Below are 241,057 nucleotides of genomic sequence, written 5' to 3'. Positions count from 1 at the left end.
TTTTAAATTTGCAAGAATAATCGAACACATTTGAACCATTAAATTTAAATAAGTGAAGGACATCGAATGGATAAAAAACAGTAATACATATTAAAGAAAAATGATAAATTCTTCTAAGTAGAGAATAAAATAAATGCTACATTGTTAATGAAAAATAAGTTTTTATACTTGAGATGATTTAAAAAAGTTATAAAATAAAAAAAATATCAAAATATTAATTATTAATTAATTTTTTATAATTAATTTTTGTTAAAACAAAACAACTATTTTAGTTACTATTATTTTACCATAAATTTTTATAGTATTTGAATATTGTAACGCGAGAAAATGATTTTATTTAATTTTTAATATTATTATATCAAATTAATTAAATAAGTTAGATATATTTGTAAAATATAATAAATATTTTATCGAATGAATTTGAATTCATTCTATAATTAATAAAGATATAAATCGTTAAAGTTAAACATACGTTAGTGTCCAAATATTATTGTGTGTATTATAAGTAATAAAATTTACTACAAGACTTATTTTATTTATCCCTACTTAAATAGAGATTAAAATTCCAATTCTACAATTAATCAAACATAATTATTTATTCTTTATATTTTAATCGATGTTAAAAAATCGAATATATTTAACATGTTATTAATAAATATATTATAATTATAAATATTATAAATATATATTAATAATTATAATACTTTTCTGTAATTAATATTGTTTAATGCTTGTGAATTCCATGAATTTATACATATAATCATTAAAATTATATAATGTATATTCATTTTAGATTATAGTTTTGATAAATTATGTTGCGTATTATAAATATTTAAAAATGCTTATAATAAATTAAAATTTTTTAGCTACATACATTATATTATATAAAAAAGAAACTAAATACAAATATAACCATATTAAAAAAGTTTAAAATATAACAAAAATTAAGTGTAACTCGCTTTCCAATATGTAATCTATTTACAATTAATTTATTTAGTTCGTACATAATTCATACATAACTTTGAAGAAATCAAATTATTGAAAAAATAAATAAAATTATTTTATCTAATTTATGATCGAAGGAAATGGTGATTACTTTATTAGATATACATATATTTGTTCTATACTAAATTTCATTTTGATATATTAATATTTTTGGAATTATATATTATTTAATATTTTCATTTTTTTTCTTAATTTTAAATTTATATTTAATGGAATTTAGTGTTCTTTCTGGTAGCATTATAAAGAGCAAATCCTTAATTTTAAGATAAAAAAAATTAGTTAACTGTTATTGAGGTAGCTGCAATAATTTTTATTATTATTGATGCGCTAATGATGCATTATCAATCACCTTGAAATCAAGATTTTTATGTAAAATTTTTTTTGTACTGATAAACTTTCAAAATTCAATTTTTTATCTAGTCATTTTAAACATCAAATTTCAATTCAGTTACAAAATATGTAATGAACAGAATATATATATAAGCGTCTTCAATCATTCTGAGAACTTTAATATATAATTTAAAAAATCTAACTTTCTTCTAATGTTTTATAGAATAGTGCAGTTAGAAAATAGCAAACTACCAGAAAAAAAATAATAAATAAAAATGTAATAAAATAAATATTTAATAAAGTAGTACGTTAATAAATATAGAAGCAAACAAAAAGTATCTACATTTTAATAACTTTTTCAACATTGAATTAAATAACTTGAATTTTTTTAACAACTTAAAAGTAGTTTATTACATAATGTTATTACATAATAAAAAAAATTTTGAAGGAATTACAATTAATCAAAATTATGAAGTAAAGTTTTTTTTATATGAATTTGTAAAAACGATTTTTTTTATTTTTTTTATTTTGATTCTGACCAATTGCAACTTTTTCAGAATTTTTTTTATATATCATATAATAAACTAAATTTTTAATTTCTAAAAAAAAATTCAAGTTTTGCTAATTTTAAAAAAATTATTCTATTTTACTTTGTAGACTTATATTTTTATCGATGAATAAAATATAATAAATTGTAAATTATAAATTGTAATAAATTGTAATAAATTAAGTAAGTTGTAATAAATAATAAATTTCAATAAAAAATTATAAATTAAAATAGATTTCTTAAATTGTAAATTGTTATTAAATAAAGTAAAAAAAATATATTAATGTTTGTTAAAATTAATTTAAAAAAAATTTATAAAATAATATTTTTACATTATTATTATTTTATATAATATATAATCATTCTATACAATATATTAATTAAGTTTAATTAATTAATTTACAATATATTAATTAATAATAATATTAAATTTTATATTATTTTAAAAATGTTTCATTGCGTTTCATATATTTAATAATTCATTTATAAATGATATTAAAAAATAAATTTTATTAATTGTTTTGTATTCATAAGACTACAAATATATGTTATAATAGCAAAAAGAAAAAAATTAAAAATAAATATATGATTTCAGTTAGAAAATAATTTTCACCGCGTTTGGAAGATAAATACTCTACTATGCATCGAACTAACTCTACTAACGAAAGAAGAGATAGACGTTTTGAGAATTGGAGTCACTTTAGTATAAATAAGAGACAATATACTTGAATGAGATAGAAAGAAAATCAATATTTTATTATTCAAAATTGACGTTCGAAAATCACATCGGAATACTACTGTTTTATATTTTTATTATTGATTTTTAATTTGAGAAACATAAAAATATTAAGTTAAATATTAGTTAAAATATTTTATTATTTGACGATATTTTATTATTTAAGGATAATTCCATTTTAAAAAAGAAATAATTATAATAATTATGATTAATGAAACGGTAAATTAATAAAGCATCTAAAAATAGAAAAAATATATATATTATTACAATATATATAATAATGATATTATAAATTTTCTTATTTTTAAAACAAATATTTTATTTTACAAAAATTATTCTAAATTGTAAAATTTTCTATTTTTTTCAAATTTTTATTTTTATTATGCAATTTATATTGCATCAATTTTTTATCAATAAATATTACATACAATGAAATGATTATAAAATATCATTATAAGATTGAAATATTTCGTCATATATTTATTTATTATTTCATATTTACATCTGTTGCGGAAAATAAATTGAAAACTCAAAAAACATAGGAAATATATTACTATTAAACAAAAAATTGAAGATAAATGAATTAAATAATTATTTAATAATGTTAATTAATTAAATAATTATATTATTAAAGAATTATTTAATAATTAAATTTAAATTATATGAAACTTTTATTAATTACAAAATAATAAATAAAATAATAATTAAATATATTTTTGTGCAGAAAATATGAGAAAGTAAATTATGGAAAAAAAAAATTTTAAATTATAGTCACGAACTTAATACAAAACTTAATATCTGTAATTATTTATAATTTTTTGAAGTCTTTTTGGCATATTTTTATTTATATTTTATAAATATTATTTATATCCTATTCATATTTTATATTTTATAATTTAATAATTATATTTTGATCAATTTCAAACTACGTTTAATAATAGCTTTTAAAACAATACTTTAGTAATTTTCAATGTTTTGTAAATAAATATTAATAAAAAATAAAAATACATTCCTATAAATATTTGGGTTTGGAGATGAAATTAGAACATGATGCATTGCAATAAATGATTTTTTTTGAATTTATTGATTATTTTGTATAAACATTGTGTGTTTAATAATACATCAATGCTTTGTTGCAAAATAATATGTATGCATTTAAATCATTTTTTTCAATTATTTCTATTAAATTTTATGATAAAATATTCTCAAATTCTCTTCTGTCAATATATCTTTTATATAGAATAATCCAATAATTTTATTCATTTTGAATATCTATTATTTGTGACAATATGAAAAAATCTTGTATACAATTTTATTTACCATGAGAAAAGGCATAATATAATGTAAATACTTTTTTGTTTGAGTGGACACGTTGAGGGTATTTTAAGATCATCTATATTTTTTTGACCGAAATTTTTTATGTCAATTTTATATATTTTTTTATAAATTATAATTTTTATAAATTAATTCAATGAATTATTTTTAAAGCTAATTAACTTCAAATTTTCTTGTAAAATGATTTTAGAAGATTTCGAAATATTGATCGTTTGTGATAATATAAAATTGTAATTTTATGATTATTCAATCACATGCACATTTTATTATCTTTTATTCTATATATATTGCAGTAATTTTTTTATATTTTCGCACAACACTTTTTGATAAACAATATTTTTTTCAAAGTTCCTCCCCAAAAAAAATCCAAATAATCAGACGTTAAATCAGGAGATCAAACCAACCACAAAAGTTATATTCCTTGTTTTATCCATTTGAGCAAAGTTCTCATTTAAAGCATTTTTTATTCTTCATAATGTTTTAGGCATATTACATCGTATTATGTCATACAATTATTTAACGAAAAATTACAGTATTTCGATCAAAAAAATACAAATGATTTTAAAATATCTTCAATATATAATATTAACTCATATAAAAAATACTTACATCATATTATGCCTCCTCTCAACAAACACCGAACAAAATCGACTATATAAAATTTTTTCGTATTGTAATAAATATATATTCAAAGTGGACAAAGTTATTGGAGCTTGTTCAATAAATTGATTATTCTATATTTATTCCGCGCTAGTATCAATCTTATATGTTTAACGGAATAATTATAAAAATCTTAAAATTTTGTCTCATTTTTATTTATTTACAAATTCTTTTACTAAATAAAATTATTTAATAAAATAATATTTTATGTAATAAAGTTCAAAATTGATTCGTTATAAAGAAAATAGATTTTTTAAAAATCTTTTTTTTACATCATCTGTTTTTTATAAATATTTATTTATTTCTATTTGTAGATATTTTGATTTTTTGCAAACCTATTGTTTTTTAAATACTTTTCTAATCTTCTGCAATGATATTAAAATATAAATTCTAAATACTTTCTTTAATAATTTCTTTAATCACAAAATATTCGTAGTCTTTCTTTATTAATATTTAATTTTTAATTTTTAAGTAATTTTAATTTCAAAAGTAATATCACTTTTTAAAAACCCACGTTATATAAAGATAGGTCTAATAAAATCTATTATAAAATATAAGAAATATAATTTATAAATTACTCTTTAAAATAATGATAATATTATATATGATAATATATGAAAAATTTGTCAATTTACTTTCTGCATGACAGTAAATAAATTTTTATTTATGCATGTTTTAAGTTTATATTTATATTAAAGAATAAACTTCAAATAAATATACCATTATCATTCGAATCATACTGAACAAATAAAAAAGATATATTTTCGTTTTTAATAAAAAACAATCAGAAATACAGAAAGTGAAAGTGCATAATATACATTATGCAAAAGAACTATAAAATATTTATTATTTTAGTGAATTTATAATTTATTTTATTTTATTGTACAATTAATAAATCAATCAATGTGTAAATATAGTTTTTTAACAAAATATGTATAACTTATTCATAATAATTATGAAAATTTCAAATTAATGAGATTATTTAAATTATTATTTATCTATTCTTCAAGAAAAATCAATAAAAGTATAAGACAGATAATAATATTTTTGTAAAATAAATAATAATATTTCATAGAAAATAAACTTTATTTTCTTATTAATAATATATAATATTATATTTTTGCAATATTTTCTTGAAATATCATTTTTTTATTTTTTTATATTATCAAATTTTTTATCATTTGAATAAATATCTCGGGCATGTATTCCAATACATTTCAATACAATATTGAAATCTAAAGATCAAACAAATCATGATAAACTTTTAATTATTATTATTAATTATTATAAATTAATTAATATAATTTATTTAGTTCTAGAAAATTTTTAATATGTTTCACAGTATATATGTTTGAATTATCGCGTTGGAATAGAAATTTTTTTTTTTATTTAATATATTTGCAACAATAAAATGCAAAAATATAATTGGAAGAATAAAAAAATAAATTTTAATAAATTGATAAAATAAACTTACAATCGGAGAGCAGAGAAAAAAATAAACAGTAAGAAAATAATATTTTTTGATAAAATATGCTTTAATTTAAATAATAGATAGATCAAATTATTATTTTTATCATTACAAAAAAAAAGGACTTATGAAACAAAAAAGATAAATCGAACGGAAATAGAAAGCAATATTTGTAATAAATATAATATCAAATTTATTCATCAAAAAGTGAATAGCAAGTTACGTGCAAACGATCAATTGATTAAACATTTTCGTCGGATTTTCAAAAAATTTTAACACAATAATTTAAGTATACATACTGTGAAATACATTACAGATTTTTTAGGAGGAAATGAAAGTAAAATTTTATTATAAATTGCATGATCTCTATATCTCAATATTATTGAAAATTGTTAGAAAATGTTTGTCCAATATATTTATTTAAATAACAAACAATTTGGTAATATAAAAGAAAAAATTATATTTTAAAAAGATGAAAAGCGTTAAATTAAAAAGTTAATAAAAATTTATAAAAATCATTATAATACAAAAGAGAAACAATTGAAGTCATTAAGAAAAAAAAACTACACATTATTTAATTAAAAAATGAAGTTTATTTTTTATGAATTATTGTTATTTATTTTACTAAAACTGTTACTTGTCTTCAATTTTGTCACACTGGTTCTTTTTAAAGAATATGTAATTCTAAATAATTTTCAATTAACTTGAAATTTTCACAATTATTACAAATATATGTATTTACTAAAGAACTATACTTACATATTGATAAATGTATAAAAAATTAAAAATAAATCATAATATTCATAAAAATGGTAATAAGTATTATACAGCTTTGTTGCGAAATATATTTTTTACAAATTGGATTTCAATTCCAACTATTATCGTGCATTAATGTTAAGAATGATACGAAAATAATAAAGCGGTGCTCAGTGAAATGTGGGGCAAAAAATGCATTAAATGTTACGTGCATTCTGTATCCTAACTCTATCGATATTCTGTTATTTGAAATCAATAATAGATAAGTACATATTTAAATATACATATTTAAGTAAATATGTACATGACACAGCATATATATACATGATATACATGATATATTTAAAAATATTGAATTGAAATCTTTAAAAATAAGAATTCTATAAAATTTGAAATATTCTATTTAGTTTTTTTTTTTTTTTTTACCAAATAAAATAATTTTTATACGAAAATTTTTAAAAAAATTTGTAGTAATTATAGAATTAGTGTACAGTGAAAATTGGATATAGAAATAAATCGTAATAAAAACTTGTAAATCATAGCAAACTAAAACTATGATAGTATAATCACTATCTATCTCCATAACTAAAATAATTATCAAATACACAATTTGTTATCTTTTACTTAACAATCTATATATCATCTTTTCACAGCTATTGCTCACATAAATATATAAGTAAATACTTACTATATATATATATATAAACTGTAGTTAATTCCTACGTTGACCATAACAGAAGATGTGAGAGATTTTTTTTGAAAGTCGATATTTCAGAATATATGGAATCAAATTTCATAAAATGTCACATCCACATTTTATAACTCATAGCATTCAAGCTTTCCAAAGACGTGGAATATAAATGCGTTGATTGATAAGCCTATTCTGCATCTCATTCATTATCCCTATTCGTTAATTCATAAAACTGAATAATCCTGCGACATCTATGTATTGAAAAGACATATCTATTCTTTCATTTATCATATTCATTCGTTTATAATTTTCAGTTCATTATTGTTACAAACAAATATCATTAAATTTTAAATGTAAATTTAAATTTGAATAATCGTGAATTTAAAATAAAATTTAAAATTAAATGATAAATGGGATATATAAACGCAATATTTAAAATATTCGAAATTCTCTGTAGATGGCGGTGATGTGTATCAGTGAATTAATTAAGAAGGTATCTCTTATCATCAGTTTGTAAGTGGCGCGCAACTAAGTAAAATGTCATTTTACACGTTTTCCATTTCGATTTAATATATTTTGTTCATTCTCTAATAGTTTTTATCTTTTTCTTTTAATGATATGATCATAGTAACAAATCGTAAGTTCTCGAACCATACTTTTTCTACATCATTGAAATTAATTATCGTTATCTTTGATTGCACTCAATCGTCGCTTCATCGATTTCAAAATCGATCAATGGCGTCTCCTATTGCACTCGTGTTTGCGTTATTCGATATTAACAGATGATTTATTCCACTTTACTACTCATTCGATCATCTTACGACTACAAAGCGGTAAGATTTCGAGACAAGTGCATCTTTTGTTTTGATACGTTTTTGACACCAAGCAAAGCATAAATCGAATAATGTCGAATGTTTTATACGTTGTATCATATGTATTGTAATCAATATATTATCTAAACATGTATTTGACATCGTTTTAACGCTAAATCATGAAGCTAATGGATGAAACTTCCGTTCAATTTGAATTTGACATTTTTTTCCCTATTTTTTCCCCATCAATTATTCAATTATTCTTTAAAAATTATTTTTTACATTATTTCGAACAATTTCATTCGTTCGTTATATTCATCGCGTACATTTGACGTGAATCTTCAAATTGTTAAAACACATAGGGGACAAAATGGCGGGAAAACATGTGCAGTACGAATTTAGTTTCGCAGGGTAAAAGAGGACACAAACGGTGCATTACCTATGATCGATAATTTAGCTTTCTAACGATAAAATCGTAAAAAAGTTATTTTTCCCGGTAATAACAGTTGCTAAAATTTAAACCCGCCTTGATCTATCATTTGAATTAATAATACTTCGTGAGGTTTAATTATATCTCCATGTTTATGTGTTCGAGAACTAAACTAAAATATATCAATTATTGATGAAATACAAGCAGGAAACGCAAACAATGTGAGGAGAGAAATATGAAAATTTGACGTAACAGAAGAATCGAAATATGATTTACTTTTATATATCTAAATACGCGTCTCGCATATAATTGTACAATAATTATCAAAGCAGGAATCGTTTGCAAGAGATCGTTCGTTATGTTTGAAAATGCGAGATCAGATTATCAACAGTATACTTTACTTATTCATATGTTCAATTCTACAGTCAAAAATATATTTTACACCAGAAATTTAACATTATGATACTTATATGTATGTATATACATATATATACATATATATATATATAAATCTCTACATATATATATATACATATATATATATATATACATACATACATACATACGTACATACATATATACATACATGCATACATACATGCATACTCACATACATACGTTCATCCACAAATACGTAGACGCGCATACTTGAAACGAATACGAAGAAATAATTTATTTTTCATGTCCAAACATTCGAAAAGGCTAGGTAAAGGATAATAAATTCATCGATCAATTGTTTTCGAATGAATTAGAAAAAAAAGATTATTGAGTATTGCAAATTCTATTGCAAGTTGATCGTTTTCGTTCGAGAATAAAAAAAAGAAATTTCATTCGAACAAAATCTATGCGAAAAGAGAAAAAAAAAAATAATGGTTCAGAAATAAGATATCAATTTGTGACATTCATTTCTTTATACGATCGTTTCTCAGTAGCTTATAGAAGAAAGAGAGAGCAGCTGACGGACTCCATTGCGAACACCTTTGCAAAGAGTACGCATGTTAAACCAGTTCTCTCCTTCAAGGATAGGCTCCTCCCAGATCTTTTATGAACAATCTTGTTCCTCCATTGGCTAGAAAACGTACGATCGATGGTTGTCGTCGCGCAAACGTTTAATCCCTTTTTTCTTTTTTTTTTTTTTTGCGATTTCGCAAAAGCGAACAAGTAATGTCTGTATATATATATATATAGAAAAAAAATTAGAAAGGAACGTTGCGTGAAAAACACAATGAATCGATAATGATAAGATAAATTGTTTAGATCGGAGACGCAACACCGGTCGAATACTGCAAGTCAAGCAAACGCATGAACACGCGAAAATACATCTTCCGTTTGAACTGGATGAACCGCATCATTTCTATCGGTCTCGTAATCGGTTGGTCACGTCGAGTGTTGAGGTGGCGGAAGCGCAATTTCATATCCGGTTGGCATACTCTGTTGATGATGTTGATAATGATGAGCAGTGGACATCATCTGATGATGCGTTTGCTGGTAATACTGATGATGCATGCTCGAATGGGTAGAATAATAGACGGAAGTCTGGTCCGTGTCTTTACCTGAAAACACGAGCGATTCGATTAAAACGAACGTCTCGATCCGAGACAAATGAAACAAGGATGAGTAAAACTAAGACTTACCGGTCTCGCAAACCCCGCGGCCGTAGCACAAGGCTTTAACATCGTTCATAGGGCTAAGGCTGCCGCTGTGGGGATGCGTGGTGTGCACGGAGGATGGGGCTACGGGTGTCGCGTATCTCGGATGACGAGAAGCCATGGGGCTCATACCCATCGGGCTACACGGATTCACGGCAACCGGTGACATGCTCATCGTCGAGAGCGGCGACATTGCGAGATTCGTGCCGTTCGAATCGATGCTCTGCAAAGATTGAATGCTCTCCCCATTGGTAACCGAGCCGGTGATCACGTTGCTCGCGTTATTCTGGCAGTTCAACGGTAACATGTCTCTGAAACGAGGAAGATGAAGTAAAGGAGCGATCGAGAGCGTATTCGCGACACGATGTTATAACGTGTTACAGAACGAAATTATTAGTTTTTTTTTTTTTCTTTTCTATCTACGGGAGATGTGCGCGGAGACACACGCGTGGCATTGGTCATAGTCGATACATGCGAGAGAAATACGCCGCCGCTGAGAGAGAGAGGGAGAAATTGGCCGTGTACCGCCATAAATCTCTGTCAATCTCGTAAAGAGAGTCGACAGGGATGAAAAATCGAAGGAAAGGTTCAAAGAGAGAGGTTGGAGGGAAGCACATGCGAGGTCGTTCATTGTCTTACCCAAATTCGAAAAAACCTGTGACCCTTGGCCCGGGAAGGATCGAGGGCGATCGAGGGTTCACAGGCATAGACGCGCGTGCACGCGGCTCATTCGTTCCAAGAATTTTTTCAACACGCTCGAAAAAGGTGGAGGACAGAGAGAGAGAGAGAGAGAGAGAATAAGAGAAAAGGAGAAAAGGTAGCTCGTTCGCGACGCATTGTTCCATAGCCATTTGCACGCGCGAACTGTTTCCTCCGACTTCTCTACCCTGATCTTTCCCTATACATATACGTGTTCGCGTTAGCATTAGTATTAACGTTAATGTTCACAACACGCACGTGCACGCACGGTGGTCCGTATGCAAGCAGCTCCGCCCCCGACTACGCTTCGTTTCTGCCACTTCGTTTCTATACCTCTCCGTTGACGACCGCGCGGATTTTTATGGTCGCGCTCCAAGGTCTAAACTCTCCAAGCCAGAACTCGACTCGGCCCGATTCCTTTTTCGAACGCGACTACCTCGTGGTGAAATTCACGTGGTGGTTTCGATTCGATTTTGATTCGAACGCAGGAGGACAGGAAAAAAAAAAAAAAAAAAAAAAAGAAGCAGTGTCTGCGAGGCAGAACGCGCTCGAAGTTGGATGGAAGCAGCGGTGGAGGGTTGGTCGTGGCCTTTATGTAGTAAACTATTGGTAGTGCGAACAGCTCAATGGTGAAACGAGAGACGTAACCGAAGCTGCGTCATAAAACGGTAATAGGGCGTCGCATTTCCTTTTCGTAGAGGTTTTCGCCGAGGGAGTGGGACACGTTAGGGGCGGAACTAGGAGAAAGCTCGAGCGAGGAGCACCTTCGCGATAATTTTTTCCGAAATGGCCCGAATAACTTTGGCGAAAAGCGAGCGCACGGTTGCGAAGAAGTGAAAAAAAGAAAAGGGAGCGCGTATACGTACATACATAGTGCGGCGAGCAAAATCGTCGCAAACCTCCGAGCCAAGGCAGACCGTGACCGAGACCACATCGAAGCCATAACAACACGCGTCTCTCTTTCTCCCATTTCGCTTATCCATTTTACACGCGCGCGACTTGCCTACGCAGCGACGAAATTCCAGCGATCGGAACGAACTGCCGCGCGATAATCCGTATAAATTTTCCGAGAACGAATTTTCATTGTAATGAAAAAGTGGAAAATCCGAATACTCTTTATTCTTATTTACTCTATATTTTTCGCTTATGTAATTCGCCAGAAGTGTACGAGAATAAACGTATACAAAACGTATAAATAAACGTTTACACACACATATATATATATATATATATATATGTTTTTTAAAAAGAAGATGGAAACACCGCGAGAAGGATGGAGAAACAGTTTGGGGTAATAGTGGGTTTTCCTCGAAAAGAAGAAACTCGCGCGATGATCTCGGTCGGAGGCTCGTTCGGGGAATGATTTACCGTGTTCGAAATGGTCGGTCAACGTGTGCCCCTCGAAGAAAAACGCACGACCCTGTACACATGTCGAAACACTTGTTGCTCGGTGGAAAAGTCGAGGACCCCCCGTTGACACACGTGCCCTCCATGCGAGGAAAGTTGGTCGCGGAATGGTTTCGCGTCTCGGTCGGGAGCCATCCTCTTGGGAGGGGAGGGAGGGAGGGGGGGGGAGGAGAATTTTTAAGACGCGCGAAAGAAAGACGCGCGAAAAAACTTACGTTCTCGTTTGCGGCGTGCGATCCCTCTGCCGTCGATTTTTGAACCAATTAGCCACCTGAGTCAAGGTCAGGCCGGTCTCCTTCGCCAAATTCTTCTTCTCTTCGGAGAGTGGATACTTTGTCCTCATGTAGCATTGTTTCAGCGCGTTTCTCGAACGTTCCTTGAAGCAGTACACCACCTCCTCGCCGTCCCAAATCGTCTTTGGCAATGGATACTTTTTCCGTAGCCGATATTTGTCAACCGGGCCAAGCGGCCGCCCCCGGATCTTTTCCGCCTCGCGATAATGCGACTTGTACCACATCTGCTGTAGTTCCGGGTGCCGATCCGAGGAGAACGGATGGCTCTCCAGGATCGAGTAGAGCTCGTGGTAAGCGCCCCGATGAAAAGCCACCGTGGCTCTTGCTATCAGCACGTTCTCGTCGCGGCGGAACAACTCGCCAGGCGGCAACGACCATAGGAGCCTATCATCGAAACGTGCGTTCCTTTTAGATTTAACCGTTCAACCGTTATTTATATTATATTCCACGATTCGAATCGACGAATTGAGATCGAGAATTATTGCGGAAGGTGGAAGGAAGGAAGGAAGGAAGGAGACGGACGAGGGGGATAGGAGGTTAAATTTCAAGGATCAATATTTTATTAGAGAGAGAGAGAGAGAGAGAGAGAGAGGATAAAGAAGCGCGAAACGCGGATTCGTCTCGTCCTCTCGGCGATAAGAAGAGATTTCGACGGGCGCCGTTCGCGAACCGAGTCGGTTCGAAAAGGAAAGAGAAAATAAAACAAAGAAGAAGGAAGGAACGATCTTTACCTCGTGAGCTTCTCAATATCCTGCCTCTGCGATAACGCCTTGCACATACAAGATATCTGGTCCGGTGTATAGTTACTGGCCGTAATTCCCAGAGAAAGTCCACCGATGTTTCCTATATTGGTGGACGTATTCGCGGAACTACAAGTGGTCAACTCTTGAGGATACTGAAGACTGCCACCACCGTTCGAGGCGGACGTTAGATTTTGCGAATGCGTCTGATGCGTCAACGCGAGCCCGGGCATCGACGAATCGTCAAATTGTCCCGTGGACGTGTTCCGGTGCATAACACCTATCTGGCTGTTGCATTCGCTATTCGGCGACGACAGTTGATCCGAGCTATCGGGCATTCTCGTTGTCGATTTCTTTTTTTTTTTTTTTTTTTTTTTTTTTCCCTCTTTTCAACCGGTCACACGAGGCTCATTTCTCCGTTGCGACGTCCGAGCGCTTCGCCTGCAACCACGATCGCGGACTCGCGTTATCGATCGGAGGAATAAACGCGATTCGAACGTCGTACGACGCGTACCTTCGGTTTGATGTAACTTGGCGGAAAAATAAGCATCCGTTGCTCGAACGATCGACGCTTATTCGATCGACCGTGTTTCATTCACGTCCCCGCCATTCGGTATCTTCATTCATAAATCCTTACCGCCGGTGCACATCAATCTCCGGTGCAACGTAGTTCCATCGAGTCCAGAAACGAGGCTTCGTTCGAGCCTCGCGACATTTATCACATACAATTCTGTTCAACACCGTAATCACCTCTCGGAGCACACTTCTCACAGAGTCGAACGGATACGCGATCCCGTCGGGCGAAATGATTTTACGATGATAAAAAAAAAAAAGAAGTAACGCGTCGATCGCGTGTCGAGCGCGGTAACACGGTTCTCCTGCTACTGTGGTAACGCGAACGACGATTGTAGTGGTGCCAATGGCACTGCCGATCACTCCGCGCCGATGTCGGTGCCGATGCAGTTGGTGGAGGAGGTTGTCGGCGGGTGCCCTCTCTCTTTCTCTCTCCCTCGTCATCTTCCGCTCGAGCTTCTTTTTCGTTTTTCGTAACGCGCTCGTACGCCGAGGAGTGGAGCGCAACACGGCACGATACGACGCGCTCGCTCCTCGCCATTGGTCGGCGGGGAGCGCGCCAGCTCGTCCCATTGGAGCGGCACGGGGGCGGTGCAAACTTCTACCCCCCGTCGAAAGCCACCCCATTCGGTGTCCACGGAGAGACCCACCGGCTTCCTCTTGCCGGTCTTTTCTCACCTAAGAACGATCCTTCCAACCTGTCCGATTTTCAAAATTCCCAATAACTTCGTGTCGCGCGATCTCCGTCGCGTCGGCCATTTGTCTCCGATTTCTAAGATAAAAAAAAAGAAAGAAAAAAATATGCCAAAATCGTGGAAAGTGGCGGACAAGTTACGCGTACAACATACGGTTGAATGAGTTCGCGGCCCACGTCTGAGAGTATAGGAGCGAAGCAACAAACACCGGAAACGGAACGCGACAACGTTACCGTACACCATGTTGTGATTCTACGTGGTGCTATCACGCCTCGCGTTCGATTAATTTCACAACACCTGCAACGATTCTCCCCCTCTCGCCCATCTTTTTATTTATCGCGAGTTTTACTTACCGACAACCTTATGCTTCCTTCTCTTTCCGTTTGGAACACGCGTAATTTTACCAATGAAAATCTATCTGCTGAACTAAATGCGCGCGATTCATCGTTTTCTTTTCCCGAAGCAACGATTACGCGTATCCGATTAAAGATTTCGTGGACGAAACGAAAAGAAATCCATAGGATGGGATGCGAGTAACGGAGAGAGAGAGAGAGAGAGAGAGAGAGAGAGAAGACTGGCAGGGGAGGACAGGATCTTGTCTTGTCCGTCGGCAGGAAGCGGATGGAAATAGCATCGAGTTTGACAGACCACCGGCGTTACGTAGATCAATGAGAGCCGATCTTCTCTGTCGGAGACAAACGAACGTGTCTTTTAACAGCCACGAAAATCTCGATCCCGGCCACGCCTTGCCAATCCTTTGAATTCGCTCCGCCTTTCCCGACTAATTGCCGATCACAGACAGACCAAAATGGATCGCGCGACTTTGACGAGCCCCCATCCGAAGTCAAGCCAAACCAAAATACTAACGACCTCTCAGAACAGACTTGGATCGCGGATAATCTCGGCATAGAAGAATCCCCAAACGCGTCGAGTCGCGCCGACTTTTCTTTCCTTCGCCTGTGGGAAAACTCGTTTCAATTCGGATAGCGCGCGTTAGACGGACCGATGACACTCGGTGAGGCAAGAACCGATGATAGAGGGGCGGTGCCGCGCTTTGCGATGGCGTCTCCTTCGATTTGGTGTCGGATGTCCTCCGAGCCGCCATTTTCCCACCCCTCTCTATCTCTTTCTCTCTCTCTCTCTCGCTCGCTCGCTGCTCGCTCGCTCGCTCTCTCTCCCCCTCCCTCTCCCTCACTCTCTCTCTCTCTCTCTTTTTCTCTTCTTCTCTCTTCCTCTTCCTCTCTCACCTTTATCCTCCGAGTATCTTCTTTGTATCCTTTGGCGCAGTTTTCGTAGGAATGCTTTCTTTTCGAAATGATTCCTGAAGGCAAATAGTTGTGTCGAACGTTCTTCCACGTTTCTTCCTTCTCTCTCTTGATATTATTAATCGGCTCGTTTGCTCGTTTTCGCGTTTATCCTCGAATAATATTTCGAAAGCTCGTCCAACGAATAAATCTCGCGGTAATCTCGTTCGGAATCGAGAGAGAGAGAGAGAGAGAGAGAGTGAAAAAGAATGATAATTCGGAAAGAAGAAATTCGTACCTGGATAAACAGAGGTGTTCCTGGCTCGATGAGTAGGAGACGGCATCGGGGGCAAACGATGAGAAGTGGAGGAGAAGGGAGAAAACGAAGGGAGCGAAGCAAAGCGGAACGTAACGGAACGAAGCGGAGCACCGTGAACGGTAGCAGCACCAGCATCGTATTTCGTTGTACCGCGTTTAATTGCATTCCAAAATGGCTCTGTGCAAAATCGACTCGCGACGATCCTCCATTTGTCCTCGTTCAGCCCCTTGTAACGCGACGGAAAGCGAGCTGTTGGCATCTTCACCGGTGTAAATCCAGATAAATTAAACCGGACTATCTCTCTCTCCCTCTCTCGAGTAGATTTGAACTCCGCGTTTCACACTACTCGGCACGGCTCGACATCGTTTTGTCCATGACGACAACGACGTCGACGACGACGTCAAGTATCTACGGTTTCACCTAAACCGGGCTACGGAACAAAGCGCGCACAGAGGGCTTTGCTACGACACTTTCATAAGTGGCGCGTGCTTAACTCTGGATGGAAGGAGAGATCCACGCGAGAGAAATTTTTATCGAAACGTATATTTAAAAATCATTAATTGCCGATAACCGAAATCGAACCGATAGTTTAAATTTCGCAATAAAATAGAGGCCGTCCAACGATAGACGAAAGAACGCCTTTGTCGCATCTCGTATTTCTATGCAAACACGTAGCTCGCTAGTCGTACGGATAGCTACGTTTATATATATATATATATATTCTCTAAAATTAATATCGGCGAACAATAAGCGGTGCGTTCGGCACGCGGGGATCGAAAGTTCCGACACGACGCGGCGGTCGCGTTGGTGGCCGACATCGGACACCGGCTCGTCGAGATAGCGACTATCTTTGCGCGCTCGTGCATTACATATACGCGAGACGACTAGAATCGTCGACGATCGGTCGACCGAATTTATTTTTAGAAACTGTTCGTACGTTCTCGGTACAAGCAGGTGAGCCAGCTCGATTTATTCTAAAAATTTCGCCGTTTCTCTTTCTCCCAAGTGATTCCGTTTCGTTGAATTTTCTCCCAATTTCGAAGTGGGTACGTTTCCGCAATCAGTCTCGGGATCGTAGCGATGGAAAGAGAGAAAAAGAAAAGCGCGAGATTATTCTCGTTTCGCGGGACAATGAAATATCGCGTTAGCGAGAGGATTAAGCGACGTAATCCGTCGGTTATTTTCCCATTAACGGCTCGGGGCGAGGGAGATCGGTGCAGGAGATTCTTTGGATGGAAAACGCGAACAGGCGTGAACACAGGTAGCCGGAGAGACCTTTCTAATGCTAGAAAATATGCCCTTTATGTGTCACTGGCCACTTTATGCGCCGTGTCAGTAGGTTCGCGTAGATTTCCAATCTTGGCGTCCTCTTCTTCTTGTTGTGTCTATCTTTTCACAACTTCGATATCGAACTTCTCGAAAATGATGTTCGATTGAACGATCGAATTTCTACTCGATACCGCGAACAGTTTAATCTTCGCATTGTTTATCCGATAAAAGATTCGATTTTGAGAGTAGACACGCGAGGAGATCTGTTAATTGCTATTTGTTAGCGGATAGAGAGATATGAAAATCGCGCCCAATGTAATTTACGGAGGGAATACGTAGCGAACGTAGGATGTCCTAATAGGCTAAAATTGCCGATTACACGGTTAGTTAGGCGCGCTCAGTGATTTGAGGGTAGTCGAAACGGTGGACTGTCATCGTCCCTATTGTAACGGGCATCGGCTAAACGCATTGCGCGAGGAACGGGCCTAACACGGAATGATTGCTCGGATTAAAAGGGCTACTAAGAGACGCATCGTTCTGAGAGAACGCTCCAAAAATCGTGTTATCTCTTTTACGTCGTTCAGCTTTTTCCCTACTTTCGTAAAAAAACTTTGTTGAAAAAAGAAAGAGATCGTTCCTTCTTTGTTTCGATCACGTGACGTATCTAGACGAAATTAAAAATGCGGCTTCAAAAAACGTTTGTTCTGCTCGATTTATCTTTGCATAATACTTGAGCGCATATTTGGTATTTTGACGTTGGCACGGTATTGTTACTTGATCGAAGAAACCGTTCCTAATATGCGCTACCTCGCACATTCGACCTCCTCTTATCTGCGAGGTTTGTGTCAGGTGAGTTTTGTGGGAAAAAATGGTGGACGCAGGTCTCTCGCTAGAATCGTCTTTCGCTGACTCGCACGATTTATCTGCAGGTAAAGTACGACTTTTGCACACTGGCACAAATCTGCCAAGACCTACAAACTCGTTCTCACACTTGTTTCTTTTTATTTTTCTATTTATATATATATATATATGTTGGATAGAAGCAAAATTAATTAAATTCGTTCTATTTAACGAATAAATGACAGATGTTTGTCACTGTGATGTGTGAAAAATCTTGACGATTTACACGCCAATATCGATTCGGACGATTCGAAATTTTTTCGAAAAAATTCCCATCTCATTCCGCTTCCTGTCGTGGACAACGCGCCCGTGCCCGCACTCGCATCAACAATAAAGGCTTGACGCCATAGAGGTATTTGCCACTGTTATGTCGACAATATGTTCCGGATCCTTAATAACGACAGCGAGCGGTATTAAGAGGTATTACAAAGCGGCGACACTTGAATGCGCGTCGAGGAGGGTTCTCACTCTTGAAAAGAGCATCTGAATACAGAAAACCCTGTTGGCCCTTCGATGTTATTATGAACTCCCTCCATTCACGCCACGTTCCCGTCTTCTTCTCTAACCTTTCCCCCCTCTCATTTTCTCTCTTTCTTTTACCCTCTACCCATCTCTGTGTTCATTTTTCAATCCGATAAACTTTCTCTTATATTCTAGCAAACGGTGTAACAAATACATTAATCGTCAGTTTGACAATTTTCCAATGTATCAAAAGATACGTTGCACGTTACAATTTACTACTTACTAATTAATTAATTAAAAAAAAAAAAAAAAAATCATCGATCTCAATCAATAAAATTGACGAAATAAAAAATTTGAAACGAATTATCATCCAATAATATCGTTGGCTTCGTATTACATTACCGAATCCATCACGTATGAGTGTAAAATTTTGTTTTTGTAAAAAACAAAATATCGGTTAAGATAATTATTTATTAAATTATACAAGCAATTCAAATTGTATCTCCATCTCATTTCATCTAACGCGAATTCATAACTTAACTTAATGTGGCTTAATAAATAAACTTTAATCAATATTATTTTTAATGCTAACTTTCACGTTTCATTCTAATATAAATTCTACAAATATTTCGTATATTAACATTCTATGGATAGACACGTTACGTGTAGTAGCTAACCCTCCAGGACATTTTTCCTTTCTGCGTACGCGTATCGTTGTCTCCCTTTTTCTCGTCAGGGATTAGTTTACAATCGATGAAATCGTCCATAACGCAATCAAGATTTATTTAATTAGAGGTTACGCCTAGGGAGGTTTCGTGTTTATAATTCTGTCCATCCGTACTCATAAATCTTCGATTTTCTTTTTTTTTTTTTTTTTTTTTTCGTGATTCTATTTCGATCAAGCAATATACGATTTGGCGTCATTATACGACAGAAGAAAATATAATTTGTTCGTAGAGGACGGTGTGTAAAACGCAATGAAGTTTTTATCTCGTGAAAGTAATACGTTATACTATTTGGAGAAGATGAAGTGTTAGAGAAGAAAACATAACGCTGTTACGATAATTCTTAACGCTGACCGCGCAGACATCTCAAGGCCGCGCCGTTTCTTTATCGGTTTATCATCTTCTATATAGTTGACCAAGCTACTCGCTACGCTGTGGGAATTGAGTAATTATCGCGTCATACCTCCGAGAGTTGTATTTATAGCGCCTCCAGGAAGCGCCTCCCCTCCGTCCACGTATATATGTATACTACCGATTAAAATGCGAGCCAATCTCGGACAAGCTGCTCGCTCAAAAGTTATCATTTGATTATATCGTGATCGTTCCTCTTACGACGCAACGCAATCCTGATTCTGCCCAGTTTTCTTATTCCATATATTCCTCCGTCACATCCGAGAAACGGACATCGCGTATTTCGCGTAACGAATTAAATCAGAGTTTTGATCAGACACTTGATCCGTCGCTCGCTCAATTTCTCGAATTTACGTAAATTTCCATGGCTACCGCTGAAAATCCACCAGCTTTGTCATGGCTGCAATTGGTTTTCTACCACGAAACCACGAAATAGGGAGGCGCAGGTAAGCAGCTTTTATGCGAACTAAATGGATTCTTCTAGCTGGGAGAGGCAACACAGTCGACTGATGCGCGTCAATAAGCGCGGTTTAAAATACAACTTACTTTCCGATCGATTACACAAATTTTCTAAATAATCACTTTTTTTTGATCGTCTTCTATCCTTCGTCTCTTCTTACGTTGTTATACATTCTCTTTGATTTCGATCGCGACGAAAATGAGCGTAATCTCATTAAATAGTAGAAGTAGAGAAGCCACGATTTATTAAGAGAACCCTCGTGGAGCGGTGTCACGCATGACGTAACTTATGGTTGGACAGCGATGCGAACGATATAGAGTAGAAGAGAATAGCCGTATATGTATAACGAAGGTTATGGTGTTACCGGTGGATGCTGGAGTGGCAGGGTGTCCAGTGACTCCCATGTCGGCTTGTTATCCGGACCGCCCCATCGTTATCTGCAATTACCCCAAAACAGCCCCTAGTTTATAAATTATAGACCATCCCCGTCCCCTTCCCTATCCCCTCTCCACTTCTCTATATCTATTCCTATCCCTATCTTTTTTCCTCTTTCTTCGTTCCGCTCGTATCTCGAACCCCCGCCACGAATCCCATCTGTCATCAAACGTAGCCAATTACGCGCAATTATTCCCGCAACCGTCCATTTTATATTCTTAATCGGTAATGTCTCGCGTCATTGATATTACACGCTGTTCCATTATCTCTCTCAGGGAATACAATTTTACACGGGGAGCACGCGTTCGAAGATTCGAGATTAAGAGGCGTAGGTAATCCTCGGTTACCGACGATCTTTTCGAAAGATTGGGCTGTCTAGCCAGCCAACCAGTAGAGGGACACGGATGCACGCGAACGACAATGCGATCGGCCTGCTCCACCCATTGTCGTGGAGATTTCAATAGACATTGCGACAATGAATAACGCCGGGTTGCGTAAACCCTGGGGGATTCCGCGCTCCACGCGGCCATAAGCCTGCTTGACTGTACTTTTCACGCCCTTTTCCACCACCTGAAATTATTATGTCGCACTATCCCCTCTCTCTTTTCCAAACACGCATCTGCTATTACACCTACCTACAGTATGTACATATATATATATATATCTTGTGTATGTAAATACTTATGTACGTACAAATTATGTCCTATGTCTAACATATGTATTTATGATTCGCCCGATGATCGTGTCGAAGAGAGATATCTTACGCAATTTCCAATTACGATTCATTACAGATGATACAGATTTTCGTTTTATTATATATATAATTCGTATACGACTCTTTATGATACGTTTATGTTATATTGAATGATATTCTATGGCCACAAAATATTAGTACGAACTTATAAATCAATAAACGAAATAATGGATTTAATAGAAATGTAAAAAAAATATTTTTCGTAGCGTTTCAACATAAACGTAAACTAACTTAAGATATGAAAACTATTTACTAGTAAACTATATGGTAATTTTAAATTATTTCATATAAGTTCAAATAATATAAAGTTGGATATATGGATATAATATATTAACTTATATTAGCGTTCGTACAATCATCGTGGCTTTCTCCACCAATCCATATTATATATATTTTATCGTTATATTAACTTTTTATTTTTTCATTGTATTACATCATTTTATATTGTCCTTTTTCCTTAACTCGATATATACACTGATTACGTAAATAAGAATTTTCTTAATGCGGTAATATATCGGTTATTTCCATTCTATAATTATTGCGATTACGATATATTCAAAAATACAAAATAACTTAGCTTAAGGGATTAATCGATCCATAAAACAAACTTGTATAACAGCCTTTATTTTTATCGATATGATACAATTTTATTCAACACGCTTTACCGATATAAGTACATATGTATTTCGTCTTTGTGAATTATATCTCGCGTCACGTTGATTCTTATCAGATTCAAAATTGCAGAAATAGGTCGAACTATATGATTCTCCTTGTGACGTTATCCTCTATTAATCTATTTATTGATTTATTCTGTTCTCAAAGCTCTGCACTTTTACATCATATTTCATTCGTCTCCCACCCCACAATCTCTTTTCTTTGTATAAATCTTTTTTTTTTTTTTTTACTCTCTCGCTCGCATTTCACTTTTAGCCGGCATCACTTCGCCTTGTAACGGGAAACATTGAAAATCGTCATCACATCGTGTCACATCTTCGATCAATCGAATAGCTATAACTATGAATAATAATATTTATAATAAGATTTACTTTTTTAGCACAAAAATACATTTTTATTAATTACATCTAAACCATAGTTTTGCATACCGACGGATCCTAAATTAGTTTATTGTATCTTGAAAAATTTAAACAGAGTGAGCACACATCACATCACTCTGTAAAGAGTATACTAGATTTGCTGGATTCACGTCTTCCGAATTGTTCGAACCGCGCGAAAAAAGAAACACACATTCCTTTATTCTGCCGACGTAACATCGTGAATCAAGTGCGATCATGTCGATTTTGTTACGGAAGTGAGACATACGATATCCATAATATCATTCTTTCTTTCTCTCTCTTTCTCTCTTTTCCCCACTCTCTCTCTCTCTCTCTCTCGTTCTCCAAATATATTAAATATTGTGTATATATATGTGTGTGTGTATGTATGTATGTATGTATGCGTACGCGTGTCTGCGCGTGTGTGTGTACATGTGTTCGTGTACATAGCATATGAGTGTATACATATTCATAAATATACGCATATGTGCAATACATGTGTATTGTATAAATGTACACGTAATTAAATATGTATACATATACGTATACATAATACACACGAAAGTTCAACTTTAATACACGTTTGGAAGACAGAGGTTCGTGTTACGCACATATCTCTAATTGTAAGTTTATTCCTGCCGAACACGCGTAAACATATACGCTCGCGTGCAGATTACGTTTAATACGTCATCATTCGTCAACCGACCGTTCGATTCGATATATTTTCTTCCTGTTGCCCCTTTAGATGTTACGCTTTTCCTTTCGTATCTTCGACAATACTTTTTTACGATAGTAGAATTGAAGAATTACGAACAAGATTATTATTTTGCATTCTGCATTCCAAAGAGGCAATAACCCTTCGATTTTTTTTTTTTTTTTTGCTCGATCATCTCAGGGATAATAAGTTTACGCGTCAAGATATGTTCACGACAATGGGTTGATCCATTGGCTGGAGAGTTAACGAATTCGCAATATTTTAAAGGTATATATTTAAAAACGCGACACGGTCGTGAAAGCTCGCCCTTAATCGAGGCATGATTTCGTTTCGAGAGCAAAAAAAAAAAAAAAAAGGAAAGAAAGAAAGAAAGAAAAACAGAAAACGAGTAGGATAAAAAAGGAAATAAACAATGGATATTTGAAAAAAAAAAAGAAACATTCTTTTTCTTCTAAGAAATGAAGTAGTTTTATCGACAAGCTTTATCGACCGTGTCCTAAAATATTTACATAATATGTTACATCGAGAATTAGAAGATAATAAATGAAATGACCTATTCTAGCGATAATTCTATGCATGTAAAATGTAGGTACGAGAATCATGATCTATCTATAAATTATATCAAGTTTTTGTTTCACTTGTTACCTCGTTCGCTTGAAGTAGAACAGTGAAACGTTTTTTTTTTTTTTTTTTTTTTTCTAATCGATTAGCATTTATAATTAATTCATACGTAAATGTAAAAGTAAATATAATATTTGAGTCTTCTTATTTGCAATTTGACGACGTTTACGGTAACGTCGTGCGTATAGATATACTATATATACATTTAAAATCAGAATAAATTATGAAATCTTAAACTAGAATCACGTGACCGATGTCAAAAGATGGGGTGTTTCTCGTGATGAAAACCACGCACATCTATTCGTTTCTTTAACGAATCTCGTTATCAGCTGCCAATTAGGGCTTCCTCTTTCTTAAGGTTCAGAAAGATATCGTCGAAGGTTCGAATTAATTTTACAATTATATGTATATCAAGATTTAGCAAATTATCCAAAAATTCCGCCAATTCGAATATATATATGATAACATATAGATAGGATTAATTTCTTTCGATCTATATAACTATGCTAAAACAATGTATTTTTCACGTCGCGATTGCAAAATACGAGGCGTGAAACGCAACAAACGCAAACCTTACCAGGAAGCAAGCTATCTTAAAAAGCTTTATCCTCTGAGTTGTCCTCTTAAATAATGTTAAATTATATAGTTATATCTATAGTGGATTAGTGGATTCGATATTTATCGATACAATCATCAGAGCCTGCAAACGCGAATTTAACACGAACACGATGTATTTTGCAATATTTATTCGCGATATAGTTGTTACACAATTGTTTCAATGCATCTTAATCGATTCTTTTGCAATCAGAAAATTTTTCAAAGAAGAATTTAATACCAATCTAAAAATACAAACCGAGGAAATTCTATTTGACACGATACGCCTACGCTTTGCTTTGCGATCAATATTAGCTTCAAACCAAACAATTCGATAAAATTTTACGATTGTTAGAGAATCGGGTAATTAGAAGGAAACGATATTTTATCTTCGATAAAAGTTTCTTTTTCTTTTTTCCTATTGTTGCCTAATCTTCTTGTTTCAGTCGGATAACTCGACGCGAGTAAACTAAACGCGAACATTCTATGGAATTCAAGAATGAACGCTTATACCGATGACGTTGTCGATCAGTCGAGCAAAACACCGTTGTATCACGACGACGACGACGACGACTATGCAATTAGAGAAAAGGATCTCGTAGAAAAGATTGGTCGTCTTTTAAATTACATCGTCTTAGGCAGCGTTTCCAAACAGCCCTTATTCCATAGTATCATACTTGACTTTCTTCACTTTGAAATAACGATAGGCCGCGTAACCGGCAATAGTAAGTAGAACGGAAGCAGCCAAAGTCGAACCAACTGCAACAGGCGCGGTTTCGTCCCTAAACCCTCGTGCGCTTAACGATGTACACGAGAATTCCGCTGCAAATTCGTTATTCTTGAATTTAAACGGTTGCAGTTTCATATCTCTGAAATTTCAAACAGATCCATCCATGAATATCGAAAGCTTAATTTTTAATTATAATTTTACATTAATGCATTAATACATTTCTTTAATTAATATTAATCGATGAGAAATTAATCGAATTTGTTACCTGAGAAGCAATGTGGCGTGATTTTTCCCATCGGTCAATGGAATTTCTGTCTCACCACTGCAAGCGTACGATTTTCCAACGGGTGTCGGGAACAGCATGGAGCTATGCTTTTGTCCAGTGCTCAACCTTATTGTCTTATCTTATGTACAGAAAACAGATTTAACAACAGGTTAAAATTACAATATTAGCAAAAAGAGTATCATGATGCGAGGAGACCATTATTCAGTTCGACTTACTTGGTTGATCGATTTGTTCGAAATGCCGATCACTGGAGTTATATGTGAGCTCGATTTTCTCAACGTACCATCGCTCGCCACCAGGTGTCTAAAAAATAGTTTTCTTTTATTAATTCATAATTATTTTTAAATTGATCAAAAGATTACGAAACAATTAATAATAATCAATGATATATCAATCGATTTAGAAGAGGATAGGAAATTGTCGCGCATAAAGGAAGTGAAATATTTATATATTTTTAAATAAACGGAACGGGAAAAAGGGCTTGTCACAAGTATCGATTTATATGAAAGAAACAGAGAGAGAAAGAAAGAGAAAGAGAGAGAGAGAGAGAGAGCTTTTACGATAACGCAATATTCGTGACCTGAGTCATTTCTATGAATGAACTGTTTGGCTAATAGCAAGGAAAGAAAATTACAGTTGCATGTCCACGCAAATTATTCCTATCAATTCATCATCGCAAGAATTCTTCTTAAATAATATATCTCTAGTTTAAGTAATAGTTTAAAAAATTTAACAAAGAACAATGAACATACGAAATTATTCGAAATAATTCGAAATAATTGAGTAAACTTGAAAATAATACAAATTCAATCTTAAAAATGATAATCACGGAACTTTATGAAATTTCGATAAAAAAAATTCCTAATTTTTTCGCGATGATTACCTTTGCGAAACTCCATGATAATAAGAATGCTTTCCATTTAAGCGACATCGTCACTGTATTTTCATTATCACAATTGCCGGTCACAGTGGCATCATTCGGAACATAAATGCTCACCTCCTAAAAGAAATACAAACATTACACAGTTTTTTTTCTCTCATTTTTATTATATTTATTCGTACATACTGTTATGTATTTTCATTACTGAAATAAAATCTTACTTCATTATCTCCAAATTTTGTTCGATATTTCACCGTAATCAGAGCATCTACTTGTAAAAGGATGCAAGCTTGTCCATTACTACGATCCAAACGATACAAAGGTTGTTCCGTGGAAAATGATCTATGTGTCATTGATGATTCCAAAGACATCGTCGTACTCCTCAGTTCGAAATTTACCGCCGACTTTAAAATAAATCAACTTTAAAGTCATTGTTTGAAATGTGACAAATATTTATTTTAAATAAATTCACGTTCTTTTGATGTGATACATGAACGATTAAGTGATTCCTTTCATTTTAATAAAGCATTATCATATCATATATATATATATATATAAACATTATCATATACTCTTTATTAGAAAAAAACATATATATTATTATACATGGTTAGAATATATAGAATACATAGCATATACAGTTCTCTATGTTGAAACAAAATGAAATCTAAAAGATATAACAAGATACAGTTATCAGATTGAACTTGCATCTAGTTCTAATCGATACTTTTCGATCAAAAAAAATAAGTGCGAATAAATTTTAAAAAATGCAATATTCATATATATAATATATTAGTATAATCTCAAATAGTGCTAAAAGGAGTTTAAATCAATTTTTCCATTAATAAATATAATTTTGTTCAACGATAAATCCGATATTACGTTGCCACGACAAAAAACAATTAGTATTAAAAATTCATTTAAATAATTATTCAAACATACCAATTTAAAGGAATCAAAATTATATGCGCGCATTATATCGAAATATGCATTTATCAAAATACATTTACAAAAGGAACAAGTTTTATTATATCATTAATAAAATTAACAATCGTTCACGTTTCAAGATGATATTCTTACCAGAGATTGTTTGGTTTTGGATACAGGCAAATCGACGAAAATTTTTGGCATTCGACGTGTCGTATACAGTTGATCATCTAAATTTTCTGTTGTCGACGAATTAGGCTCGCTGAACGCCGTATTCAAGACACACCCTGAAGAAAAAATCATTTAGAAAATGAGGTAAGTTTCTTAATCATTTTTTGTCATCACTATTCGCCAAAAGAGTGCGCGCGTCGATAATTTTTCTATTAAGAGTTTTTCACTTCTTTGATAAAAGATCGAGATGATTAATTTTAGAAAAAAAATACTTCGAAATACCTAGAAATGATGCGACATATTCTGTTGGTTAAACGATTTAATAATAATGTTATAAAATATTCTTTCATTATGTCTCTTATATTCATTCAAAATGATGATGCAATTTAATTGTCTTAATATAAAAATCAGTATTAGTTGATATGATGATACTATGACAATAGGATACGATTGTGATCGAAGAAATTCTAAATCATGAAAAAATTTTAATCGAATTTAATTAATAGGTTTAAAATGTAGTTCGAACTTCATTGTTCAACTAAAAGTCCAAAGTGTATCGTTTTATAACATAAGACGAAATTCAAAACAATGTAAAAATAATCGAGTTGCTTTGATTTTCAAAATTCTTCATTGTAAAGATATTAAATACACTACCATCTCGTTGCGAATTAACAATATTAACAGCAAGCTAATTGAGAAAACTCACAGAATATAAATATTGTTTTAGTATTATCCATACGGCGTGACATCCTTTATAGCCAAACAAATTCGGTAATAAATATTAAATAAATACTTGATTTGGTCTGATTATATAGCACGCAAGACGATTTCACTTGAACAACGTACGCAAAGCTTGTGAACTGAATGCGAAAGCTCAGGCGCGAATGGATCGATAATTGTAGCTTTCAGCATGCGCTACGAAGTCTTTCTCTATACACGTAAACGTAGAAAAGCATAAGAATAAAATTCGTTCAATGGTTCTCTTCACGGTGGCGTTGTTGGAGATATTAAGCGTCGGCGTCGATGTTGACGTCGACGTTGGCGTTGGCGTTAAAGTTCACATCGGCGTCGATATCGACATTCATTATTATATTCAACTATGCGTTTTAACTAAACTTCTCGATTATGATCTATGCTATATTTATCTATATATTGAATGTAATTGTAAAATGAATCGCATTTATGTTTATCAAATCAAATCAAAAATAATATTTATGTAAAAAGTAAAGTAAGAAAAAAATATTCCGTTTTATTTGCAATATGTAAGAGAAAAAGAAGTTATAATAGTTATAATTATTTTTATAATATAATAATAAAATTGAAAGAATATTAGTAATTATTTTTCGTTCTAATAAAAATTTTTGTTTTAAATGTGACTTAAATAAAATAAAATCATATAACAAAACAATTTTATTCAGATTAATTTGATACATGTAAACTACATATTATTGTTCAAAAAGAAATCGTATTAATATATAAATAATATTTCATTATTTTTGTAATAATCACTAAGTCCAGATGTGACATTTCACGTAACATAAATATTCCTTATATCTATTGTAAAATCATTTTCTTCAATTATTTTGTATTTTCTTATTATTAATTACTTTTTCTTAATGATATTCATAATAATTATTTGAAATAATGTAATGTTAGAAGTTGAGAGATTACTAAGAAAAAATTTATTGTATAAAGCTAAAATGTCAAAAGTTGAATTTTGCATATTTACATTTAAATTTAAATACAGTATTCGATTCTTGAAACAGATGGCGTACTTACATCGCGAAAATACTTATTTGTTTGCATTATCCTCCACCAGATGTCTATTTGCATGTTTCAATGCAACACAACGATTCGTTTCTATGTGTCCATCGGTCACGATCTCAACTCAGAGATAGGAGCAAAACAAGATAGTTTTCACTGTGAGTAAGCTCGAGTTCCTTATAAAGGTGAAAAAATTCAAATTTTAACTGAATTCTTCATTCGTGGATGTACAAATTCATGGTTGAAAAAGATTATTAATGCGTTTTTCGAGTGGAGGACTATGTTGACTCTCAGAGTAAGGGTCGAAGAAATATCAAGGGCTAAGTGAATTGCGTAGTGAGAAGAAAATTATTTCTGATTTACAGGCGAACATCGCCGATCGTTTTGCAGTTATCGCCGTAGTTCGATCGACCATTCAGAATTTCTTGATTGGAAAGAATTTTGTTACATTTGCTAAACCTCAATCAAGAATGTCGTTCGAAATTGAAAAACGTAAGACATACGATCATTTTGTTTATTTTGGTAGTTATGTAAATGTTGATCGTTTTGATTGTTTGTTGCAATTGAATATAAGTTACGTCATCTCAAAATATCAAATATGAAACAATATATACAAAAAGGGAAATGTCACAAAAACATCGTTGATTATTATTATCTGTGTTAAACAGAGAAATTCTTGAACATGCCGCCAGAAGAAAAAAGGAAATACTATAAGGGAATTATAAACACGATAGACGAAATACCAACATGGTTCCAATATTGGAATAAAAATAAAGCAAATATAAGTATACCCGAGCTTGAAAAAGTTGAAAAAATCAACGAAGAAATGGCTAATAAAATTTCGATATGGCAAGGAGATATCACATCTCTTGAAATAGATGCGATCGTCAATGCAGCAAACTCGAGTCTTCTTGGCGGCGGTGGAGGTATATTAAAACGTTTTTTACAATTAAGAATTGAAATAAAGATATGAACAATATGTTAAAAAAATATTTAATTATTTTATAGTTGATGGAGCTATACACAAAGCTGCTGGACCTAATTTGAAAAAAGAATGCGCTACTCTAGGTGGATGTCATGTCGGTGAAGCTAAAATAACCGGTGGTTATATGTTGCCAGCAAAATGTTAGTATATTCTAATATAAATATAAAGAGAATACTAGTTATATAAATGTAATATTTTAGATGTGATTCATACTGTTGGTCCGCAAGGGGAAAAACCAGAAAAATTAAAGGAATGTTATGAAAATAGTTTAATCGTTGCTAGAGAAAATCAATTGCGCACAATTGCTTTCCCTTGTATATCAACAGGAATTTATGGATATCCACAAAGACCAGCAGCTAAAGTGGCTCTATTGACAGTCAAGAAGTTCCTAACAGAGAACAAAAATACTGTAAGATTCTATGTTAATAAAGTATAATATGTATTGATACATTAAAATATTGATATCTTTTTCAAATTACAGGTGGATAGAATAATTTTTTGCCTATTTTTGAAAACCGACAAAGATATATACGAGGAATTGTTACAAAAATATTTTGCTATTGATTAGATTACTCTCTAACAGAAGTATCCCATGTTTTGAGATTAAACTCGAAACAAACAGAGTGAAACTGTATCAGTATACACATCGAATAATATTCATAGAAAAATATCAAAGTAATATATTTTTCCTAGACATCTCCTCTATTCGAAACGTGTTGGAAAATCGGTTATCCGGTATTTCAAAAATTATGAATATAAGTGATTCAAAAGTTCGCGGGTAAACGTATCGTTCGTTGTCGCGAAGCGTCGGTGATTAACGCGATCGCAGCGCTGCAACTTTAGAGCCCATCCGCATCGTGTTTCGACCCGACGACGGTACGTCGCCATCTTGAAAAATCAAAGTGTGGTAATGTCTGTATGTGGTAATAGGTGGGGGACGGTCGTTAATGTGGTGCGTCTCGTACGGAAAATCTGTCACAAATGGGTAAATATCTCTTGTATTGAAGCCGTTCAATTAAAGGATCATTCGGTTTTGGTTTTTATCGCGTCGATCGAAACGTGAGAACACTAGCAAAAGAAGCACACCCATAGCTTCGTAGTGCTCTTGCCGATCTGTCGTGGCGAAGGTGCGTTCTCTCAACGAAGATCGCGGCTAGTGAGTAGTGCTTGCATTCAAGGAGTACAGTGTCATTTCTGTGGACAGTTTTTAGAATTTTAAGATCGATTAATACCATTCGGATTGCGTTTTCATCATCTTGTCGTTAGTAAAGCAATATCGTCGCGTCGTCGAATCTCGAAATATGTGCGTATGCGCGTTCGCGGCGTGAAAATTATCAAATTCGTCGGCTTGCTCCAAACAGTTAAAACGGGACTAAAATATTAGGATTTCGTGATAGAAACGGAACATAGGTTATATGTCGGTAACGTATCCTCTTACTCGATCGCTCGGACAAGGCGGACGTACGGACGGAGTCCCGTAATCCTGAATGGCCGCCGCTACCGCTTTCTAGGTTACTGACGGACATCCAAAGAGAGCGACAGAGAAGGAGCGATTGAAATAGAGAGAAAGAGCAGGCACTAGAGTGAAAGAGTATACGTGCACACGAGTGGGATAGAGAGTGAAAGAGTGAGAGATAGATAGGAAAGACAGTGTAATAGAAAGAGTAAACGAGAGGGAACGTCGTGTAGAGAGGAAAGAATAGAATAGTCGCAAAGAGAAGAGAAGAAAAGGGTTGAGAAGAAAGGGAAGGGACGGGAAGGGAAGGCAGGGGAAAAAAGCAAAAAGAAAAGAAAAGAAGAAATGGGAAGCGAAGAGAAAGAAAAATAGCGAGCTATCGCGCGCATTCACAACTTTAAACGCAATCACCGATGTGTGACCTCCGAGATATCCGATCATCACCGTTTTTCGAGTGTACTTTCCGTATTCGCCACCGATTTCGGATCGGAGACTCGTTGCATGTGGCAGACGAAGCTTGAATCGCTGGTGCTGCTACTGTCGCTGGTGCTGCTACCACCGCCGCCGTCACCGCCACCGCCGCTTCCACCGCTGTCCTCGTCAAGCACCTCAACTTCAACGCCGAGACTTTTACCTTAGATAAACGCGTGCTGCTTTCGTACTCGTACGCGTGTATATGCATCTCGACGTGTACGTATCTTAACGGACTAGTGATCCCAGAACGTGTTGCGTCCTAGCTAGCAATACAAGTGGGTGTGGGTTTCGTTCGTATGACTGGCGTGTATGCATGCGCGTGTGTCGCGTCTATGTGCCGTGCCGTATGTAATTGCGCTCGCGCGCACTATGGCCATATACGATCGCTCGTTTGTGTGTACATTCGTGTAAGGATGGTAAGTATCGAAAAAGTCAGACTCGAATGGAAGAAGTTATCTACGAAGCATGTCACGAGAATTTATTTCACTCGTTTTCATTTTTTCTTTTTGCTATTATTTTTATTTGAATCAAAACTCGGAAAAGATTTTTCTTCAATTATTCATCGGATTTCCATAGTCGTTGATTTCGCTTACTAGTCAACCTAACCCCACATTTTACTCATTCTCTGTCACGAGCACACCTCGAGGCTAGTTGGGGAGCGCGTTTCTCGTTGACGTATCGCCCCGCTACCCAAGCTATATACATACATAAATGAACAAAGTAGCGTATATACTTCATGGCGTGTTCAACACCGACCAACGTACGCGAAACCGATATGGCTGTAAAAAATGAGGCATCGACGTTCACTCATCGAAACAATGCGTATGACAATCATATCGTTTGCTAATATTTACGTGTCATTAAGATTATTTTCGGATTACACGGACTGGATATCAGTAAATTTTTTTTCTAATTAAAATATTTATATTTTTTTTTATCTATAAACCTTTATTTTTTTCATTGCAAATTAATTGCATTTTTCGATTATTAAATTTTTCTTAATTTAAATCTATAAAGAATTACTATTATAACATCCGCTTATTGATCGATTGATAGTCATAAATTATGTTTCTCTATCCTCTATGAAACTGTCATTCTTTCCTTTCTTCAAACATATTATTTTTTCATTGCAATTTTTTCCCCTCTACTCTATACTTTGATTTTATTTATTTATTTTGAAAGAACTAATTTTTTGACACTTTGATTCAAGGGATGAAAAGTTAATATTGCAACAATAACAATCGATTCGATTAAACATTACTCGTAGAATTTTACGCAATTCGTTCGAATGATATTGCAAATATTGATCATTTCTAACAATCCCTTTGTACTTTCACGATCATGTTCACGATTCAATCAAGATATTCATCGTTTACGTTAACTTCGAGCATTGTTCTTTGAACGATTGCTCTGTTTCGTAAGAAACAAACACGCTTGATATGTGAAAACTTGGCATTTTGTTGTTATTCGTGTTCCAATTTTCTTTCCGTGTTCATGATATATATATGTATTAATTAAGTAATACCGATTGCCAAATACATATGTTCATCATTATTATCATCATAGATTATACGACTTAGTGTCACATTTTACCGATATTTGCTGTTCTTTTCTAGATTTCACAAGTTATACTCGATTTGAAAGAACTATACAAACTTATCTTTAATAAACGAGTCCGCAAATAGGGATGGATAGCAATAGATAAAAGAGAAGGGGGGTATGAGTATTAGTTGTTACATGTTAGCCAACGATTTATTCTTGGATTACATTATGGAACCCTGGTTCATGCGTTTATGTAAGAGTCTTGATCCGTGATACAATCAATGGAAAAGCAAAACAAAGCAAAACAAAAGAAGAGAGAAACTTTTCTCGTAATTTTTCAAATTACAAAGTCGAAATAGAATAATTAAATTTTCGAAGTAAAAGCGATTATGTGTAACGATTATAGAGAGAGCGGCAATAATTGGTTGGTTTAAGAAGTTTCAAAGTAGTTCGACGATTCGGGTTTTATGTGCGTGATTCGATTTATAGTTATATGGTTTAAAATCTAAAATCCAATTTTGCTTAATGCTTCATACAATCTATATATTTTCGATTATCAATCTTTTTCTTGGCTTACTCTTGGTTCGTCGAATAAGTTTAGCGCATCGTATGATTTCCGTCATAGTCATGGATATAGACATCGCGCGCATTTTATAACCAATTATATTATTATTTTATAACCGATTCAAGTAGTTTGACACAACACACGCGTTTTTTTCCACCGCAAAATTTTCAATTGAAGTTTTTTTCAGTCTCTTCAAATAATTCGCGCACACTCACTTTCAATGATTCTATTATTAGTTTGCAATGTTTTACAGGTGTCGACTAAATATTAAAAGCATATTCGAAACACTTGTTTCATCTTCATTCGAAATCGCACTGTTAATGAAAATTATTTTTTAACTTATATATAATTGAAACGATCTTGATTACATAATCATAAAGAATTTAACACATATTCCGATTTTTTTATAAAAAAAAGTTAAATTTCTCTTTCTTATGGTAATATTCTCTATTTTTCTCTATTTATAGTAATATATTGGCCTATGTTTTTATCTCATAAAGTGATTGATTAAAAACAAAAATGTAACGATATTCTCGCTTAATATTTTGTGCCTTGATAGACATTGTGTAGCGATGTTAAAATTATATAGGGTCGCGCATTGATCAATTCCATGGCAGATAACATCTTTTCTTATAATCTTGATTTTTTTAAATTTGTTTCTTGATTATTTGATCGAACCATTGACCAATTGGTTTTACGAATTGATTCGTATCATCATGTAGCAGAGATAATATTTTAAATAAATTAATAATTTTGGTGCTGAGGGATAACTTTGGCCAATTTTATTCCACTCGAAAAATTTGCATTGGAGCATTTGAACGAATAAATGAACGCATTGAAATTGAAACATTTATTATTTCTTTCATCTTTTTTAGAAATTATTTTCTAGAAATCGAAGCCATAATGTCACTATATGTTTTTTTTTTTTTTTTTTTTTTTTGGAAAACATGGATGAATTATATGATTAAGTGATTCGTGCTTAAGTATCGTTTATTCGAAATGGGTGCAAAAGCGCAGCGAATGTGTAATGTTTTCTCTTTACTGTTTAAAACGCCGCTTTCCCTGACTCGATGCATTTACACGCGACACGCGATTTTCGTATTTTCCGACATCTCGTTCGCTCTGATTACACGAGACTGTATGCGATAATAAACTTTTGCTACGAATTAGAAAAACGAAAGACGAAATTGGCCAGATGTTACTAGAAGCAAGGTATAATTCACTTTCGCCTACCTGTACACATGTCCATTTCTATAGATGATTTTAATGATGCAACAGCGTCCGCGTATCCTCCCGTTCGTATCAGATCACAAAATATCGAATTCGTATCCCAGTTCAAAGATTTGAGAACGTTTGTTTACGCAAAAAATTGATGCGTAACTGATAGATTGAAACGTAATTACAGTGAAACAAGTCGTAAGAACATTTTCTAACTATACAATCACTATTATTGTCGACGATAAACGTCACATTTTCAATGGAACGAAAAAATTTTCGCGTTTGTTTGCCGGATTGCATACCATTCACGCGTCGTGGATTCACGGTGAAGATGCACGCATCGCAACGGAGAAGGTGCGTTAGAATCGCGACCGCGCTCGGTCGACCGAGTTACTATTATAGAGCAGTCTAATGATCGTCTATGGGCCAGATGCGCAATGTTATCGCTCATGTCAGTCCGTACTGTCGATCGTTGCGAAAATAGCCGTACTTTTACTCGTCTTTCAAAGAAAGGAGATTACATTTTCGCAAGTCGTTGAACCATTTCAAATTTATCCCCGAGAAAAAAGATTTTAATCGAAGTGCGTGAATATTCTGTTTCAGGCGTAAGGGGAGAGGGTGCATCGTCGAAGCGTTGGAGGGTTTGAGGCAGTAAAACTGGCTGGCCTACAATGTCCGCTAGTATGCGGAGCACTTTGCAAACTGTTCCAGAATCAGTGCCGGCCGACCACGTCACAAACTCCAAAGTAAGTACGAAAATTTATGGGAGAACAAAGCCCATTAAGCTCGTGCAATCGTAACTGTTCTCTCGAAGATGAAATGGCTCATCGTGTTTTTAAAAATGTCACGCATGAACGCGCAATTTTTGCAATCTCGTGCACGTTCCATTTCGAATCATAATAGAAGAAAGAACACGATCGCTATTTCGTCGATCGATAATGTGCCTTGTCACGCAAAAGTGTTAAGGGTATGGTTGAAGGTTGAACGATTACGTTCAGAAAAAGGTTTGTATTCGCGGTGCCCGAAAAACAGAATTATTTTGTTTGAAGCTTCGCATCGAAGTTGCAGTTAGAAAATAGTAGAAGAAAAAAAAAAGAAAAATTATTATCGTTTAAAAATTGAATCAAAATAGTTTGCCGTCAGTATGACGATCTGAACGTAATCGTGCGTATTTGATTATGTTGCTCTGTTGTAACGGATGCGTAATTCAAGGGTGCTTCGTGACATGTTTGATTAACGGTTCGGGGTACCGCAGAGTACTAACGTAATATTTTTCGATGATAAAAAAGATCTGATTGTAAGAAAAGAAGGAAAACATATTTCGCGCCTACAATTGAATTCGTGAAATCGATGTTGTACTCAATCGGAAATTGCAAACGTTACCCGAATACTTGATTTTTACTCGGTCGAATAGGTCGGATTCTGTTTCGCGCATCGAGATACGTGCAATACCCGATGACTCGGCTGAACAGGTTTCCACGATTGGTTGCTTTCGAATTTTCTCTCGGTAATGTGGTCGGTCGGTGGCCGAGTTTATTTTTTGAATCAATTGCATCTTGCCAGTTTTCATATCATATGCGTCGTATAGTCTAATAAAACTTGAATAAGTTGAATTGATATCTCGTTATATCCACTTCGTCAATAATTGTACATATTCGATAATATAGTCTATTTATCATTTGATTAAATAGCTGAACGTATATCCGATGTTTTGACGATTGGAAAATTTCTATATTTTTCCCATCCCAACTATATAAGGATGTATATTCGGCTAATATCAATATTATTATTATTATTATTATTATGCAGATTTTTTTCGTTTTATTTTTCCAAATCCAATTCATTAGATGATTATTAAAAAGAAAGTTTGTTTAATCGGAAATGCATTGCATCATATTAAAAAAATATTAAACTAGCAATTTTCGAGAATATCATCTCGAGCCATCATTTTATATATATATATATTTTTGATTAGAAAATTTTTTTACATGAAATGCCTTTTCCTGAAAGAGGACAAGAGAAAAAGAGAGATGGAAGAAAAATCGTCAAATTGATGAAACTTATCTAGTTTCGACGAGAATGTTTCGCATTATATATTCGTTGATCGAATTGTAGCGAGAATCGGATAGTGCGTTGGGCAGAATTGTATGGGCGCTGATTCGTTTACAACGATCGCGTGTGTAGTATACCAGTCGACTCGCGCGACGTTCCTCCTTCTTACTTTCTTTTCGTCTTTCCTTTTTCATCTAATCGTCAGAATTGCTCTCTTTTCGTCGACACGCTTATTCATTGGCGTTGATAATTGTTGAGCTGAATATCAGCTGGGAATGCCATGCAACAAGAAGTGAAACATTAATTGAAGAAAAGATTCAATTGTTTTTATTCGCGAAATATCATAATACAATCAATCTAATACATAATTCGTATAATCAAATGAATTGATTATAAGGAGTAATCGATTAAATGTATATAATATTGCGAATAGAAAATGATTACCTGTGGATCTGTTGGTTTAGAAAATATATTACTAACGCGCCCTCGTTCTCGATGTCGGGGTTATCGGTTCACCTTGAATTGCTTGAATTCGATTGACCGCGAACTTTGTGCTCGCTAGCTGATGCCTAAGTTTAGCCACTATCTTAAACGAATTCGTTTATAATTATTCGTTAAGCATGAATCTAGTTCACGGCATTTCGCCAATTCGTCATAGACTATGATGCGTAGCCAACCACACATGCAGATCCTTTCTTCCTTTTGCAAAGAAAAATTGTCATTCAATTTTTTTTATAATTACTTAATTTTGTCATTGAGATCTGGTATTGTCTCCATTTTAATCCTTCATCGTTTATAGTCTAATTCTTTTTTTTTTTTTTTTTTAAATACCTGTTCTTCCTATATGCAAGCAAGCGTTGTCGAAGAGTCCGATTATAATGAAACAAAAAAAGATCGAAGATAGCGGCGCAGTGAGAAGTGAATAGAGAAGAGAATTATGAACTACGGTGCAATGTATTTTTATGGTTAAATGGAAACTTTTATTCTCAATTCAAGTATTGTCCTTACTTGCTCCATCCTCGAATTCGCAGATCAATCTATCCTCCATCTTCAACTGTATTTATTATTGCTACTAGACACAAACATTTTTGTTTTTAATTGCACCGTTATTGCCGCCTTTCTCCTCACTATTTCATTATTTTTTTAATAATATTTATATTGAATCACATTAATTGTATAAACACTTACATACATACAACACTTACTTGAATTACATAGTTTGAATTTGTCGCGAAGCTCATTTATTTTTCATCGCTTCACCAATTCAGTCACAGATTATATTTTTGTTTCTAATTTTCTGCGTCATTTTCCCAGCTTTCTTTGTATAATCTTCTCTAAACTAACTCTTCAAATATAGCACAATTAAAAGACACGAATGAAACGAGAACGGTTACTAGCTAGACAGTGCACCGATAGAGTTTCAAATTCACTTGGCAAAACTAACGCCAGATGGCGATCGTTACCTTTCTACACGAATTCATGTAACGGGAGAGGAAAGAAAGAAAACGATACAAAGGATACTCGACGAGACATTTCTTAACTTCATTGTATCGAATGAACTTTTATAATATCCATAATGTAAAGTATTTCATTTCGAATATCCATTATAGAATTTTGAGAACAAAGGGATAAATGATATTGTTTATTAAATATATGTAAATGATATTACTGTTTTTATTAATTTTTATTCGTATATCGAATAATTTATAATTTCACGATTCTATTTGTGAACACGAATCTTCTTCGACACAGCTATAAAACAGTATGAAACAGCTGCTAGCTTGGTCAAGAACGACAGCGATCGCCATAAATGGCAGTGCAACCGTTCATTGAGAATCTATTGTCCCCGCTCAAACACAATTCCTTTACATTTCCCCATCTCGAGTCGAGTCAATTGTTTTCATGTCGATTTCCACCTACGGATGGTGAATAACTGTGGAACGATCACCAAACAGTGTATAGCAACGCAATATATGTATATCACTGAACATTTCATAACGAAATCTTCGTTGCTAATTGATTTACGACGCGTAATTTCGTTATATTTTTCTTTTTATAATAAATGAAAAATAATGATTGACATAGCGTTACATTTCAGAAACTCGTATATTTCAATAAAATTTTATATTAATATTAATACATACTTATAAAATTACAAAGGACGAAAATTTAAATTCTGAAAATTAGTTCTAAAAGAAAAGAAAATTATATACAAAGTGTATTCATGGCACATTATGAGAACTAATTTTAAAGACTGAAACAAATACAAAACTTAATATGGAAAAATATCGATTAAGATTTATTTATTAAGTTATAAATAATTAAAAATTGTATTAAATTTTGAAGCAAAACAGAAATTCACTCTGTTTTCGTTTCATTATCACCGTACTCTATTCTGACTCTAACTGACATTTTGTTAATGTATGTATTTGTTTCAACCTTTATAATATTTCAAAGATAAGACACAATTATATCAATACTTTGTGTATATATATATATATATATAGTTATTGAAAAAAATTTAACCGAATTCGAAATATAATTTTGAGTTTGATATTTATTGAATATTAAAGGTGAAACATCGTTTTTTTTTTTTTTTTTTTTTTTTTAAAGAAAATTTCATTTCTATCTTTACATTTAATGATCATGACGATGATGGTGATGATTGTAGTAATAGTAATAATAATATAATATGTTCGAAGATTTTTGTCATAAATTATTTATTTCAAGACATAAAGGAATATGATGAATCACAAAACAGATACTTTCTCCAATTACTATATAGCATTGGAAGCGTTGTTTCTTACAAACACATTTTTAAATCGATTTTAAGAATTGTTTTAGTAAAATTTAAAAATTTTTTCAAATTAAAAAAATTTTTAACAAATTTACGTTTATAATATAATAGACGTTATATTTGGTAACTTTTAATTGGTAACTTTTAATTGATTTTTTCCTTAAAATATAAATATAATAATAAAATATTAAAAGAAATGTTTCAATTTACGAAAGAAAATAATTAAAAAAAATGTTAAAAATGATTTCGAAATTAGTTTATTAAAATATTTATATTTATAAAAAAAATTATAAAAATATATTCACAAATTTAAAAAAATCTTCGAGCATTATATATAATTGTAAAAAAAAATTTTAAGCTTTGAAATAAACAATTTGTGACAAAAAATTTAATAATTTTTTGAATATATTTTGTATTATTTTTTGACAAATAACATTTTTACACGAGAAAAAGAAAATATATATATATAGAAAAATAAAAAAAATTAAAAGAAAATTAAATAAATATAAAAATTGATGGAAAAATGAAAAAGAAAAAAATTTAATACTTTATTAATGAACTAAAATTTAAAAGAAGCCTGAATTGAAACATGTTTCCTTTTGAAAATAAAAATTTTACCTCCACCGCATTATCACGCTAGAAGAGCGTTTTTTCTCGATCAACGAAGCTTATCGTTGATTTCTCAAAAGCTACGAACAATACCTTCGAAAATAGTTTGTATGCGATTTCGTGTCACTTGAAGTATCACGATTAACAGTGGCAAGGCTTCATATTTTTTTTTGCAGATTAATCGAATATCGAAGAGGAAAGCAACGTCAAGCAATTAACTTAGCACGACTATGCATGTTTTTTGCATCTATTCTCTTGAGCTTGATCTTTACACTAATTTTTGATAGCAAACAAATATATGTTCGTCATTGTTTTCTATTTTATTTTTTTTTTCTTTTTCCTTCCCCGCAAATCGCATTTTAATGAAATTACAGAAATGCTAATTCTTCTTTGATTTTGATAATTACTAAATATAGAAATTAGTATATTATAGAAACTAACTTTTTTCTATATACATAACTGATAGTGAATTTTAGTTTTAGAAATATTTGAAAAAAAAAAATATTATTATTACATAGAATTTTGTCTATATGTATGTGTCAATGACAGCAACCATAAACATGCAACCGTCACTTTTTTTTTTTTGTTAATATAAATACATCGCACTGCTAGATAACTAATACAAAGATGAATTGATTTCCTTATGAATTATGATACATTTGAATTATATTAACCTCAATTTGTAATATATGGATATTCTCACATTGTTAATATTTATTTTTCGACCTGCGAAAAAAATAAAATAAAATAATGAAAATAAAATATAAAATAATCTTTGAACGATCAAAATTTTAATAACCAACTGATATAGATATTTAATATCTATTATTATAACATTGGTTATTGTAATTCGGTTATAAGTTCGTTAAAATTAGTTATAATTAAAAGTTGTTTTATATTTATTTCTCAATATTGTATCGGTTATTAAATGTAGTGATATTAATTCGTTACTTTCCAGATATGCCGCAAGTATTTATATAAACAATTGATAAATAATAATCGCATAATTATTTATATAAGTGAAATTTTATATATAACAATCTTTTTTTATAAATATTTCAAAAACTAAGGCCGGTTATAGGCATAGCAAAAAGTTTTTTTTTAGAATTTTGTTTTCTATAATATTTGAAAATCATTGAAATAGAATATAGTTTTACAACTTTACCTCTATTTTCGCTATGTAAAACGTAGTTTATAGTTTAAATTAAAAATGGAATAGATTCGAATTCAATCGCATTGTCCTTATGCGTCTGTAATGAATTTCATCTATCTATTATTCACTATTATTCACAAACGTTTTTGGAATAGAAAAAAAATCAATTCAATGTTATATATTACAATATAGAAACAATTTTACAAAGAAAGCCAGACGAAAAAATTTTGAAACGTTGAAAATCACCTTGAAAATATTAGAGATACAATTTGTTTCTTAATATTAAGGTTAATGTATGTAAATATATACATATACATATTTATGCATGCAGCTCAATTTTTTGAAGAAATGAAAGAATAAAATATCGTTTCATTTAAACAACTGGAAATATAACAAACGTAATCCATTGCTTGCTTTCTGAGAAAAAAGAATTTATAAGTTTTCTCCTACAGTTAATCTCGATTATAGTACTTATATGTGGTAGTTATCCATTAATCTTAATCCATTCTTTCCTTTATCTGACATTCTAATGCGTTTCTTATCGTGTAGTCCTTTCGAGACCCCTTCTATGCTTAATACAATGCCAAGGGTGTGCTTCACCCACTTCGCATTGATTATACAGGTTTGGAGAATCGATAAATCGAAGGTTAAATACATATGACACGTGTGTTCAGAATAATAACATCAGTGTCGCATGAAGTTCCTAAAATTGTTAATCTTTAACAAAATGTAAGCAAGGATCTCTATCTAAAAAAGACCCTTCTATTCTTTCAGCTAAAAAGTTATTTTTGCTTTCGATTGACAACATTCAATCAACATTCTGTCTCTTTGAAAATAATGATAAAGGATATCTATATTTTTAGAAAAAAATTACATTAACGAAGTTAGTTACGCGGTTCTTTTTTACCGTTATAACGATTATTGCGTCACTTGTTAGAATGACTGTAAAACTTTGAAGAAAAAAGTTGATTTAATCGGTATGTTGTCGGTGTAATCAGTTGTATGTGAGTCAGAAAAGAACGCACATAGTAAAAGTGTCCGACTTAAGAATGCCATAACGAGCGAAACATGACATAGGAATGCAATTGATCACAGTTGATTCTTTCAAAAAACTTTTTTATCGAATTTACATAAAATATATTATATAAATATATTTTATATATATATAAATTAAAAGACGAAAATAAGATTATCTCTCTCATATTCTAAGTTTATGTAAAAAAATCGGTAAACTGGCGATTAAGTAGGTCGATATCTAACGTACATACATGTACGCATACAAGTGGATCGTGTCAAGGATGCGAAGTTGATTCGAGAATCGATAATCATTTTCTCACTCGCTTTCACGATCCATCAGGATCTTATAGCTACATAGGATTCGCTTTCTAGTACATATGTACATCAAGAATAAGATGTTCGCAGTCTTTGGATCGAGAAACTTTTCGAGCATTGAACGCAAACTTTCCACTTGTAGTAGTTTCATACTGAACTCTTCGCAATCTGTGATTACGCGGTTGTTTTATTTATATAAATATAAGAAAACAAATTAATTTATATATTATATGTGTATATAATGAAGTGAAAAAAATGATTAAATATCTTATCGGAAAGAAAAATTCAAAGAAAATCTCGAGTAAGAAATGAGGTAAAGAATTAAGAAAACGAATAAAAGTCAAATCAACATAAAGGTCAAATCAGTTTACCTTGACATTCAATTTTTTCCGTGAGCATAGCCTCGGGAGACTCGTTTCGTGCATTTTATATATCGAGTCTCAAAGTCAATTAATATAATGGATCTACAACTTTCTATATCCCGTATATTATGTCTTTCCTTCCGTCACTATCTCTTCCTCCTTCCTTCCCTCTCTTCCGCTCGTTCGTTCGCTTAAAATGTACTTGTTGCACAACGAATGTATCTAGGCGTGGTATTGTCTGTTTAATTTTTATTCAAATGATAGCATCCAGTGCACGCAGAAATGCATGCACGTACAATGATGCTATACGTGACTAGGGTAAATGGATATATAAAAGAAGTTGATTGTTGTTGAAGTCGTAAACACACTTATCGATAATTACTTAATAGTGACTAGCTTGCACGATTGATGTTTTTTTCACCTATTAATAAGTATTAAAATCGATCGCTTGCTATTCTATGCTACTTCGTGAAAAACTTATCGAAATATTGTATTTGATGTATAAGTCAAATTGAAAAGTTATTGGAAAAAAAATAAGCTATTCTTATGAATATTCTTCGGTAAAATAGCGGTGACTCGTGCGTTGCGTTAGTATTCGTGCACACACAGCATTACATATAAAAGAAAGGAAAAGAGGTGGAGGGAGCATATGCGTATTAGAAGGATAGTGAGGAAGAAAGAGAAGGAGAGAACATGTCGACGGTGTAAGATCCAGTAACGAAAGAGCTCGACTCGAGCAGAGCTCGCGTGTCTCCGTCACGGCCGTTCTACGCTCAGTTAGCAAGAGACTCGCAGTCAAGCAACACATTCGTATACGATTCGTTCGCTAATTTCGTCAATCCTGATTTGCTTGATGCGAGCCATTTTTTCATTTTTCCGCGTAATATCGCTCAACAGAGATACGATAAATACAGTGGAAAACCATGTGACGCAACGCTTTGAATTTTTATTTCGTTTTAATTTTTACCGTTTATTTTGTTTTCTATCATCGAATGTGCGATTTGAGTCATAATTTGTGATGTGAGTGTTAATGTGAAAATTATCCATTCCTGTGCTAAAGAAAAATCTTATTTTACGATATTTATATACTTACACAATATATACCTTGTTTCCTTTTTTTATTTCATTCCATTCCGTTTCATTTCGTTCCGTTCCGTTCCGTTCCGTCCAGTTATGTTCAGTTTCGTTTCATTCCATTCCATTCCACTCTATTCCAATCCATTCTATATCATTCCCAATCATAATATAGAAAGATCATAGTATAGAAAGTGAAGATGTAAACAAAGTATTTGAAATCGTTATTTATTGCGCAAACTCTTAATATTCGAAATGAAAGCTTACTTAACAGTCACAATTGATCATAAGCAGATAATATCAATTTTTACGAATGAAAATTTTAACTTTTAAATGAATTATATATGTATATATTATATATTAATTATATACTATTATAATACAAATATAAACATATATATATACATACATACATACACAAATTATAGAATGATAAATTAAAATTAAATTAGCATGTATATATACTTTACATTACATCTTTAGACGATAGAAGAAATTATTTATTATTTAATATAATAAAATAAAAAAAATTTCCCATTCTCTAGAAAATTTAAATTAAAATTAAAAATTGTCGAATTGCTATTTTCTTGCTTAGACTTCGATGATGTTTGTAAATATTACAAACGCAATCAGGTGTTCGTTTCGTCGTTCGTAAAACAAATCTTTTGTGATTCACTTACCAACCGATAGGCTCATCAATCAAAACATTAGTACGAATCGTGAACGAAGAACAGCGAAGAGATGCGTGACACGAGTATATAACGATTGATGATATTACATGGTTGTTGGATATGTCAATGCATGTTACTATCGTCTTATATCCACCGATATTATAACAAATTCGATTATAATCATTCGTCAGCTTTTTCCTTGGTCGTTTTTTAATTTTGATTTTGTTTTCAAAATTAAATCTTCAAATTTTTAGACACGAAATTTAGTCGAATCGATCTTTTGTTCAATCAAATGCAAGTGTTTACACAGTTTGATAGTGATTATGGTAATTATGAAGAGAAAAAAAAATGATTTAAATAATATCATGAAAAGGAAACATCGATTTCAATAACTTTGAGTAATATAGAGTAATATTTCTTAAGCTGTGATCCACGAATCTCTACGAGTTTATATTTCTCACACATATAAATGAATAAATATTTATCCTTCAAATTTGAAAATTATTAATGATCAATGTTTTAAATATATAATGCATATTACAGATTTAAATTTCGAGTTAAATTTTAGAAACTTGTAACAACAAAAAATTATTTAAAAAAATTCTGAATAAATAAAGAACTATTATTAAAAAATAAGATTTTGAACAAATTTTTCATATATACAACCGCTATTCAATTTTAATTCCCGAAATATTTCCAAAAAAAATTATTATTATTGCACTAAATTACTACTATTACATTTTCGATAAATATACTTCATGACACGTGCATCAATAGGCAACTGTTATCAACTGTTAATATAGCAATTCGTGACGGCAAGAAACAATATGCAAATAACCATATGAATTAGTAAAAAAATTCTATTCTAAACTGGTTTCTTCCTCATGGATTTTGAAATATTTCAACATCAGTATCGATATTGAATTTAGACATTATGTGGAAATTATTATATTTATAAATAGTATTCATAATATGTAGCTATGGATTCACGAATATAAAATAAAATATAATATAAAACAATCTTTAAGTCGAAATGATTACAATAATAATGATATTATATAATATCTATTGTTAATATCTATTATAAAATTCATCAATTTTATTGAAAAATTGTTTCATAATATTTTTTCATTTCACGAATCTAGGTAGATATTAATTGTAAGTGTGATGATATTAATTCACCTGTTATGTACTCTAAGTTTTGTCAACTGCTTATATATATATATACACAATTGATAAGTAGTAATCGCATGCTGATGTACACTTTGTCACAGATGTATATTTATAGAAATTCTGCATAGTAATCTTTTTTTTGTAAATATTTTGAAAAATAAGTCCGACTATTGATTATACGTATAGTTATAAAATTGTTTAAAATCTTGTTTTTTATATGATAAATTTAAAAGTTATGAAACTCAATGAAAAATCTTTTTTAGATAATTATCGCTTTCTAGATAATTTTCGATCGATATATAAATGAACGTATGACCAATCTCATTACTGTTAATATTTATCCGCATTATAATTGCGGAAGTCATAAATTGTTTTTTCTGCTAAATATTAAGAAACTAAAAGAATTAAATCGTGTGTCATAATTGAACGCGATCTCGGTTTTGTCGACTATATAGTCTAAGGTTACGTACTTGTGCGAGTATCGAAGAACTGGCCTAATTCGTTTAACTTAACGACATTAGGAAGTCGGGTATACGCTCTCTCGTTCTCTTTCCCTCTGATTCTCCTTCCATTTCTATCTTTCTCTTCTTCTCTCCTCTCCACTGCCTATTTGTTTCTTCTCTTTCTCAAATCTGTTGTGTAGTTTAAGACGGAGTGTGTTCGTGATACGGTGTATGCTCCACCATGTTCGTGCATTGGTATTTGTGAACAAACGCAAAAGTTACCGATCATTTCAAGTACCACGTTTTTGCGGAATCTAAAAAAATAATGAAAATGAAAAAAATTAGCAAGTGATTCAAAATTTGTTTATTGTGATTAACTCGAAAATGAGTAATAAATATAACAAGAAAATATATGAGTGTTCGTCAACCGATCTGTGGTTACCTACGATTTTTCACTGAAACATACCGACCTAAAGAAGTTAAATTTTTGTAAGCTATAAACTGATATTCTATTGAATAGAAATTGAATATGAAGTTATATCTATCCAAAAAAATGTGAAACTAACGAAACATATTAAGTAATGAACAATTAACGAAGGTTATTAAGCTTCGTTATCCCATTTCACAAATTTCTTTTCTTATATATATACATATAAAATATAATATAATATAATATATATACATAATATATATTATATATATAATGTATATAATAATAATATATTGATTAAATATTATTAGGTTATTTATGATATGATAATTTAATACATATGCTTTATATTCGATTCGAATCGACGATAAAATACTTATTTATTTATCGTTAGATTCAATAAATTCTGAATTGAGAAAATTTATTTTTCTCGATATAATGATCACTTTTATTTCAAAGAAGAATTCGTGATCAAATAAATTACGTAATTTATGATAGAATAACTTAAGTAATAGGTTGAAGGCAAAGCCAATTTGTCAGATTATCGAACATTTTTCAAGTTTAACGTCATCAATTGTTTTTCTTGTTTTCTTCTAAAGCGAGAAATGATGCGTTTGTCTCTCTCTTTTTCGTCGATTCAACTATTATCGCTTTTACAAAAATTTCCTGTCGTTATCTCTGATGCGGTACAATCGAAGAAAAATACGGGGTCTTGACCATGCTACGTACTTTTCCCTCTTTATCTTGCGAGAATTATATTAACAGCATTTACGTATCATTTGAAATATGATAATTATTCAGTTTTGTCCATTTTCTAAAATCTAGAAGAATGGTTCTTAATTTTTTATTTATTTCTAAACTAACTTAACTCGAGATCTAAATCTGTAATATCCAATATATATAATGCCAAATATTCAATATATGTGTATTTAAAATAGTGCTTATCAACAGTCTTCAAATTTGGAAAATTTGTAAAATTTCAAATCACACGTATCCACGTATTCACTCATTTGCACATGTATTTCGCGGATACTCAAGGATATATCCAACAATGAGAGAACTTGAAACGTGTAAATGGCTTCTTACAATCGTCAAAGAATAGAATCTAAAAAAGATTCCATTCAAGTATCGCGATCGCAATACATTGTTGGTCGCTTTCTCCTAATTTTGATCAGTTACGCATTTAAAAGATTAACTTCAAAACGAATCTTTAATCTTGTGACATTCCTTGCATTTTTATAAATTCATATTCGTTTCATCGAATTGATATTCATTTTCGACAATTATGGGTTATCGATAAACCATACCGTATCATATATTACTTATCGCGTTGCTATCGACAAATTTACTATCAATCCTCCTCTTTTCTCATAAAAATATTGCCGCCTCTCAAAATTATCGCTCGCTGTGAAAAAGGTTTAACGAACGCGATTTTTTTATCGATTTTTTTGTTAAGACAAAAATTGAAACGATGATATATGAAAAACGGTGATACATGCAATAATTTGGCCGATCTATCACATTTCTGCGATGATTCGATGGAAAAGAAATTAAAAAAAATTAAAAAATCTTTCCATTTAATTGGTGTATCATTTAGATATGCACACAATCAAAAACAAGTGGGAAAACATCTTGTGTTTATCAGTTGACTGGTGTTTCTGCCGACAAACCGAACAACGCAAGCGTGTGAGAAGCACGTGAATTTTTATGCCGAGTGCGTCAAGGAAAAGGAGGCAAGCCAGACGACGAAATCCAGTGGAATTAACTACAAAAAGTGAAGCGAGCAATTCGTTGTAGAGAAAGATTGAGGGGGAAAAAAAAAAGTGAGTAATATTGCAGCGCAAGTGGACATTGTTGGGATGTTTGTAACGGAGACGGGTAGCCACAAAGTGGTACCTGCATCTATAACCAGAGCAAAAATGGTCGAATACAAAGTGATGAACGAGACCGGTGAACGTGGTGGTGGCGGCGGTGGTGGCGGTGGTGGTACACATTTGGCCGCGACTGTAAAAAATACTGTGCGCCGTTTGCTTCGTCGAACGAAAAGTCATCGAGACACGCCATCTTCGAACACCTCTATGATCATGCAAACGACAAACGGAAATCACGTAAATAACCTGGCCACCGTGAGGAACAAGACGAATAATGTGAACGATCCAACCGCGAGAAGATCTCAGCCTCCCCTCCCAACATCTTTCGAGCAACATTCGAGCAGAAACAGCTACGGTAGGCGACATTCCAGGCTGCGCGTCAGACTTCAGGTAAGAGAACGTCGTCTCACGGAAAAATCCTTCCCCCCTAGACCTTGAGTCTCACGCGAGCATCAGCTGCGCGAACAATATTTCAAATCTTTCTTATAAAATTTCGTCTCATCAGGATATATATATATATATATATATATATATATATACGTATATAAATATATAAATATGTATGTTTCTCGCGAATCGAATGAATCATATTTTTCATAACGATTCTCTTTGACTCAATCATATATATATATATATATATATATAAAATATTACAATGTGGTTTTATATATATATATTATAATATCTTTATAAATTGCCGATGTAATTATTTGTCTTGTCAAATAAGAAGATTCCGAGAACATAAGCGATTACACAACCAACGATTCCACACGGCATACATTGAGCTATTACAAATAAGTCTTTCGAAGTCGACTTTGGCGATCGAAGACACAGAGATAGAAACGAGTGCTGCAGCGATCTTCTTTTGAGAAGAACGCAAAGGAAGTTCCAACGAAAGAACTCTCTTTATAAGTTTGGAGGATTTCCGCAAATTATTGATTCCTGTCAATATTATAATTGATCCTAGCATAATATTACGTAATTGTTCGTTAAATATTCGATTACTCGCAAAATATCGGTTTACAATAAGTAAAAAACATGGCAAAAATGGCTCAACTGGGGTCACTGAATCAAGTTCTATCATCCATTCGAGCATGTACTTATTTCATGTTTAAAATTATCCTCTCAATATATTCAACATTAATGGTTTGAAAAAAAAATAAAATGTTAGAAACGTAAGAAAATAGTCGTAAGTAACCTCCAACTGCGACAATTGCTTCCTTTGTGGCAAAATAATAAATTCTCGTAGGTATCTAGTAGCGGTGAAACATTCTTTTGTTTTCATCAGTGCTCTTTTGAAACACATCACTTTTGTTCATCGGAAAAAACATTCGATTTAAAGAGGTGTCAGATGTTTATTCGGTTTGCATTAAATATATAACGGTGACACGTGTATCAATATTCTTTTTTATATAAGAAAACACATTTACATCACAAATTCGATAATGATAAAATATTCTCGATATTTATTCTATTATAGAAATCTGCATATTTTTTCTCTGTACCAGAGCTTTTTATACGAGATACACTTATGTTTTTATTCATTTAGACATTATAACTGTAGACACGTACTAATTCGTTTTGAGGTTTTCTAACGTAGAATCGCTATCTATCGATACCTATATCGGCGCATGGCGCGTCACATCATGGCGTAGCAACTTCTCTTTCCTTTCCTTTCACCGTTCAAGAATGCGCGGCACGCATTGTAGCTCGCGTTTACGTATCATCGGTTTCCGCTTAAATATATCTATATCTAAATGCATACGTACATTTATCGATAGAAGTTAAAAAGCAATTGTTGACGAATTTTTTTATACTTTTTATCCTTTGAAATCAATAGCTTGGAATTAAAAATAATATAAGAAATTATATAAGCATTAAAAATTTTTTCAAATATAATTTTCATAAAGACTAAAGATAATATCGACTCAGAGAAACAAAACAAAATGTATAGGACAAAAATTTTCATAGACAGATTATATAACTACTTTTACAAAAAAAATCAATATATAAATATCGGTAATTTTTATGTAACTAAGATGTTAAAAGCTTAAATTTCATGATTGCATGACATTTTATTTAATTAATCGAATGCAAGCTTTGTGGTTTTTTTGTGTTAAAAATGTGTTGATAAAAAAAATGATTTCCTAATATTCCACAAATATTCACTTAGATTCAAATCTAAGAATTAATTTGATTATTTGATTACAAATATTTATACATTTATACAAAATTTGAATATATAAAAATGTACAGAATGCTCATAACATACAAAAAGATATAAAATCTAAAGTATAGTGAGTAAGTATGACAAGAAATATAATATTTTGAGAAATAAGTCTTACATTTTTTCATATTCATAAAACTATGATTTTATATAATTATTTGTTCTATTAATTAAATACATTCACAATTCTCGAGAAGAATGTTATAATGATTAATTTTTAAAATTTAAAAATGTTTTGTAGCGTTATTATTGAAATAACATTTGTTGATATTTTTTCAAGAGACAATATAATTTTAAAACACAATATATTCTAATGTATTTTATATTCTCTCTCTCTCTCTCTCTCTCTCTCTCTCTCTCTCTCTCTCTCTCTCTCTCTCTCTCTCTCTCTCTCTGTCTGTGTGTGTGTGTGTGTGTGTGTGTGTGTGTGTGTGTGTGTGTGTGTGTGTGTGTGTGTGTTGTTTCAATGTATAAATTTTATAAAATTATAAAACAATGTATAAATTTTAAAAAATTTATAAAATTATATAAAATATCGTGATATACGAATTTATTCATAGTGTCTTTCAAGAGAATGATTATAAGAAAAACAACCAAATTATCATATTATTACTACTAAATTTTATATGTTTCAGATATTTAAAATTAAATTGTTATTTAATAGAATATTGTGTATGTTACGTTTGAAGTCATTTTAGAATAAATAATTTTATTCTTATTTGTAGAATTCTCGACCATTTAATAATAAAATTTTCGACCGTTTAGTAATTTCAATTGAATGTATTGTTTAGCAAATTCCAATCTTTTTAATTCTAAGACTTTCTAATTCTTTCTTGAAACAAATAGATAAATTAGTGTATTATTATATTGTACACGTATAAGTTCATATACTACTATAATTAAAAATGAAAAAATTTCAATAAAATGATCTTTTCAACATAACAATGTTTCAAATTAAAGAAATTCTTCCAAATTAATTAAAATATTAATCTTTATAATTAATTAATTTAATAATAATTTAATATTAACAAAATGTGAATGTAATTAAATAATCAATTTCTAAATTTGTATCCAAATTCGTATTTATTGGATTATATTAGATTAATTGGAAATTCATTTATTTTATCAATAAAATCGAATTAATAAATATAACGTCAAGAACAGAGGTAAAATTAGATTAATTAAATGAATAACTTACAAATTTATGTAATAATATATCGATTATCTCTTTATATTTTTAATTTTTACTTTCATTTTAATTTCAATCAATTGATTTTAAAAGATAAGAAACAAAATAATCCTTGGCGAATTTTTTTATATTTCTTAACTTTTGTCAATAAGTATGATAACAACATCCGATAATTTCGCATTTATTCAATTATTATTGAAGAAAAATATCCATCGATTCAATTGTCAAGAATTGAAATTTTCGAATTTATATATTTTCATCACTAAAATTTACTGGTTATGAAACATGTTTAACCTTGATATATGATAAACTAGACGCGCGATTTCATTACGTTATTAGACTAGCCAAACGAAATGAATTTATTTGTTAGGTACACGACTAACATTGCCTTTGAATATACGATTAGCATTCATATATCATCACCAAACACACGTGTGAATTATCGTATGATTCCTTTTGTTCCTACTTGGTTTCTCGAAAATTAAGTGAGTGAGGATATCTACTTAACGATAACAATGATGTCATTCTATATTTTGTTCAGGATTTGTATATGATTCTGAAAAAAATAAAAAAAATAAATATAACAAAAAATAATAATTACAGACTAGATTATAACATCGCTGATTATGTTATTACCATATCTATGAAAAAAATACTATTTGTTACAATATTTAATAAGTTCTTAAGATCTTGCAATTAATTATTCTCATAATTATTAACGATACTAATTTTGATTCATATACAAGATGACAAAAAATTATTAAAATTATTATAGTTTGGTTATATTATCATCAAAGATTTATGTATTAGGAATAATTCTAGTTTGTTTTTTTTTTTGAAAATAAAACATTTTAATGCAAAACAACTAGATATATACAACTATACTGGAATTATATTATGTATTTTAATATTCTTATATGCAAGCATTAACTAAAATTTTGTTTGAAAGGATAACAAAAAATAAATAATTACATTAATTAAATTAATATTTCAACAAAATCAAAAGAAATTTAGATCAAAATTAAATGTATTGAATTTTCAAGTTTTAATTTTTTGAAAATTAAAAATTTCCAAAATCCAGATGAAAAATAATTTGTATGTAATTTCTTAGCTTGTTTGTAACTTGTAATTTGCAAAAAATATTATGAAAAAACATATTTATTTTTATTTATAGTTAATAATATTTAATCCAATTAAATTTATACATAGATTATTGACTTATTTTGATTAATTCAAATAAAACAATAAAATTTAATTTTTTCTTAATCAAAAAGGCAACTATTGACTACAATTATTGATCACGAATCTAATCTTAAGCTTTCTTTTAATCCGAATTTTCAGAAATAAAAATTTATTAGAATTTTATTTTTCAACAAAATAATATTTCTTAGGAAAAAAAGAAAAATAAATGTTCTAGATTTCAAAAATTTCGAAACTTCACAAGTCTTATACGAATCTTGTGAAATTTCGATCCATCTCTAATTGTAAATAAATATTTATTTATTATATTTAAGTAAATAAATAGAAATCGATAAATGCGAATACAGTCGACACATATGGAAGGATAAGAATGATTTTATCAACTGTCGATCATGAAATTTATTAATGATGAATTCGTTAGAAAAAATTCATTGTTCCATAGCGATAAACTATCTTTCGGAGACACCGGTTAACAACGGCTCGAATATACTTTAAACGATTCACTTCCGTGATAGCCATCAGGGGACTGTCCATCTGTATATACATAGGCAATGTTCATACGGACATTGGATGAGAGTTTCATCAAGGCCATTTTCATTTAACGAATCGACATTCCCCTACTGTATATAACATATCGTTTAATACTCTTACTAAAAATGAATTTTTCTAACTGTTCAAATATCTATCAAAATATACGCTGATTCAAACAATCACGAAGTTATTCCATATTACATTGGATTACAAACAACATTAGAAATCGAATAATCTCGAATTTTTTGGGCAATAATTGAGAATTCTGAGAATCTTCCATTTCGTTACAATGATGGCAACTCTTCTTTTGTTTACTGTTTTGTTTACTCGAATAATTAAATATTTGATCAAATAACAAAAAAACTAGTTTAATCGTGTTATTGATAGTTTAATAAAATTTAATAATTGTTGAAATTGGAATGTTTCGGGGATTAAAAATTGGCGAATGTTGTTTATATTTAGTGAAACTGAGAATATGAACATATAGATATGTATATCGAGTATTAAAATTTGTCAACGCACGTTTTGTGACGATCGTGAAGGAAAACTGTTCCTATTCCAAACTCGCAACTGCGTACATGATATCAATTAACAAGGAATTATGTAAACTAGCTTCAATATTTTCATTCGTGAGTCTCGTGTAACTGGAAGCTAGCATTAGGTCATATGGAACGAGCATGCTTGATAAACAATTAATAGCACTTGTTTCCTGATTCACTTACTTTAAAGATGTTTCAAATTCATCTTCGCAACTTATACATCAATCTCTATCCGTTATCGAGTATACTTTTAAAACATTTTCCTTATTTTTTATTATTCTATGATGCGGTGATACAATAATAAATAAATTCTGTTAATGATTTATGAATTATCTAACATAAAATAGTTATTTCTAAGAATATGTATAAACTTTACACGCTTTTATATTCGTTAAATACTTCTTTTGATATATAAATGATTCGTTATCTTGACAAATGTCGAAAAAAGGCTTATAAATAAGCATTAAATTGCTGAAAACGCGTCTGATTTACAATCTTCTCTAAATTTCAAGTCAATACTCAAACAAAAAAAGAAATTATCGTTTTTAAACACATGATTCCGGAACGATAGATTAATAACGGATTCGTTAATTTGACTTTTTACGTGAATTATCAAAAATGATTCAACGAATCCATATTTCGTATCCTTTTTCTTCTCTCTTTCCAATTCAATCACAAATTGAAATGTAATAATTATTAAGAAAATGTATATTTGAAGATTTGTCGCATAGAACTCGATCTATCACTTTTTATTGAATTTTCGATGTTTTTATTCGATGTAAAGCATGCAGATAATGCAGCCATTATAATTAAATTTGTAGAAAATTATGAGAAATCATCACAGATACGCGTTTATTACTTTATCGATATATCGATGACGTATATCGAAAGAGCAACACAACTTTATCATATTCTATCTTTGTATTATTTGTGAATTTCCGATGTGATTCACTTAACATCCAAAAAAAAAAAAAAAAAAAATTGAAACTAAAAATAAACGATTTCGATTAGATTCGAAACGAAGGAAGAGGAAGAAAAAAAAAAGAATGTTTTCGCGTTCAAGACAATATCGATACGCAAACATTCATTCGATGAATGCCTAATTTCAAGTGTAATCAAACCTCTCGAAAGGAAAAAAGATGGCAGTACGGGTACCGAAGCGGTCGAATACAGACCTGCTATCGGTACTTGCACTTTGAGCTCTCGACATGATAGATGACCGCATTGGGAAAGAGGTGAGAGACGAAAGGCGAGAAACAGAGTTTACCATCGACTTGGTGGTCGAACGAGTGAGTCACGAGCACTGCTTTCGTCGATTGTGAACACAGTTGACCGCAATTGGTGTACAAGCTTGTGTCTCGCATTCGTGAGAAATTTTCATATCGTGGCTTGGCCACGCCAAAGACGGCACGGCGCGGCGTGGTATTGCGTATGCCGTATAAACATTCCGTCATTTTAGTGCCAATTCACAATTGTGTACAATCGAGTAATGCACAAGTAATGAATATTTTCATCATTTAAAATCGAGATCATTCAGTGAATAAGTTCGAGAGTTAAGTTGGTAATAAACGACGAATTGACGGATTATTTCCCTCGATATGATTTTCTCATTTTTCAAACTCTTCGATTTCGATTTCAATTAAAATCTCTGCGAATGTAATGATACGTTTTTGATAATTTGCAAAGTTTAATTAATACACGTTTGTAAATGTAATTTATACGTTATACATTATTTTTCTGTAAATGTATCTCTTCTCCTGCTTAGATAATTCGAGTCACGGATTAATATGCATTTTTGCGTCAAACGAACAAACCTGGAATCTATGAACGATGATAATCAATATGAAAAAAATCTACTTACCGTATATTTTATGAAAATACTTACAAATATTTGCTTGTACATCGTTTATTACTAGTAATTGCTAACTGCTTTCGTTGATTTCTTTTATTTATTTCAATCCTATATTACATAACGGTGAATCTCAATCACGCGTTGTACTGAATTCACATGGGTGAACCTCGTATCCGATCAAGCGAGAATATATTTCGTTTTCGGCTCAACCTTACCAGCCACCTGTTCGATTCTTAACTGCGATTTATAACGCACTGTCTCTATATTTCAAACGAAAGAATGCATATGGCTGCCGCTTAATCAGTTCACGATCAATTTATCTGCTAGATCGCATATATACAGATACGCTTCGATAGTCTTTCGTAATTCCATTCATTTTTCTTCAATTCAACGTTTTTCTCAGCGATTTTTAATTTTTCTTATTTTTCTCTTACCTCTTTTCGATCTTTTTGTTGTCTTGTTATCGATCATAATGTTGAAAATTGTTAAAGAATTTCCGATGAAAGAATGCAAATTTTGAAAAAAATATTCGGATACGGATATTACGATACTTGAAAATTTTACTTTTGGCCAGGCTCCAGAAACTCGAGACGCAACTGTTCAAATCTTTTCGATGCAGCCTATTTCTAATTTTGCTTCATTCGTGCATTCATTGGCGAATTGTTTGTACGGAAGGATCGATCGAATCTCACATTGACTCTATAAAGAACATTTATGATCGCCTATTTTCTTCCCTCTTTTTTCTTTCTTTTGACGTCTGTCATGACATAGAGCGGATGACAAATCGATATCGATTCAGTTGAAAATCGATTACGAGAAAACATTATAAAAGAAACATAATATTCTGAGAAGCATAAAAGGATAAAATGATACTTTTAGATTAATTGTTTTTTATAAAAATTATAGAAAGACTATAAGAAGAATCATAATCTTAAATTATATATATGTATATATATAACTAAACACTGCAATTTATAAAAACTATATGCATCCGTTATTTAGCTAATTTTCAAGACTTGATCGCGATTCACATTATTGCTATAATTTTTAACTTGTTGTTAAAAAGAAAAAATTAAAAATTTCAATCAAACGAGAAAATTTCAACGATGGTATAAATATATTTTTCTTCTTGTAAGTTATGCTGGAATCCGAAATAAGTTAGGTAGACGGTTATCGCTTATCTTCATCTATCATTGATAACGGTCTAACAAAGTCGAGGTGGTGGTTGGTCGAGTTATTATCGTTCGGGAAATGGACCCAGTTGTTCGTAGTCGTCTATTGACGCACAACCTCAAGCTGTTCGTTCCCCATCTTTTCGGCGATCGAGCCACGTTTTCTTACCATCCTTACCAGTGCTGTGTGTTCTTTGAAATTTTCGGTCGCTTCTTTGGACAAGAGAGATACGTTTTTTTAAATAATTACGAGCAATCGATATAGATCATAACCAATCGAAAATCTCCTCCCCCCCAATTTTCTTTTGAAAATTTTCTTTTCTTCATCTGAAACTTTATCGCTTTCTTTTCTTTCCTTGACAACGAAGAAACAATAAATCATATAAATTTCCGTAGATTGCGCGATAGATTGGAGATATTTTATTCTCACCAATCGCACCGCCGTCGAGGCCAACCGTGATATTATTACGACAGAGAGAAACATACTTCTTATCATACCTTTATTAACCCATACTCGAAACAATTTCAACGAGTTAAACTTTTCCATCGAAACGTTATAATCTGTCTCGCGACAACGACAATTGGCTTTTTCTTATCAAATTTTTCCGCTTTTTTTTCTATTTTTTATTTTATTTTTTTTTTTTTTTTTTTTTTTTTTCCCTCTTCTAATTTTCTTTTCCATCGATTCGAGTTTATTTTGAGAAAATGTGCGTATATTCTCGAATATTCGAACGCGGATTCGCGGCCACCGAGCGATAAGCCAATGAAAAAAAATAAGCTCGAAGATCGGCAAATCAACACCTTAGGAATACGCGTGCGTGTTTTTATCAGTCGATCCAATATATATATATATATATATGGCTAAGTATCATGTACATGTGATATCATTAGTTTCACTACCATTCGTTTTCTTTTCTCGTTATCTTTCGTTTTTTCTTTTCCTTCTCTTTCTTTCCTCTTTCCTCTTTCTCTTTTCATTTATCAATTCACTCCCTTTATCGATTTTTATCAATGAAACTGATATAATTAAAATGGTTAAAGATTCGTTCTAAATCTAGTCGCCTTTATCGCGCTTTAGCTATTTAAATCGGCAAGTTTCTCGCGAATCGAAAATTTGATCAAACCGGGAACATATCGATTCCAGAGAAAATATTAGAATTCCAAGATTTCTCATCGGTCGAAAAAGCTTTTCTGTCTTTCATCAAGTGTGCCTGTTATCCGTCGTTGCTTTCTGCTTGTCGGTACTTAATATATATATATATATATATATTACACATACATACGTATATATATATATATACATATATGTCACTGTTGCCAATTAGAGAAAGGTATAAGACCGGCGAAGGATAATCGGCTGAATCGTGTCTCGTTCCTTCTGCTCTCGGGTTTTGGGTTATAATAAATGTGAAACGTGTCAAGAGTGGTAATCGTCCCTTCGTCGACGAAGATCGTCGTCCAGCGAAGCAATCAACGGCACCTTAACAAGGATAACGCATGTTTTTCTAACAGAGAAATCGAGCTGTGCCACCCATCCGCCTGTAGAAGCCTCTATCCACTTGGTCGATGAAGGGTCCATATTGAAGAGTTGCCAATACTAATCGAGGTTTGAACGATTATGCGGAAAACGATCGAAATCTGAGCATTTTCTTCCTTTTCCCGCGATAAAATTCGATCGTAGCACACCCGATAATATTTTCAATTGAAAATCAAGGAGAATTGAAAGTAATGGAGAATCAAGAGAGATCGCTGTTCGCTCGAATGCAGCCGAGCAGAGATTCGATCCGATTACAAATCGGGCGAAAAGGGTTCGAGGCAGGAGGGAACGTAAAATCAACGACGGAGAGCGGGAAACAAATCGATGAACGCTATTCCAAAGAGCGTATCAGCCCTACCTCTTCCGGAAAGTATGTGGCGACACCTCGCCCGACGATGGACAATCTAAAGCAGTGGGAATTGGTAGAGTGCGGTCGCAGTTTGCGAGTAGTGGAGAAGAGAATCGGCGTGAAACCTCGGGAAGAGGTAACGGATGTTGAACGTATCTCAAGCTTGGCTGGAAGGAAAACACTTGCGGAGAACATAGCCATCGATGCGAATCTCGAAGAGAAGTTGAAAGCTTTCAAAGACTCGAAGATCGTTCAACCTATTATGGCGCCTCGTACCGATGACGCGAAAGTCCCGATTAATCTCGAACTAATCCTGAAACAGCGGAAAGGCTCGGCTGTCGAGAGTACGGATATGCTTCAACGATTAGAACAGCAGGTCAAGGCCATCGAAATGGACACTCTTGCAGCTAGAATGCGCCAGTTGGAGTTTAGCTCGGATTTCGAGCCGGAAATTCGATACACGGACCTTCACCGATACAGGGAACAGGAGGATCTACTTCGAAACGTGACGGATAACGAGGCCGAGGGGTAACATTTTCTCTCTCTCTCTCTCTCTCTCTCTCTCTCTCTCTCTCTCTCTCTCTTCTCATCACACGAAATACAATTATTTCACATCTATAATATATTCGCAACTACGTATTATTCTGGTGTTTCGCTCTCATATTATCTCTTTTCTTTTTTTTTTTATTTTTATTATTTTTTTTTTTATCATTTATATATATATATATATTTTTCTTAATCATTTTATTTTATTTTTTATTTTAATCTATTCACTCTCAGTTCTTTTAATTCCTGTTCATTTGTCCGTTTCTCACGATTATTCGTAATTCGTGAAGGGAAATTGATCTCTCGTTGTATATCTATTATGAATCCTCATAGAATCGGGAGGGAAAAAACGTGTCGAAGACACGATTTAACGTAAAATCGTAGGAAAATCATAAACAAGGGAATTAGAATGATTTACGGTGAATTAAACCGAAAAGGTCTCCATTACACCGAGGAGATGCGACAAGGAATTCGACGGGAAATGCAGGTATCGTTACGAAGAAAGCCTCAACAAAATTATCAAGGACAGCCTCGGACTCGAGGCGGGGGCAGGAAGCGGAAGTACTCCTTCGAGCGCAAGCTAGGGTGTCACAAGCGCGTGTATTGATACAGGCCAACAACGCGAAGAAACATCAACGTCAACAGCAACAGCGACAGAGCAGTGCGGTCAGACCATTGTCAACCGTCACGCAGAAGAGCGCGCAAAATGAGAAGGAGGTAGATATTGTTTATAGTGGACGGCAATTAAATAGAAATAGTAAATTCTTTCAAGAATTTGGGGAAAAAGAGGAGAGGAGGCGATTAAAAGAATGATAGAAAAAAAAAAAAAGAAAAAAGAAAAAGAGGAGATACAATAAGTGTTTTCTGTTCGAATTATTTTTTTCTTCTTTGTTTTTTTTTTTTTTTATTTTTATTTTTATCCTTTTTTTTTCTTTCTCTGTTTTATTTTTTATTCGAATAAAAAATTAACCCATCAAACGATCGAAACGAAAAAAAATCGAAAACTATCGATGTTAAGACTAACGTAATCGCAATCCTCGGTTAATCAACCGAGTATAACGCGTATAAGCTCGGTTCACGCACATGATTAGTCACAGTCTCATCCGTTTCAGCTAGAATGACATGGATGGTTCATCTGTCCGTTCGATTATACGAAAATGCATCGTCTACCAATAATCGTGAGATCCATCATGGTCGACTGTACTTTGTATTACATTATTTCATACTGCATTCTATTTTTTATTTTTATATTTTCTTTCTTTCTTTTCGACTCGAATCATATTACAATCGTTTCGTCCTAAAATATTCTTTTAATTTATGCCATGATTTAACTATTTATGTAATATATCAACTCACAAACTTTCCTTATCAAATTCCATATGATATTCAAAGTGCAAATCGTGTCTTCTTCGAGCGAATCGAAGAAAACTATACTTATAAAATTCGTATCGTAATATATAACTCGTGCTAGAACACAATAGTTACGTTTGTATTTCTTGTTCTCTTTCGATCTAAAAATAACGTTATAAATTCGGATACGACTGTTTATTGTTTTTGGATGATCAGCTGACTACGCGAAGACTTAGATTTCGATCGCATCTATGATATCTTTTGGTAAGAAAGATTATTGGGAAGCGGGATGGCGGTGGCACTTGTTTCCGAGATTAGCGCATGCGCAAACGTTTTCGTCGTTAGAATCATCGTTGTGTTCATCGTCGTGTCGTCGTGTCGTTGCTGTCGTCCTCATCGTTGCCGTCGTCGCCACCACCACCACCGCCACCGCCATGATCGCGCGATGGTGGTGAAAGTGGTCTTGGTCGTGATGAACGCGTCGGAGAATTAATTATTATAAGAGAAGTCGAAAATAAAGGAGAGTTGTGCAAACGCTCGGCTCTCAAGGGTAGTTCGCTCGCACGGTGGTAGCAACAGGGGTGGCGGCATTACGCGTATTGATTCTCCTTTCGTATTCCTCGGCTGTGAACTTCTCTGTGACCGACAACCGATTCTGTGACGTACGGTGAACGAAAACGAGAAAGAAGAAGGGAATAATAATCGAGAGGACCAGGCATTGGATGTTGGCTACGACGACGATTAACCACCTCTCGATTTTTCTCATCTTTAGTTCTGTCGAATCAAGGGGTCGACGCTTCGACTTTGATCTGTGACCGACTGAAGACGAAGATGCGGTTCGCTCGGTCCTCGCATGACCTAACCCGAAGACGAAGGCCGCCAATTGTAATTAGTGACGTCAGACGCATATGCGCTCGCGGCACACCTCAGAAACCTTGGTTCCAATCCTTAATCGCTGCTAACTTTTTTCTTTTCGTTTGAGTGTCATTTCGACTCATTTAACGTCATCAATGCGCACTCGCCATCCTTTTCGCATCTCGTTATTGCTAGTGGAAAAATTTTTTGGTGTAATCGGATTGAAATTAATCGAAGTGACTGTGCGAACAATAAATAAAACTGTGCACCTTCGCTTTTCTCGAGCGAAACCAACTTTCTTAATCAAATACAATAAACGATGTAAATATTACGGCTCTGCTTCTTTTTTGTAATTAATATTCTACGAGGTTTCAACATTTATCTGTTTTTCAACGTAGAAATGAAAAAAAAATAAGTTTTAATCTCATTTTGAATGCACATAATTGTATGATTGCGGACTAATTCGAATTTTTTCCCCTCCTTCTTTTCTTATTTTCATCTAAAGATCAATGTTATCTATATTGTTTCGGGAAGAAATTTTTGATTATCCTCTTTGATACGACTCGACAAAAAAGCCGAGAAATATATATACGTCGACCAAAAAGAAAAATGTCCTTGTACCTGATTATACCAATTATAAAAGAGAATATATACTTGACGAAAAATCGTATATTTTATGTTACTACCACTTACCGCGATATTTATCTTTCTTCCGCGATATTTCGTATGTGCGTGTATGTATGTGTCATCTGAAGTGATCAAAATTCAGTGTATGCCGCGTGAAAAAAAAAAAAAAATAATTAGAAAAGAAAACTAATAATAGGAAGACGAGAATTTCTCGTTTGGGTGTTCCAATCGTTCAAATATTTTTTTGCTAATCTTTAAAATAGAATCGAACAGTCGCTTATTTTCATTAAGTGAAACAGTGAATAATCAATTAATAAGTTTATCAGTACGTAATTGTTGCGGATCCGCAGAAAGTGATTGACACTCTTCAATTTTCTCGTCTCGATTCCAAGTCGGTTTTTTTTTATCTTTCAAGACAACGAGGAAAAACCGATCAAACTGGCGGCCTCAAAAGTTGCTGCAGCCTCCTCTTGCAAAATGGTCACTCGTGGCCATACGCGGGTAACTGACCTTAGAGAGATAATTGTAATCGAAATTAATAATTTTTCAAATATTTTTTTTTTAATCTTTCACTGATATTTAAAATTCAATTCCATTAATAATTTTATTAATCAAATTTTGAAAATATGAAAGGTCAATTAAGCGCGTGACGCTCAATCAGTTTCATAATCATGTAATAAAACGTATAAAATTTCAAAGAATCAGTTCAGATTAATATTTGATTTGCAAAAAATCGATCGAAACACATTAAATTGGCCACTGATAAGATTTAGTTGTCGCTGCAGCTGTAACGCCGCGCGAAGATCATTATTTCGTGTTGATATTCTAGATTTTACTAATTAGAAATTATTTATATTTATTACAGACAGGGGATGGCGTGGGAGTGTCGAGTAGCGGTGGTCGACTCTCTTCTCGAAGTCGAACCTCGGAGGAACCCCACATCGGCAAGTACAAATTACTTAAAACAATTGGCAAAGGTAACTTTGCCAAGGTAAAACTTGCCAAACATGTACCTACCGGAAAAGAAGTGGCTATCAAAATTATTGACAAGACTCAACTAAATCCCGGTAGCCTTCAAAAAGTAAGAAATAAATTGGATTATTCATCGAATAAAATGAATATTTTTGATCGTGATACGAATAATGTTACGTTTTATTTCAGTTGTTCCGAGAAGTAAGAATAATGAAGATGCTCGATCATCCGAACATAGTGAAGCTTTTCCAAGTGATCGAGACTGAGAAAACATTGTACCTGGTAATGGAATACGCCAGTGGTGGCGAAGTTTTTGACTACTTGGTCCTACATGGTCGAATGAAAGAAAAGGAGGCTAGAGCAAAGTTCCGGCAAATTGTCTCTGCTGTGCAATACTGCCATCAAAAAAAGATCATCCATAGGGATTTAAAGGCTGAAAATTTACTACTCGATAGCGAGATGAACATCAAAATCGCTGATTTTGGTTTCAGCAATGAATTCACACCAGGCAACAAGTTGGATACTTTCTGCGGATCACCTCCTTATGCAGCACCTGAGCTTTTTCAAGGTAAATATGCATAAATTAATTGTCTCTTCTTCCTTTTATTGATTCCTAGAATCAATATTATATTTCGAGATTTGAAAAAGAAATACAATAACATCAATGATGCTTTTAGGTAAAAAGTATGACGGACCCGAAGTAGATGTCTGGTCGTTGGGAGTAATATTATACACTTTAGTGTCTGGATCACTGCCCTTCGACGGTTCGACACTGAGAGAATTGAGGGAACGAGTATTACGGGGAAAATATCGAATTCCATTTTACATGTCCACGGATTGTGAAAATCTTTTGAAAAAGTTTTTGGTGCTTAACCCGACAAAACGGGCATCTTTAGAGGTATATGTTCAAACGTATAACATCTTTGAAAATGTACTATATTACATTCGTTCTATTCTGTTTTTTTTTTATGCTTCTAGACTATTATGAAGGATAAATGGATGAACATGGGATATGATGACGACGAATTGAAACCGTACTTAGAACCTGAACCTGATTATAAAGACCACAAGAGGATAGGTGAGTCTGCCAGTATGTACATAACACTTACTACTTTTATTGTTTCTATATAAAATATAAAAATGCACGGCTTATGATCCTATTATCATTTTATATTGCAAGTTATATTGCTTCGCATTATACGTAAAAATTATATATGTTCAAACGTGTGGTGTATATTTTCATGAATGACATATAATTTTTACTTAAGGCATATCGATTTGGTTGTAATTAAATGATTTTTCCTATATACTTATCCCATCTTACTGTCTACGATTTAACAATCGTTTCAATCTTTGAATTGAATAATGCACAATTGTAGTAGCAACAACAATAATAATGAAAATAATAATAGTAGTAATTATAGAGCATTAGTAGTGAAAAAAGTATGTAATTGCACTTTTTGTATAGCAAAAGCATTGGGCTTCTTTTAGAAATGTTTCTTTTGCATTAATAAATATGAATATAAATAGGTCTTCTGGATTCTTCTTTTCTGTCATTTTAGTATTTTTAGTGGTTGTGACTATGCCGTTACACCTGTTTGTTTTAGAGGCCCTGGCTAGTATGGGGTATACAAGAAGTGAAATAGAAGATTCCTTAGGACAAGCAAAGTACGATGACGTGTTCGCCACGTACTTACTCTTAGGAAGAAAGACAACTGATGTGAGTAGCAGAAAGATTTTGATGATTTACATGAAGAATTGTTGTGTATAATAAAATTCATATATGATTAACCTGATCGATGAATGGATATAAATTAACAGTTCATTCATTTCGTAGCCTGAATCAGATGGCTCGCGGTCAGGCAGTTCGTTGTCACTACGCAACATTCCACCGCAAGCTGGTTCAGGTGGTGGTGGAAGTGGAGGTGGAGGAGGAAGTGGAGGAGGCACTGGTGGTGCTGTGCAGAGTCCATCGCATAGAGGTGTTCACAGAAGTATCTCTGCTAGCAATCCAAAACCGAGTAGACGAGTTTCATCCGGTCTCGAAACGCTTCGTAAGTTAAAATTGTATTATCCATCTATCAAAGATTTTGAACCATAATTGAATTCAAGTTGTATACTTGTAAATTTATTATTACAGTTATTAGCAATCTATCTGGATTAAATGTATAATATTAAATGTATATGTTAATGTGAACCCTAATCAAATTAACGCGAAACTTACTAAATAAAATTATAATAATAATAAGATTATATATCTAGATAAAAAGAATAAATTTATCAACGTTTTATTTTATTATTATTATTGCAATGAATTTGCATGACATCCGAATTAAATCGGTCTATGTTTCAGCGAGAAATTCCCCCGATTTTCAATGTTTTTTATGCTAAAGGATTAGCAATTACAAGGATTTTCATAAGAAAATGATTAACATCGATCAAGCTCATATCATTATGCACAAATTTTATTCTATTCGTAAACAATATTTATTTTGTTAGGAGCAGCGCCGAGCCCAGGAAATGCAACGAACCATAATCACGCAACTCCTACGACTGGTGGAACTGTAACTGGAAACACTGGTAGTAATTTTAAGAGACAAAATACTGTGGATGCGGCCACGATCAAAGAGAATACTGCTCGCGTTTCTGCGAGCCGACCTTCGGCTCCTAAAAACAGTCCTGGCCAATTAGATACTAGTGAGTTTTTTTCGTCATCTTGTGATTTTTTTTTTTTTTTTTTTTCGTAATTCAACTTATATTTGTCTAATTGTTTTTTTGCGACGTTGTACTTGTGCAAAGCTTTAGCTAAAGTATATCTGCTTTAAATAAGATTGTCATAATTTGTAATTCTAATCTATCAAAGTTTTAGTTGAGATTCATACTTTATATGATTTTTATTTCTTTTTCCCATTCTTTTTACTTTTTTTTTTTTTTTTTTTTTTTTTTTAATGTCAATTTGTTCAAATGTCAATATTACATTACATAAATATGATCTTAATTTGTAAAAACATAATAAGAACGCATGAATATTAATAAATTTAACTCTAGATTAATGTAATCTAATGAAATCATATATCAATAATGATTATATTTTTTCTAACGAACAAACCGACGAAAAATGGAAAGATGCACAATATATCGCAAGTATCTACATAGACAACGATAATAGTTTATTCATTTACACTCATGATACCATTATGCACTAATAATAATCTAGAGTTAAAAAAAATTATGATTGTAGATGTATATAATTTCAACGTCGCATTTGTGTCTCTTTAATCCTTGCAAAGAAAATCCCAATTTCTTTTATGGATGGAAGCAGATGAGACGTTATGTAATCTTTACGCGTTTTATTATTTTATATACGACACAGACACATACACATTATTTCTTTTATTTGTACTCGTTGCTATGCTTGTTATAGTATAAGTAAAGTACGCTGCTTTGTTTTGTGTTGAACTATATCTAATGAGGCTTGCAGTGACAATGTTCATTCTAGGCGTGGGTACAAGTCCCGGTGGTAGAGCATGGGCAGGAAAGAGCAACACAATGAATGCAGGGGTAGGTAGTGGTCGGCCTCTTACTTCACCTGCCCCTGGTTCTGTTGGTCGACGTAGTACCATCTCTTATGATCAAGCGAAAACGTCCTCTTCATCTACCGAAAGAACCAACGATACACCCAGGTATAGTGCTATCTAGTTATTTCATTATTTGTATATCAATTTAAATACTTCTTTTCTTTTTTTCCTATGATAAATTAAGGAATAAAAGAAAATTTCTTTTAACGTAGCATAGAGACTGGATCTGTGTGATCATGTGATAACAGTTTTTCTATTTTCATGATGTATAAGAATAATATGACATTTGTTTGTGAATGTTTTCGAAAAAAAATTCGAAATAATCTCGATGAATTATACAATCCAGTATCTGCACTAATCGAATGAATGAATTTCTTTAATGTGCGCATGAATATGCGCGACTCGGAATCACTTATACTGTTCTGGCGTTTCGTTATTAACTAAATAATACTTTTCGTTGTACCGTTTACTAACCATCACCAGGTGATTGATTTTTATTTTAATGAATCGTATGGAAAAAAATCATGTGATAATCAATGATAATCATTTGATATAACAAAAAAATCTGTCATGATAAGCCCCAGGGAGTTTCTTTGTTTGTTGCGTTGCTCTAGCATGTTGGCTGCTGCCTGCCAATCGTTCATTGCAGATCACTTTCTTTATGGCTTGACAGATCTACTGAAACAGATATGATCTAAATAAACGTGTATACATATACAAATGCTTGCTAAATTGATACTGAATCACAGTTACATTCACATGTTTCTTTACTCTGTTATATATTACCAACGTATGACTGAATTTACAAGCGTGTGTGTGTATAAAACAGTCATTAACATCATCATACATATGTCCACTATTTATTTATGTTTAGCATCACAATTCTATGTCCCTCATCGTAGAACTTGTCGCGTGCTAAAAATATTAGCCATGCGTGAGTTAGAATTTTCATTTATCATCCGTTTACCTTAATCTATCCTATCGTACTCATAATACAACCATTACATTACATAGTACAACATTCCATTAGTTTTCAATAAATTTCATTGCGTCTTGCTAATTATATCTACTATATAATACGATTAGATGGCTAAATTCGCGAATCAACGACAATATTCGGTATCAGTTGATTCGTTGGTTTTCGTCTATGTCTTCAGCTCTCCTATCCTTTCTGCCACGTTCGATCCTTCAAAAACATCGGAATAGTAAACAAGCGTCACGAAGAAATTACATACGAAGACGTTTAAAATTTCAATTTTGACTAAAAAATTAAATTTTTTAAATAGTAAAAAAAAAAAAAAAAGAAAAAAATGAATTGAAAAATAAAAAGTACTAGAAGAAAAAAAATAAAGATCTAGGATCTATGAGAATAAGTATAGGAACTATTTAAGAGTAGGGCCGGGCAGTTTGCTGATTAGTTTTGTACACAGCCTTGGCGAGGGCACTAGACCAACACGGGGTCACACCAAGTCTGCGAGCATCAGCGCAGGTCACCGTTCCTCAAGTGGCGTAGCTCCCAGCGACCATTCACTACTGGACCCTCAACCACGCAACGCCCACAACTCCTTACTCGCCACTGCTGACCCTCTTAGACAGAGGTACAGATCCTCAACGCCTTATCAGCCAACCTCTATTATACAGTCCTCTATTAGATATGCGACAAAAGTCTAACGTGCGTTCTACCGATTATCAAATCTTGGATAGGATAGAAAAATATAAGTATTTGAAATGATTATATTCCGTAAAAAGAATTGAGAATGCTTTTAAAAATTGATTTTTAAATTTATTCAACTCGTGTGGAAAATTCATTCGAGGTGGTTATAACGATTTCAATGCTCGGTGGAATTCTACGCTAGGCTATTGGTGCACTTTGTATTGCAAGAGATTTTCAAAATATACATCTTTTTCATTCATTTATTTGTTTTCTTCTCTCTTTTTTTGGGCCACTAACTTTCTTAGGATGACTAGAAATTTATTTCACGTTCACGTTTCTAGAAATGAAACACAATAATAAACGTAAAATGATATTTGTGTAAACGTTACAACACAATGTTTCATTCATGACGCAAATAATCTTCGTAGGTTCTCTAGGATAGTTTTTGGTCATTTGTTCGTAATCGTTTTCTCTAATTTTTATTTCCAATTTGCATGAATATCATATGTATATTTCTATTCCGATCATTGGTTTTGGTCACCTTCATCTCATTTATTTCCCAATTCCTTTATTTCTAGCACATATTTTTCCGCTATAATTATCACTATGTTCACACACGAACAACAAGGCAAACACCATTCTGCATTCTTTCTTGTTTTTCGTACAATTAACGGGAAACCGTGATACGTACGTTACATATGAAGCAGTTTAACATCTCATTTTACTTTATCGGTATACCAATTTGCGTATATTTATTTCGTGTACGTATTTATTAAGATCAATAGCAAAAAAAAAAGTTAACGAAAGGAATAATTTGGTTGAGTATCTAGATATACAATCATCATGATATCGGTAAATTATCGATTATAGATATAATTTTAAATGAAATTTTTAATATATTGTACACGTATATTGATGAAGTTATATGTTATATGATAAATTTAATCCTGAGAGAGAACAAATAATAATCCTTCATCTTGATCCTATCGAAACATACGCAAATAAATGTAAACTGTTTCAGTTTCGATACATTCTATGTTCATTCTATATATCATTTAACTCTCATTAGCCAAATTAAACTAATTTGTTTAAAATTCTGCTTCCTTAGCTCATTCTATCGAAGCTTGTTTTGCAAGATATAGAAAGATCGCTTATGCATTATTATCTATTCTTATAATTACTCCTTGAATTTCACAGAAGAATTCATGTGAAAAATAAACGTTTTATTTTACATCTCTTAATTTTATTTCGTAACCTGTCTTTTGCTTCTTTTATAACGAAGGATGATGTACAAAACGAAAACGAAAAATTTTTTGTATCGTGCACAAATTCTTAACAAAAACGTATGGACGAAGCAAATATTATTTATATGTATCCATATGTTCATAAATATATATAAGCATAAATGCACCAATAAGTATATATATTATAGTTTTAATGTAAACACTGAAAAAATTTTATTTTCAACCAGCTTGGGTGTGTCTCCAAGTAATAGACTGGCAACACCTACAACACCAGCATTTCCTCGAAATGTTCCAAGCCGTAGTACGTTTCATTCTGGTCAGAATAGAGCTCAGCGAAATCATACTCAGGTTTGTAAATATTGTCATAATTTTAATATTATTTACAATCTCATTATAAAATTATCTAAAAAAAAAAAGGAATTTGATAATGTATATGATCGGTGTCCTCGTAATTTCTTATAATCTATCTTCATTTATTTAACATGTGATTTTTCATTATTGTATAATTATTATATTCCATAAATTTTTTAGGGTCACACGCATACACAGGACACAAATGCAATTAGTCCACTAGCGAGACCGTCCTTCTTCTCCAAATTGTCCTCAAGATTCTCCAAACGGTAAGTTTTCTCGATTCGTTACATCCGTTATATACCGTTGTATATCGAAGAAACGGTATTTCTCACATTCGACAGCATGCTAGTACATGTATACCACTGTAAAGTACCACCGTTCGTCCAGTTACAATATGTCTTATAATCAAATTTCGATCAAGCATTTAATCTTAATATTTTCGAAGGACGACAATCGATCAATCTTTTATGATGATTTAAAATTTTTTTCGAAAATACTCATTTATATCGAATGTATCGAAAGAACAACTATGCTTTAATTTGAAAACTTCCTTTCTCTCAAAGAATAAAAGAAGGAAAAGAAAAAGAAATGAAAGCGGAAGAAGAAAAAGAAAAAGAAAGAGATAAAAAGATTAAGTGGTACGATAAGTTCGATTCTGATTCACAAAACAGACGTATATTTAAATCATTTCGTTGATGCAGTTGATTATCTGACATAGATATATATTTACATATATAAGATAAAAAAAAATCTATCGCAAAGACGTGACAGTTTTTGCAATAGATCTTCGATGCATGTGTAGAAAATAATTTTTATAAAACGATATTTATTGTACTTATATTTATATTCGCAAACGAGTCGAACCTATCGTTTTGCATGTGATATGACATTTTTGTCTTAAGGATGCACAATGACTATGTAATTCTAAAAATTTTATATCGATACGTTAAACATTTCTGTATCCTATTTAACGTAATATTTCTCTCTATACAACTATACGTAATATACTGCAAAAACGATATATAGCAGTCCGATGAGCGAGCAGCGACCATTATCAGTGAAAGCCACGAAAACCGTAGCTTGTTCACAATACTTCTCAATACGTAGTTGCATTTATTTCTACGCCGTTTTTGCCGTTTCTTTGTCCCATAAATTGCTTCTCAGGTTTCTATAGTAGCACCTTTTAGTTGGACTCTCCGTTGACCGAACGTTACATTATATACATATGTATTTTTTTTTTTCTTTCTTTCTCCGTCTATCGATATCTATCCATCTATCTATCTATCTATCTATCTATCTATCTATTTATCTATCTATATCTATGTCCTTCTCCAGTTTTGCTCTGTTTCTCATCTCTTTTTATTCATCTCTTTTATTTCGATTCCTGTTTTGTTTTCCTGTAAGAATGCAATTAATTATTGAAGGAAAATCTAAAAAATAACAAATATACCGAATATAATCGTCCGTTCTGTGCCCTTCACGACGAATGCACCGTTATCGTTACCTATTTAATGTTTGAGTGTTCTCATTTATGGAATAACCCTAAAAATTCATCGGTGAAAATAATACCGCTTGGCCAGCTCAAGTTCAGGCCACCTCGCATACTCATTGTGCATCCCTTCTTGACTCGACTGTATATAGCGAGGCATATCCTTGACTTAGTACTTTACCTATACTTTGTACATATATGGGACTTTGAGTTTATCACATAGAAAAGATAATCATTAATCGAAAGAAAAAAAAAAGTGACATAAGTGTTATAATGAACGCGTAGAATAGAATAGGGTAGAGGAATAAAATATACGCGATAAAACGGTTGAAAGCAAGGATGCAAGGCCACAGAATAACGAGAGCAATCCAGCTTATTCGTCTCACCGTCAGCATCTTTTCTACTTTCACGATATGGTCACTGTACGCATCGTCAATACGTACTATAGACACAACTGTTTGATCAATCCGAAAATTGCCCGATTTGCCGACTCAGCATAGCCATTGATGCATCGTCCTTCTCACTTGGATTAATCTATACCGGTGTATTCTATGCTACAGGACATGAACCGATTAAAACTTGGCATCGCTCGAACTTCAAATGATGGCCATAAAGATGCGCAAAATTTAATGACCAATAAATCCAAGAGAAATTTGCGCAAAAGCAGCAAATCCAGCGAGTCTAGCGTGTTGCTTAGAAGAATGGTAATATCATCCGTGCCAACGATGATCTATGGATTATTGGAAATACGTTGAATAAACGAACGATAATGAAACTGGATTGAAAGAAAAAGAAAAAAAAAAAAGGGAAAGAGAAGAAAAGAGAAGAGGAGGAAAGGGAAAGAATAACTCCGTTATTCTGTGGTGCATCGTCAAGCTTTCGAGAACGAAACAGAAACTTGTTGCTCATATCTAAAGGAAAGGTTTCTTACCATTTTACTATCAGGATCACACGAAGTGCGGTATTCTCGTGTTTGTCCTTGCGTAATCCTAATTATGATCCTTCGGAACGATTTTTCGAAGTGTCTTCCTGACGCGCGACGATCCAACAAATTATTACAATCGCCGCCATTATTATTATCATAACATCGTAAACAACATTCTCATTGCCAGTCGCCGCAGCCTTATCTTTCTAGATATAGCATTTAAAATCGTGCCTTTCCTAACATAACCTGCCAGTGAATGTGCACTCTTATTGCCGATCATTTTTTAAAGATATATATATATATGTGTGTATATATATATATCCAATCTCTTTCTATTTTTATACGTGTACCCATCGTGACATACATCAGCTTCGTTTTCCTTTCTTCTTCTCGCGATATTCTAGGATAATTTTAACGAATGATGATCATCAGCATTCGTCGATCATTGGTCGATTTATAGTATATTTCTCGACATTTATTTAATTTCTTCACCTTTCGAACAATTTTAAAAGAAACTTGAATGAATTTGTTCGTTTTCATACGCGTAACCCTCGTAAGTACTCGCGGTATAATATGCTTGTGCGTCCATCTGTCTTTTCTTTCCCCCTCTCCTCCTCCTCCTCTTCCTCCTCCTCCCTCTCGTTTGCCCTCCGTTTTCTTTCTCTCTTTGTCCTTTCTCTCTTTCTGTCGTTTTTAATTTGTTAAAAAATCGATAAGAAAGGGAAAGAAGAAGAAAAAGGAAAATATAGAGAAAAAAAAAAAAGAAAAAAAGAAAATGCTCATAACTGAGAGGAAAATGGGGTAGAAATAAAATTGACTGTTTCGCGTAAGGTAATTTGAGAACGCACGATATATATGCACATCGTTATTGTTACCATTAATGTTATCGTTATCGTTATCATTATCGTTACCGTTGTCATTATCGTTACCGTTATTGTTATGATGAAAACAGAATATCCGTTGAATAATATCCGTGCAAATGTAATTTTCTATACATCGATAGTGCCAAAGTCGCATGGACAAGACTTATATATGACTTCCACGCATGATTGCTTCGTAAAAATAATTCTTGGTGTAATTGTAAATCATGAAGAAAAATATAGCAGTCTTGGCGTATTTTTGCCCTGTTAACCTCGTGACTTTTGCAAAATAATAATCGTTATTTGTCTTATATTTTCGATCCAGTTAATTGAATATTATATCCTCCCTCCCTTTTTTTTATTCGACGTTATCAATGGTTCAACAATGTTCGTTAATCGTTATCCATCGCGTGAACATTATTTACATATTATCGCATTTTCTCAAAACGAATATCTAATATCCGCTATCTAATTCTTATAGAAGTGGTATAATTGAATGAATATAATTGTTATATTATATTATTATATTCTCTTTATAATAATAACAATAAAGTAAGTATATATGAATTCGTACATTGACAGGTTTTCTAAGTGAAGATCGAAGTCTCGCCTTGTTTCCCTCGAGCCGAAATAAAAGCGAGCCACACGCTGAATATCAAACAACGACAATAAACAAAGATATTTTACTGGCACAGTAGTTAAAGTATAATCAACTAACCATGATTTCTTACATTATACAATATATTCCTTTCATTTCTTCTTCTTCTTCTTCTTCTTCTTTTTCTTTTTCTTTTTCTTCTTCCTACCCACCCACCCTCCCTCCCTTCCTTTGTGTTAATAATTTTTATTTAAAACTTATATTAAAAACATATGATGATTAAAATTTTGTAATGATTAAATCGAAATCTAAGGAAATATGTTGGATAACAGTAACTTTAAGGCAAAAATTTACTATGTTTTTTTCAAGAACAGAATTACATTATTGAATATAATACTGCTTGTTATCTTATTAGATCAAAAATCTTTAAATTTTTTTTATTTGATCTTTTAACGATAATTCTTTCAAGTATGAAAAAAAATTAGCATAATTAGCATTATCTCCATAATATATAAGCCATTACTACTTACTCATTTCCCATTTTTCATTTCTTGTTTCTTTTCTTTCTTTCTGTTGGTATCCAACATATTCATTCCTTCTTGTCAGAAATAAACGTGAATTACGTTTAAATTTACGTTTATCAAAATATTATTTAATTGTGAAATGCAAATATATTTGATAACGCGACAGAATCGCTATCTATAAAAAAATTTTCATATCGATTCTTTCGTCTAACCGAGAATGCATTTCTTTATACAAATGTACATGTATATTGCGATATACATATGTGTGTAATTTATGTAAATATATTATTCTTAATTATAGTTTCAGTATTTGCATTGGCAAAGTATTTTGTACAGCTTCATATAACATATAAATAAACTGTATTTCATAAAATGGAAGAAGAATCAAAACCATTTTATAATCGTCGTGTTCGTCGCATTAGAGATCGGCGACGAGTTTTTAAAGAATCGATATTCGACGTGTCACACATCTTTATCGATTGACAAAAATTTTGCGTTTATTATTATATATATATATTTTTTTTTTTTTTTTTTACATTGATATCTTTTGTTTTTTCATACTTAGCATTTATATTATTTAATGCGCTGTTGATTTCATTTAATTGACCCGATTCAATTATACACGATGCATTTTCTTCGATATCGAATCGCTACAAAAACCCGATATTTATATCGAAGGCATTCCAATATATATTTCCCTTCGCATGCTTTACTTAACATATGTTCATCTACCGTTTGTTATTTATTTATCATCGAAATTCAAACTTCTAATATTTTCAGAGTTTGATGTTGAGCTAAAGTTTGAATTTGAATTATGTAGAACGAATAGCAAACTTTTATCACGAATATACATATATTTTCCTTTTCTTTACCAATATTTCTTTGAATATTTCATTTATCAAGAACCAAAATAATAGCAATAAAAAATAACAATAATAATAATAATAATAATAATAAACGAGGAAAAAGAAGAAAGAAAGATAACGATAACTTTTGATTTTTTAATCATTGCAGTAATAATGCAGATATCGTTCCAAAAATTGATCTCAATATTAAAATTAAGAATAAAAGAGCAAGAAAAATTTTTTAAAAATAATGTTAAATCATATAGAAATCAAAGATTTTAAAAAAACAAAATATAAAAATTTGATTAGAAATATCTTTATATAACAATTATTTTAGAATGATTCCTATTATAGTAAATAGAAATACAAATAGATATAATTTGTTTTTGATAATGAAATCATGAATTAATGAAAAATTATATATTCTTTCAATATGTTTTTCAATAGAACAATGTCACGCTGTGTAGTACACGTAGTACTGAAATTATTTTTTAATCACGTTCGATTATCTTAAATATTTGTTTATTTTCTAGTTTATACAAAAAAATACGTAAGAAATCCAAGAGCAAAAGAAGTAAGCAGTAAACTTGTACTAAATGCAAACGCTATTTTTGTTAGACATTTTTAATCGATTAAATGATCTCAAGTACTGCGTGAACCAAATCATTATCGAAACTACGTGCCTTCCTATTTTCGATATTATACATTTCATGCATATTTTTGATTACGAAAAGAAAAAAAAGACAAAAAGACAGAACAAAAATATAAAAAAAAAGAAAAAACAAAAAAAAAATGGCAGGACGAATGCAAAACGATGCACTAGTTTTTCAAGCATTTAATACAAGTTCAACATAATTCGATCGCGCAATATGCGTAATTATATACATACCGAATGATTTCAATAATCAGTTATCATATAATTATAGAATGTAATTATAGCATAGAAAAGAGATAAGAAGAAATATTAAAATAAAGATTTGTAACATGTGATGTAAAATGAAATGAGAGAGAGAATGAACAATTGATCGAGCGAACAAATGAAAGAATGAGCGAGAGCAAGGGGAATGAATGTGAAAAATTGGGACAAAAAGTGGCCTTGGGGTTACTTTAACAGTTTCAATTCTTCGTTTCCATGAATTTTTAGCAATCGAATGAAATTCAAGCGCACGCTGGTATAGATTTAATTTCTCTAAGTCTTGTATCTTAAGTCGCAATTATCAATCAAACTTTTTTTTTTGTAACTATATCGCTTTATTAAAATTTCTATTTCAAAATAGAAACATATACAACATATATAACGTATATGTGAAACTTTTATTAAAATATTAGGAAAAAAAAAAAAAAATAAGTAACGTATTCCTGAGGCCACCAAACAAATTGAATTAGTGTATAAAAATAAAAATGGAAATTGAAGCAACACGAATTTGTTGCCCTTTATAATACTAGATGAAATGATAAAAAAAAAAGAGAGAGAAGTAATATCAATAATTCAACAATATTTATATGCAAAATTTATGAATATAGCACATTTGTACATGATTAATGCTCTTTGCTGCACTCCAATTCCCGTCCAAGTATTTAAAAAATTATTTAATATTTTTTTATTATAATCTTTTTTTTCTTTTTCTCTTTGTTTTTTTGTTTTTTTTTTTTCTTCTATCGATGGATCTTTAATTGAAATTAATTATTTAATTATTAAACTTTAACGAATTTATTTTAAAGATGTTTATTTTAATTTTTATATTACGGAGGGCAGTAAATAGCTGATAGAAAGTGAATAAAGATATTATTTAAAATAATTTTAAGAAGCAATAATAGTAATAAATTCGTATTAATAAATGTATTAAAATTGCCTTGTACATGTTGTATCAATTTATTTCTAAATCCTCTATTCAAAGTAATGTGTATTCGTTGTACATTCTTTTTTATCAAAACCTTATACACAATTTGGTTTATTTCATACAATATATGCATTTAGATGGACGTTTTTTTCCCATCAATTGTCATTAATTAACATAATAGTATTTTAAAACTCATTAATAAGTATAAAAAAATAATAATAATAAATTTTAAAGTTTAAATAGAAGTTCAAATAATTTCAATAAGATTTTATATCTTCAACTTTTTAATATCAATTCGTCATTTCCCTGATAACACCAATTTTTCGCAATAGATGTGCAATAATTATAGAATGGTGGTGCTTAAACGTATGAATTGAATTTGGCTAAATTTGATTTGATGATTTATCATATTTAGTGTTTGTTAGCAACTACCTTTGTTTTGTTATTTCAGCCCCATGGACCCATCCGTACCTCCCAAGCACCCAGTAGTGAGGTACGTTGCTATATGCCATAATACCATGATCCACGCATTCTAATTTCACAATTTATATCCTTTTCTTACGTTCTTATATTCTTTTTTCATTTTTGTTTTTTATTTTTTTTTTCTTTTTTTATTTCTTTTTATTGCTTTCTATTTTTTCTTCCTCTCTTTTTTTCTTTTTTTTTCTTTCATTTTTCGTTCGTTACTATAATCATTCGATTCTTCTTCTTTTTGCTTAGATTATTACTTTTTATTGAAGCTTAATCACAATGTAAATTCACGCCATTCCTGTAATATAATATATAGAATAAATTGGCGTCTTTTTCTGTAAAGCAACACGTTTCTTATTTGAAAAATAATGTTTGACATATATTGAATAATACAAAAAACACCGATATATATTTAATTATCGTTCATTTGTCTTCGTCGCAAAACAAATGCACAATTTAGGTAAGGCGTAATAATTACAATTTCAATTAATTTATTAACTTATATTATAATATAAATTTTGTTTTGTAATAATCCACTAAATGATCTTTATAAAATTCTTCATCCTCGACATAGATTCTAAAAGCCAAATTATTCTATCATCCTTAAGGTTCAAAAAATTTTTTGTGAAAAACGCGGAAAAATATTTTAAAATTATTAGCTTGAATGAAAATTAGTTTTAAAACACAGAATTTAAAAAAAAACAAACATTTTGAATACCATAATGTCCATAATTTTAATACAAATTTTATTTGTATTAATTTTAAATAGTTGTAAATAAGTATCGAGGTTTTAAAAAAAAATATAAATGTAAGTAGTCTTTATATTTTTACGAAATGATGTTTTTTTGACACATATTTTATACACAATATCTAATTTTTGAAGAAAATATATATTTTTGAAGAAAAAAAATGTCGGAATACTTTTTAATTCGAATGGGTTGAAAAATAATAATTGGCAGCATGTGCATGATATTTTGTCATTATGATTATTATTCTCTGTGCCGTAACTACTTAATTAATACCAATAAAATTGTTCAATAGGACATTTATTTTTTATGTATAATATTTAATTTTTTTTAATTTTTTATTGTTTAATTTTTAAAAAAATTTTCTCTTTGCTCGTTTTTAAATATTCACTTCAATTCTAATTTAATAAAATAAATTGTAACGATTCGTATTGATTTTGATTTTTTCTTTTTCTGTTTCTCCTATTTTCTCATGTTTTTTCCCCTATAATTTAATAATAGTATTAAGAAAATATTAAACTTTTTGTCAATCGAGAATTATTTAAAAATTAAACGATAAAAAGTTATAAGAAAATAAACTTTACGTGTAGAAAGTTCGCAATACAACAATTTTGTTAATGTTGATTATGGCATTGACAAATAGACAAAGTAATGATTGTATGGTGGCAAAATATTATGCACATGTTATCGATTACTATTTTTTAATTAAAATAATAGAATAGTGTTCAATAACTAATTCTTACGATCATTTTTTCTCCAGAAATGTATATAAAATTTGGTATTGTATTAGAAATTTATATCAAATAAACATCTTTTCATAAAAAATCAAAATTGCGTAAAAACTATTCTCTACTAAAAAGAAGGAATGCAATCAGAATAGGAGAGGAAAGCTTCATACACATTTTTTGTTCTAATCTGCTATTTATCAATATGGACATATATATTAATACAATTACATGACAGAGAAAAGCATTTTCAATAGTTAAGAAAATAATAATGTGTATATGAGTAAAGTGAGATATACTATATATTAATATTATATTAATAATTTAAATAATTAATAGTTTCGAAAATATTTCAATTTAATATCTGTCATGACTCATTTTTAAAATAATTTCATAAATAACAATAATTATATTTTATTTGTACATCAAAATTCCTTTATTCACGATTTTGAATGTTTAATCTCCCATTATATATATATATATATAAATAGTATATATGAGTTATCAGGAATCACATGTAATCTCCAAAAACAAAATCAAGGATAGATATAGATATAGTACTAATCTTACCGAAAGACCTCTTGCTTTTCTACTATTTCGCGAGACTTTTCTAATAATAATACAATATTCATTTTTTTTTATTTTGATGTTCATTTAAAATTATTTAAAATTATAAATAATTATAATTTAACAATATTATATTCAACTTTTTTATTATTTTTTTAAATTAATTTGAAATTTTTAGTTTTCATAATATTTTTAATATTTTTGTCAAAAATCATGTATTTTTTGAAAATTGAAGATAGAACAATTTCTAGATTTGTGTTTAGAGCGAAGAATTCTACAAGAATCATTCAATGAATATTGCAAAATGGAAAATAAATTCTTTTTTTTTTTTTGTTGGACAGTATTATCCATATATGAATATTCCGAATAATCAAATACGCATATACGTTTAAAAATTTGTTACATAAAGATAAAATATTTTTAATTCACAATTTCGAACATTTTCCTTATTCTTTTTCTCCTTTCCTTGTCTTCTCCTTTTCGATAAATTTATCTATCTATCTTAATATTTTTAACAATTATCTTTCTTTCTCTCTTTTTCAATTTATCTCCAATTCTTTAAATTATTACACGTTGGATCGAGGAAACGACTTTATTCATAATCGCGCGAATTCATCTCAAAAAAAAAAAAAAAAAAAAAACGAGATGAGAAAAAAAAGTGTGTAACAGATTTATAGATAGCAGAGAATTCAATATAATGCATTCAAAATTATGCATACTCATAAATAAAACAAAATGAAATGAAGCTAAAGAAAAAGTAAGAAAAAGTCAAGAAAAGGAAGAAAATACTATAAAATTGTGATATTTATTATTTAAAATTCAAAACTTTTGTGGATTTTTAAATACAGCTTATATACAATATATAGTATTATATGTATAGAATTTTTCTCGGTAATAGTTTTTAATTTCCACTAATGTATCAATATACATGTATGCACATAACTTGCATGTCACATGTCTTCTGTTGCATTCTTCAACAATCAACTAATTTCCAAATCTTAATGCACATTATTTATCAACTCAATTGAAATATTAATTAATTTAAACCATTAATTTAGAGTAAATAAGGATACAGACAATAATAAAAGTGATCGATATATTCAATCTTAAAAATTTATATATGAATGATACATAATTTACAACGAACAGATTTAAAATATATTTTTGTTTCAGTGGTGCAACTACTAACGATGAGCAAGTTAAGCCACGCAGTCTACGTTTCACTTGGAGTATGAAAACTACGAGTAGTCGAGATCCAAACGAAATTATGTCCGAAATTCGAAAGGTATTATACTCAATTCGTTATAAAATAAATAAATAAAAAAAAAAAAGAAAAAGAAAATATTTTGTGAAAATGTGTGTTTCGAAATGATAATATCAAGTAACAGAGTACAGAAAGAAAAATTTTTATCATCAATCAAATTTTCTAGGTATTGGATGCCAATAAATGTCAGTACGAACAACGTGAAAGGTTTCTGCTGCTATGTGCGCATGGTGACGCAGCGACAGATAGCCAAGTACAATGGGAAATCGAAGTTTGCAAACTGCCACGACTTTCTTTGAACGGAGTACGTTTCAAACGGATCTCAGGCACTTCAATTGGCTTCAAAAATATTGCTAGCAAGATAGCAAATGAGCTCAAGCTGTGACTGCCGACAACAGGCGCCCTATCCACCCGCGCCAATCCATAACGTTCTCATGATCGATGACACGGATTCACAGTTACCGACAACTTTCATTTTTCCTTCTTCTGGGACTTTGACCTTCTCGATGATATCAATACCGATACAGATATCGATACCGATACCGATACCGATACCGATACCGATACCAATACCGATACCGATACCAATACCAATACCAATACCAATATCCATACATATACACATACCAATAATGATTCCGATTCTGGTTCTAGTTCCAATCTTCATTCCGAAACCAATACACGAGAGATATTCGTTTAAAACAATTCTCTCTATCCCGTCCCAGTTGAACAGCGAAAGTAACGTCGGCAGAATCGAACTTTCACCGATCATCGATCATCGATCTTTGATTTATCAAGCATTACATCATCCCGTTACTTATTCGGAAGCCTCGAAAAAACTGTGATCCGTGACCGTTGAACGCGCGCATATTCAAATACTCCCGAGTGCCAAAACAAAATCAAGCAGTCGGTTTTTCGTGAAATCGTCTAGATATGGAATAATACAATGGGAAGATTGGGAGTGAATGAAGAAGGTGGTGCTGATCGGACAGAAACGTGAAAAAATTCAAATGAGATTCCACAGAAGGAAGAAAAGAGAAGAGGCTAAAAGAAGAAGAAAAAAAAAAGATAATACGAAAAGATACGAATTGATCGTATCGCGCGACAAATTGTTATCGGTCGATATGATCGATCTCTAATAATTTAACATTCTTCTTATCGATACGCAAAAAAAAAACGATGTTTGAAATCTTCTCGATATCGAGAATATCATTCGCGTCGTCGTATCAATTGTCGAATTATGCTCATTTTCTGTACTCTCTCAATCACGCCGAAACGGTTGCTATCAACTTAAATACTACGCGTTTACAGTATTATATATTCCAAGCAATTTTCTTGATGTTATAACACGGTTATCTCCGGTGAAATTGACAAAATTATTATTTTTTAGTTATTTAAGCCAATCTTATATTCGCGTCTTCTACATAATTATATTTGATCTTTTTTTATTTTATTAATTTCTCTTTCCTTTTACAAAATTTCTAATTTCTCTCTCACAAAAAATATTGTTTTATTTTAATTGTGCCTAATAATGCGTATCAATAAAGTATAAACTTTCTTCTAATGAGCGAGGAAAGGGATATAGAACCTGTTGGCAAGAGTGGAAGGAAAGACGAGATGAGTGGAAAATAGTGTACATGAATAAAAGCTCTTTAAAAATAAAGATATTTATAAGTGGGGCGTTCGATCGAATGCATTATGCATTCTATGTCAAGAGTCTTTCTTTTCGCAACGTTAATTTTTCAAATTACGTTTTTTATATACATATATAAGGGGCACTCAAGTAAACAAGTGATCTGTTTGTACATAATCAATCAAATTATTCGAAAAAAGTGTAAAGGAATATATAGGAATATAACTTCTATCTGTAATGAAAACATCTTTATACATTTGTCATTCGTTGAATATTGAAAAAAATTCAAAATATTATTCAAACGTAATCCACGCACCACCTTTCTAAATATTTTTAAGATATCTTACTTTTTTATCTATATTATAAGTTTAAAGCTATCTCATACCATAGGCATTAGTCAAATTAATTATGTAACGCGTTATTATTATTAATTATTAATTATTAATTATTAATTATTGTTGTTATTATATTTTTATTTTTATTAATAGTATACAAATAACGTTACGACATAATGTTGAACGTAAAAAAAAAAAAAACAAAATAGAGAAAAAGGAGTTAATTATCATTACTTAAAGATTATTATCAATCGAATTTACTCGTATCTCGCGCGAATAATGATGCAAGTACTTTTTTCCGAAACAATTCCGGGATATACCTAGCACGATATGCACGAGCGCACGACATCGTCGATAACGAGATCTGTTATTTCTACGAAAGATACTATGTAAGATTATATTTAAATATTGTAATTGGCTATACACTACTACGCTGTTTAACCCTTCATTCGCAAATGTATCCGCGGTTGAATGAACTTACATTAGAAATTATTATAAACGTAGAGGCGACTAGAGAGACTTGGTGTACATACATAATACAATATACGAAGGTACTAAATTAACCAAATAAATAAAGCCTCACATTAAGAATGCAAATAAGAAATTAAAGACGGCGAAAGAGAGAGAAGAAAAAAAAAATAGATCGATAGAAAAAAAAAAAAGATGAAAAGAGGAAGGAAAAAAGAAGAAAAAGTGTAAACAAAACGAAAGAAAAGAAAGAGAGAAAATTCGTATTGCGATCTTTTTATATTTGCCTAAAATTAATCGTCTACGTTAAACAAAAGGCAATGACTAATTTATTTAAATAAATGCAAAACTCAAATCATTTTTTCACATTTTTAACACGAATTAAACAAACACACAACCGTGCCTCCAAATGTCGAATAAAATCTTGATTTTTCGATTCGATGAAACGTTCATTGTCCAGCACATGTTTTGGTGTATGGTTCTTTCAAGTTGCCGGAAACGACCGATAACGACCAAATATTGTTATCAATGATCTGTGACCATGTTATTCTCGTAAAACGAATTCGCAGAAACTAAGTTTTCGATTAACTATTATACATATAGTGTTTAAGCGTAACATCGTGAATATTTTTCGTGAATCTTTTATTATAAGTTGCAAACAAGATTCGTTTGTCATTCGTCATTCGACTAGTCATCGATAAAGCTTCGTTTCGAAGTGATATCCGTATTGAACTTCTCGATGCGAATAATTCTGCAATGTCGGACACAATTTTGAATTATGATAATGCAACGGAATAGAAGATCTTTATGACAAATTGAATTGCTGTCCAAACTACTATTTGAAAACTTTTTCTATGTCAATTTCTTCCTGAATAAAAAAAAAAACAAAAAAAGCAAAAAGAAAAAATAAAAAGAACAAATGAAAAAAGGAGGATCCTGAAAGAAAGTAGACATAGGAAAATAAAGGGCAGTAAAGGAAAAAAAATAAATTCTGTTCACAATGATCATGCATGTCAATGAAACAGTACTGTGTATAATTCCGAATGCAATCGTCGTTATACAAAAAAAGACAGGATACTGTAGAAAATTGTATCTTTACCATAGCAATTATGAATTAATGTTACAAAATAAGATCTTTCAGTAGCGTTAATGATATATCCCTGTAAAATGCAAGTAGGCGAGGAAACGGTACTTTATTGTAACGATATAAATACACATTCATTCATTCATTCGCACGCTCGCCGCTCGTTACTCGCTTGCTTCATCAAATAATATGATTGATGCTTAAGAAGAAGATTCAACTTTGAGAATATTGGCTAAGTGAATCGTAAGATGCAGAAGCTGAACGGATGACACATTAGCGATTCGAAACGGCGAGCGCATGCTTGTGTTGCGCGTTTACCCCGATCGCGTCGCACTAGCAAAATGCTTATGTGATTTTTCTATTATATAATTAGTAAAACAATAGAGAAAGAAAGAAATATCGAATTTAATATGGTCCAGTCCGATTCGGTTCGGTTCAGTTCGGTTCGGTTCGGTTCGGTTCGGTTCGGTTCGGTTCGATTCGGTTCAGTTCGGTTAGGTTTAGTTCGGTTCGGTTCGGTACGGTACGGTATGGTACGATTCGGTTCGGTTCGATTCGATTCGGTTTGGTTCGATTCGTCATCCATCCAGTGACATCACTTTGCCCTGCACGCACACATATTCACACATTCACACATGCAACATACACGTGACAATTTGTAGATAGATACGTACATACAGCTTTGCTAAGTGTTTTCTGGTGATCGGTATTTAGCCAACAAAATGTAGCAAAAATATTTATAATAAAATGGTAACACACATTGTTTCCCAATTCAGATTCCTTTCAAAATTGTATATGTGCAATAGGGTAAATATTCTATCCTTTTTAAATAATTTTTTAACATACCATAATGTTCTGTGATATAATCCCACGAACAAAAATAATAAGAAATTAAAAACAAATCAAAGATAAAATTGAAAAACATTAATATATATTTCTTTATTTTTTATTTATAAATTCACGTTTTCATTGCGAATATCCAAACCTTTCTGAATCAATTTTTGATGATTTTCCATTTAAGCTACTTAAGTTATATACGCCCCACATTATTATGATTAATAATTTTTTTCTAAGAAGTATGTTTTATAATATTTTAAAATAAATATAAAAATATATATATCATAATTATCAAGAAAAAGATGAAGAGATAAAATTTAAAATGCAAAAAAAAATATAACTACAAATTTTTTCAAAGATTTCATAATGAATTTCAAATAGCGTGGGATGTATGTAACCTACGCGAGTGTGTTAATATATTTTCTATAAAAATATAAAAATCACTTTTTCTATATTTATTGATGTAAAAAAAAAAATTTATTTTGAGGCAAAACAAAACACATAATTTGCCAAAGAATAATATTATGTCAAAATTTTTAAAATTTGTGTTAATTTCTAATATTATTATAATATTGTCTATCAATCTTTAAAAATATCCGCTTCTTTTGTGTAATACTTTGTCTTTTCTTCTAGTCTTCTTTATTCTATGTTAAAACGGAAAAATTAAATGTAATATTAGGGTCTATCTAAAAAAACATAAATTTGTTAAAAATTATTTATTTTTAAAAATATTGATTTTTTCATTTTGATACAAATTTTTTAATTATTACATTATATTTCGTTTAAATATGTTAATTGATTTTTAATTTAGAGCGCTTAAAATAATTTAATTTTAAAGATTTTGTATACATATCGTATTATACATATATGTTTTCTTCACTACTTTGTCGCCATTTGTCTATCTATCAAGTGTCTAAAGGAAACGTAACTAGCAATTATTTCTGATGCATGATGACAACACGAGCTTGCGGTTTTGTTATATTTCGGCGTATTCAAGGAATGGTCGAATTTCTTTTGATGCAAGTTTCTTACGGCGAACATCATTGGACACCACCGAAAGGTTTGTCACATCGTTCATTCTTTAGCAACTTTACTTTAGAATCTAACCTAAAAAAAAAAATAAAACATTTTTTGTATAAAACTTAAAAATTATTTATTTTGATAACTTATTATATTTTATTTATAGGTCATGTTGATCCTGGTGAATCGGATATGGAAAGCGCACTACGTGAAACGCAAGAGGAAGCAGGTTTTTTACCTAGTGATTTAATTATATTCGAAGATGCAAAACAAGAATTAAATTACGAAGTGAATGGAAAACCGAAAATTGTTGTTTATTGGCTAGCAGAATTAGTAAATATTGACAAACCTATTCAATTGTCGCATGAACATCAAGCATTTAAATGGCTTCCACTTCAAGAAGCTTGTTCTATAGCAAAATATCAAGATATGCAAAATACATTAAAAAATTTTAATGAATATATACTAAAATATCTTTCTTAATATAATATTTCTATAAATCTTGATACTATTATTAATTTTGTTATATTTTTATCTTTTAATATGATAAAAATATGATAAAAATATCTTTTTTTTCATTTTTCATTTTTTTATATGTTTTTTTCGACAGTTTTTTTGTGTTATAAATATATTTTTTAATATATAAATTAATACAATAATCGAATTCATTATTATTAGTTCATTATTTTATCATAATGAACTTTATAATGTAAACTATAAAATATTATAGTATAAACAAAATTCAAATTCGATTATAATTTTTATGAAAATTGATCATATAGATATATTAATAATAATAAATTGTTGTTTTTGATGGTTGCATGATATTATTTAATGAATGCATTAAGAATTTCTTTCTAAGTCATATATTTTAATTGATATTTATATATATGTAATGAATTACATTTCAATAATTATTTCAGTAAAAATATTTCAATTAATAGCCTCTATAATTTTTTATAAAATTCTTTAAATGTCTTCTAAAATAAAGAACATTTTCAACACATAATATTTTATTATTCAAAAAACAAGTATAAGAAAATATATGCAGAATATAAAAACGAATCAACTGTAAAAAGTAATTTTTAAAATTTAGAGATGAAAATATTAATCTAAAAAATATATCTCAAATGTTCAATCGAACATTTTAAATTCTAATAAAATTTTAATCGATGATTATTTAACAATACGAGAAAAAATTAAATATATATAATTAAATATATATAATGTCCCAAAAAAAAAAAAACATTCATTAACTGAAGATTTCTGAAGTAATTTTAAGTAATATTTTCATTCATACAAAAACTTTTATTAACAAGTTATTAATAAAAAATGCTGGCCAATTACAAAATGCATAATCAATCGAATAGCTACGTACTATCGATCAAGTATGAATGAGTTCAAAAAACATATTTTGAAAAAAATTGAATGTTGAATGTAATAAATATTTTTTTATCGATAAAAAATTATATCAAATTACACTTATATCAAACATTTTCTTTGAGATATATTGCTTATTCATGTTTGATTCACCGAATATAGCCAATACACAATGTTTTTAATAAAATTAATATATGTTAACAACTTGTTAACAAAGCGAAAAACGAAAGTTTTTGCAAAAGAAAATATTGCTTGAAATTATTTCAGGAATCTCCAATTTACGGATGTTTCAATATTTTTAGAACAATTTAGAACATTTTTGAGAATATTTATATTCCCGAGATATACAATATTATTTAAAATATTATATATATATATAAATATATATATAAAATAATTATTTTACAGAATCTTTAAATATACAATTTTAAATAATATTGTATATCTCGAGATAATCATGACATATATATATATTTAAAATTATATATTTAGAGATTTTGTAAGATAATTATTTTTTGTAAGATGAAAATTGTGTAAAATGATTAAAATTTAAAATATAATAAAATTTGTATTAATATTCAATAAATTAAACAAAATTTGTCGTTACACAGATGAAATGATATTAATGAATTATCAATATCATATAGAAAAAATAAAATATAATTTTATATGTACAAATATAATAATAAATATAATTTTTCCTATTAATATTTTGTTGGATAATGCATTATCCATAAACATACACGTTTTCAATGCGTATTCAATTGTAATCAGAGTATAAATCTTATTTAATTTTTACGAAATTCGGAAATTATTTTTTCTTGCAGAACTTTTTTTAGATTTTCCGTAATTCTAATGTCGTATAATCTTAATTTTTTGTGTAATTCATTTTAAATGTATTCAATTATATAATATTAAAAAATTAGAGAAAAAGGAGAAAGGCATTTGAATAATTTTAAAGCAATTATATAATAATCAATTTTTCATTATAAATTATGACAAAATATCCATTTTCTCCATAAAATATCTATTAATTTTTAGATTATTTTTCAATATATTTCATTATATTCAATATATTTCGTTATAAATAAATATTAAATTTGTCAATAAATAATTAATGCTAAATTTCCAACTGGATTTGAATATAGCTCCATATAGCTTTAGATTATTTGAAATTCACAGATTCAATAAATTTAATTTATCATTCGAATCAAAAATGTTAAATTTCAACTCATTTATAAAAATTATATTTTTTTTAAAAAGAAAAATTTTTTATACATTTTTTAATTAGCATCTTCTTTTATTCTATAAATTTATGAATAATTTCTTCTAAACCATGATTCTGTTGTGATAATTAACATATGTATGTAATATGTATGTAATATTTCTTAATATTCTTCTAATAATTGAATTGCTTATTTTTGTATTCAAATATTTTAATATACTAATTTAGAATGCATTAACTTAAAATCAACTTTAATTTTTCTGAGAATAAATTTTTCATTTCTCATTCATTTAAGTTCTTATCAAATCAATATGTGATTCTTTTTTTAATATTTTTTTTATAATATTTTATGATATTCTACTTCGATTAATTTTATTATAGTTTTTTTTATTTTTATAATAATAAATAATTAATTTTCATTATTGTAGTTTGTCTCAATTACAATAATAACTATTTCTTTTATTTCACTGAAATGTATAAATACATTTATAATATATAAATAAATATAACACATAGAATATTCAATAACACATAGTTATTTCAATAACATTTGTTACCGAGAATTTATCAAGAATTTAAATAAATGAAAAAATTTTATATTTCATATTTATACTGTTACTACTAACTTTTATTAACATCTAAGTTTCTTATACAACAAATTTTTTTTTAATTAATTACATATCATTAAGATTTAATTATTTAATACAATTTTTATATTTTATATAAAATAAAATCACTAAATGATCGATTTTAATTTAAAATTTTTAAATAACATGCATTATATACGCAATTTTGATCATTCGATATTTAATAAATTAAATTTAATAATAAATCGAATTTCTGTTTGTGATTTGCTACTAAAATAATATTAAAGAAATGTATTTTTAGAATAATATTATTGATGACAAAAAATGGAAGTTTATAACAAGGATATCAAACTTATTATAATCATAAATTATTTATTTAGCAAGAAGAATCACGCAGATTATTATGTATAATATATATATACATTATTAATTATTCTAATTTTTAAATTTCACAATTTTTTTATGAAAGACTGAAAATAACAGAAGATTATAAATCAAAATGAAAGATTTATTTAAGTAGTTGATTACATAATTGATTAAATTATATATAGCTACTTAAATATAAATAAATAAGTACAAACAAATTTTAAAAATGGAACAAATTTATGTTATAATCCAATAATTATAGACAAGATTACCAAACGCGAGGTCTAGATTTATCTAATTTTTATGATCTAATATCTATTCTAATAGGGAATAATAGGGGAGGAAAAAGCTAATTGCTTGAAATGGAGAGAATAATATTGACATACTAGTTATATACCAAATGATATTCTATCACATTTCTTTAAATTTAAATTTAGATTTTAAGTAATATTTCTTTTTCTTATGATTTGCGATATTAAATTTCATAACTTTCGTTATGATAGTAACACTACAATATCAAATTTAGTATCATAATAATGCGACGACGATAAAAATCATAAAAGTTACAATTTAATTTCGCATGAAAATATATGTTAATATGTTTGCGCCCCAATAGGCAGTATGAAAATCAAGTTTTCTCTATCTTTTTTTTTCTCTCTCTCTTCTATATTTTAAGGAATATAGTAGGAAGAATTCACAAGTGGAAAGAAGAATCACATGCGAGTCATCGGTTATCTATAGAGAAATTAATGATGGAAATTTCTTTTGAATTATAATTATAACATGCATTATAACAAGAATAATTAATAATATTCACTGTTCAATTTTGATTCAACGGTTGCTTTATTATTTATTTTATTTTTGCATTTAGCGGATCCGAAGGATTGTCAAGTATGTATGTATAAACAGAATTCAATTTCTCTTCAATCGTGTTAATACATTATACTAAAAGTTTTTTATTAATATTTCAAAAATAATAATAAAAATCTGAAGCTAAGATTTTATATTCAGAATTCAGAGCTTCTTCCTTCTTTTGTCTCCCTCAAAATTTCAGTGTTTTCTTTGACCAAAAGTGCGTATTTTCTCCTTTTCTTTTTCTCGATGTATTTTAATTTCATTGTTTATGAGCGGAGAAAAGAAGATATAGCCATAACTGCTAATTGATAATATAGTCCTTGAGTTTTATCTGATATTGTCTAGAGCATTATCTGAAGCATTATTATTGAATTAGAAAAAAAATAATACAAATAATAAATATTTTTTTATTCAAAATTAATATCAATATTTGATTTTAAATTGTCAAAGTCATTTATATTAATTATAAAAGATCTTATTGTATTATCTAATACAATAATACTATAATATAATTTAACTCTCAAAATTTATTTTCAATTTTGTTTACAATATGATTTTATAATATATATTTTATAATATATATAATACATGTCTTATAATATACATTTTGTTTAATATTCGTAACGAATATTATTATGTTTATAACTTCGTAAAATAAATTTATCATTTTTTTTTTCTTGAAATTTAAATGTTGCATTCTTCATTGCATATTTTTTTATTTAAGTCTATGTCAATTTTATAGAATTAATTTACAATGATACAATGAAAATTGAAGAATGCTAATGATTTTCATTTTCGTTTTTGTCATCTCATCTACGGTAATAATATATGGTAATAATAAATTTTATATTTTATTGCTTCATATAATTCAATTCAATTTTGTATCATATATTCAGCAAATATAACATTTTTGAAACGCCAAATATTTTTTATGTTTTCTTTTTTCTTTTTCCATAAATATATTCTCAATTTTCCGCGTGTAATACACATTATTCATTATAATAATAATACACTTTTTAAGTTTTTCTAATATTTTTGAAAACCATATTTTAAATGATGTTGAATTCATATTCTTATAATAAACTCAAAATATCAGGTACAAAATTTTTCTCTACCAATATATACGATGATTTCCTTGACAAAAAAATTTTTCAATTCGATTGAATTAAATATCTATATAAAAATATTGGATGAAAAAAAATTATATTTAAATTCTACCATTTTTTTTATAGCCAATATTTTTTATAGCCAATATTGATCCAGATTTCGTTATATACATATATTATATACATATATAATACATATACGAAGAATATGGAAATATTAATATATATATTATATGACAATTATTCTTTCTGAATTGCTTTAATTTTCTTAGATACACTTTTCACCATATAATAATTTTGTTGCTATCATTTTGTTGCGTTATTCATTTTGTCATCGCGTAAATTTAAATTTCATATTTTTCAATAATTTGTGAAATGAATTTTTTTTTTACATTTCATAAAATATTGTCAACATTAACTTCTTTTAAAACTTTCCGAATTATCATAAAAAAAAAATTAATGAATAATAAGTCTGATTGCATTTTTACCAAAATCATTCACTTTATCATTAATTTTTAAGTGGTACTTTGTTCTTTTTAGAGATGACATTTTTCTTACTACAATTTCTTTGTATATTCTTTGTATATTCCATAAATTGAGTTAACATTACAAAATCAAATAAAATACAATAAACAATAAAATGCAATGATTTTTTGTAAAAATTTCTGTAATATTTGCAATCGCTGTTATTATGCTATCAATGTTTTTTTTTTCTCTAATTCATTTTTAACACAATTTTTTTTCATTCGTAAGATATTTTTGTTGAATGTTTTTTATTTTAAATGTTAACATATTTTTTCGTTTAAAATCCGAATTATTCATAGATATTTTTACAGAAAATTTATAAAAAATCAAATAAAAATTTAAAAAATATAAGCAGATAATCAATGTGTAGTATATGAAATTTGTTTATTAACTACAAATTTCTCGCTTATATTAAAAATGAATTTCAGAAAAAGCAAGAAAAAGTTTACTAATCAAAAAATAAAAAAACTATAAAAGAATTATAATTGGTCAGAATCATAAAGAAAACTTTCAGTAAATCTATCACTGTCTGTGTGATATCTTTATAAATTTTTATACATTATGTAGTAAATCTTCCAATTCTTCTAATATTTCAAAGAAAAATTAAATCGTTTGATGAAAATTTAATAAATTTTTTAAAAAGTTATTCAATTATAAAGAATATTAGAATATATACTTATATAGCAGAGCATATATATTCTACTCAAAAGAAAGATGATCACTTTGGAATTAATCAATCAGATAATTATTCAGAAAAAAAATATGTTGTAGAAATCAATGTTTTAAACAACTTTTTCTTTTAATGTAACATAGCATATCCATATAGCAAAAATCATCGAAATCGTTCAAGATTCTGTATTCTGAATAATTACCAAATTGAATTACTATTTAAATTCCTATAATATTAATTTTTAATTCAAAAATATATAATTAAAAATTTAATTTAAAAATATATTCATTATTATATTCATTATATTCCTGTGATTTTGTTGAGATTAAATATAATTACAATGATTTTAAATTCATGAATTTAATTCCTTATCATGTTTTTATCATATCTTTCAATATGTTTCAATATCATTTGTTCTCTCTCAATTATACATTTTCTTTTTTTGTCTAACTGTCTAAAAAAAATTGACTGAAAAGTTGTCGAATAAAATTGTGAAATTCAATCATTTTATTAATAAAGAATCGCATATCATTTTTATAATTGATAGAGATAAATTCCTGATTATGCTGCCATTTATACAAACATTACATATATATTTCCAAAAAAATGTCAATATAATGTAAAAATTTTCCAAATAATAATGAATTCATTTGATAACTATACAATTAACTATATTTTAATCTAATTAAATCCAATTTAATCTACAATTAAACTAATTAATTTTTAAAAATTTCAAGAATCTAAAAAATGCAATTTAAAAGATAAAAACTATAAGCTTTATTCTAAAATTATATAGGATTTTTATTCATATTATTGTTTCACATTTATTTTAAAAGTATCATAATTTTTAAAAATTTTTACGATCATATTTAATACAACAAATTTTAATAAATAAGAAGTGCAAATTTAATATTGCAATTTTCATCAAAAAATTTAAAAATACTAATTTAGTCCAAATCTAAGATTTAAATTTTTTTATAATTTTTTTATACAATATTTAATACAATATGACATTGATATTTTAATTTATATTTTTATATTTCATATTATAATATAAATTACAATTTACATTTCATATATATATATATATATATATATATATATATATATATATATTCATAATTTAAATCTCTGAAGAAACAATATATGATGAATAACAAATTTTTTGATATTTTAAAAAGAATTTTATATTTGAAAATTTGATAAAAAATTGTCTTTTTTACAAAGTTAATGTCATAAAATTTATTTAATCAAAATTGCAAAATAAATAAAATAAATAACAAATAAATATTATCTTTTTTACAAAGTTAATGTCATAAAATTTATTTAATCAAAATTGCAAAATAAATACATATAAAAAAATAAAAATAAGATAAATTAAAACTTATTATTATTACCATATAATTATGTATAATTATGTATAATTTAGTAACATAGAAAATTTCAATTATTTCAAATATTTGAAGGTATTTTATTTAAAAAAAATATACTCATTATTTTTGGTTAATAAAAACTTTTTGTCTTAACTTATGTATAGAATCTCAAAATTCTTGTATGTAATAATTTGGATTATTATTTTTAAAAATAGAAATTCACTTTTGTATTTATAATGAATAGAAATAAATATAAAAAAATTAAAAACATATATTCAATATATATTGCTGAAAAATTTTTATTAAATTAAAATTTTATTTTATTATTTAATTTTATTAGAAGCCTTTTTCTCTATCAAATTTTCAAATTTTGTATAAATCATGAAGATTTTCTTAAAATTTTATAAATTAATAATATTATGAAATATCAATATGATATTGTTACGTTTCTGCATAAAAGAATTAATCTGTAATATATATTAATGTCCAAATAATTGATAATATTCTTCATAATGAACAATTTTTATTCACAATTATATTATATTCTAAATTGTTTTTAATAAAAAAATAAAAAAAATTTATTTTTTTTAATGATAAAATTACTTTCTAAATATTTATTAATATTTTTACAACATGTATATCATAATTTTTATTTTTTGTAAATTATTCAATAAATTTCTAAAAATATTATTTTACATATTATTTTTTTGTTGAAATTAATTATTATACTTTTTATATCTAAAACTACTATATTTATTTAATATTATTTTTAATAATATTATTAAAATATTAGAATAAATATTAATAATAATAAATATTAGAAATTTTATTTTTTTTATTAACTTGTATACTAAATTTTTAAAAGCTATAATTCTATATATAATTTGAATTTGGTTGAAATTTACTTTATATTAATATTTATTCAAATTAATATAAATATTTTAAAATTTTAATTAAGCATTACATTATATAATATAGCATTATATTATACAAATTATTATTTAAACATTACAATTTTAAATACTCAAAGTTTATATTAAAAAAAAAGTTTATATTTTAATATTTATGTATTAATTTATATATTTTTAGATTAATTTTCTAAGAAAAAAGTTAATTATACCTCATCTTTCTTATCACAAAATTAAAATAGGATTCAAGTTTTCAACAAAACGATGTCATTAATTACTTATTATTATATTATTTGATATTAATATATTTATATTAATATCAAATTGTAGTTTTAATCAAATTTCTTTATATTTATTATAAATTTATAAAAATTCAAAAATTGAAAATAGGGCTTGATATTTATAAAATGCTGATTTGCTTTGTCAAAATGCGCGGGATATTCAAAATAAAAATTTAATTTTTGCTATTCGATATTTTTTATTTATAAAATTATTTTGACATTTCTCATATTCAGTTTATAATAAATTAATTTTAAAAAATTGTTAATAATAAAATACTTGTTTTTAGATTTTTCACAAGAAATACTTAAACAAGATATATTTTATATTCACATCTGCTCAGCTATTTTCAAAGAATCCGCCTTCATTTTATTTATCGATACATTGAAGCAGATATACAAAATTTACAATGTAATAAAGCCAAGTTCATGCAATAATATAATAATATATATTTCATGCTTTTAAGTTGGTACATAACCCAAAATATGTTATGTATAATTATTTTATAACTTAGTAATATAAACTTGTTGTTTCGATTTAAACACTACATAAATACATAAGAAATATGATTAATCCACTACAAAAGTTATTTTCTTTCTTAAAATATTGGTATTTTAGATACATGCTTGTTACGGAATTATACATGGTTGAAGAATGGGAAAGAAACTTTATCAGTATCCTTTCTAAAATGTACATAAAAATTAAAGTCTATTCAAAAAATATTACAATGTATAATTTTATATATTTAAAAAATAGTAACAAATTACCATAATAAAACATTTGAAAATTAATTTATTATTCCTATAATACATATAGATATATTTTTTGTTGTACTCTTCTTTTTCTTTTTTGTATTCAATTGTAAAATAGTATTACCAATTATACAGTACATATTATATTCAAAAACAATAATATTTTAATTGTATTTATTTTAAGAAAAACAACAATTTATTCTTGCATTTTAATTAAAAAAATTTAAAACATAATTAACATTGTATGGTGAAAGTAATAGTAAATTCGTATTCAAAGTTACATATAATTTTTGCATTTTAAAATGAATTAATATAATTTATTAACGAAATATCTTTATTCAAAACCATATGTATATTCTATTATATAATTAAATATTAAATATTCAATTAACTAATAATTGTAGTAACTCATTTTTTTATATTTAATAATAATATATGCTTTGTTACATAAGAAAAACCCTTCACAAAGTGAAATATATTTGATAATTAAATTCCTTTCAAAATTCAAAATAATTATTTATGTAAGATATTTTGTAATAATAATAATAAATATACAGAGCAAGTACAAATTTAAAATTAGCAAATATATTTTAGTATAACATACCACAACGGTATTGGATTTCAGATATTTTTAATTATTTTTTATTATATCAACTAAATTATATTTGAAATGAATATCAATTAATTTAATTACAAATGAACGTTAAAAATAATATAAGAAAAATTTAATCACTAAATTATAGGATATAATATGCAGTGTATTTCTACTTATCATTAATGAAATTTTAATTTATTTATTTATAATATTTTTAATTTATTTATAATATTAATGAAAATATTAGAAATGATGAAATGAAAATGACAACTATTATTTTAATTATGCTAATATTTCGTTTTATGTAGAATATGTATAATTTGTTATTACAGTTTATTAATATTATGATTTTTTTTGTTAAATGCTAAGTGCCTTCAAAAATAATTCCAATATCTTTAATATTATGATATTATATATAAAGAAATAATTTCAAATCGAACTTTCTAAAATTGCTTAAATTGATTATCCATAATATTCATAATTGCATATGCATAAGAAATATAATTATAATCGCAAATATGTGATACGTAAGTAAAATAATAATATTTTATTTGATATTATAATGTGAAGAAAATAAAGGACGGATTATATTTGAAACAAAAAAAAATATTGTTTTTTAAATTTTGTAACATTTACGAAAAATCAATTACAGTTTTTATATTATTATTCCGTGCAGTGATTTTAATTCTACTATTATATATACACCACATATCACTGTAATAAAGTAGTAAATACGAATGTAAAGTCAATAAAATAATGCCTGATAAACTCTATTAAATATTAATACAGAGATTTATATTAAAGGTAAATATGATATGGATCTTCCATCTGATTGTAAGTCGTTTTCAGTATCTAATCGTCTAACCCGTACTCTTTGCTTGTAATGATATTCCTTGAGATAACTTTTAAGCGTCTTTGGTAATTGTAACTTATTAATACCGTCATATGTCGTCCGTGTAGTAATTACTGCTCGACATAAATGTTGTAAAGGAAAAGCAAAATTTCGATGAAATGGTATCGTAAGCATAGGTTCAAAAAACATAGAACATGATGGATGTTTATAATGCTCAATTAAACCACATACCTGAAAAAAAATACACGAAATTTCGAATATCTATATAATGTATTTTCTATATTTAATTTTAAAAATAAAAATACCGTTTCCGAAGCATAAACTCCTGGATCATGTGAATCAAAACTAAATTTATGATTCCATTGCTCGATTCGAGCATGTAGTGATCGACCATATTTTCGAAAACTAACAGAAAAAATAAACTCTTCTTGGGCCGAATCACGTAACAAAAATGTACCTTCTTGTTTACCCTCTAATAAACGTTCAGCTTCATATCTATCCATTTTACCCCAATAGAAAGAACAAGCTGTAATTGATCTAAGATCTGGCACAAGACAATGAACATAATCAACCTATTAAAAAAATTAAAAATATAAATATCAATTAACAATAACCAATTTATTCTTTTCTATGTTCAAATGGAAATAATCAATTAATTTACCTGAGTATGTGCTGGCCTTTCAATGTTCGGAATTAATGTAAAATCAATTTGTGATAAGGCTGTGAGAGCAGCAGCTTGTATACCAGCATGTGCTTGGAATAAAGCTGCTAAACTGTCTACTGTTATTCCATTTGGATGTACTTGAATTCCAGAAGGATAATTAGGCTTATAACCAGGAGGAGGTTCAACACCTTCCTCCATTTCTCGTGCACGTTGTAATCGTGCTCTTTTATCACAATCCTATAATGAAATATTAAAATAATTATATATATATAATGAATAAATTATTGAATTGAAATATTAATAATACATACTTCCATTGGAAACTCTTCTGGATTAAATCTTGAAAGATTAATTATAGGACTGGGTGGAAGTGGTCCAAGTATTGGACTTTGAGGAGCAGATCGGCTATTAAATATAACACTAGTTCCCATAGAATGTTCTTCAGTTCTTCTATAACCAGTGCAAACACAATCTAAATTATTATTTCCCTGACCAGGAATAATATCTGTACTTTTAGAATTTTTATTTTTAGCACAGTTAAATTTTAACACCCAATTACTTCGTTTTTTCTTCGAAGACAAAATATGAGTACATACTGGATTTTGATCTTTATTACGTTGTTTACCTAAAAAAATTAAATTTTATACATTGTACTATTAAAATTCATAAAAAAAATAAATATTAAAAAACACAAAAGATATATTTTTACCTTTCCTCTTTCCAAATGATAAAGTTTTAGAAGATCTCCTTAAAGAAGGATTTATAGGACTATCTTCAGAACTACTACTAGTATTACTACTTCCAGAACTGCTGCAACATGCCTCTTGTTGTTTAAAACATATCTCTCTATTAAAATTTCCATTACTACAAATTTGTTTTGAATTCTGTGCCTCAATTGGTTGACTATATAAAGTTTCAAATCTAGAATTATGATTATCTAGATCTAAATTTACATGATCATTATCCAAACTTCTATCTGCTTTACATTCTTCATGAAGAATTAAACTTAAATTTAATGTAGATACATTTCCATTATTTTCATTTCCATTATGTAAATTTTCTATATCATCTTGATTCATTATTTCTAATTGTGTTGGTTGTATAACATTACATGTTTCAGAAGATTGCCTTTCATTGTCCATTCTAAAAAATTCTTTGAGACTAGCGAAATGCTGTCCCATTATTGAATGGATTGACAGGCATCTTATTGCCCTCAAAAGTATTTCATTTTCATTTTTTTTTTTAATAAAAATATTATAAACACTATTACATTATGAATGGTATATATACCATTATATCATGTTACATAAATATACTAATCAATAGGAAGTTTTGATTATCTACAACAAAATATATTATTTTTAAATAAAAAAAATAAAATATTTTAAAAATATTATAATAAAAAATATCTTATCTTAAAATATATAAACTAATAATTAATTTAAATAATTATTATAACAATAATTTAAATAATTATGATTCTTTATAAAATATATTGTATTTATATAATATCGTAAATTAATTATTTAAATTATAATTCAAAATTTAATATAAAACAAATTTTTTTTACAAACATAAATTCAATTTTAAACACAAAAGTATATAAACACAAATATATATATATACATATTTACAGCGTATAAAAATTTTAATGCATGTCTTCACAAAACTATTGAAAGAAATTATTCAGACGTTTATAATGAGCATTTCCTAATGGCAGCTACTTGAAACACGTTCAAACAAGTCTTGATAACTTTTTCTTATTAATTTAGGCATATATATCAACAGATATTTTTAACTTTCACCAAAGAATATATTTTACAATATAAATAGATTGATATTTTAATATATTATACACTTTTCTCTGAAATTAATATAATAAAGGAATTAAAATTGTCAAAACATTACTGTATAGTCAGCCATTTTCCCTAACTGATTCTCTCTCGTGAATCATTGGTAAAATACAAATTAGATAGTATCCCACATATCGAAAAAAAAAGATACTGAAATGAATGCATAAATGCGTAAATAAATTACAGTATATTATTATAGATTATAAATAATTATAAATAATTATAAATAATTATAAATAATTATAAATATATAAATATTCATAATATTTAATAGTTATAAATATTTTTAGTTATTATATATTTAGCAAAAGAAAAAGATTAAATACATAAAAATTAAATATAATACATAACATTTTTTATTTTATTAAAAAATCTCCATAATTAATAATCTTTTATTAAAATCTCCATATTAGTATATTTTTACACGTGACAAAAAAAAAAGAAAAATAATGAATTTGTACATTGTTTGAAGTATTGTTGCAACAAAAAAATCTTTTTAAAATAAAATAATTAAATTTAATAATGGAAATTAAAAAAAACACAATTTTAATAACCGGATTTGGTCCATTTGGTAATCATATTATTAATGCCAGTTGGGAAGCGGTAAAGGAATTAAGTAAATTATGCGTTAATTCAAAAAAGATGAAAGATATTGATATAATCGTGAAAGAGATTCCAGTTTCGTATGAAGATGTTATCATGTATATACCTAAATTTTGGAAAGAATATAAACCTATAGTAAATTTCAATTTATACAGTTATATTTTGAGATTCTATATATAAATAATTTATTTTTTTGCTTTTGTTTCTTATTAGGCAGTTTTACATGTAGGAGTAAGTTATAAAGCACAATGTTTGACTATAGAATGTTGTGCTCATAGTAATGGTTATTTAAAACCAGATATATTTAATAAATGTCCAGATGAAAGTAATATTAAATCAGAAGTTTTGGAAACTGAAATTAATGTTACACAAATCTGTAATATAATTAATCAAAATTCAAATGAAACAAGATGTCATGCTTGTATTTCATATGATGCAGGAAGATATTTATGCGAATATATATTTTATAAATCTCTACAAATTTCATCTGAAAGAACATTATTTGTTCATGTTCCTGATTTTGCTCAATATTCAAGTATACAAACTGCAAAAGGTTTATTCAATATCTTGTATTATATAATTAAAAATATAAAACAAAAATAAAAATAATAAATTTTAAATGTAAATGTATAATTCAAATAATTTACATATATAATATGTAATGTTTATTCTTAATAAAAATTAACAAATTTATATAAAATATCAAAAATTCTTATAATTTATTACTCATGATATACTTGAATCTTCTTTATTCATTTTAAATATTCTAAAATGTTATAAATCAAACAAAACTTGAAATTATTTTTTAAAATTTTTATTTTTTTATCTAATAAGATTTATTTTTTTTAGACTTATTATTAAAAAACTTTTTTTAATAAGAAACGAAATATTTAATAAGAAACAAGATATTTAAAAATTAAAATTTTAGTTATATCTAAATAGACATGATATACAAAGATACACAAATATTTTGTGCAAAATTAATATACATATACATTATATATAATATATTTATAAATATTTTTGTTTCATCTATGATCCTCCATGTTGAAATCTAGTACGTGCTGGTGGAATATTGTATCTAAGTTCTAGAAATTCTGGTTTTCTAATCAAAGATGCTACATGACCCATTTGAATTGTACAATCAGGATTTAAATTTGGAGGTAATAATGTACATTCTCGTTCCAAAATACAAGCCAATCCTTCTAAAAGTTCTACAAATCCCATTGATGCTGCAGCTCTACGTAATCGATTTACTTCCTATATAAAAATATAAATATTATAGATTATAAAGTTTATAATTAATTTGAGGAGATATATCTTACCTTATAAAAATTTTGAGTTTTTTCAGGTAATTTTCTTGCATGTCTTAAAATTTTTTGAATATCTGACTGTAAACCAATTTGACGAATCCAAGAAGGTGCATTTTGAGTATAACTTCTTTTTTCATTTGGTCTAACTGGAAAACTAATAATCGCACCTTTGGCTGCATCAATAGGACCTAAATTGCTAAAATTACCTAACCAAGGTACAACATCTAAACCTGGCTCCAATACTGTTAACATTAGGTTTGACTTCTTTTTTGTATCTGCCCATGAATATATAAAACCATACCATTCATTATTTAGTAAACAAAGAGCTACCATATTTTCAACCTATAAGAAATATCAATTTTATAATTTCAGAAAAGTAAAAAATTGAATTCATTTAAATGTAACCTTTAAAGCTCCATGTAACAGCACACAAAAGGATGGTACTTTCCCTTCATCTCCATTCTCATCTGTATCTGAATCTTCTTCTAAAGATATTCCTTGCATACTTGAATTTTTTTCTGTAGATAATGGCAGTACTAAATGTCTAGATATAGCACTAGGACTGCCAACATCTGCTACTGATATAAATCCACAAATTTCTATAGTTTTTGATATTATTAAACCAGATACTAATTCAAAATCAGTCTTTTTAGTATATGCCTAAAATAATAAATAAACATACTTTCATTTATCAAACTCTAATTTAATTTATTTCTTCATTTATATTATTTAGTATTATTTTACCATAGGTGCTGGTGAAAGAAGTATACGAGAGCCTAAATTTCCACATTTCAAATATCCTTGAAAAGATACATAATTAGTTTCTGCTAATTTTTGAAAACAAGCTGTAATTGAATGTTTTGAAATTGGTGTTTCAGGAATTAACACTATACTATCACCACCAGCAAGTTCAACTAATCGTTGATATAATGGTAAAGCAATATGTAAACCAGCATCTAATAAAAAAATAACATCTAATAATAAAATCTAATAATAAAATAACATTGAAATTAATAAATGCAAAAAAAAATATTTAAATATCATATGATCATATTTTGACATACCTTGCTGTGATGAAATACATACAACACTTAGTTTTCCTGGATAAGGAAAAGGTAATGGAAATAGATTTATGTCTCTTGTTACATTTAAAGAATTCAAAGAATCAGCTAAAGACATTGGTCCTACACCAGGATTACCATCAGTAATTAACACTACTTGACAGGCAGTAGTATTACCCCATTCTGCCATAATAACATTGTTAACACCATGAAGAGCAGTTTCAATGCAAGTTTTGTCACATTCCTCAATATATTGTAATTTTGAACGTATACTATCATAATCACGAGTGAATGGACAAATAACTTCATATAATGATGAAAATACAACCTAAATTAGAAAACAAATAATATAATGATTTGAAATTAATGAAATAATAATATTATTTATTATTAGAAATAGAACTTACTAAAGCGACGAATTCCAATTTTGAATTCGTTTGTAAATAATGTAATAATGCATTTATTCCATGTACAGCTAAATGATGTCTTGTTAATTGTTCATTTTGATTATTTTCACCAGACACATTTCCTAATATCGGACGTCTCATTGATAAAGATACATCTAATGCTATAACTGTTGGCATTTTAATATATTTATATATTTATATTAACAAAAATTTTAGTTCCGTTTACATAATATAATGATTTTCCAGATTTATTTCTTTAAATATTTGTTAGTTAAAATATAATAGTACATATTAATTATTATTCGAAAATTTCAGGTTAGAATATCGTATATTTTCATACATCCAAGTACATATATTATATACATATTCCTTCGTAAACATTTCTGAATTTAATCATTTATAATCAAATAAACTATATTATTATAATTTTATTTTTTAATATTATTTTCTTCTTATTTTTTTTTTTTTTGAGTTTTTCTTTAGATATAATTCATTATTTTTATAAAAATAAAATATAAAATTTATTCAATTAATATTTAAAATTGAAAATTAAAAATAATAAACAAGACAATTAATATAAATAATTATCTTTCAAAAATTATTTCTATGTATATAATATATAACTATTATGTTATACTTATATGTTAATATATAACTATTATGTTTTTAAAAATAGTGCATTATATAGTAATTTTATTATAATTAGAGTTATAATTAAAATTTATAGTTTTATTACATTTAAAGTTTGAAATTGAATATACAAAATCTTTTCTATTGGAAATAATAACATTTTGAGTATTATATTTTTTTTATAATTCTTCCAATCATTTTAATCAACATAGATGTTTCATAACAAATAAATAAAATAAATAAAAATTTTTATTATTTATTAATTTTTTTATTTACATTCGATAAAAAAATATATTGTTTATTTTAAAACACATTATTATAAAATAAGTTATTATTGCATTATTTATTTTATATATATAAAATATTGATAAAATTTTTTATATATAATCTCAAGACAAATTTTAAATATATATAACTTTCAAATGTGTGCGTCAATGATTACGTACTACGAGATTACGATAAAAAAAACAAATAATTGACGCTTCTTTTTCGATCTATTTCTCATACATATACTTGTAATGACTTCAACAGCTATTCTAAATTTTAGAGTTAATTTTATAATATAAATTGAAATGTATAATACAATTGAAAATCTAATCCACAGAAATATTTAATGTAAAATGCATCTGTGTTTCATTATCTATACAATTATTTCTTTACGTTGTATTTTATCTGTAAATTCGTGGCATTTACGAAATAAACAAATATCTCCCATTATATTTGGTAACTATTTTTTTTACATCATAATATGATAATAATATATATTTTAAATATTAAAATTAATATGATTAGTTTAAAAGTTCCAGGTGATGGTGGTAGTCAAATTGAAGCAAAACTCAATAAAACAAAAGTGGTACATTATTTATGTGAAAAAGTATCTACCGAATATTTTAATCTCTGGTTAAATTTAGAATTACTTGTACCAGTTATTATAGATTGCTGGGTAATTTTATTTTATATTTTTTATATTTTTCATGATATGTGAGATAAATAAAAATATTATATTTTAGATTGATAATATGAAATTAATTTATGATAATGTTACAAGAACAACAAGAAATCAAGATGGTGTTGATATACGTATACCAGGTTGGGGTGATCCATTTGTTGTTGAATATTTAGATCCAAGTAAAGCTTCTCCTGGAGTATATTTTAATGATATTGGTAATATGTTGGTTAATGAGCTTGGATATGTTAGGAATCATTCTATACGAGGTGCACCATATGATTTTAGAAGAGCACCTAGTATGTATATATGTATATATATATTTACATATTAATTATATTATATTACAAAATATTGTTTTAAATTTATAATTCATAATTGAAAAAATTTTCATTTTTAGATGAAAATGAAATATTTTTTAATAAATTAAAAAATTTAATTGAAGAAACATATAATATTAATAAACAAATACCTGTGACATTATTAGCACACAGTATGGGTGGACCAATGTCACTTATATTTTTGCAACGTCAAACTCAAAAGTGGAAAGACAAATACATTAATTGTTTAATTACTCTTTCAGCTGTTTGGGGTGGTAGTGTTAAAGCACTTAAAGTTTTCGCAATTGGTATAAAATATTATTAATATATTGTATTATAATATATAAAAATGTACTTTTATAATTATTTTATAATTATAGGAGATGATTTAGGTGCATATCTTTTACGCCAAAGTATTCTTAAAGATGAACAAATAACTAATCCTAGTTTAGGTTGGTTATTACCATCACGATTATTTTGGAAAGATACAGAAATATTAGTACAATCAGAACAAAAAAACTATACATTATTGACATTACAAGATTATCTAATGTAAGATATAATATATGTAGATAATGATTCATATCATTAATTACTACTTAATAATATTTAGTAATTATTATTTATTTTAATTATTCATTATTAATAATATTTATATTTATTTATTTAATCAATAATTTTCTTACACTATTAAAAATAACATTATAGAGATATAAATGTTCCAAATGGTTGGGAATTTAGAAAAGATAATGAAAAATATCAATTAAATTTTACTGCACCAAAAGTTGAAGTGCATTGTCTATATGGAAGTGGTATAGATACAGTGCAAAGGTATTTAATTGTATTCTAACCAAATTAGTAATAAGCTATAAATTTTTTCCGATATTTATTATATCTTATATAATATAATACACTATTATATAAATAATACATTTTAAACTGTTAGATTATATTATAAACCTGGTACATCAATAGAAGGAATTCCTCAATTAATTCCTGGTGATGGCGATGGTACTGTAAATTTAAGAAGTTTAGAGGGTTGTAAATATTGGCAAGGTAAACAAAAACAAAAAGTTTATTCTCAAGTCTTCCCTAATGTAAATCATATGGATATTCTTAAAAATAGTAATGTCTTGAGTTATATTAGAACTCTTTTAAAAGTATGATGTTATTTATATTTTTTCATGTATAATTTTTAGTATAATAATCAAATTAAATATTTAAATTATAATAAATTATATAAATATGATAATAATATCTTCTGATAAGAAGTTGTAATTAGAAATAATATTATATCAATTATACATATTTATAGAACAATTATATATATTTATATTCTATTAATTATATACAAATGTATAGAATTATTAGTATGTTTTAAAATAGATTATTAATATTTTTTTTATCTACAGCTATATAAGTACAAAGATATTTTATTTATATTTTTCATTATTTTATTTATATATTTGAATATAATTTTGAATATTTTTATTATTTATATATTTGAATATAATTTTGCTATTAAATTTAAATGTTTAAATTTTTTACATATAGAAATTCTATTTAGTAATTACAATTTATTATAAATATATTTAATACATTTAAATATTTATATATATTATATATATATATTAAATATATAAATATATTTAAATAAATTTAAAGAACTTATTTTTGACCTTCTCTGTATAATAAGAATTTTTTAGCACACTTTATATCAATATTTCAAATAAAAATTTATTGAATATATATAATTATATGATTTCAATTTATGAATATATTTTATAATTTAACATTTAAATTTTTTAATGATAATAAATTTTTTAAAAATACAAATTGTTTATAACAAATTTTATTACAATAAAATTTTAATAAAAATTATAAAATAAACAAATATTTATTATTATAATTAAAACTATTAATATATGAACATAAAATTATATTTTTTATTTTATTATTGTAGAAAGTCGATTCTTTTTTGCAAATTTGTATATATATATTCGTATATACATATATCATACAGAAACTTAATATATTCATAATATATCTTTGAAGAATTCTTTAATTCTTTGATTCTAAAATATCTTTGATTCTAGAAGAGAAAATAAACACAAAAATTGGTATAAAAAAATATCGGTTGAAGATTATTTATTAAATTATAGAAAATTTAAATATAACTGTCTCATTTTATTTCAATTTTTCTTTTTTCATTTATAAACGCAAATTTAATAAATAATTTTCAACAAATGTTTATATATTAAATTTGTATTTATTTTAATCTAATCGATTTTTCAAAGATATCTCACGAATATATTAATAAATAAGAATTATTCATTTATTAAATTTATTTTTTAATGACTCATTTATAAACAGTCCATAAACAATTTTTTACTTTTCTGAAAAAAAATAAATACTCTTTTGAATTGTATTATTTTTGAAATATATATTAATTTTTATCTATTGAATTATATACATGCTATAAATTTCATCGAAATCGGTTAATGTTGCTATAAGCTACAAACATTAAAAATAATGAAAATCAATTTTTCATGACTAATTTTTCATGTCTAAAATTTAAAGATTTTTTGCTTGTTTCTGCCTCAACCGATTCCAATAAATTTTGTATATATAATAAATATATAAATATATATTGTATATTTTACTAACTTAAAATGATAAAAAGAAATTTTAAACTTTTATTAAAGATTCAGATTAAAAAAAATATTTTTCATTATTTTCTTTGCAATTCCAAATTGTAATTTTTTCAAAAATTTTTTACACATCATCTAGTAAACTAATCCATTTAACTCTTTGAAAAATTCAAATCATTAAGCCCAATTTTAAAAAAATTATTATGTTTTAAAGAGCATACTAATAATTTTTTAATTGATTGTATATATTACATAAATTTGCAATATATTGTAAAGAAAAAATTAATTTAAACAACAAATATATCTTTCACGTTAAAAATTTTTTTTAATGTTTCAAAATATACATATAGATATTTTTATTTTGCAAGCATATTTGTATGCTTCCTCTTACTCACGTTCACCTATCTTGAAAAGTCTTTGTTTACACTTATTTTTGACACTAAATAAATGTGCACAAAATATTCATGTCAACTTTAAAGAACACAGCATAAAGGCAGCATAGGAATGCTCAAGATGCTCCTTATTCAGAAATACATTCAGAAATAAATTCATTTAATCGCTGATTTATAATAATATCAACGATTTTATGATATTATTATTTCACTATATTTGTGTGCCCAATAATTTATTTTATTATTTACCAAGCTAATGGTATATAAATAAAATGGAATTTTGCTTATAGGACACATAAATCAATCTATTATTTAAATAGATTAAATTTATTTAATGTCAGTTAAGGCCAGATGAAGATCTTAAAAAGGCATATAATCCTAAGGCCAAAATTGTTACTACTGTGATTGTTTTGTAGCTTCTGATACGGTATGGTATCCTTGGTACTAATTGCACAATTCTAAGTTGACGTTGTTTTTCTCTCTCTTGACGACTTGCTTCTGCTTTTGCTTTCCATTCTTGTTCTTTAAATTTTCGTTTTTGGTCGTATTCTCTAACGTCGTTATTTATAGATTCAGGAGGATATTGACGATATAAATTTTTAGCTTCAACAAGTAGTTTCTCAAAAGGTAAATCATCAGGCAGCTATAAATAAAAAGTATTTTAATATTAAATGAATAATATAGCTACAATTTTATTTCAATCATATTATCAATGTTAAACATTACTTACAGTACATAAAACTTTATGTGTATGACCCATATCTGGTGTAGTATTAAAAATTTCTGTTGCTCTATGTGCTACAATCACAGTACTTAGATAAAGAGGCATTAATGGTGGACTACCAAGAAAATAATCAAATAATCTGTGTAGCAGCTTTCTATTTTCTGCATATTTGTGCGCATACCATGTTGTATATTCAGCCAATGCAAAATGTGGAAATAATTCTACACTGTAATAAAAAAATAAATTCAATAGATGATTTATCTACAAATAATTATATAAAATATATATTTGTTATACAAACTTTTCCAAATGTTCTAATAAAGTGGGATGTACTCTTTCTAAAAGTGCAAATATATAAAATAATTCTTGATTTACTTTTTCCATTGTCTTCTCCATAAATCTTTCAAGAAATTCTAAAGAAATGCTCTCAAGTACATGCAAACCTTTTTCTAAGCCCATGACGAGAAGAACAGTTGCTGCTATATCATTATAACCCTGGTAATAACTAAGTACGTATTATTTTATTTTGAATTATCAATATATATTTGTTTACAGAAAATGTTTCAAAAATTATAATAAAATAAAAATATTGCATAATATATTAAATGTATATAATACTAACTTTAGCATAGAATGTTTATGGAGAACCCAACACATTATTTGAGTCAATTGTTCATGAAAGTCATCTATTTCATGTTGTGTAGCATTTTGTGAGATATGACTTCCACTACGTGCAACATCCTTCAAAATTTGTTGGTAGACTTCATTTGGTATATGATTATGTATAGTTTCTAATCCAGTTATAGAAAAATTATTTTCTTCTGAGAGTCGCAATAGTTTTGGCCATAGAATCCTTCGTATCTCATCTACAAATAATCTTTATGACTTCAAGATTTAATTATGAAGTATAAAATCATTTTCAATAAGAAACCTATAATTTTATGTTTTATTATTTTGAGTAAGATTGTACAAATTTTCACTTAATAAATGTATAAAAACAAATTACACTATATTATCCATATAAGGATTCCTTCTTTATAATAATACATGATCATATTAATGAAATACCATGAACTAAACCCTCACTGCTGCAACCAAGTAGTTTGAGTTCTCCTAATGTCAAATTTGGATTAACGATGCTTCCTCGAATAACGCTTATCTTGATCCGTTCTGTATTAGTCAATATGTCTGTATCATCAAAATTATATTCTAATGAACTGTTATCGTCTTCATGATTCAACACTCCGTTTTGTTTACCTGACGAACTAAAGTTTGCGATGTCAGGTATTCGTGGTATAATATCATCGTACCATGCTTTTGTAGAATCTGACATTCTTACGAGAGGTATATTATTTTTGGAATCAGAAGTTTCCTCTTCCTTTGATACGAGATTTATGGTTTCGATTACATTTCTTCGTCTAAGTTTCAGGTTATGATTTTCAATAGGAATTGACATTTCCGTAAACGTTTCTGGAACACTAGAATCTAAAGATATTTCGTCTTCTTTGTGCTCCATATTACTCGACGAAACAAATTTATACAAAAAAATTTTCAAAATATTTCATTGTACAAAAAATTTACTGAAAACTCCCGGAACATTTGACAGAACAATGACAGTCTGTCAAGAAACATGCATTGGTTACCGTCACTAATTCGTAAGAGAATTCAATTGCTTATCAACTGAAATTGAATAGACATTGACGTGGCTTATCATTTTCTTTGCTTTCATACACCACAGAAAAGATATAAAATAGATATGTTACGCAGTTTGGGGCCTTAGAAGCATTTTAGCATTTTAATTATTTCTAATATCATTGATTTAATATAAAATAATATTATAATCCAAATAAAACATAAACGCAGACTTGTTCGCGACTACAAGGAAAATCAAAACAAACCTAACATTACATATAACGAATGTCAATAAATACAAAACTTCATATGTTATGTTTACAATTATAAAATATAAAAATTTATATTTTACTATACTTTCATATAATTATTATAATATATTTTAATTTTGATTATTATTTACTGTAATAGATAAATATAGATTATTATATATATATATATATATATATATATGTATATAATTATATTTCAAATCAGTAACATTAAAACTAATACAAAATATTTTTAAACTTAATATATATGATCGAAATTTTTATCGAGTGATAGGTCTATATTATATATAATTGTGATGTAACTTAATGTTCGCTTATGTCGCTTCAGTCGTTGTATCATTATTGAGTGGTATTGTAAGTATACTTAAAGATCATATTACGATTTATTGCAATAAGAAATATATATTGTGAAATTAATATTTTTGCCCGGAAGGTTATAATTAAAATTAAAAGAATGGCCAATGCTCTGTACAATTTCATTTTTAAAAGATCCTCTACATTTACCATAGCTATTATAGCTAGTAGTTTTTTCTTTGAACGAGCATTTGATCTAATTTCGAATGAAATGTTCGAACAGATTAATAAGGGGGTATGTATTTATATAAAAAATATTGTTCAATATTAACAATATTATAAACATATATTTAAAAATACATTAATTCTTTATATAATAAATTGCATAGAAGAATAGTTATTTGATTTTTTATTTTCTATTGTTATGTATATAATTTCATATTTAAAATATATTTTATGTTTTTAAAAATTTAATAATATTGTTTAGTACTATGATATTAATGATACAACTTAAATATGATTTAATATTTATTTTTCATAATGTTATTATATGAAATTTTATTAATTTTAAGAAAAAACTATTACATAATATGTTAATTGTTAGATTTTATAATAATAATAAAAAATAGTAATTTTTAAAAATAATATCCATTTATATTTTTTGTTTCAGAAACTTTGGAAAGATATTAAGAATCAATATGAAAACAAGTAATGAAAAATATTAATTGTATTATATTAGATATATATATATTACATAGGTATGATATATTCCTATAATTATATAAATAAACAATTTATTCAATGTGACAAATATATTTTCAAATAATATTATTATTATTATTTTTAATTTTATTTGTTTAATAGAAAAAAATAATTTATGTTGTTGATAAATTTTAAATATATTAAAATTTTCAATTATAAGAAAGAAAAAATTTCACAATATCAAATTCAAATAATCATTAAAATGATTCAATGAAATGATAAAAAAATAATGTTGTTGCAAACATTAAATAAATAATCATAAAGATTTGTTAATTTTATTTCCTATATGAAACTAATTTTATAAATCATTTTGAAAGAATAAAATTTTTGGTTTAATTAATTAATATTCTTTCTTCATTTATTTTTAATATTTTATAATATATTTAATTATTTATATATTTAATTATTATATATTTAATTAATTAAATATATTAAATACACATTTGAAAATATTTTAGTTAAATTTTCATTAAATAAAAATATATTGTCTCCAATATTCAAATATATAATATATTATATTTAATATATATTATATATAATATAATATAATATAATATAAAATTTTAATATATTTAATATATAAAATTATATTAAATATATAAGATTAATTTTAATATTAATTTTTAATTCTAATAATACAATTCTAATAATACATACATATTTTTTTATTATTTATATATATATATTAATAAATAGATTTGTATTTCATAAAATACATATTTCAACATTAGGATATAAAAATTGTTATTTCATATTTGTTTCATTGAATTATTTTAATCAATATTCTTTGAAATAAATAACTAAAATTAAAAAACAGATATGTATTAAGTGTAAGATTATGTATTTAAAAATATAACAAAAGAAGTCATATTGCATATTATCTATCGAATCAATTCATTGATTTTATGGGTATTTTGCAATTTTGTGATTTTATATATATGTTTGTCTTGATTTATTATTTAATTTTCATTTATTTATAATTATGAATCAATTTAGATATTATTTTGATTAAAAATCTTATATAATCAAAACTATTATTTATTATGTTGTGTATGTTTTTTTATAATGTATTCTTTCAATATCATATTATTAAAATTGTTTTAAGCAATTCTTTCTAGCTTACAACTTTAAGCAAAAAATATAAAAATAAAAATCTAATTTATTTAAATTTAATCATCATATATGAGCAATTAAATAATTTTGACAATGATAACAAAAAATGTAAATACAAAATTGAAAATTTTTACATTTTACATTATGAGAAAAAAGAATCATGTAATATATATTATATATTTTTTATATAATAAATATATAATTTATTTGACATAATGTCATATCTGTCATGTCTTTAAAAATATGATATTAAAAGAATATATCAAATAAAAAAATATATATTATCAATAGTTTATGTTTTATGTCTTATGTGTATTAAAAATTTGCATTTTTATCTTATCTATATAAAATATATATTGAAAATATTTCAATTTTTGATATTTAAATTTGTTTGAAAGATTAAATCTAAAAATTACTACATTAATATTAATATTTTATATTAATATATTATTTTATATTAATAACTTTTATTTTGTTTATTGTGAAGATAAAAGACCATTGCCATTGCCATAAATTATAAAAAAAAAGTATAATAATATTATGAGACTTAAAATATAATGTAAGAAAAAGTCAGGTATAATTTTTATTAAGTATGCCTAAAAAACGAAATTTTAATGTGGCATACAGCAATTAAATACCAATTAAATGCATAATTGCAATAATGCATAAATGCAAACAATGCATAAAATATAAAAAAAAGAAAGATATATTTTATTAAATACTTTTAATATAAGACTATTTATGCAATATTTTAAAAATATACTTTAAAATATTATTATTTAATATTATTATTTGCTATTCTGGTAATAATATGGAAAGAATTTATTCCATATAATTATAATAATAATAATAATCAAATCACATTGATACTTATGTTATATTAAATTAGCATTTTGGTTGAAAATTATTTATATACAAATAAAAAAAATTAACTTTTTGATATTAATTCTAAATTTAGATGATGATTCTTGCTAATAATTTATTTTTATTTTATTTTTATATTATCCATTGTGTCAAGAGGATTCATAATCTTGCCGATATAAATAATTGTTCCACTGGATTCATCTTCGATATAAAATAAAAATGGATGATTAGCATGAAATGTTTCATCCTGGTTTTTATTTCCAATTTCAATTTCTAGAAACAAATGGAAAAATAGATTATATATATTCCGTACATTTATAAATAAATAAAAAAAATAATTATATAGAAAGTGGTATATACTTTTTGATAATTATATCTGCTACTTTTCTGATTTCGATGATATATTGTATAAATCATCATCAAATTTTGAATAATTTTTTCCTTTGTATTTTAGCACCGCTTGAACTTAGTTTTCAAAATATTTGCAAAAAAAGAGTGCTACTATTATATAGAATTTTTTTTATATATATTTATACATATGTAAATTTGTCATTATTTATTATTTCTATAAATAATATTGTTTTGTATATTGTTTTTATAACATCGTAGCAAACAGTTCAAAATGTATAATGATCAAAAGATCAAAAAGTTTTTTCTTTATGATGTATTTAAAATATTTTAAATCTAATGCCGAGTTTGAACATTTTTTTGGATCCATGAAATGCAAAAATAAAATATAAAATAATTCCTTTGAATAATTAAAATTGAAATAATATTAAAAATAATACTGTGATTCATTATTAATTTTGATCATCTAAGAATTATTTTATATTTTATTTTTATATTTCATGAATCCAAAAGAATCTAATACTCGGTTCGATATTGAATTTGAGATATTTTTACTCATTGTAACTTCACTGTAATCCATGAGAAATTAGAGTTTTAGTCCATTCATTATATATTTTAGTTGTCATTATATATCATGTTTACTTTAATAGAGAATAAATAGTGGTCACACTTATGCAGCTGTAGATATATTAATATAAGAAGAATTCTATGTAATAACAGCAATTTTTTTGCAAAAAAAAATCTTGAAAACTAAGATTGAACAGCGATAATATCTATAATTAAATATCAATAATTACTGTGATATTTTAATATGTTATAAAAAACAATTTTTTCTTATATGTATAATGTTATAGTTTTGATATTTGCAAAAAAAGATTTATTGTTTATATTAATAGAAGAAAAGAGACGATCATACTTCGCATACACTGTCATGAACGCATATATATAAATAAAATTTTACCAATTTTTTTCCAAATATCTCGAAAACTATGAGAGATGGTTATATGTAAATAAATATTGTTTAAAAATTTCGACCTTTATGACATTTAAAAATCATCGAAATCAGTAAAGTATGCCTCTTTTTATAATCCTGAAAAACAATTCTAAGCATAGATAGAATAATAAGAAAAAAAAAAAATTTACCGGTAGCCACATAAGCTATAGTTCCATTCTCATTCATTTCGATTCCAACTTTTTGTAAAATACTCGAAACCTTAAGACGTTTTGAAGTTCGTTTGGTTTGAGCTATACCAGTTAACGTTGCAGTATCATCAAAAATATCGCGAATACGAAGCTAATAAAAAATAAAATATAAAAAATAAGAAACTGAACGCAAATTAATAGAAAGAAAGTGATAAGAAAATGAAAGAAAGTACTTCACGTAGAATGGGTTCCAAGTAGCTAGAAAAATCAAACTTGAATTTAGGAATTAAGACATCAACGGGCAAATCTTGCATCAGCCATACATATCGTGTTAATACAAAGGGATTAATTTTATTGATGAGTTGATCAATTCCGTTTAATATGCGTGGTAATAACAAATATATAGCGAACTGTCCCTAAAATAAGATAAAATAAAAAAAAAGGAAAGAAGAAGATAATAAATTATATACATCATATGGAATTCTTAAAATTTTGGCATCCAAGTCAGAAGATTCGATATAATGAAATCGTCCGTAAGCATGCATAATAGGTGTGTCTACAGTTCGATTATCAATTAAATGAAATTTGTCATTTTTTGTATTTTCTGGAGAAAAATATTTGCCACGCCACAATCCTTTAAAGAAAATAGTATTCACAATCAACATCAATGAATTTTTCACACTATTGTCTGAAAAAAAAGAAATTTATTTGATTATATAGTTTAAATAAAGTGCAATATTTGTGTATTTTTTAAAACAGAATAATTTTTGAATAACTAAAAAAAATTTCTTCGATTTCAATGATTTTTGGATATGTTATAAAGAATAAGATTTAAAATTTTTTCTTATGCATATAACTATTATTGGCTTTAGTTTTCGAAATATTTGAAAAAAAATTGTTACATAGAATTTCTATATGTTCATGGCTTCATATGCATAATCATGCAACTTATGTTATATAATATAATTATGGTGATAACAAATAAAAAATTAAAAATTTAAAAATACTTTCTCATAGATTATAGTGATATAAATTAAAAATATTTTGAATCCAATACCAAATTTAAGCATTCCGTGAATCTGAAACAATCTCTCGGATTTAAAACATTTTAAGCTCTCTATAATAATATAATATAATTTTTTGACTGATATATTCATTATATACTTGAATGTTAATGTGGTTATAGAAACAATATATAAACAATAGATAGTCGTAAATTTGGAATTTTAAGCATTAAAACATCGTGAAAAAAAAGTAACAATCATAATTTTTAATTTTTTATCTTAGTCTACAATGAAATTTAAAACATGCTTTTTATAAATTTAAGTTATATACATAAACTTTTACGGAAATCAATTAACATATAAAAAAGTATTGAAAAATGTAAAAATTTTTACATTTTAGAATACATTATAGAATTATATACAATTGTATTTCCGATTATTTCTTATTGCAATATTAATCGATTTTGATGAAATTTTAATGAATTTTGAACATATATATAATTTATTGAAATTTAAGCGAATTTTAAATCTTCATTATAGGTTTAGATAAAAAAATCATGACTTTTATTTTTTCACAATTCTAACTTATTATAATATTTTATATTAACATTTTTTTTATATGTTATATATTTTTATATGTATATATTTTTTTATATGATATGTTATCTACATAAGAATTAGTAAATTAATCCTTCTAACATTTCAAAAAAATTTAAATCGTTTGATTCAATTTTAAAAAAATTATTCCGTTTTAAAAAGTATATAAATACTTTTGTTCATCATTATAGTTATATTATTATTAACATCATTGTTATTTAATTCTTACCATCTTCTATTATTCGATCAATATTAGTATTGGTAACATTACTGACCCAGCTATTAATCGCCTTAACTACTGGCTGTGCGTCAGATAAATTCGCAATGATAACATCGGTGTTATAAAAGATTTTTACATTGGCTTCATATTGTTGTCTAACCGAAATATTTGAATCAATATAAATTCGCGTACCGATATTCAAAGTATTTGCTGTATAATTAGTCTGAGAAAATATAAGAAATATCAAATTTGATAGAAAAAACATTTATAATAACATTTTTGTATTTATTTTTTCATGTTTCTTAGCTTTGATTTTTACGCAATCAAAATTGCAAGAAATTTACCTGAAGTGATTGTAAAATATTAGAAAACTTTTTTCGTGTAGCATTTCGGGTACCAGGTAATTGCAATGTGTTAGCAAGTTCATATGCAGTTTCACCTTGAGCTCCTTCGTATAATAATACTAATGCAATTTTTAAAGATATTGGCGAAAGGATAACATTTTTAGAATATTTCTTGCTTATACTCTAATGCAAATAGAATGTCAGAATAAAAATAAATATATAGTATTTATATTATATAATTTTTTATATTATAATTATTTCATATACATTACTTTGAAAAATGTCCAATCAAAAATATTGAAACGTTCTCCTTGATAAGGTACAAAATCATTATTTTTATTATGGTTAATAATTTCATGATTAATATTCGTAGTCATATTTGTATCAAAAATAGATTGTGATTTCATTATCTCCGATTTACATTGTTTTAATGTGAGAATTGTTATATATGTAACTACCAGATAACCTGAAATTAAATAATATAATCATAAATAGTAATTATGACTTGCAAATATAATCATTTATTCATGATCAAATCAAAGAAAAAGAAAATTTTACTTGAACCAATAATCGTAAAAAATATTAGAATAAAATGTACCTTTTTGTTGTTCTATATTTTTTGTGCAGAAAAATTTATATACTTGCAAAATTGCTTTTGATCATTATATAATTTAGCAGTTTTTTCAATTTTAGCTATTTTATTTCAATTTTTTTTTAAGCTTTATTTTATCATTAAAATGAAAAATCAATCAAAAAACTTAAAAACTAATTTTTTTCATTTTTCTTTAAAAAAATGTTGGTATTATTATCAATAGTACATATGGTAAAATGCCAATAATCGATATTGTAAATTAATATTATCATGTTATATATCTATTCAAATAGCGAACTTATGAAAATCAAATATAAAAAATAAAATACAATTTTAAATGCAATCTTTAAATGATTGAAAATACCAAATAACCAAAGTTAAAATGATAAGTATTAATCATTAATATCAGCATAATTTCAATTATTATATTTTTAATCATTCGATAATTATTTTATATTTTATTTTCGTAAATTCGTTATAGAGAGATATTAAATGTGATGTAATTAATTTATCTAGTATATAGATTGATTACTGGCTGTTTTAATGTGTTTATATAAACAGTTGATAAATAATGGTTATATTGACACATATGTTACTTTGGACGCATACAAGAATTTAATATAATAATATCAAAAGATTTTACCAAATATTTTGAAAATTAAAATCGATTGCTTATTATATTATATGTAATAAGAAAGAAAAAATTAATTAAAATATTTTCTTTATCATAAATTTTGTAACATATTAAATTTATAAAAATTCGTGAAGCAACATCGACAAATTGACTTTGGCATTTTTTTTTTAAAAATGCCAAAGAACGTTTTTCGAACTCATTTTATTGATTTAATTTAATGATAAAGTAAACATTTAAAAAAAAATTAAAGCAAAATAGTTAAAATTCGAAAAATTCGAAAAATTGCACAATTAATACTTTTATTATTAAATAAATTTTTCTTACCTAATATTTCAACGATGTATTTCATAATTTATATATGTATATGTAAAATTTAGATAGATATATAGAAAAAAACAGTAAGTTGAAACAAGTACATGAATAGCTCTACGAGATCTATTACGTGCTGATTTTATCCAGCAGTATTCAATACATAAATAAATTTATTTAGTAAAAAACCAGTCAGTCAACATGTTTAATCATTTATCTGCATATATTTAATTACATTACTATTTAATCAGAAATTTTACAAAATTATATAAAATCAATATATTTCTCTCTTTTTTTTTTTTAATTGAAATTCTTATTAATTAAAATTCGAATTACTTAGAAAAAAGTTTGCGATTTGAATAAATTTGAATAATAATAAGATCGGAATTATAGTAATATTTATATCAATTTAATAGAAATCAATTCAAACAAAATACAATAAAAATAGTTATTTATTTACTTATTATTATTTTATTTTATTTATTTTTATTTCATTTCAATTTTTAAATAATTTATTTCTTTTTTAACTAATAATTTGAGTGAAATAAATTTCTAATATTTATGATTTTGCAAGATATGGATTATTAATATATTTGAATTTCTAATTGATTTCTTGATTTTTTTCTGTATTGTGTTTTTGTATTTTCTATTCTGTATTGCTGCATGTTTATCAAAAGCTTTCGAAATCAAAAGAGTAATCGTGTTCATAGTTATATAGTTATATAAATTAATTTTATTATTTATTTTCCGAATTAATTTTATTATTATTCCGAATTAATTTTATTATTTATTTTTTAATTTGCAAAGATTTAAATAAAAAATTAATTTTTTTTATTAAAATAATAATAACATAAAAATAGCTTTTTTATGATTTTTCATACACAAGATCAAAATTAAAAAAATTAATCATATAAATTGATACAAATGCATAAATTATAAAAATATTATTTAAGAGAATTATATGAAAAAAAATTGTAAAAAATGAGCTCTAATTTGAGTATATTAAAATTTCATTAAAAAATAGTAGGAAATTCGTTGCAATTTTAGTAATTTGAAAATTGAAAGAATTTATACTTCACTTGATGATAATATTGATAGTTTTAATAGAGATAACTTTCATATTCTGTTTAAATAACGATTATTATTATAATTTAGATAAATTGAATAAAAATATTCATTAATTATTGCTTGATTTTTCGAAATAACAGTGAATAAAAAGTTGTTGTTAATCATCATTGAGATATTATTAAATATGTATTATTTAACTTTTCATACTGATAAATCTATTCACTGATAATTTTTTCGTTTTTTGATATAATTATATGTAATAATTTGATAATTTATTTCATAATTAATGAATTAATTAATTAATCAAAAATTAAAAAATCAAATAGATTTAAAGATAAATTAAAATATAATATATGATTTTTAATCCTTCTTTTTATATTATAAATATCAAACTGTTACAATTCAATTATATCTTAATAATAATATATCTTTTAAAATAGACATGATTATTTTTTTTTTTGATATTTTCAATTCAAATAATTGATCAAAATATTTGCAATCTTGATTTTATATATTTTAAAAAAATTCTGATTAAATCTAGAACAAAAGCAAATTGCATAGAAAAAAATTTTTATTTATTAGGAAGACTTTTTTTCGCTATTCCTAATTAATGGGATTCTTGATTAACATTAGATGAAAATTTTTTTTTAAAAATAGAAGTTTACTTACTATGTCATGAAATTATTCATATTTTGAATTACTATCTTTACTATTTTTTTTATTGTAAAAAATTGTAATAATAATTAATATAATTTACGAATATTTATTTGATTAGAAAAATCATAAACAAAAAGAAACAAAAAAAATCGAATTGTTATTTTTTAATCCAAATATGAATATATAGAAACTCAATACATTTTAAATATTATATTGAATTGAAAAATAAAAAAAAAAGAAAATGCTCAATTTATTATTATTATAAATTATATAAATGATAGATTTTTAAAATTGACTTAATCTATTTTTTTCATGATCGCTTTAATAACGATTCGTCCTTTATTTGTTTGCGTAAATTTTCAGTCTCATCTTCACTGCTGCTAAAATAATTTATTATATTTCTTCTCTTATTAATTCTCCTATAACGATTTAATTCTTTATCGCTAATGCGTTTTCGTTTTTGTCTTTCAAGTTTTTTTTCCGCTTTTTCTAGTTCAGACAATTCTTTGTCTCGAGTAATTTCCTTATCATCATTTTCATCTCCTGTTACGCAAAACGAATCCTGAAATTCATCATAAAAAAATAAAAATATTAAAATTTATCAAACATTTGATATTAGTTTAATCATTTCACTTACATTTATGTAGGATTCGTTTTGAGTTATAGGTTGTGAATATATATCTGCATTATTAAATGTACATTGTTGTTTAAAAAGAAAATTTTGTCTATTCATTGGACTTTTAGTACTCTGCAAGTAATGAACATATATATCAGATGTATCTTGTACATTTTGCGTATAACTGACAAAATCTTTGAGATCATCATCGGTTTCAAAACTTTCATTTGTTGTATCACTATTTGAAGTAACTTCTGCTTCCTCCAATATAAATTCATTTTTTGTTTTTCTCAATTTTCGATTACGATTATGTTTTCGAGAACATTCTGTTTCTTTTTTCTGACTTACATATTTTTTCTTATTTTTTGATTTATCAATGAAAGAAATATATTTCTCTTCTTTTACAGTTGAAAGATAAATTTTTTTTGTGGAATTATCTTTATTCATAGAATCATTATTAAAACAATTATAACTCGAATTCTTTTTTCTTACATTTGCTAATTTATTTGCTATAGTCATGCAAGAAACGTTTTGCTTTGAAATATTTTTCGATTTTTCAATTGAAATCCATTCTTTATTATTTAAATCACATTTTTGCATATTATTTTCAATTTTTAATTTCTTGTTATTTTGTTTTTCAAATGTATCGAATTTTATATAATTTTGTACAGTATCAATCGAAACTTTAAAATCATCATCCCAATTATATTCTTCCATTTCTAATTCTGTATTAATTATATTTTTTTGATTATTTTTCATGTTATTAAAATTTTTTTCATCTTTATAATTGATTGAATTATTTATTTCTTCATCAAAATTTGATTGATTATCGATTTGTAACAAAAAACTTTTGTCTTGAAATATATCGTCTTCTGATTCGCTGATCTTTGAAAGGATTGAATTTGAATTTAATCGAGCTAGTTCATCAATTGTTTGTTTTTCATTAAAAGTATATTCATCTTCAAATTCAATAAATTTTGGTGTATTAGTAGTTCTACTTAAATCTTCAAAATATTCAAAATTATGTTTGTTTTGATCTATCGGAATTGAAGAAAAATTATTTATTTTAATTTCTTTTTGTAAATCATTTTTTAACTTAAAATTATTATCTAATTGCATAATATTAGAAGAATTTTTTATTTGTTCATCGTTTTTAATGTCAATATTTTTTATCCAACTTTGTTCAAAATTTTCAGCATGATTAGTTTCAGAATCATCAGATATTTCATTCAATATATCTTCAAATTTGTCAGATATTGAACTTTGTAATATATTATTTGTATTTCTTGCTTCGACTAATTCTAACAGATTGCTTTTTATATATTGCTTGGAAACACTTGAAGAAGAACAAGTAGAATGCATAATGCTATTCTCTAGTTTTTTTTCCTCATTATCCGTTAAGTCAGTTTCATTTGATTTATTACTATCATCAAGTAAATCTTCAAACTTGGAAGATGATTCTTGTTGCTTGTCAACAATCTCTGTTAATGTTATTTTATTTTTAACTATATGTTCATCGTTATGTGAATTGTTCCAATCATTACAATCATTTTTATTATCATTATTTGATTTATTTTTGTCATAACTAAAAGGAATAATATCGTTCAGTGTAATTAAACAATCAAGAATTTTAATATCAGGTATTGTAAAATCCACAAAATTTTTAACAAAAGAAGATTTAGGTATATAAGATTTATTAATTTTACATTTATTCTTTATATTTTCTTCTCTTGCAGAAATTTTCAAAGCACATATTGTAAGGAAATCAACTGCATGATTGTCGCAAGAAAGAATTTTCACATCTGATAATTTTGTAGCGTTATGATTATTAATATTTTGAATTGCCTCGAAATTAAGAATACCAGAATTATATTTAGGAGATTCTTTATTTTCTTCAATTTTCAAATATTTCGTCATTAAAAATTTAGTTCCGTCTTTCTTCGATACTAAATTGGTTTCTAAAACATATAAAACATATATAATTTATTTCTTTGCAAAAAAAAAAAAGAAAAAATATATAAAAAATACTATAATTAAAAAAATAACATTATATGTTCATATATTACCATTTTTTTTTATGGTATGTTGATGTTTCTTTTCTTTATTATTTGCTTCTCTTTTTCTGTTTTTATATTTTATAACAGGAGTCTTTGGTTGTATACTAATATGCATTTTTAAACATTCTGGAATTAAGATGTCGGGAATCATACGAGGATTGTTTTGATAAAGTGAAGAGAAAATATTATTCGTATTTAATACTTTATAATTTAAAGAATCTCTTCTAGCTATTGTAGATTTTAACGTCTGTAATATTAAAATATAATTAAAATAATATATAAAATATTTTAAAATATCATAGAATATTAAATTTTAAATTACTTCATGCTCTTTTCCATCTGTAACAAGAATAATTATATGTCCATCACGTTTTCGTCCTGTTCTTCCCATTCTTTGTACTAGCCGCGTCGGTGAATGTTGAGATACATCGAAACATATTATTAAATCTACTTCTCCAACGTCCAATCCTTCTTCTCCTATTAGAAATGTAAAAATTTTGGAAATATGTATTTTGCATTTTCATTAAGTATGTTACTACTTTTTAATATTGTATTATTAATATTACTATACTATATAATGTATACTAGATACCTATACTTGTAGATATAAGAACGTTAACATAATTATTTTTAAAATCCTCTAATGCTTTTATTTGTTGCTTTTGTTTTTGCCCGGCTTGACCAACAAACATTTGAGGTCTTATTAATGGTTGGCATTGTAATAATAGAATATAAATTTCACTTACAATGTCTCGATACTATATAAAAAGAAAATTATGTCGCATATAAAATTAAAATTTCGTTAAATTATAATAAGATTAAAAATTATAAACCTCAACAAAAACTATAGCTCTTGTATTATTTTCTTTTTTTTGATTATTTTTAAAATGACATATAAGCAGTTCTTTCAATTTATCGAATTTCGTATGTCCAAATATGAGATTTTGGGGTATCTGAAATAAAATTTTATATTAGAATTTTATATTTAAAACAATAAGAAATTTTATATAATAACTTTATAATATGAATTATATAAAATTATATAAATAACTTTATACAAACTTCCATTATAATTTCTTCACATAAATCTTTTGTATCAGGAAATGGGCCAAGATATGCTTTAACATCTTCAAGCAATATTTGTAATTGTGGTTCTTCATTCATCCAAAATTTATCAGAATGGTCTATCAGGATAATATAAAAATTATTTGAGTCTGACTTTTATAATTAAAATAAAAAAAAGTAACAATTATATATACTTTGATAAAATTTATAAAATGCTCTAAGTCCATCTCTAACCATAAGCTCATAAGCATGATACATTGTCATTAAAATGTTTAATGTTTTTATAATTTGTCCATAGTTTCCCGTTTTATTTGTTTTTTTTTGGAATTCTTTCAATAAATGGAAGACCTAAATTATTTTTTGTTCCATTTTTTTATTATAATTATAAATAAAATTTAAAACTAAAGTATTAAATTTAAATTTAATACTAAAGTCTATTAAAAATCTATTAAAGTATTAAATATTTTACTAAAATATTCAATAACTTACTCTTCCTTTTGAGATATTTGCAGTTTGTCCATGAAGAATATTATACTGAAGTAAAATTTTAACATGACGATCCATAATAAAAATATACTTCTCTTTATATTCTGTCAATTTATCATTAAGTGGTACTAAAATTATCTCAACTTTTTTTTTATTAATATAAGGTATAATATCCAAAGAAGTTTCATCTCTTAATTCTACATGAGCAATTAATAAATTTTGTAATACCTATATTTAAATATATTTAAATAGAATTATTTCAATAAATTATAATACAATTATATAAATTATTCATTATTTTTGCATGTATTTGATAGCAAAATATACCTCATGAACATTATCAATTTTATTGCCTGGTGTAGCAGAAAGAGCTAGCACTCTAAAATTTTGATTTTTTTCATTTAATATGCGAATACACTAAAAATATAAATAAAATATATTATTATTCAACTTAATAAACAATATAAATTATATTAAAACTTTTTTTTGTTTCTATATGAATAATTTCATTATCTTATATAAATAATCTTTATATGGAATAGTTACCTCACAATAAGAGTGTTTACCCAAAGCTTTATGAGCTTCATCTATAACTATACATTTTATTAAATCACTAGGTACAATATTTTTGTTTAAATCATTGTGAAAAACTTGAGGAGTAGCAAATATTATTCTTTTTTTTGACCAAGCTATTTCTCGTTTCTTGAGATTAATTGCTCCTATAATGTGGTATTTTTACAATAAAATAAATACAAATACTTAAATATAATAACATTCTAAACTTCATAAATTATTTGTATACCTGTGAGTTCAATAGTTTCTGCACTAGGTATACCCATAGTATTGTGACATGCAAAAATTTGTTGAGCAACTAATGGTTTGGTAGGTGCTAAAAATATAATTTTCCCCCATGGATACCATCTCCAAAAATTATACATTACAACTGCAGCAATAAATGTTTTTCCTAATCCTAATAAGAATAAAAAAATAAAATATTATTGCTTTTTTTTGTAATTTTTTGCTTTGTTTTAAATATAATGTTAAAAAATATAGTTTCATTTACCAGTAGGTAAACAAACTAATGTATTTCTGTATAAACATGCTTGAACAATATTAAACTGATAATCTCTGATAGGATAATTTTCTGGATAAATCCATGTTTTGCCAGCTGATAAATCAAATCCTTTTGTTTTTTCATCAAAAGAAATCTGAGGATTTTGTGACAATTCCATTTGAAAAGTTTTTTTAATTGATTTCAAGTTATAAAAGTTTTATTTATTTCACTATTTATAATTTAGTAGAAAATAATTTTCTTAAATAGATTTAAAAATAATTTTTTTATCAAATAATTATTTTTATTTATAATCAGAGAACAATCTCACAATAATCACATTGTAATAAAGAGAAAAATTAAATATATAATATTTATAAGGATATAATGTATAAATACGTATGTATTTGGAGTTGGATTGTTAATGATTTTCTTATAGTAAAATAAGAAAGCTATATTATAGTAATATAAAAAAAAATTATATTATCATGCTAGGGAATTTTTTTTTAACAGTATGAATAAAACATGGAGAACGAGTCATGAAGTAAAATAACATTTTATCATTAAAAATAATAGTCTTTGATTTATATACGCATATAAAATCCTTTAAATTAAAAATATTATCTATCTGAATTATAAATGATATTGAATCAGAATTCATATTAACAATTATCATCCATTTAGTAGTATATAATATTGACTCAATATTTTTCATTTGTATAAATATATAAGCAAAACATTATAGATACATATTTCATAATAAAATAAATAAACATTTTGTTGTCACTATATGAATAGTAGGTTTGATCATCAAAATTATATATTTTAAATATATATTTAAATTACTATCGAAGCGATATAAAAGAATGTCAATGTTGTACTATTATTACATTTTTATTAAACTACATGTAATAAAATGAATGTACCGATAACTTGATTGACCATGAATTATTCAGATGTTATATTATTAAATGAATGATGATATTTAACATGAAAAAATATTAAAATGATTGCTTTTACTATAATTATTATTATATCAATAATAATAATCATAAAAAAATATTTATCAATATATAATAAATGTCCAGATATGTAATGACTTATAAAAAGTATATGCATTTTATTAAATATATGTATAGAAATATTAAAAAAAGAAACCATAAAAAATTAATTAGAAATTAATTTATTATACATAAAGATACAGGAAAGAATATGATTGTTTGGGCCAATGAGCATATAAAATGGATGTATGTAATCATTTTTATGCAGCTATAGACGAACAATGCTTAATAAAAAGAAACTAAAAGCTGAAACATAATAGACTAGATCACCCTATTTAGGATGTATGATTTGTGGATAAATGACTATTTAACGCAGCTTTATGGGCAAATTTTTTTAAACAAATTAAACATTCATGAGTTTTTTCATTTATGTGCACAGACAAATGTTTTTTCAATGTTGCTTTATCTTTAAATATTTTCTGACATGCACTACACTCGTATGGTCGTTCTCCTGCATGTACCAATATATGACTATTTAATGTTGTTTTTTGAGTAAATGCTTTATGGCATACATAGCATTCATATGGTCTATCACCAGTATGACTTAACATATGTTTTCGCAATGAAGACTTCTCTTTGAAGGTTTTTTGACAAATGTGACAGGCATGTCGTTTATCGCCAGTATGTATAAGCATATGAGAATTTAATCTAGTTTTTTCTCTGAAGGCCATGTCGCATAATTCACAAGCAAATGGCTTTTCACCTGTATGTATCAAAGTATGTCGATTTAAATCTGACTTACGAGTAAATATTTTATCGCAGACTTTGCAATCATATTGGCCCCCTGTATGTAACAGCATATGACTATTAAGATCGGATTTGCGGGCACATGCTTTATGACATATATGACACTCATGTGGTTTTTCACCTGTGTGCACAAGCATATGAGAATTTAATTTTGCTTTTTCTCGAAAAGTCATTAGACATTCTTTACATTCATATGGCCTTTCACCAGTATGAACCATAGTATGTCTTATTAATTCTGATTTCCGTTTATATGTTTTTTCACAAATATTACATGCATGTGGTTTCTCACCACTATGTGCTAACATATGATTGTTTAATGCTGTTTTCTGTGTAAATGATCTATGACACATTGTACACTTGAATTGTTTGTTTCCATGTAACACCATATGCATATTCAATTTTGCTTTTTCCCTAAATGCTGCAAAACATACATCGCATTTATATGGTCTTTCCTCTGTATGAGTAACCACATGCCGATTCAGACTAGATTTTTCTTTAAATGTCGCGTGACAAACATCACATTCAAATACTCTTTCTTCTGTACTCATGGATTGGTCATGCTCAGAATCAGGTCTTTTTATAAATGCGTGTTGCAATGCATCATTGTCATATGGTTTTTCTAATACATGCATTTGCATATGACTACGCAAACACCATTTGTAAGCAAATCGTTTTTGACAGATATTGCATTCCAATGGACTCATTCCAACATGAGTCAGCATATGAGCATGTAAACTGGAATTATCCTGAAAATTTTGTTGACAAACCTCACACTGATTTCCACTACAGTGCATTCTCAGGTGAGTAACCATAGAATCATTATTTAGAAACCATTTTTTGCAAATAGAACATTGTATTTTATAAAATTTTGGTTGCTGTCCATTTGGACAAAATCCAGAATGTTTTTCTACATCATGTACTTGAGCAAAATTTGCATTTGTTAAGCACCTTTGCATAGCACCATCTTCTTTATCACACAAATTTGTATTTGCAATTTGTGTTGTCCAATTCTGATGACTACTGGATTCCCCATCCAATTCGAGTTTTACCTAAAATTATTTTGTGAGATCAATTAATTTTTTTATAAACAAAGCTTAATTATTAATAATTTTATATAAAATTTACCATTTCATTAGAGAAGTCAACTTCATTATTTTCGATAGGTAAAAATACCTTCTCGAATGTCCCAGAACAGATGTCCTCCATGTAGTCTGGATCAAATCTATCGCCGGGTTCTTCTTTAAGTACAACGCTTACAATGTTTTCGTCCTTAAAGTAAGGTTTAAGTTAGAGTCCTTGTGGAAGCATTGTATTGTATGGTGCTGCTGTTTCATAGAAAACGTTTACCATAACCTGACTGTCTATGTTTAACGCATCCATTGGTTCATCTTTCACTTTAAAATCTTCCATTTGCTATGATTTATTCTAGAAGTGAAATAATTTATTTATTCATGTTATATATAAACAATCTGATTACAATACAAAAAGCAGAAAAATCATGTTTTACAAGATTGAATATAGCCAATTATATTGTAACCATACTGTATAGAATCATTTAACCTAAAAATACGACATACAACTTGATCAATCCGATAATTTAGACATATAGAATTATTTTATTCATAAAAATTGTATGTCATATGATAATTTAATCCTTTTGTTAATTATTATGATTAAATTGAAAACGATGATTTTTTTGTTTCTATACTTACAACGGAAATTACACATTTCACCTACGAAACAGAACATATAAATCAAAATCTATTAATTCTTATTCTTTTTGTTATTAACATTCAAAATTTTTTTTATTTTTTAAAATTATACACATATTCTAATATTATTTTGATAAAATTAAATTTATTGAATCGATTAATTTACTTTTATATCATGAAACTGCGCGTTCCACACACATGCAAACATACGTTACATAAATACTATGCCTCTATTACACGGTTATATGTATATATATATATATATATATACATATGATATATATAGGTAAATTCGTGCTTGACCATATTGTGTTACTATCTACACGGAACTGCTAGTTGAATGATTATGCTCGATAATAATATATTACAGGATACATCTCTTTCAATAGTTTATTATATTTACTATATATTATTCAAAATTAAAAAATAAACAAATCAATTTTAATATATAAATTTCAAATATTTCGTTAAGATACAATTATTTTAAATTATTTAATTGAATTTATTTATTACAAATATTATAGTTTAAAGAAGATTATTTGTTTTAACAATTTATATTTTGATATTTTCTCTAAAGAAGAAATTCTATTAATAAATATAATATTATAATGTATGTGATATTATGCCAAAATTTCTATTGTTATCTATTGAAATAAATAAAAGAATCCATTTATTATATCTATCTAAGAAAAATAATTAAACAAAAATAATATATTTAAAATATATGATGTTATTTTATATTTCATTTATTTCCATCATAATATTTATGATTAAAAAATACACAACGTTATGTTTATATTTTTTTTAAAAACTATTTTTTAATAACTTTTAAATATATACCGTGATATATATATAGAAAAAATTAGTTAAATTAATTGATAATTTTCATAAATTGCAATATTTTATAATATTGTTAATAAGAAGGATATATAGCTGAGCGAAATTTTTAATATCTGAAATAATATTATAAAGACAAAGAAAAAAAAGATGAGTAAAAATATGTGAAAAAAATATATCTTACATTGCAAAATGTTAACATCGTCACAGGAAATAATTTTCCTGCAGTTAAATAAAGTGGCTTCTTTGATCTCGCCATAATTATGATCAAACTTTTTGCTTTCGTGTATTTTAAACTTACCCACTCGCATTCATATGCAGCATTATGTATTTCCTCGGACTATATAATTACAAGAAAATTTTAAGTAAATACACAAATAATGCAACAATGTAGAAAAAAAAAAAGAATTTTTACTTACTTGAGTTACTAACATTTGTCCTGCCATAAAATAGAGAAACGTTTGAAGAAATGTGTTTGTAAAATTACATATTAAATATATTATTCGAAGCAGGGAAAATTGCTCTTCTTCAATGTATATCTTAAGACATTTAAAAAAATATTTAAAGATTGTAATTATGAGATTTATAATTTGTTCCACAAATATCTTAAATAATTCTATAAGGCTAAAATACTTACAGTGATTATTAAAAAGCCATATATACAAGTACAAATTCCAAAATTAAGTAACAAAATGAGAAATAAAAGTGTTGATGTATTTTCGATCACATTTGCTGCTCTATAATGAAATATTTTTAAAAATTAAAATAATTTTTTATTGCGTATACTTAATAATATAATATATAATAATATAATAATATATAAGTTGCTAAAATAGAGAGAAAACAAGAGAAATAATACGGATTTATATAACACAATATAAAAGAAAATACCTGATAAGTCGTATATGATCTTTTACAATAGCTATTAAAACAAAATTAGAAGTTTCTGATTCTTTCATATTTGCTAGCTGAAATCGAAGATTTGTTAATTGGCCGCAAATATGAAGGATCAATATTCCAAAAAAATTATCAACTCCAGCATAACAAAATGCCGCTATTAAAAGACTGATAGATTGAAGAGTATATGTTATTTCGAAATATGGAGTTTCAGATACATCAAAAATGTAATAAGTTGGTAATGGAAAAAGTTTTTTTGCATCGGTTCCATTCATTACATATCGAATAGTAATACCGAATCTTGGAAGAATCATCAATAACCATATTAAAATACACATTAATATATAACCAAATATATTGATTATTCTTGCAATTCTTGCTCGCTGTATCATTACATCTTTTTCATAGTCAGTTTTTAATTTTAGCCAATCTTTTGCGATCATGTTTACAATCGGTGAGAGAACTTGAAAAAAAAAGTGATGCGAAATTTCATGCATTCTATATATATTTTTTTTACATTGATGCTTTCTACTTTTCCTTCAATTTAAACTTACCTTTCTTCTTGCTGGATATTACAATAAATTTTATTGTCGTTATTATCAAAGGAATAGAATATGCAAGATTATCCGTCACTTCCATTAAAGTATTGCATTGTTTAAGAGCACATAAGCAAGGAATCGTACAAACAAAAGTTATTAGCATAAAACATGCTATTATATGTAATTTCGTCCAAGATTGTTTTCTTATATTTTGTTCTTCCACAGGCCAAAGACAAATTAGATTTAAACTAAATCGATTTAATCTTACGGCCCATTCGTAGTCTATAAATATAATATAAGAATGAAAACTAAATTAAAAAATTATTATTTGAAAAATATTAACTATAATACTAATTAAAAAATACACCTTTTGAATATTTCTTTGACTCTGATGTAACCATTGTGTTTAAATTTCTCTACACACTCAGACAATTACTACTTTTTTTTTATATATGGACAACAATAAAAACGTTAGAAGACAATATTAAATACTCATATGGTAATAACATTGTAACATTGTATAAAAAAATATGGGAAAGTGTTTAATATTTCATCCTATCTTGTATCGTGAGAAACGAAATTTGTTTGTAACATTATTGCTTGTTAACTACTTTTTTATTTCTAAGTAAAAGTAACTAGAAACAACAACGATGAAACATTTGTTCAATTAAACTTTCAAAAAGATAGAGAGAAACAGTTTCTCTTTTCTCTCGTACATTTTTAATAGCTCTGATAGATTCGATCGATCATGTAGATCGCATAGACTTTCTTTCTATTTTAAACGATTTGATACGAAGAAGAACCAAATATTTTTATGCGTGATCGCATCTTTTTATACATCTTTTTATTCGTACGTGTATGTGCATGCAAATGTGTATATATGTGTGTACGTAAAGTCGTTTTTTGAATAATTCAAACATATTTCTTTTTTTATTTAAGATTACGAATATAATAAATGTATGTATCTATTTTATATTTATTTTAAATATATTAATTCTACTATTTTTGTTATTTATTATATATAATGTCGAAACATGTATATGTTTATAATTTTCCTTTTTATAAATTTAGATTATATTATTTAAAGGAGATATATAAGAATATATTAAATTTAATATTTTTATTAAATTATTTATAAAATATATATATATATATTAATATTTATATTAATATAAATATTTTAATAATAAAATATAATATTTTACATAATTTCAAATTTTCATTCTATTAAATATCGAAAAAACAATATTGTTATATGTTATATTTCATATAATATATGTAGTATGTTAGTAGCATTTATACTTATTAGCATTTTAATTAAAATGATTATAATTGATGTATTCTTATTTTTTTAATCATGATTGCAATTGCTTTTTCCCGACACAATTTTATGTTTATTTTATATTCATTTTATTTTTTATAGTAATCTCATTACAGGTGTTACCTCACGCACATTTGAGTAAATTGTCACGAGTCAAATACCAAGAAAGATTCGTAAGCTCTCCGCGCGTAGCGCCGGTGTGTGAACGACCTGTCGAAAGGCTAAATGCCGTATTTACCTATTTTAATTAATCAATTTTTTTATGTTTCTATACTATTTAAAATTTAGCATTTTTTCAAGACGGTGTAACATTAATAGAAAATAATTATTCTTAAAAAATCTAACCAACAACTCAAAAAAATCACTTTACGGTAATCATATCACGCACTAGTAGGCGTTGCTGTCATTTGGCTTCTCTTTGATTTTATTATTTCCTCTAAATATTAAACAGGTCATATAATTTTATACATCATTTTTCTTTTCTTCTATATGTTAATTTTAAAAAACTACCATGTTACTATGTATACGTAAAAATTATTCTTTGAGAATAATTTATAATAAACTCAATTGACAGTTTTAAATCTATTGCTTTTCAAAATAATTTTTAGTTTAAATTTATATAATTAAATACATTTGCTAAATTATATACTACAGAAATATGTAAACATATATAAATATTTAGTATATTATAGAATTTTAGTTATATTTTTTAATATTAATAATTATTATAGGATAGGAAATGTTTGCTAAAAAGAAAAAGAAACCACAGATATCTACTCCAACAAATTTTGAACATCGTGTACATACTGGATTTGATAAACGTGAAGGAAAATTCGTTGGACTTCCATTACAATGGGCTTCTATTGTTGGAAACAATCAAATTTTAAAATCTACAAATAGACCATTACCTTTGGTAGATCCAAGTGAAATTACACCTACAGAAATTCTAGATTTAAAAACTATTGTTCGAGGCCATAATGATCCAAAAGGAAGAACTTTCAGTGGTGAGAAAAACACTGAAAATGGATTACCCAAAACTAGTACAGTTGCTAGATCTAATTCTCTTCGTTCTTCAAGTCCACCAAAACTTAGAAGAGATTACAGGTAATCTTTTTTATATTTATTACTATTTTAATATTCAGTAATTTATTATATTTTTATTTTAGGCATAATAATAATTTACCACCCTCTGTGCCAGAAGGTCAAGAAATGTCATCAAATACTAATCAAATTCAGGGTTATACTAATTTTGGAAAACAACACAATTACCTTGATAAATTGAGACAAAATTCATCTAATGTTACAAGTGGATTACATTCCAATACACAAAACATGATTCCAAATCTTCAAAACCTTAATCCAAATATGCAATCATCTCCTAATTTAACACATGTTGGTTCAAATGCACCAAATTTGTCTTTAAATTTCCAAAATTTAAGTCCTATTAATACTCCACAATGTTCTATACAAAGTCCTAGTACTCCTCAACTTATAGATTCTGAATTTCATAGGATAAATACTCAAATATCTATAACATCTGGTCAATATAATGGAAATGTTCAGGTAAACAATACTTAAATATTATATATTTTATTTATATTTAAAAATATATATTATTTCTTATTCACACAGGCTTCAAATATTGATACTTCTTCAAAGGACCAACAAATAACTCAAAATACTCTTTTGCATAAATTACAACCTAAAATCTCACCAGTAGGTTCTATTGCTTCTCAACGACCATTAAGCCAATTAAGTACACATAATGTTAATAAATATTCACAAGGATATAGTACATCTGAAAATTCTTCTATTTTGCAATCTCATATAAAAAAATCTATTGAAACATCTCAATCAATGCATAATTTATCAAAATCCAATTTACCATCTTCTGGAAACAATTCGATACCTGATCAAAATCAAAATATGAAAAGTGCTTTGTCTTCGGGAAATCTGGCAGTCAGTTCAAGTTCAAATACAACGAATAAACAAACAGCGGAACAAAGACTTACTCATGAACAATTTAGAGCAGCTTTACAGATGGTGGTAAGAAAAACAAATTAATATTATGATAATATTAGATAATAAAAATAATAATAATAATATAAATGAATTCTATAAAAATATATAAAAAAAAGATATTTCAAATTATTATTTGATTTTATTTATTTAAATACTACAGGTAAGTCGAGGCGATCCAAGAGAAAATTTAGAAAATTTTCTTAAAATCGGTGAAGGAAGTACAGGAACAGTATGTATAGCAACTGAAAAAAATACAAATCGACAAGTTGCAGTGAAAAAAATGGATTTGAGAAAGCAGCAAAGACGTGAATTACTTTTTAATGAAGTAGTTATCATGAGAGATTATCACCATCCAAACATCGTTGAAATGTATGATAGTTTTTTAGTAGATGACGAATTATGGGTCGTAATGGAATATCTTGAAGGAGGAGCGCTTACGGATATTGTAACTCATTCTCGCATGGATGAAACTCAAATTGCCACAGTATGTTCTCAATGTTTGAAGCCTCTTGCATATTTGCATTCTCAAGGTGTTATTCATAGAGATATTAAGTCCGATTCTATACTACTAACGGCTGACGGTAGGGTCAAGTTATCCGATTTTGGATTTTGTGCTCAAGTATCTCAAGAATTACCCAGGCGAAAGTCTCTCGTTGGAACGCCATATTGGATGAGCCCAGAAGTTATTTCGAGGTGAATTATAATTTTTTTTTGTTTAGTTTTATTTAATTGTTTTATATTTAATTTATATAATTTATATAAATTAATAGCAATGTAGCAATATAAACTGAGCAATATATATAATATGATGATATATAATGATATATAAAATTAAAAGAGCGCTTGATTTTCGCCAAAAATTTACCGATATTTAAATCGTTTATATCTATATAACATATATATTATATCGCTATAACAAAAAATCATACATAATAATAATAATATTATGCTTATTTTGAAAGCTTTTACTTTTAGAAAAAGAATCATTAAAAAGTTTTTCTCAAAAATATTTTAAGCTAATAAAAAATAAAAATATTTTCAAAAATTGTTCAGATTTAAATGACCTAGCATTGATAAATTTCTTTAAAAATTGATAATTTCAAAGATTGAAATCTCTTCTTTACAAATACTTTTTAAAATTTGATATATGATTTTCTTTTTATTAATAAAAATTTTTTTTTATACATTTTTTTTATAAATTTTATAAATTTTTTTTAATAATCGATATTAAAATAATCCGAGATACATTATGAAAAGATTGCATGATCGGATATACTTCATATGTATGTATTTAATGTGTAAGTTTGATTTATATTTCGAATGTGTGTGATTAATATATATGTATAATACATTAAATTTACACAATTAATTATAATACATTACATAATTAAAGTATATAGTTTTAGTTATGAGTGATTAAATGTTCAAAAAAATATTGCTCTCTCTTATTTCTTCATATCTGTAATTTTAATCAGATCTTTTTGATGATTTGGTGATGATGGATTTTTCTATTGGATAAAATTAGTATGATATAGCAATAATACATTCAAAACGGAAATCTTTTTACATGTAATCCCATACAAATTGAATAAGAATATTCCTAGTCAAATATAATATATATCAATTTCTCAAGGTAAACAATTGAAATTATCTCTCACTCATTGAAGAATTTAGAATTCTTCTGAAAATGTATGAAATATTACGAACGATGATTATGAAGCATGAAAGAATTAACATTGAATATATAAAGAAATTTTAAAAATTTTGGAAAGATATTCTTCAAAAAGTGAAAAATCTACATTAATGCATCAATATGTGAAAAAGAATTGATAAGCACATTTTTTTGATAAAAAAAAAGTAGCTTTATACTTTAAAAAAACATCCTTTGGAAAAACTTATTTAGCAATTTTGAAAATAAAATTTTTATACTTCAAAATGAGACCAAAATTATTATTGTGATTTGATGAAATGATTTTTTGTTACAAAGATATAATTATTTAAATTTTTGGCGAAAATCGAGTATTTCTTAATTTTGCAGATTAATATATGTATATGTATTTCACATAATTAAAAGTTATTCCAAATTTAGACGTAGAAAAAATATTGTAAAAAATAATTAGTATTTAATAAAGCATAATCTAGACATAATTTGAAAAATGTAATTATATTTTTTTTTTTTAAGTGAAATCTTATAATCTTGACAATTTTTTAATCTCTACAATGATATATTAATACTTTTGCTCTAAATCTACTTAGAAATTATTACAATTATACAATTAAAAGTTTTTAAAATAGTTATCTAATCTGCAGATATAATAATTTATGTTATAACACATTATTTGTAAATATGAATCAATTGCTAATATCAACTAATAATAATAATAATAATTTTTTAATATTTAGTAATACATTAAGTAATATTACAAAAAGAATAGAGAAGTGTTTAAATTGTAATAGCAGATTATTTATTGTAATAAATAATTGTAATAATAACTTATTCATAAATAATCTAGAAAATTTTAACTAATAACTTAATTAATAACTTCAATATCAGATTAAAAAAAAATGAAATAATATTTTATTATAGAGATTAAAAAATTGATTATCAAAATTATAAGTTTCCATTTAAAAAAAGATATAATTGCATTTTTCAGATCAATTCAGAAAATTATATAAAATTATTTAGATTATACTTTATTAAATATTGTTTAATTTTGATTTATATATTTTTTTATCTCTACTGTTTGAAAGATATAATTTATTCTAATCTTCTAATATTAAAAATATTATATTATATATTATATATACAAAAATAATATATATATATATATTTTATTTATTTATTTATTTTAGGTTACCATACGGTCCTGAAGTGGATATTTGGTCATTAGGTATAATGATTATCGAAATGGTTGATGGAGAGCCACCATTTTTTAATGAACCTCCTTTACAAGCTATGCGACGTATTAGAGATATGCCACCACCAAAATTAAAAAATTCTCATAAAGTGAGCTAAAAATATTTTACAAATCATGATATGAATTTAATGATACAAGAATTATTTATTTAATTATTTATTATTATTATAAAGGTCAGTCCACGTCTTCAAGGATTTCTGGAAAGAATGCTTGTTCGTGATCCAGCACAAAGAGCTACAGCAACTGAATTGTTACAACATCCGTTTCTTAGGCAAGCACAGAGTCCAAGTATTTTAATTCCACTGATGAGAGGTTCTAGACATACGAACTGCTAATAAATCGGTGTAAAAAATAAAAATAAGGGTGGTAATTAATTCATTAAAACGTACATAGATTATAAAAGTAATCATAATTACGATCTTATTTTTTAAGTTGTTGTTAGATGTTACATTTTAAAATATGTAGAATTTAGAAACATTTAAGCGATTTTCATTGTTAAACAAATTTTACATTCCATTGTGACCTTAACTTAAAAACGTTATGTTACAAATGGTTATATTGCCTTTGATAGGCATTAATGCTGTAAAAGATATTTTTTATATTGAATTATTTAACAAAATATTATAGACATTCAAGTGCCTTCATAAATAATACTGTTTCTTGTTTATACTCTTTATTTCGATATTGATTTCACTGTTTGTTACCTGTAAAAGCATTTGTGAGATGGTAGAAATAGATTTTATTGTATTCATTCAAAAGATAATGAAAAGAGATACTACTTCTTTTAAGTAGTAAAATAAAAATATTTTTATGCATGTAAGTACTTACTTAAAGTAACAATTAAATAGTCATATTTAATTCAAAAGTATTGATAAGACAATTCTTATATTAAATGCTCTGAGAAAGGAATAATAATGTCAATAATTACATTGTTTCAATTGACAATTCTTATGTGTTTTATTTAATTTAAAAAGAAAAAAACGAGATTTTATTCATAATTTATTTTATACATCTTAAAATAATACTATATAAAATATATAATTGGAATAAAAATTAGAATAATTTGACAATTATAATTTTACAGTTTTCAGATTAAGAAAATAAGCATAAGATGAATCACTATAAAATGAATTAGATTTTTCAAATATAATCCAATACGTTCCGTTCAATATTTTTAAGAAATATGAAAGAGTATTTTAAGTTTAATGATATGTTAAAAAAAAGTATTTTGGTTAAGAAAATAAACAATTGCAATTATACATATTTGTGAATGTATAGATATTTGAGTGAAATTAATGAAAAAAATTAAAATAATAGTTATTTTATTTTATTAAACTATTATAAAACAAATTATAATGATAATCCAAATTTATTTTGATTGAATAAAAATGCAATACAAACAAATACTACCAATCAAATATACGATTTATGATCATAATAAATTATTAAGTTACACATAGAATGTTTACAGAATGTAGATATTATCAAATGTTATTACATAATAATAAAATATGCAAATAAAATTGTCACAAAATGTTGTGAATCATGTTATTCTTCTCTATTTATAAAAAGATATTTTAAATACAAACAAAAATACAAAACAATCGTCTTTTTTTATATATCTCATAAGATTTATTACAGATGACATATTTCATATGATAATATTTGTAAATGTATGATAATATCAATTATCAATAATTGATATTGAATGATTTAATATTTTTATGAAGAAAAATCTGAAATAAAAAATAAAATTATTTTAAATAATTCAAGTTTTTTTGTATTAATATTATTTATATATCACTGTATGCAATAGAAAAAAATGATACTAGAAAATGATTACATTTTTTATTACATTAATAATATAATGTTCCTCTTTTTTTATAAATCATTTTAAAGATTACTTTGAAAATAAAGAGCATCGCAAATTGTACAAATCATAAAAAATTAATCGATTTCATAGATCTTTTTTATATCCGAATTAATAACGAATATTATATATATATACACACAAAAGAAAATTGTAATATACTTTAAAGTCTTTTTCAATTTAAAAATATTAATAATGGAATATGTAATAATAGAAAATATGTTGAAATATTTTATTCTCAAATTTTCACGTAACATTTATATTGTATACAATAATTTTGGGTCATAAGTTGGGTCATAAGCATTAACAAAGATTAAAATAAATAAAATAAATATAAATATAAGCTATATAAAATCAATTTATCTTATCTTTATAATTCTAAAAGTATTAGTATCATCATAGTAACATAAGGCATATATGATTAGATTCAAATACATATATATTTTAAAATACCATTTGCTGATTGGTGAAACGTGACGAGCCTCCATTTGACCGAAATGACCTTCATATTATGCTTGGTCACTGGCGCCACTGATGTTTCTCAATCAATTTAACTGATAATTTTTCATGAATTGCATAGCAGAGAACTATATCAAACAATTCACATATCAAATATTTACTTAAGAAAATAATAGATTTCAACGGTCATAAATGATTCTTTTTTCAATCAATATATTTTCATTATGGAATTTGAAGATAAAAACAAAAAAATGAATATTTGCATCTAGAAGATTTACGTATTCGTACATTGCTACGTGACTGTGTGCAGTAACGTAATCGCATGCCAACGTGTCAGGATTTTTATTCTCATCATTATTCAATTTGAAAAATATATTGTAATATAAATTCTTACATTATTGACGTTGTAAATTCACATTTTATATTATGAACAAGCAAATATTTATTTATAATTTGGAATTAATTTTTTATAAAAAAAAATAATTTAATCGATACATTTCAAATGATTAAATATGATTAACATATTTCGAATATTAAATTATATAAAAGTTTGTAGTCATTTGAGTAGATGATTGAGTAACAATATTAATATATAAAACAAGAAAATTATAGTTTAACAAAAATTTAAATAATCTAAATTTGCTATTTATAATTTATTATCGGTTTAAAAAATCAATGAAAATAAATTTCGTGAAGGCTTGATTCAAGTTGACCTCGAATCATCGTTTTTCAACAGAACGTGATAAACGAATTTGTTATTACGTCATTCTATATCAATATTTAACTTAATATTTTCATTTTTCTTTTTCATTGTCTCTAATTTCTACTTTTTCTTTGAAAAATGTATATATATATATGTATGTTTATTATCACATATATATGTATATTTAAAACTTTGGCATAATATATATCAAATTATACATTTATAAAAAATTAATAAAATAATTAGTTTTAAAAATTTATTCAATTTATCTTCTTTTTACGAGACATCTTTTATAATTTGATATAACAAAAAACAAAACATATAATAAAATAAAATAATTTTGAAAAATATTGATTAATATAATATAGATATAATACAGAAAAAATTGTACAAAGTATCAAAATAGTAGATTATAATTGTTTTCGTTTTAATATAATGAAGTTGCATAAAAATTATAAATACATCCAGTTTAATTGATCGATTGATTAATCGATTAAGAATTTTGATGGGTACTTAAATATATTGCTAAAAATTTATATACATAATAGCATTATTTAAATTCTTTTTCATCAATTCTGAATAAAAAATAGAAATAACAAAATTTAAAGGAAAAGAAATGATTAGGATATTAAAGATAAAAAGACATTAAATATATAAATGTATATGTGTATCCGCTAAATTGTTATATTAAATAAACGTTTTCTGATAAACTTAACATCTTGATATAGATTGTATATTTTCCAAATAATTGAAAAATAAATAATTTATTAAACGAATTCATAGACTATTTGAAGAAAAAAATTTAATTACCCTTATAAGAATTTATTTATTTAATTGTTCTACCGTTAATTTGTCAGAAATTGCATTTACTATAACCGTAGTTTTACGTATAGATCACGACAAAAATAGAAAAAGAGAAGGTTTGCAGAGGCAAAGAGAAACGTAGTAGAGGAATGGAGAAGAGAAGGGACTAAGGAGTGCAGAGTATAGAGAGAAAAAAAGATGCAAGAAGTGGCAGCAACTGCGAGGTCATAAATATAAGCGCTGCTATACCTTTCTACTATTTGATTGGTCGAGCCTCCGACGAGCCTCCTGTATACTCATGACGATACGTAATGCCGGAGAAACGATAGAATGGACAATCGCACGAAGGCGCGAGTGCTTCGACAAGGAGGAAGGGGGAACAAAAAAGAAAGATCAAAGATGAACCAGACAAGACAAGGATAGCACAAACGAGAAATCTACGAACGAAGAAAAGAAGAAAGGTGCGACCTTCGAACATTGGATCGTGATTACGTGCCGTTCGTATCACGCCACAACACAATATACATCATATGTGGAATACCGAATTTTTCTAACTATTGAATTATAGATAAAATAGAATACCATTAATTAATCTAGCTTATTTGATTTTAATTAAAAATAAGAAAAAAGAAATGAAGAAAGGAATTCATTATTGAATAAAATTATCAATTAAGCTAAAGAATTTCATGCAATGAAATAGTATAATTATTTGAAAAATTTAAACAAATAAATTAAAAAGATTATCAAAGAAAAACATGAAAATTGATTAATAAATGTTTTCAAAATCTAATATCTAATATTTAAATTTAAAATCTACTTATAGTTTGATGTTTTATTTATGACATTAAAAAATAATTTGACATATAATAAAAAAATAAAAAATAATTCAGCGTAGATGATTATCAAAAATAATGTAATATTTGATTTGATAATTTAATAATATGAAATGTACTTTGTTTTTTTGAGATTTTAACAAAAAAATATGCAATTTAATTCGTAAATGTAATATTATAACTTGAATTACCTGCATGCGAGACAACATGATTGGCAATGACGTAAAAAAATAGAATAAAAGAGCAATAACGTCATTATACCATGTGATCCGTCGAACAAACCGTTACATCGCATCATAATGAGCTAGCTTTTCATCATCATTCGCCCATTCTCCTACTTCTATGTCACTGCTAGCTATTTTGTCCCGCATGTTGGTAATTTAAAGCGGGAAATATTTTCTTAAATAAATAGTTTCGTGTTTTATTTGAAATTGAATACAATATAATGTTATCGTATGTTTTGATCAATTACTACAGATTGATTTATTGCTTTATGATCAAAATATTAAGTCATGAAATTTAAAAACTGCAGAAAAATAAAGGAAGCAATAAAAAAATCGAAGATGAAGAATAGAAGAAAACATGAAAAATGCAAATTTGAAAGTAAATAAGTTAATCAACTTAGAAAGAGAGAGGAGAAAGGTATGAAAGAAGAAAAATAAGCAAAAAAATAAACGAAAACAAAAAGAAAAAAAATAAGTATTGAAGTTTCGCTTGATTGATTTAGTTATTTTCCCATTCGTTGAATGGACCATTCTTGCTGGCATAATGGACAACGATTATTCTGTTGCACCCAAAGTGACATGCAACAATAATGAAATGAATGATTGCATTCTCCCCAGACGACGACACAGTCCTGTCGGCTATCATCTTTTTTGCTTTCCGCTTGACATCGAAGACACGCATCTGAAAATGAAAAAGATTTGGAATATATGATTGTTCACAAGGAAAAATCTTCTCAATTTAAATATTAAATTTCAATTAAATATAATATGCCTATTGTACAATGTATAAAGTACAGCCAAATAAGTGTACAAGTGAATATAAAATGATTTCATTTTTTTTTAAGATGACATGACATGAAGAAAAAAATATAAAATAAAGTTTTTTTTCCAAAATTTTGTTTTTAAAATAATTAAATTTAAAAATTCATTGTTTATGTATTTAGTTATGATTAAAATATGACCAAACAACATAATATTCATTATATTTATAAAAATATCTTTTTGATCTTTCTTGAATTTAATATTGGAATTAAAATTCGAAAATATTATAAACATTATTCAAAAACACAATGGACATTATTTGATCTTTAATAAATTATTAATAGTTATTACATACATATGAAGATAGATTTTTGAATTTAATTATTTTAAAAATTAAATCTTGGATTTTAAAAAATTTTATTCTAAATTTTTTGTTATTTTTTTTATAAAAAATCACTGTACCCACTTGTACATTAGTCTATATATGTATTTTTGTGATAGAAAAATTTGAAATAAAACTTGAAATTTATCAAGAAATGAATATAACATTCAATTTGAAAATTCGAAAAATTCGATTAATGGTCAATCGCTTTTGAAAATATAAATATAAAATTGAAATACAATGATAACAATCGAGTCGTTACATCGAATTTTTTGAATGAGAAGCCGATTCACCAGCGACCAACTAACTGACTGGTATCATCGATATCGTCTCGGTTGGCTTCTGCTGTCTCGGGTATACGAAGCATATCCAGTAAAATTCCATCGTCTTATCTAATGCAGGTGCGCTTGATACGTTTGTTAGGAATAATTAGCAAATCAATAGAAGCATAGATTAAAAAAAATTAAGCAAGTTATTAAAAATTAAAGATTTTTATCATTTAAGTATAATTTTTTTATCATGAACAAAATCGAAATAATATTGAGAAAAACTGAAAAAATAGGATACATTAACAATTAACGATAAATTGTAAAATAGTTTTAATAAGATGTATGTAACAATTCTAAAGAAATAATAATGCTGGTCAATTAATCTTCGATGATCTTCATGAGAATTGCCACTTGTTAACCCACGCCAGGGGATCCAAATATGTCCGTGTTCCCGAGTTTAAAGCGAAAAAACATTGGACCAATTAAATTTTAGACGAACAAGAAGATGATAAGCATAAAATACGCTTTTTTCAGAAATATTCCTTTCTTTTGTTTTACATTTACTTTTTATTTTTATTATATAATTAATAATTCGCTATGAATTAATAAATATATTTTTTATAGTTATCATAAAATAAATTGATTTGTTTCGAATCAATAATCCAATTTTGCGTTTCGATTAACCATCGATAATCTATCGATCTTAAATGATAATAACTTCCCTAAAAGCATAATTTATTCATACAACGAAATTAGAAATAGATTCAAATTTCAAATAATATATGGATAGGTAATGGTATCCAATTACAATCCGAGAAAATAATTTACATATTGAACAAGCTATTCGTAATAATGACTATTTTGCTTTTAAATTTGGAAAATCGAAGATCGTATACATTAATACTGATGAGATTGCGATAGTTATCGAACTAGTTTAACTGCATCAATCATTTCGATTTTCTAACGAGTTTCTCGAACGTTCGAAGAATGCGTCCTATCGATCTCTTTGTGAGATTTGACAGGCAATAAAGATCGATTGATGTTACATGCATTAATCATTTAATTAATCTATTTAATTGATTGAACACTATTTGAAATATTAAAATGAACGAAACTTATTAATTATATATATTTATTATTATTATATATTAAAAAATTCAAGAGTTTCGATCATAAGATTAATGGTTATAAAATAAATAATATATGATTATAAATTTAAAAAAGAATTACAGAACATTTGTCACGTGCTTTAACCTGACAAACGATGCACGACGACCGAGCAATAAGAACGATTGAATGGCCTATGTGTGATAATGTTCTCTCACAATGTATGCTATTGAATTGCACGTTATTAAAATCATGAATACTTTACATCTACATTTAAAAACTCTGAGAAACTCTGCATCGAATCGAAGTTCAGAATACAGTTTCGACAATTATACCATATATATACATAAAATACTTGTTTGTTTTTTTATTGCCACACCTTCCGTTCACATTTTCTTTCTATACGTTCATAACAGAAATTATACAATTCAATATAAAATACTTTCGCTTCATAAATCCTAACATATTTTGATTAATATATGATTCTAATCAATCAATCGATATATTCATCTTTTTTTTTATCACATCAAATATGAAAAAAGATATTAAATATTGTTACATTTATATTGTAAAAACGAAAAATTTCGAGAATATATTAATTTATTTTTTTCAATCAGTTTTAATTCTGTCAGTGTCACATTCGTAAATTTTTATCGATCATTACAGTTACCAGGTATTTTTCCTTCGATACAATACTAACAATTCGCTTTATCGATTAACCTCTATCGATCAATGAGTTGACCGTATTCCGTGATATAACCATGCACGACAATTGTTGAAGAAATCTGATCATCGAAGAAACGAAAAGAAGAGAAAGAAATTGATCTTCGCCTGAGATAAAATTTGTAATGTAGCTATTGTTTTGTTTTTGAATTTAGTTTTAAAATTTCAATTATTATACTTTTCAATTGCTCATCTTATTCAACTTTGTTTATCTTCATTCTCTACATTTTGCAAATCATATCGATATTAAGAGAAATTTTTTAATTTTTAAGAGATATTGATATATTTCAATATCTTAAATGACTCACGATAGATTCTATTCGCGATTCAATATTATATATTAATTCACTAATACAATAATTAATAAATATTATATTATTAAGATTAAAATAATAAAGATATTATATTATTAAGATTAAAATAAACATGTTATAAATATATATGTACAAAAAAAACTCTTAAAAAATTTATATTTATATTAAAATTTAAAACATTTTATATATCAATATAAAATTTTCTATATCAATATAAAACATCAAAAAAAAAAAACATGATTTCGATTGCACAAAATCATCAATTATAAATTTGATACATTTTTTATAGTTATAATCTTTATAGTTATGAATTTAATAAAGATAAAAATTCAATTATGAATATAATATGATATTTTTAAGATCTTATATTTTTTGACATCTTTTATTTTCGTTAAGTAATTATTAAAGCGATGAATTTTAATACATACAAATTATATCTTTTTGTTTTACTATATGCATATTAATTCAAATTAATATATAATAAAAGTAGAAAAAAAAATTTAAAGAAAGAAGTTAAAAAACAATAAATATATTTTGCAAAAAAAATTAATTTGATTTATACAGAATGTTTTCGAAAGCATAGTGCAAAGGTTGAAAAATGATTCTATGCAAAAATAAATCGAAAAAAAATAAAAATAAACATTTTTTCGTTTTCAAATATCAAAAATCAAATTTTAAAAAATTTTAATTAAATAAAAATAAAGTTGGCTATTTCTCGATTGAACATAAATAAATTATCGATAAGTAGTCTACATGTGGAAATAAGCAAAAAATAAAATTTTATCGTTTATGTCTTTATTTTTGAAAAAATCGAAATTGAATATTTACAATTAAAGAGTTGTACAATCGATGAATTTTCAAATTTTCAATTCTCTTGAAGACTATCTCAAATCTCTTGAAGAATTTTTAAATGAAAAAATTTATTTTATTTTTCATGTATTATACTTATTTTTATATATAGAATGTACTTCTATCGATAGTTCACTCGTATCTAATCAGAAAATAGCTAATTTCACTTATACTTGAAAGTTTTTCAAACTTGATTTATTTAAAAACCGAAAAAACCTTTAAATAACAAATTTTATCCTTTTTTTTGGATTTATTTTTGTAGAAATACTACATAATTTGTGTCGTAATTTTGGAGACATTCTTTATATCTTTTTTTCAACATTATTATAATTTATACATAATTTTACATGGAAAATTTTAAAATATTATCTATTATTTCCAGATATTATTTAAATAATCTAAACTAAAAATACAATTTCAATTACGATTTTTTTTTAAAATACGAATAAGAAACAAGAAATTATAAAATAATATAAATATAAGAATAAGAAACAGGAAGAGAAACATACATATATATATGTGTACAAATGAACAAGATCGAGGGCATCTCTATACTATTGCAACTGAACGAGGTCGAATGACTGGAAACTTCTGTGAAAAGTTCACAAGATATTGATATCGTATTTGAAAATTGGAAAAATCTAATATTTTATTTTTATTTTTTTCTATTTTTTATTTTTAATTCTCACCAAGAGAAATAAGTTATATGTAAAATATACATATTTTTGCCAATCGATCTTGTTTGACAATTGTAATACATCGTAAAATGAATAAATAAATTCGATTTTTACGACAGTTGCGATGAAGAAAAAATAAAAATCGAAGTAAAAAATGAATGCAACATTGGTTAGTTTCTAAAAAATGGGCGAGATTGTTAAACCAAATATCGATATGATAGATTATATAAATGCAAAGAAAACAGATTATTCTGGATATATGTCGCATTTTCAATCTGCGTCAAATTCATATGAGAAGCCGCGAAACGACGTGTGACTACATCGCGTTGACGCGTCTGGATAGAAAAAAGAAAAAACGAAAAAGAAAAAGAAAAAGAAAAAGAGGATAAAGTTGGTCGAAGCGAAACGAGATGCGACTTATGGCGAAGAAAGATAGGACGAACAGCAGTTACGCCTGGCGAGATATGGTAAAGAGAGGTGAGGTGAGGTGAAACGAGGCAGGATAAAGCGCGACGAGACGAAACATGGAACAGATAGGTGAGAGGCAAGAGACGAAGCAACTGAGAGAAAGAAGGGTGAGAGGAAGTGCCGGGTCACCGCGCGTCCCCCACCAGTTACACGCGCCCCAATAGAAGAGGCGGCGCTTACGACCACACCGGTCTCTATATAAAAGAGACAAACCCCCCGATCTGATTAGCAAAGTTTCAAACACACGTAAAAGTGCATTTCACTTATATTTTATACGATTTAAGTTTACGGATAAACAAAAAAAATAATAAAAAATTTATAACACAGATATAAACTATATTTTCACGTGTTTAAATCGAAGGAAAAACGTATCAACACAGAAAATCAAATTGATACCAATAATTAGCGATAAATGAAGAATCATCTAAAGATAATTGATAAACTGAAGTGGTAATAGATCAGAAAAATTTTGAAAAATCGAAATTGTAAATGTGAGAAGTCACATAGAGACGCATGCCACAAGCGCGGTAAATGTAGCAGGAATAGCGCGGCGAATCAGGAACGTAGGAAACATACAAAGCAAACAACAGGGAAACAACGGATAACACGGCACGACACGGCACGGTACTGTACGAACAACAGCAACACTAGAGAGCAGGAGGGTAGCTGTGGTGTCGCTGGTACCGCTTAGCAGTGGTGGTAGTTCGAGTTCGAGCTAACTAAGAAATACGTTGAACCGTCCACGCGGCATCATTTAGACTTTAACCATTCCCTGCGCAGTCTTGTAAGGGTGGTTTGTGTACACGTGGGAAAAGAAAGCGAAAAAAAAATAGCTTTTACGCGCGCGTTTCATTTATTTGAAAAATAGATTGCGTGATTCATTTTCAAAATCTTCATTATCGAAAACTATATTTTCATCAAAGTTGTATCGAATGAAACATTATTTATTGCGCATAGCAAATACAAGCGACTCGTGACACATTATTAAGGACACTGTAAACGAGATTGCAAGTCACGAGAAATTTCACAGAAAGGAATATACTTAGTTTGCACGACAAGAGAAGTTGCAAAGCATCAAACCAAAAAAAGAGGTAGCAACGGGTAAAAAAGAAGAAAGTCGATAGAGTTTCGAGAATTTGGTTGCGAGTTGAATGTGAAGATTCACGTGACGCGATCCAGTTCGACCAGGCGACAACACGCAGCACTGACACAACGCGAACATTTTGAGGCGTGACGACAAAATGTCCAATTCCGAAAGGAGACAGATGCAGAAATGGCCTCTGTGCCTAGTACCTCTTTCAAGAACGAAGGTAAGACACGTATGCTATCTCTCACGTATATAATGCGCATTCGACCGTTCGTAATCGACGAACCAATCGTTCTCCGCCGACTCGTTTTCACCTAACCATTAGCCGTTCGTGTCCTCTCGTTCTTTTTCGGCATATTCTTTCTCTCTTTTTCTCATATCTGTTTCCACAATTCAGTACTCTCATCGTCTTGCTCTTTCTCCCCTCTCGAGCTTCTGGAAAGTTCCACTGTACGTGCCGCTACCGCCATCGATGCCGGGGCCGGTATTGAAGCCGGCGCCTCGATTACCATCGTCATTACTATATTGTTACTATTGCAACTTTTCATTATATATCTCTTTTACCATTCATCGCTCTCTATGTATTCCTTTTTTCATATATATAGATTTCATATTATCATAATTTTATTTGTTTTCAATTTAATCGCTTCTTTTTCTCTTTCAGTTTGAATCATCATTGTATTTTATTGTTACAAACAGTATTTTAACTATATTTTGATCTATATATATGAATCAATAATTTAATTATTTAATTTTAGATTTTTTATTTTTTATTATTTATCATTACTTTTCAACTTTTTGTATAATTTTCTTTATTTTCTCTCATTTTACTTGGATAAATATGAAATTCTACAAATTTTATAATAAATGCAGATTAAATCTTTAGCTTTTTCAATTCTATATTTATTATATTTAATATTTTTATTTTTCTATTCTTTTGCTTTTTATTTCTATTTTTTTCAATTATTTTTCTTTAAGACTTCCTTAAAATTTAACTATCTATCATTATTGATCTGTTTTTATTGCTTTTTTATTCATTAGTACGCGTCCTTTCATTCGTACAGAAAATTTTTCGTTCTATATTTAAGAAAGACAGTATGTATCGATGTCGGCGGAGATTACCGGGTGTATCATATGTCGGAAGTTAATCGCGAAGCAAACTATATTCGAACATATAGTATACATATTATGCGATACATAGTATATAACTGCGATTGCGTCTACGAACACGAATGCGACCGCGATCACGACCGCGACCGCGACCGCGATCGCAATGTTAGATATTCTTCGTTATGGCAACATTTCACGTGTATATCTTTTACCTTTTACATGTTTCATTAGTATTTTATTGAATAGTTGATATTGTATTATCCGAAAATATCAGCCGTTAAAAAAAAAGTTATATGTTTTTATATTTATATTATTTTTTATTGAAATAATTTTATTGTATAAAAATAATCGAATTCCGCAAAAAAATATGAATTATTCATATTTAAATTCAATATCTTTTATTTGTCTTTTTGCTTATTTCTTATTATTCGATCAATTATTTCATTTCAATCATTGACAAATCACAATATTTACATATAATTTTCATATAAATTGTGTTATGTCTATTCTATTATATTGGATAATCGAAATTGCGATAGTGACAAATCTTTGAACAATTAATTATCGTTATTATTTATTGCTATTCATATTCGTATTTACACTTGTAGTTCATATTTATTGAACAACAATATATATATATAATTTCGAAGATTAAATTATCTTTTAGGATTTGTCTACCAGAATCATCGATCGGCATGTACGATCTACACACATGAATCTAAAGATGACATGAAATTTTGTAACACAACAAAAAAATTTTTTTAATAAATTATTATTTTTTAATAAATTATTAAATTAGTATTTTTTAATCGTTAAACATTAGTTTTTAAATGTTTGTCGGACCTGCTTTTCCATTATCATTCACACTCGAACATTTAATCATCAAATACTATTCATTATTTTTATTCATTTAGAATTCGTTTCACTTTCTATGTCAACAATATTTCTTTTTCATCTACGTATATTTACATACATATATTAGTTGAAAAATTTTACGAAAAGTTCGCTTTGAAAAATTTTAAATTGAAACATATCATATCACATGATTTGGAAATGAAGTGTATACACGTATTCACTTATTTATGTATGTATGTAATAATACGCAATCACACATATTCACATTCACATATCATTCTATCAATATCTGAATTTAAGATGTTTATTAATATTCTATATAATAATATATATAATAATCCCATTATATAATAATATATATAATATATATAATAGGATTGTTGTTATAATAGATTTTCTTTACTCATAAAATCATAAAAATCTGATTGTTCATTGTCTGAAAAAAAAAAATAAATTATATACTTATCTATTATTATACTTATCATCATGATTTTATTTAGGATATAAAAACATATTATAAATATATTGTAATTACACATCTAATATTTCTTTTTATCTACATACTATTCATTAAAGGTTCTTTTTCATACTTGAGTAACACGTATCGATACGTGATGCGATGTAACTATGACGAAGAATAAAATGACAAGAGAAGAAACAATTACAAAATACTATGACTTAAAAAAATAAAAATCTTACGAAACAAGAATATTGTATGACTATTTGAATAAATGTTTAATATGAAAAAAGAATATATAACATTAAAATCACTAGATTTCGAAAATTGAATAACAAAAATATATATGATTGTGTTTTATCGCGTCGCGTTCGATGACGATGATGCACTGCTACGAATCACTCAGAAACGGGAGAGAAATAGGGGAAAATAGGTAAGACGTATATGTATGAATACGGCTTATATACATTGATAATTACGAAAAGGAGTCATATATCGTGACCACTGACAGGCTAGATATCCAAGATTACACCAACTATTATGTAGTACTCCCCGCTATATCGCTTTTCGTAGCATAATATATTTCGGCCAGCAGGATGTGGATATTGCAGTCGACTTATCTCTACGTTAATTGTCACGGACGCAGCGCTAAAATGCTTCGTCAGCCACAAGTATCTACATCGTTGGTACGTCATACTATTGCTCTAAATCAATCGCAGCTTCGTTTTGAAATATGTAGAAAACATGTGTGTAGAATTTCTTCTATCGATCATGTAGGAAAATAATTCAAAACATCAAGATTTATCATATCGAAAGGATCCAATCAACTGATTGATACAGATATATATAATATATAAATAACGACTAGTGCGCAAATTAGCGAAAATGCAGAATAAGTAGGATTGTAGACATAATTGGATGAAATATGCATGCATATGTATATATTTTTTTTTTCTTTTTTACTCTTGTTTAGATTTTTTTAATATTTTATGTGTATGTATATGTGCGCGCGTGCCCAAAATTAGATATTTAATATTCTTGACTATTGTTTTTTTTTTTTCGTTTCTTTTAATTCTTTTTTTTTTCTTTTTTTGTTGCGAAAAATATACATAATAATTTTATATATTCAATTTAATCGAAATTATTTTAAAAGAAACTTTATTATTTTGTGCACTTTTTTTTAAATGTCCCTAGAGGAATTTCATGTAAAAAGAACAAAAAAAAAAAAAAAAAAAAGAAAGAAAAAAAATTTCAATAGAAATATTTGAAAGACATTTAGAAAGATTTAATACATATAATATTTTATCTGATATTTAATTATATGATATATTAAACGCAACTATCGATAATGATTCACTTATTATATTATAAAAGTTTTTCGTTTTTAATAATTAATAGATTTTGAATTTTCTAGTTAGCGATACGAATATACAAATGAAAGATTATATAATATTTCAAATGGATGCAATGATATCGAAACAAATTTGTCACTAGTTGATGAAGATTAAATGCAGCTGCTTTTTGTTTTTGTACATATACACTCATACGGATTCCGATTCATGCGCATGCGATATTTGCGCATATCGTTAAAGTATATACGCAATGTCACCTTAACGTCAATTCACGGTCGAGACAAGATCATTACGACACGTACTCATGCATATTATTCTGCGTATCAATGAAATTTTTCTCGAGTAAAATTTAATTTGTTATATTTGTTAACTTATTTACAAATTAGTACAACATGCGACATTTTTTATATTTAATTTATTTAATCAAAAATATTGTGGATTTGAATACTGAAAAACGATACGAATATACAAATGATATTCTATTTCAATATATTCTTTGTATGAATATAATATATTCTCTCTATGGATTTGTTTTCTTTTACATATTTCTTGGTAAATGTGACTGATGCAATATTGTGTTATAATTGCGAAATATTTGAAATATAAAATTGTTTAATTTGCATATAACTGAATTTCAATTATTATGGTCTATATCTAAATTCTATGGAATGATCGTTTTTTGATACGATGAAGATATGATGAAATTATTGCTTCTCTTTCCTTTCTTTTATTAATTATTTTTATCCTCGTTTTATAGTATTTTTTTTCTGCGTAAACATGTATTGTAAATTTCTTTTTCTTTTTATCAAATTGATTGTTCGAGAGGCAGACGAATAACGAAAAGCTGCGTCTTCCTTCAGCAATGTTCGGGAGGAACGAAAATAGTACCGTCGTTCGATTTAGACTACGCAAATGAAACGATAAAAATTTGTGTTGGATGTATGAACAACACATGTTCTGGAAATAGGATGGCAAATTTAATTCTGAATATCCTCAAACAGAAAAGTAGATACTTTGAATGCATATGTTTAATATTTATATTTTGACGTTATTTTCAATAATTTGAAATTTCTATGCATTAATTTTTATTTTATAATCTATCCTGTCATATGTTTCAATGTATTGAAAACTTTAAATAAATGATATCATGTGAGAAATAGATAATTTTACAGAATGAATATATATTGAAATAATTTCTAAATACTGAATACTTTAGTATTTTTATTTTTATTTTTTATTATCATGACATTATATCATGACAATGTTGATCATGATTGAAATCTTATATCTTAAGAATTATAATATTTGTTCTGAATTATTGCAAATTTATAATTTTTAAGATATATAAAGTTGTTACTATTATTACATTAAATTTTACTTATGCGTCCATGAGAATATATGCATTATTATGGAATTATTTACTGTTTATGTAAACACATAAACAGTAAATAATTGTACTCGGCATCTAAAATGTATAAGTAACTATAGTATCTAATTATAGAGAATTTGAAATTTTTTGAATTTAAGAAATGCAGAAATAAAATATAAATCTTTAGGACCGAAATTATAATGATCAAAATTATGATAATATATATAAGCAATAATATAATAATATAATATAAGCAATATTTGCTTCATGCTTAGTATTTCATCATTATAATTTTAATCATTGTAATTTCGGTCGCCAAAAGATTATTTTGTTGTGTTCCATTGATTCAAAAGGTCTCAAATTCTTTAGATAAATATGAAGTCACAGTTCTTTGTTATACATTTTAGGTACCAACCACGATGTGTTTATAAAAACAGGAAAGATAAAAGCGATCGTATACTGATGCACATACTATATATCTACAGGCAAAATCAATATAGTAACAATTTTTATTGATATCTCGGAAATTAGGAATGTAGCAATTTTAACTATAATTATTATAATATAAACTTTGATCAAGCTTACATATTCTCTAATTTATGGTGATAACAATTAAAATAAAGTTATTAGTAAAAGTTGATACGTAAAATTTTTCGTGATTGTTTATTTTGTAACCGAAAAGAAATTAATTTTAAACATTTACATTAAATAAATTTTTGGATAGTCAATCGAATTGAGTTAATAAAAATTGCTCGTGTAAATTAAATTTTAATAAAATATAGAGTTTAACAATCTCGATTAACTTACTAGTATTGAATTAAAAGTAAACATATTTAAATATTTAAATACTTAAAAACATAATTTTATCATTTTCTCATTGTTCGAAATAAGAAAAATGGAAAACATATGAATAATCGTATCAAAACTCAAAGGATAAAGTTGATTTGTCGGTATATGAATATAACGATAATGACTAACACACCGTATAACTTGCGATTCAAATATACGATTCTCTTCTGTCGGTTATCGGTATTAAACATTCACGAGAGATAGCGCCACAAGAATTCGACGAAATTGAAACTAGCGCCAACCGCAAAACAAAGTAGATGCAAATGCGCGTTTTTTGACTTTTTATATTCCAACGCTTCTTGTTGAATCTATGTATTATGAACGTAAGAGTCAAAGATCATTCGCATGATATACATTGTGCACCAACGATATCATGGAAAAGATGTTTCCATTGTTTTCTTAATAACTAAAGAAGATGACGTGTAGTTATACATCATTAACGAGTCGTATCCGTATCAGCTATATGATCGGTTATTGAGTTCAAAAAAAATGCGATAGGACAAAACAAACAACAAAATCATCGTTTTTAAAATGTAAATAAAACAGCAAAACTATTAACTAGCTTATTTTATATTTAACTTGTTTTGTATATCGACAATAGATTTTTGATATCAATATACAATTGAGAAATGCTACGAATATTGAATTAATAAGAAAACAAAAAAAAAAAACAATGAAAGGGTGCAAAATGAAGGAAAATAAATAGTTGTTAAAAATAGAAAATATATCGTTATTAAAGAATAAAACGTTCGCATAGAAACAATCGCTATTATTAGAATAGAATGCTGAAATGATTATTTGCAAATTTAATTGGCCATGCGATGTTGTACATTGTCATATATAAATTTTAAATTTTTTAACAATAGGGAATCACTAATATTTCAGTGAATGTGCAATACACGTTTGATCAACATTTAATTTTTGAGTGAGATATTCGAAGATTTCGATAAATCGATAAAATTAAATCGATTTATTAGGATTTATATACACTTCATATACAGAAGTGTAAATAGAGTTCGTGAAATATTATTTATTTATATTGATACTGCATAACACTGCAATAATTTTTTTTTTATTAGACTATTATTAATAAATTAATATCATTTTCTACTATTAGTTCAAATTTCATAATTGTATTGTAGTTCTATACAGTTTTAATAAACATTGTGTCTCATCATCACAAATGAAACAAAATGTCTTGCAACTTTTGAAAATGCAATGAATCAACATGTTATTTTTTTCAAAAGATTGTGAAACATTCTGTTTCATTTGCGACGACGGTTAGGAAGAAGTCTATTAAAATTGTCGCTGCATAAGAACTATAAGTCATATAATTGTGAAATATGAACTAATAATAAAATACACTATCAGTAGTATGGTCCAATTGAAAAAATAATTACAGTGTTGTCAACATCACAAAATAAAAAGCAAATTTCACGAACTTTTTATGTATCATATATGTCAAGATGCGTTGTGCACGAGCATAACATTCGCAAAAGCAAAGAGCTCACGATTTGGTCATGAAGTTCAACAGAGGTTATCGGTAATCACAGGGGTAAAAGTCATCTAATCGTCGAGTAAGAATCACGCTGTTTCTCGTTCATCGCTTTCTGTCATTGGTTCAGAACGATAATCGGTATGTGTCTCCTCCTCTTTTGGCACAATTCTCGATAAACGAATCTAGTATAAATATTCCAACTTTGAAATTTCATCCCCTTAACATAGTTGACCGTTTCCCGGCGAACATTGGATTACTATAGATTAGGTATCTGCTGTGTTAGTTAAATAATAAATATATTAATTAATTAAATAAACGCTATATATATTTTCAGGTATTTTTTTTTACATCTATTGCAATAAACGATAATTATCTATGAAAAAGTTCTGGTAATTTTGATCACGAGTGCCCAGTGTGTGTTTCTATGAAAAAAAAGAAAAAGAAAGAATATGTTAATCGAATAACATAAATAAGTTTAATATTTATTGATTCAGTTGAATAAATTTTTATAATTATTTAAGATATCGAATTGCCTTGTATTGAAAGTTTACTTGCGCATTATGGAAAGCGAACTCGAGCGGGAATGAGTAATTGAAACGAAAAGAGAAAAAACAAAAATGATAAAATAAGATACCAAGAAGAAAAAATTGATAAGGTTAATTTTGTCTGTTTTCAGGAACGAACTGTTCTACCAAAATACTATACGAGAGTGCCTTCGGTCGCAAGATCGTCGACGAACAGTTCAGGCATCAATCTAGATTGTTCATCGAATACGACACTCGCAACAATTGCGAGTCCGTTCAACAGTCAAACAGCCCTAATCGCGGAGAAAAAAGTGATTCCTTCTGGCAATATTGTCATTGCTAACCATTACTATGCACAGAACTTGAGGAACAATCATCAGAAGACTCTAAACGGGTCTCACATATACGACCCTCTTGACAAGGGTTCTGATCACGATTATAAACAAATCGATCCATTATTGGTCGGCGAACCTCCGTATATGGGGGTCGAAAACACCAAGCAAACCATGAGTTCACAAAATATAAAACCGGCCAAGGATTCGGACGATGTTTTGCATACACAGTTCAAAGAAGTAAAACGATCACCTATGCGCTATACTATGCAGGTAATTCATTTTCTTTTTTTCTACTCATTTCGTTGATTATATTATATATAATCAATCGTATATGCATACAAAAAAAATATCACGAGCAATACTGTGAAATCGCGTTCATATTTTTCAATTCAAGTGAAAAAACAAAGTTACACTTCGTTCGTTTTTGTTCGTGTAAAAGTTTCAAGGATAATCCGAGAAAACATCTTAAGTATTTAATCTATTTTTTTTTCTGATTCATTTTGCGAGAATCAAAATTCGAAATGAAATATTTGAATATTTGGAATTGGAAATGGTATTATCGATAATTGTCATTGTCATCGATAAAGTCGAAAGTTTCGTGATTCAAGGGAATCTTGCGCGATGATTGCGCGATGCGGCAGATCCCGAAGCTTCTTGCCCTCGATGCTTTTCTTTCTCGCATGAATCGAATGCCATGCGTGCCTCTCCGCCCTGTCGTTTGAGCTAAACTTGAGGGCAGCGTGATCTTCGCCTTTACGACATCCATGTTGTGCGCGTGTGCACATGTATGTACATGTATTTATTATCGTTACGCAAACAACAATGCGCGACAATAACATCTTCAATGATATAACATTATGAAAGCATATAAAAAAAAGTGCGATCTTAAAAGATTGATCGATTTTAAAAGATAGATAAGTTTTCAGTTCATACTTGAGTATCTTACAAAACTCAATATGTTCAAAGCAGTGATTAAACGTAGTTCACAATGCTTTTATTATTTATCACAAAATTTCATTTTAATCGCATCTTCATAGTTAATATCTTCAGTTGCAACTGAACAATGCCCAACTAAAAGCAAACTGAAGTTATGTTTATATATATTATCCGTTCGAATTCGATATTAAATAGTGCGACTCGGACATGACGATAGTATTTATACTATTCGATTCCAATAACATAAGATACTTGTCAAGTATATTATATGCTATACAATAGCACATATACGCATACAAGATCATCTCTTAGAGTTAGAATCTGATTTTATTTTAAGATGTTTGATTAGAATGTGATTAAATTGTTATTATGTCATTGTTTTTTATATTTTTATTATATTTTTTTTCATTTATGATTTCTCTTTTGAAATTATGTGAATTTTGAATAATGAGAAGCTGACAAAATAAAAATTTATTTATAATTTTTATTTATAATATTTATAATAATCAAAAATAATATAATTATTATATAATAATCATATTAATAATAATATATAATATTATATCAAAAATAATATAAAATATTATGTTAATTTTATAATAAGCCAACTTGCTGATTGCTTCCATTCTCATTGATTTTAATGAATTTGAAATATATTGTAAAAAAAAAATGATTTTAATGAACTTTCATTTTGAACTTTTTATATATAGGAAGTTTTAGATTTCAAGTTATTTTTAAAAAATTTTTATAATATTATCGTTGAATCTTGCTTATATACGTGCATTCGTGATATAATCAGCAATTATTTAAAAGCAGATAGTAATATATTAATACATAAAATGAGTAAATTCATCGAAAATTTACTTTCTTGAAAATAATCTTTTTTTAAAATTATTAAAATTTTTAAGATATTTTCTTTATGACACGATTATATACAAGATATTAATACATATATTTATGAGATATTTTTTGAATTTTAGAATTCTAATTCTTCGAAACATTCATATTTTCTATCTTCATTATATCTTGCTATGTTGCTCTCTTTCTGCCTCACTTTATCTAACGAAAATTTAAATTACTTATAAGTTAATAACAATCACCTCAATCGACATTTTCGTATCAATTCTTGTTTTGGTCTCTAGAATCGATCCTTTAATAATGTTCGAATATATTAACATTCGTATATACAATAAGAATTTTTGGTCATTGTAATATCAATTTTTTAAAGATTATTTTATATTTTATTTTCACATTCCACGGATCTATTCCAAACTTGGATGAGTATAATGATATTTGTATATCACAATATTATGTTGAAGAAGCGATCCCATACTAGCACATGTACTATCACAAAGACAGAATTCAATAGTATAATATAAAGAGAATTTTTTGTGAATAATCTGAAATTGATGATTATGCATAAAAGAAAAAGTTACTTAAAATAATACTTTTTACAATTTATTTCAAATTCATTAACATTAATGAAGAGCTAAAATTAATCGGCAAATTGATTAAAAAAATTTGAAAATTGTTAAAGTATTAAGTAATATAATTATAATACAAGAAGAAATAGCACATAATATGAAATATATATATATATATATTGAATACTCGACAGTAGTATATATCATATATGCTAATCTGTTGTCAGACGTCTATTCAACGAAACATTGTTATTGATAGTAATGATAGATATTTGTCGATTGAACAAAACGTCTAATACGCTATATGAATTTGATTTTCTCCAAGAAAGTTCATCATAATAAGTTATTTGATAACGCATCTGAACGAGCATAAATTAGCTTGCATTGATTGGATTGAAATTAAAATGGATACGCTAAGCGATATATGTATAAATATTCTTATCTGATTACATGTGACAATATTTGTCTGAGTCGATGTTCATTGTCAGATAATATAAATATAAATTGGTAATCTAAATTACCAAATTTAGGGCTGAAGAATAAATGAGGAAAATATGAGATGAGATTACAAAAAATATATCTATCTACGGGAAAAGGACATGTGAGTGAAGAAGAATGCAAAAGTAAAAATGGAGCAGGTGCAAAAACGAAGAATGGAAATGTTGATCTCTCGCATGTTTCGTGGTCGATCCATCGAAAGAAACAATTGCAAAAAAACAAAAGACGAATGTATGCATTGCATGCATGCATATACATTTGTACTCAACTATACTGACCTTGTATACGCTTCTGATAATAACTAACGACTTAATTTTCTTCCACGTACATCATTGACGTATATACTCGAGATGTTTGTGAACCATATTAAACAATTAATAATGATAAATGACACAAAAGAGTTAAAATTGAATGATAGATATAATCACGAATTTGATCATTGATTTTTCTTCGATTCTTTTAATGATAATTTCTATCGTCAAACATGAATGCGAATGGATATAGGGGTGGCAAGTTCAAGTTGAAGTTTACAAATGTGCCGTTCAATTGTGTACTTCAATTTGTTGAAATAATCATATAATTCAAAACTTATAGCTTTTTACGTTTTAGAATGTTATAATTTAAAATAAATTTAAAATAAATTTAATAAAGAATTTTTCAAATAGTTTTAAATTAAAACTATTATTTTTATATGTTATTATGAAGAAAGATTTAGATTAGTTTTCTTTAAAATCATGATTTTTATTTTATATATTATCATTGCAGCGAAGAAATGATATATTCAAAATTACAAAATTTATAATATATTATACATTCTCTATCGTGTCAATCGTAGAAAAAAGCATAACGAGTTCATCTTTTTAAGTTTGCGAAACGGAAAATAACGAAACGAAATGAAACATGGCAGTGTTGATCACGAATAAGAAAAAGAAGAGCAATGCGTATCATGCTTCAACAGAACATTACGCAACGCGAAAGAAGGTCGCGAGCGGTAAGATCGGTTGCTCATATAACAACGCGATTCTGTCACGAAGACAAACGACTACTTTTCGAAAATACAGAGATTTTAAATATTTTTTTCGATTGCAGTTCGAATATGAAAAAATATGATTTGTTTCTAATCAAATTTGAAAGGAAAAAGTTTTTCTCCCGATAACTCTTTTCATCCAATCTCTTCCTTATTTCTTTTTGTACTAAACGATCTCTCGAAATTAATACCATGTGTCGATAAAGCAAAAGTAATGGTACAAATTACGTTTACGCGTAGAATCCCGCGTACGCAAAGCCATGCGCATATATACGTATAATCGTCCGATTCGCGGACGATGGATCTTCGCAATGACAAGAGAAGGGATAGTCGCGGCCCCCCAGCATCGTTTCCCTATATAAACAGGGAACCACCCGTCGGTCCACAAGTGGCAATAGCGTTTTAATCTTACGGGAACGTTGTTAACGTTAACAAAACCAATTGGCGACAAAATCACGACAATAACAACGACAACGTTGACAACGAAAATAACGATATTGACAGTAATATCATCAAAATTGGTACCAGCAAGAAAAAGAAGAAAAAGAATAATAACAACAGCAATTGTAGCAACAGAGATAACATTTGATATAAGAAGGACGCGAAATTAACGACAACACGGTGAAAGCAAATAATCGATAAATACGCGTATTGAAATCGAAAAACTTCTAATTAAGAAACGATTTGGTGTATCAAATAAAATTAAATCGATATTGATCGGTGCGCACGCGCGTTCGAATGGTGTATTCGTTTGGTTCGTTATACATATCGTGATTCGAAACAAAAATCGAGCGGTTAACGCATAGGCGAAAATCGTGCTACGATCGTAGAATTGTTTTTCATCTCCTTGACGTTACGCTAACGTGAAGCTTTCGCTTGTTATTTCTATATCTCTTCTTCGATCAATTTTCATCTTGTTCCTATATTCTTATCGATCATGAAGATTTTTATGCGAGCTGATACTCATGTGGACATCGAATTACCGGGCAACGCGCCAGTTGCTAAATGCACCCCTTCTCAGGTATCGACAACGGCATTGTGTACTTTATATAGAAATTGATGCTTCATTTTATTCATATGATCTGAAGTGTATAATCACTCTCTTCTTTTCGTCCTTCATTCATTCTTTTTATTATTGTATATTACCACTGTTCGACCTTCGTTTCGTATTGAATATCGGTCGAGATTTTTACCAGATATCATTTAATTGACTTCGCTTGATAAATATCACGAGTATCATGATTTCTCGAATTTTAACCGTTTATGATAAATATTTAAATTTCTAATGGAAATACCAATTTTTCAATTTGATTTTGCTCAAATTTTTTCGTATAATTTCGTAAATTCATTTTTTTTTATTTTTTAATATTCTTAGCTGTTAGCTGCTCTAGCGGTGTCAATGGCCTCTTTGATGATCGGTTACTCCACTTCCTACACATCCCCTGCTTTAGTTTCGATGCGAGATAATACGACAGCCACATTCGAAGTAACTATGGATATGGTAAGTAGAAAAGTGTAAAAGTGGATATGTAAAAAGAAAAAAAGATCGTTTTTCTCTATCGTGGATAAAATTATTTTCAAACAAACGTGCTTCGTAAGAATGTCGGATAATCTTGAGCATTTCGGTGAAACGAAAGACAATATTATCTGGATTCTCTTCTTATCAAAACCGAAAACCAACCGAAGGTCAAACAATTCGTAACAAGGCACGTTTGTTTTCAAACGTATTCCGATTACGCGAGACTTCCTCCTCGAACGACCGATTCACCGTAAATTCTTGCGATCGATTCGCATATTTACATTCAAATAACAACGCATTACGCGATGCATTGTCAAATCGGTAATATAAAGGAAGGGTCAATAAATGATTAAGTCTTTAACCCATCGAGTGCGTCAATGCGATATAGATTCGAAACACGTTTTTCATTCGACCCCGGTTGTTAATAGCCATGCCATCGACGTGTCTTGTCCAACCTCGATTGGTAATTGGTTTGTTCATGATCGATGCTACTATATCCGTACATTGTTACGACACGAGTTTTTTTTACCACAATTTATCGCGATTAATCGCGATTTACCATAACCTTCAATTATTTGACGATATGCCACCTGGAGATTTACTCGACAGGAACAGATCTTTGTACAAGTACCTACTTCTGGATTCAAGTCAATGTCCCTCGTCTTCCCTACCAATTCCAACTTACAAAAATCGAGGTCTGTATAAGCATATTAACATTTCCTTTTTTTCTTTCTTGCTTGCTTGCTTCCTTCCTTTCTTTTTTTCTTTTCTATCTTCCTTTTTTCCTTTATATTTTCTTTATTCTTCAGATGTAAAATTGTATTTAAGATCAGCGCATAATCCAAAATAACTAATCTTTGAACATCAAAAGCAGGAAGATATAATTTGCTTATATATTTTTAACAAGAGAATCGTAGCTCGAAATTTTAAAACAAAATGAGAAGTGATCATGTGAAATTTTCGTTCCAGGCTATGTGGATAGGATCGATCATGCCACTGAGCGCACTTATTGGAGGTATAATCGGTGGTCCATGTATTGAATATATTGGTAGAAGAAACACTATTCTGAGCACTGCCTTACCGTTTCTTGCAGGTATTATTCGCATTTTTATTATAATTATACAACGAATGATGTGCTTTATTCATTCTGTTCATGATAATATGCATGACAATTCTAGATTGCGGAATAAATTCAATATCAATTATCTTTCAGGCTGGTTATTTATCGCACTAGCAACAAATGTTGCGATGATATTGATTGGGCGCAGTATATGCGGTTTCTGCGTCGGTATTGCTTCTCTTTCTTTGCCAGTTTATCTTGGAGAATCTATACAACCAGAAGTACGTGGCTCACTTGGTCTCTTACCAACCGTTTTTGGTAATACAGGTAAGTTTTTCGAATTGTGTTTTATATCAATCATTATCCATGTCAAACAAAACTTAATAAGTTTTCTTTTCTTTCTTTTCTTCGGTCTCTTCAGGAATCTTAATCTGCTTCACAGCTGGAATGTATCTAGCTTGGCGAAATCTTGCATTACTAGGTGCCTGTATACCGATACTATTTTTGATCCTGATGTTCCTAATTCCTGAAACGCCAAGATGGTACATTTCGAAAGGGAAAATAAAAGAAGCACGAAAATCGTTGCAATGGTTGCGGGGCAAGACTGCCGATATTAGCGAAGAATTAGATTCCATTCAAAAAATGCATATCGAAAGTGAACGTATCGCTACAGAGGGTGCTTTCATAGAACTTTTCAGGAAAAATCATATAAAACCGGTTTTTATTTCGCTTGGCCTAATGTTCTTTCAACAGTTTTCAGGAATCAATGCGGTCATATTTTACACAGTTCAAATTTTCAAGGTATATCGCATTCTATAATTTTCACCATATCTATTTGTGCAAAATTAATGATGATTAAAGTTTAATTTTCGAATTTTTTCGATTATATTTTCTTCAGGACGCTGGAAGTACTATAGACGAAAATCTTTCCACCATCATCGTAGGTCTCGTAAATTTCATTTCAACGTTCGTTGCAGCAATGATCATAGATAGACTGGGCCGAAAAATGTTGCTCTATATAAGTAGTATATTGATGTGTATAACTTTATTCACGTTCGGCACTTTTTTTTATGTGAAAGAATTAATGGATGTTACTGCATTTGGTTGGGTTCCATTAATGAGTCTGATTGTTTATGTGATCGGGTTCTCATTTGGTTTTGGTCCGATCCCATGGTTAATGATGGGCGAGATCTTACCAGTTAAGATACGCGGTACGGCTGCCAGTGTTGCAACGGCTTTCAATTGGTCCTGCACATTCGTCGTTACGAAAACTTACGAAGATTTAGTTTCCCATATCGGCCCATATGGAACCTTTTGGCTGTTCGGTACGCTCGTAGCAATAGCATTCATTTTTGTAATTATTTGCGTACCAGAAACACGAGGACGATCTCTCGAAGAAATCGAAAGAAGATTCGCTGGACCGGTGAGAAGAACGAGTGCGATCGCCAATTTAAAACCGATGCCAATAACCATTTAATGCTGGTTAATCGTTCCTATCATTTTCTTGCTTTATATCTTTTCTTTTTGATAATTAGTTAATCAATCTGTTCGATCGATGATCAATTGCCTTTCGTTTTATCAAACAAACGAATATGTATTATAGTTCATTCTGTCGATCAGAACGAACAGATTTAATAATAGTCTTCCGGATCGTCTTTCTTTTCTTTTTTTTTTTAAATTTAAATTCAAATGCGCGCAATTATTCTCTGTTAAGTTCTTTTTCTCTGATTCTCTCTTTATTACAATTACATTGATCTTCACATGCATAATGATTGATCATAGCAATAAGTTTTTGATCGCCAAAATTTATATTGTTGTGTCTTATCTTATTGAAAAAAAAATTAAAACAAAAAACGTGATAAATCAAATAAAAAGAATTGGAGAAAACATACAAAAAAAAAAAAAAATAATAATAGAACAATAGATCAGAGAACAATAAAGAGAGTTTCAGATATTCAATTTTCTGTACTTATGAACTATATTTATTTATAATTAGCCGAACATTTAGCGATATAATCGCGAATGCAAGCTCAACAAAGAAAATGATCCGTTGATTAGATATTATACGTAACTGTTACTTTTCTTCTTTCGTTTTAGGGTCTACCTCAAATTAGTACTTTTATTAAAGGTATACGAGTAGGTTAACAGCAAGTATGAATTATTTAATTAGTACACATAACTTGTGTGCATTAATTTGCTGATATATATGCTGATATGTTGTACTTAAAAAAATACGTATAACCAGCATTTAAAGGAAAAAAACGAATTTCTTCCTTTTATATAGCAGCGACAATAAAATTCTAATGTGACGGTCGTATATATGTATAATTCTTATGCATCTTTATGGATGTAACCGTCGCATTTATACAGTTACCGATTTACGTCAATGAACAACTGCATCATTTATCAACGAATTAAATCATAAGATATACATATAATTAAGAAATAGAGATAAAAATAATTGCGTTTATTTTTCCATTACCAAAATTAATGTAACTAATTTAAAAAAAAAAAAAAAAAAAAATATGATCAACAAACGAAGAGAACATATGCATGATCGCGCACGATTCATTGAATCTCTTATATATGAGCTGTATATACTTTAAGAAATGATTTTTTCGTAAATCTTTAATATGTATTTCTATACGTAATTGTCTTTTACAAACGTGCGCTTTTAATTTTTAGTTTTTATTCTAATTTCCGATAATATATCCAGATTGAATTTCGATCATCGCATCTCATTCTGATTCATCTCATATATTTGTATATTACTATTCATTCTTTAATCCTATTATTTCACCTTTTTTTCTTTTTTTCGCAAATGCATATTGTTCTCGATGTTAATAAAACTGCCTTTATATCATTCCGAATCTTAAAATTAGAGCAAGACAAGAAGAAAAAATGTCGAAATATTCCTATTTTGCAAATTCACATACAATTTTCAATTGATATTATATTGAGAGTAATGTGTTCCATCGAAAGAAATTTTGTTTCATATGCTAATTTACCTTTTTTTGCCATATAATGACATTTAATTTTATACTTTAATTTTTTATCGTCATTTCTATTTATTTGACGAATATTTTTATTGTGTGTTGTTTGGGCGTAAGGTGCTTGCCAAACTTTAAAGAAGAAGCTTACTCGATACAAAATTTATAACTATATATATTTTATATATATATATATATATTATATATATATTATTATATATATATATATATATATTATATATATTATTATTGTTATTACTAAACACTATTATTGCTATTAATAATATTTATGATAAATTTACATGTAAATTTCTAAATTATTGAAGTACAACATTTAATAGAATATTCTTCTTTTCCTTTTTCCTTTTGAATTTTTATTGTTAATTTTATTTTCTTATTTATAATGTATTCATTATTTTGCATTATATATGTACAATATTTATTATATATCTTATCATAAGTGTACATTAACAAATAAATATAAAATAACAAATTTAATTATAAAAAAAATTAATAGCATATTATTAATACTGCATATATTAATCAATATCATTTCGATTTTTAAAATGCTTTAAAAATGTGTAATGAACAAAATACAATCTAACCTATAAGTTTATATATTTATGTATGTTTATATATGTATATGCAACTTACCCATTACTTGAACTCGACAAATTGCACAAGTATCACATTCCACATCCCAACTCCACATAGCTACAGCATTCCATTTTTTTAAGATAAATAATTTATCAGTTTTTAAATTGTCATTATCTCCACGATCTCCGAAATCTTGTTCTGATTCAGCCATCTCGATTTAGGTTAAAAACGACAATGTAGAGTTATCAAAGCGATTCAAATATCCGTATTCTCTTAAAATATTTCAAAGAATTTTGTTGTTTATTTACACTTTATTTTTAATTAACTTGATCACACACGTTTAGATGAAATTAATGATACTGTTAACATTATATTGACTTTTAAATCAGTACATTGAATATGAAGAAGTTCAATTCCTTTTTTCATGTAGGAATTCAATAACGTATATTATGCACAACCGGTAATAGTCGAATCTGTATTTTTAACATTGATAAGTTACTATGTTGATTGTAGGTAAGAAACCTTGTTTGAGCAATCTATCGTCACAGATTAGATATAGAAATCCTATTACAAACTAAATATAAGAGTCTTATATATAAAGATTCTATCTCCTATAGGACTCCTATATCTGATCTATGGTTAAAATTAAAAAAGATGAACGTAACGTATTATGCCATCTAGTGATGAAATGTCTATTTCTTTTCGTTAAATCTGATTGATGCGCGAAGAATATTGCGCTTGATATCATTGCATAGTTGGATACGAGTGATCAAAACGACTGATTTTCTACGTAAGGTTAGATAATCGAATCATAAAACGATATCTTGGAAAAAGAAATTTTTAATTCAGCATGTGAATCGTGACTTAACAGTAACGTTTATATTCTTTCCATGAAACTAATTTAATTGCAGCTCAGTTGTAAGCGATTCAATAGCAATTATTTACTGATTATTCATATATAAAGAAGAATATATAAAACATAACCTACATGATGTCATTTTTTTCAGATGCTTTGTGTAAAATATGTCAAGAAAAATAATACCACAATTCTGTTTAATATATTATCAAAGGGTTGCTATTCTCGACGTAGCAATAAAAGCACAAACTCATACAAAATCGTTCAAGCAAATAGTGAAAACTTGAATGGTAAATATTATCGTTAATTTAAATTTATTTATTTTAAAAAATTAGCTTTTTATATTTATTGTTATTTCTTTTTAGATGTAGATGGTGCTATGCTTGGAATAAATTCTAATTGGGAGCTTTTAACACCTAGAGGATTCAGATTTTATTTACCGGGAAGCATTGGGCCTGGTTGGTCAGATGTAACCACAACTATTCAAGTTAGAACGCAATTAGTTGACTTTCATAACAATGATAAACAGATATCGATAGATGATTCTAAAGAAAAATCTGTTCCTCGACCAAATCGTTTGAAAGGGACTCAACATTCAATGCTTCATTGTGTTGCACAAGAATGTCCTTTACTATTGAGAAAAGGTATAGAAGAATTATTTCCTGGATGTTTAGATGTTGGTTCTCCACAACTTACTATAATTACTATCAGTCAATCAATTAATTTTAAAGTTATGAAATGGAACAAAGAAATAGAAACTGAGAAATTAGCGAAATATGTGAGTATGTAAAATGTAAAGAATATGGTGTATATTTTAATCATAAACTGTCGCTCATTTCATATGTTTGGCAAAGTATGTTTTTCCTTTTATTTATAGTTTGTATTAGCAGCTTCGGATATTTGCGCAAAATTAAGGAGAATGGGTTATTGGGCAGATTTCATCAATCCATTTAGTGGACAACCACATTTAAATTTACAAAAAAATAATACTCTTTATAAAACGGATGAGCGATTTCGATGTTTAGGATTTAAAATATTACATAGAAACAATTGTAAAGTTATTTTATACGATAATAACGCAAAAAATTTTTTGGGTAAGTAAGCATAAGCTATATAATATGTTACATTTATAATTATAAACTATTCCATTATTTATCGAAGATTTATCAATTTCACATGATTGAACAGTTCAAAACGGTCATGGCACCGTTGTGTATATTACAGGAAATCTCTACACCACAGCGCCTGCGAGTACAGAATTTTTAAAAGAAATTCTGTACGATTGCGAGCTTGTAAATGTTAACGAAGCTTAATAAAAATAAAATGAAAGGGAACAAGGGGAAACAGAGTATTGATACAATATATATTTTAACATATGTTACATTGTGTCACTGAAATATTTCAATCTTTAAGTTAAGTTATATTATATAATTGTAAAAAAAATTTTCATTCGAAATCGAATGTAAAATGCTTTTTTTTCGATATATATTTTTTTGAGTATACATTGTTTCATAATTGCAACTTGTGCATCTTGTTCGATTCATGCATCGATATTTATTATTTTTACCACTTCTGCATTGAAAATGTATAAAATTATTTTTTTAAAGGATGTACAGTATATGTCATATACTACAAATGCTATATTGTATGTAAATTGAAACGGTCAATAGGTAACTAATACCACCGGCAGGAGAGTTCTTGAGTTGAACACAAAATAAAAAGTATTTATCTAGGCGCGCATAAATAACTTCAAGTTTCGATAAAACATGAAATAATGAAAAAGGGAATGATTTTTTGATGAGAAAAAAAAATTGTCAATCAACTTCTAATTTACGGAAAAAACCAGATATACCACATAAATCATCGTTTGAAACATATTGGCAATCCATTGATGAAATTTCAATATACATGTCATCGAGATCTTTTATTCGATTCCTTTGTTCTTTCAAAGTTTTTTTGAAATTGGCTGGAAAACAGAATTGAAATTGACACTAATACTGAAACGCATCTTTTAATTAAATGATTAATATCAAATTAATAATTAAATATGTGTATACCAATCATTTCAGAGAGTGGAATTTCTCCTCCATATTCTTTGGGTAAAATACTTGGGTCAATAACACTTTTTAATTCATCCAAACTCTTATGTACCTTAATTAAAAATATAATAAAATTAATAAACTTGAAAGAATTCAATTATATATAATATATTTACATACCAAAATTCGATTTTTTAACTTATCGTTGAGAAGAGAAATGCCAAACTCGATAATCTTGATTGCACAAGTTGGAATATTAACAAAATGCGTTTCCTTATGTCTCATGGGTGTACTATTTTGGATACATCGTAACATATTACGAATATCCGTTAGAGACCAAGCACTAAGATGACCCATTGTTAATCCAGATTCATCATTAATGTGTGTATATCCACGCACTTGATTTTCTTCATCATCCATTAAAGCTTCCACAACGAGACTGTGAGCTCTAGCCATTTGAGCAGATGTATATTTATACGGATCAAAGCGTCCTATGAAAAAAATATACTATTTATCATACGAAATATATAATATATATTTAGTAACGAGAAGAAATAAAAGAAGAAAAAGTGAATGAGATAGAGAAGGAAAAAAAAATAGAAAAATAATTTCGGACTTGAAATTAACATTTAGAACGGAACTTAGAAATGAATATTACTTACCAGCGCAAGAAAGAATCACTCGTCGACCGTGACGATCACGTTCCATCAATGGTATCAGATAACCAGCATCTATTATAGCTTCGATGTCTCTATCTTCAATGTCAAGATTTTGAAACCAGTTTGGATACATTTGTCTAATAGTCAGATATCGTTCGAGCATTTCTTCTGCCATCGGCACACTGAATTTCTTGGTTCTAAGAAATCTGAGAAGAAAGGCTGCATCTGTTCTACAATGCTTGATATTTGGATGCTTTTGGATCCAATGTCTGAATTGTCTTAATGCTTCTTCCCTAGTAGCATCGTCTTCACGAAGTTCAAAACGAGCGATCGTTTTCGTAGCTTCGCTTAATGCACATCCGTAATCCTCTTCTTTTAATTTAGCCATCATCGATGTATGAAAAAACTAGCAGATGAGTATCAGAACAGCACTTTCCTCACGAATAGATTCGTGTTTTTAGTCCCCCTCTCTTTCTCTTTTTCCTTTTACTTCTTTTTTTTTTGCTTTTCAACCTCCTTCTTGTTCTCGTTATGTTGTTACTGCAGCTGCTACATACTAATGTTACTTCTACTCCTACTCTTACTCCTCCTCTTCCTCCTTTCCCTTCACTTTTTTACCCTTTCTCTGATCCCGCGTCCTCGTTTTGTTCGTTCGAATTTTAACCGAGCTACCAATGATTATAAGACTCAACAAATTCTTACGCCATTTGATAGTTCATCAAGGAGAAAGTTCAACATCGATTTACTTGCAAGAAAACTATTCTTATATTTCTTTACCGCGCTTTTTATTTTTGAATTTTTTATGCAATATTTATATTGATGTTTTTTGTTAATTAAAAGTAAATAATTACATAAATTTTATTTATTTCTAAACATACATTCTTAATGAAATTTGATTTCGTCATGAATACAATAAAAAGACGCATTATATAAATATCTGTAGAAAAATTGAAACATTATGTTTGATTATTTTTATTTGTGACATTATTAGAATTAATAAAAATGTAATTATGATGTAATTAAATGATCATATTTTTATAATTATATGAAAATACACAATTGATCAAATCACCGATTACGATTCGCATCACAAAATATGTTTCAGAAAGGAATCTTGCTTTTTGAATGAAATAATCTGCTTAATTATTTGTATCAATTTAAGACCAGATCGCGCATTATTTTTCTACTTTAATCGTTCTTATCAACCTATTCTTTTTCTTTTTTTTAATTTTATTCTTTTTTTGTTTTTTCATTTTAGTTTAATTTTATTTTTGAATAATTAAAAGATTTGACATATATACGAAAAATACTTAAAATTCTTTTGAGTAAAAAATTATTGAAAAATCAAATTATAACATAATTGTTTGCTATTTTTTGAAATTATATAGTAAAATGATTTTAGATGCATTCATTTTTTCAACGATCAGAACTTTTTTAAATTTAAATTTTTATTTACAAATATTTACTACTATTTACTGTCATTGAGAATTCACTTCCTGTTCATAATTTTATGTTTTACTTTCACCATAAATCTTCATTCGATCGAATCGTTAAATATCGAAACTTATTATACATTATACATAATATTATGCAATAAAACGTTAAATAATTTCACAAAATTTATGTCGTCATTGATAGCAATGAATATTGATTGTAATTATTGGAATTATAATAGACAATTATTACTAACCGTTTTTTCAATCATTTTATAATTTTTTTATATTCTATTTTTTTCTTACATTTTTTTTTCATTAATTCGTATCCTTTGAGACGAAAAGATATTGTTTTAATAATTTCCAATATTTATTTAATGATTAATTTATAATTGTATGTTATAGATGAAGTTTTTTTCGCTTACTTACGTAATTAATCGCGTACCACTTGATTTCTTGATTTGGTGAAAGTCGTGATTCGATTCTATTCGGAATTGTGGCTTTCTATTCATTTTTAACTTATGTATATTTTACATCAATTTTTTATATTTTATTATTTCTCAAGTTGTTCGAGTAATATATATATATATGAAAAAGTTAAAACTTTATCTAGAGTTTATTTTTAAGTTTTATCAAAATTTATATTCTTGTTGATTATTATGGTTAATTTAATTTTTTTAGTAGAATTTATATTAGATAATTATAGGAAGAAGAGGTATATAATATAATGAATTATTTTTTTTTTTGTGAACAAAATATAATTGGTATATAACGTACGTGCATACATTTGTTATATTCATTTTTAATTGTTCAATATTTTTATGTTTGTTTGGATATTATTATATTTTGATATGACAAACGATAAGTTTTTGTTCATATACAATATGTTTACAATTGTGTATGTGTGCATTATATGTTGAGTTTGATAGAAGTTTGAGAAGAATCATATAATTGTTGAGAAAGATACGGGTTTTATAACATAAAAATTACAATGTTGAAATCAATCGCAATAGAATTATCAACAAAAGTTGAAACTTAAAACATGAATATTAAACATTTTCATATTATTTTCAAAATATGTTTACAAAATTTCAATTATTTATTTCCAATTATATTATTATTATATTATTAAATTCCAATTATTGTTCGAAAATTCCAATTATAATAGCCATATACCATGATGTCTAAAGAGTCATCTAAGAATTACATTATCAAATGTCAGGTCCCTACTGTCACGCTGCGTGGCTGACTTTTTAAATGGATTCCACGGCAGTTTTTTAGTTACATGAGCAGTGGTAACGGAACCAGCAGGACTTGGTTGACCAGAAGAAATTCCGGAAGAACTACTCGCTGAAACACTTCCTTTATCCTGCTGATTAATTTTACCTGGTTTCTAAAATCAATAATAAATTTTTCATTGTTATAAATCATTTCTTTCAGGAATCTTTGTTTTTTATGTTTACCTTTAAATAATTTCTATCCATAGGTGTGACCAATTTTAAATTGATAAAATCGCCAGATTGCTTAATCAATCGAACTACTTGTTCATGAGACGACCACTTTACGTCTTTATCACCAATTCCTACTATAAAATCTCCTTCCTTCATACCACCCAACTAAAGAAAAAAAATAACTTGATTATAAATTTATTATATTTTTTTATGTGCAGGATTTTTTAAAAAGAATAAAAATTAGAATTAATAAAATAAAATAAAAATTAAAAATATAATTTATTAATATATTGGTAAGATGTGAATCTAAATCAATTCTAGAAAAATAAATATAAAAATTGATATAAAAAATATTGAAATTTATTTATTAAATTATAAGCAATTTAAAATTGCATTAGATAAAATGAGATGGAGATATAATAGAAATAGTTATCTCATTCTTTTTTAGTTTTTCTTCATGTTATTAAAACTACAATTATTTATAACTTAATTTTGTTAATACATTAAACATCAAAATAAAAAAAAAAAAAGATTATCTTCAAAGATTGCATATTTTTATTCTTGATATCTTTTGAAAATTTATTTAATTAGATAAATTTTAAAAAATATTTAAATATAAAATATATTTTTTTTTATTATAATTATATAATAATATATAATTATATAATTCACGGAACATCTTTATCAAGATCAATATATGAAGCAATAATATATGAAGCACATCTAATCTAATTTTCTTAGAGTTAAGAGATTAGATTTATAAAACTTTTAGCTTGAATTGAATAAACTTACATAGCATTCAATATGTTATTAAATAAATTTTAATCGATATTTTTATAACAATTTATTTTAATTTCTAAAATTGACTTCAAAGATATTTCAAAAATATATTAACATCCTTATATATATATATATATATACATACATACTTACATCAGCCAAAGAATTATGATCAACTGCAGCTATTATTACAGGAGAATCTCCTCGAACGCTAAAACCGAATCCTTCGCCTTCAGGTCCTCTTTGAAGCTGTATCAATCGTGGTGCAGTCCAATGTCTTTTTGCCGAAAATATAGCAACTGGGCCCAATGATTTGAAAAGATCTTCGACTCCATGTTGTCCAAAATCCGGATGAGTTATGCTCAATTGAAACTTTGTGGATGCTGTGATAAAAATATAGATATCATTATTCACGTTGTTAATGAATATATATATAGTTATAGCTTTGTCTCTTCATTTATGCTCTTTATTTACCTATAATATCAGGTGGATCCAATTCTCGAAAATCATCTTCGTTTTTAATTCCATTATAGTCTTCTACTGTTGATTCTTGTATCCTCTTCAAAACTTTGGCAAGTGCCTGTTTTGCTTTTAAATCTCTACACATTCTTTGCAATCTCTGACTTTCTTCGTGTAAAACCAAAGCTTCTCTGAGATGCGCTTTTGCTGAAACATTTAAATTGATTAAGATCAAAGATTGAATCCGTTTGAATTGGATAAAATAGAATAAAAAAGAAATAAAATGGAGCAGAAAGAGAACAACTAGAAATTGATAATAATTAACAACACACCTAATAACTTCCTTTCGTTTTCCTCTCGTGGCACGATTATATCCAGTTGCGTTTTGCCATCGCTCTTTTGTATGTGTTCGAGCGCTAGTTTAGTTTCTGCTCTCCATTCGGAAACTGATCGATCGAACAATCCAAGTGCAAGATGCTTATGTGCGAGAGCCATGTGATGTTCACGTTTTACCAAGATCAATGAAATCCAGGTTTCTGGAACGTAGTCACGAACTGGTTCGCGCGAGATCAATCCATGGACGTCGCTGTAGACAGCCGCAACCTAGGCAATTGATGACCGTACGCAGGTCATACGTTCGGTAAAATGGTTCGGGGATCTAAGCGAAATATAGGCGTATTAGATTCACGCGTAAGTAAAATTTTGACGGTCGCTACCTGTGACGCTTCCTGTGCGAGATCCAATGAAACATCAATGCTCCTTCCATCTTTTGATTGAAGTTCTAGTTTTTCGAACAAACATTCTCTCGCTTGGGCCTGAAACGAGAATAATAAAATGTGTGTCAAACGAAAATTCTCGAAATTCCATTCATTTGATTATATATAGTTGTTTATTTTCTGATGAATTCAAAGTGTGTAACAAAACTACGAACGTGTTATTACCAGCATCAATTGAACGAGCATCTCCAGCATATCCGGTCCAAGATCCATACTCGGTGCATTGGTAAAATTTTCGTATATATAACGAAAAGTACCAGCGGCTCGAAGAAAGGCGTCAATCGCCTGATCTAAGCCTCGTGTGGACAAACGATCTTGCTTCGCAGCCAACTGAGTATAAAGAGCAGCAGCGTTAAATAAAATTGAAGCCTTCTCAAACGCGACAGTTCGTTGGCAACTCGGAACTCCTGTCAACGAGTCGAACCATTCGAAATAGATGCCAAGACTTCGATCAGGAGGAAAAAATCTTCGTTCAACGAAGTATAATTGATTGTAATACCGCAACAGCAATGCAATACCTGCAGTGTCTCTGGTCGGTGTACGTGTTGCCTTTAAACAATAGAAAAAAAATTCAATTATTTTTTCCATTATTTTATTCCATTTTGTCGGAATTCAACCACCAGTAGCTCACCTGCCTAGTCTCCATTAGATCTGCTATTGCCTCTTCATAATTTACTCCATCTTCGCTATAATGTTCGAGGATGAAATCCTGTAATATAATATATATAAGTATAATATATATTAACAATAATATATTACATAGTACATGTGATAAATATAAATAAAATAGAAACAAAAAATAGAAATTAATAAATTAGTAAACAATTGCATTGTTTGATGAGTTCGATACTAATTGCTTAGCGACCATGAGAATTCGCGTTATGTGTACAAAATGTCGAGAATCACGCTCGATTTATTACGAAAGCGTTCAGAGCATAATGAGGGCGAGATTTCAACACTTGAAGAGATCGCGTTGCATCAAGAAAATATCGTGAAGATCGAATTGATCGATAAAACATGCAGGCATATGAAGATTCTATTATTGCAGAATAATCTAATATCAAAAATTGAAAATCTAAGCAAATTGAAAAGGTTAGAATATTTGAATTTAGCTCTGAATAATATAGAAGTAATCGAAAATTTGGAAGGACTTGAGAGTTTGAAAAAATTGGATTTAACCGTTAACTTTATTGGTGATCTTCGAGGGATCAAAAGTTTAAGGTATTGTTGTTGAAATATATACAATTAAATTACAAATTAAATTACATTAAATTACACAAAAATTAATCTTTGATAATATATCAAAATTCATAACAACATGTCAAAATCAATCAAATCATATCAAATCATTGAAATTTTTCTATATTTTTATAAAAAAAATTAATTTTTTTCTAAATTAATTATGTTTAAGATCAGGAAGATATCTCTATTCCATGTTACATATTATATTTTCACCATCGAAGTTGGTTGGATGTTTTAATCTAAATCTTAAATCTATTAATATTTTTAATCCTTATTATCGTATAATGATACTAAAAATGATATTAAACATTACATCGTATCGCATTATTAGCATATTCTATCTGCATATGATAGCAATTCATGAATATGTTTAAAGCGTGTTTGTTTATGTAGTCAATTGTATTCAATTGCAATCATAAAACATTTTTATTTTGATTTAGAAAATACACAAATATATAATACGCATATATAAAATCTCATTGGTATTCTTGGTTTAAATGTACAAAATATATCAAATTATAATTGACTGATTTCGAAATAATTTTTCTGTTGGATGAAAATTTATGAATTGCTAGTTAAAGAGTCTCACTCATTTATAGACATTAATATAATTATTTTAATATATCATAGATATAATGAACAATTGGAACAACTGTTTTTAATGGGAAATCCGTGTGCGGATTATCAAGATTATAGAGAATATGTAATTGCAACATTGATACAATTAAAGGAACTTGATGGAACACAGATCGAGAGATCGGAACGCATAAAAGCATTGCAACATTATGCTGAAATTGAAGGAGAAATTATTAGAAGTTGCATGAAACATAAGATAAAAAGAGAAGCTGAATTATTAAATTATCACGAGCAAATAAAATCACAGAAAGATCAAGTAAGCAAATATTTCTTGATTTTATGAAGAGATAATAGTTTAATTATATTAATATATTATCTATTTATAGAAAGATGCAGATAAAGAGAAAAATACAAATGAAGAAGATAAACAAATAGAAGACAAAGAAGAAAAGGAAGATGAATTATTTTGGAATCAAACTAGTCGTCACACACCAGAGGAACGCATTGCTATTGCGGAACGATTTTTGCGAAAACAAACACAAAAAAATCAGAAAAAGAACCAAATAATCGAATCACGAACGATTTACAAATTAAAATTATTTGATTCTAAAGGCAAACCCTATAACATTAATCAGCCAAAAGTATCTTTCAAGTTGAATGAAGAAGATAGAGATCACATTATTTTAGAGATTGCTCTATATAGGTATGTAATGATTTAATATGATTAATCAATAATTAATATTCAAATATTGTTATTATGAATTATTATGAATTTAGATACTTGGACACTTGTTACGTAGATGTAGATGTGCATCCTGATTACGTGCGCGTAACTATAAAAGGAAAGATATTGCAATTGACCTTACCTTGTGAAGTATCAGTAAATGGCAGTACAGCACGAAGAAATACGACGAACGGCAAGCTAATAGTAATGATGCCACGTTTAAATGAATTATCTACGATATTCTCTAATAATAAAAAAGTAACTAAACAAAATCCCGACCGATATACAACAATAGAACGACGATCAGCGATGAGTGTACGGGAATATTTAGAAATTGGTCCGGAGAATGATTTAGATTTTTTGAAAATTGTCAATCCATCAATCAACAAGACAATTGTCAATAATGGAAAAATGGAAAAATCAAAAAATGAAGAGATTTGCTGCGATAATAATTTAGAGATACCACCACTTGAATGAAAGCGATTGACTTTCATGTAAAACGCTCACCTTGAATGGATCCTGAAAGTCTATATCTTTGGTTTCCTTTAGACCCAATGGTATCATTGGCATTGCCGGTTCCTCGCTAAAAATATACATACACATATAAATATAAAGTTAAGTGAGTTTAAATTGTGTCGAATCAATGTAAAAACACATTTCATAAACCTGTCAACATTTTGATACAGTTCAACTGAACTGTTTAATTCGGCAAGTTGTTCTTTTAGTAATTGCAAGTTTGAATTAACGAAACTCAATTCCAATGCAACAGTTTCTCTCAATTTCCTATTTGTTGTTGCTCTGAAACATAAAATAATGTATAATTATACTTAATTGAATAGCAATGAGATGTATATATATAAGAAGAATGAAAGACAGTTACTTGAAAAGATTTTCTGCGCCGGCTCGTAATCGAAGCTCCTTATTGATCTCTTGATTCAATTTGCTTCGTTTGTTCTGTAGTTTTCCTCGACATGTAGCCACTCTAGGATCGGAACCCTGTACAATCAGTTGAACACGTAATCAATTTATAGTATAAATGGATACTGGATATTAAGATCATCAATTTTATTACAATGAAATAAAAAAAAGAATAATGAACTAATCTTAACGACAGGAGAGTTTAGGTAAACTGAATATGAATCAGATCTTGGGCTCATTAAAAACAATCAATTATACGTATCAATAATTTATTATTCTCTCGGATTAAAAAAACGAAATTTTTTTGTTCTTTTCGAAACACTTTTTCATAAAGAATTCTTGAAATATTTCTACATCTTTTAAATAATAAGAAGCTTTTTCTATTCGAATACTGTAATGACGCAATAGTTCTGCAGAGTTCCTTCTCTTTTTTCGTTTATCCAACAAAGTTGATCAGAAGAATATATGATTTTTAAGTCCATTCATAAGTCCATAGCATTCATTCTCGTAATCACATCATTTATTTCAATCACTATTTCATGTCAGTACGTTGTTAAGAATAGAAAATAAATTTCGTCGATTAAGAAGCAAAACAGACTACATAAAAAATTCATTAGAGATTATATAGATTCCAATCAAAATACGGTGTGCTCGATGCTTGTGATTGTGATCATGTGTTTGAATTTTATTTGTATTTGATAGTTCGTCGATAAAACGCAAACAATTGTACATGAATTTCAATCTATAATTCGGCTAATTTATATATTAAACGCATTCACTGCGAAATTTTTAATAAAACAAAATCCTCGATGAATAACGTGTTATTTTTCTTTTATTTTTTCTTTACTCTTTTCACTCATTCCATATATATTCTTATTCTCTCCATAGTGTTTTATTCTATTTCTAATAACTTAGTAAATTATAATATCAATTCGAAAAATGAAGAAACGCGCTTATTTATTAAAATGTTTTTTCTTTATCTTATGGTATACCATGCCTTACAGCTTCTTCAACCGACTTCATGGAATGAAAATTCTCGGTGAAAGGAGAGAAACTGATTGATGGTGGGGAGAAGGATAACGTTCGCTCTATCTTACCGGGTGCGGCCAGCTACTTAAAAATGTAATTTTAAGGTCGGCATACTTCATACTTGACTACCGATATTACGATTTCATCTATTAATTCAATAATATCAAGTATTTTCTAAATTATTTATTATTTAAGCTGTTCTAATCAATTAGCCATTCTGTGTTTAGTTTTTTATCATAAGAAATCAGGATAGAAATCGAACAAGATATATGTAATAATGAAAACGGTCGAAGACCTTACTGTTGCCATCTTAGTAGTTTTTTTATATGTAATTGCTTTCCTAATACGTTCTATTTTTTTTTTTCATGAAAACATCAGAAAGAGCAAATTTGATACAAAAATATGGAATATTATGGTATTCAATCTGCATTTTTACAAATCTAATTTTCATATATTAAAAGATTATTTACATTAGCTAATAAATTTTAAATATTATCGTGTTTATGATGTCGCTTTAATTACTTGGAGATAATTACGATTAAGTAGTGTTCAAGGAAATGAAAGGAAGTAAACGTTAACGTTTTTATGATTTTGTAGTGGTTTTTCGTTACGCGTGGATTTGATCGCCACTTGAGTTCAATAGACGAGGCATATTTTATCGAATTTGAATGTTACAGCTTTTCATACTCGTAAAATAGGAAATGCAATTTTCGTTCATTATCTCGTTCGTCCTTAGATTTTTTACTCTCCTGTCGTTTTAATTTCTAATTTTTGTTATTTTCATCGATTATGCAGATAATATTTTCATTTGTGATAATCTTTTTTTGAAAATAAATTAATTATTTAACAAATAAGCTTTTTAAAATTCATAATAGAAAAAAAAAGTTGGATTAGAAGAAAACGATATATGAATGATTTTGATTTACCTGTAATCTTAAATCTGGAAGGATCAGCATAGTTTTGAGTTTCTGGTTATTATTAAAAACAGCCGAATTTGATAAATTTATAGATTATTCTTCTATAATATTCACAGGTTGTATTGTTCTTTGAATTCTCAATTTTTGTTTGTTTTTCTGACCTTGAAAAAGATTATTCGCTAATTCACTAATTAATATGAACCAATAGATGATCTAACGGATACTAATAATCAAGATTCTTTCTCGAAGAATAGCTTAAAATTATCGATGCCTTTCAATCGCGCATACCGATTAATTGAACACCATAAATCCATGTCCTTCCATAATCAATTGCATAGTAAAAAACACTAAATAAATTAGTAGCAAATGTATTTCTTCACATTTCACTCGCGTAAATAAATACATTCGATATGATAGAATTAAAACAAATTTAACTAGAAAAGATGTTATAGAAATAGATGCATTCGATGTTTCCGCGATGCATTTCTTTTCTATGAGAAAGCGGAATTCCCAGGGCCGACGAACGGTGTTGCTCGCGCAAAGGAAGGAGTATCAAATGAACTAATGAAAGGAATAAGAGGGGATATATATATATATATATATATATATATATATATATATATATATAAAAGAGCACGAGAGAAGAAAAGACTAACCAAGAAGATCACTATTGGCTCGATATCGATCAAAAGACGAATAACGTGCACAATATAATCCACCAATTTTTCACCTTCCTCGATCTACTCTAGTTAATGACCGATCGGATCTCTTTTCTCATTCGGCAAATTTCGCTTCGGTTCGTGACAATCCGACTGACTACGCTCTCTTTCGGCCACCGTCGGTTGTTTCATTTTTTAATATTATGCTCTATCATTAATAAATGTTGTAAATTTTGAAAAATCATTCGCGCTTTTTTTTTAAATCTGAATATAATTATTTAAAATTTACAATCTGAGATTTTATTATGAGCTAGATTAATTTATTAATTTTATGATGAGTTGTAAATCAATTTATCAAGTTTATTCAATATATGAATTTCAGCAATCTTTCAATTATTTTATTCAAATTATTTTATAAAATTTTTCATAAATTTTTTATAATTTGAAATGATCACTTCTTTGTGACGAATTTTTACTAATTTCTATATTTCATACATTTTTATGCATATATTTATTAAACCAAATTGAATAATCGAATATTCATGTTCTGTTGATTTTTATATTTATGCTATGTCTTTTTTTCATTTATTAACATCGACCGTTTGATTGTGTATTTTATATAATCAAACGAAAAGATTGTTAAATTTTATATAATTCTCTTGCAACTTAATAAGAATAAAAATTTCTTTTGCTAAAAAGTTTTAGAAAATTTTTTTTAGTTTATAGAAAATTTAAGATTAAGATTAATGATTAATGAGATATATGTATTTTCTTTATTATATATAGTTTTGAATACTTCTAATAAATAATTTTATTCTAGATCAATATTCTATAATTTCTAAATAGAGAAAATCAAAATTTTATTTGCTATGCATTTTTGCTATTTTAGTTTTTGAATCACATTAATTAATCATTATAAATAAATGATTGCGAATTATGTCCATTTAATTTGTTATTACTATTGTAATTTTTTGAAGATTTTTTATTATTGCATACATACGTGTACGCGCATATAAACATAATATACATTATATATATATGTATATATATATATATATATATATATATATATATATATATATATACACATACACACACGTATCATTATATTTAAATTATTTTATGAAGCACAAGACAAATTGTAGTTATTTGATTGATGATTGAAAAATGGCGTAGAATTAATGAAAAAAATTATATAAATGCGTTATATTCAATGAACAAATGTGTTAAATATTTTACTATTTATAATAAAATAATTATATATATATACGTAATTTATATTTTTTATATATTATTTATCTTCTATAATATTATCAAGATAATATTTCTAAATTCTTAATTCAATGAAATTGATTGAACGTTATACACGTATAAATACTTTGAAGAAGTTCTTTTTTTTCTAAATTCATTATTTTAAAACAAATTATAATGAAGAAATTTTACCATTGTATTTTCATTTTGATATTGTATCGTGTAAATGTATACGAAATATATTTGATAATATATTTGATTAAAATGTAATATATTTGGTAAACAAAACAAATAATGTAAATCAATTAGTAAAATTAAATAAAATAAAAAACGTATTTAAAAAATTTGATGCGATACTCACCCTAATAAAACGTAGTTTATGGGTATCATTTTCGACGATATCTCCTGACACGATAGGTATGTTCATTGTATATTCTTCATTCTATCGTGCGAGCAATATCACCTTCAGAAAATAATAACACGATTCAATTGGTAAACTATCGAAATCAAATAGAATGTTTCGTCCACGATATCAATGTTTCCCTATTCTTTAGTTAATATATTATAAATATAGGTGCAAATGAAAGACTGACTGCTGCAATCAAACAGAGATATGGATCGAATTGAAACGAGAAAAATGAGCATTCAGTCTGTAGCGTCAATTGTTCGTTCAGTTGAGATTCGATATTGTTCAGTTTACTATTCAATATGATTTGTCAAAAAATGTTTCTCTTCTCAATAATGAATTAAAATAAAATTACAGTGAGCCATTGATTCAAAATATTTAAAATGTCGCCGGATAGAGATAGGCGAATTGTCGCATGCTTATGTGTTCACATGTCAAAACTATCGAACACATTTTAACGTAAATATTCTGCTTTAATGTACAGTTAAAAATCAAGCGAAATATGATTGCTAGGAAATCAGAAAAAAATGACTGCGAACAGTACCACGATTAATGCACTGAAATATTGAGACGCTAAAAGCACGTCGTTTATGCATCAACTAGCTTGTTGACCGTACACTCGTTTGCCCGATACACGCGTGTACCGAGAGATAGGTTTTTCTCGTCATACGAATAAATGTGACCTCGTCTGTTTGCAAATGGATTCAACTATTCTCTCACAGGTGTGCGCGAGTATAATGACGCGCACGCGTGTGCGCGCTCGAGAGCACCATCGCATGTGCGTATGCGCATATGTATGCCATATACCATCGGTGTGCCGTTGCAAGGCTTCTCTGTTCGTTGCTCAAGCGACAATTGAAAAGATCGAAGAAATAATTGTACAATTAAACCGTATAACGATTATAAATATGTATCTATTCCAATTGATTCATTTCTATTCGATTCCACCCAACTTGATGTTATTAATTAATTTACTTTATTCTCATTTTATTATTATTAATTTATTATTATTTTTTATAAGAAATTTTTGTTAGAAAAATTGATTGGCAGTTACGCCAATGTACATAAATATATACACGCAACGCATTTTGTAATATTGATTGTCGCTCGAACAATATCAATCAAATACCACACCCTTTACTTAAAGGTGTTTCTATGTATCATAAAGTAAAAAAAAAAAAAAAAAATGCTACGATTGTATTGATCGTAATGTATTGATACTATCTAAGTTCACATATTCACAATATAGATACAAATTATTTTAAGATCTGACGTTAATACATACAATATAAACAATTGCCGAACTCGAGATTCGAAAAATAAATGGTCTTTCATTATTTTAATATAGCGTCAAAATATATCTTCAAATTCATTTGAATTTTTACAAATCGGTCCGCATTTAAACATTTTACGCAAAAATGCTTAAAATTATCGCATAATTCATTTTTTTTTTCGACGCTTCATTGATTTGGCACGGTTTGAAAGGTTTCGCGACAATACAAGGATTCGATTACCAATATGCGTTTTCACATAATCGAACGAGGCTAATCGATCACCGTGCTCAAGATCAGCCGTCTTTGGATTAACGCAAAGAAAAAGACCTATTGTACGCATATTGTATATGTATATGCATATTTACATAATATATTATTTCACAGTTGTAAAATGTATGTTTTCTGTTAATGGAATTAGTTCAATAAAAGTAAAAAACCAATTAAGAAGTTGAAAATTTGATAGAAAATTTAGTCGAGTTATTTTTAAATGTTTTTTTTTCATTATCATTGAAACGCTTAGCATTGTATTAATACATGTTACGTATATCTACGAAACAATTGCTCTAAACACATTAGCCATAATAATAGGAAGACTGCTAGATTAATTATAATTCGCAAAAATCAAAGCTTTCTTTCGCTGATACCGAATAAATTGATATCGAAAGTTCGCGTGCTTTTCAAATTATTTGTATTTTTTTTACCGATTTCATTTATTGATAAAACAAACACTCGATCCATCACAGTTTTGAATTTAGGACGGAAACAGGTTATTCCATGGATTATGCCGAGCTTATAAGTTCTCTGTAACAACGTTTGTTAGGCAAAGTATTATTTTGAAAATAATCCCTTTTTATAATTTTTTTATATCTCTTCCCTTGTCCCAAGTCTATCTCATTTCTTTTACTAAATTTTTCGTTGTGATCTTTTCTCGTTATTATCAAACATATCGTATACGATAATCGATTTTGAGTATCGGAATACGATACGTGTGTATACATATATCGCGAGAAGATCTGAATTCAGATATAGTTGTTATATCTAAATACTTACGTTGAAAGTTCTCTTCCTAGCAAACCAGTTCCAACTAATCCGGTACGCGATCGACTTCTATTAAGTTGAGCTCTTCTTTCTGCTGTAAAAAAGAAATATTTACGTCGTTTGTATCCGTCTTTCATACACTTGTATGCGTTATATTAACTTGCATCATTTTGCGTCATAAGCTTTGCATATCATGTTGATTAGAATTATCTGTTGCGCGCAACATATCAGTTTTAACGAAAATAGTTTAAATACAGTATAGTATCGATAGTATAGGAAACTTTCTTTATTAATTTGAAACTTACGATATTTACAACGAATGCAATTACAAGTGATCGATACATGTATATGCGTATATATATTTGATATTTATTTGTATCTCGATCACAGAATATAGCACAGCCTATAAGTTTTTTCTTGTAAAAACAAAACAGTATTATATGTTTTTCTTCTTCTTCTTCTTTTTCTTCTTTTTCTTCTTTTAACTTTATTTCTTTTTTCTTTTCCTGTTTCAAATGACTAGCAAAAACTATTTCAATAATTGATGCAATATGATTTCCCCAAAAATAAAAGATGAAAAAAAGAAAAAGAAGTATGCAGGAAAAATAATCATAATGTTTTTTTTTAAATTCAATGTAATGAGGATTATAAAAATTTAAAGAAATAAATATATAAAAAAAGAGAAAATAAAAAAATAAAATATATAAAAAAAAAAAACAAAAAAAAATAAAATATATAATAGTATTAAAATGAAACAAAATTCAGTCTTGTCGTAAAAATTACATAGATACAATGAAATACAATATGAAACAGTTATAGTTATGTAACATTCGAAGAAATTACGACGACGCAATCGTTTGACAAATCTACCAAAATTTCCAAATCCTTTTCCGATGTTTTTTCTTCATCGAAACGGCCTGTTCAGTTTCAGTTGTGATTATAAAATTGCATTCCTGTTTAGTCGATATCGAAAGCGTGTCCTTTTTGAGCGCAAATATCGAACAATTTTTTGATGCATTATTTGTCAATTTTAACTGATGGAAAGTATCGAGATTATTATTAATTTGAGATTCAATAGTAATAGGTTGTGTCATCTGAAAAGTAAGTTCGTCCAGCTCAGTCATTTTTCCGCTCGAATTCAATATCGGACATTGAAAAAAACACTTCAAAGATGGAAGCTGGCTGTTCGAATTCTGTATAGACAAATCATTTTTATTTTCATCTTTCCAACAAAGGATATCGTCTAAATTTTTTTTTTGAATCAACTTTAATGGAATCGTTTTATCAATTTTAGTTGCAATATTGTCCATAGATTTTCTATTATCCGATTCGAATGCATGGAAAAGGAAACGATTTTCGATCAGCGAAATACTTTCGCCTATAGGACTATCCAAATAATTGAACAACTTTCGTGCTCTTCGATTATCGCTAGATCTCGAATGCCTTTGTTTACGATTCTTAACAACACGCCGCACTATACTGTTTCTTTTACGTTTCTTACTTACTATAACTTGTCTTCGTTTAACTGGAGTAAGCTTTACAGCTGTACCTATAGAAATCGTTTGATATGGAGAAGGTGAAACTAAATTCGATTTGACATGCGTCGGAGTATGTTTTTTTAGCTCATCTATCACAAATCCGTAAGATGCAACACATTGATCGGAATTATTTGATAAATTCGAGATTTCATCGAAATTTCGAGATATTTTTATAGAAATCTCTCTTTTCGGAGTTTCTTCAAACATTAATTGATCAATACGTATTTTCTTGGATGCGATTTCATTTTGTTTTTTTCTTTTAAATGAGCTAATCCTAGATAAAAATTTATCTTGTTTAGGCGTTCTTGTGACAAAATCAAGTAATAAACGCTTATAAAAATGTTGATTTTCTTCCGGTGTTGTATATTGTGTAAAATCAGAATTTTTTGAAATTGTGAGCGGATCACGAGAAAGAGAGACATTTCGCGTAATATTATTTTGATTTCGTTTAATTGCAAATCGCTTAGCTTCTCCCGATTGATACATTTTAGCAAATAACAATTTCTCCTTCTTCGTAGATTTCGTTGAAGCGTATGCAGTCCTATACAACTTACCACCAGCAGCGCGTATTTGACGTTTCCGACGTTGATCTGGTCGACTAAACGCGGAACCAGTTTGAAGAGCTTCCATTAAGCTATCCATAACACCTTCCTGAGTTTCATGTGCATTCATATCGACAAGTGCTATTTTCCTTGCTACTCGAGCTGCTTTCTCTGCCTCTGCTTTTTCTCGCGCCTCTCTCGCTCTTCTTTGCTTTTCTTCTGTTTCTCTCATCTTTATTATTTCTTTTTGAGCTTGCTGCAAAAATATGCATCAAAAATAAATATGATACAAGCTTTGCTTTTCGATTTTTTTACTTACCATGAAATCATCTTTAAATGTTTTTATATCGCCAAAAAATTCTTCTATTGTATATTTCTGTTTATCAAAAGAAAAAAATTCGGAAATTTCTGTGTATAAGCTGTCCATATTTTTAAACATATTTTGAAGAACTTCGTAAGATTCACGGGCTTTTTTTGCAAAAGGCTGTATATTCGATATGATATTTAAGGAAAACAATGTAATAAAGAATATAATTTAAAAACTCAATCAAATATTCATGATATTTATAATTACAATATAATGATGAAAAAAAAAGGATACACCCATGACATGTAAAAACATATCTTCATCGGATTGTGGTATTTTGGCATTCGATAAATCTTGTTCGAGATTTCGAATACTAGAATCCATTTGTCGCAAAGTTCTTTGTACATTTTCTAACGAAACTCGACTTGCTCTATCTACGTGTGCCAGTTCTTCTGTAAAAGTGAGACATTCTGAGAACTTTTGTTCTATTGTATCTACTAAATAATGCATTAAAGTCTGTTTGTTATCAACGTCCTTAGTGCTAGTCAACTGAAAATTAAAAGAAATCATTATTATATGGTAAAAAAATAGAATTGAGATTTTGTTATTTTGAATTACAAATATAATTATAAATTATTGGAAATTACAAGCACAATAAGAAACAAACCTTAGTAAGAAAACTAATTTCAAATCCAAATGCTTGACCATTTTTTGAACCAGAATTCATATAATTGCCAAGCAACAGGATCAATTCCAGAATTCTGGCAAATTTTTTACTATCCTTTACTTCTTCGCAAGCTGCTGTGCCTGCCACTATGTCCGGTTTTACATCTTGTACTAATTCTTCATATCGCAGCATGAAACTTAATGATCTCAGTCTCGGCAACAATCTCTTGATTGTCGATATCTATAGTACATAGACTCGAAAATATTTCAAAGAATAAATAAAATAGTTGTTTCAAATATTTAGATACAGTTCTTTTACAGAAGACATTTCGATCAAAAATTGCTTGAAAAATGCACTTACAGTAATACAAAACTGTTCAGCTTCTGTTAAATCATCATACTGATCTTTATAAAAATGAAGTTTTTTTAATTGATCGGGTGGCGGTAAATACTGTATCAGTCCTTGAAGTATATTATCCGAAATAACGGGTCCTTCACATTTGAGTAAACAAGATTTTACTTCTTCATATGACATATGCTTTAAAGTACCATTAAGAAGTATAAGAATATTTTGAGCAGCTTTTCCATCAAGAACTTTTAAATCTTTCACTTTCTTTGATGGAGCTGATCTACATAACAAGAAGCATCATATTATCAAAGATTTTAAAATTTTCATATTTCAATAATAAAATAATTTTTAGTTAATTACTTATCGACAACGTCGTCAATTTTTTTCCCACTTGGTTTTGATGCAAATTTTAGACTTAAACCATTTAGTATTTCGGGACTAGCCAACTTATCCTCTTGCACTTTTATCCAAAATGATTTTTCGGTGAGTTTATGTGGCATAATCTACGATATGTTGTATTATATAGTAAAAAAAAAGATTATATTATTAAAAAGTATAAATATACTTTACTTACTGCTTTCCAATTTGCTCTCTTCAACGGTGCATCGACTTCCCATTTTTTTTTTGGTTTTAATCCTAATGGAAGCGATTGTGACATGTTAATGGCGGAATTAATCCCACCCATCATTGGCGGTGGAGGACCTGATTGCGGCATTGGTGGAGGTTTAGGACCTGCTAGCATACCAGGCATAGGTGGTGGTGGCGGTCCTCCTAATCCAGGAAGTGGTGGTGGAGGCGGACATAGACCGCCAGAACCCGGTAAAGGTGGTGGTGGTGGAGGTGGCGGTGCTATTATTATTGCTGATCCACTTGCATTCGGAAGCGGAGGTGGTGGAGGTGGAAGATTACCAATTCCAGCCAAACCCGATAGGACTGAACCAATTTTCTGTTACAAATTAAAACAATTTCGAGTTGATAATAGTTATAAATCAAAAGCAAATTATGTTTATATCAAATAGAAACTTTAAATGAAAATTTCATGATAAACTTACCGCATTACCATTGGTTGATTTAATTCCTCCTTGTTCCAACTCTCTAATTTTATTTTCTGCATGTTGAAGTTTCGCTTCTGCTTCTTGTTTACTAGCTATAGCTTCTTCTAACTTTTGCAATACTTCAACCAATCGCCTTTCTTCTTCCACTCGTGATTTTTCAACCAATGTATCGATCAATGGTTGGACATCAATTTGAAAACGCTTAGTTGCACTAAAATCCGGATCACAGCCTGAACGGTGCAACACAATTTGTGATACGCATTCTTCTATCAGTTTATAATAGGCCGGTCTATTAGAAAAGAAGAAAATAAAAAAAAAGGAAAAAGAAAATAAATAGTATGCAAAAAGCTATGTTTTTTTCCTACCTGACTAAAGCATCATCTCTGACGAATAAAAGATGTTGAAGTATTGATAAAAAATATGGTTCAGCAGACGTTTCCATTACCATATTTTTTATTACTTCAAAACAATCATTTACATCATCCAATTCCAATCGTACGTGATCAAATCTTTGTACAAATTCTTCATAATCTTCCTCTTTATGATCATTGAAAATTTTCAAATGTCTAGCTAAATCTTCAGATTCATTTTTTTCCAATGTTTCTAAAATATCGGCTAAGCCGACTCGCATGATTTCATTTCGTAAATGCAATCTAAAGTCTAATTCTTCGGCCGAAGAAATGATAGAATTGATAAGTTGAAGGCACTCCACCTATCAATCAATAAATTGCAATTTATGCATTTTAATAGTAAGAACTAATAATAGTAATAATAATAATAATAATAATAATAATAATAATAATAATAATAATAATAATAATAATAATAATAATAAATAAAAAAAAAGAAATAAAATTGAAAAATGAAGACATTAGAGCGATTATAAAACGTACTCTTAGATTTTCATTCTTCTTATTCATCAGACCCTGTACAATAGGTAAAAATCTTTCTCTTCCTTTAAACTCTCCGTTCATAGTAATCGCATCCAAAACTTTTTTATGACTGTCGCTTGAAATAAGACAAACTGCACCAAGCAGTTTTACAGCCTCTGACATAACGGATGGTTTTGTCGGCTCCAATGATCTAGCTACGATCGTGAGTGCTTCCTGATGAGCCAACATCTCCTTTATACCAACGGTATTATTCATAATAGCCTTCAAACATCGAATGCATTCGTACTGTATACGTTCGTATCGATTGTCACTGTTATAAAACACAAAAGAATATCAATTTATCGAAACTAATTACAGAAAATAAAAAAAAAAATATTTTCATTGAACTGTCCAACTATTCGAAAAGAAAAATCTTTAACCACTGACTATTCGAACTATTCAATTAAATGTAATAAATGTTCGTGTTCAATAAATTTCACATGATTTTTGATTTTCGATTAGTCGATCAATACTATTATATATGGAACATCACATAGATTATCAATTAAAGAACAAACATTGACATTATCATTTTGTTCTTTAACGACAATTATCGAAGCATTAAAATATATACGCAGAATATTAATATATTTATGGAATATTTTTGAAAGATCGATTTTGGAAGTTAAAACATAAAATTTAATATACAAATATTATTTAAGTTATAACAAATTGAAATTTGCGTTATAAAACAAGACAAAAATAAAATAGAGACAGTTTTTATCTCTCAAACTGCTGTTTCACACCATTTTTTTCTAGTTTCATTTAATTTAAACATAAAATTAAATTTCTTATAATAAATAAAATAAAAGCTTAATAATAAATTTCTATCAAATGTAAAATTTTTACACATCAATTTTTATATTATCCGTTGTATAATCCATTCTACAAAAATATTCTATAAATATATTAACATTCTGTTGACTTATATAAAAAACATATAAAAAAAATTTTTTTGGCATAAAATTTACAGAATCTTGCTCATAATTTTTTCATATAATGTACATACATATATGTACATGTATAATATTACTAGTGTTCTCATATATATATCATATACACTAACGTGCATCTATATCAATATAAAAAGCTAAGAGGAAAAAAAAAAAAACAATGCAAAATATTCTAAATTGCTATAAAATTAAAACAAATAGTATTTTTACAAAGATTACCTATTATAATATATGAAGGCACTGCAATAGAATAATATGAATATTAGAAATTCTTAATCAGACAATATACCAATGCTATGATAAATGACGTAACATAACAATTTTTTTTATAAAAAATACTTACTTTCGATAGCACTCGTTGAGCGTTGCTAAAACCTGTTTCAATCCTTTTGTACCAAATTCTTGAACCCAACTTAAAGGATTATTTGTCAATGCTATTCTTAATGATTCAATGCAATTGTAGATTTTGTTGACACTTAAATCAGGTTGCGCCAAATATTGAATATAATCCGCGGGTTTATCAAATTTTGATTTATTTTCCTGAATGCTACCTTTATAATGCAAAACCAACATCTCTCTTTTCTTTGCTTCCGATTGTTGTCGTAATGGTTCTTTTTTTTCTTCGGTCAAATTCATATTAGCCTTTTTCGATAAAAAATTTAATTATTTTAAATCATATATCATGGATCGAAAGATAGATCTTAACTTACCAACATTTCCTCAAATTTATCATTTACTGTTTCTTTATCCATTCTTTCGATGATACAACGTTGCTGTTCAATCTCATTGAAATCATCACCGGAATGAGGTCGTGGTATAGTATTGTTTCCTAAACCACTTCTGACCCCACCTCCACGCCCAGATTTTTTTGGTCGGCCGAACCATGTGTCCAGCTACAACAATAAATAATAAAGAGAATAAAAAAGAAATCAATTACAAAATTGCTGTCGTTCTAATTCGATCTTAATATAGCACTCACTCACGAATAGGGATGACGATATTACATTATTCGACTTTCAATTCGTATAAATTATCAAGAAATCAATGTAATGTCATTGCATTATTCTTAGAATTAATCCCTCTCTTCCCTTTCCCCTTCTGTCTTTGTTTTTATCTCTCTTCATCTTTTGCAACTCCACGATTTCATATTTGAAAATAAAATTTTACTCAATCTGTGATCATTAGTAGAAAGATTTAAAAAAAGAAAAAAGAGAAGTATTTTCTTATCGTTTATAGTAATCGATGCATCAAAATTACTCAGTTATTTTTACTGAATAAAAAAATTTTGATTTCTCTCTATCTACAATAATCGATTTGTTTATAATACCGTTTTTCATTTATCCGATAATATATTGTGATAATAATGTAAAATTTTTCAAAATTCAAATTCTTCGGGATAAAGAAAATTTTTAAATAAATTCCCGATATATGACAATTCAATAAAAAATTTCGATAAAGCATAGTTTTTCGTTTTATTTTGGCAGAGCAATGAATCGGCAAGGCACGTCACGGCGCGGTTGTTTCATGACCTTCGCACAAATCAAGATTGGTGCATGCGAGCGCGTCCCTTCGGACAGATATTGAATCATAGAGTGAAATGTTTTCTTGAGTTAACGAGCGAACAGTATCAAATCGAAAAGTAGAATCAAATTAACGCCATCATCATCGAGTCATTGAACGGATTGAAAGAAGGGAAAATCATGTTGGCCTTGATAATATCGAAGAAGCGCGCCTGCGTAATTATTACAAGTCTATCTACGATCAACTAAGTAAGTAGATTGCCATCGCATCGTGTGTCTCGCAGATTGGTCTTCATGCGTTCATGTCTCTTGATGCGGATAAAACGAGAAACTATTTCATCAATTTTTTTTATATATATTGTAAACAACTTTTCCTGACTTTAAATTCTTGCAATCATTTTATCTCCACACTTTTTCTTATATATCTCTCATACTTCTATACAAATCTATTTCTTGTTTTTTCTTTTCTTTATTTTTGTTCTTTTGAAATCGAATTTTTAAACAATAACAATATACAACACAATTGTTAAAAAGAAAATATTATCGGCATATAAATAATTGGCAACTTTAATGAAGGAGCGACAGTAATAGTGACTCACATTCTAAGTTTTCTATATCATTTTTCGACATCATAATCGCAAATAGTTCAAGGTTGCGATAATTTAAGTAAAAATAGTATTTTAAAATTATTTCAATATTGTTTGACGTCTTAAATTTGCAAAAAATATTTTGTTCTTTTTTACTTTCAAAATTTACGTTAAAAATTAACTTTCATATTATATATAAATTTTATCAATTTATTGATAACATTATTAATAACGTTAACGAATTGTTGTTGATATAAAGTATGAGAAAAGAAATGTATGCACTGATGAGATCAACGTTATGTGAAGGAATGACGATATAATCTCTATGACTGACAGCTAACATGAGTGCTTTCGTTCCATCCTTTTCTTATCATATTTTATATCTTTCATTAATTGTTTTGTTTGTGCACAAAGAAAAAAATAAAAAGCATTGTTATTTGTATATCTTAAATATGTAATAATGTTTTTTGCATATTTCTCGATTATTTATACGATAAATTGTTTGAAAATAGAAAGAGTTAAACATTTTTTAATTATTTAGTAATAATTTTTCATTAAATCTTTTTAATTAATTTATAAAATATGAAAGAAATTTTAATCTTTTTAATTAAATAATTTTTTTAATCATCAAACAATTTTTTAAAATTCTCAGAAATACTTAAAATTTTGAATTTTAATAATTATTAACAAAAAAAAGAAAAAAACGAAAAAAAAATCTTCCTTTCTGGAAGAAAAGTTAATATGAAAGAATGAAAAAAAAAAAAAAAAAATAAAAAAGTATATTTAATTAAATTGTTCTGGTTATTCTATCCTAATATATATCATAAAATAAGTTTTTTCTGTATGTGAAACAATTTACTTTGAATGATTCGTCTGATTCATATATGTAATAATGTTTTATTTTTAAAAAACTATATTCGAATATTTTCAAATTATATTCGAAAATTTATTCTTGCTGAACAATTTAATTTTATATGATAATATGCCAAAAATTAAAATTTATTTCGATTGAATGTTTATTCTGTTATCATATGAAACCCATAATTATAGCAGGAAATATAACATATGCGTATATTTATATATATATCCTATATATATATACATATATATATCATATGATATACTGTATTACTGAGAATTGAATTGAGAATTTCAATGTAATGCTATATTTATTTTTAATCATATTCTTAGAAAAACGATTTTCAAACTAACAAAATACCGTCATATTTACATGCTAATAATTTAAATAATTCAATAGTTTACTTGAATAGTTTTAAATTACTACTTTCATTGATTTGTTTGAATTTGTTATTATTAAACATTGTTAAATTTAATTATTTTCACAAGCATTTTTCCATTATAAAAGTTATTATCAACTTCTATATATTATATATTATTATATATATTATATAATATATTATTACATTATCTCTTTAATATCAAAAGATATTAGTACTTATATGCAGAGACATTATATATGTTACCATTTATCTGATTTTTTGCAAATTTTATAAAAATTTATCGCACAAAGAAGACATCAATTTTCAAATTTCATCATTAAATGGATGATAGTTGATGAAATCAATAATAAACGAATAAACAATATAAACAAGAATTAAAAATAAATCATATTTCTGTTTCTTTCCTGCATTTCTATTTATTATAATGTTAATTGTATTAACTTTAATTTTATTTATGATATAATACTTACAAAACCTGTAGATGATTTATCTTTTCTGTTGGCCATAGTTATCTTCTTTGGTTGTTACCTTCTATTATACATTGTTTTTCTATAAAAGATATGAAAAACTTTTTACGAACATATTTATATACATATATTATGTGTATTTAGTTATTTATTAATTATTAAATTTCTAATAATTGTTAATCCATATTAATGTAATAATTTTATAAATAAATAATGAATAATTATAAATATCAATATAATAAATATATAATAATATAATATAATAAATTATAAAAATTTATAAATTATTTATATTGATATTTATTTTATAAGAAAATATTTTATATTTGAAAAATCTAAAATTCCAAAATTAATAATTTTATGTATGATTATATTATGATAAGATATTTTGTAATACCACAATAAAGATTTAACAAATTTAAATTATATATTATCTAATTACAAAATTTCTAATCATTTTCGATACATTTTACATTTAATTCATTGAAATAAAATTTTATAAAACTAATAAAAAGAAAGTAAAATATGATATTAGAATAATAAAATTATCTTATTACATAAAAATTTAATCACATAACACAATAAAGAAATTATCAAATTATTCAAAATAATCTTAAAAGAAGAAGAAATAACACTTAATATTATATTGGAAAAGAAAAAAAACAGAAAAAAAATTAAAAGATTATATATATTTTACTGAAATATAAAGCGATTTTTTTATAAAAATTATTTTACTTACCTAATATTACTTAAAATTTTATTTGTCAAGACATATAGTTTTAATAATTACAAATTCGATGTTATTTGTATTCATTCGTTACTTGTATTAAATTAACCAAATTTAACAGTTTTTCTTAAACCACATAAAAAATACTTGTAATTTCTCGAGCAAACTGAAATGACCTTTCCATAGATAAATATTCATTTCATCCGTTATGACAATGGAACACCTGCCAATATGAAAACAAGTTTTTAGAAAGAATCACCAAATTATTAACCAAAATTTTTACACTTCATAGTAAAAAAATAATAAATTAAAAATATATTGATAACAAATATTATTAATTAAGAAAAGAAAAACTGTTGTATCAGTTAATATATGTTGTTAAATGAAAAGTCGTACCGAGTAGCATGCAAGAAACGTTACTCACGCACAACAGCGCCAATGAACAACGAATTGCAAATGTCACTTTTTCTCCATATCTACGTCGGTATTGTAGAAATATTTTTATCATTATTCACTATTGCCTTTTATAAACTCTTCATGTATTATTTTCTAACGGTAGATGCAGTAAACATATAATATATTTGATCTACATAAACATTATATCATTTTCAAATATTAATTTTGAATCATAATTTCTATTTATTATTTATATATATAAAAAAATATATATATTTAGTTTTCATGTATATATATATATAATACGAAATAATATATTATAAATAATATATATAAATAAAAATCAAAATGCAAAACATTTCTTTGTTTAATGATTTAATTTAATTTAAACTATATCGATTATGTAGATACATATTGAAATAGAATTATTACTGTTAATCACATCAAAAATGTATATAAAATACACGATTTTATTAATATTCATATATTAGAATAGTGCTAGAAATAAATTGATACATATATCAATTTTCAAAAAGATATTTATATCTAAATCGTTTCTACAAGAATCTCGTGTAAATATAACATAAAATTCTATAAAAATATATTTTTAATGAAAGATGAAAAGTGTTTTTTTAATTGATTCAATCTATCTTATGAAACATTTTTTTTTTCTAAGTCCATCTATTTCTTTTTTTTTCTCATTTTTCATTATATTTAAATATTTGCACTATATAAAAAGAAATTGAATTACTATTTCATATATCAACTATTTAATATCGGCTATTATATATTTTATGTATTTCGTTTTTTATATACATAAAATTATTCCCGCATTTGATTTTAAGAAAAAAAAAAAAAAAAAAAGAAAAAAAAAGAAAAAAAAAAGAAATACTAAAAATTTACAATAGTATATACATGCAAAAAATCTACGCATATACGTTATGCGTTAATGATTTTCCTATTTAATATTATATGCATTCTAAATTGCTTTTAATAAAATAAAAAATAAAAAATACATTGACGTTTTATTGTTTTACAGTATACAACGCGATATTATCTGGATGCATGTGATTAGGATAAAAAGATAACATATTTCGCAAGATTATATGCAAGGGATAATGCGAATTAAACTTTATAATACAATTTAATTTCAAAGATTAAAAAATTTGTACAGTCTCAACAAATATTTTTCATCCCAGAGTAAAGAATTGAAAAGTACTCGCTTTAGTTTAGATATCATTCGATCATTATTTTACAAATGATAAAGACATTTCATTTCTTATGAAATTTTAACTAACCTTGCAACGTAAATGACAATGCTTATATGTTTTACATCACATTTCTATACTATATTGTATTATGTTAATCAATGTATAAATATAAGATTTACCAAAAAATTACTATGTAAAAATTTATGAAACCTAAAAGCTGTTCTATTAAATATCTCCTAAAATAAGAGAAAGTAATTCGCAATATTTAAAATTATGATTTTATATTATAAAAAAAGAGTATTGGCGTTGAGTTTCGATGCAACGCAATATACACGTAATTTAAATTATTATTATTAATTAAAATTAAATCTATGTTTCAGAAACCGAATTAAATTTTCGATTTCATGATCATTATAGATATTGAAAAATAACATGATCTATCTTTTTTTATCATTTTTATAATTTCTTTTTACCCTCTTTTATTCTTGCAAAAATGATCTAATGCTATATTACGGAGGCAAAAAATAAATTCTCTTTTTCGCATCCGATTATAAAATATATTCATTCATCGCTCTATGTACAAGCTAAATGTACATATGAGTTTATAAATGTATACTGCAATAAAAAGTAAACGTTCATACTGTGCACCAAAGGCCGTGTAGTCATATATTGTAAATCGCATTCCATGCACTCGCTACTTGATATCATAATCTTTGTGACTATTTCATTCATAGTAAGTATGCAACATTTTATTCAATAATAATCCTGCTCTTAAAATATACACCAAATGATTGAACAGACATTATGAAACAGATTTGCAAACAAACAACAGATAAAATGAAATTATTGAATTTATATGTTTGCAATGTTCATGTTATAACTTTATCAATGAAAGTTTTTAATTCACTAATTGTTACATACAAAAACATTGCAATATTTTTGTTTCTTATATAGAAACTTACTTATAATTATTGCATATATGATTCTTGCGCTTTCTTTCGATTTTTAAAGATATGGATGAACAATGTTATTTTTATATTATAATTATTTTTGCGTGAAGATTAATTAAGTATTATACAATTAATCTTGTTTAACAAATAGTTGATTTCATAATAACATTTTATCCTATCCAAAATCTTAAATGAAATTAATAACTTATATTTATATTTTAACGCAATCTATTTTTTTTTTTACAAATTTTATGGACATTCTTTATTATTTATTTAATAGAAATATGCGGGTGCTTTAGTCTGAAACGAAACTACGAAAACTATCACTTTTTCCCTCTCCATTCGTCGTCAAAAAAAAATAAATCAAAAATCATTAAATCGATAATAAAAAAGTAAAAAAAAAAAAAAAAAAAAAAAAAAAATGAAAAATATTTTGTATATAAAAACATTGATATACAATTATAAATATATTTTCATATTTATTCTGATAAAGAAGTAAATTCGATTGATAATGAATATTAATGACCCATGTTTAAGCAAAATTTTTAGAGAACAAATTACATGCACATAAGATTGCAAAACTTTGCAAAATCGTAAAAAACAATATTAAAATTTCTAGAAATTGAATCATGTATGTTTCCGTTTAACGAAATTGTGATAAAAATATTATACAAAAATTAGAAAAGATAGAGAAAAAACGACGAATAGAGGGTATAAAATAAGATATACAGTTTATCCAATGAATATAATTAATACCTGCTTTACGTGATATATTTAGAATAAAAAACAAAACAAAACAAAAAAAAATTGTAAACAAACTATAACAATTGTAAATATACAGGTTATTAATTAATATCATATTATTTTTGACATAATAAATCAGACACGATCGATATAATAATATTGTGTTAAAATAAACACAAAGATATATGTTTACTATGTGAAAGTTGAGTATCGATTACTATATTTAGTCATATGCAGAAAATATTTGATTAATCTTAATGATATAAAGTATTAAAATATTTACGTCTCTTTTTGTAATTTGTCGTTCAATCAATGATTATAAAAAGCAGGTTTAAAGAAATGGCAAAAAAATATCTAATAACGTTTAACTATCGAGAAGGATTGGCATCAGTTAATAGAAGTTCCAGATTTGTATATCTGCCGCATTTTAAATGAGATAGTCGATTCAAATGCTGATTGAGCGTATTTGCAGCAATCGGTCGACAAGGTGCGACACAGGGTGGAGTTTCACCAATTATTTCAATGATGTTTGCTATGAAAGATGACCATTCCGAAGATAAAGAATCATCCGTGGGATATAATTTTTCTGCTTGTTCAAACATCGAAGCAATTACAGATACACCAAACTAAACAGAAAAGCGTTTAAATGTTGAAACCGATGTAAAAAGAAAAACAAAAAATTAAAAATTTAACAATAAAGTTTTAAACAAACCTTGTTTGTCAAAGCAAAAGCTAAACTGTTGTTCTTGATAGGTTGATTAGCAGAGTCAGATAGCGATCGAGCTAGTCGAAATATTGTATTGATGTTTTGCACGGTATCAAACCATCGTTGAAATTCCGAATGCAGGCTTATCAAGAGGTGAGAATCTCTACGACCTATAATAGCTAATCCTCGAAATATCGCGTTCCATAATTCTTCTACTTGATTACGATGGTCCGTTACATTCAAATATGGCAAGAACCTCAACAACAGCGTCTGCAATAAACAATAATATTCGAATGATCAAAATATAATTTTCTTTCTTTTTTTTTTTCAAATTTATGTGTATGTATATATGTATATGTGTGTATTTTATTTCTTATAAGATGTATATTTTATTTTCAGCTGACTTACCTTTCCTTTTCGAATACTTAGTATGCTTGCTAATTTATCATCTTGTATTAATTGAAGAAAAGCTGATAATATCATATTTATTATATCTGAGCTACCTTTCTTAATATTATTTGTTTCACTCTCTCCTTCTTGATTTTGTTGCTGCTCGCTAAGTAGAGCCAAAGGATTATGCAAGTCTTCAAGTTTTAATTGAATTATATATAACTGGAAATAATATTATTCATGCAATAGATGCTTATAGATAAATCGAATGTTTTGTTAATTAGAAACAAAACAAGAAAAAAATTAATACCCTTTCAATTTCTAGTAATAATTGTCTTGTTCGCTTTGTATCTTTTTGTTGTATTTGAGTAGCTAATTGAGGATCACTATTTGGTACGACATCCATATCAATAACTTTACGTGGTGCAATAACACTAGCAAACTGTAATTTTCCCAAAGAATTTTCAAATTGTGTCGGTGTATATATGGATTTTGAAAGTACATGATGTGGTTGTTCTCGATCTCTGAAAATAAATATAATAATAATGATTATTATTGTTTATTTTAGGGATTTTAGGAATTTAAGTAGAAAAAAAATAAATTGAGAGAAAGAAAAAAGGAAGAAAATAAAAGAAAGATTTACCTGGTATCTCTATGATAATTATTATTATTATTATTGTGTTTTTTATCTTTTTGCTCTTGATTTATACATTGCCTATTTCTTCTATCGCAGAAAACGATGTAATAATAATCGTCAACATATGGTTCATTTGTATTAAGTTGCAATAATTGAATATTAATTAACCACTGTTTTTCCCGAGTACTCATGAGACCGGCATATTCATCATATTCTCCTGATCCGATGATTCCATTTATTCCTTGACAGTGATGATTATAATGATAATGTCGCTGATTATTTCGATCATGATTTCGATGATGTTGATTGTTCTTAAAAAATGGTTGGTGATTTCCTTGTTGTTCCCCATGATGAAAAGCTCTATTTTGATTTCTTTGATTTCCAGAATGCGGAAAAGAATGTTGTTGTTGTTGCTGATGACTGGTTTGATTGCTAGAGAAAGGAGGTATCATACTATGATCTGCTCGTAAAAATGGAGGTGGACATAAATTCGAAAGCGATGGTTGCTGTAACAATATGATTAATTTTAATAAAATATTTTTTAGAAATATTTGTATAGAATTAATTATTAAAACTTACAGGAAAATTATTACAAAATGAACCATGAATTGGTTGTCTTTGAGCAGTATGTGGTAACATCAAATGTGCTGCAATAGGATATCTTAGTACATTTCCAGTTTGATCTGTAAAAATAGATACATTGATTCCAAAAAAAAATAATATGAATTCAGATTTATATTTTCTTAATTTATCAATGATGAAATTTAATCATGTACTTACTGGCTAATAATCTAGGATGCTGTAAAAATTGAGGATGAGGAAATCTCATGTTTGTTGGTAAAACAACAGGATGTGGAGGTATACCCAATCCTGGCGGGAAGCGTGGTGGTGCAGACAAAGATTCAAACAAAAGTGATCCATCAGATTTTTGTTGTTGTTGTTGTTGTTGTTGTTGTTGTTGCGGTTGTTGTGTTTGAGTAGGTTTATTTAATCTAGATGGTTGTCTATTTGCAATTAATCCCTTTTCTAATTGTTCCACCGTGCATACATTTGTTATAGCTGGTGATAAAGTCAAAGGTGGTCGAGGTTTAGGAAGGACTAAATTGGAAGGACTATCCCATACTCCAGGACGTGGAACAATACCTTCCTTCTCATCTAATACCAAGTGGGATAAATTATCTTCGATATCTAAATTGGTTACATTCTGTAACAGTAATCATAATTTTTTTACAAATCAGTTGATATAAATGGTTATTAATAAAAAAAGGTATAATAAATCTATTTACTTTTTTGCTTAAAGTATTCTGATGATGAGGGCGATTGGATTCTGTAATTTCTGCAAGTTTTTCATGATCTTTTTCCCAATCGCCAATAGTAGCTTCAGAACCAAAAGTTTCATCATTCAAAGCATCATATTCTTCCTCTTCTCCAAGATCATCTTCTTCAAAAGGACATTCAAGACCATCTTCTAGACTGCTATTCTATACAAATTATAAAAAATAATATATATAAAAATAATAAATATAAAAGAAATATTGTTGAAATAATATTTTACTATTTTTAGTTTATTATAAATTAATTATTTACTATAGATACAAAATTAATTAAAATTAATACAAAATTGTATTGAGCGACAAATAAAAAAATTTTGATACAAAGATAATAGCAAACTATACAACGATCATTCGCTCTTTTTATTTTATTGAAACACCTAACAGAAAACTAAAATAAAACAAAATTATGAAGAAAAAATTAAAATAAAACAAGCTTGTGAAGGAAAAATAATAATTAATATGAAAATAGTAGTATTAATGACCTTTGAAGAGATTAAGATATTGACGAGGTTATGCGATGTATGTATCTCCATAACGACTGGAAGTGGTAATGATACATACTATGTATTTTAAGAACTATATATGTGTAAAAAAAAAAATAATAGAATATAAGATATAAAAAATTTGCTAAATAATCTTTGCCAATCCATGTAATCTGAATAAGTTATTCGTGTTAGCATTGGATTGAATTGGACACTTTTTAATTCGTTATATTCTGATGAAACCACGACGCGACTCTTGGTTAAAATCATGCACAATCTCTTAGTCTTTCCGTGTCATTTTTCATTATTTTTAAACAGAGATGAAAAGAAAAAATAATCCCAAGAGGAACTTGCTTACTTACTGCAAGCGACGTATCGAAACCGAAAAAGAAGTCTGCCATTTGTCGAAATTAAATGTGCAAAATGACATGTTCTGATCAAACGTCAAGCGATACGAAATGCATCAGCTGTCATGGCGGTTCACTGTATGAATTCATAACTGTATTCTAGATGTCGCAGTCGTTTCTTTAAAAAACTTATATATAGGATATTTATTGTTTAATATTTCGAAGTTCTAATTATATTATTTCAAGGATTGCATTAATTGCATTTAAAATGTTTAAAATGTTACTATTTTTTTAATTACATATATTAAATAGCTTTTTTTCATTTAAATCAATAAGAATAAAAATATCTTGATAAATATTATCGAAAAATATTGAGAAATACATTATTTCATGTGCATGCATTATATTATATTAAAAAAATAAATTGTATAGCATTTAGATATTTATAATGACAAAAAAAAATCATTTAATGATGAAAAAAGGGAAAAATGATGAGAAAAGACGAATGAATTAAATGTGCATTTTTATTGCCATCAAGTCTTTCGATATTGTGCTAGTATTTTTTAAATTTCTTCATTCTAATTTAAATTTTAAACGATTCACGCGTTAAGTAATATTCATGTCTAATCGCTTAATTGGCAGACTGTACGCAAGCTCTTATATTCTAAAAAAAAATTTGAAATTAAGCTAATGTGCACAGTTGCATCAGATTTAGGATACAACTGGTCGTGCTTGCATTTGCTTTCTTTATGCTCATTTGTGAAATATTAGTGACCATTACAAAGAACACATTGCTCAAAAAATTCTAAGTAAACAAAATCCTAAGTACATAAGTAAATAAGTAAGTTGATACAACGGATATTATCAGATTTAAACACTGCTAGTAGCGTGACAGTCGTCCAACGTGGCTAAACTGCTGGCTCTCAATGATGCCAGACTCAAGGAACTGTGATTCAAAGTATTCATGCCATGAGGATCTTCGCAATGCAGGTACAATCGTGAACTAACAGATTTGTGACAATCGGGACACAGACGTTTCTTCTTTTTGTCACGTTTCTTTAAAATATCATATGCACATCTGTAAATTATATATAATATAATGCGATAAATAATAAAAGCAATTCGAAAAAAAAAAAATAAAAAATATGTTATATTTTTGAATTCACTTTACCTGGCATGTAATATGTGAGAACAAGGTAATGCTTCCAAGGAATCGGTTTCAAGGCCGAAAGGCTCGTTACAGCTACCACATCGCAATTCTAAATCTTCTTCCATTGCTGTGGCTAATCTTTCGTGATGAGTCTTTTGTTCCTCATCTCCAAGAGAACCATAAATACGCGAAAGTCTTGATCTCACCGTTCGTACCAGGAACTATGTTTCAGAGAAAAGGAAGAGAGAAGAGGAGGAAGGAAGAGGATGAAGGAAGAAAGAAGAGGATGAATAGAAGAAATAGATGAAACAGCGAAGATTATTAGGATCTAATTGTTAATCAAAATAAAATTAAATTAGAAAATAAAAATATAAGATTTCTTACCTTCGCACCAACTGATCCAGCTACTTCGAGCAGCCTAGTATTGAATTCAAGAGGACGACAATTGCATATTTTATGTTGTAATCGAAGGGCCTCAAGACATCTCGCTGCGCCGTCCATAGCTTCCATTTGACAGAGACGGTCTCCAGTCGCTGCCGCGGATCCCATCGCACTTTCGTACTGTCGAAATGCTTTCTACGAGCGAAACAATAATGTAATCACACAATTATATCTTACATCTTTATTTCATTTTTTATGTGAATAAGAACTTGTCCATCTAGTTTTTATACGTTTTACATACTTACGTTTATATCGGATTTTTTTCTATAAATATCTCCCATTATTCGTATACTCCTGGCATAACTAGCTTGATCTCCAGAAACTAACGATAATCGTGTTGCTTCCTGCGAGTTCCCGATCAAAATAAACAGGTCCAAGTGGATACGTGACAGTTGAATATGGGGGTTGTAGAAAGAAAGTTACTGCCTACCGAACAGTAATCGTGGGCGTCACCGAGTTCTCCTTTTTTCCGGAGTGCCGCTGCCATCTGAAGAAGAGCTGCTCTATGATGTCGGGAATTTAAGTCGCCCAATTGCAAGCTTCTCGAGAGGTCGTAAGCTCTAGCCGCATACCTAGCGCTCTTATCAGCATCGTGTAATCTGCAGAACAGCTCCGATAAACCTACGTATACCTGTGGATCGAAAACAATATGAAACATATATCCTATCGAATAAGATCGAATCTTCAATAACTTACCTGCAATTCCAATGACGGATCTTGAATCGAATGAGCAATTTTATGAGCTCTCTGAAAAGCTTCCAAAGCTTTACAAAATCCTGCTAATTCCAAGTGAACTCTGCCTACGGTCAAATGAACCAATCCAGCAGTCGCACATTGGTCGCATTCATTGTATAAGCTACGAAACAGATATTAAATAATTTGTTCATAATTTTATTGAATTGGATTGAATCGAGCAATAATACGAAAATCGAAAATCAAAAATCAATTGAAAATAATTTGAATCGGAGTAATGAATACATATTTTATTTGTATATAAAATATCTCAGTTAATATGATCATCTCGAAACTATTATAATTTTAATGAAATTTTTAAAATATGGAATTTAAATAACTGTTGTATAATTTTATGGAAATTTTAAGATGTGGAATTTAAATAGTTAGAATTTAAATTTTTTTTTTATTTTATATCTTATAAAATATATGCTTTTTTGTAAGTGAAAGCATTTCAGAGATTTCAAAATCATCTTGATTTTTAATAGAATGATTTTTTTTTTTATATTATAAATTGGTAGAATATTATTTCTAGTAAAAGTAAAAATTGATCTTCATGCATTTTAAATAATAAATAATATTAAAAATAATTAAATATTACCGAAATAATTTTTAATACATATTTATTATCTTTAAGTTAAAGTTAAAGTAAATGCTTGAATTAATATTCCTTTGATATAATTTCAACATAATTTCAATACTTATTTTGGTCCTATCAAATGTTCAATGAGATTTAATTATTTCTTATCTATTATTGAATATATCTTATCATATATTAATTATTCATCATACTCCATTGTCATTAGTGATCAATTTAACGTTTTGTGACCAATAATACATCTTTTTGACCAATAATACGTCTTTTAAATTAAAATAAACTAATTAATATTGTTTTATTATAAATAAAACATTTTGTAAAAAGAAAAAGGAAAAAAATTACTTTTTTTGCAAAAGATTTTAACAAAACATAATAATTTTGACACTTGAATGCATTGCATTGAAAAATTGAGTAAGCTTGGTATTTCTAAAGCATCTATTTTAGTTTTTAGAAATAAAATTATTTCATTAATTAATTAATCTTAATTATTAATTTCAATTCTTAATTATTAAATTAAAGACGATGATATATGAGAAGATTGATATATAATATTTTTATTTAGAATGTAATATTCTAATGATTTACAATATAAAAAATAGATTTTTTTATTTAAAAAATCAAAGTTATTTTTTAAATAGAAATAAATAAATAGAACCTCTATTCACAAAAAAGCATGTAGCTTATAAGATGTATTTCTCGAAACTATTTAAATTCCATTCCTATTTTTATAAAATGTATCGTTTAGCAATTATTTGAAATGATCAAGTTAACTGAGACATCCTATATGCCTTGCATATGTAGTATAATGTAATAAAAAAGCTAAAATAATTAATTAATTAATAATTAATAATTAAAGTATATAATAAGAAAAAATAATAGATATTCTTACCTATGTCTCGCATAGTCCAAAGCCCTATCTAATGCGCCCAATCTTTCATGTGCCCTCGCCAGATTTAAATAGGCCTCTGCCCGCATGTTTGGCGAATCCAATTCTTCGGAAATGCATAACTGTTTGTGTCCAAAATCGATGCTATCTCTGAAAAAGATATATGGTTTTTTTTAATAAGTTACATTTGTTCATTTATTTGTTATCAATAACAAGTTGTTGTCGAAAGCGAGAATAAGTCGAGCGACGAACTTGGTTAAGGTTGAAAGTTTCGTTTATGGAACGATTAAAAGAAATGAAATAAAAATAGGAAATGGTGAAAGATCGAAGTGCATCAAATACTCTTTCACACATGAATGAGCATAATGAATATCTGCGAGTAATAACGAACATGTTGATTTGTTAGTTGGTTCGTTACTCGTTTTTTAGGAAAAAAAAAAAAAAAAGAAAAAGCTTCTTTATGGTGTCAAGAATCTTCGAACCTTTCACCTTTCAAATATGATGTGTCTCGCTAATTAAATATTATCTCTTGGTTATAATCTCTTTATTAAGCTTTTTTCTCTTCCTGTTCGTAGTTTAAGTTACGAGGTTGACAGTGCCTCTCCATAGCATTGAAGTGGGTTGAATAGTCTGGACAACCAGTGCCTTTCGGCGAAACAAACCAACTCGTGTCTTTCTTCTTTTCTTTTTTTTCTTTCGCTTCTTTCTTTTATCGCTTCATCTTTCTATCCATTTCATTTCTCGTTCTTCCTCATTTTTTTTTTATTGATGTCATATTATTCTCTCCACCTTCATTTTTTTTTGATTAAAAACTAATTACTTGAAATGAAAAGTTATTTCGATTTGGAAAAAGTATATTTAAGTAGCGAATACGAAGAAGAGACAAGCGTTTGGACAAGAATTCAAAAACAAAAGTATCGAGGTAATTCTGATTACATACCTATACTTTCCCCAATCCATGTAGGCTTGATACAGATAGCCGAGAAGGGCGAATTTATCTTCTCGTTGTCTAATATTCTTTAAAGCACCTCTCCATTTACGAACAGCAGCTTGTTGTTTATGAGCGCGATATAGCTTCAAGCCTTGTTCCACCTGAAAAAAATTGAAAATATAGATACACGCGTCTATCAGTTAAAACGATAATGAAGGAGGTTGTATCGATTCGGCCTTGAACTTCCTCCATCGGTTTAAGATCCCTCGATCCTGTGTAACATAAATAGCACGAAGGTCAACCTCGACAATAATGGAGAGAACAGACTAATTAAACGATGCATCGAGTAAAAGTAATACGACTAACATGATTGACATTTAGGTCAAACGATCAATCGGAAAATCTTCCTTTCTTGATTTATCTCTCTTTCATTTTTTTTTTTTTATTTGTGTCGATCATATTGCATCGCGAAAATTTAAGAGTATAGGTAAATATAGAAATCGATTTTATACGTAGCGTGACTTGTAATCATAGTCGCGTGCATCTTATACGCGCCATGGTCCCATTCTCGGCAATGACCGTGACCGAAGGAAAGAAAGGGATAGATTCGAGCGTCGAAATCGCGAATCGTTATAAAAAATTAAATTTTTACCCGTCTTCGAGCCATATGTTGGTCTAACCGACGTCTGCAACCTATTAGACATTCCCATAGACCAGAGCCGGACCTGCCGTTCTGGTAATGAGTGTTTCCATTGGAATTCTGATGCCGATAGTCCTCTTCGGTGAATTCGCATACATCTAACGGATGCCGCGATCCATCTGGACTACCCAGAAGAGCGGTCGCGGAGAGTTGATGACTGGCCGCTCCGCTGTAAATTTCCAATGGTTCGTTCAGCGATTGTTCAATCGCACGTATTATTACATATTTCACGATTACATATTTTTCAATTCGTGTATTTTCACTTGCGAGAAAATACAAATAAAGATCGAGTATTTCTGTTTTTTCTTTATTTTTTTATATTTTCGAATCAATAATGAACAGAATTTTTATTTTATATAGATTTTTTATTATAATTTTTATTCGTGTCAGCTTTTTATTGTCGATCGAATGAAATGTTAGATTAAACAATTTTTCTCCTTTCCAAATAGATTACAAGGATGATGGCGATTGTAGCGATCAAACAAAGAGATGCGAAAATTCGATCACGGAATTCCATTTCTCAATTCGAGACGAACGACCTGTATGCTCATCGTGGGCGAGGCTTCTGTAACCCCTTTTTCTGACCTATATACCAACTTATCCCCGAGTATTATGGCACCGCGACAGTTGCCCCTCCCATTTCGTTTCCTTTCGTGTTTCGGTGATTCTCGCGCCAATTCGAGAATCTATATCTATTAAAACTGAATGAATAACTATTTTATTTTATTCAATACTTACCCGAGATAATCTCTTGAAGAGATTGATTCCCATGACATGATTGCGTCTTCTTTTCTTCGTTACTTTGTCCTTTGGAATGTGTGTTCCAGTATTCCCACAACAACATGTCGATTCGCCAAAGCTTAAACTCAACTTCCCTCGTCAGCAGAGGCATTGCTTCTACAATGCTTGCAAGTCGTTACTTCGATATGACACATATCCTTCTTTTTAGATCGAATCGACACTCGATGTGTCATTAGTTAGTTGTTTCTAACTCTTTCAATCTTTTAAATTCGAATTACGATTCAAGAAAGAAGATACACGATCGTTTTCTCACCAATTAATCAATTAATACGATTTTTTATCTGTAAATCATGGATCTACTGCAAAAGAAGTCGTGAAATCGGATCTAACTTGTTAAATCGATATATGCATACAATTCAATCAAAGAGAAGATAGTATAATATTACGGTAACTTCTTTCAGCGTCACATTGTGCATTTGGACAGAATTTTTTTTTTGTGTATGGACTATTATATTTATATTTGCGGAAAAAATAGTTTTTATTTTTGCGAAGTTTTGTACTTGTTTTTAATTGAGCATTGCAAGAGTTTATTTTTTTTAATTTCCAAAAATTTGTCGAAAAACAAGCAGAATTTCTGCAATCGACAAGGAAATAAAATAATAAAATATAATAATAGAAAAGAAAGGAAAAGAGAGAGAGGCAGAGAGGAGAAATTGGAGGAATGAAGAAAAAAATGAAGGAAACAAAAAAAGATTTAAACGAAAAGAATTGGGCCACGAATATCGGGATTTGAATTATACATAAAGAATATATATATAATAAAGAATATATATATATATATATATATATATATAAAAGAAACCGAGTATCAATTAATAAATAATTAACATTTCGATAATTTATTTTCAATATGATTATCTTTATAGAATCTCATCAAATCCTTTTTGATGATATGATATCTTTGCTGAACGATATCTTTTATGATTTTCATACATTATTATATTATATTTTATTCTTTGTGCTTGAAAATTTTAAGCGTTCGTCTTATTTTTTTACTATTAAATCTGATTATTATTAAATATATAACATTTTATAATTTGTGACGTAATAACAGAGTATACAAATAATTCGCGCTATTGAATTTTATGAACATGAACTATATATAGATGCATGCATGTTACATGTGGTCGCGTTATATATGTATGTATGTATGTATGTATTTATATATTGTGTAAATATATTAATGTAACAATAATTTAATTTCGAACACGATGATATTTAAATATAAAATTAAAAAACAATCGAAAAAATTCGATCATAACAATCAAAGCATGGTTAACTCATTCGTTTCATTGTTTCATCAGAAAATCGCGTCACTTCGATGTTGATCTTGATCAACGAAACGCTTTGTGATAAGGTACACAAAGTATCGATTTGTCGTATATTCTAGAGCAATTGTATGGTTTACAACGTTTCTTTGATTATTGATTCATTTGTTTTATTTCTTTATTTATTATCATTTTATCGTTCTATCTCAATGATTGAAAAAATAATACTGCGCGCGCGAATTTTCAACTGAAAGTTGAGATAATTAACAGAAAAAAATTAGCACGGAATTGATTATTTGTATTTCTACCGATTGCATAATATTCAATCAATTCTGACTCCAAAAAACGCGAAAAAATGTCTAATCAATTTTTGTTTCGTATCAAAAATTTTCGAATTAATAATCATTATATAGAAGTTGTCGTAACAAAAAAAAAAAAATGATTTATAAGAATTGTAACGAGCGATAACAATTGAAATCGGTACGAAGATTCGAAGATTTTCACTGTTTAAAAGAGGAAAACTCAATTTTCAAAATTTGTCATCCATTCTGAGCTAAACATATGCATTTGAGATTTAATCGCGTGATATGATGTATCTTCTTAATGAAATTAACGATCTTGTTCAATTAATATATTTCCACATGCCGTAGTCTGATATGTTATTATAGTTGGCGACACGATAATGATTCTTGTCATACGAAATTCTTTTCTTCTCTTTTCCTTCCGTTCGCTTCTTCTCTTTTTTCTTTCCTCTTAGTTTTTTTCGGTTCACGTTGAAATATTGATGTATATATTTGATGATGATCCGTCCGAACGCTGAAAGTGCTTACCGTCTGTAATACCGCGATGAGGATAAAAAGTCAGAAATGCAATTGAAATATTGCACGTGGATTTACGATTCAACCTAACACACAAACTGTCGCCGCGTCATATCGCGCCGCATCGCGTTGAAAGGATCACCTCTATTGTTTCGTATGCGTAGCTGCCTTGCGAAAATTAACCGGCAATGGTCGAGGTAGAACTGTCGCGCCCGAGCCGCAGCAGCCCGCAACACACGACCTGACGACCAACTCTCTCTTCTCCTTCCCGACCACCCCTCGCAAACCCCTCGCAACCCCTTGTAAACCCCTTGCAACCTCACCCCTCCAACTCCTCGCCCAAACTCTTGCTTCGTTGTCCTCTCCCCTCTGCCCGTAACTACTCTCCGCGCCTCTTCTCGTCTCTTCTCACAGCGCCGCTCTTGCACACTTTTCAACACCATCCTAACCTCTTTATGTCGCTACCCTCGTTTTATGCTTTCACTTTTCTCTTTATTTCCTGCCGCCATCGTTATGCTTTACTTTGTCTTTCTTTTCCTCCGATCATTTCTTAGCCCTTCACGATCTCTGCTTACAGAATTACCCTCTTTCCCTGCTCTGTATGCATAGCATATACATATTGGTATACATACTGGCATACATACCGAGTTTGTGCGCGCGCGCGCGCGATTACGGGAACAAAATCTCTTCCGTATTCGGTAATGACTCATCTCGATATGTTTTTTACTTTTGTATTTTCGTTGTAACTGTCAATTATTCCGATCTAATCGATTTTTATCTTTCATCTGAATTCTTTTTTTTTTTTCGTTGGATTTGTCACTAAGCATACTTGAATAGAGGAAACAAAATAGACTGAAAAAATATCGTAAATTTTTAAATTTTCGACAAGAATCTTTCCTGTATTGGCAATCTCGTGATCAGTTAAAAAATAAAGCTGAAAAACGAGAAAAGCTGAAATAGAAAGAGAATCGTGAATCATTCAGCTTGATTTGTGCGTTTCCATAAAAATGGGTGAGGCATTGCCCTTTCCTGAACTTTTAGCTTTGCCGGATGAGGTATCCCGGCCAACCGAATCCTGAAAGGAGAAGAGGGTGACCCGTTTTCCATCTCGCTTCTCCGATTCAAATAGTTCGCCTTGCGATTTTCTCTCTTTGTTTTCGACACGATTACCTCCGAGTCGGTCCGAGATTTCACGAATACTGTACCGTTTATAGGGGTGCAATACAGCACCACCCCTATTACGCGTCAAACTTTCTTTCTGCACTTAGATGCATACTTATATATTTATATATTATTTATATATATATATATAAATAGTAATATAAAATATATATATATATATATATATATATATATATATATATATATATATATATATATATTTTATTTGTGATTCGGATACATATTTGTATAGTCTAATTTATTTAGGCTTATTCATGGATACATGTATCCTAGTTATTTATATATTGATAAGATGTTACACGATGAAAAATAAAAAATTTTACAGTGTAATGGAAATTTATCAATTGGATGATTTGTTCATTTATTTATTGATAAAATCGTTAATTTCAGTCACTTCCAACACTCTTTCTAATTTCCTCGGTGTTTTGCGATTATATTCTGCGAAATGCCTCTTGCTTGCAATCTCTTTCTACGATATTTTCCTATGTAGGTAAATAGGTCACCGGTTCAAGGCCAATCTTCGCCGTTTGCCGTAGGGCAATTCGTGTTCTCTGCATCGTTCTCCTTTAATTTTAATCTTTTCTCTTACATCATCGAATGGCTTTTGTTGGCTTACCCATTTGGTCTTTGATACTACATAGAAAATTTCTCGTTTGTTTCATCATTTGTTTGTTTCTTTAAATGAAGAGCTTTTATTTGTTCGATATGTTCAATCCAACTCGAGAGTAAAAGCAAGTCAATCGCATCTAGTATAAAAGACAGGAAGCTACGAATATAATATACTTATACATATACTTATATGTATACATATCTTTCGCCATCATGACGCGTTGAATAAAATTGCATTGAATAAGAAATGATATTCTTTTAATTATATTTCCATTTTTGAGATCAAGATATTGTGATTTTTATTTGATCAATTGAGAAATTAATCTTTAGATATACGAAAGAAAATAATAAAATTTCGAAAATACTCGAATGCAATCTCATTCAAATTTATCAATGATTGTGAGGAGAATGAATCATCATGAAAAAAGAGAAGGAAAAAAATTACGACTCTATATCAACTCAATGTGTGATGACTTATAAATCAGATAGAAGATGAAAAAATTTTAAACAGTATCGAGATTAAAACCACACCCCAATGTGACGACATTTGACCAACCATTAGATTCGAGTAGAGAAAGAAAAGAGGCGGGACGATAGTGAACGTCGGAGAATTTTCACGGACTCCAATTGGTTGGTTTCTCGTCGAAAATAATCCATCTGGGTGTACCCAGATGCTAAACGTAGCTCGTAAAGTATCCGAACTGTTCGCTAGGCGTGGGTTTCGACGGTCGAAGAACGTGGTTCGAAGTGTGAGCGCGAGTGCGAGCATAAGTGCGATCGGGTACGGAACTCGACGAACGTGAACGAGAGCTTGCGGTCCGCATTCGTACACGTTTCAGGGCCACGAGCCGGCTCCCGGAAACTGCGTCGCGACGTGCCGCGACACATTGCAACGCTTTAATCTTAGAGTTTTCGATTTGATCTTTGCGATTTTTGAAAATTTTCAATCATCGATTATTGATCTCTCATCATTTATATTGTGTATATTTTTTATTCATACGTTTCTCCTACACGTTTTATTTCATTCACGTGCCTTCTTGTTTTTAAATTTGTATCAAAATTGGATAATTCCAACGATTGTCTACAGGTATAATTGATTGATTGATCGGTCGGTCGGTCGATCGGTCGGTCTGTCGGTCGATCGATCGATCGATCGATTAATAAATTGTCAGATAGATAGGTAAATAAATGGATAGATCCGGAAGAAAAACGGAAATGGAAATCGGATCGCGGATATTGTTTGCGATATTAGAAATCGCTTAACAGAACATGTATTCGGCATGAAAATCGATCGAATCAATTACGAATTTCCTTTTCAAAAATATATTGGTAATCAAAATATCGATACGCGAATCGAGAAGCGCCGTTTTATTCGATTCCAAACGAAAAAAGGACGGAAAGAAAGAAAAAGAGAAGAAGGAAGAGGAGAACAGGAAGAAAGTGGAAGGAAGTGGAAGAAGATTGCACGAAAAAAAACTTTTTATCGGAGTGTCTCACGAAAAACGATGACTCTTGTGACAAACACTATATCTTATGCATGTCAACCGATCAACAGAGAATCCTACGACATTTATCGGCATCATCACTTACAACTTCGGCATCATAATCATCATCTTCATCGTTATTATTACCATCGGCATCATCATCAGTATTATCATCAGTATCATTATCGTCGGCGACAAAGTGTATACACTTCTATTGATAATCCTTCAATTGAATATCTGGAAAGACACCTGACTGAAGAAAATGTGGATGAAGAAACGAAAAGTCGTGTAATCGAGACAGCTGAGAACGACTTTGCATTAGGATCGACGAGCTCTCAATGCTATCAGTACGATAAAGAAAAAATAATTGTTCAACAAATTTCATTTTTTTTCTCTTATTCTTTCTTTTTCTTTTTTTTTTTGGAATTCAAGTGAAATTTAAATCGTATAATATTATTATTTCAAAAAAGTACGCAATGCATTGCCGTATACGACGACACAGCAATTTCGTCGCGTGTCAAATCATTTTCATCTCATATTTCATATTTAATGTTTATTATCTTGAATTCATTGTCACACTGACAATGAGATCTCACAATGCCAATCATTTGGAATCATTTCAATCAGAAAAAATATTTTCCATGAAACGGAACCCAATGGTTTATTTATCAATATATAAATCATTTTAATTTTTTTTTTTCTTTTCGGATTTGTTTCTATGATTTCAAACAACACAAGAGATAAGAAAAAAGATATAATAAAAATTTATTGTTCGTCGATAGATCACAACCATTACGATACGCAGTGGACTCGGACGACGCGTCGTCCATCGTATCGGTGGATGCTTCGGCTGATCTTGAATCCGGTTCCGTCGAGGCTGAGGAGAGCAATGGGGATAATGAATTGAATGAATCAAACGAAAGGAGTAACGAGTTGAACGAAACCGAACTACATGAACATGTGCCTCATCCTGACGTGGCTCTGGATACTGCTACTTCGATACACGGACCTCGCCGATGTTTACTTTGGGCTTGCAAAGCTTGCAAGAAGAAAACTGTCACCATCGATCGAAGAAAAGCTGCTACTTTACGAGAAAGGAGACGTTTGAGAAAAGTGAGTTTCAAATACATATGAATAATTGAGATTCATAATAGAATTCTCTTTTTTATGTTAGTATTTCGATTCGTATCATAACAGACAGTGACCCGGAAGGTTATTTGTATTTCAGGTAAATGAGGCATTTGAAATTTTAAAAAGAAGAACAAGTAATAATCCCAATCAACGTTTGCCAAAAGTTGAGATTTTAAGGAACGCAATTGAATATATCGAAAGTCTTGAAGCATTGTTGCAGAACAACAGATCTTCCTTAGCTGAAGATCATGGCTTGGTCGAAAATACGACAGTAAGTTTATATACATATATGTTTCTTACAATATTCTGTATTTCTTCGTATTGAAAAATCGAACATGCATGTAACGTTCCTCTAATTTTTTCAATATTTCTATTCAATAAATGAAAACAAATATCTTTTTAATTCTTTATTCAACTTTTAGATCAATAGAAATGATTTAAATTATTTAATATAATATTAAAAAATATAATCTTGACAATAAATAAAGTTAAAAACACTTATTAAATATGTAGGACGCACTCGAATATCCGGAATACTTTGTGTTGTATATATTATAATCATTATATCATATTTATTCACAAATTCATAAATTCGTGATAAAGAAAAAGAAAATTAAACTGATAAAAAACTGTGAATAGAAAAATTTAACCATCGTTGTACGGTCTTTAAAATAGAGTTAACGAGCCAGCTACTTTGGGATTCTTCTCGAGGGGATTATACAATGAAATATATTTCCCTGGTATTTCGTATCGCGCAAAGCAGTCGACTCGTATCCTCGCTAAATATAAGTTTGATGCTACGCATCGATTCATAGCATGTTAACGGACGCTTTTCTTTCTTTGAAATGTGAATACCAAATGAAATTTTAATTTTGATATATTTACCTTCGAAACATTCTAATGATTAAAAAATTTTTAACATTCTATTTATTTGCATTTATTATATTCAGATATAGAAAAAATTTAAAAATAATACAGAACAGGACTACAAAAATGAGATACAATTACATAGATAATTATTAGAAAGTATATATATATACTAGAATATATTACTAGAACAAAGGGACAAAGATAAATATCTAATATAATATATTTAATAAAAATGTTTGTAATGTGAAAATTATAATTTTTGAGCAATGAGCAATCAATGATTCTCGATGTTTTTGAATATTATTCCGTGTAACAAATTGATAAACTCTGCTATATTATATGCTTGAAAGATTCAAAATACATACATTCATGTATACTTTAAAAGAAGACTACCTACTCTTGTATCGACCTCCGACATAGAGAACGCAAAGCTATCTCCCAGAACAAACATCGTGCTTATTTAAAGCAGTCGTTTGAGTCATGAGCACGAGGCGGTTAACGTATCCTACTTTACGATAAAAGCTCGTCGGTTTCACTTCACATGCCATCCCATTGCGTCGTGTTGTTTGTCTCTAGTTTTATCGTGTTCATCTTTCAAAAATTTGTTTCGATTAAAAATTGAATATATATATCTTTTTTCCTTTATAATTAATTAAAAAATAATGTGAAAAATGATATGAAAAAATTTTTTCTATTATTTCTTGAAGAAAAATGTATTTATTTACAAAAAATAGATAAGTGTTTAAGTGTGATAATTTCTTACAACAAGTTTCAAATGTGTAAGGATAAACGTACGATATGAGGACAGTGTAGCGAGGAATTGCTTTTACTCCAAGAATAGTTGGCCGTCACGACGTATATGTATAGAAACAAATAAAGAAATCTGAAGCAGATAAAATGTATACATGTTTAGTATCTATTTGATAAATAATGAACAAGAAAAAGAAAATTATTAAAAATATTCATAAATTTTTTGATGAAATTAATTCTTTTTTATATGATGATATTTGTGATCTCATCAAGATTATATTAATAATTTGCATTTATTCAATATATTTCGAATATTATTTTACATTTTTAAATGTTATTGTAGTTTTTCTTTGTTTTTCTCCAACCAACTAATGTAAATAAAACGGCGTATAGTGGTCTAATTGATCGATTTAGCTGATCAAAAATCAAAAAAATTTTAAGTTAATAAATTTTTATCCAAAGTAATTGAATATGTAAAAAATAATGCTTTGATACTTTTTTTTATTATTTACACACTCATGAAATGTTATGTTTTGTTAAATATTAAAATAATACTAAATAATATTAAGATTTACTGTTAATATATGGTAGATTTTTAAAATTGTTTGAAATATATATAAATATATATAATTTTTATGTTTTATAAGTATTTTTTTTTATGAATATTTTTTATGAATGTATTTTATCTATCTTTCAAGTATTAATATTTTTTTAAGCATTATTACATTTTATAAAAGAATTATTTTTTACATTAAAAAGAATTATTTAGTGATCGAATTAATATTGATAATCGATATTGATAATGTTCGAACGATTCGAAAATACTTAATAGAAGATATGTATCAAAAAATTGTATGTATTCTATATACTTATCAAAATTTTAAGTAATTGATGTTATTTCATGATATTAATGCCTCTTAAAACAATATCAAATAATATTAAATATTATATTAAATCAGAAACTATATCTCAAGAAGATTCGTATTTGATATTTCATAAAGTTTTCGTTATCTATTTTATTTTTTCACTTTCATTTCTAAACATTATTATCAAGATCGTTATTAATCGATATATTATGTCTATTTTGATTCTAATTGTTTTTGATTCCAAAAATATCTATTATTCTATTTCCTTTTATATATTTTATATTCTATTTTCTTTCTTAATCAAATCTAATTTTAATTGTAACGTTTAGAATTAAAAGTTAAAGAAATAAGTTGAATAAATATCGAAATCTTTATAAGTATCGAATAATTTTTGATTCGATATTATGTATCCAATGTTGATTTGATATCACTTTAAAAGTAATGATCTAAACATATTTTAATACATATTTTGCTATATATTGATATATATATGGATGGGAATTTGTATCGGTAGATTTGATACTGGTATTGATGCTAATAACAATTAGTTAACAATTAGCATTCTGCAAACGCTCTTTCTGCAACTTTCTATCATTATGATGACTACATTATTGTTGTATAAAATCGATTGTATTAATAATCAAATAATAAAAAATAAGGCAAGAAGAAATCTAATAAACTTAAATAAAGATCATTTCAAAAATATCATTTACAAACAAAACAAGAAATAGATTAAAATAATACTGAAAATTATCGAATTTTTCATATAAAATCTATATAAAATTTAATAATAATAATTTAAAGATATATTTTTTTTATTTTGTATAACTTTAATACTATTATATTTTATTTTTATAAAATTGGTTAATATTGTTATTTTTTTTTGAATTATATTACAAAATATTTGCTAATTCAAAATGGACTTTTTATTTCATTTCCGGAACAATATATATGTTATAAAAGATTCAATTTGAACTATATGATAAAAATAATTTAAAATGTTATATAATAAATTATATAATAAAAATAATTGAAAAATTATATAATAAACTAAAAATCTTCTTTCAACAAAAATAAAAACACTATTTTAACAACAACAAATAATGAAATGAAACGAATTTTCACTTACTATTTTATAATTAAATATCTTTAACTTAATTACTATCGTCATTATTATTTTTATATACTTTTCTTTTTCAAATATTATATTTTTTAAGTATTTTACATAATTTCACTTTATTCAAAATAAATCCTAATAAGAAACTTTAATCCAATAGTATTTATACAATTTCGTCGATATATAGATTAAAAAATATTATTATTTAAAAATAAATATGCATATTGTTAAAGAATATATAATCTTAACTAATGTATTTATTTGATGTTCTGTTAAATTGTTTCTTACCTGTTAAAGTTTACTTTAAATAACGTAAAAAAAAATGATATATTTTTCACTTTTTGATATAAATGATTATAAAATTGTTCTATAGTTCATACAAATATACGAAAATCAATAATTTTATATTCGCTCTTTCTCCATTACCTTTCGCTAAGTAGATAGTATGATAATGCAATATTTAATTAATTGTTTACAAATAAATATTTTATTGGATTTATATTATAAATTATTCTATTGGATTTAATTGTATTCTATTTTATTCTGAAAATTAGTATCTTTTTATACAATATACGTATTGAAACAACCGCAAATATTTTTACAAATAGATTGAATTCGGGAATATATAATCATATGTGTAATATGTGTTCCTCTATTCTCAAATCAATTATTATTATGTATAATAGATTATTTAAATTACATACTATATGATATAATTTATTTTATTATATTATATAAGTATACAATTTTTATATACACATATAAATGATATCATCATATTTTATCGAAAAAAATCAATATGGAGGTATTTTTAATTTTGGTCAGCTAAATCGGCCAATTGGACTACTGTGCGGTGCGTTACTCCCTACCTGTACTACTTTCGATGCATGGTCACGGTAAGTTACGCGATGCAACGATCTAAGATATGACAAGATATGATTTGTAACATATGTAAGTATGTACATATGTATGTATATTGCGAATAATAGAAGTCAAGCAATCAATGTCATCAAATATTAGCTTCAAAATGTTGCTTCCAAATACTAATTTAATCTTATTTTTCATTTTTAGGATACAACTTCTCCGCGATACATGACCGAAAGGCTGAGACAGTTTTCAGATCCTTTGGCAAGATTTCAACCTATCAATGGTGAGTGAGATTCTATCCACAAAATAATAATTTTCGTTAAGAAGTTTTGCCGAGATAGATGAAGAGACAGGAAGCGACTATTAAGGAGTGCGATACGACTGGTTTCTCTTGTTTGCTTAACGGTTCCAAAACGGTATCGGCCATATGATAGTGGTATTTTTAAGTAGATTAATGCTTGACACGAGATGGAGCATTAAGCAGATCGGTATTAATGAGTTTTGTCACCCTTGAATGACACTTCGTTTCTATTTGGTTACACGCGCTGCTATAGATAGCCCACCCGTAAGTTTCTAACGATGTAACGTCATCCGGATACAGTCGCTTCGCGTCTTGCTCGTGGGTCGCATTACTTGCAATGATCTATAAGCCACGTGCCACGCGTCATGGTTCATAGTCTACCGTGTATCATGCGCTGTGCATCGTCCGTCACTAATCGAACTGACTAGAAAACACACATTTTGCAACTAATAATCTACATTCAATTTCAATTTCTATCTATTTTTGCTTCCAAGATTTCCTTATTTTTCCAATTTGCCGAATGTATTATTATCGAATAATAAATTGATCCACATTCTGAAATTAAACGACTGATCCTATTTTCGTTTTTGTAAAAAATCAATTAATCATGCGTGAATTTATGCACGAATAAATTGATTAACAAATATAAACATATTGCAAATAATAGAAAACAAAAAAACCGATAGTATATGTGTGCACGTGTAACTATGCATTTCTCATGTCATAATAATACCAATTTACTGGCGCCGATGATGGCTGAGCGAATTGCTTCATGAGCCAAAAAGAGCAGGCACATTCGTGCAATCCAATTTCGATCGTTAAAATAACTTAGGATTAATTAGCGTTAATGAATACCTGACTATTGACAACCGTGAAACATAATTCAAATCGATGAAAAAAAGAAAATGTTAATTTTGCATATGCACAAGACTTAATTACGTATTCAACATTAAATCGTCCATGATTATTTCACATAGTTATCACGGAAATAATAACTTTGGACGGTACAGCAGAACTCAAGGAAGAAAAAATAATAACAGACAAAGAATTAAGAGAGTAAGAGAAACTGCGCCAGAAATTCGTAGCATGAGTTTCTCGTTAAATGCAACAATCTATAATTCACACGCGACACATCTGCCAAGTCCGAATGGTCTATGAGCCGAGGAAAAAAAACGCTTATAATTGCAACGACGAGAAACAAATTCTTCTTGGTAAATGAATAGCTTACAAGATGAAGATGCCAACGAATTTATCAAACCGTAACCCATTAGCGTAGATTCTGATCATTTCGATCAATGTTTCGAGATTTTATTATACAATTATTAAATTTATCTTATTCCGCAATTTTGAATTGAATAATATTATTTAATATTTTAGACATTTTTTGAAAATTCTTTCAAAAACTTGAAATTTATTATTCTACTATTTTCTGCCACTACGTATTCAGTTAATATAATCAAATAATAAATAAGATATTATTATGAGGTATAAATCATCAAAACGCATATGTATCAATATATTTTGCATTATATTTATCGAATCTGTATATATATTTTTTTTTCATAAGAATTTATATTTACATTCAAAATTCAGTGAATTCTCGAACGATGAGAAAACCAACTAGAAGTGCTATATATTGCTATGGTACATTAGTATGACGCATCGTCGCCGGACTATCCTTTTGCCAACAGGCCGCCCATTTAAATACGACGGAAGTAACGTCTAAAATACATACTTTGCTACATTCAGAATTCTCTCATGTCTCTCGAAAATTTTCTCTTACTTTTCGTTTATTTCCTTTATGAATACAGCGAATTAGTTTCTCGTCTTTTTCTCTTATTCGTTATATATTTTTTAACTTCTTTTTTTATTCTTTATCTTTCATTTTTATTTTTTCAATCAATTTTCTTTATTTTGTTCAATTCGCTGTATATCTATATGCGATATAATCGGAGATAAAAAATATCTTTATAAAAAAAAATCAATAATATTTATTATAAATTTTTTCATTAATGTGAGATTATACTTCGATAATATGAAAAATTTCTTCTACATGTTTTTTTGTAATAAGAATACCATCACCAAAGATAAAATAAACTTAAATCTATTGAGCAATGCGAAAGACTATTCATCTTTTTTCAATCTCTCATTTACTTTTCTTTTTCGATTCTCTTCTTTATGAATGATTATATTTCAAAGTTTAAATCGTATATACATTTGTATTGACATATAAATATAATCGCGAAATAAATAATTCAATTATTTTTTTCAAACATCAAATATAAATGCATCTTTGTTTTATATTTTGAAATTACAGAAATAATTCAACATGAACTCAATTAAAACCACTTATATATTTATATATATGTACAACATTCGAAATATATATTCAAAATGAAAATATTCGAATGAATTAAATGGATCTTATTTTCATTTTATTTTTTTTTTCTTTCTTCTTTCTTTGTCATTCATATATATATGCTGTTCAATGTTTATATACTATTAATAATATACCATTTTAATTAATTCTAAAATTTCAAGTTTTCAGTTTGTTTTATATCTTCAAAAATCAAAATATAGTTGAATTAAAATGAATAATTTTTAATAAATTAATGATTCATTATTCATTTTTGGTAGAATTTGAGGAAATGCTGGAATCACAGTCATCTCAACTCAATGGAAGCAGCTTGGATCGCCTCAATATGATTGTTCAAAGTATAAATGGACCGACTCGTACAACCACCGATACGCTTCAATATCCTTCGCATCAATGACACTATGTTCGAATATCAACACAGATACAGATGTTTGAAGAAGAAAAGATCAAAGAATTTTTTTTCTTCTCGTTCCTTGTTGATCCATTGTTGAATGCATCATCGAATGAATACAAAGTTCCTAAAGTGAATTAATGAAAATATCTACTATTCTTTCTAATGTTAATATACAGCAATTATTTTTTTTCGAATCTAACTGATATCTTATAATCAATTGATTAAATTTAAGTATGTATTTATTCACGCATCAATCAATTTCGTCAATCATATTTTATTAATCGTGTAAGAGAATTTTAAACAAAATAATCTCATACAAGTATATTATTATCTATTAATTATCTAGTAATCTATTTTGTATATAAATACGTATGCACAATGTATATATATATTTTATATATTTGTATATAAATATGTATATATAATGTATACGTATTGCTGCGAAAAAATAAGTATATACTGGCATGGTACAAAGACAAAAAAAAATACGCTGATACATGTATGTATTTATTTCGCTTACTTCATTGTATTCGCTTATCATTATACGATGATATTATTTGAGATATGAGACTTTTGATTAATGCCTATTGCATGCTTATTATTATTATTATATTAGATTTATTAGAAATAATCAGACTTGCATTCCTTTCAAAGGATTTTTTTTGAACAGTACGCAATATATACTTATATATATATACAAATTTATAAGCGCATATAATAAAATATATGAAGATATGTTAAACTTCGTAATAATATTTTTTGAATTGTATTTATTAATTTTCCTTTCATTTTGCATATATAATCAATTCAACTTATTGTTAATTTTTTTTATCAATGATTATTTTGATTATTAAAAAATTATAAACCCTAAACAATGATTATAATTCACGAAAATTGAAATTAAATATTTACATCGTTATTTTTTAAAAAACTCATCACTAAATTCTAAAAAACTCATCGCTAAGAAAACATAATAGAAAAAATAGATGTTACCAACATCTAACTTTTCAAATTTATGTAAGTGAATTTTATTACTAGCCTAAGTCTCAGATTGTACTCGATATTATATATACATATATGCATATATATATATATATATATATATATATATATATATATATAACACATACTCGGGTCATTTTTTCTCATTTCTTTTGATCAACAAAAACCAAAATATATAGTTTTTTTTATAAAGTCAACTAGAATCTTGTGCGATTTATAAACATATTTTTGAAAACTTGCAATCGGCACGAGCAAAGAAATTAATTCCGGAAACCAGAGATTACTTTTAAATAGACGTATTGGAAACTTTGTCAAATTTAGCTACCAACGTACTCGCTTAGATGCGATATCGGCACGTATTCAAAACATCCTGTAAAATGCATCCCTTAAAACACATGTTTCTACACATCTGTTCTTCTTCTTTGGTATTCTCCCTTATTTTCCCATGAAATATTTAGAAATTAACGTTATATATTATGTCACCCTACGACATTGATTTACATTGACATCCTTATACTTCCGTTGATGATTCTCTTTCAAAAAAGAATCATTACCATATTTTTTTTTTTATCTTTTCTTATATTTTTTTTATACGTCTTATTTCATATATCCAAGTTCCAATCACACATAATTTGTAATTAAAATCGACTTGAAAATAATTTTGAATAATTTTGAAAATTACATATTATTTGATTCTCATTCTCTTCTTTTGTTTCATCACTTTTCAAATTATCAACAATTCATCAGTTTCAAACATGATTAAGTAAATAGGTAAGGATTTATTTAATCTCTTGATTATGCTTTGATTCAAATTCTAATTAGCATGTAAAATTATTAATTAGAATTATCTTTATATATCAATTTATTTCTATCAAAAAATTCAATATGTATGTATATATATTAAAATATTTTATCATAAATTCAAAATTGTTATCAATATTTCTTTAAATATTATAAATGAAGAAATTGAAGACAATTTTATAAACACTATGAATTGTTTTCATAATTTATTGCAGTTTTTTTTTATTTAACGATAAATCTTTTAACAAAAAAAGAAAAGAAATATTGAAATACTGGGATTACCCAACATTAGCCGAAAATATCCATGTCGCGGGAGTAAGAATAGTTAAGGACGACATAAATATTTTTGGAGTTACTGACCCGTCAAAACTCACTATACTTTGAGGCGAGTGTGTCTTTTGAATGTCTCTTTGAACGCTGCTTGTTGCTTTTCGAAATTGAAATAATCGTATTTTATGTTTAATAATCTTTTTATACAAAATATATATATTTTTAGATGTAACTTAAATTTTGTATGGAATAAGTAATGGCAATATAAAAATATATAAATTTCAAATGTCAATATAAGTGTAACTCTTCACTTAATGAAATTAATCTAAGATTCTATCTAAGATTCTATTTAAGATTTTTGAAAAATATTAACAAGATTCTGATTTTTTATATGATGAAAATATGAAATACAAAATCTTATAAAGAAAAAAAATTGTCTTATATCTTATTTGTAACAAAGATATAAAATTTATTTCTGCAGATAAAAATTTTACAAATATATATTTATAACTTGATTTTTTTATAATATATTTATTATAATAATATTATATCAATTCACATTGATAAAACTTTTATATTTAATGATTAATGAATATCAATTATCATAAACTATCTTATATTTCATTTCATTTGCATTAAGAATTGTAAATTAAGAATGATTAATTAGTTTTAAAAAAAATAAGATTAGAAATTAGAATAAAATATCTTTTTATAAATGAAATTAATACCTCATGAAATTTTTCAGAAAATTTAATATTAGCTAAAAAGGTGCGTCTGTCTGTCATAAGTTCTTACAGCTTCAAAAATGAATATAATAATGAGTATAATATTTGTATAATATATGATATATATAATGTTTTTGTAATGTTTTTTTATTTTTAAATTTTTCTAAATATATAAATAAAATAAATGGATGGAAAAATACTTGATTCTCAATGAGGATTAAATAGTCTTTATATTTATATTTTTTTATTTATTTTATTTAAAGTTCAAATTATGTTTAAGTATAATACATATAAAATTGTACGAATATGCATAAATATATTTTTTTTACATATTTTTATGTATGATATATTTTCATTTTATATATATACGCAAATACATGTATATCTTATTTTTTTTATTTTTTTTTTATTTTAGACGTAAGTGTAATTTATATCATAAATATAATAATGCAAATTTTAATGTAATAATTAAATCTGCTTTCGATGATAATTTACTGTCATCATCATCAGCACGGAGAAATCATCTTCATACACATATTATTTTAAAAAAGAAGAAAAGAATATATAGAATATATAGAAAATAGCATAAAATTTAATAATTTTCTCTTTAAAATAATACTCCAAATTATGCAAAGCAAATAAAATATAAATCTCTATATATCTAATATCTATTGAAATTCTTTTTTATATTATATATTTATTTTACTTTTTTAACAATTAGTACTTAAAAAAATATGTAATATTTATTTATAAGATACATAAAAATTAAATTTATATATATACATTTTTCTTATACATAAGTCAACAAATTAAGAATCGGAAGCAAATAAACGAAATTACATAATATGCTGCAATTTCTAATTATTGGTTTTGCGAAATTTTAATACTTTTCAAAATTAGTATATTGTTATAAATAATATTTAATACTTTGCCAAATATTTATTTTTATAAAATGAAATTATGAATTTTTTAAATTTATATCATTAATTTATTTATATTTATATTAATAATGAATAATTTTATAAATAAATTATATGAAATATGAAAAAAAATAATATGAAGAAAATAGTTCTCTATTTCATATATCATTATAATTTATATTTGATTTATTGATAATATTGTTTAAATATATGTATATTCTCCATATATTATAATTTGACATTTAATCAATTAATCAATACTGATTAAATTTAATATTAAAAATGCATATTAAAAAAATTTATAAAATTTATATAAAATTATAATAAATGGCATTCTAAATCGAATAATAAATACGCAATTTAAAATTTCTCTAGAATTTCTACTAAATAGTTATTTTTCATTATTTACAAAAAATATACATTTTATTATTGAAATTATCTTATTTTTCATCTGTTGATAAAAAACATTAATTTTTTTTATAAATATATAATTTAATAAAAATTGATATTATAATTCTGTTTTGAAAAAATATTTATAAATTATATTCAATGAATTTAATCAATTATCAAATTAATATAAAACAAATGTGTTAATCATTTAAATAAAGATAACAAATCATGATGAAGATATATTTTTATATCTTAATAAATTCTTATTTTTTATATTACATTAAAATATCTTTGTAAAAACTAAATTTTTCGTTGTCATGGCATTGAATTTGATATTAAAATATGCAATTTAATTTAATTTATTGTTCTTTTTTTGATACAGAATTTTGAAAGAAAAAAAAATTTTTCAAAGAAGAAGAAAAAAAAATATGTTTGTTTTCATTTCAATTCCTTTCTTATTTTATGCGCGCTTTTCGCGTTATTTTATTCATTAATATTGCATTATTACAATTTTTTAATTATATCTATGCATTTCTATCATTCACATACTTCTTATTTATTTGAGTATTTATTTGAATCTTTTTTTTATATCTATACATTTTTATGTTCAAAGTATTAAAATTAGAGTAAAGTATTACAAATATTAAAAAAATAATCCGTTTTCAATATAATGATCCGTAAAATTTTATATTTATATAATATCATATAAAGTGATAACTTTTTCTATCTATGTTTTTTCTATACAAATAAATTTTATAAATTTTTATAAATTATATATTATATAATTAATTTATATATTTATATCTCACAACTTATATATATTTATATCTAACATATATTTATATATATAATATATTATATATTATATAATTATAATTATATAATATAATATATTTAATAATATATTTAATATATTTATATATTCTTTATTATATATTATATATTTACATCTTTTTTTTCAAATTCTAAACTTTATATGATTATTAATTTCGCTTATATGTTTATAATATTTTTTAACTTTTTATTTCATCTAAATAGAATTTTGTCAGTTTTTTCATTTCTTTTTAAATTTTGTAAATTATTGATTTAGCTTCCAGTAAATCCTAATTTCTCTTTCTTTTCTGTTAATCTTTCCTATTTTCTGCCTTCATTCTTTCTTAAAATTTTCTTTTTTTCTTCTTGTTTTTTAATTTTGTTTTTATTTTCTTCTGAAATCTTTGTCATTAAATCTTTTTGATTTTAAGTGTTGTTTCAATTCTTAAATATTGAAATCTTTCTTTTTTTTTCTTTTCTCTTTCCCTCACTTCCAAAAATAATATTATATTTTTTATATATATTATATTTTATTTTTGTTATATAAAAATATTATTAGCTTTATGTTATATTTTTTCAGTTTCTTTCTTAATTTTATTTTTTTTCTTTTAATATTTTTCATGTTCCTATCATCTAATTAATTAATTAATTAATTTTGTTTTTCATTTATATACTAATAAATTGTCTTGTTTTTTTTGAATTTCTGTTGTATAATAATTATTTATTCTTTTTTTATTCTTCTTGTTTCTTGAATCATTAAACTTTTTATTTTCGTTGTTTTCTTCTTTGTTATAATATTTCTTATATAGTTACCTAATCTTTAATTTTGTTTATTGTGATTTTTTATGCTTTTAGTAAATGTACTTATATATTTGTGAATATATAAAAAATATATAAAAATTATATATTTTTGATTTTTTATTTACATAATGAGTTCCTTCTTTTATTTTTTTGTCCTTTCGTTTTCTATTGTTCTAATATGGATTAGAATTTAAGTTCTATTTTTTTATATTTTTTTCTTCCTTTTTCTTTGTTGGTTTTTGTAATGTTACTTTCCTTTTTTTCTACTTTTTTTAATTCTTTCCATCCAAATATTTTTTTTCTCTAATTTTATTACTATTTTATATTTACTTTTAATTTTTTTGCTACTTTGGCTAAAACTCTTCTGGAATTAGTATTATTTATAAATTTATTTATAAATTTATTTATAATATTATTTATAAATTTATTTATAATATTTTCTATTATTTTTTTTTTATGTATTCTGATAGAATTATATTTTAGAAATATAATTCCGTTATAATATTTGTGATTGTAATATTTTCATTGAATTATTTGAAATATTCTTTTTTGTGCTTACACTTCAAGTACGATAAAGTGGAATATAAAATAGATTTTTCTCAAAGTCGGTGATGAAAATATAAACTTATTAGTTTGATGATCGAGTTTTGAGACAATATTATAATATCAATTGCAAAAAATATACAGAATATACAGAAGAATATATATTTTGAAGAATGTTATTAAAAATATACAGATGAATATATATTTATATTCTACATTACAAAGAAATTCATTTTATCCGAATATTCTGATTTTATTAAAAATTCTTATGAGAACATATAATTCATGATATATAAAACATAAATTATATCTGGAACAATTATTTTTGTAGGAAATCTTTTTGAAGAAGTGATAGAGTATTAAATGAAGAAAAGATAAAATATTAAATTAAACATTTTATAATATAAAATTATATTCTCTTTTGTATAATTGTAAACTTAAAAAAAAAGAAAGAAATATTGAATTAATTTTATTTCTCAAAAAATAAGGCAATTTTTTTTAGCAATATTAAAATCAATGTATAAAGTTTTAATATTTTTTTGTTGTTTTTAATAATTTTATAGTAATACGAAATAAATCAAAATTTTATATAAAATATTTACTTTTTATCACTTTGTTGTAAAAAATATATTTAAATGAATTATATATAAAATTGAAAAGAAAATATACTTTAGAAGAAACTTTAGAAAATTGATTTCACTTTCACAAAAAGATTTCTTATCGGCAAAAATAATTGCTTCATGTTATACTTTACATACAAACTTTTAATAAAATCAGAATTTTCAGATAAAGTGAATTTTTTTGTAATATAGATTACGAATAATAATAAAAGAAAGATTCTTTTAAAGTTATTAATTTATTAAGTATTATTTTTTGTTTTTTACTACATTATTAGTTTATTGTTTTTAGTTTATATTTTAGTTATTACTTTATATTTTTTTTTATTTTATAATTTATTAGTATTAATTATTAGTATATTAATTTATTAATATTAGTATTAATGTATAAAAATAATAGATTTACAAAAAAATAATACTGTTTACGAATCAATTATAATTTTCATAATGCAATTATAATGTAACAAATAAATTATAATGTAAAAATTAATATATTTAATTAACATGTTTAATTAATTAATTATATATACTAAGTTTCTTTTATTTGAAAAAGCAAATGTAAGAATTTGATTATTGATTTGTTATTTTATATTTTCATGTTTTCATATAGATTTTATAGATTTATATTTTCGGAAAAAATATTAACAATTTGTCAAGATATTTATTTTTCAATCATTCTGCTGAATTTTGCAATTATACTTCGCAATCAAAAGAAAAAGAAATAAAACTTACAATATAATAATAATAGGATATTGTAATAATGAGATTTGTAATAATAAAAGGATATATTTAAATTAAATATTATAAAAATTAAACATTAAATAGGATATATTAAATAAATTTATATATTTAATTATAGTATATGAATAATCTAATCAAATAATATCACATTTTAAAATATCATCAATATGATTTCATTATTATCTAATTTAAATATTTTATTTTAAAAAGTCTATGATGAAATTATAATAAAATAAAATATAAAAAACATATATTTCGTAAACTACTTAAAATTAAATTAAAAAGCCAAGCCTATTAGTATTAAAGTATTAGTATTAAAATCGAGATAAATAAGATTTTTACAAATTAATTAAAATAATGTCAACAATGACGCAAAAAATGATTTTTATTATAAACTTATATACAAAAGAATTTAAATATAAAAAAAAGAAAAAATTCTCATAGTTTGTTGAATAAAAAATTATGATTTACATCAAATATCCATTAAAAGATTTGAATAAATCAATATATATATATATTATTTTTATACATGTTAGTTTCATAAAAGCTATTATTTTTGCATGAATGTCTAATTTAATTTATTTTTAAGATTGATGTTTGTGTTTTTTATTTAATGTTGGCAAATTTAGATAAAATAAATAACAATGTAACAGAATATATTGTAATATATCAAGCATATGTTTCTTTTTTTTTTATTTCTTTATTTATACAAGGTCTTTCTTTATTATTAGTTTTATGTTTATTTCATAAAAATGAAAAATGATTTTGTAAATGAAGAACAAGTTTTATATCTTTATAGAAAATGGAATACAGTTGATTTTTGCAAAATCTTACTCATTTTATGATGAATTGATTTCTATCTGATCTCTTTCAGTATTTGTTTTTTTATTATAAATATATCTTCTAATTTTTTAATTAATTTTTTAGTCATTTTATTTCATTTTTATTATATTAAATGAATTAATTTTTTTTTAACAAACCAAATCATTGCTTTTTGCAGATACAAGAAATTTTTGATCGATAAAAAGCATTAATGGATGTTATAAATTTTAATAAAGATAAAATTAATTTAATATTTCTGTCCTATGCAGTATTAATAAATATCCCTAAATCTTAATAAAAATGAACTTAATTTAATATTTCTGTTTTTACAAATCCATAATGGATATGGGTCTAATGCTCTAATATATTTTATAAGAACTAATACAATTCGTTGTGATTTTTATATCATACATAAACATGTTTTTTTATCGTTTCCTTTATCGTTAAAAAGAATGAGCTTCCAATGAATAAACTTATAAATATATATAATCAATATGTTTTCATGAGTATAATTAAGTGGTATAATTAAAAAAAATTCATAGATGAGAAAGAAAAAAAAATTGATAAAATAAACTATAAAAAAAGGACGAAGGGATGAAGAAAGGAGGTAGCAACGAACGGAAGAAGGGAAAAAAAAGAAAAAAAAAAGAAAAAGAAAATGTACAAGAAAGAAAGAGAAAATGCAGAGAGAAAAAGAGAGAGAAGAGAGAAAGAGGGGGGGAGCGAGAGAGAGAGAGAGAGAGAGAGAGAGAGAGAGAGAGAAAGAGAGAGAGAGAGTATACTCAGTTTTGACAAAGATACAACTTTTTTTTAAATCAAATGTAGAAACATACTCACAAATTCTATTCTGATACTAAAATATATTTAACTTTAATTTTTATATCTTTGTTAATTATAACAGAAATGAATTTAAACTTGTTTTTTTCGACATAATATTTATTGTACAAATATGAGATTTATTTAATTAATTTAAAATAATAAAATAATATTAAAAATTAAATGAAATCACAACTATTTTTCGCATCATAAAAATATTCGAACACTTTAAAAATTTATAATAAACTAAAATAATAATTTCTTATAAAAATTAAATATTAATTTTGATATTTTCTTAATTTTAACACATTTTTTTTATAATTTAATCGCTAATATATTGATTTAAATATTTTAATGATTTCGATACTTATATATTTTAGTATTATAAGATTTATGATATTTCTCTATTTCGATAAAATTGTATCGTTTCGATACAAATTATTGATGTCATAATATTTATATCATAATATTGGTTTTAACTCTTTGGTTAAATATTTTAATAATCTGCTTTTCCTTTTTTTGTAATTTTATTTATGTTTCTATTATTTCATTTGTCATTTTCTTATTTTATTAATTATTCCTAAAAATTTTGCTGTATTATCTATATTTTTTTTTTATGTTATTATGTTTTATATTTATGTTATTATGTTTTATGTTATTTATATTTTCTTTGATATCTTTGAATTTATTTCTTTCACATTTTCAATATTATTATTTTGTTTATTATACAATATCTTTTTCTTTTTCTTTTGCCTAATTTGTAAGTTGTTGTTGATAATTCATTCTATAATTTTCGCTAAGTAATTTGTTAGAGCTATCAAAAACATTTCTTATCTGATTTATCATTTAATATGATTATTGATCTTAATCCAAAATCTCATTTTTTTGCTATACTAATTTTTCTTAACATATATCTAAATTTGTTTTATTAACTATTTAAGAGTATACTTTAGTCGAATTTATTTTCGTCCGAAAGTTACATAAATTTAGATCTCGATTCACTTCTTATCCTTTTTCTCGAGAAACTGCATGATTTTCATCACGAGCACAATTACATGAAATATGATTATAAGTATCGAAGCAATTGAAGAATTTATTATGTAATTTATTAATAAGCAGAACTGACAGTTCCCGAATCAATTATGGTTTGTGCTTCTTTGCTTGTTTAAAAGATATCTATCCTAGGATATCCTTCCTAGGATATCCTTCCATACTTCTAAAGAATTTTGTTTTTGATGAAAATATCACATAAATTGTTTTATTATTTATTTTATTCTCTTCTATTTTCATAATTGATTTTATTTTGTTTCTTCTTTAACATTTCTTCATTCTTTTGAAATTTAAAATCTTTTATATTTTCTCTTTTTTGATTTTGTTTTTCTCTGTTTTTTTCTGAGTCTGTAATTACACATAAATTATCTGTTAAAGCCAAATTATCTTTTGTTACTTTGTTGAGACATTAATCTGAGAGTTTATATTCTTCATAAAATCTATCCATACTTTTCTCCTTGTTTAATTTTTTTATATTTTTAATCATTTTTTCTTCATTTCTTCTATCTTTCTCATATTAGTTTTTATATCTTCTCTAAATTTATTACCATTCTTTTTTTCTCTTTCTGTTCTTTTGCATTCTTCATTCTATCAAATATATCTTCTTGAGTTTTTCTTGTTTCTATTTCTATTAAATTATTTATTTATTTCTTGTCTTTCTTTCATTCATTTTTTATATTTCTTTAATAAATGATTTTTTAATAATATTTTCTATTACTTTCTTAAAGATTTCGTATTTTTTCATAATTGTTATTATTGTAGTGATATAATTTTCTGAATTGTATTTCTGATTTTTTTTATAGTTATGATATATTTCTATCTTTTTTTTAATTTATTTTATTTTTATTAAATTTTCTTTAATTCGATTAACTTTTATTTATTATTTTTATTGATCTATGGATTTCTATAATTATAATTTAATGATCAGATTTCATTGTCTTGCTTATTCATTGTGATAATGTCTTATATTAGTTCTTATATATTAATTAATAGACTGATGTTCACTGTTTTTTTCCATTCTATAATTTAGAAATGATGATTTTGTTATGATATAGACTATATTCTTCAATGATTTTTTATAAAGTTTTTTCTGCATATACATTTATTTCATTGTGTGTATGTAGTTTTATGTTTTAAAAAAATTATTTTCCATTCTTTCGTTGGTTCTGAATTTCAGTATTTATAAGTTAAATTTATAAAATTATATCATATATATTTCATATATTTTATTATATTTTATTATATATTTATTTATTGTTTATCTATGTCTATCTATTATTTCTCAATTTGTTTATTGTTTATTTCTATCTGTTATTGCTATACTATATAAATATTATCATGTTTTCTTAATCATATTTCTGTTATTTTTAATATATATTGTATTGTATTTTTTTATTATATTTTTCAGTTATATAATTTTTTTTATAATATTCTATATTTACTATATTAATTTTTCTATTTTATTGTATATATATATTTTATTTATTGGTTATTTTTAGTTATTCTCTTTGTTTGTTTGTTCTTGTAGTTTGTTTTGTTTGTTACTTATAAATTGTAATTATAAATTTCTGTAAGTTATATTTATTTCTCTCTTTCTTTTTTTGTTTTTTTCATTTGTTTATTGTTTTTTTTTTATATATTATATTTTGCTCATACATGTGTTTTTATTGATTTCTATTTCTATTCTTTTTTAATTAACTATTGATAATTTTTGTCTATTTTTATCTTTTTTTTTCACTTTTTTCTTCTTTCTATTGCATTTATAAATTTTTCAATTATTTTATTTTTTTTTTTTAGTTTTTTTTTTTCTAACTTTTCTATTTCTTTACTTACATTTTTTTTCTACTATCTTATTTAAATTAGATAGTTTATTTTTTCTCTATTCCTGTCTATGTTTAATATTGTCATTTTTTTGTTTATTTATTTTTTTTGACATGGTTGCGACTTTTCAAGTTTTTACAGATTCTTTTCTATTATCAGATTAATTAAGTCTTGAATGTATTTCATCAATTTTTTCTTTTTAATTGTTCCATTTCTTTTTTGGCTTTTATTATTCAATTTTGATTTTTCTTTATTCATATTCTATTTTTTTTAGTTGTTCTACTTTAGTTGATCTTAGTGATATACCTCTTCTGTTATCTTGATATATATTGTTATTATATTAATTGTCTATAATCGAAAATTAATCGAAAATTTATCTCTTTTGCATTTTTTTATTTATTATTTGAAATCTATTTTGATTGCTCTATTTTTTTATCTTATGCCTCTTATCCTTATTTCTATGTAAATGAAAATATGTTATCTCTATATAAATGTAATATAAATATTTTGCTTTTGAAAGATTCATTTTGGTTCTATTTTGTCTTCTCAGATTTGAGAATTCTCTATCTCTTAAGTTTTTGTTATATGTATTTTTTTTCATGTTTTTGAATCTACATTATATATTTAATATCTTCTTTGTTTCTTTTAATTTTCTTTAATTTTGCTTTAATAATTTTGTAAGTTGTTCTTTAAAATATTCTTTTGATATTTATAATATATTTTTCATTGCAATATATATCTTTTATACATTTCATAATATTCATAATATATAATTACGTAATATTCTTCCATACATATAAAAAATGTTTCCTTATCTATGCTTTATATTTTTTGTACATGTCTAAATCAAAGAAACAATTATCTTCACATGGCTCCATTTTTATTTACGCATACATGGCCTATTAATGATTTATAAATCTGAAATCATCTTTAAATCTGATTGATATGTCACCTCTTTTTAAATAATTTTTTGTTCTTTATTTTTTTTCCTCTTTAATTTTTTTATTTCAAATTGATCCTAGTTGAATGTAAATTTCTTTTTCAATTCTTTGATTCTTACCACTCATTTAATATTTTTCTTTTGAATTATTTTTTGTTTGAGATTTTCTATTTTTTACAAAATAATATTTTTTTCTTATTTTTACTTTTAGAATACTCTTTATATGTTTCTTTTCATGTAGATTTTTTGGCTTGTCAAATTCTATACTTTTCAATTATTTCAATTCACCTTACAATTCTATACTATTTTTATAAACTAATTTATAATATAATTACATAATTTATTACTTTCTAAGTTTTTATTAATAGTAATTTTAGCAAAGATTTTTTGTTTTTTTTTTATTTTACTAAAACGGATTTTTTTCTTTAAATACACTCATATATCATATATTCATAGTTTTTTTTATTTTTTATGTTATTATAAAATTTGTTTCAAAATTTTTTTTTATATTTTTCTTTGATTTTTTTTTTATTTCTGATCTTTATTTTTTTTTTCATTATTATCGTAGTTTTCTTTTTTTATTTTTTTGTTATTGTCTAATTTTTGTGTTTTATTTAATATGTGAGTACTCTTGCTTTCTTTTCTTAAATTCAAATGATTGTCATATTTCGTTTTACTAATGTTTTTTTTTCTTTCCTTTATTTCTTTCTATTTTTTAATTAACAAAAACAAACAACTTTTCATAATCTTATAATCTTAATCTTTCTAGAGAAATATATTATAATATATAATATATAATATATAAATATATTATAGCAAAGTGATTATAGCAAATTATACATCGTTCAATTCTTATATATTATATTATATTATTAACTCATATTTAATTATTTGCACAAATTCGTTATTTAAAATTTATTATAAAAAGAATTTTTTTCAATAAAAAAGTGAGATTAAATATTTATATAATAGAAACAAATGATTATCATTATTACTATATTTATTCTACTACATATATAAATAGATTCAAATTGGCATATTTTGATTTTTAATCAAATATTATAATATTTTTGCTATTTTAAATTAATTATCTATTCAATATTTTATCTGAATTTTTATTTCTAGTTTATTTTAATATAATATAATTAATAAATATAATAATTTAATTATTAAATATAATAATTAAATTTAAATAGCTAATGAAATTATCTTTCTTGTTAAAAATAGATAATG

At 27.3% G+C, this 241,057-nt stretch overlaps 26 protein-coding genes and 4 long non-coding RNA genes across 73 annotated transcripts; 12 read left to right on the top strand and 18 right to left on the bottom strand.

The window, feature by feature from the left end:
• Positions 1–10,033: 10,033 nt before the first annotated feature.
• Positions 10,034–13,896, bottom strand: Six4 (homeobox protein six4). Its single transcript, XM_003697864.4, has 4 exons — positions 13,550–13,896; positions 12,741–13,202; positions 10,405–10,730; positions 10,034–10,323 (listed from the first exon to the last, which is right to left on the bottom strand). Exons 1-4 carry the CDS (start codon positions 13,894–13,896, stop codon positions 10,148–10,150), a joined length of 1,311 nt encoding a protein of 436 aa, XP_003697912.1. The 3' UTR covers positions 10,034–10,147.
• Positions 13,897–23,909: 10,013 nt separating this feature from the next.
• LOC100866359 (lysosome-associated membrane glycoprotein 5) lies at positions 23,910–32,204 on the bottom strand. Of its 3 annotated transcripts, none has more exons than XM_003697978.4 (7): positions 28,488–28,625; positions 27,764–27,897; positions 26,905–27,087; positions 26,687–26,803; positions 26,019–26,106; positions 25,783–25,921; positions 23,910–25,656 (listed from the first exon to the last, which is right to left on the bottom strand). In XM_003697978.4, exons 1-7 carry the CDS (start codon positions 28,528–28,530, stop codon positions 25,446–25,448), a joined length of 915 nt encoding a protein of 304 aa, XP_003698026.1. In that variant the 5' UTR covers positions 28,531–28,625; the 3' UTR covers positions 23,910–25,445. The 3 variants fall into 3 exon arrangements, with proteins under 3 accessions (XP_003698026.1, XP_086772926.1, XP_086772927.1); XM_086916800.1 differs by lacking the exon at positions 28,488–28,625 and adding an exon at positions 31,969–32,204 and having other exon boundaries at positions 24,016–25,656; XM_086916801.1 differs by having other exon boundaries at positions 24,322–25,656; positions 28,615–28,796.
• LOC147656111 (uncharacterized) lies at positions 27,579–29,189 on the top strand. Its single transcript, XR_015295018.1, has 2 exons — positions 27,579–27,925; positions 28,597–29,189. It is a non-coding gene; the product is annotated as an uncharacterized LOC147656111 (long non-coding RNA).
• LOC147656110 (uncharacterized) lies at positions 29,177–30,073 on the bottom strand. The gene is made up of 2 exons (XR_015295016.1): positions 29,561–30,073; positions 29,177–29,476 (listed from the first exon to the last, which is right to left on the bottom strand). It is a non-coding gene; the product is annotated as an uncharacterized LOC147656110 (long non-coding RNA).
• LOC100871990 (uncharacterized) lies at positions 29,601–31,200 on the top strand. Of its 3 annotated transcripts, none has more exons than XM_012492630.3 (6): positions 29,601–29,703; positions 29,911–30,037; positions 30,214–30,471; positions 30,554–30,670; positions 30,731–30,939; positions 31,012–31,200. In XM_012492630.3, the coding sequence occupies exons 2-6, from the start codon at positions 30,016–30,018 to the stop codon at positions 31,096–31,098; spliced, it is 693 nt and encodes a 230-aa protein (XP_012348084.1). In that variant the 5' UTR covers positions 29,601–29,703; positions 29,911–30,015; the 3' UTR covers positions 31,099–31,200. The 3 variants fall into 3 exon arrangements, with proteins under 3 accessions (XP_012348084.1, XP_012348083.1, XP_086772932.1); XM_012492629.3 differs by having other exon boundaries at positions 29,603–29,840; XM_086916806.1 differs by having other exon boundaries at positions 29,633–29,840; positions 29,883–30,037.
• On the top strand, positions 31,453–82,907 carry LOC100866240 (serine/threonine-protein kinase MARK2). Of its 13 annotated transcripts, none has more exons than XM_086916774.1 (18): positions 31,453–31,515; positions 36,389–36,531; positions 59,975–60,876; positions 61,332–61,611; positions 64,592–64,807; positions 64,888–65,266; positions 65,376–65,596; positions 65,677–65,776; positions 66,306–66,418; positions 66,536–66,752; positions 67,198–67,395; positions 68,198–68,381; positions 69,707–69,874; positions 71,402–71,522; positions 71,706–71,794; positions 79,062–79,103; positions 82,293–82,404; positions 82,550–82,907. In XM_086916774.1, exons 3-18 carry the CDS (start codon positions 60,191–60,193, stop codon positions 82,766–82,768), a joined length of 3,345 nt encoding a protein of 1,114 aa, XP_086772900.1. In that variant the 5' UTR covers positions 31,453–31,515; positions 36,389–36,531; positions 59,975–60,190; the 3' UTR covers positions 82,769–82,907. The 13 variants fall into 13 exon arrangements, with proteins under 13 accessions (XP_086772900.1, XP_086772898.1, XP_086772899.1 ...); XM_086916772.1 differs by having other exon boundaries at positions 68,180–68,381; XM_086916773.1 differs by having other exon boundaries at positions 65,677–65,788.
• Positions 37,705–39,262, bottom strand: LOC105736718 (uncharacterized). Its single transcript, XR_015295017.1, has 4 exons — positions 39,043–39,262; positions 38,669–38,964; positions 38,282–38,536; positions 37,705–38,106 (listed from the first exon to the last, which is right to left on the bottom strand). It is a non-coding gene; the product is annotated as an uncharacterized LOC105736718 (long non-coding RNA).
• A 4,534-nt stretch (positions 82,908–87,441) lies between the features above and the next one.
• Positions 87,442–101,850, bottom strand: Socs36E (Suppressor of cytokine signaling at 36E). 2 transcript variants are annotated; one of them, XM_086916797.1, is made up of 6 exons: positions 101,533–101,850; positions 100,608–101,238; positions 100,210–100,523; positions 99,896–100,135; positions 99,540–99,806; positions 87,442–87,847 (listed from the first exon to the last, which is right to left on the bottom strand). In XM_086916797.1, the coding sequence occupies exons 2-6, from the start codon at positions 101,077–101,079 to the stop codon at positions 87,836–87,838; spliced, it is 1,305 nt and encodes a 434-aa protein (XP_086772923.1). In that variant the 5' UTR covers positions 101,080–101,238; positions 101,533–101,850; the 3' UTR covers positions 87,442–87,835. The 2 variants fall into 2 exon arrangements, with proteins under 2 accessions (XP_086772923.1, XP_086772922.1); XM_086916796.1 differs by lacking the exon at positions 87,442–87,847 and adding an exon at positions 98,658–99,465.
• Apf (purine phosphoribosyltransferase family protein Apf) lies at positions 87,627–88,766 on the top strand. Its single transcript, XM_003697862.3, has 2 exons — positions 87,627–87,800; positions 87,927–88,766. The coding sequence occupies exons 1-2, from the start codon at positions 87,689–87,691 to the stop codon at positions 88,241–88,243; spliced, it is 429 nt and encodes a 142-aa protein (XP_003697910.2). The 5' UTR covers positions 87,627–87,688; the 3' UTR covers positions 88,244–88,766.
• Positions 101,851–101,893: 43 nt separating the features above from the next.
• Positions 101,894–103,063, top strand: LOC105736712 (pyroglutamyl-peptidase 1). Its single transcript, XM_012492547.3, has 2 exons — positions 101,894–102,489; positions 102,568–103,063. Exons 1-2 carry the CDS (start codon positions 102,274–102,276, stop codon positions 102,955–102,957), a joined length of 606 nt encoding a protein of 201 aa, XP_012348001.1. The 5' UTR covers positions 101,894–102,273; the 3' UTR covers positions 102,958–103,063.
• An 89-nt stretch (positions 103,064–103,152) lies between these two features.
• IntS14 (integrator complex subunit 14) lies at positions 103,153–105,814 on the bottom strand. The gene is made up of 6 exons (XM_012492786.3): positions 105,136–105,814; positions 104,732–105,056; positions 104,412–104,623; positions 104,073–104,327; positions 103,680–104,009; positions 103,153–103,614 (listed from the first exon to the last, which is right to left on the bottom strand). The coding sequence occupies exons 1-6, from the start codon at positions 105,310–105,312 to the stop codon at positions 103,387–103,389; spliced, it is 1,527 nt and encodes a 508-aa protein (XP_012348240.1). The 5' UTR covers positions 105,313–105,814; the 3' UTR covers positions 103,153–103,386.
• A 134-nt stretch (positions 105,815–105,948) lies between these two features.
• Positions 105,949–108,354, top strand: LOC100870636 (lysosomal phospholipase A and acyltransferase). Its single transcript, XM_012492793.3, has 7 exons — positions 105,949–106,488; positions 106,566–106,708; positions 106,776–107,010; positions 107,112–107,339; positions 107,412–107,583; positions 107,740–107,862; positions 107,978–108,354. Exons 1-7 carry the CDS (start codon positions 106,386–106,388, stop codon positions 108,195–108,197), a joined length of 1,224 nt encoding a protein of 407 aa, XP_012348247.1. The 5' UTR covers positions 105,949–106,385; the 3' UTR covers positions 108,198–108,354.
• A 1,629-nt stretch (positions 108,355–109,983) lies between these two features.
• Positions 109,984–112,728, bottom strand: LOC100870760 (TBC1 domain family member 20). Of its 2 annotated transcripts, XM_012492781.3 has the most exons (6): positions 112,056–112,728; positions 111,867–111,986; positions 111,421–111,664; positions 111,100–111,303; positions 110,805–111,024; positions 109,984–110,717 (listed from the first exon to the last, which is right to left on the bottom strand). In XM_012492781.3, the coding sequence occupies exons 1-6, from the start codon at positions 112,312–112,314 to the stop codon at positions 110,412–110,414; spliced, it is 1,353 nt and encodes a 450-aa protein (XP_012348235.1). In that variant the 5' UTR covers positions 112,315–112,728; the 3' UTR covers positions 109,984–110,411. The 2 variants fall into 2 exon arrangements, with proteins under 2 accessions (XP_012348235.1, XP_012348234.1); XM_012492780.3 differs by having other exon boundaries at positions 111,867–112,692.
• A 131-nt stretch (positions 112,729–112,859) lies between these two features.
• On the top strand, positions 112,860–116,084 carry ox (ubiquinol-cytochrome C reductase complex subunit oxen). Of its 4 annotated transcripts, none has more exons than XM_086916809.1 (4): positions 112,860–113,056; positions 113,136–113,291; positions 113,667–113,754; positions 116,013–116,084. In XM_086916809.1, the coding sequence occupies exons 1-3, from the start codon at positions 113,009–113,011 to the stop codon at positions 113,706–113,708; spliced, it is 246 nt and encodes an 81-aa protein (XP_086772935.1). In that variant the 5' UTR covers positions 112,860–113,008; the 3' UTR covers positions 113,709–113,754; positions 116,013–116,084. The 4 variants fall into 4 exon arrangements, with proteins under 4 accessions (XP_086772935.1, XP_086772934.1, XP_086772933.1 ...); XM_086916808.1 differs by having other exon boundaries at positions 115,967–116,084; XM_086916807.1 differs by having other exon boundaries at positions 115,890–116,084.
• Positions 115,642–122,687, bottom strand: LOC100866123 (serine protease inhibitor 27A). Of its 3 annotated transcripts, none has more exons than XM_086916798.1 (8): positions 122,664–122,687; positions 119,664–119,857; positions 119,392–119,574; positions 119,057–119,270; positions 117,697–117,914; positions 117,460–117,642; positions 117,227–117,377; positions 115,642–116,008 (listed from the first exon to the last, which is right to left on the bottom strand). In XM_086916798.1, exons 2-8 carry the CDS (start codon positions 119,796–119,798, stop codon positions 115,857–115,859), a joined length of 1,236 nt encoding a protein of 411 aa, XP_086772924.1. In that variant the 5' UTR covers positions 119,799–119,857; positions 122,664–122,687; the 3' UTR covers positions 115,642–115,856. The 3 variants fall into 3 exon arrangements, with proteins under 3 accessions (XP_086772924.1, XP_012348236.1, XP_031775315.1); XM_012492782.3 differs by lacking the exon at positions 122,664–122,687 and adding an exon at positions 120,942–121,155; XM_031919455.2 differs by lacking the exon at positions 122,664–122,687 and adding an exon at positions 119,990–120,590.
• Positions 122,688–122,691: 4 nt separating this feature from the next.
• Positions 122,692–128,440, bottom strand: Fancm (FA complementation group M). Its single transcript, XM_031919473.2, has 13 exons — positions 127,939–128,440; positions 127,678–127,845; positions 127,422–127,594; positions 127,203–127,292; positions 126,879–127,103; positions 126,584–126,737; positions 126,387–126,508; positions 126,158–126,277; positions 125,917–126,082; positions 125,647–125,801; positions 125,334–125,571; positions 123,289–125,225; positions 122,692–123,213 (listed from the first exon to the last, which is right to left on the bottom strand). The coding sequence occupies exons 1-13, from the start codon at positions 128,105–128,107 to the stop codon at positions 122,962–122,964; spliced, it is 3,969 nt and encodes a 1,322-aa protein (XP_031775333.2). The 5' UTR covers positions 128,108–128,440; the 3' UTR covers positions 122,692–122,961.
• A 653-nt stretch (positions 128,441–129,093) lies between these two features.
• Positions 129,094–131,777, bottom strand: LOC100870523 (uncharacterized). Its single transcript, XM_012492587.3, has 4 exons — positions 131,447–131,777; positions 131,082–131,159; positions 130,860–131,003; positions 129,094–130,783 (listed from the first exon to the last, which is right to left on the bottom strand). The coding sequence occupies exons 2-4, from the start codon at positions 131,142–131,144 to the stop codon at positions 129,263–129,265; spliced, it is 1,728 nt and encodes a 575-aa protein (XP_012348041.2). The 5' UTR covers positions 131,145–131,159; positions 131,447–131,777; the 3' UTR covers positions 129,094–129,262.
• Positions 131,778–132,234: 457 nt separating this feature from the next.
• LOC100865877 (odorant receptor 10) lies at positions 132,235–134,252 on the bottom strand. Of its 2 annotated transcripts, XM_031919514.2 has the most exons (7): positions 134,087–134,252; positions 133,735–134,001; positions 133,175–133,643; positions 132,921–133,020; positions 132,703–132,822; positions 132,468–132,623; positions 132,235–132,399 (listed from the first exon to the last, which is right to left on the bottom strand). In XM_031919514.2, exons 1-7 carry the CDS (start codon positions 134,118–134,120, stop codon positions 132,349–132,351), a joined length of 1,197 nt encoding a protein of 398 aa, XP_031775374.1. In that variant the 5' UTR covers positions 134,121–134,252; the 3' UTR covers positions 132,235–132,348. The 2 variants fall into 2 exon arrangements, with proteins under 2 accessions (XP_031775374.1, XP_086772925.1); XM_086916799.1 differs by having other exon boundaries at positions 132,292–132,623.
• A 952-nt stretch (positions 134,253–135,204) lies between these two features.
• mbt (serine/threonine-protein kinase PAK mbt) lies at positions 135,205–141,514 on the top strand. 2 transcript variants are annotated; one of them, XM_086916785.1, is made up of 7 exons: positions 135,205–135,411; positions 135,772–136,144; positions 136,207–136,603; positions 136,673–137,086; positions 137,223–137,755; positions 139,916–140,069; positions 140,154–141,514. In XM_086916785.1, exons 2-7 carry the CDS (start codon positions 135,780–135,782, stop codon positions 140,313–140,315), a joined length of 2,025 nt encoding a protein of 674 aa, XP_086772911.1. In that variant the 5' UTR covers positions 135,205–135,411; positions 135,772–135,779; the 3' UTR covers positions 140,316–141,514. The 2 variants fall into 2 exon arrangements, with proteins under 2 accessions (XP_086772911.1, XP_086772912.1); XM_086916786.1 differs by having other exon boundaries at positions 135,216–135,491.
• On the bottom strand, positions 141,388–142,437 carry LOC147656109 (uncharacterized). Its single transcript, XR_015295019.1, has 2 exons — positions 142,304–142,437; positions 141,388–141,716 (listed from the first exon to the last, which is right to left on the bottom strand). It is a non-coding gene; the product is annotated as an uncharacterized LOC147656109 (long non-coding RNA).
• A 2,607-nt stretch (positions 142,438–145,044) lies between these two features.
• On the bottom strand, positions 145,045–170,422 carry LOC116413870 (Regulator of cullins 2). Its single transcript, XM_031919471.2, has 2 exons — positions 169,969–170,422; positions 145,045–145,555 (listed from the first exon to the last, which is right to left on the bottom strand). Exons 1-2 carry the CDS (start codon positions 170,120–170,122, stop codon positions 145,377–145,379), a joined length of 333 nt encoding a protein of 110 aa, XP_031775331.1. The 5' UTR covers positions 170,123–170,422; the 3' UTR covers positions 145,045–145,376.
• On the top strand, positions 150,652–169,187 carry Tret1 (trehalose transporter 1). Of its 4 annotated transcripts, none has more exons than XM_086916793.1 (7): positions 150,652–151,734; positions 159,678–160,130; positions 165,121–165,246; positions 166,234–166,357; positions 166,478–166,651; positions 166,746–167,125; positions 167,223–169,187. In XM_086916793.1, exons 1-7 carry the CDS (start codon positions 151,666–151,668, stop codon positions 167,799–167,801), a joined length of 1,905 nt encoding a protein of 634 aa, XP_086772919.1. In that variant the 5' UTR covers positions 150,652–151,665; the 3' UTR covers positions 167,802–169,187. The 4 variants fall into 4 exon arrangements, with proteins under 4 accessions (XP_086772919.1, XP_086772918.1, XP_086772920.1 ...); XM_086916792.1 differs by lacking the exon at positions 150,652–151,734 and adding an exon at positions 154,480–154,619; XM_086916794.1 differs by lacking the exon at positions 150,652–151,734 and adding an exon at positions 159,154–159,268.
• On the top strand, positions 170,294–172,269 carry LOC100871004 (cobalamin trafficking protein CblD). Of its 6 annotated transcripts, none has more exons than XM_086916805.1 (6): positions 170,294–170,424; positions 170,529–170,706; positions 170,919–171,057; positions 171,133–171,545; positions 171,645–171,861; positions 171,992–172,269. In XM_086916805.1, exons 3-6 carry the CDS (start codon positions 170,919–170,921, stop codon positions 172,078–172,080), a joined length of 858 nt encoding a protein of 285 aa, XP_086772931.1. In that variant the 5' UTR covers positions 170,294–170,424; positions 170,529–170,706; the 3' UTR covers positions 172,081–172,269. The 6 variants fall into 6 exon arrangements, with proteins under 6 accessions (XP_086772931.1, XP_086772928.1, XP_086772930.1 ...); XM_086916802.1 differs by having other exon boundaries at positions 170,299–170,424; positions 171,956–172,269; XM_086916804.1 differs by having other exon boundaries at positions 170,299–170,424; positions 170,529–170,829.
• Positions 172,117–174,527, bottom strand: LOC100870885 (clavesin-2). Its single transcript, XM_003698009.4, has 4 exons — positions 173,469–174,527; positions 172,987–173,297; positions 172,825–172,918; positions 172,117–172,733 (listed from the first exon to the last, which is right to left on the bottom strand). Exons 1-4 carry the CDS (start codon positions 173,854–173,856, stop codon positions 172,582–172,584), a joined length of 945 nt encoding a protein of 314 aa, XP_003698057.1. The 5' UTR covers positions 173,857–174,527; the 3' UTR covers positions 172,117–172,581.
• Positions 174,528–175,680: 1,153 nt separating this feature from the next.
• Rhp (GTP-Rho-binding protein rhophilin) lies at positions 175,681–186,138 on the bottom strand. Of its 4 annotated transcripts, XM_086916787.1 has the most exons (14): positions 184,427–184,528; positions 184,059–184,331; positions 183,780–183,931; positions 181,787–181,902; positions 181,573–181,704; positions 181,414–181,489; positions 178,996–179,073; positions 178,530–178,913; positions 178,305–178,403; positions 177,921–178,191; positions 177,604–177,795; positions 177,283–177,512; positions 176,362–176,514; positions 175,681–176,291 (listed from the first exon to the last, which is right to left on the bottom strand). In XM_086916787.1, the coding sequence occupies exons 3-14, from the start codon at positions 183,807–183,809 to the stop codon at positions 176,091–176,093; spliced, it is 1,962 nt and encodes a 653-aa protein (XP_086772913.1). In that variant the 5' UTR covers positions 183,810–183,931; positions 184,059–184,331; positions 184,427–184,528; the 3' UTR covers positions 175,681–176,090. The 4 variants fall into 4 exon arrangements, with proteins under 4 accessions (XP_086772913.1, XP_086772916.1, XP_086772915.1 ...); XM_086916790.1 differs by lacking the exons at positions 184,059–184,331; positions 184,427–184,528 and adding an exon at positions 186,042–186,138; XM_086916789.1 differs by lacking the exon at positions 184,059–184,331 and having other exon boundaries at positions 184,427–184,637.
• tilB (touch insensitive larva B) lies at positions 179,120–181,618 on the top strand. The gene is made up of 4 exons (XM_031919494.2): positions 179,120–179,585; positions 180,237–180,498; positions 180,569–180,885; positions 180,960–181,618. The coding sequence occupies exons 1-4, from the start codon at positions 179,257–179,259 to the stop codon at positions 181,381–181,383; spliced, it is 1,332 nt and encodes a 443-aa protein (XP_031775354.1). The 5' UTR covers positions 179,120–179,256; the 3' UTR covers positions 181,384–181,618.
• dia (diaphanous related formin 1) lies at positions 186,065–199,729 on the bottom strand. 5 transcript variants are annotated; one of them, XM_086916768.1, is made up of 18 exons: positions 199,679–199,729; positions 199,295–199,505; positions 198,559–198,637; positions 195,451–195,633; positions 195,084–195,382; positions 194,960–194,980; positions 193,749–194,058; positions 193,221–193,567; positions 192,853–193,144; positions 192,375–192,746; positions 192,161–192,303; positions 191,813–192,080; positions 191,453–191,692; positions 191,080–191,334; positions 190,798–190,962; positions 190,491–190,734; positions 188,411–188,492; positions 186,065–186,143 (listed from the first exon to the last, which is right to left on the bottom strand). In XM_086916768.1, exons 3-18 carry the CDS (start codon positions 198,592–198,594, stop codon positions 186,140–186,142), a joined length of 3,261 nt encoding a protein of 1,086 aa, XP_086772894.1. In that variant the 5' UTR covers positions 198,595–198,637; positions 199,295–199,505; positions 199,679–199,729; the 3' UTR covers positions 186,065–186,139. The 5 variants fall into 5 exon arrangements, with proteins under 5 accessions (XP_086772894.1, XP_012348029.2, XP_086772895.1 ...); XM_012492575.3 differs by lacking the exon at positions 186,065–186,143 and adding an exon at positions 187,040–188,161; XM_086916769.1 differs by lacking the exons at positions 186,065–186,143; positions 194,960–194,980 and adding an exon at positions 187,040–188,161.
• Positions 199,730–202,583: 2,854 nt separating this feature from the next.
• On the bottom strand, positions 202,584–206,635 carry Patr-1 (Protein associated with topo II related - 1). Of its 2 annotated transcripts, none has more exons than XM_012492576.3 (9): positions 206,495–206,635; positions 205,603–205,797; positions 205,097–205,520; positions 204,896–204,999; positions 204,323–204,822; positions 203,990–204,203; positions 203,698–203,901; positions 203,296–203,559; positions 202,584–203,209 (listed from the first exon to the last, which is right to left on the bottom strand). In XM_012492576.3, the coding sequence occupies exons 1-9, from the start codon at positions 206,531–206,533 to the stop codon at positions 202,952–202,954; spliced, it is 2,202 nt and encodes a 733-aa protein (XP_012348030.2). In that variant the 5' UTR covers positions 206,534–206,635; the 3' UTR covers positions 202,584–202,951. The 2 variants fall into 2 exon arrangements, with proteins under 2 accessions (XP_012348030.2, XP_031775351.2); XM_031919491.2 differs by having other exon boundaries at positions 206,133–206,515.
• A 350-nt stretch (positions 206,636–206,985) lies between these two features.
• LOC100870289 (43 kDa receptor-associated protein of the synapse homolog) lies at positions 206,986–215,009 on the bottom strand. Its single transcript, XM_086916795.1, has 11 exons — positions 214,817–215,009; positions 212,656–212,999; positions 211,870–212,086; positions 211,227–211,378; positions 210,290–210,436; positions 208,767–208,926; positions 208,501–208,701; positions 208,316–208,414; positions 208,014–208,205; positions 207,651–207,850; positions 206,986–207,557 (listed from the first exon to the last, which is right to left on the bottom strand). Exons 2-11 carry the CDS (start codon positions 212,691–212,693, stop codon positions 207,350–207,352), a joined length of 1,614 nt encoding a protein of 537 aa, XP_086772921.1. The 5' UTR covers positions 212,694–212,999; positions 214,817–215,009; the 3' UTR covers positions 206,986–207,349.
• A 2,275-nt stretch (positions 215,010–217,284) lies between these two features.
• nau (myogenic-determination protein nautilus) lies at positions 217,285–227,507 on the top strand. Of its 3 annotated transcripts, none has more exons than XR_015295015.1 (6): positions 217,285–218,426; positions 218,862–219,192; positions 219,308–219,481; positions 223,639–223,709; positions 223,885–223,963; positions 226,619–227,507. XR_015295015.1 is itself a non-coding variant. In XM_003697989.4 (6 exons), exons 2-6 carry the CDS (start codon positions 217,876–217,878, stop codon positions 226,753–226,755), a joined length of 1,272 nt encoding a protein of 423 aa, XP_003698037.3. In that variant the 5' UTR covers positions 217,353–217,682; positions 217,772–217,875; the 3' UTR covers positions 226,756–227,507. The 3 variants fall into 3 exon arrangements, 2 of the variants coding, with proteins under 2 accessions (XP_086772892.1, XP_003698037.3); XM_003697989.4 differs by lacking the exon at positions 223,639–223,709 and having other exon boundaries at positions 217,353–217,682; positions 217,772–218,426; XM_086916766.1 differs by lacking the exon at positions 223,639–223,709 and having other exon boundaries at positions 217,294–218,426.
• Positions 227,508–241,057: the final 13,550 nt, after the last annotated feature.

The sequence above is a fragment of the Apis florea genome, unplaced genomic scaffold (assembly GCF_048593485.1).
Source record: "Apis florea isolate Af1SG1 unplaced genomic scaffold, ASM4859348v1 contig_3803_pilon, whole genome shotgun sequence".
NCBI classification, from domain to species: domain Eukaryota; kingdom Metazoa; phylum Arthropoda; class Insecta; order Hymenoptera; family Apidae; genus Apis; species Apis florea.
This window is presented reverse-complemented; position numbering and strand designations above follow the sequence as displayed.

What these genes read in the sequence shown, in the direction of transcription:
- LOC100870760 (XM_012492780.3), bottom strand. Translation starts at nt 112,314, where the DNA reads ATGGAGCACAAAGAAGACGAAATATCTTTAGATTCTAGTGTTCCAGAA. An exon ending in CAGTGAGGGTTTAGTTCATG is followed by an intron (nt 111,665 to 111,866) that starts GTATTTCATTAA and finishes GATTATTTGTAG; the next exon opens with ATGAGATACGAAGGATTCTA. An exon ending in TTATTAGAACATTTGGAAAA is followed by an intron (nt 111,025 to 111,099) that starts GTTTGTATAACA and finishes TTTTTATTACAG; the next exon opens with TGTAGAATTATTTCCACATT.
- LOC105736712 (XM_012492547.3), top strand. Translation starts at nt 102,274, where the DNA reads ATGGAAATTAAAAAAAACACAATTTTAATAACCGGATTTGGTCCATTT. An exon ending in GGAAAGAATATAAACCTATA is followed by an intron (nt 102,490 to 102,567) that starts GTAAATTTCAAT and finishes GTTTCTTATTAG; the next exon opens with GCAGTTTTACATGTAGGAGT.
- LOC100871990 (XM_012492629.3), top strand. An exon ending in TTATATGTTGCCAGCAAAAT is followed by an intron (nt 30,671 to 30,730) that starts GTTAGTATATTC and finishes GTAATATTTTAG; the next exon opens with ATGTGATTCATACTGTTGGT. An exon ending in TAACAGAGAACAAAAATACT is followed by an intron (nt 30,940 to 31,011) that starts GTAAGATTCTAT and finishes TTCAAATTACAG; the next exon opens with GTGGATAGAATAATTTTTTG.
- tilB (XM_031919494.2), top strand. Translation starts at nt 179,257, where the DNA reads ATGTCGAGAATCACGCTCGATTTATTACGAAAGCGTTCAGAGCATAAT. An exon ending in CGAGGGATCAAAAGTTTAAG is followed by an intron (nt 179,586 to 180,236) that starts GTATTGTTGTTG and finishes AATATATCATAG; the next exon opens with ATATAATGAACAATTGGAAC. An exon ending in TAAAATCACAGAAAGATCAA is followed by an intron (nt 180,499 to 180,568) that starts GTAAGCAAATAT and finishes ATCTATTTATAG; the next exon opens with AAAGATGCAGATAAAGAGAA.
- LOC100870523 (XM_012492587.3), bottom strand. Translation starts at nt 131,144, where the DNA reads ATGGAAGATTTTAAAGTGAAAGATGAACCAATGGATGCGTTAAACATA. An exon ending in ACATAGACAGTCAGGTTATG is followed by an intron (nt 131,004 to 131,081) that starts GTAAACGTTTTC and finishes CCTTACTTTAAG; the next exon opens with GACGAAAACATTGTAAGCGT. An exon ending in TTGACTTCTCTAATGAAATG is followed by an intron (nt 130,784 to 130,859) that starts GTAAATTTTATA and finishes AAATAATTTTAG; the next exon opens with GTAAAACTCGAATTGGATGG.
- dia (XM_086916767.1), bottom strand. Translation starts at nt 198,594, where the DNA reads ATGGCCAACAGAAAAGATAAATCATCTACAGGTTTT. An exon ending in ATAAATCATCTACAGGTTTT is followed by an intron (nt 195,634 to 198,558) that starts GTAAGTATTATA and finishes TTATTGTTGTAG; the next exon opens with CTGGACACATGGTTCGGCCG. An exon ending in CATTTAAAGATGATTTCATG is followed by an intron (nt 190,735 to 190,797) that starts GTAAGTAAAAAA and finishes ATATTTTTGCAG; the next exon opens with CAAGCTCAAAAAGAAATAAT.
- LOC100866359 (XM_086916800.1), bottom strand. Translation starts at nt 32,056, where the DNA reads ATGTCCGTCAGTAACCTAGAAAGCGGTAGCGGCGGCCATTCAGGATTA. An exon ending in CCAAAACCAAACAATCTCTG is followed by an intron (nt 27,088 to 27,763) that starts GTAAGAATATCA and finishes TTTATTTTAAAG; the next exon opens with TCGGCGGTAAATTTCGAACT. An exon ending in CGAACAAATCGATCAACCAA is followed by an intron (nt 25,922 to 26,018) that starts GTAAGTCGAACT and finishes TCTGTACATAAG; the next exon opens with ATAAGACAATAAGGTTGAGC.
- Rhp (XM_086916790.1), bottom strand. Translation starts at nt 183,809, where the DNA reads ATGCTGATCCTTCCAGATTTAAGATTACAG. An exon ending in AAACGAAAGGAAGTTATTAG is followed by an intron (nt 177,796 to 177,920) that starts GTGTGTTGTTAA and finishes TAAATGTTTCAG; the next exon opens with CAAAAGCGCATCTCAGAGAA. An exon ending in TGGATAGAAATTATTTAAAG is followed by an intron (nt 176,292 to 176,361) that starts GTAAACATAAAA and finishes TATTGATTTTAG; the next exon opens with AAACCAGGTAAAATTAATCA.
- ox (XM_086916809.1), top strand. Translation starts at nt 113,009, where the DNA reads ATGTTCGCTTATGTCGCTTCAGTCGTTGTATCATTATTGAGTGGTATT. An exon ending in TATCATTATTGAGTGGTATT is followed by an intron (nt 113,057 to 113,135) that starts GTAAGTATACTT and finishes TTTGCCCGGAAG; the next exon opens with GTTATAATTAAAATTAAAAG. An exon ending in TCGAACAGATTAATAAGGGG is followed by an intron (nt 113,292 to 113,666) that starts GTATGTATTTAT and finishes TTTTTGTTTCAG; the next exon opens with AAACTTTGGAAAGATATTAA.
- Socs36E (XM_086916796.1), bottom strand. Translation starts at nt 101,079, where the DNA reads ATGGGACAGCATTTCGCTAGTCTCAAAGAATTTTTTAGAATGGACAAT. An exon ending in CAGAAGAGTTTCCAATGGAA is followed by an intron (nt 100,136 to 100,209) that starts GTATGTATTATT and finishes ATTTCATTATAG; the next exon opens with GATTGTGATAAAAGAGCACG. An exon ending in GAGTTTATGCTTCGGAAACG is followed by an intron (nt 99,466 to 99,539) that starts GTATTTTTATTT and finishes ATTTTTTTTCAG; the next exon opens with GTATGTGGTTTAATTGAGCA.
- LOC100866240 (XM_086916771.1), top strand. Translation starts at nt 60,191, where the DNA reads ATGGAGAATCAAGAGAGATCGCTGTTCGCTCGAATGCAGCCGAGCAGA. An exon ending in TAGGAAGAAAGACAACTGAT is followed by an intron (nt 66,419 to 66,535) that starts GTGAGTAGCAGA and finishes TTCATTTCGTAG; the next exon opens with CCTGAATCAGATGGCTCGCG. An exon ending in ATCCGGTCTCGAAACGCTTC is followed by an intron (nt 66,753 to 67,197) that starts GTAAGTTAAAAT and finishes TTATTTTGTTAG; the next exon opens with GAGCAGCGCCGAGCCCAGGA.
- Tret1 (XM_086916792.1), top strand. Translation starts at nt 154,530, where the DNA reads ATGTGGATATTGCAGTCGACTTATCTCTACGTTAATTGTCACGGACGC. An exon ending in CACAAGTATCTACATCGTTG is followed by an intron (nt 154,620 to 159,677) that starts GTACGTCATACT and finishes GTCTGTTTTCAG; the next exon opens with GAACGAACTGTTCTACCAAA. An exon ending in CTATGCGCTATACTATGCAG is followed by an intron (nt 160,131 to 165,120) that starts GTAATTCATTTT and finishes TAATATTCTTAG; the next exon opens with CTGTTAGCTGCTCTAGCGGT.
- IntS14 (XM_012492786.3), bottom strand. Translation starts at nt 105,312, where the DNA reads ATGCCAACAGTTATAGCATTAGATGTATCTTTATCAATGAGACGTCCG. An exon ending in ATGTATTTCATCACAGCAAG is followed by an intron (nt 104,624 to 104,731) that starts GTATGTCAAAAT and finishes TTTTTTTATTAG; the next exon opens with ATGCTGGTTTACATATTGCT. An exon ending in TTCTTTCACCAGCACCTATG is followed by an intron (nt 104,328 to 104,411) that starts GTAAAATAATAC and finishes TTATTATTTTAG; the next exon opens with GCATATACTAAAAAGACTGA.
- LOC100870289 (XM_086916795.1), bottom strand. Translation starts at nt 212,693, where the DNA reads ATGTCATGGGAATCAATCTCTTCAAGAGATTATCTCGG. An exon ending in ATCCGTCATTGGAATTGCAG is followed by an intron (nt 208,702 to 208,766) that starts GTAAGTTATTGA and finishes TTCGATCCACAG; the next exon opens with GTATACGTAGGTTTATCGGA. An exon ending in TCTCACATATTACATGCCAG is followed by an intron (nt 207,558 to 207,650) that starts GTAAAGTGAATT and finishes TATAATTTACAG; the next exon opens with ATGTGCATATGATATTTTAA.
- nau (XM_086916766.1), top strand. Translation starts at nt 217,876, where the DNA reads ATGAAAATCGATCGAATCAATTACGAATTTCCTTTTCAAAAATATATT. An exon ending in ACGAGCTCTCAATGCTATCA is followed by an intron (nt 218,427 to 218,861) that starts GTACGATAAAGA and finishes GTTCGTCGATAG; the next exon opens with ATCACAACCATTACGATACG. An exon ending in GCTTGGTCGAAAATACGACA is followed by an intron (nt 219,482 to 223,884) that starts GTAAGTTTATAT and finishes TTTCATTTTTAG; the next exon opens with GATACAACTTCTCCGCGATA.
- Apf (XM_003697862.3), top strand. Translation starts at nt 87,689, where the DNA reads ATGATGACAACACGAGCTTGCGGTTTTGTTATATTTCGGCGTATTCAA. An exon ending in TCATTGGACACCACCGAAAG is followed by an intron (nt 87,801 to 87,926) that starts GTTTGTCACATC and finishes TTTTATTTATAG; the next exon opens with GTCATGTTGATCCTGGTGAA.
- LOC100871004 (XM_086916802.1), top strand. Translation starts at nt 170,919, where the DNA reads ATGCTTTGTGTAAAATATGTCAAGAAAAATAATACCACAATTCTGTTT. An exon ending in CTGAGAAATTAGCGAAATAT is followed by an intron (nt 171,546 to 171,644) that starts GTGAGTATGTAA and finishes TTTTATTTATAG; the next exon opens with TTTGTATTAGCAGCTTCGGA. An exon ending in TAACGCAAAAAATTTTTTGG is followed by an intron (nt 171,862 to 171,955) that starts GTAAGTAAGCAT and finishes ATGATTGAACAG; the next exon opens with TTCAAAACGGTCATGGCACC.
- LOC100865877 (XM_086916799.1), bottom strand. Translation starts at nt 134,120, where the DNA reads ATGGTTACATCAGAGTCAAAGAAATATTCAAAAG. An exon ending in GTCAAAGAAATATTCAAAAG is followed by an intron (nt 134,002 to 134,086) that starts GTGTATTTTTTA and finishes TTATATTTATAG; the next exon opens with ACTACGAATGGGCCGTAAGA. An exon ending in AATATCCAGCAAGAAGAAAG is followed by an intron (nt 133,644 to 133,734) that starts GTAAGTTTAAAT and finishes TTTTTTTTCAAG; the next exon opens with TTCTCTCACCGATTGTAAAC.
- LOC116413870 (XM_031919471.2), bottom strand. Translation starts at nt 170,122, where the DNA reads ATGGCTGAATCAGAACAAGATTTCGGAGATCGTGGAGATAATGACAAT. An exon ending in TTGTCGAGTTCAAGTAATGG is followed by an intron (nt 145,556 to 169,968) that starts GTAAGTTGCATA and finishes TTTCATTTTCAG; the next exon opens with ATGCGTGTCTTCGATGTCAA.
- Six4 (XM_003697864.4), bottom strand. Translation starts at nt 13,896, where the DNA reads ATGCCCGATAGCTCGGATCAACTGTCGTCGCCGAATAGCGAATGCAAC. An exon ending in GATATTGAGAAGCTCACGAG is followed by an intron (nt 13,203 to 13,549) that starts GTAAAGATCGTT and finishes TTTCGATGATAG; the next exon opens with GCTCCTATGGTCGTTGCCGC. An exon ending in CCGCGGGGTTTGCGAGACCG is followed by an intron (nt 10,324 to 10,404) that starts GTAAGTCTTAGT and finishes TCGTGTTTTCAG; the next exon opens with GTAAAGACACGGACCAGACT.
- LOC100870636 (XM_012492793.3), top strand. Translation starts at nt 106,386, where the DNA reads ATGCATCTGTGTTTCATTATCTATACAATTATTTCTTTACGTTGTATT. An exon ending in AATATCTCCCATTATATTTG is followed by an intron (nt 106,489 to 106,565) that starts GTAACTATTTTT and finishes TTAGTTTAAAAG; the next exon opens with TTCCAGGTGATGGTGGTAGT. An exon ending in TGATTTTAGAAGAGCACCTA is followed by an intron (nt 107,011 to 107,111) that starts GTATGTATATAT and finishes TTTCATTTTTAG; the next exon opens with ATGAAAATGAAATATTTTTT.
- LOC100866123 (XM_012492782.3), bottom strand. Translation starts at nt 120,966, where the DNA reads ATGAAATACATCGTTGAAATATTAG. An exon ending in ATACATCGTTGAAATATTAG is followed by an intron (nt 119,858 to 120,941) that starts GTAAGAAAAATT and finishes ATTTAATTTCAG; the next exon opens with GTTATCTGGTAGTTACATAT. An exon ending in TTTTAAGAATTCCATATGAT is followed by an intron (nt 117,643 to 117,696) that starts GTATATAATTTA and finishes ATCTTATTTTAG; the next exon opens with GGACAGTTCGCTATATATTT.
- Fancm (XM_031919473.2), bottom strand. Translation starts at nt 128,107, where the DNA reads ATGGAATTGTCACAAAATCCTCAGATTTCTTTTGATGAAAAAACAAAA. An exon ending in GTAAACACTCTTATTGTGAG is followed by an intron (nt 127,293 to 127,421) that starts GTAACTATTCCA and finishes TTATATTTTTAG; the next exon opens with TGTATTCGCATATTAAATGA. An exon ending in GTGAAGAAATTATAATGGAA is followed by an intron (nt 126,278 to 126,386) that starts GTTTGTATAAAG and finishes ATTTTATTTCAG; the next exon opens with ATACCCCAAAATCTCATATT.
- LOC100870885 (XM_003698009.4), bottom strand. Translation starts at nt 173,856, where the DNA reads ATGATGGCTAAATTAAAAGAAGAGGATTACGGATGTGCATTAAGCGAA. An exon ending in AGTTAAAAAATCGAATTTTG is followed by an intron (nt 172,919 to 172,986) that starts GTATGTAAATAT and finishes TTTTTAATTAAG; the next exon opens with GTACATAAGAGTTTGGATGA. An exon ending in TCCACTCTCTGAAATGATTG is followed by an intron (nt 172,734 to 172,824) that starts GTATACACATAT and finishes TCTGTTTTCCAG; the next exon opens with CCAATTTCAAAAAAACTTTG.
- Patr-1 (XM_031919491.2), bottom strand. Translation starts at nt 206,183, where the DNA reads ATGGAGATACATACATCGCATAACCTCGTCAATATCTTAATCTCTTCA. An exon ending in ATATCTTAATCTCTTCAAAG is followed by an intron (nt 205,798 to 206,132) that starts GTCATTAATACT and finishes TAATTTGTATAG; the next exon opens with AATAGCAGTCTAGAAGATGG. An exon ending in AATTATCATAGAGATACCAG is followed by an intron (nt 204,204 to 204,322) that starts GTAAATCTTTCT and finishes ATTTATTTTCAG; the next exon opens with AGATCGAGAACAACCACATC.
- mbt (XM_086916785.1), top strand. Translation starts at nt 135,780, where the DNA reads ATGTTTGCTAAAAAGAAAAAGAAACCACAGATATCTACTCCAACAAAT. An exon ending in AAACTTAGAAGAGATTACAG is followed by an intron (nt 136,145 to 136,206) that starts GTAATCTTTTTT and finishes TTTTTATTTTAG; the next exon opens with GCATAATAATAATTTACCAC. An exon ending in AGCCCAGAAGTTATTTCGAG is followed by an intron (nt 137,756 to 139,915) that starts GTGAATTATAAT and finishes TATTTATTTTAG; the next exon opens with GTTACCATACGGTCCTGAAG.